Source organism: Schistocerca serialis, chromosome 11 (genome assembly GCF_023864345.2).
Source record: "Schistocerca serialis cubense isolate TAMUIC-IGC-003099 chromosome 11, iqSchSeri2.2, whole genome shotgun sequence".
Lineage (NCBI taxonomy): Eukaryota > Metazoa > Arthropoda > Insecta > Orthoptera > Acrididae > Schistocerca > Schistocerca serialis.
In genome coordinates, this window is record NC_064648.1 from 177420998 (window position 1) to 177664790 (window position 243793).

At 43.8% G+C, this 243793-nt stretch overlaps 1 protein-coding gene and 1 long non-coding RNA gene across 2 annotated transcripts; one reads left to right on the forward strand and one right to left on the reverse strand.

Moving 5' to 3' along the window:
• Window positions 1-17933: 17933 nt before the first annotated feature.
• Window positions 17934-102225, reverse strand: LOC126427386 (uncharacterized). Its single transcript, XR_007576658.1, has 3 exons — window positions 101987-102225; window positions 18433-18601; window positions 17934-18079 (listed from the first exon to the last, which is right to left on the reverse strand). It is a non-coding gene; the product is annotated as an uncharacterized LOC126427386 (long non-coding RNA).
• LOC126427385 (translation initiation factor IF-2-like) lies at window positions 81584-232820 on the forward strand. The gene is made up of 4 exons (XM_050089739.1): window positions 81584-81736; window positions 220021-220297; window positions 224864-225025; window positions 229705-232820. The coding sequence occupies exons 1-4, from the start codon at window positions 81717-81719 to the stop codon at window positions 230053-230055; spliced, it is 810 nt and encodes a 269-aa protein (XP_049945696.1). The 5' UTR covers window positions 81584-81716; the 3' UTR covers window positions 230056-232820.
• The last annotated feature ends 10973 nt before the right edge of the window (window positions 232821-243793 follow it).

Here is a 243793-nt window from a genome sequence, read left to right on the forward strand (position 1 = left end):
AACAAGGAAGCAGCGACATCGCCATGATTCATCCACCTGAGCGACATCCATCCATGTACGGCATTGTAGACAGTAGTCGGAACGGGCCCAACGCCTCATTCCTGAGTGTTGTCTAGTCTAGCCAACTTAATTTCATTCGTCGTAATCAATGTTTTTGGAAAGCCTGCAACTGTGTCATTCACGATTTACATAAACACTGCAACGGTTACGAATTTTTGCCTGCTTAGTACGACACCATTCGAAAATTTATTGTTTTCTTTAGATTTAAATATTTAAATTTGTAGACGAGAATAAATTAAATACGTAAATAATGTGGTGTTTCCGTATTTAAATCTAGTCGAGCAATTTGTTAAGAATTTTCTACAGGGAAAAATTTTTAAACTTGAACTGTTAAATCTGATATGACAATGCAAAGAGTCAGTGAGGTGCTGAAATAAATATGGGTGTAAATACGCTGGAATCGGCCATCTGGAATATGGAGAGCGAGTAAAACACATCTCCAGGACCGCACACATGGATAGCAACACTGGAAATGGCTACGGTAGGTGCTTCATAAATAAAAGAAGCGATACGCATATAGCAAAAGGCAAACTACTTTCCATTTAACTGCAAAAATGGAACATTCCTCCGTGAACTGTAAATATGCATTTACGTATTTTGCGCGTACAATTATCTACACTATCTAAACGTGTTTTAAAGCGCTAAATGTATTACAAACTCCATAGGCATAATAATAATAATGATAATGATGATAATAATAATATATACAACTACAGAACTCCGTAATTATTGATACATGCTCAATTACCCGAAAGTTCCTAAATGCAATGTAACATATACCGTACAGTTAAAAGGAAGTCACGCTTCATCAATGTCCGCGTCACTTATCATTTTTAACCAGACTTAACGTCTGAGAAAGTAAAGAAATAATAATAAAATAATAATTTTTCTTTCACTGAGTTATGGAAAAGAAAGGGGAACCATCGCAATTTTTAACGTTGGTGCAGCACTTGACCGTACTGACGAGTCCGTTTTAATAAACTGCTGTGGCGATATTGCGAAATGGCTTCCTAGTGCGCCGATGGTGAAAGTGTTGCGAAAAGCTTCGAATTTAGAACTATTACATGCCGCAAATTAGCAATTAATCACACTTTCAAATATTTTAAGACACAAAATTCTGCTGCTTTTACCTCGTCGTTTCATACGTTTAATCCTAATAGGGGGTTAACGTAAAATGAATGAACTCTCAAACACGCGTGTTTTGAGTTGCATTTAGCCGATGTGACGTAGCGGGAAAGACGTTCCTTTCGTATCGGTGTGTTACCCTATAAACATTAACGTCACGGACACTATAGTTTTGACTTTTTGCGCTAGAAGCTCTGCCGTCGCGTCACGTGACAAGCTAACCCACAAGCTTAAGGGGCGACGGCAGGATGACGGTCGAAAAAACTCGAATTTTTTTGTTATAATAGAATTCTAATGTATATACATTGAAGAATTATTCCCCAAAATACAAAGGGCGTTCAAAAAGGTTTGCACAATCGTCTCTATTTTTTTTATTTTTTGCAGGAGGAGAATGAAATTTTTTTGAACGTGCTTGGAACATTTAGCTATAAGTTGGTATATAAAAGTATTTTCCTTTATTTCCAGGTGAGCCATAATGGACCGTGAAGTAGAAGTCAGGTTGCGACAACGGTCGGTGATGGAATTTGTGATGTAACAAAACAAAAGTGATGTTGTTATTCAATGGAAAAGTTGGAAACTGAGATTTCGCTTACTGTTTTATCAATCACAATTGGCTTAAGAATCATGGATTGACCATTGTCATAAAATATTGCATTATGAAATGTGAATAGTCTTTATTTGCAGTTTGGCGTGGCTTGAAGCAGTCACAGCTAGCGTGCTATTGATTAAGAAATTGCATTATCGTCTTTCTAATTGCTTCATGATCGTAGATACGATCATACCCGGTCGTGAAGTTATTGTTATGACAAAACAATTTCCTAAGGGATCAGAAAGTTCTTAAGGGCGCAAAAACAACTGTAACATCACACAAAAGGGGAATTTAATATTAAAGCTGATGCAAGAAGACGATAAAACAGTTTTCTTTTTGGCAATGTAACACGCACATTGGACTGCCGATCTTAGTGTCTGTTGTTGTTGTTGTGGTCTTCAGTCCTGAGACTGGTTTGATGCAGCTCTCCATGCTACTCTATCCTGTGCAACTTTCTTCATCTCCCAGTACTTACTGCAACCTACATACTTCTGAATCTGCTTAGTGTATTCATCTCTTGGTCTCCCTCTACGATTTTTACACTCCACGCTGCCCTCCAGTACTAAATTGGTGATCCCTTGATGCCTCAGAACATGTCCTACCAACCGATCCTTTCTTCTCGTCAAGTTGTGCCACAAACTCCTCTTTTCCCCAATTCTATTCAATACCTCCTCATTAGTTATGTGATCTACCCATCTAATCTTCGGCATTCTTCTGTAACACCACATTTCGAAAGCGTCTATTCTCTTCCTGTCCAAACTATTTATCGTCCATGTTTCACTTCCATACATGGCTACACTCCACACAAATACTTTCAGAAACGACTTCCTGACACTTAAATCTATACTCGATGTTAACAAATTTCTCTTCTTCAGAAACGCTTTCCTTGCCATTGCCAGTCTACATTTTATATCTTCTCTACTTCGACCATCATCAGTTATTTTGCTTCCCAAATAGCAAAACTCCTTTACTACTTTAAGTGTCTCATTTCCTAATCTAATTCCTTCAGCATCACCAGACTTAATTTGACTACATTCCTTTATCCTCGTTTTGCTTTTGTTGATGTTCATCTTATACCCTCCTTTCAAGACACTGTCCATTCCGTTCAGCTGCTCTTCCAGGTCGTTTGCTGTCTCTGACAGAACTACAATGTCATCGGCGAACCTCAAAGTTTTTATTTCTTCTCCATGGATTTTAATACCTACTCCAAATTTTTCTTTTATTTCCTTTACTGCTTGCTCAATATACAGATTGAATAGCATTGGGGAGAGGCTACAACCCTGTCTCACTCCCTTCCCAACCACTGCTTCCCTTTCATGTCCCTCGACTCTTATAACTGCCATCTGGTTTCTGTACAAATTGTAAATAGCCTTTCACTCCCTGTATTTTACCCCTGCCACCTTCATAATCTGAGAGTATTCCAGTGCTCATTGTCAAAAGCTTTCTCTAAGTCTACAAATGCTAGAAACGTAGGTTTGCCTTTCCTTAATCTTTCTTCTAAGATAAGTCGTAAGGTCAGTATTGCCTCACGTGTTCCAATATTTCTACGGAATCCAAACTGATCTTCCCCGATGTGGGCTTCTACCAGTTTTTCCATTCGTCTGTAAAAAATTCGTGTTAGTATTTTGCAGCTGTGACTTATTAAACTGATAGTTCGGTAATTTTCACATCTGTCAACACCTGCTTTCTTTGGGATTGGAATTATTATATTCTTCTTGAAGTCTGTGGGTATTTCACCTGTCTCATACATCTTGCTCACCAGATGGTAGAGTTTTGTCAGGACTGGCTCTCCCAAGGCTGTCAGTAGTTCTAATGGAATGTTGTCTACTCCCGGGGCCTTGTTTCGACTCTGGTCTTTCAGTGCTCTGTCAAACTCTTCACGCAGTATCGTATCTCGCATTTCATCTTCATCTACATCCTCTTCCATTTCAATAATATTGTCCTCAAGTACATCGCCCTTTTATAGACCCTCTCTATATTCCTTCCATCTTTCTGCTTTACCTTCTTTGCTTAGAACTGGGTTTCCATCTGAGCTCTTGATATTCATGCAAGTGGTTCTCTTTTCTCCAAAGGTCTCTTTAATTTTCCTGTAGGCAGTATCTATCTTACCCCTAGTGAGATAAGCCTCTACATCCTTACATTTGTCCTCTAGCCGTCCCTGCTTAGCCATTTTGCATTTCCTGTCGATCTCATTTTTGCCTGCTTCATTTACTGTAGCAAAATGCATAATTAAAATGAATATAATACTGAGGAGATGATAGGAATGAGCACTGCTAAATGATTCATTATTTCCAGAACAAATACTTATTATAACTAAAACATATATCGTACCTTAAGCTTAGTACTACAATGACAGTATATTTTTATGTCCGTTTCATGTCCATTGAGCGCTCTTTTATATAGCCATGGTCCTCTTGAGTCGCTCGTGCGTAGTCACGATAAGTTATAACAGTTCTTCTTTCTACACTTCACTCAAACTTAGACGGAACACGTTTTTATTTATTTAGTAAAAAAATTAGATCAGACCGCCACAAATGTGCGTCCGTCTTAGTTAAGAAAGACAGTAAAAGTGTTTCGCGCTCAAGGCTTCATTTGTTCTCCAGAGAACAAAATAGTGAAGGATCGCACATCTATCCGTATTCTTCTGTTTATGTTGCCGCCCAAAGACGACGAATTACATCATTTAGGTCATTCCACCGTCACTATGCGGCGCCTCATTACACAGTAATCATTCTTTATAAACAAGTATCTGCCTTCTGGCTGAAAGTGTTAACTATTTGCTGTCTTAATGAAGCCAAAAACAGCGAATATCACAAGTTTCTCTTCAAGACCGGCGATGAGTCTGCCACATCGATTCACAGGAAGTTGCTCCCTGTTTATGGGGAGCACACAGTGGATCGCAGCAGTATCCAGCGATGGTTACAGAGGTTTAAAGGAGGTGATTTCTCTCTACTGGACAATACACGATGCTCACGTGACTCCTTTGTCATTGCGTAGAGTGGTACCGCTGGTACAGTCACTACGGTACGGAAAGATCTTTGCACGTTGGGTGCCTAGATTACTGGCAAGAGAAATGAAAACGATGAGGAAGAATGTGTGCCAGGGTCTCACGAAGACCTTTACTGAAGAGTGGAAACAGTGCGTTGACGGCGTCATTACCCAGCCTGAAACATGGTTGTTTTCGTCCGAAGAAGAATCCGAGACTTTCACGAACAGCAGGCCGAAAGGTGATGGCCTGCTTCTTCTGGGATCAGCGTGGTGTCATTTTCATTGACTTTGTGGAACCTGGCTCCACAAGTAACCGGGACCGTTACTGTTTGTAATTGGGCAAGGGTCAGCTCATCAGACTACACCGTGAAAATGCCAAACCCCATACAGCCCTTATGACGCAGGAGAAAATCAGGAAAATGGGTTGGAAAATTGTTCCTCATCCTCCCTACATTCCGGACTTGGCTCCGTCGTATTCTTACCTCTTTGGTCGTCTGAAGGCCCACCTGCGCGGTAAAACTTTTGATAGTGAGAAAGTACTTATTTCCTGTGTCAAGCGATGGTGTAAAAGTCAATACCCACAATTTTACCGAAGTGCATTTACATGGTGGAAAGTACGTTGGGCCAGGTGCGTCAGAGCTGACGGAGGCTACATTGAGTATGCTCAATGTATAGCTAAATGTTCCAAGTACGTTCACAAAAAAATTTCATTCTCCTCGTGCAAAAAATAAAAAATTAGAGACGACTTTGTAAAACTTTTTGAACACCCTTTGTATTATGCGCGAACTCCAGAAAATTAACGATTCCGTGAGGGCTTGAAGTCGAGCGTGCAGGGCACCCCTCGGTGTTAGCTACTTACACTGATTTGAGCAAACCTGATTTGCTGGAGCGTTGTTTGGGCGCTTTTACTCAAAATGTGAACGGAAGTTTCAATAGTTTCATTCGGAGATACGCTCCAAAAATAATGTCCAGCTGAAATGAAATTGTCGACATTGTTGCAAATTTGGCTTTATGTCTGCTCAATCTAGGCCATACTGCATTGATACACGTGGCAAATGCCCTTCAAATAAAAACCGGCGATGAAATGCGCCAATCCTGTGGAGACAGGCGATAAGGCTCAAAAGATTCAAATGGCTCTGAGCACTATGGGACTCAACTTCTGAGGTCATAAGTCCCCTAGAACTTAGAACTACTTAAACCTAACTAACCTAAGGACATCACACACATCCATGCCCGAGGCAGGATTCGAACCTGCGACCGTAGCGGTCGCGCGGTTCCAGACTGTAGCGCCTAGAACCGCTCGGCCACCTCGGTCGGCACGCGGCGATAAGGGCTTTGAGGACGAAAATGAGGGCTTATCAGGTTAAAGTACCAATTTCTTTTATCTCCTTTGGTAATTTACTGTACAGTTTTATTCCTTGGTAGAAAATGCTGTTTTGAGTTTTATGTTTATTTTTTATTGACAAACGCAAATTGAGTCTAGCTCTTGTTGTATGGTCATGGACAGAGCTGTTTGTGCAGTAATTACCAATGTTATTTTTGATGTGTACAACTGACTGGTAAATGTATTCACATGGAGCAGTTAAAATCCCCAGTGTTTTGAACAGATCTTTACAATGAGCTTGACTACCATTTTTGGTTGTGATTCTTACGGCTCTTTTTTGAAGTTTTTCAAAATTGTGTTCATATTTTGTGCATTTGTTCCCAAAAAAAGAATGCCATAGCTAAGATTTGAGTGTACATACGAGTAATGTGTAACTGAAACACACTGCATGTTACACACTGATGATAGAATTCTAAGGGCATAACATGCTGATGACATTCTGTTTGCATTAACAGATGAATCGATTAAGCTGTCTGGTTGTTATAGAAATTCTCTGTTGACGTTGTACCCTTTTTAAATCACTACTCACTTCGTTAAGCATAGTGTTTTCAGACCAATGGAAATCACATTAAGTTTTACTCTGTCTTTTTGAGTTTTGTACTTCATTTTAAAATCGTTGTCTTTTCATCTGAATAGTTACCCTCCCCATCTCACTGTTTAAAGAAGGTTTATCATTCCACATTATTACATTGCACCATATGGTAAGCAACAGTTTTAACATTGATCGGAAATTTTATTTAAAAAATAGAAATTTATTTTGCCCTCTGCCTGGTTTCTGTTGTGCTTTCGAGAAATCTGCAATAATGTTGTCAGGAGGCGAGGTAAGTGGATATTTTGATTACGACTAGATAATTGTTTTACTTCAGTTGCGTATTTAATATAGAGATAAGATGTGTTCGTACCAGTTACAGTTCAGTTCAGTTCAAATTAGATTCTGTTAGTCAAAGGTTAGCATACGAGTTTAAGTTGGATAACGGTTTATGCGTGGATTTGCGAGGTAAATTTGGGCTAAATTTCATACAGAAATACATAGCGAGAAACGTATGTATGTCGACATTTTCTGCCAGGGTAGTTCGTTGGTTCTTTTGGTAATACGTAGTCAGGTAGTGTTGCATTTCTCGTAAGCAATAAACACCGCTGTGCTAATTGTACTAATGTTATACTTCTTTTTCAGGTACCTCGTTGAATATTTCGTGTTCAGTTTGTGTATTTTTGTGTCGTGTGACGATTATCGATTGCTTTATTACGTAAATAGTTAGCGTAATTGCTCGGGTTCTGTGTCGATTTCATTCATTGTTGAATATTTTCGTGCACGATAGCACAGTTTTTTCTTTGTTTGTTTGGTCATTGTAGCAGTTTTGTTTTTCCAAAAAAAAAGTATGTCATCATGTGTGGCACAACAGAAAACAGTATGAAAGTCCGTCATAGGACAAGACAACAGAGGATGTTACGAAATAACAAGTAAGTGAAGGATGAGATAAACCATCTTGAGCAATTAACAACTACCAATAATTTATGACAGACTGCTAGAAATTGCGCAGCTCCACAATTTTAACCCATTTTGCGAACAATAACGAAATAGAACATACGGTGTGTAATGAAGACCAAAATTCTGTACCTGAGCGAGTAGGCGATAAGTCACCAAAGATTGAGAAAGCGTACAAAAGTCACTACAGTTGTGCGAAATTTTGCAGCAACTAGTACAAGGTATGCCGGAATCAGGTTTGGCGCCAATTTCTTTTGGACAGACAGTGCACACAGCATTTTCAGTGAGTAATAACTCGATATCACACGATGTGAGTCTGGTAAATTTGTTAGAATCAATTTGTAGAGGGTTGAAAAATCACAGAATGAAATGAGAAGATTCAGAAAATTTCTGGATGGGGAAGCAAAGAGAATAAGGTTAGAATGGAAGTCGTACAATGTACACAGAACAAATAAATGGGTACAAAAATGAATTTGAGATGAAATGATTAGGTAGGGTAAATATCTATGAAATATGATTAGGTAGGCCAAATTGAGAAATTGTAAGGTAGGGCAATGGAGTTAAATAATATGAACTTCTAAGAATGTATGAAATATATGACAGAAAGAAGCAAAGAGATAAAAAAAGAGTGTATTTGTTGGAAGTTCGATGAAATTGTGTGTAAAATTAAGAGCTACACAAACTAAAGAATGAAATAAATCTAGATAGCATTCTAGTTACTAACCATGTTAGCTATAATAATAGACTTACGTTTGACTGATTGCATGAAGTATTCTTTGATGTGAAGCTTAATTACTTCCCAATCCATGTTTTTCATAATTATATACCTGTCTTCTCCTTTTATGTGTGTGTGTGTGTGTGTGTGTGTGTGTGTGAGACAGAGAGAGAGAGAGAGAGAGAGAGAGAGAGAGAGAGAGAGAGAGACCACTATCCTCACGTGTTTGTTTCTTTTGTGTGGTCGGTGTCCTTTTGTGTCTCTTTTTGTACCTTAATCCCTATACTTTCGTGTCTTTTACTGATGAACATGCATACGTATTTATTTGAACGGATTTAGAATTTTCTGTAAGTCATTCTGCACACGTATAATAGCTGTTCCTTATCATGCCTGTTACTGTACACTGTTTCACATTATTTACTTGTCTGATGTTTCTCTAACTCGTTATTGTAAAACCATGATGCCATTTGTTTTTCTTTTTGTACAGACATAGGAATCTGTTGTTACCATTACACTACATGTGCAGTCTATATGTAAAACTATGTAGAACCTTATTACTCCTGTCTTAACACAGCTAAGTGCATATTGTAAATGTAAGAAATTGTAACTGATTGACCACTCACCATAAATGATTGATAAATGCCAAGCAGAAGAAATATGTCTACTGATTATATACTGACATATTCTCTGCAAATTTGTTGATATATTTCAGCGATAGAAGATGTAACTAAGTTTTAGAAGGAACTCTTCGATGCTAGAAGTTCGCTTTGGAGTTATCAGCGGATCTACAATCTACTTCAAGGAAATACTACTATGCATTTTACTATTTGTGCATGTGTAGGGTTGTCAGCCGAGAACTCTTGTTTAGTCTCACTGAGTCAGCTTCCACGTAACTTCCCACAACAATGACATAATTGCGACAAGCTGGAGAAAGTTTTGGTCGTTTGTGACAAGGACGCCCTTCTACCTACTTTCATTGTGCAAATTACTATGCCGTATGTGACTGAGCTTCAGAAATGTAGGCGTGGTGTGATGTAGACACTCGTTAACCTACTTCCTGCGTGCTGCAAAAAACAGTGTACTTTGACGAATACAGCTCATTCTGAAAATTAGCCCTTTGCAGAACGTTGCCATAGGCACCATGAAACATGACAACCTATCTATGGTGAGTTCTATCGATTACTTCACTCACATGTTCTTGAATTTTGTAAATATTTTGCGCTGATAGTTCTTTAACTCATATTCTCGCAAAAGTGTTTTTCTCTTTGTTTTTGTAACATGTTTTCTATGTTCCTATCCATAATGTTTAGAATTTTGTCATCATCCCATTCCTGCCTGAAATGATGCTTGTATAAAATTCTACTAGGGTAAGGTGGAGGATATGTGAGGTAGGTGTGTCATTTTGATTTTCGCAGGTGCACGTCAGAGAAAAACCAAGTTATGTTACTGTTAAACAATCATTGGTCTTTGTTGTGGTGCAGTTTTCGCCTGATACATTCTTAGTTGAAGGGTGGCAGATGGTAAACGTATTCATTAGTCCTGTGTTGACTTGTTGTATCTGTAAAATGAAGAAGGATTTATTGTAAAGGACAGAAAGGATGAATATGATACATAATTGAAAAGCAAAAACAATATAAATTTTGAATATATATATATATATATATATATATATATATATATATATATATATATACTGCAGTCTTACTTCAAAGCGCTTCTCTCTCTCTCTCTCTCTCTCTCTCTATATATATATATATATATATATATATATATATATATATATATATATACACTCCTGGAAATGGAAAAAAGAACACATTGACACCGGTGTGTCAGACCCACCATACTTGCTCCGGACACTGCGAGAGGGCTGTACAAGCAATGATCACACGCACGGCACAGCGGACACACCAGGAACCGCGGTGTTGGCCGTCGAATGGCGCTAGCTGCGCAGCATTTGTGCACCGCCGCCGTCAGTGTCAGCTAGTTTGCCGTGGCATACGGAGCTCCATCGCAGTCTTTTAACACTGGTAGCATGCCGCGACAGCGTGGACGTGAGTCGTATGTGCAGTTGACAGACTTTGAGCGAGGGCGTATAGTGGGCATGCGGGAGGCCGGGTGGACGTACCGCCGAATTGCTCAACACGTGGGGCGTGAGGTCTCCACAGTACATCGATGTTGTCGCCAGTGGTCGGCGGAAGGTGCACGTGCCCGTCGACCTGGGACCGGACCGCAGCGACGCACGGATGCACGCCAAGACCGTAGGATCCTACGCAGTGCCGTAGGGGACCGCACCGCCACTTCCCAGCAAATTAGGGACACTGTTGCTCCTGGGGTATCGGCGAGGACCATTCGCAACCGTCTCCATGAAGCTGGGCTACGGTCCCGCACACCGTTAGGCCGTCTTCCGCTCACGCCCCAACATCGTGCAGCCCGCCTCCAGTGGTGTCGCGACAGGCGTGAATGGAGGGACGAATGGAGACGTGTCGTCTTCAGCGATGAGAGTCGCTTCTGCCTTGGTGCCAATGATGGTCGTATGCGTGTTTGGCGCCGTGCAGGTGAGCGCCACAATCAGGACTGCATACGACCGAGGCTCACAGGGCCAACACCCGGCATCATGGTGTGGGGAGCGATCTCCTACACTGGCCGTACACCACTGGTGATCGTCGAGGGGACACTGAATAATGCACGGTACATCCAAACCGTCATCGAACCCATCGTTCTACCATTCCTAGACCGGCAAGGGAACTTGCTGTTCCAACAGGACAATGCACGTCCGCATGTATCCCGTGCCACCCAACGCGCTCTAGAAGGTGTAAGTCAACTACCCTGGCCAGCAAGATCTCCGGATCTGTCCCCCATTGAGTATGTTTGGGACTGGATGAAGCGTCGTCTCACGCGGTCTGCACGTCCAGCACGAACGCTGGTCCAACTGAGGCGCCAGGTGGAAATGGCATGGCAAGTCGTTCCACAGGACTACATCCAGCATCTCTACGATCGTCTCCATGGGAGAATAGCAGCCTGCATTGCTGCGAGAGGTGGATATACACTGTACTAGTGCCGACATTGTGCATACTCTGTTGCCTGTGTCTATTGTGCCTGTGGTTCTGTCAGTGTGATCATGTGATGTATCTGACCCCAGGAATGTGTCAATAAAGTTTCCCCTTCCTGGGACAATGAATTCACGGTGTTCTTATTTCAATTTCCAGGAGTGTATATATATATATATATGGTAGATGTATTCATTAGACCTGTGTTGACTTGTTGTATCTGTAAAATGAAGAAAGGTTTACTGTAAAGGACAGAAAGGATGAATATGATACATAATTGAAAAGCAAAAACAATATATATATATATATATATATATATATATATATATATATATATATATATTCAAAGGACAGGAAGGATGAATATGATACATAATTGAAAAGCGAAAACAATATATATATATATATATATATATATATTCAAAATTTATATTGTTTTCGCTTTTCAATTATGTATCATATTCATCCTTTCTGTCCTTTACAATAAATCTTTCTTCATTTTACAGATACAACAAGTCAACACAGGTCTAATGAATACATCTACCATATATATATATATATATATATATATATTAAGAGAAGCGCTTTGAAGTAAGATTGCAGTAAAGTGCAACTAGTTTTTCAGAATGATTATTAGTAGCTCTTTAACTCTGTTCACTTGCTCAGAGTTGAGAGAAAAACCACCCTACTTTCCTTAGTCATACATTAACATGTCAGCTGACGAGGCTGTCAAATTTTTGTAGAAATTCTCTCTTAACATTGTACTCTTTTTAAATCATTGTTCACTTTCCTTAACACAGTATATTTCAGACCATTGTTATGTGCAAATATCACGCAAAGTTTTCTTCTGTCTTTTTGAATTTTATATTTCATTTTAAAATCGTTTTTCTTGGAATTTCATTTCATAGGAATAGGTACTCTCCCCATCTCACTGTTTAAAGAAGGTTTATCATTACGAATTATCACTTTGCACCACATGGTATGCAACAGTTTGAATATTGTTTGGAAAATATTGTTTTAAAAAATGGGAATCTAACTAAGCCTCTGCCTGGTTGCTGTTTGCTGTTGTGCTTTCGAGAAATCTGCAAAAATGATGTCAAGACGCGAGGTAAGTGGAAATTTTGATTAGGGCCAGATAATTGTTTCACTTCAGTTGCGCATTTAGTATAAAGACAAGTTGCATTGACACCAGTTACAGTTCAGTTCAAATTAGGTCCTGTTTAGTCAAAGGTTAGCATAGGAGTTTAATTTGGATGAGACTCCGTGGGTACATAGTTTTGGTAATATGTAGTCCTTTTAGAGAATGTGAGGTAAGTTTGGGCCATATTTCATGGAGAAAAACGTAGTGGGGAAGTTATAACTTTGTAAGTCTTTGATATTAAGCTTATTACTAATCTCATTTCTGCTACTTCTCATTACTTTTGTCTTTATTTACTCTTAGTCCATATTCTGTACGCATTAGACTGTTCATTCCATTCAGAACATCCTGTAATTCATCGTGACTTTCACTGAAGATAGCAATATCTGCTTCTCTGTGTATCCATTTTCCTTAAAAACAGCCATCAAATGCTCAAGTTCTTGGGTTAAGCTGTCTGCGTCGGAAACGGCATATGCTCTCCGTACCAAAGTCCTACGTAAGGACACCACTGCGTTGGTGTGGTGGATGACAACTCTTAGCATGCAGATACCAATCTGTGTGCGTCGGCTTTCGGTGAACACCGTGTCCCAAAGTACCATCTGATTTTTTATAAACGATAACGTCTAAAAATGGAAGCATCCCATCATTTTCAACCTACATAGTAAATTTGATACGGGGATGAAGACAATTGAAGTGGTCCAAAAATCCGTTAAGAGCATCACGTCCATGCGGCCAGACGAAGAAGGTATCATCCACGTGTCTCCAGAGGCTCGTTGGTTGCAAATCTGAAGTCCTCAGTGCCATGTCCTCGAAGTCCTCCATAAATAAATTGGCGATTATGGGTGACAAAGGACTACCAATAGTCATTCTGTCCAAAAATGTTACCGTTAAATAAAAAATACGTGGACGTCAGCACATGACGACAAAGCTTCACCAGCTCTTCATCCAGTTTTTCACTGATCAAACTAAGGAACTCTTCCAGAGTAAATAGGGATACCACATCGAAACTCAGTAACAGATCTGAAGGACTCAACTTCAAAGACCCCAATCGTCGAATAAAATCCACCGAACTGGATATATGGTGTTCACACTTGCCAATAAATTGACTGAGAACAGATGATAAATAGTTTGCCGGGTTATAAGTGGGTGCACCCAAATTACTAACAATAGGGCGCAGAGGAACTCCCAAGAGACTTCCTGTCACAGAGTTCATGTGCTATGTAGAACAAGCAGTACACAGCCTACCCGAGGGTCAAGCAGAGGAAATAAGGCAAGAAGTGTCGGGCTCGACCACCGCGGGATAACATCAGCAGAGACCAGTTGGATCGCCGAAATATCGAGTCGATTTTAGGATCTGGCAGCAAACCCGAAGAGACTTACTACGCCGGCAAAGCCTACGTAATCACACAGAGCCTTTATGTTTGTGTTTGAAGCGTGTTGTAGCAGAAATAATTTATAAATTCTGTAAAACCCCGTATTAATGAAGCCGCTTTCAAGGAAATCCCGCTTTTAAGGAATACTTTCGCTGGTCCCGGCGATAACGCCATAAAAACAGTGTTCCTGAAATTCGGTTTTAACGAATCGCGCTTTCTTTTTAATCCCGCTTTTGAGGAATAAGTGTGTTACAATTCGCAATTTAAAATACGGTTTGCAGCTGCACTTCTTGTTTTCGCACATTAAATCGTAACGTTAGGCTCTGATCACTGGCATTCTTAAAATCTTTGTCAGCGTTGGCGTTCGGATATTGGTCTCGTATCCATAGTTGTGAAGTTATCGAGATTGGTGAATGTTAAACGGATCATTTGAAAACGCAATTCTTCCGCGCTCCAGCTGTCGTGTGTGATGCTATAAAATGAAAGCATTACAGTAAGTGTGTACTGTAGTTGTGTAGTCTACTTACAATAGTGTTTTTGTACGTGTAAGATGGCCAGCAAACGAAGAAAACTGACGATACAGCAGAAGCTAACAATTATTCGGGATTTTGAAGAGAATCGCAATACCTGTATGAAATTATGCGACGTTGCAAAGAAGTACGATCTGGCGCTGTCATCTTTTGTGCTGAATAATAAAAAATAAAGAGGCTTTATTAAATTTAGAAGCACGCGTTTCATGTTCATCAAAATGGAAGAGTATTCGTGAGTCGTCTTTCAAAGCCGTAGAAACTGCCCCTTTAGATTGGTTTCAGGGAAAAGAGCCGCATATATTCCCATAGCTGGCAATGTGTTGCGTGAGAAGGCGCGAGAAATTGCACTGAGGGTGGGATATGAGAACTTCAGTGGGTCTAACGGCTGGCTAGATCGTTTTAAAAAAACGTCACAACCCCTCAACCCAAAATTTAAGTGGAGAAAGTGCGTCTGCGGACGATGGATGTGTGGAGCATTGGAAAAGTTATACTTTGCCACGTCTGATTCAAGGGTATCATTGCAAAAATATTTTTAATGCCGATGAGACTGGTGTATTTTATAACCTACTTCCATCTAAAACACTTTCAATTAAGGGTGAAAAATGTCATGGGGGACAAAAAAAAAGTAAAGAGAGAATGACAGCATTATTGTGAGTGAACAATGACGGAAGTGAAAAGTTGCCACCTTTAATTATTGGTAAATTTAAAATTCCGAGGTGTTTTAAGAACATAAAGGCACTTCCGTGCAAATATGAGTTTAACAAAAATGCCTGGATGACGCCAGATATTTTTGTAAGGTTTCTGAGGAGCTTGGACTCAAACATGGGTGCAGCAGGAAGAAAGATTTTACTTATCCTAGATATTTGCCCTGCTCATCCCAAAGATACCTCATTTTTAAGAAATATAAATGTTTTGTACCTTCCTGCTAACTGCACAAGTCACTTGCAACCATTCGACTTAGGCATAATCCATTCAGTTAAAGCTAAATATACCGGGTGATCAAAAAGTCAGTATAAATTTGAAAACTTAACAAACCACGCAATAATGTAGATAGAGCGGTAAAAATTGACACACATGCTTGGAATGACATGGGGTTTTATTAGCATAAAAAAAAACAAAGTTCACAAAATGTCCGACAAATGCGCGTCGTTTGGTGATGGTCGTGTGCTGAGCCGCCACTTTCGTCATGCTTGGCCTCCTAGGTCCCCAACTGTATCGTGATCGACCGACATCTCTAGGGATGCTGAAAGACAACATCCGACACCAATGCCTCACCATAACTCCGGACGTGTTTTACAGTGCTATTCACAACATTATTCCTCGACTACAGCTATTGTTGAGGAATGATGGTGGACATATTGAGCATTTCCTGTAAAGAACATCATCTTTGCTTTGTCTTACTTTGTTATGCTAATTATTGCTAATCTGATCAGACGAAGCGCCATCTGCCGGAAATTTTTGAACTTTTGTATTTTTTTGGTTCTAATAAAACCCCATGTCATTCCAAGCATGTGTCTCTATTTGTACCTCTCTATCTTTTTTTTTGTTCTAATAAAACCCTATGTCATTCCAAGCATGTGTCTCTATTTGTACCTCTCTATGTACATTATTTCGTGATTTATTCAGTTTTCAAATTTATACTGACTTTTTGATCACCCAGTAGGATGGCTCTAGTACAGAAATCAGTTTTAAATTTGCCAAGAAACATTTTCATGTTCACCGTATTTTTGTATCCAGCACATGGTGAGTTTGTGATTATGGAGTATTTATATGGCCTAAATAGCCTAGGTTCCAATTTTGATTCTGGAGCACTTATTTAGTGCATTTTGACCAAAACCCTTATTTAAGGAAAACTCTCTTTTAAGGAACAAAGTTTTTGGTCCCCGGAGATTCGTTAAGAAGGGGTTTTACTGCTCCAATCCCCCAGTTCCTGTAAAACTTTTCTGTGGGGTGAGGGGAGTATGTGGAGGGGGGGGGGGGGTTCAGGTGCCCCCATCGCTTTAAGGCGCAAATTTCAGAAATCGCATCGCCCCTCCCTCCCTCCAGATACCCCGAACTGGAATCCCCTCTGCCCCACTACCAGCGAGCAAGGTGGCTCACTGGATGGCACAAACTGAACTCGCATTCGGGAGTACGATGGTTCAAATACCAGTCTGGCCATAAAGATTTAGGTTTTCAGTGGCTTCACTAAATCGCTCGAGGCAAATGCCGAGATGGTTCCTTTGAGAGAACACGGCCGATTTCCTTCCCCGTCCTTGAGTCATCCCACGCTTGTACTCCGCCTCCAACGGCCCGATGCCGACTGGGCGTTAAACCCTGGCCTTCGTTCCTACTTTCACGTTTTTCACCCCACTGCGAGCGCACGTATTACGGGCTGAAAAGACCCGCGACACTCCAATTGGCCGGGGTCTCAAACACCCTGTCCAATCCTTAATTAAGGAACGAAAAAAAAGCTTACTTTTTTTAAAAAGCTATTAGATCGTAGCAGGCGAGTTTTTGATTAGCACCGAGTGGCGCAGTCCACAGCAATGTACGATGGCGGTTTGAAAAGCTCTCGGAACGGAATAGGAAAAAAGTACTAACATCACTGAAACTTCTTTTATTTTTCAGTGTAGTCTCCTTGTACGTTAATGCACTTGGTCCAACGGCGTTCCAGTGCCTTGATCCCATCTCGGAAATGAGTTTCCTCCAGGCCTGCAAAATAGTTGTCAACTCGGGCTATCAATTCTTCTTCTGAAGTGAATCTTCGTCCACCAAGAAAGATTTTCAGTTTTGGGAAGACACGGAAGTCTGACGGAACCATATCAGGTGAATAAGGCGGATACGGCAACAATTCATTCACTGATTCGTGTAATTCTGCCATGGCGACGGCATGATTTTTTGATCCAGCTTCAAACACCCATCTTGCAGATAATTTTTTCATTTCTACTTCTTCAGTTAAAATGTGATATACCCTTTCAGATGACATCTGTCAAGCGTGAGCAATTTCAAGCACTTTCAATCGGCGATCCTCCATTTTGTGCACTCTTGTAACGATTTCTGGAGTACTGACATAGTTGACTATGAAGGAACACAGTTCCCCAGCGTGTTCTGGAAATCGGCACGAATGTCCTTTGCTATCACACCTTTCTTTACAAAGTACTTAATCACTGCTCGAATCCCGATTTTTCCCACGTCGCCGCGACAGCTCTCTTCCGAGAGCACTGGCGCGGCATCAGAGTTGCCGGTGTTGAAACATCCGCTAGGTATGTGAAATAACGGTCACTAAAAATCCGCTAGATGTCGCAAAACTTTCTTAAGAGCAAAGATATGTCGGTGGCCGAGGAAGGGGAGGGGGGGGGGAATTATTATATTTGTCTTCAGCTCTTGGTTATTGCCAGGCAATAATGTACTACAACACCTACAACATATTTTTAATGGTCCAATTTTCCTTTTATTCCTGCGATATTTTAGAAACTTGGTATGAAACACTACAAATCACATTAATTTATTGATAAATGGTACTGTAAGTTTATTATTTTCAACAACAAAATTAGTCTAACATATGCAAAGTTAGAAAAAACTGAAAAAAAATTAAATTTGTAAACGGAGCCATCGAATGTTCCACTCAATCGAAATTACTCGTGTCTCAACCTTCCGATCTGAAAAGACAAAATGAAAAGTAGTTGTAACTATGTACATGAGATTATTAATAAAATAAAATACATACACTGTGACATTTTAATAGTGTTACATTGCAAGCCCGAATAATGTAGCTACTCATAACTCCAACTTGTATTATGAGACAAACCCTGAAATCGCGGAAAACATCGGCTGTTTCACACAAAAAGACCAATGCCACTCAAAAAATATACGGAATAGCTAATTTTTTGCGATTTCACGGCTGGTCCCATAGCAGAAGTTGTTCGCAATGATGAGTAACTTCGATTCGACTTTTGATGCAACATGTCACTTTCATGAAAGAAAATATAATTATTAGCTAAATGCTTTTTACCTTAATTTCAAAATCATGTAAGAAGTCTCCAGGATCATCAATTGCGTTAACTGAAGAAGAAGTTGAACCCTTTCCAGTTTCCCCTGGTCTTCCTTTGCCGACTTGGTTAATAACATCTTCTGGGAGATCATAAGTCGAGCAACTCATGTTTTTAATCTTGAGTCGGTTTCTGATGAGAAGAAGAGAATTTACAGTTTGTTCAGAAAGTCTGTTCCGAAGCTTATTTTTCACAATATTCATGGAGCTAAATACCCTTTCCACTTCGGCGTTTGAATGTGGTGAAGATAGAACAGCAATAGCGAAATCACTTAAATCCTTGAAGGTGTTTATTCCAATCGCATTTTTATATTCGGCTACTTTAGCCCAAAACCTAATAGTGTCCCCGTTTAGCGGATTCCAATCAACGAAGTGAATAGTTTGCCACTGCTGCAAAATTTTGTCAATTTTTTCGTCAGAGTATCCAATTTCCTTTACAAGGTTAGTTAATGACGTCTCGTTTGGTTGTTTCAAAGTTTCTTCCTCACCCAAGAGTGCTTTTTTTTTCTAAAGCTTTGTAGTTGGATGCAAGTCTTTTTTGGATTTCTTCTCCTAACTTTACGTTAAAATCAATACACCGTTTTTTAAACTCCTGCTATACTAACATTATGATTTTCTGGAAGCTTCTGCACGTGTGACTCAAAAAGATATCCGAGGTAGGGGACGGGATTAAGGTGGTCTCGTATTTTGAGATCTGTGTAGTCTTGGTCGGTTGTTGCTGCCGTCGGCAACAGAATTCTTTGGCAGACTGAACGCAGCAAAGCCATCAAACAACAGTTTTACGGGGTTTGCTTTCTCACTCTCAAAGATTTTGATTGTCTGTTGCACCTCACCAAGAATTGTTTGCAAAAAGTACATATAGAGTCGATTCCGTTCATCTGAGTGCATATTATAATGCATCTTCGCTGTGTAACATCGATCTTCAGTAATTTTAAAATGCATCTTAATTTTTCCCACTGGGATAAAATTCCTGCTATAGCCGGTTCGATAGATAGCCATCGTGCGTCACACGCTTTCAGTATTTTTAACGGTGTATCACCGCAATTAATTAGCTGAAAAATATTTTTATACTCAATTTGGCGCTTTGACGAGTGTGAGAACCAGGTGTAGGTTTCATGGACCAGAAACTCTATGTTTCGTGGCAAAGTGATTTCTGATGCGTTCCTTACTGCCAACAGTAATGAGTGACATGGACAAGGTATCAAAATGAGATGTGGAAGATTGTGTTGCGTTTTCAGAATTGTATACACGGTGTTGCTGGAATCAGTCATAGCAGCTGCATTATCGCTTCCTATTTCAATTAAATTTTGTAGTTTGAGGCCCTCAACTTTTAAACTCTGAAAAAGTGCCGATACCATTCCGACTGCATCAGAACTCTCCAGGGGCTGAAAAGCTAAAAACGCAGACAGTACTTTTTTTAATTTAAACTGAAATATCTTACGACGATCCCGAGATATTTCCTGATCCTTACATCTGTTGATTCATCTAATAATAAACTATATTTTCGGTCATCTATGTCACTTCAAAGTTTCTTTTTGAAATGAGGTGCTAGAATATACACTCCTGGAAATTGAAATAAGAACACCGTGAATTCATTGTCCCAGGAAGGGGAAACTTTATTGACACATTCCTGGGGTCACATACATCACATGATCACACTGACAGAACCACAGGCACATAGACACAGGCAACAGAGCATGCACAATGTCGGCACTAGTACAGTGTATATCCACCTTTCGCAGCAATGCAGGCTGCTATTCTCCCATGGAGACGATCGTAGAGATGCTGGATGTAGTCCTGTGGAACGGCTTGCCATGCCATTTCCACCTGGCGCCTCAGTTGGACCAGCGTTCGTGCTGGACGTGCAGACCGCGTGAGACGACGCTTCATCCAGTCCCAAACATGCTCAATGGGGGACAGATCCGGAGATCTTGCTGGCCAGGGTAGTTGACTTACACCTTCTAGAGCACGTTGGGTGGCACGGGATACATGCGGACGTGCATTGTCCTGTTGGAACAGCAAGTTCCCCTGCCGGTCTAGGAATGGTAGAACGATGGGTTCGATGACGGTTTGGATGTACCGTGCACTATTCAGTGTCCCCTCGACGATCACCAGTGGTGTACGGCCAGTGTAGGAGATCGCTCCCCACACCATGATGCCGGGTGTTGGCCCTGTGTGCCTCGGTCGTATGCAGTCCTGATTGTGGCGCTCACCTGCACGGCGCCAAACACGCATACGACCATCATTGGCACCAAGGCAGAAGCGACTCTCATCGCTGAAGACGACACGTCTCCATTCGTCCCTCCATTCACGCCTGTCGCGACACCACTGGAGGCGGGCTGCACGATGTTGGGGCGTGAGCGGAAGACGGCCTAACGGTGTGCGGGACCGTAGCCCAGCTTCGTGGAGACGGTTGCGAATGGTCCTCGCCGATACCCCAGGAGCAACAGTGTCCCTAATTTGCTGGGAAGTGGCGGTGCGGTCGCCTACGGCACTGCGTAGGATCCTACGGTCTTGGCGTGCATCCGTGCGTCGCTGCGGTCCGGTCCCAGGTCGACGGGCACGTGCACCTTCCGCCGACCACTGGCGACAACATCGATGTACTGTGGAGACCTCACGCCCCACGTGTTGAGCAATTCGGCGGTACGTCCACCCGGCCTCCCGCATGCCCACTATACGCCCTCGCTCAAAGTCCGTCAACTGCACATACGGTTCACGTCCACGCTGTCGCGGCATGCTACCAGTGTTAAAGACTGCGATGGAGCTCCGTATGCCACGGCAAACTGGCTGACACTGACGGCGGCGGTGCACAAATGCTGCGCAGCTAGCGCCATTCGACGGCCAACACCGCGGTTCCTGGTGTGTCCGCTGTGCCGTGCGTGTGATCATTGCTTGTACAGCCCTCTCGCAGTGTCCGGAGCAAGTATGGTGGGTCTGACACACTGGTGTCAATATGTTCTTTTTTCCATTTCCAGGAGTGTAATTTATTAGCTCCGTACGTTTGGTTCTATGTAATTTCATGTCGTTTGTTGATTTCGAATCCTTAAAGCATTTTTTACACACGCCAGTCAAGTGATCAATGTTGGAAATTGAGCTATGTTCAGCAATGTAAAACGCTAACGTACACTCAGCTCTTGCACATGAATTACAAGTTTTCACTGGTACTGCAGAAAATGTCAGTTGCTTATTTTGAGAAATTAGTTCATATTTTCTCTATGTTTTTTCGTTTCCAAATGCTTTTTCAAATCGTTAATTTTTGCATACATTTCGGACTGACAATAGCTACAATAGGCTTCATTTGAGTTACCTGGCACAGGCTTCAACCAATGTTTGAACGCCATGCAGTTTACCCACTCTTTTCTATAACTCTGGCTGTAGACCTTTCTTTTAGGCGTCACTTCCATGATTTTTTTTATAACTGCGTTAATTCCACACAACTACTATCGTTACACAATCAAAACCGATAATTTGTAAACAGCAGCAAGAACTAACGGCACCGCAACACGTCGATACAACTAAAATCAATATGACATTCCAAACAGTCCACTTCCAATACAGTATTCTTGTTCTAACTCATTGTTGAGTCACGAACCTCCTACACTTTTTCTGCAGGTTCGCTAGTGCAGTGCCGCCAAGCGGCTGTTCTGTATAAACGCTGCGAAACGATCGTGCGTTTAGTAACTGAAGTGCAAAAAGCACATTCAAAATAAAAATGTGGTCGTATTTCAGACTTATTATGGCACTAAAAATTGCAGCAGCTTTCAAAACTATCACTTTTTCGATTTCCAAAGAATGCTGTCAGGAATGTGAATAAATATTATAGGAATCTAAAAAATGCCCGTTTTAACGTACTTACACTTTTAGACTTGCGAGAAAATATTTACATTTTCCATTCACTCGTTTGGCATTAGAACTTTGACACTTCCGAGACTGGCAAAAATCTCTTTATCATCTTTTCATAACGTTACTACTGTGTAAATGGCTGACCGTTTCTCGGATACAAATAAGCTTGTCAGTTGACAACTTTTCCAATCTGTACCTATTAATATACTAGTATTTGCCTTCATACTTCAGTTTCATTAAAAAAGAAAAGTAAACACAGCTGTGCATTTTTGTACTAGATTAAGGAAATATGTGGATCTTTTTGTACATAATTAAGATAGCCGTATATAAGTTTCCAAGAAAATTGTTAAAATTAGCAGGTCGTAAGAAAGCTCATGATAGCAAGGAAGCGTTTTGAATCGCAACTGACTACATCATGCGAGTATAAACGAAGAGTTAATTAAAGTCTCTAGCGGATACTGGTGGTGTAAAAGTATTTTGCGGTACAATATGCATGCGTTCAGTTTTTCTCCATAGAGTAATCTTTTACTTTCCCTCCCCACAAGGCGAATTAGGGAAGTAAAGTAATGTTAATACTTATTGGGAAGAGAAAATTAGCACAACACTGAGGATGTAGTGGTGGTCCATAGACGAAAGTGACTGAGTTTTAAGACCGACTCATATGCAAAAGATTTAAAAGGTAACTTAGTCTTGGCTGCCTAAAAAGTCGCTAAATTTTTTTCCGCTAAAGCCACAATTTTGCCCTCTAAAAGTTCATAAAATCTGCTAGTTGTAGCGACTTTGTGGCGTGTTTACAGGCAACAGTCCAACGAATATCACGTGAACAACTCGTCGCCTGGACTCGCATTCGGGAGGACGACGGTTCAATCCCGCGTCCGGCCATCCTGATTTAGGTTTTCCGTGATTTCCCTAAATCGCTCCAGCCAAATGCCGGGATGGTTCCTATCGAAGGGCACGGCCGTCTTCCTTCCCTGTCCTTCCCTAATCCGATGAGACCGATGACCTCGCTGTCTGGTCTCCTTCCCCAAAACAACCAACCAACCAACTCGTCGCGCTAGCCCTGACCTCTCGTGGTGATTCCGAGAACTTTTCAAACCACCCTCGTACACACCTACTACATAATCGATTTAACATATCGATGCATGTCTTTCATCAAAGTCCGCCACGCAAACGGACAAGCGTTTCGTTAAGTGCGTGACACTGCAAACTTTTCCATCCACCGAGACCGTATTCTCTTTTGGAGCAATACCAATGAACGCAGCCCCGATTCTTAAAAGAATTGAACACCCATGTAAAAAAAAAAGTTCAGCTTTAAAAGAAGCTAGTTTTTCATGTATCCCAATAATTATGACGTCACACCCCCGGAACTATGCGGAAGGATTGCACTTCTGTCATGTTGAACGATTCTCTTCAGTCGTTGTTGGTCACAGTACATTCGTGAAACAGTTGCACGGGAAAATTCCCACTTCATCGCTACCTCGCAGATGCTGTGTCCCATCGCTCATGCGCCGACTGTAACAAGATGTTCAAACTCACTTAAACCTTGATAGCCTGCCATTGCAGCGGCAGTAACTGATTTAACAACTGCGGCAGACATTTTTCTTATATAGGCGTTGCCGAATGCAGCGCAGTATTCAGTCTGTTTACATATCTCTGTATTTGAATACGCATGACTATACCAGTTTCTATGGCGGTTCTGTGTACTTATTTCTGAGTAGACTATGAGAGCATTTTGAGTTTTTAAATTCGGTCAGTAATTATGTGAATACTGAGAATGAAGTTTTTGTTGTGATTGTAAGCCGTTGAATAGGCATCCTGAAAATGGGACTGTGCAGCATGAATGGTGAAGCTTGAACTTCGTTTGCCACTTAGTAATAAAGATATTGTCTTGGCCCTTAACACTTCCATATTCTATCGAGTGAAAGCGAAATGATTAGGCAAAGGAAAATGAGGACGCAAAAAGTGAAAGGGAAAAGGGGCATAGAAAAGTTTATGTGGAATAGTAAAACGGAGAGGCATAAAGAGAGAAGGGGAAATGAAAATGCGAAAAGGAAAAGGTAAATAGAAAATAGCAAAGGAAACTACGAAAGGTAGGAGAAGAAATGGAAATGGAAGAGAAGAAGGGGACGTAAAAGTAGAAGTAGATGAAAGTAGAAACAGATGAAGAGCATGGCAGGAGAGAGATGAGAGGAGATATGAAAGAGGCTGGGGAAAACTGAACAGAGAAGAGAAAAAGGAGGAGTGGTGAGAAGATGACTAGAAAGAGATGAATGTTGTTGTTGTTGAGGTCTTCAGTCCTGACTCTCCACGCTACTCTATCCTGTGCAAGCTGCTTCATCTCCCAGTACCTACTGCAGCCTACATCCTTCTGAATCTGCTTACTGTAACCATCTCTTGGTCTCCCTCTACGATTTTTACCCTCCACGCTGCCCTCCAATACTAAATTGGTGATCCCTTGATGCCTCAGAACATGTCCTACCAACCGATCCCTTCTTCTAGTCAAGTTGTGCAACAAACTCCTCGTCTCCCCAATCCTATTCAATAACTCCTCGTTAGTTATGTAATCTACCCATCTAATCTTCAGCATTCTTCTGTAGCACCACATTTGCAAAGCTTCTATTCTCTTCTTGTCCAAACTATTTATCGTCCACGTTTCACTTCCATATATGGCTACACTCCATACAAATACTTTCAGAAACGACTTCCTGACACTTAAATCTATACTCGATGTTAACAAATTTCTCTTCTTCAGAAACGCTTTCCTTGCCATTGCCAGTCTACATTTTATGTCCTCTCTACTTCGACCATCATCAGTTATTTTGCTGCCCAAATAGCTAAACTCCTTTACTACTTTAACCCTCTCATTTCCTAATCTAATTCCCTCAGCATCACCCGACTTAATTCGACTACATTCCATCATCCTCGCTTAGCTTTTGTTGACGTTCATCTTATATTCTCCTTTCAAGACACTGTCCACTCCGTTCAAGTGCTGTTTGCTGTCTCTGAGAGAATTACATTGTCATCGGCGAACCTCAATGTTTTTGTTTCTTCTTCATGGATTTTAATATGACTATGAGATGAAGATGATGATATAAAATAGCACTAGAGGCAGTTGACGACGTAAATGTAGGAAGAGGTGAAGGGTGACAGTGTTGAGAAAAGAGGTGGCGGAGGGCGCAGAGACAGTGGAGGAGTGGGAGGAGAAGGCTACATTGACGCTGCAAACGATGATACTGAGGCAGGAAGTTTTGGATGGGAAGAATGCGCAGTAGAATCTGAACGCTGGCTAAATAGCTGGGCGGCTGAGGGCCAAATATAATTAGAAGCGGTGGAAGGAGCTGTAAGCGGAGTTACGGGAGAAGACGTTGCCAGAAGAAAGACGAACATTAGTACAATGGCGGTGTTACCGCTTGCTAAAAGCGGTGCTGATGTAATGTCTCCTTGCTGCTCTCTCTCTCTCTGTCTCTCTCTCTCTCTCTGTCGCCGTCTGTGTGTGTGTGTGTGTGTGTGTGTGTGGAGAAAACACGGATATGCATATCCAGTGCTGTCGCCGTTACGAACCATCCTCTAGTCAAGTGTGTGCGGAGCCTGTTAGCTACAGCCTAATGTGAGAGGCTGTGATGTGGAGTGGGGGGGAGGGGAGGGAGGGAGGGAGGGTAATAGTCCCGACGAGAGAGCGCAAACACATTACGTCCGTCTCCAGCTCGCCCCTCTGTCACTGTCGCACTAGTACAGCCAGCGTAATTCCAGCAGGGGTCGTTCCAGCTGGTCAACAACTTTGTACCGCAGGGAAGCGTGATAGGACCTTTATTGTTTACAATATACATAAATGACTTAGTTGACAACATCGGTAGCTCCGTGAGGCTATTTGCAGATGACACGGTTGTCTACAAGAAAGTAGCAACATCAGAAGACTCGTACGTACTCCAGGAGGACCTGCAGAGGATTAATGCATGGTGCGACAGCTGGCAGCTTTCCCTAAACGTAGATAAATGTAATATAATGCGCATACATAGGGGCAGAAATCCATTCCAGTACGATTATGCCATAGGTGGTAAATCATTGGAAGCGGTAACGACCGTAAAATACTTAGGAGTTACTACCCGGAGCGATCTGAAGTGGAATGATCACATAAAACAAATAGTGGGAAAAGCAGGCGCCAGGTTGAGATTCATAGGAAGAATTCTAAGAAAATGTGACTCATCGACGAAAGAAGTAGCTTACAAAACGCTTGTTCGTCCGATTCTTGAGTATTGCTCATCAGTATGGGACCCTTACCAGGTTGGATTAATAGAAGAGATAGACATGATCCAGCGAAAAGCAGCGCGATTCGTCATGGGGACATTTAGTCAGCGCGAGAGCGTTACGGAGATGCTGAACAAGCTCCAGTGGCGGACACTTCAAGAAAGGCGTTACGCAATACGGAGAGGTTTATTATCGAAATTACGAAAGAGCACATTCCGGGAAGAGATGGGCAACATATTACTACCGCCCACATATATCTCGCGTAATGATCACAACGAAAAGATCCGAGAAATTAGAGCAAATACGGAGACTTACAAGCAGTCGTTCTTCCCACGCACAATTCGTGAATGGAACAGGGAAGGGGGGATCAGATAGTGGTACAATAAGTACCCTCCGCCACACACCGTAAGGTGGCTCGCGGAGTATAGATGTAGATGTAGATGTAACCCACACGTCTCTTCTGGCGTACTGATTCCAATTGCGACTCCATTTTTTTTTTTTTTTCTGTGCAACGTTTCAATGTCTGAACTGAATCGTCCATGTCAGGCGTTTCGAAGGAAGGAACGAAGACTGCGGTTTAATGTCCCGTCGACGACTGTGTCATCACAGTCAGAGAACGCCGGCTCATACGTCCGATGGAGACTACCAGTTACCGTTTTGTAGTCTCCAGTCCGAAGACTGGTTTGAGGCAGCTCCACTCGTGCGATACTACATTTTTTTAAATCTTTATTGCAATACATAATAATTATACAATATAACCGACAACCTTAATGATTAGTGGGTCCTAAGTGATACAATGTTGTACGTTATTTGCAGCTATTTCAGTTAATTTGTAAACTACAGGCAGTGTAAACAGTACAGGTTAATGGGCTAACTTACGATTTTTGGTTAAACTATACACTACTACAAGGCCCCGGGAGTAGACAACATTCCATTAGAACTACTGACGGCCTTGGGAGAGCCAGTCATGACAAAACTCTACCGTCTGGTGAGCAAGATGTATGACACAGGCCAAAAACCCTCAGACTTCAAGAAGAATATAATAATTCCAATCCCAAAGAAGTCAGGTGTTAACAGATCTGAAAATTACAGAACTATCAGTTTAATAAGTCACATCTGCAAAAGACTAACGCGAATTGTTTACAGACGAATGGAAAAACTGGTAGAAGCCGACCTCGGGGAAGATCAGTTTGGATTCCGCAAAAATGTTGGAACACGTGACGCAATACTCACCTTACGCCTTCTCTTAGAATAAAGATCAAGGAAAGGCAAACCTACGTTTCTAGCATTTGTAGACTTAGACAAAGCTTTTGACAATGTTGACTGGAATGCTCTCTTTCAAATTCTGAAGGTGGCAGGGATAAAATAGAGGGACCGAAAGGCTATTTACAATTTGTACAGAAACCAGATGGCAGTTATAAGAGTAGAGGGGCATGAAAGGGAAGCAGTGGAGGGGAAGGGAGTGAGACAGGGTTGTAGCCTCTCCCCGATGTTATTCAATCTGTATATTGAGCAAGCAGTAAAGGAAACAAAAGAAATATTCGGAACAGGTATTAAAATCCATGGAGAAGAAATAAAAACTTTGAGGTTCGCCGATGACATTGTAAATCTGTCAGAGACAGCAAACGACTTGGAAGAGCAGTTGAACGGAATGGACAGTGTCTTGAAAGGAGGGTATAAGATGGAGATCAACAAAAGCAAAACGAGGATAATGGAATCTAGTGGAATTAAATCGGGTGATGCCGAGGGAATTAGATTAGGAAATGAGACACTGAAGGTAGTAAAGGAGTTTTGCTATTTGGGGAGCAAAATAACTGATGATGGTCGAAGTAGAGAGGATATAAAATGTAGACTGGCAATGGCAAGGAAAGCGTTTCTGAATAAGACGAATTTGTTAACATCGAGTATCGATTTAAGTGTCAGGATGTCGTTTCTGAAAGTATTTGTACGGAGTGTAGCCACGTATGGAAGTGAAACATGGACGATAAATACTTTAGATAAGAAGAGAATAGAAGATTTCGAAATGTGGTGCTACAGAAGAGTGCTGAAGATTAGATGGGTAGATCACATAACTAATGAGGAGGTATTGAATATGATTGGGGAGAAGAGGAGTTTGTGACACAACTTGACAAGAAGAAGGGATGTATTGGTAGGACATGTTCTGAGACATCAAGGGATCACACATTTAGCATTGGAGGGCAGCGTGGAGGGTAAAAATGGTAGAGGGAGAGCAAGAGATGAATAGACTAAGCAGATTCAGAAGGATGTAGGTTGCAGTAGGTACTGGGAGATGAGGAAGCTTGCGCAGGATAGAGTAGCATGGAGAGCTGCATCAAACCAGTCTCAGGACTGAAGACCACTACAACAACAAACCTACTTTTTCGTAATCCTAACTGCCTGCAGCGTTACAGATGTGTCAGTGTGGGTGTAAAACTACTTCAAGGCCTTGATCATGGAGCTAATGCCGATGGCCGTGACCCTGACACTGGGCAGTCCAAAACTACTAGTCACTGCAGGTTCCTATTTTAGTATCTACTTCTAATCCTGCTAACTACTAAGTAACCTACTGGTGCCGTCATAATCGTGAAGTCGGTGTACCCCACTCCCTCTAGCCCTGCTCGTGGCGGATTCCAACTTACAAGTCGACCTGCCCACGCACAGGCGGTACAGGATTAGGGTACTAGGACACGGTCTGTTTTCAGCAACAAACACTACCTCCCTTAAAGAACGTTATTCCATATTACATATTGAATGAAAATACCCAAAATATGTTGAGTCCCCAATATTTGCAGTGATTCTAAATACACACGTGGATGAACTGAGTTTCTAATTGCGAAAGTCCCTCAGGTATGCAGTCAGAACTTTGGGTGATACCTCCTTTGTAGAATGAAGGCTTTCACGACCGGGTGACATGGCTGTTGATATACTTTCCGGGGTGTGAGGTCGTGGTCCAAGAACTTTTCTCCCTTGTCATTGGACGAAACGTAAGGAGCAGAAAAGTTCTTGGACCACGACCACACATCCCGGAAAGTATATCAACAGCGATACCTCATTTGCCAGGTTGGTCAAGGTTTCAAAAATCCCTTCGTGTCTCAGTAGGTCGTATGTGTTGTTGTTTGGTAGTTGTTGTCTTAATGTCACCGGCCGGAGTGGCCGACCGGTTCTAGGCGCTAGAGTCTGGAACCGCGCGACCGCTACGGTTGCAGGTTGAATCCTGCCTCGGGCATGGGTGTCTGTGATGTCCTTAGGTATAAGTAGTTCTAAGTTCTAGGGGACTGATGACCTCAGATGTTAAGTCCCATAGTGCTCAGAGCCATTTGAACCAATCTTAATGTAACTGCTACATCATCGAAAAGGGGGCCACTCATAAACCACATGGTCGGGAGTACCCTTTGTAGCGCCACAGCCACACTCAGGCGTAGCCCTCCTCCCAAACCGACACAGGTATGTCGGGTAGGGCCCATGACCAGTGAGACAATGAATTAAAACCCGGGTTGGTTCGAAGTACGTCATGCCTAACCTTTCTTTAACATTCGGCAGGAGTCTGAAGGTTCTTCTGCCAGATTCATCCATTTCCCAAGATTCCTGCCATAAATCCTCGCCCCTTCTCCGTATCTCTCCCTTGGCCCTAGCCTCAACTCCCAGAATATTTTCTATTTTCGTGTCGTTCCCTTTCTTAGCCCAGTACCATGCTGCTTGCTCTCGAATTTTAATGCCCAGAGGACAGAGCCCCATTATCACTAATAGGGCACCACCTGTGGATGTTCTATCAGCCCCCACAGATCTAAACAGCATCTTCCTCTGTACTCTTCTCACTGCCATGGCAGGTACCACCTTTGTGACCCTGTGTGCCCAGACTCCCGAACCGTAACCCACTAACATTTATTTTATTGTGGAATTATGTTATAAAGTAAAATAAAAATTTAAGAATGTTGTTACGAGGGCTGTTGTTGTTGTTGTCTTCAGTCGTGAGACTGGTTTGATGCAGCTCTCCATGCTACTCTATCCTGTGCAAGCTTCTTCATCTCCCAGTACCTACTGCATCCTACATCCTTCTGAATCTGCTTAGTGTATTCATCTCTTGGTCTCCCTCTACGATTTTTACCCTCCACGGTGCCCTCCAATGCTAAATTTGTGATCGCTCGATGCCTCAAAACATGTCCTACCAACCGATCCCTTCTTCTAGTCAAGTTGTGCCACAAACTTCTCTTCTCCCCAATCCTACTCAATACCTCCTCATTAGTTACGTGATCTACCCACCTTATCTTCAGCACTCTTCTGTAGCACCACATTTCGAAAGCTTCTATTCTCTTCTTTTCCAAACTAGTTATCGTCCATGTTTCACTTCCATACATGGCTACACTCCATACAAATACTTTCAGAAATGACTTCCTGACACTTAAATCTATACTCGATGTTAACAAGTTTCTCTTCTTGAGAAACGCTTTCCTTGCCATTGCCAGTCTACATTTTATATCCTCTCTACTTCGACCATCATCAGTTATTTTGCTCCCCAAATAGCAAAACTCCTTTACTACCTTCAGTGTCTCATTTCCTAATCTAATTCCCTCGGCATCACCCGATTTAATTCCACTAGATTCCATTATCCTCGTTTTGCTTTTGTTGATCTCCATCTTATACCCTCCTTTCAAGACACTGTCCATTCCGTTCAACTGCTCTTCCAAGTCGTTTGCTGTCTCTGACAGATTTACAATGTCATCGGCGAACCTCAAAGTTTTTATTTCTTCTCCATGGATTTTAATACCTGTTCCGAATATTTCTTTTGTTTCCTTTACTGCTTGCTCAATATACAGATTGAATAACATCGGGGAGAGGCTACAACCCTGTCTCACTCCCTTCCCCTCCACTGCTTCCCTTTCATGCCCCTCTACTCTTATAACTGCCATCTGGTTTCTGTACAAATTGTAAATAGCCTTTCGGTCCCTCTATTTTATCCCTGCCACCTTCAGAATTTGAAAGAGAGCATTCCAGTCAACATTGTCAAAAGCTTTGTCTAAGTCTACAAATGCTAGAAACGTAGGTTTGCCTTTCCTTGATCTTTATTCTAAGAGAAGGCGTAAGGTGAGTATTGCGTCACGTGTTCCAACATTTTTGCGGAATCCAAACAGATCTTCCCCGAGGTCGGCTTCTACCAGTTTTTCCATTCGTCTGTAAAGAATTCGCGTTAGTATTTTGCAGCTGTGACTTATTAAACTGATAGTTCGGTAATTTTCACATCTGTCAACACCTGCTTTCTTTGGGATTGGAATTATTATATTCTTCTTGAAGTCTGAGGGTATTTCGCCTGTCTCATACATCGTGCTCACCAGATGGTAGAGTTTTGTCATGACTGGCTCTCCCGAGGCCATCAGTAGTTCTAATGGAATGTTGTCTATCCAGAAAATAACAGACGTTTTGATCTATCGCAGGGGTGGCCGAGGCTACAGCCGCCATCTTGGTGCCATATCTACATCTACGTCGACATAGACACTTCGTAAGCTACCGTACGGTGCATGGCGGAGGGTAGCCTGTACCACTACTTCACATTTCCCCTTCTGTTCCACCCGCAAATAGAGAGACCGAAAAACGGCTATCTATATGCCTCCGTATGAGCACTAATTACTCGTAGGAACGGAAAGTTGGTTAAAACCGGAAGTGAACAGTAACGAAATCCTAGACACAGAATGGAATATATACCGCAAGGATAGGATAAACGCCAATGGTGGAGGAGTATTTATAGCAGTAAAGAATTCAATAATATCCAGTGAAGTTATTAGCGAATGCGAATGTGAAATAATCTGGGTTAAGTTAAGTATCAAAGGTGGGTCAGATATGATAGTCGGATGCTTCTATAGACCACCTGCATCAGCAACCGTAGTAGTTGAGCGCCTCAGAGAGAACCTGCAGAACGTCGTGAAGAAGTTTCGTGATCATACTATTGTAATAGGGGGAGACTTCAATCTACCAGGTATAGAATGGGATAGTCACACAATCAGAACTGGAGCCAGGGACAGAGACTCTTGTGACATTATCCTGACTGCCTTGTCCGAGAATTACTTCGAGCAGATAGTTAGAGAACCAACTCGTGAAGCTAACGTTTTAGACCTCATAGCAACAAATAGACCGAAACTTTTCGACTCCGTGAATGTAGAAGCGGGTATCAGTGATCATAAGTCAGTGGTTGCATCAATGACTACAAGTGTAATAAGAAATGCCAAGAAAGGAAGGAAAATATATTTGCTTAACAAGAGTGATAGGGCACAAATCGCAGAATATCTGAGTGACCACCATCAAACGTTCATTTCTGAGGAAGAGGATGTGGAACAAAAATGGAAAAAATTCAGAAACATCGTCCAGTACGCCTTAGATAAGTTCGTACCGACTAAGGTCCAAAGCGAGGGGAAAGATCCACCGTGGTATAACAATCATGTACGAAAGGTACTACGGAAACAAAGAAAGCTTCATCATAGGTTTAAGAGTAGTCGAATCATAGCTGATAAGCAAAAGCTGAACGAAGCGAAAAAGAGCGTAAAGAGAGCAATGAGAGAAGCGTTCAACGAATTCGAACATAAAACATTGGCAAACAATCTAAACAAGAACCCTAAAAAGTTTTGGTCATATGTAAAATCGGTAAGCGGATCTAAATCCCCTATTCAGTCACTCGTTGACCACGATGGCACCGAAACAGAGGACGACCGAAGAAAGGCAGAAATACTGAATTCAGTGTTCCGAAACTGTTTCACTGCGGAAAATCGTAACACGGTCCCTGACTTCAGCCGTCGCACGGACGCCAAAATGGAAAATATTGAAATAAACGATATCGGAATTGAAAAACAACTGCTATCACTTAGTAGCGGAAAAGCATCCGGACCAGACGAGATACCCTTAAGATTCTACAGTGATTATGCTAAAGAACTTGCCCCCTTTCTATCAGCAATTTATCGTAGATCGCTGGAAGAACGTAAAGTACCTAGCGACTGGAAGAAAGCGCAGGTCGTTCCCATTTTCAAGAAGGGTCATAAATCAGATGCGAATAATTATAGGCCTATTTCGCTTACGTCAATCTGTTGTAGAATAATGGAACATGTTTTGTGTTCTCGTATTATGACGTTCTTAGATAATACAAATCTCCTTCATCATAACCAACATGGATTCCGCAAACAGAGATCATGTGAAACTCAGCTCGCCCTATTTGCCCAAGAAATTCACAGTGCCGTAGACTGGCGAGCAGATTGATGCCGTATTCCTGGACTTCAGGAAGGCATTTGATACGGTTCCGCACTTACGTTTAGTGAAAAAAATACGAGCTTACGGAATATCGGACCAGGTTTGTGATTGGATTCAGGATTTCCTAGAAGAAAGAACACAACATGTCATTCTTAACGGTTCAAAATCTGCAGATGTAGAGGTAATTTCGGGAGTACCGCAGGGAAGCGTGATAGGACCTTTATTGTTTACAATATACATAAATGACTTAGTTGACAACATCGGTAGCTCCGTGAGGCTATTTGCAGATGACACGGTTGTCTACAAGAAAGTAGCAACATCAGAAGACTCGTACGTACTCCAGGAGGACCTGCAGAGGATTAATGCATGGTGCGACAGCTGGCAGCTTTCCCTAAACGTAGATAAATGTAATATAATGCGCATACATAGGGGCAGAAATCCATTCCAGTACGATTATGCCATAGGTGGTAAATCATTGGAAGCGGTAACGACCGTAAAATACTTAGGAGTTACTATCCGGAGCGATCTGAAGTGGAATGATCACATAAAACAAATAGTGGGAAAAGCAGGCGCCAGGTTGAGATTCATAGGAAGAATTCTAAGAAAATGTGACTCATCGACGAAAGAAGTAGCTTACAAAACGCTTGTTCGTCCGATTCTTGAGTATTGCTCATCAGTATGGGACCCTTACCAGGTTGGATTAATAGAAGAGATAGACATGATCCAGCGAAAAGCAGCGCGATTCGTCATGGGGACATTTAGTCAGCGCGAGAGCGTTACGGAGATGCTGAACAAGCTCCAGTGGCGGACACTTCAAGAAAGGCGTTACGCAATACGGAGAGGTTTATTATCGAAATTACGAGAGAGCACATTCCGGGAAGAGATGGGCAACATATTACTACCGCCCACATATATCTCGCGTAATGATCACAACGAAAAGATCCGAGAAATTAGAGCAAATACGGAGACTTACAAGCAGTCGTTCTTCCCACGCACAATTCGTGAATGGAACAGGGAAGGGGGGATCAGATAGTGGTACAATAAGTACCCTCCGCCACACACCGTAAGGTGGCTCGCGGAGTATAGATGTAGATGTAGATGTAGATGTATCTTATATTTGTCATACTGACGCGCATCGTATGTTGACGGCAGTCGGCTTCAGATGACGGTTCTCCAAATTTTCTGTTCCTCTAAAAGAACGTCGCTTTGGCTCCAAAGATTCCCATTTGAGTTCTCGAAGCATCTCCCTAACACTTACGTGTCGTTCAAACATACCGGTTACAAATCTAGCAGCCCGCCTTTGAATTGCTTCGATGTCTTCCCTCAATCTGACCTGGTACAGATCCCAAACACTTGAGCATTACTCAAGAATAGGTCGCACCAGCGTCCTATATGCGGTCTGACTAACAGGTGAACCACTCTTTCCTAAAAGTCTCCCAATAAACCAAAGTCGACTATTCGCCTTTCCTACCAGAGTTCTCACACGTTCGTTTCACTTCATACCGCTTTGCTACGATGCGCTCAGCTACACTACTGGCCATTAAAATTGCTACACCAAGAAGAAATGCAGATCATAAACGGGTATTCATTGGACAAATATATTATATTGGAACTGGCATGTGACTACATTTTCACGAAATTTGGGTGCATAGATCCTCAGAAATCAGTACCCAGAACAACCACCTCTGGCCGTAATAACGGCCTCGATACGCCTGGGCATTGAGTCAAACAGAGCTCGGATGGCGTGTACAGGTACAGCTGCCCGTGCAGCTTCAACACGATACCACAGTTCATAGAGAGTAGTGACTGGCGTATTGTGACGAGCCAGTTGCTCGGCCACCATTGACCAGACGTTTTCAGTTGGTGAGAGATCTGGAGAATGTGCTGGCCAGGGCAGCAGTCGAACATTTTCTGCATCCAGAAAGACCCGTACAGGATCTGCAACACGTGGTCGTGCATTATCCTGCTGAAATGTAGGGTTTCGCAGGGATCGAATGAAGGGTAGAGCCACGAGACGTAACACATCTGAAATGTAACGTCCACTGTTCAAAGTGCCGTCAGTGCGAACAAGAGGTGACCGAGACGTGTAGCCGATGGTACCCCATACCATCATGCTGGGTGATACGCCAGTATGGCGATGACGAATACACGCTTCCAATGTGCGTTCACCGCGATGTCGCCAAACACGGATCCGACCATCGTGATGCTGTAAACAGAACCTGGATTCATACGAAAAAATGACGTTTTCCCAGGTTCGTCGTCGAGTACAACATCGCAGGCGTTTCTGTCTGTGATGCAGCGTCAAGGATAACCGCAGCAACGGTCTCCGAGCTGATAGTCCCTGCTGCTGCAAACGTCGTCGAACTGTTCGTGCAGATGGTTGTCGTCTTGCAAACGTCCCCATCTGTTGACTCAGGGAACGAGACGTGGCTGCACGATCCGTTACAGCCGTACGGATAAGATGCCTGTCATCTCGACTGCTAGTGATACGAGGCCGTTGGGATCTAGCACGGCCTTCCGTATTACCCTCCTGAACCCAGCGATTCCCTATTCTGCTAACAGTCATCGGATCTCGACCGACGCGAGCAGCAATGTCGCGATACGATAAACCGCAATCGCGATAGGCTACAATCCGACCTTTATCAAAGTCGGAAACGTGATGGTACGCATTTCTCCGCCTTACACGAGGCATCACAACAACGTTTCACCAGGCAACGCCGGTTAACTGCTGTTTGTGTATGAGAAATCGGTCGGAAACTTTCCTCATGTCAGCACGTTGTAGGTGTCGCCACCGGCGCCAACCTTGTGTGAATGCTCTGAAAAGCTAATCATTTGCATATCACAGCATCTTCTTCCTGTCGCTTAAATTTCGCGTCTGTAGCTCGTCATCTTCGTAGTGTAGCAATTTTAATTGCCAGTAGTGTACATGGGTCTACGTTTATGATGTCGAGACGGAGGTTCAGTCTTCACAATGTGCCGGGAGAAATTCTCCGAGAGCAAAAAAAGCTCACCAGGTCAGGTCTAATGTCACAGCTAGTTTTCTTTGACTTTGAAGGATTACTTCATCACGAATTCGTGTCACAAGGACAAACTGTTAATAGATGGAAATATTGGGGCGTGTTGCGACGCCTGTGAGAAAATGTGAGAAGGAAACGGCTTGAAATGTGGCGAGACAATTCGTGACTCTTGCTTCACGATAACGCACCCGTCCATTGAACCGTGTTGGTGCGTGACTGTTGCACAAAAAACGAAATCACTGGACTGCCTCATCTTCCGTACTCTCCAGACCTGGTCCTTGAGGAATTCTTTTTTTTTTTCGCAAGTTGAAAACTCCTTAGAAAGGGTGAAAATTTGCAACGATACACGAGATAAAAGAAAAATTTGCAGACGGCGCTTCGCACGATCCATCAATAGGCGTACCAAGACTGCTTCCGAAAGTGGAAAGGATGTTGCGAGCGATGTACCAATTGTGGAGGAGAGTATTTCGAAAAAAATTGGTTCAAATGGCTCTGAGCACTATGGGACTTTACATCGCCGGTCATCAGTCCCCTAGAACTTAGAACTACTTCAACCTAACTAACCTAAAGACATCACACACATCCATGCCCGAGACAGGATTCGAACCTGCGACCGTAGCAGTCGCGCGGTTCCTGACTGCGCGCCTAGAACCGCGAGACCACCGCGGCCGGCATACCCGCTACAAATCTATTTAAATATCAGTAGTCACGCACTAGTAGACCAATGGTAGCAGTTGGATTTCCTGTCTTCATATCGTAAAGGAAACAGAAGAAAAAAGTTCGGAGTCGGTATTAAAATCCATGGATAAGAAATAAAAACTTGGAGGTGCGCCGATGACATTGTAATTCTGTCAGAGACAGCAAAGGACTTGGAAGAGCAGCTGAACGGATAATGCAATGTAGTCGAGTTAAGTCGGGTGATGCTGAGGGAATTTGATTAGGAAATGAGGCACTTAAAGTAGTAAAGGAGTTTTGCTATTTAGGGAGCAAAATAACTGATGATGGTCGAAGTAGAGAGGATATAAAATGTAGACTGGCAATGGCAAGGAAAGCGTTTCTGAAGAAGAGAAATTTGTTGACATCGAGTATAGATTTAAGCGTCAGGAAGTCGTTTCTGAAAGTATTTGTATGGAGTGTAGCCATGTATGGAAGTGAAACATGGACGATAAATAGTTTAGACAAGAAGAGAATAGAAGCTTTCGAAATGTGGTGCTACAGAAGAATGCTGAAGTTTAGCGGGGTAGATCACATAACTAATGAGGAGGTATTGAATAGAATTGGGGAGAAGAGGAGTTTGTGGCACAACTTGACAAGAAGAAGGGATCAGTTGGTAGGACATATTCTGAGGCATCAAGGGATCACCAATTTAGTATTGGAGTGCAGCGTGGAGGGTAAAAATCGTAGAGGGAGACCAAGAGATGAATACACTAAGCAGATTCAGAAGGATGTGGGTTGCTTTAGGTACTGGGAGATGAAGAAGCTTGCACAGGATAGAGTAGCATGGAGAGCTGCACCAAACCAGTCTCAGGACTGAAGACCACATCAACAACAAACAACATATCGTTCAGCATTGGGAAAGGAATCTCAGTAACTGCGTCATTAACAATGAGTAGGGCCTACATACACTGGTAATCACAATTATCTCCGTTTGTTCCTGTACTTGATCCTACGATGGAGAAAAAGTCGAGAACGAGGCCGGATTATCGAATACAGCACGGTATGCAACAAGTTACTACCTCGTAGCAACACCGTCCTCCACAAACCTACACAATCAGGCAACGCTCAACTACCTTAGAGTGTGCTTATCGGAAAAATTTCCAAATTATACGCAACACCGAAATCGTTTAGCGTGTGCAACAAACTATCATAGGCAACAAAATCGGACCTCCTCTGACGCAATGGCTGACAAGACAACTTTAATTTACTGTCGTACCTACGTCGTACAAATATCAATCTTCAAAGTAACACAGCGTACCAACAGCGCTAGACTAAAAGCCCGTCACTCCAATATCAAGGTCAACTATAGAACAGAATTACAAGGACCTACTTTGATATAAAATTCATCAAAGAGTTCTATTGTTTGTCCCCTAGTATCGTTACTGCAGCATCTAGTGTTGCATATAAAAATCTACATCCACTCGTTACAAGCTACCGAAACCTTTACAACAAAAGTCACGGAAAATGTCCAGTTGTCCTGCCGAATTCTCCTAGCGAAGAATCGATAGTGACACACGTAAACGTGTCTCTACTCACATATAGTGACACAACAGCCGTCTTACCGACTCTTGTCGCCGGCTTGGGTAGCCGAGCGGTTCTAGGAGCTACAGTCTGGAACCGCGCTACTGTTACGGTCACAGGTTCGAATCCTGCCTCCGGCATGGATGTGTGTGATGTCCTTAGGTTAGTTAGGTTTAAGTAGTTCTAAGTTCTAGGGGACTGATGACCACAGATGTTAAGTCCCATAGTGCTCACAGCCATTTGAACCATATAGCGACTCTTGGAGACCACGATAGTCACTAACTGCTTCTTTTTTCCAAAAACCACAGCTGAACCATAAATCTAGACAAACGTAGGTCACTATCGTTACTCTTTAACAATCAATATACACTGAAGCGCCAAAGAGACTGGTATAGGCATGCGGATTCAACTACAGAGATATGTAAACAGCCAGAATACGGCGCAGCGGTCGGCAACGCCTGTATAAGACAACAAGTGTCTGGGAGCAGTTGTTAGATCGGTCACTGCTGCTACAGTGGCAGGTTGTCAAGATTCAAGTGAGTCTGAACGTGGTGTTATAGTCGGCGCACGAGCGATGGGATACAGTATCCCCGAGGCAGTGATGAAGAGGGGATTTTCCAGTACGACCATTTCACAAGTGTACCGTGAATATCTGGAATCCGGTAAAACATCAATTCTCCTACACCGCTGCGGCGGGAAGAAGATCTTGGAAGAATGGAACCAACGACGACTGAAGAGAGACATTCAACGTGACAGAAGTGCAACCCTTCCGCAAATTGCTGCACATTTCACTGCTGCGCCATCAACAAGTGTCAACGTGCGAACCATTCAACGGAACATAATCGATATGGGCTTTCGGACCCGAGGCGCACTCGTGTACCCTTGATGCCTGCACGCCTCGCCTGGGCCCATCAACACCGACGTTGGACTGTTGACGACTGGAAACATGTTGCCTGGTAGGACGAGTCTCGTTTCAAATTGTATCGAGCGGATGGACGTGTACGGGTATGAAGACAACCTCACGAATCCGTGGACCCTGCATGTCAGCAGGGGACTGTTCAAAGGCTCTGTAACAGTGTGGGGCGTGTGCAGTTGGAGTGATATGGAACTCCTGATACCTCTAGATACGACTCTGACAGCTGACACGCACATAAGGGTGCTATCTGATTTCCTGCATCCATTCGTGTCCATTCTGCATTCCGACGGACTTGGTCAATTCCGGCAGCACAATGCGACACCCTACCCGTCCAGAATCGCAACACAGTGGCTCCAAGAACACTCATCTGAAGTCAAACACTTCCGATGGCCAGAAAACTCCCCAGGAATAGGCAGTTATAGAGGATATATAGGATGCCTTGCAACGTGATGTTCAGAAGAGATCTCCACCTCCTCGTACTCTTACGGATTTATGGACAGCCCTGCAGGGTTCACGGTGTCAGTTCCCTCCAGCACTACTTCAGACCTGAGTCGAGTCCATGCCACGCCGTGTTGCGGCACTTCTGCGTGCTCGTGGGGGCCCTACCACTTTGTTTGGCTCTTCAGTGTATAATTTCTTGTGGCTGTCGTTTCGCTGAATAGCGACCAGCTCGTCAAAGATGAAGTCTGGTGTCAGTTTCTGCTGTCAGCTACCGCCCCAAAAATAGTCTTTGCCGCTTGGGGTGAACACTTGTATAGCTGTTACCATACTGGTTTTTCTAGCACACACGCACACACACACACACACACACACACACACACACACACAGACACAGACTTCCGTTACAAGAAATAAAGCGTTTTTACGCCCTTTATCTGCTTTACGACATTTTGCTGCTGTCGTGACAGATTGAAACAACACACATTATTTACTTGACGACACGAAACTGTTCAAATTTAATTTTCACCCGTTACATGTACTGAATAACGCTACATCAGTTTCTTTTCTTCTGTTTCAGACTAATAATTATAGCTATTACGAGTGGTACGTTTTTAGGTTTGTTAGTGCCTCCAAGTACATGGGGGCCAACGGCCTCGCCGCAGTGGATACACCGGTTCCCGTGAGATCACCGAAGTTAAGCGCTGTCGGCCGTGGCCGGCACTCGGATGGGTTACCATCCGGGCCACTATGCGCTGTTGCCACTTTTCGGGGTGGTCTCAGCCTCGTGATACCAACTGAGGAGCTACTCGACCGAATAGTGGCGGCTCCGGTCACAGAAAACCATCATAACGACCAGGAGAGCAGTGTGCTGACCACACGCCCCTCCTATCCGCATCCTCCACTGAGGATGACACGGCGGTCGGATGGTCCCGATTGGCCACTTGTGGCCTACAGGCAGTGCCAAGTACATGTGCCAAGGGCAAGCCATTGATACTTATTTCCCCCTCGGCAGTAGCAGGTCAGGTGTTGGAAGTGTGGAAGTGATCGCAAAACAGTTAGACTATATCAGCAGGCGTTGCAGTTAGGACCACGCAGAAAACGCCACGTCATAAAGTTTGCGATGTGTTTGTGGGAAGACTGTCAGACGCAGAGAAAAAAAACAACTAACACACTAATGTGGGTACATATTAAGGTACCACATATAAAAATATCTGCAATTATGCCTGTGATACGGTATATACAAGGGCTGTTCCGGAAGTAAGGAACGATAGGTCGCGAAATGAAAACCACAGTTAAAATCAAAACTGTTTTATTTGCAATGGTTAGCCACACCTTTCAGCTACTTCTCTACACAGTCGTCGCTCAGACTTAGACATCTGTCGTAGTGTTCCACCAACTTTTCAATTACCCCATTACAGAAGACAGCCACCAGTGCTTTTCGACAATTTTCTACTCTGGACTGGAGCTCCTTGTCTGTGTCAAAATCTTGTCTTCATAGCCAGTGGCTCATTTGAGCAGAGATGAACCTCAGGGGTAGCCAATTATGGGCTGTATTGTGTGTGATCAAACACTTCCCGTCGAAAACGTTGCAGGAGCCTCTTCATTGCCCCTGCAGAGCGCGGCCGAGAACTGTCTTGTAAAACGAACCGTATGACAGTTATGTTATGTGGATTGCATAGCTTCAGGCGAAATGTTTCGCCAGGCCCTCATACTTGGCGGGAGACGCTAATATCTAGCCATCTTTCCGTTCTCACTGTGAGCTCAGAACTGAAAAGATGCGATCGATGGGTGTACTCGACACATGGCCCAACGCACCTGTGCCAAGCTTCATCAGATTTTCATTGTGTTTCCCATTTTGCGACTGATCGTTCCTTACTTTCTGAACAACCCTCGTATTTACCTATTCTCAGTTCTTAATGGTATGCTCCCTAGAAGCATCGATATTTGAGTAACAAAACTTCCTCATCTTGCACAAAAACACAAATACATCAGAATGAGATTTTCACTCTGCAGCAGAGTGTGCACTGACATGAAACTTCCTGGCAGATTAAAACTGTGTGCCGGACCTAGACTTGAACTCGGGACCTTTCCCTTTCACGGGCAAGTGATCTATGAACTGAGCTACCCAAGCACGACTCACGCCCCGTCCTCACAGCTTTACTTCTGCCAGTACCTCGTCTCCGACCTTCTAAACTTTACAGAAGCTCAGTACGTAGAGCACTTGCCCGTAAAAGGCAAAGGTCGCGCGTTCGAGTCTCGGTCCGGCACACAGTTTTAACCTGCAAGGAAGTTTCACAAATACTTCCTTTGCGCTGTGACATTCATGCAACTGGTGGTGTGAGCTTTGTGAGGGCCCTAGATACGTGGCGGCCCTAACCTTGCGTTATCGGTAGCGCTCTAGCACGAATGCTTTCTGAGAAAAAGCGCCTTGCATAAAAGTGGCAAACAGGTAAACATTCCCCAGTACCTGCTATGCTTCTCGAACAAGTACAATACTGCTTCAGCAAATGACGCATTACAATTTGTGTTGCATGTGACATACTCACCATGTTAGTCAGTTTTCAAACATGATAGTTGCTGGAAAATTTAAACTGAGATAGAGACTTGATTCCCCTAAATCGCTCCAGTTAAATGCCAGGATAGTTCCTTTGAAAGGAACCTTAACATCGGTTTGTTGCAGGATTCTCGAACATATTCTCAGCTCGAATATAATGAATTTCTTTGAGACAGAGAAGTTGCTCCTGCGAAACGCAACTCGCCCTTTTTTCACACGATATCTTGCGAACCTTGGATGAAGGGTATCAGACGGATGCCATATTCCTTGACTTCCGGAAAGCGTTTGACTCGGTGCCCTTCTGCAGACTCCTAACTGAGGTACGAGCATATGGGGTTGGTTCCGAAGTCTGTGGGTGGCTCGAAGACTTCTTAAGTAATAGAACCCAGTACGTTGTCCACGATGGTGAGTGTTCATCGGACGTGAGGGTATCATCTGGAGTGCCCGAGGGAAGTGTGGTAGGTCCGCTGCTGTTTTCTTTGTACATAAATGATCTTTTGGATAGGGTGGATAGCAATGTGCGGCTGTTTGCTGATGATGCTGTGGTGTACGGGAAGGTGCCGTCGTTGTGACTATAGGAGGATACAAGATGACAGGATTTGTGATTGGTGTAAAGAATGGCAGCTAACTGTAAATATAGATAAATGTAAATTAAGGCAGATGAATAGGGAAAAGAATCCCATAATGTTTGAATACTCCATTAGTAGTGTAGCGCTTGACACAGTCACGTCGATTAAATATTTGGGCGTAACATTGCAGAGCGATATGAAGTGGGACAAGCATGTAATGGCACTTGTGGGTAAGGCGTATAGTCGTCTTTGGTTCATTGGTAGTATTTTGGGAAGATGTGGTTCATCTGTAAAGGAGACCGCTTAGAAAACACTAATACGACCTATTCTTGAGTACTGGTCGAGCATTTGGGATCCCTATCAGGTCGGATTGAGGGAGGACATAGAAGCAATTCAGAGGCGGGCTGCTAGATTTGTTACTGGTAGGTTTGATCATCACACGAGTGTTACGGAAATGCTTCAGGAACTCAGGTGGGAGTCTCTAGAGGAAAGGAGGCGTTCTTTTCGTGAATCGCTACTGAGGAAATTTAGAGAACCAGCATTTGAGGCTGACTGCAGTACAATTTTACTGCCGCCAATTTACATTTCGCGGAAAGACTGCAAAGATAAGATATGAGAGATTAGGGCTCGCACAGAGGCATATAGGCAGTCATTTTCCCCTCGTTCTGTTTGGGAGTGGAACAGGGAGGGAAGATACTAGTTGTGGTACGAGGTACCCTCCGCCTCGCACCGTATGGTGGATTGCGGAGTATGTATGTAGATGTAGAAAGGGCGTGGCCGACTTCCTTCCTCATCCTCCCCTAATGCGATGAGACCAATGACCTCGCTGTCTGGTCTCCTCCCCCAGACAACGCAACCCGGATAGAGACTCGAACCCAGTACCTTCGCCTCACTCGGACAAGTGCTCTGAACTACCCAAGCGCGACCCACTATCCATCCTCACAGTTCTGATAGCCCCAGAGCCTCGTCTCCTACGTTCCAAACATCAGAGAAGCTCTTCCTACAGCGGACGTAAAGCAGTGAGGACGGGTCGCTAGTCGTGCTTGGACACCTTTGTCACTATGAGCACTAGCTTGCGAGAGGTAAAGTTCCCGAGTTCGAGTCTCGGTCCACCACACAGTTTTAAACTGCCAGTGTCTGCTTCACTTCAGAGTGAACATTTCATTCTGGAATTTTCACTTACTGTTGTTGTCAATTTCCTGATTTTTATGTGCCTGCTGGTCATTTTTTTTTTTTCTAAATGTGACATATAACAGCGACGTGGCGCATTGGTTGGCACACTGGACTCGCATTCGAGAGGAGGACGGTTAAAACCCACGTCGGACCATCCTGATTTAGGTTTTCCGTGATTTCCCTAAATCCTTCAGGCAAATGCCGGGATGGTATCTTTGACAAAGGGCACGGCCACTTTCCTTCCCATGCTTCACCTAATCCGATACGACCGATCACCTCGCTGTTTGGTCCTGTCTCCCAAATGAACCAACCACTCTATAACAGGGCCTTATCTTCAATTTGTGAATACAAAATTAGCAGATGTTTTCATATTCCGTCCCACTTTTTCCAATGCAAACTGAAACAGTTTGTAAGTTATACAATCGCAAAGTTCCGTTATTAAACAGGAAATACAACAGACATTTTATATTTACATTCTTTCGAATGCCTTCAAGCTAGAACAACACAATAAATTTACTTCATTCTGTTTTCAATAAAACCTTTTAAAGGTCCCAGTAACTGCCTTCGATGCAAATTGTTACTTATTTCAATAGTTGGCACTGCATTAACATTAAGAAATTTGTGTTTCAGAGAATTGCCTATGAGGTACTTGTTTTAAAAGAGAAAACCACCCGTTTCCACAATCATAAGATTTAGTTTTATTGTTAAAGCTCTGATAAATATGTATGAAATCTTATGGGACTTAACTGCTAAGGTCATCAGTTCCGAAGCTTACACACTACTGAACCTAAATTATCCTAAGGACAAACACACATACCCTCTGAGGTGTGGAGTTGATCTGTTATTCTGTCATTCTGCACAACAGATTAATCTGAGATGTACCCTTTACCCTGTGGTTCCTGCAAGATGCAATTTCCACCCCCACACTACTACAGAAGTCAGACAGACGCTCCTAACGTTCTAAAGAGAAACGCCTGAAAAACTTTCAGCAATAAATATCTTCTGGAGTCGTCCACTGTAAGGAAATGACACAAAAATTCACAACATTTCTTACCTAACTAGTGGGATACTTAGGTACTGGAGTAGTGCTAGTTAGTGTAAGATAAACATGAAACTAACGAAAATTATTGTTTATTTTGCTAAAATTCTGAGAAATTACAATGGCACTTTTAGGTATGAACTGAACAAGTTATTTCCAGGTTCTTTTCGGAATGTGAATTTACCTCTTAAGGATAGGATTCACTAATGAAATTTCTATACAAAGTTTAAGATTGTTATTGACTTGGCAGAATGGCTGAGAGCCGGGCCTACTCAACTTGAATAATTATCCCTTAGAATGTTGCTAGGTACGGTCGAGGCTGTCTCGTGTGAAATGCAGTGAACTGTACTGTTGTGGAGGAAATATGGGGCTCGCAAGAGCTGTAGCGCACAATACCATAAGCTGCAATGACTGCTGTCTGTGCCGCTCGCTGCTGACAAATAAGATAACTCGTTCTATCTGGATTGACCTTCGCCAATCAAACTCTCGCTACGCCTTGATGAAGCCAAGGACTCCTATTCGCCCCTTGTCTAACTATTGGCGTGGTACACTGGTCAGGTAACCAGTCCACCGCGATGCCACTAAAAATTCGCTCACAGGCGTTTAACTATAACTCTGTCCATTCACACTGCACAATAAGTGTGGCGGCCAACACAGTGAACAATGCTTAATCGCAAGGACTCAATATAGAGTCGCACTTCGATTCGCTCTCGACAGAGGTGCTCTCCCAGTGAAGTACTGAGGAGAGGCTTGTTCCTCGCTCTTTGAGTACAGGTACGAGCGCGCACGCTCTCGTTACGTGTTCTCGCTCCAAGAGCGACAACGGAACGGCCCCTCTCCATACCAGGCGTGAAGGGGTATATCTTTCGGTCTCTTCCATTACTCCTTCAGCTCGAGGCATCAGCAATATCGTCTGCCAATCAGCATTGCTCTTCTAAAACGGGAGAATGACGTTTCGTTTAAGGCGACCAATCCGGAAATCTGTAGCATCGGCGTTGGCGTTTGCTGTCTCCCTGTGAAAACCTCTGAAACTGCATGCTATGTTGACTTGTCCTCTGAAGGGACCGGCCTCCCGGAGTGCGGTTTGCCTCTCCCGAACTAAAAGCCCCTGTGACCGTCGTGTCTGGAATGTGTGTGTGTGTACGCCAGCCTTGAGTATTTCAATCTCGTTGCGCACTTGCGATTTACTAGTTATTTACATATCGTTTACATGAATTCATACAACATTGACTTTATCTTATCGAGTTTGGGTTCGAATGAAGCGTCTTGATGTGCCGAATATGATTGTGATGGCGGAATATGTAAGCAATGAAGGTCAGAAGACGACGATGTCTTACAACCAATGCCGAGGAAGGACTCGAACCTCTGCCAGGATCAGCCGCACTATGGCAGAGGAGTGATGTGGGGCGGAGAGGGGGGGAGGGGGGGTTAGATTCCACATAATACGGTAAAAAAAAAGCTTTTTGCACCATCCCTCGTCCCACATTCTCCATCACTTTTGATTGAGGATAGCAGTGTCACCAGGGAATCTTAACATTAATACCCTTTCGCTCTTAATTTAAATCTCACTCACGAATCCCACTTTTATTTGTGTTATTGTTCCTTTGGAGTACAGACTGAACAGCAGGGACAAAAGATTAAATCAGTGTCTTACATCCTTTTTAATCCGAGTATCTTGTTCTTGGTCATCCAGTCTCATTGTTTCCTATCACTTCATGTACACATTGTCTGTTATTGCTCTTTCCCTTTAGGTTATAGCTATTTTCCTTAAAAAATGAAACTTCTTGCATCAATATACACTGTTGAAGGTTGTTTCTCAGTTCTCACATCCTCCATGATTGTTTGAAATTGTCTTTAAATATATACTGTCAAGCATACATTAGAGAAACGCTAACGGGAACATGTAACTTAGTAACTTCTGATTTGAAAATTAAGTGGTTTTTTATGTGTCAGTCCTTTAAAAAAAACTTATTTTCCAGTTTCAGCCGATTTATTTAATATTTGTAAAATGAAACGTTGCTGTTATGATTGCCGCTGTGGTTTGACAAAAAGCGATGCAACTAGAGTTACTGGCGAAAGAATTACATAAATCAAGCTGTCTCGAGACGCAAATGAGTAGCTGCATGAACATGAACACAAACAGACACACACACACACACACACACACACACAGAAACGGACACATGTCTACCTTGAGTTTTGCATCTCTAATGAATTATTCATGTAATTATGTAACTTGTGACGGAACATGTAATTACTAAGAAGCTACGAAGTAGTTGCCTCTACCATAACATTTTATAAAAAGTTCAAGCTTACGTAATTCAACACTGACTCTTTCAGGAAGTACTCTCCCTCAGTTGCAGAATTTAGTGTGTGTATTCCAATTTACAATGTGTACAGAAAGCAGATGGCAGTTATAAGAGTCGAGGGACATGAAAGGGAAGCAGTGGTTGGGAAGAGAGTGAGACAGGGTTGTAGCCTGTCCCTGATGCTATTCAAAAAAGTTCGGAGTAGGCATTAAAATCCATGGAGAAGAAATAAAAGCTTTGAGGTTCGCCGATGACATTGTAATTCTGTCAGAGACAGCAAAGGACTTGGAAGAGCAGTTGAACGAATGGATAGTGTCTTGAAAGGAGGATATAAGATGAACATGAACAAAAGCGAAACGAGGATAATGGAATGTAGTCGAATTAAGTCGGGTGATGCTGAGGGAATTAGAGTAGGAAATGACACAATTAAAGTAGTAAAGGAGTTTTGCTATTTGGGGAGCAAAATAACGGATGATGGTCGAAGTAGAGAGGATATAAAATGTAGACTGGCAATGGCAAGGCAAGCGTTTCTGAAGAAGAGAAGTTTGTTAACATCGAGTATTGATTTGTCACCAAGTCGTTTCTGAAAGTATTTCTATGGAGTGTAGCCATGTATGGAAGTGAAACGTGGACGATAAATAATTTGAACAAGAACAGAATAGAAGCTTTCGAAATGTGGTGCTACAGAAGAGTGCTGAAGATTAGATGGGTAGATCACATAACTAACGAGGAAGTATTGAATAGGATTGGAGAGATGAGACGTTTGTGGCACAACTTGACTAGAAGAAGGGATCGGTTGGTAGGACATGTTCTGAGGCATCAAGCGATCACCAATTTGGTATTGGAGGGCAGCGTGGAGGGTAAAAATCGTAGAGGGAGACCAAGAGATGAATACACTAAGCAGATTCAGAAGGATGTAGGTTGCAGTAGGTACTGGGAGATGAAGAAGCTTGCATAGGATAGAGTAGCATGGAGAGCTGCATCAAACCAGTCTCAGGACTGAACACCACAACAACAACAACAACTTTCCAATCTGTTCGCCTGTAATCTACTTCGCGAATTCGGTTGTAGAAATGAGCGAACAGTGATTAATTGCATTTTTATTCTACTTGTACGTGTAGTGGTTATGGAGAGCAGTGATGTGAAGGGAACAGATAGTGGGGCAAGTGTGTTAGCAATATGATATGCTGATGTTAGGGGACCAGTATTGCTGTTTTTGCGTCAGAGTAATTGAGAATGGGAAAGTGAATCTAAAATGCAGATTGGGAATAGAAATAAACCTTTTCCGAAAAAACGAAATTGTTAACATAAAACATGAACTTATTTAATAATTTTTTCATAATGCGGGGCCACAGTCATGATATATTTGTTTAAAGTCAGTACCGCCATTAGACTGTTGTTTATCTGCAGTGTTACATTTACACTTACACAATCATGATTTCCGCTTGAAACTGCCATTATCAAGTGTTTAAAGTGTTGTACAGTGCCTAAGATGGCATACTGTCGTATTTAAAACACACTCTTACGAGAGTATGCCATCTTAGGCACTGTACAACACTTTAAACACTTGATAATGGCAGTTTCAAGCGGAAATCATGATTGTGTAAGTGTAAATGTAACACTGCAGATAAACAACAGTCTAATGGCGGTACTGACTTTATAAAGATGAACTAATTTGTTGAGAAGTTTTTTCTGAAGGCATTTGTCTGAAGTGCAAAGTACATACTTATGGCAGAGTTTGACTAAATGAAGAGATCGGTCGGTAGGACACATTCTAAGCCATCAAGCGGTCACCAGTTTAGGACTGCAGGGAACTGTGGAGGGTGAAAACAGGAAGTAGGTTCTGAAAGATCTACGGGATCGGCCCAAAAATTTCGGCACATTCGCGCCAATGGTGTGTTGTAGCGTAATGCGGTTGGCGTCCCTGCAGACGTCCGTGTTTACTGTGTAACTGGCAGAAATTTCGTTGTTCAGTACTGTATAGAGCAGAACAGGTCGGCGATTTCGACGTGGCAAACTTACAAAGGGAGCCCACGACGTTTTGGAACGCGGCTTTACTACAAACTTCGTACAATCCTAGGACTCCACGAGGACAGCAAAATGTGTAAGCAGTAGCGCGTACTTCTCAAGCGTTACTGAGAAAATCGCAAGATAATTTCGGTCGTCGAATATACAGGGTGTTACAAAAAGGTATGGCCAAACTTTCAGGAAACATTCCTCACATACAAAGAAAGAAAATATGTTACTTGGACATGTGTCCTGAAACGCTTACTTTCCATGTTAGTGCTCATTTTATTACTTCTCTTCAAATCACATTAATCATGGAATGGAAACACACAGCAACAGAACGTACCAGCGTGACTTCAAACACTTTGTTACAGAAAATGCATCCACCCTCCGTCGCACGGAATCCCTGATGCGCTGATGCAGCCCTGGAGAGTGGTGTATTGTATCACAGCCGTCCACAATACGAGCACGAAGAGTCTCTACATTTGGTACCGGGGTTGCGTAGACGAGAGCTTTCAAATGCCCCCATAAATGAAAGTCAAGAGGGTTGAGGTCAGGAGAGCGTGGAGGCCACGGAATTGGTCCGCCTCTACCAATCCATCGGTCACCGAATCTGTTGTTGAGAAGCGTACGAACACTTGGACTGAAATGTGCAGGAGTTCCATCGTGCAGGAACCACATGTTGTGTCGTACATGTAAAGGCACATGTTCTAGCAGCACAGGTAGAGTATCCCGTATGAAATCGTGATAACGTGCTCCATTGAGCGCAGGTGGAAGAACATGGGGCCCAATCGAGACATCACCAACAATGCCTGCCCAAACGTTTGCAGAAAATCTGTGTTGATGACGTGATTGCACAATTGCGTGCGGATTCTCGTCAGCCCACCCATGTTGATTGTGAAAATTTACAATTTGATCACGTTGGAATGAAGCCTCATCCGTAAAGAGAACATTTGCACTGAAATGAGGATTGACACATTGTCGGATGAACCATTCGCAGAAGTGTACCCGTGGAGGCCAATCAGCTGCTGATAGTGCCTGCACACGCTGTACACGGTACGGAAACAACTGGTTCTCCCGTAGTACTCTCCATACAGTGACGTGGTCAACGTTACCTTGTACAGCGGCAACTTCTCTGACGCTGACATTAGGGTTATCGTCAACTGCACGACGAATTGCCTCGTCCATTGCAGGTGTCCTCGTCGTTCTAGGTCTTCCCCAGTCGCGAGTCATAGGCCGGAATGTTCCGAGCTCCCTAAGACGCCGATCGATTGCTTCGAACGTCTTCCTGTCGGGACACCTCCGTTGTGGAAATCTGTCTCGATACAAACGTACCGCGCCACGGCTATTGCCCCGTGCTAATCCGTACATCAAATGGGCATCTGCCGACTCCGCTTTGTAAACATTGCACTGACTGCAAAACCACGTTCGTGATGAACACTAACCTGTTGATGCTACGTACTGATGTGCTCGATGCTAGTACTGTAGAGCAATGAGTCGCATGTCAACACAAGCACCGAAGTCAACATCACCTTCCTTCAATCGGGCCAACTGGCGGTGAATCGAGGAAGTACAGTACATACTGACGAAACTAAACTGAGCTCTAACATGGAAAGTAAGCGTTTCCTGACACATGTCGACATAACATCTTTTGTTTATTTGTGTGTGAGGAACGTTTCCTGAAATTTTGGCCGTACCTTTTTGTAACACCCTGTATATCTGCCCGTGGCCATTTTAACCATGGCGCGGCTGCAGTCGAGTGGTGATGGCGAGGTGGCTCAGCGTGTTCGGTCAGAGCGTTAGCTTCCCTTTCTAATAAAAAAACTGAGCGAACGGATGAACGAACAAACTGAACGGGTGTCATCGGGCGTTCGCCCTGAACTAATTCAACGAACGATATAGAACAAAATGGCTTTTTTTTTTTTTTTTTTTTTTTTGTAAGGAAGTGTTTGCTGTTGAAGCCACTGGGTCGCTAATCGAGTTCCGTTCGTCAGTTTTTTTGTTTATTTTCAACACAGTCATTTTCTTAACTATTTATATTACAACTGATATAATGGGAAAAATACGTGTAATCAGATGAACTTTTATTAAATTTACAGTGTTATTTGGCAGTCTACTAATTTTTATTATCGCAAATAATATAATATTCATAACTATCGACTAGTAAACGACCAAACGCATAAAGTGATACTGAAAATGTATGTTTGTCCGTGTCTTCAAAACTGCTCGTATTTAATCGAAAGAGAACGACAAATTGCTTCTCGTGAAGACGCTATTAAAATACACTCGATACTGCATAACCGATTACCAGCGCCGATTTTTAAGGAAATACTGCGTTCATATAGATAAATCTAAATTAATGCAGATGAATAGGAAAAAGAATCCTATAATGTTTGAATACTCCATTAGTAGTGTAGCGCTTGACACAGTCACGCCGATTAAATAATTGGGCGTAACATTGCAGAGCGATATGAAGTGGGACAAGCATGTAATGTCAGTTGTGGGAAAGGCGTATAGTCGTCTTCGGTTCGTTGGTAGAATTATGGAAAGATGTGGTTCATCTGTAAAGGAGACAGCTTATAAAACTCTAATACGACCTACTCTCGAGTACTGCTCGAGCGTTTGGGATCCCTATCAGGTCGGATTGAGGGAGGACATAGAAGCAATTCAGAGGCGGGCTGCTAGATTTGTTACTGGTAGGTTTGATCATCACGCGAGTGTTACGGAAATGCTTCAGGAACTCGGGTCGGAGTCTCGAGAGGAAAGGAGGCGTTCTTTTCGTGAATTGCTACTGAGGAAATTTAGAGAACCAGCATTTGAGGCTGACTGCAGTACAATTTTAGTGCAGCCAATTTACATTTCGCGGTAAGACCACAAAGATACGATAAGAGAGATTAGGGCTCGTACAGAGGCATATAGGCAGTCATTTTTCCCTCGTTCTGTTTTGGAGTGATGATGGTAGTTGTGGTACGAGGTACCCTCCGCCACGCACCGTATGGTGGATTGCGGAGTATGTATGTAGATGTAGATGTAGATGTAGATGGACAGAGATGGGAGGAGGAAATGGACATAGAGAGGACGAAGGAAGAAATGGAGAGAGAGAGGACGAAGGAAGAAATGGACAGAGAGAGGACGAAGGAAGAAATGGACAGAGAGAGGACGAAGGAAGAAATGGACAGAGGGAGGATGAAGGAAGAAATGGACAGAGAGAGGACGAAGGAAGAAATGGACAGAGAGGCGACGTAGGAAGAAATGGACAGAGAGAGGATGTAGGAAGAAATGGACAGAGAGAGGACGAAGGAAGAAATGGACAGAGGGAGGATGAAGGAAGAAATGGACAGAGAGAGGACGAAGGAAGAAATGGACAGAGAGGGGACGTAGGAAGAAATGGACAGAGAGAGGACATAGGAAGAAATGGACAGAGAGAGGACGAAGGAAGAAATGGACAGAGAGAGGACGAAGGAAGAAATGGACAGAGAGTGGACGAAGGAAGAAATGGACAGAGAGTGGACGAAGGAAGAAATGGACAGAGAGAGGGAGAGGACGAGATGAGAGGGAAGGAGGGGAGGTGGACAGAGAGTGTAGGGGGAGAAGATGGACAGAGAGAGAAGGAACAGGTGATGGACAGCGAGTGTGTGAGGATGAGGAGATGAACAAAGAGAGGGGGAGGGGAAGATGGACGAGGGAGAGGGGAAGACGAGATTCGAACGAATGTCCAATTCCTGCATATATTTATGTTTGGAAGCATAGCCAGGATCGCAAGTTCGATATAGCTGTTTAAGAAAAAACATTTAACAAGGCAAAATCGTGACAACAATCATAAATAGGCAGGTTCGGGAAATGCATATTAGAAAGTGTTATCAGTGGAATGAACTGCACTACCTACAACCAAATGGCACAGGTGGTGATGGACAGATGTGGAAGGCAAAGTCGTGGAGGCGTTGCATGATGACGACAGGAAACAAAGGACTGGGAAAGTAGCCTGTACCTGAAGTACCCTCCACCACCCACCGTGAGATGTTGTGCGGAATACAGATGTAGATGCAAATTATTGAGGGTTTTCCGATGACCAAGACAAGGAAATGTGGTGTTCAACTTGAAGACGATAGCAACTGGAAACACTGGAGGGGTGTTGGACAATACGTAAACCTGTCACGGGTACGGTAAACAGCAGCACGGAATTTGATATACCGGCCCACCGTCCTCGTTCCTCGTGCCGGAGAACACGACCACCTGCAGGAGTTGGATGGCTGCCCGGATGAGTTGTGACGCAGGCGGCCTCGGTTGGCGTCTTTTGGCAATGTCGGCGCGTGAACAAGTTCCCCAGCTTAAAGCAGCCGTACGCGTTCTGTGGCAGCAGGTGCGAAAGATTCCGGCACCGAACTGCCGCGTGATCAACTGGCTACAGGCTTCGCGTTTAAAGAGGCCGCAGTGGTACTGAGAGCAACTCCGAATTGCGCAGTACGAGGTGCATTCAAGTTCTAAGGCCTCCGATTTTTTTTCTAATTAACTACTCACCCGAAATCGATGAAACTGGCGTTACTTCTCGACGTAATCGCCCTGCAGACGTACACATTTTTCACAACGCTGACGCCACGATTCCATGGCAGCGGCGAAGGCTCCTTTAGGAGTCTGTTTTGACCACTGGAAAATCGCTGAGGCAATAGCAGCACGGCTGGTGAATGTGCGGCCACGGAGAGTGTCTTTCATTGTTGGAAAAAGCCAAAAGTCACTAGGAGCCAGGTCAGGTGAGTAGGGAACATGAAGAATCACTTCAAAGTTGTTATCACGAAGAAACTGTTGCGTAACGTTAGCTCGATGTGCGGTTGCGTTGCCTCGGTGAAACAGCACACACGGAGCCCTTCCCGGAAGTTTTTGTTGCAGTTCAGGAAGGAATTTGTTCTTCAAAACATTTTTGTAGGATGCACCTTTTACCGTAGTGCTCTTTGGAACGCAATGGGTAAGGATTACGCCCTCGCTGTCCCAGAATACGGACACAATCATTTTTTCAGCACTGGCTGTTACCCGAAATTTTTTTGGTGGCGGTGAATCTGTGTGCTTCCATTGAGCTGACTGGCGCTTTGTTTCTGGATTGAAAAATGGCATCCACGTCTCATCCATTGTCACAACCGACGAAAAGAAAGTCCCATTCGTTCTGTCGTTGCGCGTCAACATTGCTCGGCAACATGCCACACGGGCAGCCGTGTGGTCGTCCGTCAGCATTCGCAGCACCCACCTGGATGACACTTTTCGCATTTTCAGGTCGTCCTGCAGGATTGTGTGCACAGAACCCACAGAAATGCCAACTCTGGAGGCGATCTGTTCAACATTCATTCGGCGATCCCCCAAAACGATTCTCTCCACTTTCTCGATCGTGTCGTCAGACCGGCTGGTGTGAGCCCGAGGTTGTTTAGGTTTGTCGTCACACGATGTTCTGCCTTCATTAAACTGTCGCACCCACGAACGCACTTTCGACACATCCGTAACTCCATCACCACGTGTGTCCTTCCACTGTCGATGAATTTCAATTGGTTTCACACCACGCAAATTCAGGAAACGAATGATTGCACGCTTTTCAAGTAAGGAAAACGTCGCCATTTTAAGTATTTAAAACAGTTCTCATTCTCGCCGCTGGCGGTAAAATTCCTTCTGCCGTACGGTGCTGCCATCTCTGGGACGTATTGAGAATGAATGCGGCTTCATTTTAAAACAATGCGCATGTTTCTATCTCTTTCCAGTCTGGAGAAAAAAAATCGGAGGCCTTAGAACTTGAATGGACCTTGTATATCTTAATCTGCTACATTGTTGCTGTTCTTGCTGTAAAAGTGCCTGACGTTTAAATTATTACTTCTTTGCTACTGACTCTATTCGCAACAGATCTAGCGGACAGTATCGACAAATACGGCTGAATGTACCTACAAAATTATATCATTGTATGGCAGAGAGGGAGGAGGAGCAGAAGACGGACAGAGAAAGGGAAGAGGAAGAGACGGACAGACAGAGGGGGAAACGAAGACATGGGGAGAGAGAGGGGCGAGTAGGAGACAGACAGAGAGACCTGCAGGAGGAGATGGACAGAGTGAAGTTGGAGAAGGAGAAGTACAGTCAGGTGGGGGCAGACGAAGTAGACGTAGACGGGTTGGAAGGGGGGAGGTTCTAACAACACTACCACAACAAAGGTCAAAAAATTAATTATGATTATAGTGTTGCTCACGCTGCTAAATATTGCATTTTCGGGCAACAACAAAGTTATATTTTGTGGCAGGTGTCATGAGAGCAGAGTTAATAAAGTCATTTCTTGAAATAATGGATAGACTAGACACTCATCTTTTCGTGTTTCCCACGCTGGTCTCGTTGTGAACTCGTGGCTCAATCGTCGAAAATCTAGGTGGTGATGATTCCAAGCAAAGAGGCCTAGGTGTTATTCTGCGATATTCAAAAGTTTTATAGATGCGCTTCACAAAGCATTCTTGAAGGTTAAACTTTTGCAAGTTAGGACAATGGTGATGTAAAAAAGTTATCAGCACTCCGAATTTAAGTTAGACTTCTTTTTTATTACTTTTGTTGCAATATTACTTCACAATATAAAACATACTTGAAAATATCTCCTCACTGTTAAAGTTCACATTTCATAAACTGACTGCAATTTGCGTCTTTTCAACATGACGACCAAAGCTTGACTGTCTAATAACCGCTTACGCGCCCAAAAATCAGAGTTACAAGTTCGTCAAAGATCATAGTGACAAAAGAAAGAATACACATAACAATAATATCATTGCAATATAAACATATCGATGTATCAAAGCACCTCTACATTAATGAAATCAAATCTCAATGTTGAGTCAGAAATATGTTAACTACTTTACAGAAACAGTAGAATGTTGCTGGTATCGAGAGGTTGAGGTGAGGTGCCGTAATGGTTACGTAATTCAAGTACCATTACAAGGTAGACTAATGGTACTGAAATAAACACACACCCAATGTAATGCAACACCCTTTTCTAACATAACCTGTTTTTTACAGAAATAGGCGATGCTAAAGGATATTTCAAATCTTTTATAGGTTAAAATTATATCAGCTGTTTAACTGAATGAACTTCATATGATTTTATATACGATGTGTAACGTTCTGGGCTAAAATATGTAGAAACAAATTAATTTGTTAGTACTGTGTATCTACAATTAAAATTAGAAATATTTGAAATTACGAAATATCCAACATACTTAAAATTCAAATTGTTAATTGCACAATCTAACGCTAATTATTAAATTTATTTCTAGATTCAGTTATAAAATAATGAAATAACTTGGCGATGATTCTTCTTTTCTCAAGAAAGTTTGTCAACTGTTATGCTTCTTAAACTCTTTGGAATATTGTGAGTACCGCAGAATGTTAGTAGTACTGCCTATGCCCCTTATGGAGACAGACATATTTTTATGATCGACTCCAACGATGTACACTACTGACCATTAAAAATGCTACAGAGAGACTAAATGCAGACGATAAACGGGTATTCATTCGACAAATATATTATACTAGAACTGACATGTGATTACATTTTCACGCAATTTGGGTGCATAGATCCTGAGAAATCAGTACCCAGAACAACCACCTCTGGCCGTAATAACGGCCTCGATACGCCTGGGCATTGAGTCAAACAGAGCTCGGATGGCGTGTACAGGTACAGCTGCCCGTGCAGCTTCAACACGATACCACAGTTCATCAAGAGCAGTGACTGGCGTATTGTGACGAGCCAGTCGCTCGGCCACCATTGACCAGACGTTTTCAATAGGTGCGAGATCTGGAGAATGTGCTGGCCAGGGCAGCAGTCGAACATTTTCTGTATCCAGAAAGGCCCGTACAGGACCTGCAACATGCGGTCGTACATTATCCTGCTGAAATGTAGGATTTCGCAGTGATCGAATGGAGGGTAGAGCCACGGGTCGTAACACATCTGAAATGTTACGTCCACTGTTCAAAGTGCCGTCAGTGCGAACAAGAGGTGACCGAGACGTCTAACCGATGGCACCCCATACCATCACGCCGGGTGATACGCCAGTATGGCGATGACGAATACACGCTTCCAATGTGCGTTCACCGCGATGTCGCCAAACACGGATGCGACCATCGTGATGCTGTAAACAGAACCTGGATTCATCCGACAAAATGACGTTTTGCCATTCGTGCACCCAGGTTCGTCTTCGAGTACACCATCGCAGGCGCTCCTGTCTGTGATGCAGCGTCAAGGGTAACCGCAGTCACGGTCTCCGAGCTGATAGTCCGTGCTGCTGCAAACGTCGTCGAACTGTTCGTGCAGATGGTTCTTGTCTTGCAAACGTCCCCATCTGTTGACTCGGGGATCGAGACGTGGCTGCACGATCCGTTACAGCCATGTGGATAAGATGCCTGTCATCTCAACTGCTAGTGATACGAGGCCGTTGGGATCCAGCACGGCGTTCCGTATTACCCTCCTGAACCCACCGATTCCATATTCTGCTAACAGTCATTGGATCTCGACCAACGCGAGCAGCAATGTCGCGATACGATAAACCGCAGTCACGATAGGCTACAATCCGACCTTTATCAAAGTCGGAAACGTGATGGTACGCATTTCTCCTCCTTACACGAGGCATCGCAACAACGTTTCACCAGGCAACGCCGGTCAACTGCTGTTTGTGTATCAAAAATCGGTTGGAAACTTTCCTCGTGTCAGCACGTTGTAGGTGTCGCCACCGGCGCCAACCTTGTGTGAATGCTCTGAAAAGCTAATCATCTGCATATCACAGCATCTTCTTCCTGTCGGATAAATTCCGCGTCTCTATCACGTCATCTTCATGGGGTGTAGCAATTTTAATGGCCAGTAGTGTAATTTGGGGTGTTATAGAAGAGAAAACTGTGATGTCGGTGTGATATTGCAAAAGTGACAAAAAAATAAAATTCAAGAGTCAAACAGGTAAATCGTAATTATTCAGATCAACAGGAACCTACAAAATTAAAATTTAAACCTCACGAAAGTACCACTAGATGCGAGAACTGCAGCCAACAACAAGAGAAAGTGGAAGATAAGTAAAAAGTTTTTCTTTATTGTACCTTAAGCCTCTGGAAGCTTTCGAAACTTTTGAAGAGAGAGGAAAAATTAATGTTGACGTATAGGTAGGTGAGATTACACCAGGCAATACTCAGAACTGAACTAGTTTCCTAATATTAATAACATTCTAACAAATATTATAAAATGACGTTTTGTGGTGTGCTATTTGTAATTATTTGCAATAAAAAATTAAAAGTTGATACGTCCACTTTTCTCGAAAGTCAAAATTTTGACATGACTCTTTTTTTCAGCCTTTCAAATTAGGTAACAAATTGTGTGAAAGTGTGTGAAGTGATGAACCAAATGGCCATCAAAATGGAAGCAGACATATGGACACTAACAGAAAAAAAGCCGCCCATACTGTAGCGGTAAGTGCAAAACTAAAAATTTTGCGTCCATATCGACAGATAAACAATACTCATGGCGATACATTAAAGCATGGTCCATGTTCTTATCACAGAGCGAGCACCCATCATTATGCTAGAAATACATTACGAGATCAGAAGTACCCGGACACGTGGTCGAAAATGACTTGCACGTTCGTGGCGCCCTCTATCGGTAATACTGGAATTCAGTATGGCGTTGGCCCACCCTTAGCCTTGATTACACCTTCCACTCTCACAGGCATACGTCCAACCAGGTGCTGCAAGGTTTGTTGGGAAGGTATCGATGTCGGTCGGTGAGGCCTGCCTCGCAGTCGGCGTTCCAAAACATCCAAAAATTGTTCTGTAGGATTCAGGTCAGAACTCTGTGCAGGCCAGTCCATTACAGGGATGTTACTGTCGTGTAACCACTCCGCCACAGGCTGTGCATTATGAACAGGTGCTCGATCGTGTTGGAAGATGCAATCGCCATCCCAGAATCGCTCTTCGACAGTGGGAAGCAAGAAGGTGCTTAAAACATCAATGTAGGCCTGTGCTGTGATAGTACCACGCAAAGCAACAAGGGGTGCAAGCCTCCTCCATGAAAAACAAGACCACACCACAACACCACCGCCTCCGTATTTTACTGTCGGCACTACACACGCTGGCAGATGACGTTCACCGGGCATTCGCCATACCCACACCCTGCCATCGGATCGCCACCTTGTGTACCGTGATTCGTCACTCCACACAACATTTTGCCACTGTTCAACCGTCCGATGTTTACGATCCTAACACCGAGCGAGGCGTCGTTTGGCATTTACCGGCGTGACGTGTGGCTTATGAGCAGCCGCTCGACCATGAAATCCAAATTTTCTCACCTCCCGCCTGTCATAGTACTTGCAAAGGATCCTGATGCACTTTGAAATTCCTGTGTGATGGTCTGGATAGATGTCTGCCTATCACACATTACGACCCTCTTCGACTGTCAGCGGTCTCTGTCAGTCAACAGAGGTGCTGTACGTGTCCCTCCACGTTTCGACCTCACTATCACATCCGGAACAGTAGACCTAGGGATGTTTAGGAGTGTGGAAACCTCGCGTACAGACGTATGACACAAGTGACACCCAATCACCTGACCACGTTCGAAGTCCGTGAGTTCCGCGGAGCGCCCCATTCTGCTCTCTCACGATGTCTGATGACTACTGAGGTCTCTGATATGGAGTACCTGGCAGTAGGTGGCAGCACAATGCACCTAATATGAAAAACGTATTTTTTGCGGGGTGTCCGGATACTTTTGATCAGGCAGTGCATTTCAGTGAATGTTGCCAGCTGCAGGAGTGTTGTAATGTCGGGAATACACATGTAATATGGATCAAAATTTGTGCAAAAATAGAGTGAAGTATTAGTACGTAATTACAGATTGAATGCGTTACGGGCCGGCCGGAGTGGCCGAGCTGTTCTAGGCGCTACAGTATGGAATCGCGCGACCGCTACGGTCGCAGGTTCGAATTCTGCCTCGGGAATGGATGTGTGTGATGTCCTTAGGTTAGTTAGGTTTAAGTAGTTCTAAGTTCTAGGGGACTGATGACCTCAGATGTTAAGTCCCATAGTGCTGAGAGGCATTTGAACCATTTTCGTAATCATTTCAAGAACTCCATATGCACTGCTGCCACAATAAATCTTGCGTCAATTGGAAGTCTCGAAAGGGCTGTACTAATTTCTTTTTTCGGCAGCATAATTTATGTAGGAGAATGAACATGTCTTATTACTGTGATTTTTGACATTTTTGTGCCAGGAAAATAAGACGTAATTACCCTCCTGCATAAATTATATTGTCCTAGTTGTCTAAGAACTATGACATTTGTAACTCATTCAATCTTTTATTACAAAGTAATTATTTCACTCTATTTGTTTATCTTTTGTATAAATTTTAATCCATAGTGTGTTATATAGGCAACGTAAAAGCATTCCTGTAGCTATAGTAAGATTCACTGAAACATATTGTAATATTTATGCTGGAGTACAATGGATCTCAGGCCAAAGATCATGATGTAGCAAACTGTGGTATCTGTCACATTCATATTCTTTGTAATAACATGCGGTGTTTACCTTCTGTAACTAACTAAATGGTTCAAATGGCTCTGAGCACTATGGGACTTAACAGCTGTGGTCATCAGCCCCCTAGAACTTAGAACTACTTAAACCTAACCAACCTAAGGATATCAGACACATCCATGCCCGAGGCAGGATTCGAACCTGCGACTGAAGCACTTAGAACCGCTCGGCCACAGCGGCCGGCTGTAACTAACCAAGTGTAACTTGTATATACTGTAAACAGCAACGGCCCTATCACACTTCCCTGTGGTACTCCGGACGTTACCTTTACGTCTGTCGATTTTGTTCCGTTAAGAGCGACGTGTTGAGTTCTGTCTGCGAGAAAGTCTTGAATCCAACCGCAGGTTTGCTCCGATACTCCGTAAGTCCGTATTTGTTTCATTACACGGCAATGCTGGACGGTGTCAGACGCCTCATTGAAATCGAGGAACACGGCATCAGGCCGAGCGCCGTCGTCCACTGCGCTGTGGATCTCACGGAGGAACACAGCGAGCTGAGTTTCGCCGCAGGATCTCTGTGTGTCGAACCCGTGTTGATTTTTATTGAGGAGCTGTTCATTTTCCAAAAACGTCATAATTCATGAGCATGAAACGTATTCCATAATTCTACAACAGATGGACGTCAACGATATAAGTCTGTAATTGTGTAGGTCTGTCTTAGACCTTTCTTAAAAACGGGAATAACCTGCCGTTTTTTCCAGTCGTTGGGTACCTTTCGTTGCTCAAGCGATCTACTGCTAGAGAGGGAGCAAGTTCTTTCGCATAATCTTCATAGGTATTTCATCTGGTCCTGAAGCCTTTCCGCTACTAAGCTATTGTAGCTGCTTCTCAATTCCGCAATCTATTATGTCAATATCTGCCATTTCGACGCTCGTACGACGATCGAAACGAGGGACAGTGTTACGATCTTCCGCGGTGAAACAACTTCGGAAGACCGAATTCAGCATTTCGGCCTCCTCCCTGTTATCTTCCGTTTTGGTGCTGGTGTGGTCGCTGAGAGAATGAACAGGTGATTTTGACACACTTGCTGATTTTATATACGACGAAAATCCCTTAGGGTTTCTACTCAGATCGGTTGACAACGTCTTACTTTCGAAATCATGTTCGTGTAACAACTCCATCTGATTTTGAATCTGCAGTGGCTGGAAAACATGTTGACGGTCCAATAAATCGTATCACAAGAATGACTGGTTGTATATTTATTTTGAATCACCAGTTTAAATCACAGTTGCAGTTTATTATCCATAATGCATATTCTGAAGACAAAATTGGATACTGGGACCAGTGCATATACTTGCAGGCTGCAGTAGCCATTCGGAAATGAAGATAGAGAAGCATGGAGAACTGCATCGAACCAGTCTCTGGACTGAAGTCTTGTTATCATCTGCATGTACATCTACATCTGAAGACAACAACAACAACAAAAGTTTCCCGGAGATAATGTACAGCTTTCACAACCACGTATTCTAATCGACATCCTTAGCTCTGTGCCGCCTCTAGCGGCGCTTTTAAATGAAAAGCAATAAAGTTCCCGTTGTCTATTTGCGTCTGAATGTTTATATGTTGATCTCCCCATCTGATAACATCACAGGATTTGTTATTCCCTCGTCCTGGCGTACAGCCTACTAACGGGCCAGATATTAAAGTTGTATTAGGATCACGTCAAGGTGAATCTACCGCGCAGTCTTCCAACGCGTTCACCTACGTGATTACCGTAGTTACGAAATGGGAAGTGGGGAGTGTAAACCTCCCACATCCTCCGATACACGCTGTAATCGACCGCGGTCGTGTATCTGAGTTATCGGAAAGGAAGAAAATAAACCGAAATCATGTAGAAAATTGGGACAGCTATCCGTTAATGTGACAGGTGGGGACACTCACCTTATTATTATTATTATTTATTTTATGGCCTTCATTGGACCGCTGTAGTCAAAAATACAAAGTTCTAAACAAGTTGTTACACATGCATACAATTTGGTTCGACAATAACTCAATATATTTAGGTAATATAATTATTAGAGGCTATTCTTATATGAAAGGTGTTTTGCTCTTCTGTCTGCCCAATATTTCTTCATTCTTTCAGATATTTTATTTCTTTCTTCATCTGAGACAACTCTTCCTGCATTCCTTTTATTGATTTTCATTTGTAGTCTGGTTTGCGGGTCTTGCAGTATTCTGGTTTTCTCGGTCTTGTTTTCTAGGTCATCTACTGTAATTTGAAGTTCTTTTCTATCTCCCTTAATTTCTGTGATCCATTTAATGTCGCTCTTGCTATTCCACAATTTTTGTATTATTTTTTTACTAATTCTGTTTTCTGGAGTTCTCATCAGACGTCCAAAGAATGAGATGCGTTTCTTCCTGATTGTGCTCATGACTGATTCTATTTTCTTATATACAGTTTCTTTTGATGGTATTCTCCAATGTCCATTTATTTTATACTGTTTATTTATACATGCCCTAATTATTCTTCTTTCTGTTTTTAGTATTCTGTCAATTTCTGCTGTATTAGTTGTTTTCAAGATAGTTTCAGGTGCATACGTTATTTCTGGTTGTGTAACTGTTTTATAGTGTTTTAATTTTGCATCTATAGATAGGCTTTTTTTCTTGTATGTAGTTTTGGTAATGTAATTTGCATAGTTCAGTTTTTTTTATTCTATTTTGCCATGATGGCTTCTCATTTATATTGTATGTTATTATTTCGCCTAAATATTTAAATTTATCAACAATTTTGATTCCCTGTTCTCCTATTGTAATTTTGTTTGCAAGTGGTGGATCAGTTAGCATAATCTCCGTTTTTTCAAATGATATTCTAAGGCCTACTTTCTCTGCTATTTCTTGTAGTGATTTCACTTGTTGCCTGGCTTCTTGAACGGTGTTGGCTAGGAGAGCAAGAGCATCAGCGAATCCCAAGCAGTTGAAGCTAATATCATCTTTTGCACTTCCAATTCTTATCCTCTTTGGATTGTCCTTGTACCATTCTCTCATTATGTATTCCAGTGCACAGTTGAAAAGTAATGGTGATAGGCAGTCACCTTGTCTTAAGCCTGTTTTTATGAGGAATGGTTCCGAAATTTCTCCTCTAAACTTCACTTTTGATTTGGTGTTGGTCAGAGTGAGTTGTATTATTTTAATTAGTTTTGGATGGAGTCCTAGATTTCTAAAAATGTTTAATACTGAAGGTCTGTGGAGACAGTCATATGCCTTCTTAAAATCTACAAATGTTATTGCCAGAGGTTTGTTCCGTTTCTTGTAGTATGCCATAATCAATTTTAAACTAATTATCTGCTCTGCACAGCTTCTCCATGGTCTGAAACCTCCCTGATATTCCCCTAACTCCTGTTCTAATTGCTCCTTGATTCTTTCATATAGGATCTTGGATAGAATTTTATATGTGCAGTCTAGGAGAGAGATTCCTCTGTAGTTGTCTGGGTTGCTCTTATCTCCCTTTTTGTGTAGTGGGTGGATGATAGCTGTGGTCCAATGTTCGGGAAATTGTTCTGTTACCCAAATTTTTGTTAGAGCCATGTGTAAGGAGGTCTTGACTGTGTCACTTGCATATTTCCACATTTCAACAAAAACCTGATCCTCTCCACATGCCTTATAATTTTTTTGTTCTTTAAGAATTTCTTCTACTTCTTGGAAAGTTGGAGGGTCTAGTTTGTTAGGTTTGGTTTTTATTGGGGTATTTATGTTGATTTGTAAGGGTTCTTTGGGTTCCTCGCAATTCAGAAGTTTGTAAAATGCTTTTGCCATGATTTCTGCATTTTCCTTGTTACTGTGTGTCATTCTTCCATCTTCATCTTTCAGTATTAGTGTAGGAGCCTCATATTGTTGTAGTTGTTTCCCAAAGATTTTGTAGTAGTTGCTGGAGTTGGTTTTATGATAATTACCTTCTATAGACTTTATAATATCTTTATAAAATCCTCTCTTGATTCTTCTAATATTTTGAGTGAATTTTTTTCTTTCATTTTTTAGGTTGATGGCATTTTCTTCAGTTTTATGTGTTTGAAACTTTAACCAAGCTTGGTGTCTATTTTCATGGAATTTGTCACATTCTGATGTCCACCATGCATGTTTCCTTCGTGGGTTCAAGGGAGCTAGATTCTCTGCTTCTTTTTTAAGATTAAGCACTAGTTGTTCTAGATCATCTGTTAATTTGATGGCTTGTGTTATTTGTTGGTACTTATTATTTTTAATTAGCTGATGTGGGTCAAACCTCCTTTTTATTTTATTAGTTTTTCCGGTCTTCTTCTTTAACGGTGTGAATTTGATTTTAATTTTAACCATATAATGGTCTGAGCCTGTGTCTACTCCTCTCAGTAATTTAACATTGTGGATCTCCTTATGAAAATTTTTGTCCATACAGACATGGTCTAGCTGCCACTCACCCTTCCTCCAGTCTGGATGTTTCCATGTTTTAAGTTTACTTGGCTTCCTCTTAAAGTATGTTGATTTAGATATAAGGTTGTGTTCTCTGCAGAGTTCTACAAGTCTTTGACCGTTTTTGTTTGTAAATTTATGTGGACTCCATTTTCCAATTATATCTTTGTATTTCCTTTCTTTTCCCAACTGAGCATTGAAATCTCCCAATAAGATTTTTACATTCTTTTGTTTACTCTGTTCACAGTTTGTTCTAGAAGGTCCCAAAATTTATCTACCTCTTCCTTTGTTTTTGTTAGACAATTTTTTTCATTTGTTGGGGCATGAGCATTTGTTATTGTATAGGTTTTATTCATTGTTTTAAAGCTTAGAGTCGCAATTCTTGGTGATACTGCTTGGAAATCCGTTACTGAATCTGTTATTTTTATGTTTACTAAAAACCCTGTTCCAAACTGGGGACATTGTTTCATTGCCCATGGTCCTGGTTTCCCATTATAAATTCTGTATCCTTGTGATTCGAATGGGTCCTCTGTGGTGTTTCTCATTTCTTGGATCCCTGTTATTAAAATTTTTTATTTATTTAGTTCATCTGTGAGCTCCTTGAGTTTTCCGGTCTGAAGTAGCGAGTTTATGTTGTGTGTTGCTATATAATTTATTTGCTCATGTTTAATCTTCTTTTTGTGTTTTAGTGTGCATTTGGATGGTTGCAAACGCTCCGATTCGTTGCTGTCTTCTAGTTGACTACCCACCGAATCCGATGTAGCCTTTTCCTGCCTTTTTGAGCAGGACGGTGGAATTTTTTTCCTAAAAGACCTTTCCATTTTTGACTGTCAAAGGTTGTCAACCTTAGTTGGAGCAAGCTCCGATTTACAACTCCGGTTGTTAACCGCAGAGGGTGTGTTTGGTCCGCGAGAGCTATTTCATTTCACTCAAGTCCGCCAGTAAACCGGTGAGGACTTCCCTATCCGCCACCTGGGACGCGCCACGTAGGAGGATCACCTCTCCTCCTACTATGACAGCATAGTAGGTTCGTGGGGACACTCACCTTATTAACGAATGAGTGCAGACGTAAGTAGTTAGAAAAAGATTAGCTTCAGTGGATTAGAAATAGCAGCCAGTTGCCAAATACAGGTCTGTTAAACCTCAACCATGATTTCGACGGTTTGAAAACCGTCTTCTTCACGCACAGGTGTTTCTCTTGCAGTTTGCACAATTTTGTAAGGAGCCTGTGCTCTGTTTAGCTGATGTTGCGGTCTCTTATAAGCCACACGACTTTATATACTGAAGAGCCAAAGAAACTGGTACACCTGCCTATTATCTCGCAGGGCCCCCGAGAGCACGCAGAAGTGCCGCAACACGACGTGGCGTGGGCTCAACTAATGTCTGAAGCGAACTGACACCACGAATCCTCCAGGGCCGTCCATAAATCCGTAAGAGTACGAGGGGCTGGAGATCTCTTCTGAACAGCACGTCGCAATGCATCACAGATATGCTCAACAATGTTCATGTCTGAGGAGTTTGGTCGCCAGCGGAAGTGTTTAAACTCAGAAGAGTGTTCCTGGAGCAATTCTGGACGTGTGGGGTGCCGCATTGTCCTGCTGGAATTGGCCAAGTCTGTCGGGATGCACAGTGGGCACGAATGGACGCAGGTGATCAGACAGGATGTTTACTTACGTGTCACCTGTCAGAGTCGTATCTACAGGTATTAGGGATCCCATATCACTCCAACTGCACACGCCCCACACCATTACAGAGCCTCCACCAGCTTGAAGTCCCCTGCTGACATGCAGGATCCATCGATTCGTGAGGTTGTCTCCATACCTGTCCACGTCCATCCGCTCGATACAATTTGAAACGAGACTCGTCCGACCACGCAACATGTTTCCAGTCACCAACAGTCCAAAGTCGGTGTTGACGGGCCGAGGCAGGCGAGGCGTAAACCTTTGTGTCGTGCTGTCATCGAGGGTACACGAGTGTGCCTTCGGCTCCGTTAGCCCATATCGATGGTGTTTCGTCGAATGGTTCGCACGCTGACACTTGTTGATGGTCCAGCACTGAAATCTGCAGCAATTTGTGGAAGTTTTGCACTCCTGTCACGTTGAACGATTCTCTTCAGTCGTCGTTGGTCCAGTTCTCCAGGATCTTTTTCCGGCTGCATTGATGTCGGAGATTTGATGTTTCACCGGATTTCTGATGTTTACAATACACTCGTGAAACGCTCGTACGGGAAAATCCGCACTTCATCGCTACCTCGGAGATGCTATGTCCCATCGCTCGTGCGCCGATCATAACACCAGGTTCAAACTCGCTTATATCTTGGTAACTTGCCATTGTAGCAGCAGTAACCGTTCTAACAATTGTTGTCTTATATAGTCGTTGCCGACTACATCGCCGTATTCTGCCTGTTTACATATCTCCGTATTTGAATACGCACGCCTGTTTCTTCGGCGCTTCGGTTTAGTAAAGCACAACAGATTGATGGAGATTTTGAGAAATATTGGAATGGAGGAAAGAGATCTGCAAGTAACCAAGAACCTTTGCTGGCCTCAAACAGAGGTATTGATGGAGGACAGTCATAATTCTCAGAGGAGTAAGACAGGGACGTATCTTGTCACCCACACTATTCAACATATACTCAGAGAAACCTGAAAAAAGTAGAAAAAGGGAATTTTGATAAATGGAATAAGATTAACATTCGATATCGTTTTTGCAGACACTGTTCAAGCGTTAAAATTATTAATGGATAGAACTGTAAGAGTGAGAAGTCAGTATGGGCTTGAAATAAACTCCACAAAACCCTGAGTAAGGAAAATATTACAGGAGTAAACTTAGTCATAAACCGAAGATGTATACAGAATGATTTTCGCTCTGCAGCGGAGTGTGCGCTGATACGAAGCTTCCTGGCAGATTAAAACTGTGTGCCGGGCCGAGACTCGAACTCGGGACCTTTGCCTTTCGCGTGAGTCGTGCTTGGGTAGCTCAGTTGGTAGAGCAGTTGCCCGCGAAAGGCAAAGGTCCCGAGTTCGAGTCTCTGCCAGGAAGTTTCATCTCAGCGCACACTCCGCTGCAGAGTGAAAATCTCATTCTGGAAACATCCCCCAGGCTGTGGCTAAGCCATGTCTCCGCAATATCCTTTCTTTCCGGAGTGCTAGTTCAGCAAGGTTCGCAAGAGAGCTTCTGCGTAGTTTGGAAGGTAGGAGACGAGGTACTGGCAGAAGTAAAGTTGTGTGGACGGGGCGTGAGTCGTGCTTGGGTAGCTCAGTTGGTAGAGGACTTGCCTGCGAAAGGCAAAGGTCCCGAGTTCGAGTCTCGGTCCGGCACACACTTTTAATCTGCCAGGAAGTTTCATTCAACGCACATTCCGCTGCAGAGTCAAAATCTCATTCTGATAGTAAATGAAAATTGCGAGAAATCGCCAAGAAATCTAGATTCGCATCGGGAAAGCAAGGAGTGTTCTTCAAAAAATGAGTGCTGTCTTCAAAAGCCATAACCTAATTCGAAGGAGAAAAATCAGTTTTTTGCACTGCTGTATATGAAGGGCTTATTTCAATAGTGGTACAAGTCCTTTACCTCCACTTTTCTGTCTATAATGCTTCTGAAATTAATGAGCCAAAAAAACAGAAAGAAAGGTTCATCTCTAGCAAGAAGCCATATGCTTGAATATTTCTGGTATCTCAACTGCACATTTTTCAGCGCTCATTTAACTTTAGGACTCTGTATGTCAATATGAACAAAAATGTACTTGTTCGACTATTGAAATAAGTGCTTCATATATTCTGTGCTGCTATATCGTGTAGAGACATAGACCTCAAATAAAACCACGGAGAAGAAGCTGGACCCATTTGAACTGTGGCTTTGTAGGCGGAACCTGAGAATACGTTGGACCCAGAGACTGACAAAAAAATTAATCGAGATAGTGAAATGCCGAAAGTTGCAATAGCGAGGACATATCAGGCGGAATACAAATAGATATGACTTGCTACAAAAAATACTTCAAGGGAAAATCAGCAGCAGAAGAGGTCCTGGAAGAAGACGAATATCTCGGTTTGACAATCTTAAGATGCTAGTTCAGTATTTCTTCATGAGAACTACTAAGTGTTGCTACGAACAGGTGAAGAATAGGCGTCCTGATCGGCAACATCCGAACCGGGTAGCCACCGAAAGAAGAAAGTTGTCAGCTGGTAGTTCAAATGGCTCTGAGCACTATGGGACTTAACATCTGAGGTCATCAGTCCCCTAGAGGTTAGAACTACTTAAACCTGACTAACTTAAGGACATCACACACATCCATGCCCGAGGCAAGATTCGAACCTGCGACCGTAGCGCTCGCGCGGTTCCAGACTGTAGCGCCTAGAGCCGCTCGGCCACACCGGCCGGGTCAGCTGGTAGTGACTTGTCACTACCTTCCTTCAGTTTTGCTTCGGACAGTTTAGACTCCTTTCAGGAGTTGTTTACTTCTAAACATCTTCATGGTAAATGATAACAAACAGTGGCAGGATAAAGATTTACTGAAATCCTTGACCACGGTTTCGGTGTATCTAAATATACCTTCATCAGAAGCAAAAATACACTTAAATCACATCCTGCAGTGAAGATACATAAAACAATCGTGACAACGGCGTCGTCAGTAGTTAAAATTAAAATGCCGTTGGCACAATTGTTTTACGTATCTCCACTGCGGGATGTGATTTGAGTGTATTTTTGCTTCTGATGAAGCTGTGAGGTTACAAGTGATACTGTAATAGTATAACTAATTTGCTGGATGTGGTAATCTTTACTGTGGAAGAACAGTTTGGGGTGTAGCAAGCACAAGTCCATATACACTCCTGGAAATGGAAAAAAGAACACATTGACACCGGTGTGTCAGACCCACCATACTTGCTCCGGACACTGCGAGAGGGCTGTACAAGCAATGATCACACGCACGGCACAGCGGACACACCAGGAACCGCGGTGTTGGCCGTCGAATGGCGCTAGCTGCGCAGCATTTGTGCACCGCCGCCGTCAGTGTCAGCCAGTTTGCCGTGGCATACGGAGCTCCATCGCAGTCTTTAACACTGGTAGCATGCCGCGACAGCGTGGACGTGAACCGTATGTGCAGTTGACGGACTTTGAGCGAGGGCGTATAGTGGGCATGCGGGAGGCCGGGTGGACGTACCGCCGAATTGCTCAACACGTGGGGCGTGAGGTCTCCACAGTACATCGATGTTGTCGCCAGTGGTCGGCGGAAGGTGCACGTGCCCGTCGACCTGGGACCGGACCGCAGCGACGCACGGATGCACGCCAAGACCGTAGGATCCTACGCAGTGCCGTAGGGGACCGCACCGCCACTTCCCAGCAAATTAGGGACACTGTTGCTCCTGGGGTATCGGCGAGGACCATTCGCAACCGTCTCCATGAAGCTGGGATACGGTCCCGCACACCGTTAGGCCGTCTTCCGCTCACGCCCCAACATCGTGCAGCCCGCCTCCAGTGGTGTCGCGACAGGCGTGAATGGAGGGACGAATGGAGACGTGTCGTCTTCAGCGATGAGAGTCGCTTCTGCCTCGGTGCCAATGATGGTCGTATGCGTGTTTGGCGCCGTGCAGGTGAGCGCCACAATCAGGACTGCATACGACCGAGGCACACAGGGCCAACACCCGGCATCATGGTGTGGGGAGCGATCTCCTACACTGGCCGTACACCACTGGTGATCGGCGAGGGGACACTGAATAGTGCACGGTACATCCAAACCGTCATCGAACCCATCGTTCTACCATTCCTAGACCGGCAAGGGAACTTGCTGTTCCAACAGGACAATGCACGTCCGCATGTATCCCGTGCCACCCAACGTGCTCTAGAAGGTGTAAGTCAACTACCCTGGCCAGCAAGATCTCCGGATCTGTCCCCCATTGAGCATGTTTGGGACTGGATGAAGCGTCGTCTCACGCGGTCTGCACGTCCAGCACGAACGCTGGTCCAACTGAGGCGCCAGGTGGAAATGGCATGGCAAGCCGTTCCACAGGACTACATCCAGCATCTCTACGATCGTCTCCATGGGAGAATAGCAGCCTGCATTGCTGCGAAAGGTGGATATACACTGTACTAGTGCCGACATTGTGCATGCTCTGTTGCCTGTGTCTATGTGCCTGTGGTTCTGTCAGTGTGATCATGTGATGTATCTGACCCCAGGAATGTGTCAATAAAGTTTCCCCTTCCTGGGACAATGAATTCACGGTGTTCTTATTTCAATTTCCAGGAGTGTATTTATGCAGGCACCTTCTTGATAAAGAGAGGAGGCAGAATATAACAGTTTCGCATTGAATTACATCTACATCTACATACATACTCCGCAATCCACCATACGGTGCGTGGTGGAGGGTACCTCGTACCACAACTAGCGTCTTCTCTCCCTGTTCCACTCCCAAACAGAACGAGGGAAAAATGACTGCCTATATGCCTCTGTACGAGCCCTAATCTCTCTTATCTTATCTTTGTTGCTGGTTCTCTAAATTTCCTCAGTAGCGAATCACACAAAGAACGCCTCCTTTCCTCTAGAGACTCCCACCCGAGTTCCTGAAGCATTTCCGTAACACTCGAGTGACGATCAGACCTACCAGAAACAAATCTAGCAGCCCGCCTCTGAATTGCTTCTATGTGCTCCCTCAATCCGACCTGATAGGGATCCCAAACGCTCGAGCAGTACTCGAGAGTAGGTCGTATTAGAGTTTTATAAGCTGTCTCCTTTACAGATGAACCACATCTTTCCATAATTCTACCAACGAACCGAAGACGACTATCCGCCTTCCCCACAACTGCCATTACATGCTTGTCCCACTTCATATCGCTCTGCAGTGTTACGCCCAAATGTTTAATCGACGTGACTGTGTCAAGCGCTACGCTACTAATGGAGTTTTCAAACATTACAGGATTCTTTTTCCTATTCATCTGCATTAATTTATATTTATCCGTATTTAGAGTTAGCTGCCATTCTTTACACCAATCACAAATCCTGTCCAAGTCATCTTGTATCCTCCAAAAAAAAAATCATTTATGTAGATAGAAAATAACACTTTCCTGGGGCACTCCAGATGACATCCTCACCTCCGATGAACACTCACCGTCGAGGACAACGTACTGGGTTCTATTACTTAAGAAGTCTTCGAGCCACTCACATACTTGGGAACCAATCCCATATGCTCGTACCTTAGTTAGGAGTCTGCAGTGGGGCACCGAGTCAAACGCTTTCCGGAAGTCAAGGAATATGGCATCCGTCTGACACCCTTCATCCAAGGTTCGCAAGATGTCGTGGGAAAAAAGGGCGAGTTGCGTTTCGCAGGAGCCATGCTTTCTAAAGCTTTGCTGATGCATTGACAGCATCTTCTCTGTCTGAAGGAAATTCATTATATTCGAACTGAGAATATGTCCGAGAATCCTGCAACAAACCGATGTTAAGGATATTGGTCTGTAATTTTGAGGATCCGTCCTTCTACCCTTTTTATATACAGGCGACACCTGCGCTTCGTTCCACTCGCTCGGGACTTTACATGGGGGAAGAGATTCGCGATAAATGCAAGCTAACCCCCATGAACCATGGAGGCTTGCGTGCCTCAGAGATACGGATCACCGTACCGTAGGTGCAACAACAACGGAGGGGTATCTGTTGAGAGGCCAGACAAACGTGTGGTTCCTGAAGAGGGGCAGCAGCCTTTTCAGTAGTTGCAGGGGCAACAGTCTGGATGATTGACTGATCTGGCCTTGTAACACTAACCAAGACGGCCTTGCTGTGCTGGTACTGCGAACGGCTGAAAGCAAGGGGAAACTACGGCCGTAATTTTTCCCGAGGACATGCAGCTTTACTGTATGATTAAATGATGATGGCGTCCTCTTGGGTAAAATATTCCGGAGGTAAAATAGTCCCCCATTCGGATCTCCGGGCGGGGACTACTCAAGAGGATGTCGTTATCAGGAGAAAGAAAACTGGCGTTCTACGGATCGGAGCGTGGAAAGTCAGATCCCTTAATCGGGCAGGTAGGTTAGAAAATTTAAAAATGGAAATGGATAGGTCAAAGTTAGATATAGTGGGAATTAGTGAAGTTCGGTGACAGGAGGAACAAGACTTTTGGTCAGGTGAAGGCAGGGTTATAAGTACAAAATCAAATAGGGGTAATGCAGGAGTAGGTTTAATAATGAATAAAAAAAATAGGAGTGCGGGTAAGCTACTACAAACAGCATAGTGAACGCATTATTGTGGCCAAGATAGACACGAAGCCCACGCCTACTACAGTAGTACAAGTTTATATGCCAACTAGCTCTGCAGATGATGAAGAAGTTGATGAAATGTATCATGAGATCAAAGAAATTATTCAAGTAGTGAAGGAAGATGAAAATTTAATAGTCATGGGTGACTGGAATTCGACAGTAGGAAAAGGAAGAGAAAGAAACGTAGTAGGCGAATATGGATTGGGGCTAAGAAATGAAAGAGGAAGCCGCCTGGTAGAATTTTGCACAGAGTATAACTTAATCATAGCTAACACTTGGTTCAAGAATCATGAAAGAAGGTTGTATACATGGAGGAACCCTGAGGATATTACAAGGTATCAGATAGATTATATAATGGTAATACAGAGATTTAGGAACCAGGTCTTAAACTGTAAGACATTTCCAGGGGCAGATGTGGACTCTCACTACAATCTAATGGTTATGAACTGTAGACTAAAACTGAAGAACCTGCAAAAAGGTCGGAATTTGAGGAGATGGGACCTCGATAAACTGAAAGAACCAGAGATTGTAGAGAGTTTCAAGGGGGAGCATAAGGGAACAATTGACAGGAATGGGGGAAAGAAATACAGTAGAAGAAGAATGGGTAGCTTTGAGGAATGAAATAGTGAAGGCAGCAGAGTAGGTAAAAAGACGAGGGCTAGTAGAAATCCTTGGGTAACAGAAGAGAGATTATATAATGGTAATACAGAGATTTAGGAACCAGGTCTTAAACTGTAAGACATTTCCAGGGGCAGATGTGGACTCTCACCACAATCTAATGGTTATGAACTGTAGACTAAAACTGAAGAACCTGCAAAAAGGTCGGAATTTGAGGAGATGGGGCCTGGATAAACTGAAAGAACCAGAGATTGTAGAGAGTTTCAAGGGGGAGCATAAAGGAACAATTGACAGGAATGGGGGAAAGAAATACAGTAGAAGAAGAATGGGTAGCTTTGAGGAATGAAATAGTGAAGGCAGCAGAGTAGGTAAAAAAACGAGGGCTAGTAGAAATCCTTGGGTAACAGAAGAGATACTGAATTTAAGTGATGAAAGGAGAAAATACAAAAATGCAGCAAATGAAGCAGGCAAAAAGGAATACAAACGTCTCAAAAATGAGGTCGACAGGAAGTGCAAAATGGCTAAGCAGGGATGGCTAGAGGACAAATGTAAGGATGTAGAGGCTTATCTCACTAGGGGTAAGATAGATACTGCCTACAGGAAAATTAAAGAGACCTTTGGAGAAAAGAGAACCACTTGTATGAACATCAAGAGCTCAGATGGAAACCCAGTTCTAAGCAAAGAAGGGAAAGCAGAACGGTGGAAGGAGTATATAGAGGGTCTATACAGAGGCGATGTACTTGAGGACAATATTATAGAAATGGAAGAGGATGTAGATGAAGATGAAATGGGAGTTATGATACTGTGTGAAGAGTTTGATAGAGCAGTGAAAGACCTAAATCAAAACAAGTCCCCGGGAGTAGACAACATTCCATTAGAACTACTGATAGCCTTGGGAGAGCCAGTCCTGACAAAACTCTACCATCTGGTGTGCAAGACGTATGAGACAGGCGAAATACCCTCAGACTTCAAGAAGAATATAATAATTCCAATCCCAAAGAGAGCAGGTGTTGACAGATGTGAAAATTACCGAACTATCGGTTTAATAAGTCACAGCTGCAAAATACTAACGAGAATTCTTTACAGACGAATGGAAAAACTGGTAGAAGCCGACCTCGGGGAACATCAGTTTGGATTCCGCAGAAATGTTGGAACACGTGAGGCAATACTGACCTTACGACTTATCTTAGAAGAAAGATTAAGGAAAGGCAAACCTACGTTTCTAGCATTTGTAGACTTAGAGAAAGCTTTTGACAATGTTGACTGGAATACTCTCTTTCATATTCTGAAGGTGGCAGGGGTAAAATATAGGGAGCGAAAGGCTATTTACAATTTGTACAGAAACCAGATGGCAGTTATAGGAGTCGAGGGACATGAAAGGGAAGCAGTGGTTGAGAAGGGAGTGAGACAGGGTTGTAGCCTATCCCTGATGTTATTCAATCTGTATATTGAGCAAGCAGTGAAGGAAAGAAAAGAAAAATTCGGAGTGAATTAAAATCCATGGAGAAGAAATAAAAACTTTGAGGTTCGCCGATGAGATTGTAATTCTGCCAGAGACAGCAAAGGACTTGGAAGAGCAGTTGAACGGAATGGACGGTGTCTTGAAAGGAGGGTATAAGATGAACATCAACAAAAGCAAAAAAAAGGATATTGGAATGTAGTCGAATTAAGTCGGGTGATGCTGAGGGAATTAGGTTAGGAAATGAGACACTTAAAGTAGTAAAAGAGTTTTGCTATTTGGGGAGCAAAATAACTGATGATGGTCGAAGTAGAGAGGATATGAAATGTAGACTGGTAATGGCAAGGAAATCGTTTCTGAAGAAGAGAAATTTGTTAACATCGAGTATAGATTTAAGTGTGAGGAAGTCGTTTCTGAAAGTATTTGTATGGAGTGTAGCCACGTATGGAAGTGAAATAATGGACGATAACTAGTTTGGACAAGAAGAGAATAGAAGCTTTCGAAATGTGGTGCTACAGAAGAATGCTGAAGATTAGATGGGTAGATCATATAACTAATAAGGTGGTATTGAACAGGGTTGGGGAGAAGAGAAGTTTGTGGCACAATTTGACTAGAAGAAGGGATCGGTTGGTAGGACATATTCTCAGGCAACAAGGGATCACCAATTTAGGGCAGCGTGGAGGGTAAAAATCGCAGAGGGAGACCAAGAGATGAATACGCTAAACAGATTCAGAAGGATGTAGGCTGCAGTAGGTACTGGGAGATGAAGAAGCTTGCACAGGATAGAGTAGCATGGAGAGCTGCATCAAACCAGTCTCTGGACTGAAGACCACACAACAACAAGTAAGGAGCCAATGGAGTACTCTCTGTAAAACCGAATTGGAATCCCATCAGGACCTGGCGATTTATTTATTTTCAACCCATTCAGCTGCTTCACAACCCCAGGGATGTCTATCACTATGTCCTCCACAAGGGAATCTGTACGAGACTCAAACGGCGATATGTTTGTACGATCCTCCTGCGTGAAAGATTTCTCAAACGCTAAATTTAAAATTTCAGCTTTCGTTTTGCTGTCTTCCGTTCCCAGGCCACACTGATCAGTGAGTGACTGGATGGAAGCCTTCGACGCGCTTACCGATTTTACGTAAGACCAGAATTTCCTTGGGTTTTCAGCAAGATTCTTTTGCTAAGGTATGACGGTGGTATTGGTACTTAGTTAAATAATTGCCTATGTCTCATTGCATAACTTGGCACATATGTTAATAATGTAAGGTGTGCTTGTCTTGCTAATCATTGGATTTGCTGGGTATCTGATCACTGAAATAGGAGTACTCCATAAACATAAGAGCTCTTCTAAATAGTTGAAAACTCAAATTTAAATCATAGTAGCAGGGATAATATTTTGGACATTAATGAACATGTTTTATATAAAAATTAAGTTGTAAGGATGTTTGATAACCTCTGCATAAAAAGTTATAGTCTTCTATTGTGAAGGTACTGGTCAGTTTTCGATCTATGTAGAGCAGAATGAGTATTTCGTATGCCACACCTTTTAGGCAAAGACGTGATTCAACAAAAGAAGAGGGGTGAAACTGCCAAAAAGTGGAGTGCTCTTAAATATGTAAATAATCTGATGATTGTCTACAAAAACGCAGCTAGCTCTTTATTCGCACGAAGTAATGGCCGCTATCCACAGGGGATCTCAAGTTGATTCCGTATTTCTGGATTTCCGGAAAGCTTTTGACACCGTTCCTCACAAGCGACTTCTAATCAAGCTGCGGGCCTATGGGGTATCGTCTCAGTTGTGCGACTGGATTCGTGATTTCCTGTCAGGAAGGTCGCAGTTCGTAGTAATAGACAGCAAATCGTCGAGTAAAACTGAAGTGATATCAGGCGTTCCCCAGGGAAGCGTCCTGGGACCTCTGCTGTTCCTGATCTATAAAAATGACCTGGGTGACAATCTGAGCAGTTCTCTTAGGTTGTTCGCACATGATGCTGTAATTTACCGTCTAGTAAGGTCATCCGAAGACCAGTATCAGCTGCAAAGCGATTTAGAAAAGATTGCTGTATGGTGTGGCAGGTGGCAGTTGACGCTAAATAACGAAAAGTGTGAGGTGATCCACACGAGTTCCAAAAGAAATCCGTTGGAATTCGATTACTCGATAAATAGTACAATTCTCGAGGCTGTCAATTCAACTAAGTACCTGAATGTTAAAATCACGAACAACTTCAGTTGGAAAGACCACATAGATAATATTGTGGGGAAGGCGAGCCAAAGGTTGCGTTTAATTGGACACATAGAAGATGCAACAAGTCCACTAAAGAGACAGCTTACACTACACTCGTTCGTCCTCTGTTAGAATATTGCTGCGCGGTGTGGGATCCTTACCAGGTGGCATTGACGGAGGACACCGAAAGGATGCAAAAAAGGGCTGCTCGTTTTGTATTATCACGTAATAGGGGAGAGAGTGTGGCAGATATGATACGCGATTTGGGATGGAAGTCATTAAAGCAAAGACGTTTTTCGTCGCGGCGAGATCTATTTACGAAATTTCAGTCACCAACTTTCTCTTCCGAATGCGAAAATATTTTGTTGAGCCCAACCTATATAGGTAGGAATGATCATCAAAATAAAATAAGAGAAATCAGAGCTCGAAGAGAAAGGTTTAGGTGTTCGTTTTTCCCGCGCGCTGTTCGGGAGTGGAATGGTAAAGAGATAGTATGATTGTGGTTCGATGAACCCTCTGCCAAGCACTTAAATGTGAATTGCAGAGTAATCATGTAGATGTAGATGTAGATGTAGATGAAGGTATTTAGTTTTACGTATTTTAATATTGTAGCATTGTAAATGCATGATGGCCATGTTTAGAAATAATATATTTGCCTAATGTAGTGTCACGTGACCGGACTCTGGACATGGGATAGGGGACAAAGGTCGTGGTCTTTCGATCGTGGTCCGTCGGTGCAGTAAGGTCGGTGCGGGCTAAGAGTCGCCGACATAGTGTCACGAGGCCATCAGTTTGTATTGTGGATGAGATTTAGTGAAATAAAAACGTTTACATTCTAAACTGTTGTCGGTGTAAATCATTTGTAAACGATCGTGATTTAGACAAATACTTGAATTCATTCACTGCTGTACTTAGGCCGGCTATTTACTCAATATAGGGCGCGAATGCAACTGTGCACAACCGAACCTCTTTTGGAGACTAGTCACGATAAAAGGTTGTGTACAAGCCCGAGTGAAGTTTGTAATGGTACTTGAATTACGTAACCATTACGGCAGCTCACCTGAACCTCTCGATACCAGCAATATTCTATTGTGTTTCTGTAAAGTAGTTAACATGTTTCTGAGACAACATTCAGATTTGATTTCATTAATGTAGAGGTACTTTGATACATCGATATGTTTGTATTGCAATGATATTATTCTTATGTCTATTCTTTCTTTTGTCACCATGATCTTTGACGTTTTTGTAACTCTGATTTTTGGGCGCGTAAGCGATTATTGGTTGTTAGAGAGTCGGACCTTGAAAAAGTCAAGTCTTGGATGTCATGTGGGAAAGACGCATATTGTAGCCAGTTTATAAAATGTGAACTTAAACAGTGAGGAAGATGTTTTCAAGTATGTTTTGTATTGTGAAGTGATGTTTTGTGTGTTACGTGATGTTGTTGTTGTTGTTGTTGTGGTTTTCAGTCCTGAGACTGGTTTGATGCAGCTCTCCATGCTACTCTATCATGTGCAAGCTTCTTCATCTCCCAGTACCTACTGCAACCCACATCCTTCTGAATCTGCTTAGTGTATTCATCTCTTGGTCTCCCTCTACGATTTTTACCCTCCACGCTGCCCTCCAATGCTAAATTTGTGATCCCTTGATGCCTCAAAACATGTCCTACCAACCGATCCCTACTTCTAGTCAAGTTGTGCCACAAACTTCTCTTCTCCCCAATCCTATTCAGTACCTCCTCATTAGTTACGTGATCTGCCCACCTTATCTTCAGCATTCTTCTGTAGCACCACATTTCGAAAGCTTCTATTCTCTTCTTGTCCAAACTAGTTATCGTCCATGTTTCACTTCCATACATGGTTACACTCCATACAAATACTTTCAGCAACGACTTCCTGACACTTAAATCTATACTCGATGTTAACAAATTTCTCTTCTTCAGAAACGCTTTCCTTGCCATTGCCAGTCTACATTTTATATCCTCTCTACTTCGACCATCATCAGTTATTTTACTCCCTAAATAGCAAAACTCCTTTACTACTTTAAGTGTCTCATTTCCTAATCTAATTCCCTCAGCATCACCCGATTTAATTTGACTACATTCCTTTATCCTCGTTTTGCTTTTGTTGATGTTACGTGATATTGCAGCGAAAGTAATAAAAAAGAAGTGTAACATAAATTGTGAGTGCTGATTATTTTTTTACATCACCATTGTCCTGCAAAAGTGTAATCTTCAAGAATGGATTGTGAAGAGCATCTACAAAACTTTTGAATATCGCAGAATAAAACCTAGACCTCTTTGCATCCGAGCGTCGAATCATCACCACCTAGATTTTCGACGATTGAGCCATGATTTTACAACGAGACCAGCGTGGGAATTACGAAAAGATGAGTGCATAGTTTATTCATTTTTACGTGAAATGACTTTATTAACTGTGCTCTAATAACACCTGCCACATAATAACTTTGTTGTTGCCCGAAAATGCAGTGTTTGACCTTTTGTTGTGGTAGGGTTGTTAGAAGTTGCAAAGGTATATTTAGATATACCGAAACCGTGATCAAGGATTTCAATAAATCTTTATCCTGCAACTGTCTGGCTGTTATCATTTCCCGTAAAGATTTTGAACAGTTGCTGCTTCAGCCGTGTTTAAAATTATGAAGTAGTTCTAAACAACTCGTTACCGGTCTCGCCGATGTCCAGGCTTTGGTATGGAGCACAGAGGGGGGGGAGTTTTTTCAGTGCCGAATTCGTGGCGAGACGGTAGCGCCAGGGCAAAGTGTTTGACACATCGGGTTCTCCCGTGGAGACACCGCAGCACATCCGCGGAGACAGAGAGAGAGAGAGAGAGAGAGATTGGAACGCGCTCGAAGGCGCTACGGAGAAACAGATTAGAGGGGAGGTTTGAGGGAGGTTGGAAAGGGGGGAGGGGATGGGAGGGAGACACACACAGTGGTGCCAGAGAAGGCTCTCGTGGAAGGGGGGGAGAGAGGGAGAGAGAGAGACAGAGACAGCCAGAGAGAAATACCCCGCGCCCGCCGCCCGACCACCACACAGCTAGAGAGAAAGGCCGAGCCGAGAGTTTGGCCCGCACCTGGTGGGGGAGGTTATAAGAGCGGCTGCAACCCGGCGCCCACTTTCAGTCTTTCGTCGATCGCCACCGTAAGAGGACGCCGCGAGAAATGAACAAGGCCGTGTTGGCGTGAGTACCCCACAAGCGCTGCCATCCTGCTCTCTACCTCTGGCTCTGCAGCTATTCCTGTCTCTGTTTCAAAGTACTTGTTTACTTGCTTGTGTTTTTTTTGGCATTCGCTCCTGTTGTCTGTCCAGCCGCATTACAAGATTACTCCAGATCTTGCTTATTTTGCACACGAGGTCTCGCGAACAATAGCAACAGGTGAACAGGTAGTTGACGTCTTCCTATATGTCGCTAAGGAGTTCCACACTGCAGCAATTCGTCGAGCGCTGACCATAACACATCACCTAGCTTTCCAGTTACCTGATTTATTTTTTTAATTTTGATTTTTTTGTTTTTGCTTTTTTTTGTTTTTAAGTGTTCAACAATTTTTACGTTTCGCTCGTCTTGACCATGCGGCTATCGATGTATTACAAGATTTCTCAAGCTTCGAAACTCACTTTATTTCATTCGTGCTCAAAATGTTGCAAAGATTTAGTCGTCCTAGACTGCCCCGTTAGGTGTTGGACACAGTACCATATCGTTGACAAGTCACTCAGATAACGGAGTGTACTATCTTCGTAAATATGAGATTCACTTGTTATTGGTACAACAGAAACCAGTACGTATTACTGGAGGCGACGAATGTTCCACAGATGCGAAAGTTGCACACCGTATGTGCTCCTAGAAAGCGAAATATGATCTCTAAAGTTATAAATGTGCGTAATCGAGCTTTCTTTTTTTTTCTCGTACTGTCCATGCGGGCGCCTACGTATTACAAGATTTCTCAAGCTTCGAAACTCATTTTGTTTTCATTCGTGCAGAAACTGTTGCAAAGATTCTGTCCTTCCAGACCGCCGTTAGATGCTGGACACAGTACCATATAGTTGACAAGCCACTCAGATACGGGGTGTACTATCTTCGTAAATATGAGATTCACTTGTCATTTGTACAACAGAAACCAGTACGTATTACTGGAGGCGACGAATGTTCCACAGATGTGAAATTTACACACTGTATGTGCTCCTAGAAAGCTAAATATGATCTCTAAAGTTATAAATGTACATAATCGAGCTATCTTAGCTATCTTTTTTTTTCGTATTGACCATCCTGCTGCCTACGTATTACAAGATTTCTCAGGTTTCGAAACTCATCTTGTTTTCATTCGTGCACAAAATGTTGCAAAGGTTGAGTCCTCCTAGACTGCCGTTAGGTGTTGGACAATATACTACATCGCTGACAAGCCACTCAGATACGGAGTGTACTATCTTCGTAAATATGAATTCACTTGTTCTTAGTAAGACAGAAACCAGTACGTATTACTGGAGGCGACGAATGTTCCACAGATGTGAAATTTACACACTGTATGTGCTCCTAGAAATCGTAATATGATCTCTATAAAGTTATAAATGTGCATAATCCAGCTATCTTTTTTTTCGTACTGTCCATGCGGGTGCCTACGTATTACAAGATTTCTCAAGCTTCGAAACTCACTTAGCTTTCATTCGTATACAAGATGTCGCACAGATCCAGTCTTCTTAGATTTCCGTTAGAACACTGTACCACATCGTTGACAAGTAACCGAGATACAGAACATACGGAGTATCTTCGTAAATATGAGATTTATTTTTTATTTGTATAGTAGAAACCAGTAGGTGCTACTGGACGGTGAATGCTTCGGAGATGCGAAAATAACCCACCGTATGTGGCCCTACGAAGTGTAATATGATCTCTAATGTTGTAAATGTAGAGTTATCTTTTTTTTCGTATTGGCCATGCAACTGTCCACGTGTTACGAGATTTCTCAAGAAGTGAACACACATCTTACACCTTGCTTGGTTCGTAGACAATACCGATGGGGATGTAGAGGTGGATCCCACCTCGCTAGATTTCCGAAATGCAACCGACAGCGTACCACAGAGTCCATCATTGACCATGATGGAACCATATGGAGAGCATCTGTAATATAGGAGATCAACTGGATGAATATTTTTAATGTGCAGCGCGAAAGTTCTACAGTATCAAAAGTAACGTCCTAACAGAAACTCTAATGCTGTTAATATGCATAAACGAGCTATCTTTTATGGAGAACTTTTACACTTTTTTTGGTCTTTGCTGGTTCTGACTGTGAACCGCTGTACGTATTACAAAACTTCTCAACCTTTCTTCATTCATATCCCGTATCTCGCAAAGAATAATTGCAGCGAACAAGTACCATTTGTCACTATACCGCATCATCGACTATTAAGATATCACTATATGAAGTATCTAATGTTGTCAATGTACATAATCAGATAGGACACCGTTAGAAATGAACAAGTCTGTTTTGGCGAGAGTAGGCCAAAATCGACTGATACCTCTCCATTGATAGGTACCTTTGCAAAAGTTTTCCTTTTTTTTAAGTATAAGAGGCGATTAAAAACGTTTTAGGGAGCTGCTGCAGTGTATATGCAACATAGCTCGACTCCGATGCCGGTATATAAGCACCGACGTGTTAGCAAGGAATAAGTGTGGGATTCGTGTGCGGTAAATAGGGAAACATGTACTGTGGCGACGCTATTACGAAATGCATCAAAACAGGATCAACGTGATTTTGTTTTTTCTGCCGACACTCATCGGGGAATGTGTGTCCGCCACTGGGGAACGGTACTGCGCAGTGCTGGAGAAATTACGGCGTGCAATTGAGGTGAAACGTCTAGGAAATGCTCACAGCGATTTTGCCTGATTGGCACACCCAGTGTGGAATGTACGGCCTCCGAAAGGAAACTTTTTCGTGACAAAGAAATAAAAATACCTACAGCCGTCTTTATGATTTTATTTTGTCGCTACCAGTTTCAACGCTTCAGTGCGTCGTCTTCAGGCATGTGAGCACCCCAACCACCAACTGTATGGTGGCCCCTTTATATTTATTCACTTATTTTTCGCATTTGGTCGTAATGGTTCGACGCCACATAGCATTAGCCATATACGGGCCATTTCACTGCCTTTTAACTCCATCTACATTTTAGTGTGAAGACTTTTTCGCTTAACCCAGCTCCAATGGGAACTTTTTTTTTTCAGTGGGTTTCATTTGGCTGGCTGAAGTGGCCGTGCGGTTCTACGCGCTACAGTCTGGAACCGAGCGACCGCTACAGCCGCAGGTTCGAATCCTGCCTCGGGCATGGATGTGTGTGATATCCTTAGGTTAGTTACGTTTAAGTAGTTCTAAGTTCTAGGAGACCGATGACCTCAGAAGTTAAGTCGCATAGTGCTCAGAGCCATTTGAACCATTTTGAACCCAACACCCCCAATTCCTTAAGAATTCTAATCATGAATGAAACAGTTTCAGATGTCTGATTACTTTACAAATAAGTTAATGTGTTAAAAATTCGGCATCAAGTGGGTAAACTATTAAAATTTTAGAAAACACTTGACAGTATTTTTCAAAGTTTGTTGGAAGACGGGAAGTGCTGTCACTATCCAACACTGGATGAGTGTAGTCTGGGTTCAAAATGGTTCAAATGGCTCTTAGCACTATGGGACTTAACATCTGTGGTAATGAGTCCCCTAGAACTTAGAACTACTTAAACCTGACTAACCTAGGGACATGACACACATCCATGCCCGAGGCAGGACTCGAACCTGCGACCGTAGCGGTCACGCGGGTCCAGACTGAAGCGCCTAGAACCGCACGGCCACACCGGCCGGCGTAGTCTTGGTATTTGCGCTCATCGCGTGATCGGTATTAATTATTGTAGCTGGGACTGTGAAGTCATACAGAACTTTTTGAAGGCCATCATCTTTACGCCACTGACTGCTATAGGTTTTTACTACACTATTGCAGTTTTGGCCTTACGCCATTATCAAGTGATATTATGGCTTTAAGCTTACATTGCGTTGACGTGGTTTAAAGCCATAATATCATTTGATAATGGCCTAAGGCCGCAATTCCAGTAGTGTAATAAAAATATGGCGTAAAGATGGTGTCCTTCAAAAAAGGTATTAAGTAATTGAGATATCATTCCATCGGTAATTGATCTCCAACATAAGCATGAGATGCGACTCCCATGGTTTCGAATACATCGTCGGATTAGTTCTGGCACGTGAGCACACAGCCTCCGAACGTCACCTTGAGGAAGTTTTTACCATGCCTGAGAGACGTGCTGTGTGATTTGGTGACGACTGTTGACTCGAGATTCGTATGGTAGTGTAGGCTCTCCCATCGCATTCCAGACGTGGTCTGTGGGCGACAGATTACGTGATCACGCATGCCGCTGTCTGTGGTGTGGAGTGCGATGTGGAGTCTTGCGTTATCCTGCTGGAGTATGCCGTTTGGTAGCCCGCTTATGAAGAGAATGATAGCAAGGTTTAATATTCTTGCCACATACTGGCGAGCATTCAACCTCCCTTCAATGACTATCAAATCAGTCCTGTTGTCATATACAATAGTATTGTGTGTGTGTGTGTGTGTGTGTGTGTGTGTGTGTGTGTGTAGTGCATAGTAACGCCCATATAACGCTCCTGTGCAGTACTACCGAAGTTAGTTTTGCACTTCACGATTTCCTCCCATCAACAACATGTGTTCAGTCGTGTTCGAAAGGAGTTCCAGAACACAAGCTCCTGAGTCGGTTTGTCATTATGCAGGATGCTGAATTGTACCATTTGCCTCCCATTAGTAGCAAACTGAGCACAGTTCGGTTATGACTTCTCTCTCGTGCTCTGCCTAAAAAAGTTTACTGACACTCATGGAAGGACATTTGCTACCACTGGGATGGATTTTCACATGTGACGTAACAGAGTTGAAGAAATCCCGTATATGTAAGCATTGTGTTGGCCAAGTAGCTCTCCACGCCATATTGCGAAATTTCTTTCTTTCGGTCATCATCAGTCATACCTCTAAAAGCATCACTTGCACCCAGAATGTGTACAAAGTGATCCAGAACTCCACTGACAAAGTTTCGGAGGTGGTGGTATGGAGCGAAACAAGAAAAAATGCCTGACAAACATGGGCTCTAAAACCCACATCTTAAGAGCTATACATCCGTGTTTATCTCTGCTACAGTCAGACAGGTGTCTTCTACGGCAAGCTCTTTGCTTTCCATGTTTTGAGGGGCGGTAGTATGGAGCAAAACGAGAAAACACGGGGCTTTAAAGTGCATACCTTAAGAGATACGAGCACTTCTTTAGCAGATGTGTTCTGCAGGGTACAGATGAACAAATGCTCATGACCCTTAGGGTATGCACTTTAGAGCCCATGTTTTCTTGTCTTGGTCCATACTACCGCCCCTCATACTACGGAGAGCAACGAGTTTTCACTGGGAGAGATGTGTGTGATGGTAGCGAAGGTAAACAAGTGCTTGTATCTCTGAAGGCATGCATTTTCGTGACAGTGTGTTGAGATTTCTTTCTGGTTTTAGTCCATACCACCACGTATAAAAGAGTGTAGGTGGAGTTCTGACTCGTCTTTATACATATATATATATATATATATATATATATATATATATATATATATATATATATATATATGTATGTGTGTGTGTGTATGACAACTAGCACAGTGGTGGGTGTACATATTGAGGTACCACATATTAAAATATTTGCGCATATATATATATATATATATATATGGGTTTATGTGCAGATATTTTTGTATGTGGTATCTTAATATGTACACACATCACTGTGCTAGTTGTTTTTCTCTTGAGTTGAACATCCTTCCCACAAAAAGGTCCCTAACTTTACAACCTGATGTTTTCTGCATGGCCATAGCTGCACACTAACTGCAGGTTGACTACACCTGTCAGTATACACCAACCGTTTTGCGTCCACACTTCAACCATGTGACCCACTGTCCAGGGGAGTAAAAAAAAATTAATGGGTCGCTCTTGCCACAAGTATTTGTACTACCCAACCTAAAAACATATGACTTGTAATGGCTATAATTACTAGGCTGAAAATAAAGTAAGTATTGGTGTAATGTTCTGTGGTCACCGATGGAAATACTTGCACTTATACCCGTTATATATATATATATATATATAAAGTTTATCACTAACCTAATGTCTGCTATTACTTATAGTATTCTATTGCTTGTCCTCATTACACTGTTCATTATACTACACAGATCCTGCATTTTTGCTTCACTTTCACTGAGGATAACAATGTCATCTGTGAATCTTTTTACTGATATTCTTTCACCCTGAACGTTAACCCCACTGTGGAACTTTTCTTTTACTTCTATCACTGCTTCTCCTGTATTCAGATTGAATAGTAGTGGCGAAAGACAGCATCACTGTCTCATTTCCTTTTTAGTCTGAAGACTTCGTTCTTGGTCTTTCCTCATGGTTCTTGCACATGTATTACATTATCCGTCTTTTCTTATAACATGCTGCTATTTTTGTGGAAATTTCTAACATCTTGCACAATTTAACTTTGTCAAACGCCTTTTCTAGATAGACAAATCCGACGAAAGTGTCTTGATTTTTCTGGAGTTTTACTTCCATTATCAAGCCAACGTCATAACTTGCCCTCTGGTACCTTCACCATTCTTAGCGGCAAACGTTTCGTCATCTAGTAAATGATCAATTTCCCTTCATGTTTCTCTGTGTATCATTCTTCGATTCTTTGTGTACCATTCTTCTTAGCAACTTGTATGCATGGGCCATTAATCTGATGCTGCTATAGTTTTTGCACTTACCTGCCTTTGTTATCCTCGGGATTGTGTGGATGAAATATTTTCCGAAGGTAATCTCATACTAACTGCATTATCTTTACTCGCCTTTCTCATTTATGTTAGCATCTCCAGCACCGTTCTGCCTCGCTCACAATACGCATACACTCTCTGATCTTCTAAACCTGGCGAGGTATGTTGTCAACACAAGTTGAAGGCAAAGACCGACCAAAATGTCAAAAGTTTCGCCTTTTTTCCCCTAAACATTCAGCTCGGCCCCACTACACGCTTAACGAGCCATTCAATGCAGATTGCAGTTGCCTTATTATGTACGACACCTGCTGGATACTCGGCTTGTGGCGAATGAGGTGCACACCTGTTGCGTCGAACTCCAGACTGCCGCAGAAGAAGAAATCGACCTTTTGAAACTGACAGAGGGGACCTTACAGGATTTCAGGGTCAATGCACGGACATCGAAAGCAGTTCTCAAAACAACTAGAAAAAATCGGCACTGAAGATTAGAATATTTTCGAACATGGTGAACTACAAGGCATTTGTAAATTGTTAATGTGGTCGCTGGTAATTAACTGTGTAGTGTAAGACAAGATTCATAAACGGGAAGTCCGCAGTTCAGCTCTCAACAGCGTCAACTTCTTTTAACTATCGCTTAAATTCCCAATACAGTAACAAACAGAGGTGTTAACTAAAAAAATACTGAATCACAACTTTTTAAAAAATAACGGCTTCTTATTTTCAATTACTAACCATCTGAAGATAAATTTAAATATCATAGAGACATGCACAGTAATTTATTGTTAAAAGAAAAACGCTTGTACACATCAATAATACTGTTTAATCACTAGAAGGAAAAGAGGTATTTTATTTTGTATTAGACGTTGCGTATTTTACTCAGTACATTTTAATGCATCGCCAATACAGGCATTTCCATGCTGTCAGTAATGAAAAATAGAAAAATGTCCTTATGGAAAAATTATGATTCAGTATTTGATAATTAACATTCCTATTTGTTAGTAAAAGTGAATTTAAATAAAAGTAAAAAAATTGTGTTATCGGGATTCCGACTAACGACTTTACCATTACAACACTATGGCGCTACGATCACATCTATACCCCCCAAGCAACTTCGGAGTCTGGCGGTGGGTACTTTTGTCACTCCCCCCCCCCCCCCCTCGCTCCCTTTTCTGTTCCTGGCCCGAATGGTTCGCAAGAACAACAATAGCTAGGCTAGCAAACTCCAGTGTGGGATTAAATGTTTCTAAGTCTTACCACCATCTTGCGGTAAGCAAAATATACGTAGGAGCAAACAATATGTAGGCTGACTCTTCCAGGAATGCACGCTCTCAGAACTTTAACAATAAACCACTCAATAATGCAGATGCCTCTCATGCAGCGTCTGCAACACTGCGACGAAACGTGCTGCTCTTCTTTGTATGTTTAGCTGTTCTCTTACTTTCCACACATTTTATTTTACATGTTTTTGTTTTCTTTCTGCCAACTTTAAATTTCTTTCCTTCTACTAATATCTTTTCCTAACTTTCATCCAACATTCAAATTATTCACTAGTCCCTCACAGAAATGACGCGTATAAATTTCACTCTCAACCAGAAAAGTCATTCGGCTACCCCCAAGTGACCCGTCCCCATCCAACGCATCAAAATAGCTCAAAGGTTGGAAATACCAAACGTATCGATACATTGTTATTAACTTCTTCTGCTAAGGCAATATGTGGGCTCACCTCCTGAATACATAGCTGCTTTAATCAACGCATTGCTCTCGTGCACACAATCCTGATTCCAAGGTAGTCCAGGTGGACGCCGACAAACAGACCTTGAAATTTCTCATCCATGGCCAAGAGGTTCGGCTGCTCTGAATTCTGCCCGTTGGATCACAAGTCGAAAGTCACCGGTTTACTGCGTCCCGCCCAACTACTAGGTAATTTAAAAACCATGTGATATGTTTCCATTATCGCACACACGAAGCCTACGTCATAAGCTATACTACGATGATTCGGTGAAAATATTAGGAAAGTGCATTAAAGTACTAAAATAGGTTAAGAGAATTTCTAGATTACAAGAAAACAGAGATTTTTTTTAAAAAAAACTGACGTTTTAAATTTGAAAGACTTATCCTTAGCCGGCAGGAGTGGCCAAGCGGTTAAAGGCGCTACAGTCTGGAACCGCGCGACTGCTACGGTCGCAGGTTCGAATCCTGCCTCGGGCATGGATGTTTGCGATGTCCTTAGGTTAGTCAGGTTTAAGTAGTTCTAAGTTCTAGGGGACTGATGACCTCAGATGTTAAGTCCCATAGTGCTCAGAGCAATTTGAACCATTTGAACTTATCCTTAAATGCGTATGGATATTTGTTGTTGTGGTATTCAGTCCTGAGACTGGTTTGATGCAGCTCTCCATGCTACTCTATCCTGTGCAAGCTTCTTCATCTCCCAGTACCTACTGCAACCTACATCCTTCAGAACCTGCTTAGTGTATTCATCTCTTGGTCTCCCTCTACGACTTTCACCCTCCACAATTGCCTCCAGCACTAACATGGTGATCCCCTGATGCCTCAGAACATGTCCTACCAACCGGTCCCTTCTTCTAGTCAACTTGTACCACAAATTCCTCTTCTCCCCAATTCTATTTAGTACCTCCTCATTAGTTACGCATTGCACTCACCTAACCTTCAGTATTCTTCAGTAGCGCCACATTTCGAAAGCTTCTATTCTCTTTTTGTCTAAACTGTTTATCATTCATGTTTTACTTCCTTACATGGCTACACTGCACACTACTTTCAGAAAAGATTTCCTCATACTTAAATCTACATTCGATGTTAACAGATTTCTCTTCTCCAGAAATGCTTTTCTTGCCATTGTCATTTTACATTTTAGATCGTCTCTACTTCCACCATCATCAGTTATTTTACTGTCCAAACAGCAAACCTCATGTACCAGCTTAAGCATCTCATTTCCTAATCTAATTCCTGCAGCATCACCTGATTTACTTCGATTAAATTCCATGACTCTTTGCTTTACTTTTGTTACTGTTCATTTTATATTCTCCTTTGAAGTATTGTCCATTCTGTTCAACTGTTCTTCCAAGTCCTTTGATGTCTCTGACAAAACTACAACGTCATCACCAAACGCCAAAGTTTTTAGTTCTTTCCCCTGTACCTAAATTCCATCTCGAAATGTTTCTTCGGTTTCCTTTACTGCTTGCACAATGTACACATTGAATAACATCGGGGATAGGCTACAACCCTGTCGCGCTCCCTTCTCAACCACTGCTTCCCTTTCATGCCACTCGACTCTTATATCTACCGTCTGTTTTCTGTATAAGTTGTACATAAACTCTCGCACCCCTGTATTTTACCTCTGCGTAATTCCAAAGAGTGTATTCCAGTCAACACTGTCAAAAGCTTTCTCCAAATCTACAAAAGCCAGAAACGTAGGTTTTAGCGATTGAGACTCTGTGACTATTCTTTTTCAGCTAACGTTTATTGCGCTTAGGGATTATAAGCGCAAGAAAGGCTAGGGCAGTCGTTCGGTCTGTTTGATTCACTCAGTACACGGGCGTAATGCGACAGGGAGAAACACATTAAACCAAGATACTCCACGACGCAACACTGGTGCAAAGCCAGCTCGACATTCCAATTTTTAATATTTACAGTGTATCTATAGGTAGATGAGTCAACGGCCTTGCTGCAATGGTAACGCTGTTGCCGTCAGATCAGCGATGTTAAGCGCTGTTGAGCTTGGCTAGTACGCGGATGGGTGACCGCTGTTGGCAAGCGGGTTGCACTCAGCCTTTATGAGGCAAAACTGAGGAACTGCTTGATTGAGAAGTAGCGGCTCCGACCTCGTAAACTGACATACGGCCGGGAGAGCGGTGTGCTGACCACATGACCCTCCAAATCCGCATCCAGTGACGTCTATCGCTTATGATGACACGGCGGTCGGTCGTCACCATTAGCCCTTTAAGGCCTGTTCGGACGGTGTTCGTTTCTGTTTAGCGTATATTCAGAAAGACAGTTCTTTTTTGTTCTACTACAGTGGTTCCTTAACAGGCGATAATTACCCCCTGATGGGTAAAACGTAATTTTCTGAGGGGTAAAAACAAGAGGTCCAGTTGTCTTCCAGTCACGAAACTACATTGTTTTTAAAAGATCACTACGATTTTTTACTATTTCGTAGGAGTTTAAGACAGATTACATAAATTATCAATCATTACATTTTTTTTATTTCAGAACTAGCATTAGAACGTGGGACTGTGTGGCGGACGTTACAGCGTGTGAAACGAGTGTATGAACATCTTCCTCACATAGTCCACCTCAACACACATACTTTCTACTTCGTACCATGCATCTGTAACAGAAAAAACTAGAACATGCATATCACGCGTGTTTAAAATATCCCATAAAAATGCCTTGTGCGAGTTGTAGGCAGTTCTAGCAACTTTGCGGCAATAAACGAACTAATTCATAGCACAACACAACAGCAACGTTGAAATGCTTATTACACTGTCGTAGGGCCTTCACAATAGTATTAGGGGGCAGTCATCAGATACAAAGCAATGGCAGTACGCAGCCTTCTAATTTTCGCGATTTCGGAACTAAGTAGTTCAGCAGCCAAGTGAATTACAAATGACAAGAATAGCGCAGACTTTTGCGTTTGGTTAATTTTGGATAGGGTGCCGTGGTAAGGGCGAAGCAGATCTCATTAGGGAGAGAAATGATGCAGAGAAACCTCGTTTTGTAACGAATGTCCGCTTTCAACGTCTTTCCTGAGGAGGATTTGCATGTTGCAACTGAGAACTGCTTCATCATTCGATAAAAGAAGATTGTTAGAAATAAGCGGTACCAAATGTCACATTGGATCGGAGCTTAATAAAACACCTACAAAAACGAAATATAGTTTATCTTTCATCATTTTAAAAAATAAAAGTGTTAGGAGAAAATTGTTTTCATTCAAAAATTAATTAGCGCTAATGTTGATTCGAGGGACATGAAAGGGAAGCAGTGGTTGGGAAACGAGTGAGACAGGGTTGTAGCCTCTCCCCGATGTTATTCAATCTGTATATTGAGCAAGCAGTAAAGGAAACAAAAGAAAAATTCGGAGTAGGTACTAAAATCCATGGAGAAGAAATAAAAACTTTGAGGTTCGCCGATGACATTGTAATTCTGTCAGAGACAGCAAAGGACTTGGAAGAGCAGTTAAACGGAATGGACAGTGTCTTGAAAGGAGGATATAAGATGAACATCAATAAGAGCAAAACGAGGATAATGGAATGTAGTCGAATTAAGTCGGGTGATGCTCAGGGAATTAGATTAGGAAATGAGACACTTAAAGTAGTGAAGGAGTTTTGCTATTTAGGGAGTAAAATAACTGATGATGGTCGAAGTAGAGAGGACACAAAATGTAGACTGGCAATGGCAAGGAAATCGTTTCTGAAGAAGAGAAATTTGTTAACATCGAGTATAGATTTAAGTGTCAGGAAGTCGTTTCTGAAAGTATTTGTATGGAGTGTAGCCATGTATGGAAGTGAAACATGGACGATAAATAGTTTGGACAAGAAGAGAATAGAAGCTTTCGAAATGTGGTGCTACAGAAGAATGCTGAAGATAAGGTGGGTAGATCACGTAACTAATGAGAAGGTATTGAATAGGATTGGGGAGAAGAGAAGTTTGTGGCACAAGTTGACTAGAAGAAGGGATCGGTTGGTAGGACATGTTCTGAGGCATCAAGGGATCACAAATTTAGCATTGGAGGGCAGCATGGAGGGTAAAAATCGTAGGGGGAGACCAAGAGATGAATACTCTAAGCAGATTCAGAAGGATGTAGGCTGCAGTAGGTACTGGGAGATGAAGAAGCTTGCACAGGATAGAGTAGCATGGAGAGCTGCATCAAACCAGTCTCAGGACTGAAGACCACAACAACAACAACAACAACCCGTTCTAAATCATATTATTTTTATTTCTTGTGTTGCTTGGTGAGACGAACGAAGACTCTATGCAGCTGCGATATTTTTAACTTGTACCGGTAATTCTGTCTAAAATCTTGCAAGACTCTGCCCTACTTCACAGCTTCGTGCGTGAGTAACCCGTATCACAAAATGTTGGCAGAACAGTCACAGCTACGATTTATCGTGTGATCGTTGCAGGCTCCTGGCTGTATACGGAGAATGACTGATCAGCGGATTCATAATTGCCGTACCTCTTACGACGCACAAAGCCTCTGCGACTTACGTTCCAAGATAATGAAAAAAATAAAAATAAAAAGCACACAATCCGCAATTCTACCTACGTAACGGCGGGGATATGGCGAAACATAACTAACGTATTCACAAGTATTTCCACACGGCGCTGATTTCTCGTTCGTTACGTAACTATCGATTCCAGCCGCTGTCGATGTCTATGCTCGGGCGCAGAACTAGCAACAACGCGCTGCGAGCGAGGGGTGTTTTGTGTGGCGCCGGTCTAATGGGCCGCCACTTGGACGGTCGTCTAATCGATCCTGCCTTTTCGGCCGCCCGGGACTTCGTCAGCTTTCTCGTCGCCGTGGGAGGGAAAGTTTCCTGGCCAGGAAAAGCGGACGCCCCGCTCTACGGAGAGACAGACTTTATAGTTGGCTTTTTCCCTTCCTTTCTTGTCCTCTCGGCTGCGTAACTCTTAGTACAAAGGGCCACCGGTGGACAGTCGTAAATTTTTCTCGCTTCTCCACATGGAGTGAAATAATCCGTTTACGTCAGTCAGCAACCGTGATAATGCCTCGTGAATAGTGGTCAATACAATTTTGGAGCCCAGTTCTCCCTTGTATAAGAAGGTCGAAACGCCAGAATGTTCTAGTGAAATTCAGAAAGAAATGTAGGTATTGACAACTTGTCCTCAACCAAGCAAATGTGACGTAGGACTAAGAACATTTCAGCATACGGTTAGCGATCACCACTGTAAACAATCTACATCTACGTCAATATTCGGATGCCACCTAACAGTGCGTGCCGTAAAACCCTCTTTCCTTGTTCCAATCGCAAATCGCGCGTAGAAATAACATTGTTGCTGAACCTCCACCTAGGTCTAATTTATTGAATTACTTCGATACAGCCACTCATGAGACTGAAGTAATATGCTATCTGATCTTCACACACAAAACACGTATTACCCAATATATAAACCAGTTTTGTCAAAAGTGAATGCGAGAACATTTGTGTAATAGGTTAATTTACTACCAATTAGCATGACTTTTTCACCTGATACGGTTGTGGAATAAAAGAGATGACTAAATCACAGATTTTAAACTTCACTTCACTGTGTCTAAGCCGCCATTGCCATAAACATAAGCGAAGCGATCGTCAAAGACTAGAAAGCCGCAGGGTCACGCAAGACTGCCTACCCATGACGTCACTAGCTGTCTTCGGCGATCGCTTCACTTATGTTTATGTCAGTGGCTGCTTGGACAAAGTGTCGGTAAGTTTCAAACCTGTGATTTGGTCATCTGTTTTATTCCACAATCATCAAGTGAATAAGTGACGCCAATTGCCAGCAAATTAGCGCATTACACTAATGTTCTCGCATTTACTTTTGGTAAAATTGGTTTATATAACAGAAGCTACAAACTTTTATTGACTTTGATCACTATCATTAACGTTTTTGTCTTCACAACTTTTCCGCATGTACCAGTTTTAAACACTCGCTGTTTTATCACCTCTTGTTGTTGTTATGTTATTAACCTTTTTAACTTCAGGCTGCAGAGCGGTGTATTACGCTGATGCCAGCCTGCCTTCTCTCTGGGGGAGGGGGAAGTCGAAATACAATAAAGCAAAAAATTACTTTTGTTTTACTGAAGTCTAATAGATTTTGATACTTAATATTCTTGAGAATGGCGTAAAACTGTAATCTAGATTGTGGAATAAAACCTGTTGTTCAGTCAAATGTAGGTTATATCTTTCTAAAATTTCTGCACCAAAGTAATATCACATTCGATGTTATGTATGTACTCTGTCGGCAAAGTGTCTTTCGAATAGAGTTAATAGTATAGAAGTACTAAATTAAGCCGGCTGAAGTGGCCGTGCGGTTAAAGGCGCTGCAGTCTGGAACCGCCAGACCGCTACGGTCGCAGGTTCGAATCCTGCCTCGGGCATGGATGTTTGTGATGTCCTTAGGTTAGTTAGGTTTAACTAGTTCTAAGTTCTAGGGGACTAATGACCTCAGCAGTTGAGTCCCATAGTGCTCAGAGCCATTTGAACCATTTTACTAAATTAAGTATTACTACGGGAACATAGTAAGTGACAAACTTTTTTTCCTTTCAACATTTTTGGGAGATTTAATTGTTCGAAATTATGTGTACAGTTTGTTGTAAAGCGCTAAGTGCTTCTATTTTCAAATACTGGATAAATATAGTCTGGGTAACTTAAATGACTTTTGAGTTACACCGCAATGAGACACATATACGGATTCTATCTGTAACATGCATACTTGACTTACTCTATTAAACTTTTAAAAATTTTAATATAGATGAGAAGTATTCTCTGCCATGCACTTCACAGTGGTGTGCCGGATTTAGATGCAGATAGAGGAACACCACAGATATAGAAAATGGTAATTACAGAGCGCAAGTACCGAGATTCCCACGGAAGACGGTTAGCAGTTGCAATATCCTCTCGAAGCAGTGAAAGTGTAGGAGCCTGGGGACATGGGAAGTCACCCAGTCAGCCCGATAGGTGATTAATCAGCCAAGTCTCGCCTAGTTTCTCACTCTCCATTTCGTAGGACATTCGACTTCCCGGACGTTCGTTTACCCAGGCGACATTATCGTAATTATCCCATTTGCAAGCGCCAGACGAATCCTGTAGCTTTCTATTCCTTGTGATCGCCTCATCGCGTGAGATCGAGGCCAAGGCACACCATCTATTTCCAGCTGTGTTCACTTTTGTAACGGGCGTCTTATTTTGCAAATCGATATTTATTGTAATGCTTCTACAGCAGTTAATGGCTGGACTGTTTGCTGCAAACTTCGTTCCACGGGCTGCACAGTACTTCTAGGTGGGACTAGTCCGTGGTTGGGCGGTTCGTCATTATACGCACATCATCAGCGAACATCACAGTATTTTGTATTTACGGTGCCCTGCGGCCTTTTATTGAAGTTGATGAATGACATTTTACTTTAATTTTTAGCTTGTTTCCCAGCGCTTTCTCGTTGTGTCAGGGATGAGGTACCGTGTTTTGTAGGACCTATTTTTATTTCTACTGGACAACGCAAGAGATTTGTCTAACAAAAATTAAAAAGATGGAGTCCCATAAGTTTCAATGTTTGTCCGACTCCTATTCCTGACGCATATAAATGATTTACCGAAGACACTAGGGCACAGGTCAAATGTCAATTTTTTTTGGACCAGTATCAAGCTACATGCCCATTTTGGTGGTGTAATTTATTTTTCGGCCCTTATAGGAATCCTGTAGAGGTTTTTGGAGATTTTACTTTTGAGTGCTCTATCTTTGTGTTATCGACGAGCCAGCATATTTTGCAATATCTATTTTTTTTCTGGAGAGTATCGAACTACGTACCCATTTTGAGCAAAAAATTAAATAAAATCTCAAAAATGATCTACAGAAATTTTTTTGCGAGAGGGCACCAACAAAATAAATTACACCATCTCTCAAGACGGGTATGTCGAGAATAGGAGTGGAGCAAGCATTGAACGTTGTGGGACTCCATATTGAATGTCTTTGACTAGTTCTCTAATGTCTTCGGTAAATCACTGATGTAGTTCAAGAATAGGAGTGGTCCAAGCATTCAACCTTGCGGGATTCCATATTTAATGTACGAGGGCTATCCACAAAGTACATTACGTTTTGGAATTAAAAACAAATAAAGTATTGGAATTTTTTTTATTATATACGGATGAAAGCCACACTTAAATACTACTTTTCTACATAGTTGCCATTTAAATTAAGGCACTTATCGTAGCGATGGACGAGCTTGGAAATTCCTTCGTCGTAAAATTCGGCCGCCTGCCCCTTCAACCACGCGGTTACCTCTTCTTGAAGCTGTGCGTCGTCATCAAAACGCTGCATAGCCAACCACTTCTTCATTGCTGGTAATAAGTGGAAGTCGCTCGGTGCCAGGTCGGGACTGTACGGCGGATGAGGAAACAACTCCCACTTAAAAGATTCGAGAACTTCACGAGTGGCATTTACCGTGTGGGCCCGGGTGTGGTCGCGAATCGGCAAGATCTTTGAGCCCAACTGTCCCCTGCGCTTGTTTTGTATTGCTCTTCTGAGGTTGTGCAGAGTTTGGCAATACCTTTGAGAGTTTATTGTAGTGCCTCTTTCCAGGAAATCCACAAAAAACACACCTTTTCTGTCCTAAAAGAAGAGGTAACCACGTGGTTGAAGGCGCAGGCGGCCGAATTTTACGACGAAGGAATTTCCAAGCTCGTCCATCGCTACCATAAGTGCCTTAATTTAAATGGCAACTATGTAGAAAAGTAGTATTTAAGTGTGGCTTTCATCTTTATACAATAAAAAAAATTTCCAATACTTTATTTATTTTTAATTCCAAAACATAATGTACTTTGTGGATAGCCCTCGTATTCCACTAGTCCTCAAGTGTCCTCGATAAATCACTTACGTAGTTCACAATAGAAGCAATCCAAGCATTCAACCGTGCGGGACTCGATGTTAATTGTCATCCCACTGGGAATTCAGTTTTAACCCTGTACAACATTCGCTAAATGTGGCCCTCTTGTTTTCTGTTGCTGAGATGTGATGGCATTCAGCATAGCGGAATGCCTTTCATGTGATTACTGTTTTAATTTCACTAGCAGAATTTTGTGACCTACATAAATATAGGCTCTGGTAGAGTCAAAGAGAATGCCTAAAGAGTATATACACACATGGTGTCCCAAAAAAAAGAAACACTGGCGAAGTTTAGGTATAGGTACCTTAAACCAAAACAAGAAAAAATGTACAGTAAACAAGGGCTGTGAAGCGCATACCTTAAGAGATATGAGCACCCGTTGGGAGGAACAAATTTCTGGTAAACGTAGATCCTGAAATGCACACTTTGAGTGCTATGAGCTCTTGTTCAGCAGAAGAGATGTGTTTTACACTAGCTAAGATGATCACGTGCTCATACCTCTTAAAGTAAGCATTTTAGAGCCCATGTTTACTAGAGTTTTTTTTTTTTTTACTTATTTCTGTAGAAGGAACCTGTCACTAAATTTTGTCGGTGTTTTTTGGGACACCCTGTATATAACGCCGCCTGTCTATTTTTTACTTTTTTTTGTCAGACTTGTATTTTTTAGGCCATCCTCCTTGCGTTATGGATGAGGCAGCGTTGCTTGCAATGCCTGTTTTTAATTTCGTCAGCCTGTACGGTGCTGCATGCCCATCTTCACGTAAAAATTAAAGTACAATTATCGAAAACACAAAAATTCTATAAGGGCTCAAAAATAAATTACAAAGGCGATGAAATGCATATCATAGCAGTTGGGTAGTCCTCCACTGTCTTCGGTAAATCATTTGTGTAGGTCATATATATATATATATATATATATATATATATATATATATATGAAACAGCTGTTCACCTAGACAACTGTACTTCTTCTAGGTTAAGGTGCTTGCTGTGAACTTGGTTCAAGCGTTGAACTATTCTTCTAGCTGGCAAGTGCACCCACATCAACAGCAAACATCACCGCATTTTGTATTCCCTTTGTTCTCACCCTGCACATTTTATGAAGTTGATGTTGAGGAATGATATCACTACACAAATGATTTACTGAAGAAACGGAGGACTGACCAATTGCTGTGATATCAATTGGCCAGTATATTGGCTACTACATATTAAAATCATAGCAATTAGCCTGTCTGGTATGTCTGGTATGATTATATATATATATATATATATATATATATATATATATATATATATATATATATATAGCTGTGATATCAATTGGCCATAGCAATTGCCCAGTCCTCCAGTTTCTTTGGTAAATCATTTGTGTAGGAATATATACATATGTTCCTCAACTTCATAAAGGGTGCAGGGCGAGAACAAAGTGAATACAAAATGCTGTGATGTTTCCTGATGACTTGGGTGCACTTGCCAGCTAGAAGAATAGTTCAACAGTTGAAACAAGTGCACAGCAAGCAGCTTAGCCTAGAAGAAGTACAGTCGTCTAGGCGAACAGCTACTGCAAACATTGCACCGCGCGCGCGCCAGTAATACTCACATGAGAGGCAGCATTAAGCTATGTGGAACATTCACCCGGACTTCCATAGGACGTGTGGCAGAAATCTAAGACACCACGACAGGTGTGGAGTACGTGAACATTATTCGGAACCACCTGCATCGCTTCGTGCTTGACGTCATGTCCGATGACGATGGCATTTTCCAGCTGGATAACACTCCATGTCACAAGGACAGAATCGGGCTACAGTGATTTGACTAGCATTATAGCCTGCTCACATCAGTGTCTTTGCCATACAATTCGACTAACGCGAACCCGATGGAAGACACATCTGGAACGTCTTTGGCGCTAGCTCCACGCCCACGAAACACTGTCGCGGAATTTAAAGCCGTCGGCACACGGACCGTGCTGTCGAACGTTAACGTTGATCGTGCCAAGTTCAACGTGCTGCTGAACGATCAGGAACGATGCGACTTGTGCACACGGTACGTGGCCCCCAACGTGGTACACGCGATCGCAACGCACTCCGGCGGCAGTTGCGGGAAGTTTCTAGTTCGTAAATCACACTGTTTACTAAACGGGCGCTCCTAAAATTCCCACGTCAGCTCTATTAAAACGCACATTTCCTCCGTCGTCCACGAAAATGAAAGTATCATGTCCTATCAATAAGGACACAGGCTTATAAAATTTCTATTACAAACAGTGCGGTACAAATTTCCATTACAAACAGTGCGGTACAAATTTGCAATACTTCTTCAGTATTTTAAACATAGCTGCACAACAGCAACGGTTCCACGTAATAAAATTATAAACAGCCGACCAGTTGCAATGGATAAAGAATTCTTTACCTAGTTTTCAACAAATTTAAATTTGTCTTCTTCAGAAGGCGGCAATTTTACATTAGTATGGACTGATGTATCATCGCCGTTTTTACAAATGTCGGCATAGATCCATTTGTCAAAATTAAAATATAGCCCTAGAAATAGGGTTTGTCACGTAAATATAAATTAGTACATGGATGTTGCAGAGCTCTGCACATACTTCTTCACATAAGATAAACATTATTTCATCATTCCCACATTTTAGTAAAACCCCAAGGTCAGTCTTACTTGATCACTGTTCCTAGCCAGTAGCAGAATCTTTGCAACACGTCAATTACGAAGCGTAAAAGAAAAAGGAGCAAAACATGTTTACACAAGTAGCGCAAGCTGTCCTGTAGATCAAGCCACTCCAACACCCAAAGAAAGGTGAACTTATATTTACATAACATCAAAAATTTACTATTTAGTTATATTAAATTAATAATAAAGTAAAGGAACCTAATAAAAACGCAAATGTTAGGAAAAAAATTTATGTGCTGGCGAGACGTGGACCACCGCCCAAAAATAAAAACTTTTGAGAGTCAGAGACACTACTCACCACGCTACACTAGCAATTTCGTACCAAAACCAATGCGTTTTGGTTGCATCCTCAGTGTATCGCTGCCTCCAAATAGCATACTCTCATAATACGCAGTTTACAATAATTCTTCTGCCACGAATATGATGTTTCTCATTATTTTATTGCAGTGGATCACACATGTAACAAACGGTTTTCCAGTGATTCTTAATTTGCTGGTGTTCAGTAACGGCATATATACTTATAGGCTTGAAATGAACGCCAATATGGCGCCCCACAACTCTGTACTGAAGGGAGACGGCGTGCGTGTGACGTGGGCGGCGTTGCGCCATCTCATTGGTCGACGCTCAGACGCACGCTCAGAATATCTGACATGCTATTTGCGTGACCTGTGCGTGGTCAGGTGGCGTCTATACTTCCGAAAACCTAAAACCCACCAAGCGCCTGTTAAATTCATGCCACGCACGATCGCTGTTGTACTGCACTCCAGAGGTGGACCAACGCGCTGGCGATAACGCTTCGAGTCATCAGTGAAAGTCCTGGAGGCAGACGTCACCTACGGATCGCCCTTTCCCGTGAGCTGGAAGCGGCGTTATGAAACGCAGGCGGCCGCTGGAGTCGTCCCACGTAGCCTTCTGGAAGCCTCCAGCTCGGCTCGGTACAGCGCGACCTTCTGCTCCGCCGGTTCTCGTAGCTGGAGTTCCGGGTTCACGCCTCTAGCGGTACGCAGCCGGCAGCTCGGCAAGGACGCGAGCCGCTGCCTTCTCCCATCGGTACAAACTTACCAACTACCAACCACAGAAACAATACAACTTTTAAAAAAGCACCTAGTGTATTGCAAATACTACTTCTGGCGCAGTTTTTTTGGTTAATTATTTTTTTTCATCTTTTATTTATGCGACATATGTCACAGTCGTTTAATGGACAAAGTAAGAGCATATGGACTATCAGACCAATTGTGTGATTGGATTGGAGAGTATCCAGATAACAGAAAGCAGTATGTCATTCTCAATTGAGAGAAGTCTTCCGAAATAAGAGTGACTTCAGGTGTGCCGCAGGGGAGTGTCATAGGACCGTTGCTATTCACAATATACGTAAATCACCTTGTGCATGACATCGAAAGTTCACTGAGGCTTTTTGCGGATGATGCTGTGGTATATCGAGAGGTTGTAACAATGGAAAATTGTACTGAAATGCAGGAGGATCTGCAGCGAATTGACGCACGGTGCAGGGAATGGCAATTGAATCTCAATGTAGACAAGTGTAATGTGCTGCGAATACATAGAAAGAAAGATTCCTTATCATTTAGCTACAAAATAGCAGGTCAGCAACTGGAAGCAGTTAATTGCATAAATTATCTGGGAGTACGCATTAGGAGTGATTTAAAACGGAATGATCATATGAAGTTGATCGGCGGTAAAGCAGATGCCAGACAGATTCATTGGTAGAATCCTAAGGAAATGCAATCGGAAAACACAGGAAGTAGGTTACAGTACGCTTGTTCGCCCACTGCTCGAATACTGCTCACCAGTGTGGGATCCGTACCAGATAGGATCGATAGAAGAGATAGAGAAGATCCAACGGAGAGCAGCGCGCTTCATTACAGGATCATTTAGTAATCGCGAAAGCATTACGGAGACCATAGATAAACTCCAGTGGAAGACTCTGCAGGAGAGACGCTCAGTAGCTCGGTACGGGCTTTTGTTGAAGTTTCGAGAACATACCTTCACCGAGGAGTCGAGCAGTATATTTCTCCCTGCTACTTATATCTCGCGAAGAGACCGCGAGGATAAAATCAGAGAGATTAGAGCCCACACAGAGGCATACCGACAATCCTTCTTTGTCCGAACAATACGAGGCTGGAATAGAAGGGAGAACCGATAGAGGTACTCAAGGTACCCTCCGCCACACACCGTCAGGTGGCTTGCGTAGTATGGATGTAGATTTAGATGTAGATGTAGATACGACACCAGTAACTCCTCTCCCAACGCCCGATCCCTTAAATAATCGAACTCCCGTGTATTAGCTTGGTGCATAAGTTCATAGTTTTTTTCCGTAAGCTTACTTAATAAACACAGCAGATACACAGTCATCAATAATACAGAGAGGTCCAAAAAAATGTATCCACTGTTTAGAAGTCCATAACTGGCAAACTAATTGACGGAGTTGTCTCATCTTTGGTAGTGTAATAGTTTGTAGTTCCGGCGATAACCACACAAGCGTTGAATTGCGTTGTTTTGTTTTGTCAGCTGACAGTCGCCAGATAGTCAGTGTTTTGTTCTTAGTTGCACCTAGTTACTGGAGTAAACATGGCCGGCGCAAGGCTTACATTCCATGAAAGGAAGTCAGTTTTGAAGTGGTATTTTAAGTTCGAAAACATTAATGAGGTTCAGCGGCAATGGCGAAATGAGTATCAAACAGAGCCAGCGACACGTTTAACGATTCGTCGCATTCGAGACAAATTTGAAGCCGAAGGTTGTGTTACAGATGTACACAGACAACGATCTGGACGGCCTGTAACAGTAACAAGTCCGGCTAAATCCCGCTGTGTCTTACAACAATTCGCTCGCTCACCACAGAAGTCTGTGAGACAGTGTGCCCGTGAGACTGGAGTGAGTCGCTCAAGTGTTCGGCGAATTTTGAAGACAGCAAAGTGGAAGTGCTACATCCCACGGTTGCTACACGCAATGAACGAGGACGACCCAGATCGTAGAATGGAGTACAGCGAGTGGTTTACTAACATGGTGCGCAACGATGAAGAGATTGCAGAGATGATAGTGTGGTCTGATGAGGCGCAGTTCAAACTCAGTGGTACAGTAAATCGCCACAATTGCATATACTGGCCAGCCGAAAATCCGAACGTCCGTGTAGACAAAGCCGTGAATTTGCCAGGAGTGCATGTGTGGTGTGGGTTGTCTTACCGGGGTTCGATTGGGCCATTCTTCTTTGACGGCACAGTTACCGGTGAGGTGGACCTTCAGAAGCTTCAGACATCCATTTTACCTGCCATCCGAGACTTGTGTGGAGACGGAAGAGTACTTTCAACAAGATGGTGCCCGAGCCCACTACCAAAATCGTGTTAGGGCGTGTCTCGACGAAACTCTACCAGGGAGATGGATAGGCCGTAGATGTGCTGTGGAATATCCACCACGTTCCCCAGACCTAAGTCCTCTGGACTTTTATGTGTGGGGAACACTAAAGGACGTCGTTTATCGACAAAAGCCACGCACATTGGATGAACTTCGAGAATCCATCGTACATTCTTGTGCAAACAAGCAACTGAACACGTTGCAGTCAATAGTTCGTGTTGCAGTTCGGCAGCATCGTTTGTGTGTGGATGTTAAAGGGGACCATTTCGAACGCCTACAGTGATATCTTTAAGTTGTACATTAAGCTAAACTTTCACCAAAAATGAGACAACTCCGTCAATTAGTTTGCAAGTTATGGACTTTTAAACAGTGGATACATTTTTTTGGACCCCTCTGTATATTCTACTTCAATTTGTAACATTCTGCCAACGCTGGGGTAATTTTTCCATTCTACGACTGTAGAACTCATGTGATTTTGAGACGAAGAACTCGTTGAGCCATATTCGGATCGCACTTTCATCCGGAAAGGGAGTTCCTCGAAGGTTGTAGAGTGGAAAATGTGAAAATTTGACAGCGCAAGATCAGGTGCATACAATGTGGGTGCGGAATGACCTATTTCCTGTGCAGTGTTTTTTTGTCAGTCTAGCAGAATTTGGGAGGGCGTTATGGTGTTGTAGCATCACTCAAGGAAAGTCTCCCTGGTCGTTGTTCTCGGATTTCGTATGCAAGACGTCTCAGTTTGTGACAATAAATATCAGGATTCATTGCTACACCTAGGGGAAGCGATTCGCAGTACACCACACCGTCGCTTTCCACCAGATGCGTAACATTATCTTTTGCGCACGCGCGCCAATGTTTGTAGGGGTAGCTGCTGCTTTGTTTGGGCTCAATCTCCTTTCTTCTCCTGACGTTAGCAGAAAGGCACCATTTCTCGTCACCTGTAACGATACAGTGTTGTTCACGAAGGAATTGATGACGAACAAGCAGATATGTACCAAAATTTTGATTTTTGTAATTTTAGCTTAGAGCATGAGGTAGCCAACACTCGATTTTTGGACCTTCCCCACTGCGTGCAAATGTCACAGGATGGTGGAATTGTCACAGTTCATCATATTCGCCAGTTCTCCAGTACACTGACATGAATCATTGTGGATTAATGCGCTTAGACGACCTTCATCAAATCCCGAAGGTCTTCCTGGACGTGAAGAGAGAGTAATGTCAAAACGATCCTCCTAAAACGAGAAAATCATTTTTTGCCCTGCCCTGTCCAATGGCGTTATCCCCATACACGGCGCAAATGTTTCTGGCTCTCTCCGTTGCTGTCACCCCTCAACCCCAACCGAAGAATTTGTCAGAAACTTTCCGATTTCTCCATTTGACGCTCCATTTTCTAGCATCCACAGCCCCACCGACTATTTCGAAGTGACAAGATGACAATATGTAAACTCATAAAACAGCAGTGAACTACAAATAAAACGTGACAATCGATAATTCCTGAGGGTATTTTTGTTCCTTCGTTACGACTACATCGATAAGCCCATGGAAGCCGGAATAGCAACATGCAAAACAAAAACGCTAAGAGCTTACGCACCAGCCTAAAATAAAACAGCTTCTAACGCCTGGTTACCACACATATGACGTTAAGCAAGGAAAAGCTTTAGGGTTCAAGACCCAAAACCATAATTACGTTCGTTTCGTTAGTTTCGGATTAGTCACTGATAGACTTCAAAAATAATAAATTAAAACGCCGTGCTTGATACTGAAGTTCACAGTGGATGAAGAATGAACATACAATAAGCGATAAACTGTTTTCCTTTCATTGTTTCAAATTGTTCAAATGGCTCTGAGACTATGGTTCAACAATGGCTCTGAGCACTATGGGACTTAACTTCTGAGGTCATCAGTCCCCCAGAACTTAGAACTACTTAAACCTAACTAACCTAACGACATCACACACATCCACGCCCGAGGCAGGATTCGAACCTGCGACCGTAGCGGTCGCGCGCTTCCAGACTGAAGCGCCTAGAACCACTCGGTCACTCGGGCCGGCTCTTTCATTGTTTCGTGCTGCTGGAAGCGAGAAAAGATTTAGACAAGAATTGAAATTATTTTAAAGATTGTCGTAAGTCGCCAAGTGTTCTCATTATCAAACACTGGGTGAGTTTCGTCTGGGTACTTTGCACCATGTTCGAAGGAAAAGGTAGTTTTTGGCGCATCTCTATGTTTAAGAAGTCATACCTCCTGAATTATATGTTCTACAATGATATAATTTTCCAGGGACATTCAGTGATATAAATGGCAAGCCGTCTACAATTTCTTTAAGAATTCCAATTTGTTTTCGAGCTGTAGTAATATCCATAGTTAAAACTGCCAGATCATCTGCAAAGGCGAGCCAATCTACTCTAATACTACTTCTACCTAACTTGATTGATTGAGCCGGCCGGAGTGGCCGAGTGGTTCTAGGTGCTACAGTCTGGAACCGCGCGACCGCTATGTTCGCAGGTTCGAATCCTGCGTCGGGGATCGATGTGTGTGATGTCCTTAGGTTGGTTAGGTTTAAGTAGTTCTAAGTTCTAGATGACTGATGACCTCAGAAGTTAAGTCTCATAGTGCTCAGAGCCATTTGAGCCATTTGATTGATTGATCTGTATTTTGACTCGACTTTTGGTCTCGCCACTCTGTAATTACCTTTTCCAAACACAGTTAAACAATAACGGGGAGAGTCCATCCCCCTTTGTAACACCAGTCTTTATGTCAAACGGTTCAGAAATTTCTCCCACGAATTTTAGAGCTAGTTTGGCTAAATGGTTCAAATGGCTCTGAGCACTATGGGACTTAACATCTGAGGTCATCAGTCCCCTAGAACTTAGAACTACTTAAACCTAACCAACCTAAGGACCTCACACACATCCATGCCCGAGGCAGGATTCGAACCTGCGACCGTAGCGGTCGCGCGGTTCCAGACTGAAGCACCTAGAACCGCTCGGCCACACCGGCCGGCTTAAGAGCTAGTTTCCGTTATCGTTTACTAAATTAGTGTTATTGTTATCTAGCCCTTGTTCCTTTAAAATTTGGAAAAGAGATTCACGATCAACTAAGTAGTAGTTCTTTTTAAAATCCACAAACGTACATACAATATTGTTACTTGAAATTCGTTGTCTAAGGATAAGTTTTAAGTAACCGTCTAAGAAGCCGACCTTGCCTAGCGAATGGTTTCTTATAATCATTGCTATAATAAAATGTCCCGTAATGATTTATCGACTGTTAATGCCTTCATATAAGAGGGCTCTCTTAGGAGTGATTTATTATCGTCAATACTTCATAAATTAAGACTGGAACACACTTGTTTTATAGTTTGCAGTATGTCGTTTCAATGAAACGGAGCATTGAAAACTTATCACAAACCTATCGCCATTATAAATAAATATCACTTAATAATGCATCAAAGATACAAACCTGCAAGATAGAATATGAGTTAAACATCACACGGATAAGTGCTACCGTAATGAATAACGTTGTGGTTTCTGGAGTCTGAAGTTGTTGGTTCGCATCCCGTTATGTGCAATTTTTTTTTTCATTTTAGCGTTGTTAGCACGTTCTGTTGCTTCCTTATGAGTGTAATACAAGTGTGTTCTGCAATAGTGGACGTTATTTACATGCAGTCTGAGAACGAAGGATGAAATAAATATTTGGCTATTTCCGAGTATGTGGTTAAGCAGGAACGTAAGAGGACAGCTCAAATTGCTACGACTGAAACGAGCTGTAATAAAATTTATATTCTGCCTTTTCACTATTATTTGGTTGTTCATTTCCGAACGGGTAGCGATTTCCGAGTGTGTGGTTAGGCAGGAACCTAAGAGGTCAGCGTAAGTTGCTGCGAGTGAATCGTGTAGCAATTACGTTCATTTTTTCGTTGCCACAAAGTCTATAGCCAATCATGCGATCCTTGATATTGCGCGTGACGTCACAATGACTTCACATTTGCGGTAATTGTTGTGAAACGAGCATTACTCAGAACGGTTGAAGGATAGTGACTTAACAGGGAAGGAGTATTTCATTTTTTTGGTCTGGTTGGAGGCAGGGTGTGCGCGAGGCTCAAATGCTACATTGAAGTACATTAACTATTAATTAACTTTCTGGAAGCTGTGTAAAGTGTGCTGAGACTGTTGTACATCGAGTTGAAATAGTTAAAAGTAACTGCTACAGAGTGTATTTATGGTGTACTACACTTCTTCAGAGAAAGGATGTTAAAATTTGGAATGTCTTTTGTATAAACAGTGCTGTAGAAGCAAGAATATATAAATAATGGTAGTGTCCGGTACCTCTAACAACCTGTGGTTAATAATCAATAATCGATCGCCCATTCACTTAAATATAAACAGAGTGTTCTGCTCTCGTACATAAACGAAACCGATGTTTGTGTATTTCGTCTTCTTGCTGTCTGAATATTCCACCAGAAACTACTATACATATATTGGAGTTCCAGAAAGTGCTCTATTACAGCGACATATCAGCTATTTACCTTCATTATCAATTTTAACGATGAATTATAAAATATTCAAGAAAGTAGAGCCACCATACTGGATGCTGTTTCGGAGGTTAATGCAGGAGTCGCTGTCTTCATGTCACGTGCGAGATGATGCACTTTACTTACAAATCTTTGACTACAAACAATATAAACATTAGAAGTGAACCAAAAATAAACTGGGTCATGTGAACATTCAAAGCGTAACAAGAATTAAATTTTACATTAGGCGTCAATCTTTAGATTTAAGACTTCCCCTCCCATATTTAATGAGACAAATCGTTTTGAAGCATTCTCGCGTGCATTGACTCTTCGGCAGTTGTTACATTAACTTGCCGGCGTTGTACCGCCCGTGTTTAAAAACTGACAATCCCTGCTTTACAAAAAATAGCAACGTAGTCCATACTTGGTAGCTGGACATAGATAAATAACAAATCTTTTAGTACTATTCTGTCAAGCATGCGCTTCAAAGTTTTATTGGATGTGGTGGCTAGTTGCGTAAGAACAGTAAATATTTGAAAAAAAAATTGAGAAAAAGAATGGTCAAATGTCTTGTGAAATTATTTGTCTACAAGTGAGAAATAAAATATATTGGAGAAACGCCTGAGGCGACTCAGAAATGATCCTCGAAATGATGCATAGCAAATGAGGTACAGTTTGAGAATGCACATACCCTTTCCATATATTCGAAGCAACCTCCGCTGAAAAACTTTTGAGACCGAAAAATTGTTGGAACTTTTACCCCTACGGGTGTAAATGATGGAAATATTACGTCAAGGTCACACATCAGCGCCGGCCGGTGTGGCCGAGCGGTTCTAGGCGCTTCAGTCTGGAACCGCGCGACCGCTACGGTCGCAGGTTCGAATCCTGCTTCGGGCATGGATGTGTGTGATGTCCTTAGGTTCGTTAGGTTTAACTAGTACTAAGTTCTAGGGACTGATGACCTCAGATGTTAAGTCCCATAGTGCTCAGAGCCATTTGAACCACATATCAGCAGACTGCATAATCTACATAACCCATTAGACAAATATCCTTTTGGATGTCCTTAAAATTCTAAGTTAAACTTTTAACCCCTATCGTTACCTCTTTCGCTGTACATGACTTCGAGTATGATTTTAGTGCACATAAGATGTGTCTCTATTTTTATTTCTCCCTTTTAGACGAATCATTTCACAAAAGTATTACCTTTTTTTTAGAAATTTTTATTTTACTTCTAATTTTTGTTCTGAGAGTATGAGCATTCTGGCTGACACGTTCTTTCCTATCGTCCTCTGATCTCGAAATGTCCTGAATTTAGTGCTCCATTCGAAGGAAGCGATTTTCGCAGTTAAATACCACACCTGCGCAAATTTTTATATGCGAAACAATTAGACCTCGAAGAGACCAACTGTTTGACTAATTATTTGCCTTCAGTTCTCCAAATGTCTCAAATTTAGTATTTGATTCGAAGAAAGCCTTTAAGGCAGTTAAATATCGCAGAAATGCAACTTTTTACACACGAAACAGCTAGGCCTTGAGCTGTTTAACACTTCATTTACATAGCTAGCAGCAGCTGCTCGTGAAATATGTCAACTTTCCCTTAAATCAGTGATTAAGGTTTTCTTAATTACCCTGCTCACTTTCAAGAAATCAATGTTTTTTTTCCCCAAAACTAGACCACGCGCTGATCACTTTGATACCCCATTTGACTATTTCCTACAGCGCGTTTGGCTGTGAAAATTTAGTAAAAAATCCATTGTGTAATATATAAGGAGTCTATGGTTTCGTTCGGCCCAAACAATTGGCAAGCAATGGCGCAGCCTCAACAACGCACCCGTTGACTGCAGTTCTGCTGTCTCGAGGCGCGTATTGTTGAGGAGAGTCGTCACTTTCTCGCCAAAGCGCTCAGCTCGCATAGAGACTCCACTCGCCCGCTCCGTGCCCTGCAGCCTCTACTGAGATGGCCCCATTTGATCAGCTGGCTGCCCGCCACGTTCGGAATCTCTCTCTCTCTCTATTTCTCTCTCTCTCTGTGGACTTTCACTGCGGCCCGTCACGTGCGGCGTGACGTCACCGGGCCGGGCTGCATACCGCTCTGAAAGGGAATAGACGCAGCGGACACGTTAGCTAGTGCTACGAAAGGCGCGTAATTACGCGAGCACACGTGTCCACGCAAGTTCACTGGCGGCAAAAATTGTGGCGCGCGGGAAGGACCGATCGGCTGAACTGGTCCCCCGCGCCGCTACTCGGTTGTTTCAAGGACGCGCCGACGGAACTGGATCTAATGCGCCGCCCCAGCTAGTACTGCCAACTGCTGCATTCAAAAGCTCTGGAATCACGTCTTTCATCGCTAGGCGCTGTTCTGGTACTCCGACGCAAATACTACGCACTTGGTAAAGGTTTCCAAGTATAGAATGGGCGCCGAAAAATGCATGATACGGAGGAGATGACGATACTTTTTTATGTAGATTCCGGCCAACTATGTACAATTAATTATGACTGCGTATTTCCGGTTTCTTTTTGATTTCTTTCAAATACCTCTACATCTACATCTACATGATTACTCTGCAATTCACATTCAAGTGCGTAGCAGAGGGTTCATCGAACCACAATCATACCATCTCTCTACCATTCCACTCCCGAACAGCGCGCGGGAAAAACGAACACCTAAACCTTTGTGTTCGAGCTCTGATTTCTCTTATTTTATTTTGATGACCTTACCTACCTATGTAGGTTGGGCTCAACAAAATATTTTCGCATTCGGAAGAGAAAGTTGGTGACTGACATTTCGTAAATAGATCTCGCCGCGACGAAAAACGTCTTTGCTTTAATGACTTCCATCCCAGCTCGCGTATCGTATCTGCCACAATCTCTCCCCTATTACGTGATAATACAAAACGAGCTGCCATTTTTTGCACCCTTTTGTCCTCCGTCAATCCCACCTGGTAAGGATCCCACACCGCGCAGGAATATTCTAACAGAGGACGAACGAGTGTAGTGTAAGCTGTCTCTTTAGTAGACTTGTTGCATCTTCCAAGTGTCCTGCCAATGAAACGCAACCTTTGGCTCGCCTTCCCCACAATATTATCTATGTGGTCTTTCCAACTGAAGTTGTTCGTAATTTTAACACTCAGGTACTTAGTTGAATTGACAGCCTCGAGAATTGTACTATTTATCGAGTAATCGAATTCCGACGGATTTCTTTTGGGACTCGTGTGGATCACCTCACACTTTTCGTTATTTAGCGTCAACTGCCACCTGCCACACCATACAGCAATCTTTTCTAAATCGCTTTGCAACTGATACTGGTCTTCGGATGACCTTACTAGACGGTAAATTACAGCATCATCTACGAACAACCTAAGAGAACTGCTCAGATTGTCACCCAGGTCATTTATATAGATCAGGAACAGCAGAGGTCCCAGGACGCTTCCCTGGGGAACACCCGATATCACTTCAGTTTCACTCGATGATTTGCCGTCTATTACTACGAACTGCGACCTTCCTGACAGGAAATCACGAATCCAGTCGCACAACGGAGACGATACCCCATAGGCCTGCAGCTTGGTTAGAAGTCGCTTGTGAGGAACGGTGTCAAAAGCTTTCCGAAAATCCAGAAATACGGAATCAACTTGAGATCCCCTGTCGATAGCGGCCATTACTTCGTGCGAATAAAGAGCTAGCTGCGTTGCACAAGAACGATGTTTTCTGAAACCGTGCTGATTACGTATCAATAGATCGTTCCCTTCGAGGTGATGCATAATGTTTGAATACCCTACTGCAAACCGACAATGATATAAGTCTGTAGTTCGATGGATTACTCCTACTACCCTTCTTAAACACTGGTGCAACCTCACTCTGCTATTTCCCCTGTTTGTCGGCGAACATTTTTCTCCACGTGCCGCTTGAAAGCCTTCTAAATTTTGGTCCTGAAATCTGTCGTGTTTTGGACACTTCTTCAAAAACAAATTAATTTCTTCTTGCATTACTGTTGTCAAAAGCGGACCTGAGAACCGTGGCTCTAGTATATTTGCAAGGTTTGTCACGTAAGCAACAACCAGTCACAAGTATGGCCTAAAAAGTTTATTTAAATTAAACCGCTGCCTGCTTCGAATTTACCCCATAGGCCTCCACCAGCTTGAACAGTCGTCTCATGACACGCAGGGTCTACAGATTTGTCAAGTTGTGTCTCTACCCGTACACGTCCATGGGCTCGACACAATTTGAAATGAGACTCGTCCGACCAGGCAACATGTTTCCAGTTAACAACAGTCCAATGTCGATGTTGACAGGCCCTGGCGAGGCGTAAAGCTTTGTGTCGTGCAGTCATCAAGGGTACACGAGTGGGCCTTCGGCTCCGAAAGCACTTATGGATGATGTTTCGTTCAATTGTTTTCACGCTGACACTCGTTGAAGGCACAGGACTGGAATCTGCAGCAGTTTGTGGAAGTGTTGCACTTCTGTCACGATCAACGATTCTCTCCAGTCGTCGTTGGTCCCATTCTTGCAGGATCTTTTTCCGGTCGCAGCGCTGTCGGAGATACGATGTCTCACCGGATGCCTGACATCCACGGTACACTCGTAAAATGATCGTACTGGAAAATCCCTACTTCATCGCTGCCTCGGAGATGCTGTGTCCCATCGCTCGTGAGTCGCCTATAACACCACGTTTAAACTCAATCTTGATAACCTGCCATTGAAGGAGCAGTAACCGATCTAACAGGCCGGCCGGTGTGGCCGTCCGGTTCTAGGCGCTTAAGTCTGGAACCGCGTGACCGCTACGGTCGCAGGTTCGGATCCTGCCTCGGGCATGGATGTGTGTGATGTCCTTAGGTTAGTTAGGTTTAATTAGTTGTAAGTTCTAGGCGACTGATGACCTCAGAAGTTAAGTCGCATAGTGCTCAGAGCCATTTGAACCATTTGAACCGATCTAACAACTGCTCCAGACTCTTGCTGTCTTATGTAGGCGTTGGCGCATGCAGGCACTCGTTACCCCTGTACATGCTTCTTTCCAACCAGATCCTTCTTTATTTCCCAGGTTTCTTAGGTGGTCCAGTCTTCTTAAAGTCTTTTTCGCAAGAACTCCCCATATCAGATAAGATCTATTTTGTAGGCCTATAAATTATTTTTGTATCTGCCAGTATCATAATCGTAATTATTGTCATTATTATTATCATTATTAGTGTTAGCGGTAGTACAAGTACTACCTGTATTAACTTTGTAAGTTTGTGGACACTATTACTTGCCCACATTGTCACTATAGACACCCAAATCATTTTGATACTGTATTTGGGCAACAAAATAACTGATGACGGCCGAAATAGAGAGGATATAAAATGTTGACTGGCAATGGCAAGAAAAACGTTTCTGAAGAAGATTCAAATGGCTCTGAGCACTATGGGGTTTAACTGCTGAGGTCATCAGTCCCCTAGAACTTAGAACTACTTAAACGTAACTAACCTAAGGACATCACACACATCCATGCCCGGGGCAGGATTCGAACCTGCGACTGTAGCGGTCGCGCGGTTTCAGACTGTAGCGCCTAGAACCGCTCGGCCACCCCGGCCGGCTTCTGAAGAAGAGACATTATGAAACATCGAATATATATTTAAGTTCAAAATGGTTTAAATGGCTCTGAGCACTATGGGACTTAACATCTGTCATCAGTCCCCTAGAACTTAGAACTACTTTAACCGAACTAACCTAAGGACATCACGCACATCCATGCCCTAGGCGGGATTCGAACCTGCGACCGTAGCGGTCGCGCGGTTCCAGACTGAAGCGCCTAGAACCGCTCGGCCATTCTGGCTGGCTAGATTTAAGTGATAGGTAGTTTTTTCTGAAAGTGTTTGTCTGGAGCATAAAAGTGAAGCATGGACAATATCCAGATTGGACAAAAAGAGAAGCTTTCGAAATGTGGTGCTACAGAAGAGTGTTGAAGACTGGTTAAGTAGATCACGTAGAATTGGGGAAACAAGAAATCTGTGGCACAACTCGACCAAAAGGAGGAATTAATTGATAGGACACATTCGGAGACGTCAAGGGATCGCCAATTTAGTATTGGAGTGCAACGTGGAGGGTGAAAATCGTAGAGGGAGACCAAGAGATGAATACAGTAAGCGGATTAGGAAGGATGGAGGTTGCAGTAGGTACTGGGAGATGAAGAGGCTAGCACAGGATAGAGTAGCATGGAGAGCTGCATCAAACCAGTCTCTGGAATGAAGACCATAACAACAACATATTCATCCAGTATTTGGGAATCAGAGCACTTAACGATTTCCAATAAACTTTACACATGATTTCAAACCTTTCGCAAACTTGTTGTTTACTTGCTTAAAGTCATATATTAAACACATCACCTCATTTGTAAAGTAATCAGACGTTTGAGACTGTTTTACACGTTTAATTTCAATTGTTCAGAGAACCGATGCTGGTGGTTTTGTGGAGAAAACAGAAAGGAGTGACGCGAAAAGGAAGTATTCTCGTGTTATGCGGCAGGGAGCTCAGGCACGCACGCGGAGGCGTCAACCCGCAGAGCTGCCACTCGTCAGCTGAGGATGAAAGCGAAAGGCTCGAAACGACACGGGTAAACAACGCGGGGGAAGTAATTTACAACTCGCCGCTTTCCTCCGTACTCTCTCCCTGTGCGTCTGTCTAGCCGTAGAGTTACAAAACAGACCGGAGGGCTTTACGTCACCCCGATAGGAGGTTCGTTTCCTACCGGAACTCTCCGCACATTTGACACAGGAAACATACAGCGGATAGGCAAAATAACTGTGAACACCTGTACTTATTTGCGAGTGGTTTATTAATAAGGGGTTGGACCCCTTCTGGCATATATCTATTGCAGTAGAATGTTATGCCACTCTTCGATCAGAACCTCTTCTAACTCCTGTAGTGACGAAGGAGGCAGAAATCTGCTCCGGAGTGTGGGCTCCAATACCGCCCACAAGGGTTCCATAATGTTCGAGTCCGGGGAATGTGCTGGCCACGGAAGACGCTGCAGTTTAGTTGAAGGCTCCTCATATCACGAGTGCATAATCGTCCTAAAATATGGCATCATTGTTTGAATCATGGGGTGCACGTCATCACCTAAAATATTGACACAGACCAACAAAATGAAATCAATATAATTAAAACAGTTGCTAATAATAATGGATATAAACCCACAATAATACAAAAACTCCACAACAAAATGCAGACAAAAACCACAGATCCACTTCACAGCCGTCACTTCAAGCCAAATCAATGTGCCACTGAAGCCAAACCTAAATATGCTAGTCTCCCATACATAGGCCCACTTTCATACCAAATAGCAAACTTATTTAAAAAGAAGAAAAATATCACAATCAGCTTTTCCACAAATAATAAATTACAACAAAAAGTAATCCATGATGTAAATACTTCCAAGAGTCCCTACCGTAAATCAGGAATATACAAACTCAAATGTGATACATGCCCAAAATTCTACATCGGACAGATAGTCAGAAGTTTTGAAATTAGATACAAAGAACATATTGATGCTCTAAGACTTGGTAACTTTTGCAGCCCATATTGCTGAAGAAAACCATTCAGTGGGAAACATTGAGGACAACTTAAAAATTTTGCATCTAGCAGAAAATGGAGCCACTATGAATATATTAGAGGAATTAGAAATACACACACACAAAAACAGCACCCCAGACTATATCCTTAACGAAGAAACAGAGTTAGCTAACACCCCTTTCCTGAAAAATTTCCAAAAATTACTTTCCAGCCTCCAAAGCAAATGATATTAGTACACCTATCTGCAGATGAAGTAGCAAATTTATATATTACTATAATTCTCATGATGCTAAATGTAATGAAATAATATACTATTTTACGTATACAGTTCTAAAAATATATAAAAATCTTTATAATTAATTTAGCAATATCAACTCAAAAATTCAATGTCTCTGTACTATTGTAAAAGGCATTACAGTTGTGTAAATGAATATATGTCCTTTCCAAACATAGGACATCATCGTCAAATGTTACGATATATCATAGCATCTGTGATACTCATATGTTTGTAAGCTTGTTGTACGTATGAAAACATGTGATGCGTGGTAGAAATGATCTCAGCGACAAATCTAAAGTGTTCAGTGAGCACAATTTACGTGTGCAACAACGAGGATGCAGTGGGAATGCATTTACATCTGCTGGACAAATGTTATGAAAACAAACACTCGAATCCGACATATCACGTAAGTCACATGCAACGAAAATCTGTAACGCAACCATCTGTGTGTGGCGTGTTCATAATTATGTATTATTTATATTTTAGGACAATTAATCTGTAAAAACACACCACATGTCATAAAGAAAGCGTGTAAACCGTCTGAGGATGAATCACAACGATTCGAAACCGGTAACGGTATCCTTTGAATAAAGGAACTGAAAGTAAATTTGTTGCTGGTTGCTGTCCTAAAACGATCAACATTTGCCTTCAAACAACAGCCACGGTCTTCATCATCTCATCATATGACAAAATTGCATTCACTCAATCGTTGACACCGAGCGAGGTGGCGCAGTGGTTAGACACTGGACTCGCATTCGTGAGGACGACGGTTCAATCCCGCGTCCGGCCATCCTGATTTAGGTTTTCCGTCATTTCCCTAAATCGCTCCAGGCAAATGCCGGGATGGTTCCTTTGAAAGGGCACGACCGACTTCCTTCCCCAATCCGATGAGACCGATGACCTCGCTGTCTGGTCTCCTTCCCCAAACAACCCAACCCCCCCCCCCCCCCCCCAATCGTTGGCTGTAACACGGCCTTTGAGAGTAATGATGGGGTCAGCAGGACACCGTGATATGGCTGCCCAGACCATCACACTTTCATCACAATGCTTAACCGTTGGAATCAAGCAATCAGGATTGCAGGCTTCCTTTGACGTTCTGCAGACGTACAGCAGGCCCGATGTTGGAAATAACGAAAACGTTGACTCGTCGGACCGTATGACGTGTTCCCACTGATCAGCCGTCCAGGGTTCATGTTTCTGACATCATGTTTTACGCTTTTTTGCATTGTTACTAATGGTTTCGGTATAGTAGCTCGTCAATGAATACGGAGTTCTCGGCGGACAGGTCGATAGATAAGGGGATGGAGAGAGAAAGGAGGCAGACAGAGGATGGAGGAGGAAATAAACTGGGAGAGGGGGGGAGGGGGAGTAGGAGATGGACAGAAGAGGAAGGAGAACAGCGAGAAGTGGAGCAGCAGATGGATCAGGAGAGGTGAGTAGATGTACAGAGGAAGAATGAGGAGATGGAGAGAGGGGAAGGATCGGATGGACGAACAGAGGGGGGGGGGGGAGGCGTAGCAGTCGGGCAGAGAGAGGTGGAGGAGTAGGTGGTCAGAGAGAGAGGGGAACGAGGATATGGACGGGACAGGTGGAGATGGATAAAGAGTCGGAGGCGGATAGAGATGGACCAATAGGAGACTAGAGTAAGTTAATACATGCCCAGGCATTGCCGGGTGCTCAGATAGTATTTAAATTATTCGTTCAAGTTCATCAAGCGACCAAGAGATGGTGCAGTGGTTAGCACACTGGACTCGCACTCGGGAGGACGACGGTTCAAACCCGCAGCCAGCCAGCCTGATTTAGATTTTCTGTGGTTTTCCTAAATCGCTTCAGGCAAATGCCGGGATGGTTCATCTGAAAGGACGGGGCCGACTTTCTTCCCCATCCCTCCGTAATTTGATGGGACCTCGCTCTTCGGTCCCCTCCCTCCAAACCAACCATCCAATCATCATCAAAAATGGTTCAAATGGCTCTGAGCACTATGGGTCTTAACATCTGTGGTCATCCGTCCCCTAGAAGTTAGAACTACCTAAACTTAACTAACCTAAGGACATCACACACAGGATTCGAACCTGCGACCGCAGCGGTCACGCGGTTCCAGACTGTAGCGCCTAGAACCGCACGGCCACACCGGCCGGCCAACCATCATCAAGTGAAACCGGTATTAGTCTTTCTGTCCATTCTGCTGGCCAGTCTGAGTGTAGCTTTTACGTGGTTTTCCCACACTCCTCTACGCCAATGCCTGGCTGGTCAACCATTCAGCTAGCAAATGATTACAGAAACTTCTCGTGAATAAACAGTAAGGACGAGTGCGGAGGGGGGGGGGACTAATTGTGGTGTACAAATTACTCTCCGCCACACTCCTCGCTGGTACTCGCGAAGTGCCCTACGTCAGAGTGGATAAAGGAGAAAATAGGGAACCTTCACGGGTAATGCATACCAGCGTGATGTTTCCACACGCGGTCAGCGACCTCGTATGTGGTGCATGAGTGGAGATACGAAAACTGCACGCTCGCTTGCAGCAGTTTAATCGTGTGTCGTGACACGTACATAACAGAGCAGCGACTATGGTTCCGTCACGAACTGAGCGTGCTACGTACAGGGGGGAAATGGCATTTGAAAAGCAGCCAGTTTTCTGTATTTTAGACTCGTAATACCTGCTTCAACCGTTCAGACAATTAAAGATGGTCTACGGTCTCCCATGACATCTATATCTTCATATATACTCCGCTAGCCACCAAACGGTGTGTGGCGGAGGGTACAATTCGCGCCAAAGTCATATTCCGCCCCCCCCCCCCCCCTGTTCCACTCGCGGATCGCACGAGGGAAAAACGACTGTCTGAACGCCTCAGTACGAACTCTAATTTCCCTTATCTTTGAATGGTGATCACTGCGCGATTTGAAAGTTGCTGGTAATAATATATGCCCTACATCCTCGGCGATGATCGGACTTCCGAATTTAGTGAGCAGCCCCTTCCATTTAGCTCGTCGTCTATCTACAAGTGTGTCCCACTTCAAACTTTCTATGAGATTTGTAACGCTCTCGCTATGGCTAAATGTACCAGTCACGAATCTTGCCGCTCTTCTTTGGACCTTTTCAATCTCTTGGATGAGACCCAACTGGTAAGGGTCCCATACGAACGAACAATACTCGAAGACTGGACGAACTAACGTATTGTAAGCAATTTCCTTTGTTGAAGGACTACATCGCTTCAGGATTCTACCAATGAACCGCAATCTAGAGTTCGCCTTACCCGTTACTTGTGTAATCTTATCATTCCATTTGAGATCATGTCGAATAGTCACACCCAGATACTTGACTGAAGTTACCGCTTCCAGAGACTGATCAATTATTTTGTACTCCTACATTAATAGGGATCTTTGCCTTGTTATACGCAGTAGGTTACACTTACTAATATTGAGAGATAACTCCCAGTCATTACACCACGCATTTATTTTCTGCAAATCCTCATTGATTTGTTCACATCAGATCTTCTTCCCGTCGGTTACATTTCGCTTCTGTAGCACGTCATCTTAAAGGTGGTGCAATTTTAATGGCCAGTAGTGTACAATTAAATACTTAGGGATTACAATTACGAATACCCTAAATTGGAACGATCACATAGGTAATGTTGAGGGTGAAGCAAACTCAAGACTAGGATTCATCGGGAGAACACTGAGAAAATGCAACAGGTCCACCAGAGTGCCTGCATCGCGCTTGTCCATCCTCTTCTGAAATATTGCTGCGCAGTGTGGGATCCGCATCAGATAGTATCGACGGAGGACATCGAAAAAGTACAAAGAAGGGCAGCTCGTTTTGTATTATCGCGAAGTAGGAGAGATAGTGTCACAGCAATGACACGTGAATTGGAGTGGCAATCATTAAAAGAAAGGCGTTTTTAATAATTTTTTCATAATGCCAGTCCATAGTCATAATACATTTCTTTAAAGTCAGTACCGCCATTAGACTTGTTTATTTGCAGTGTTACATTTACACTTACTCAGTCATGATTTCGGCTTCAAAGTGCCATTGTCAAGTATTTTAAGTGTTATACAGTGCCTAAGATACGAAATTATGCCGTCAAGTGTTTTAAGTGTTATACAGTGCCTAAGATACGACATTATGCCATCTTAGGCACTGTGTAACACTTAAAACACTTGATAATGGCACTTTGAAGCCGAAATCATGATTGCGTAAGTGTAAATGTAACTCTGTGAATAAACAACAGTCTGATGGCGGTACTGACTTTAAAGAAAGGCGTTTTCCGTTGCGACGGTATCTTGTCATGAAATTTCAATCACCAGTTTTCTCCTCCGATTGTAAAAACATTCTGTTGGCACCCACCTACATGGGGAGAAATGACCATCGCATTAAAATAAGAGCGGCTGGCCCCGGAGGAGGTCCGAGTCCTCCCTTGGGCATAGGTGTGTGTATTTGTCCTTAGGATAATTTAGGTTAAGTAGTGTGTAAGCTTAGGGACTGATGACCTTAGCAGTTAAGTCCCATAAGATTTCACTCACATTGAACATTTTTTAATAAAATAAGAGAAATCGGGGCTCGCACAGAAAAATTTAAATGCTCGTTTTTCCCGCTCGCCGGTCGAGATTGGAACGGTAGAGACACAGCTTGAAGGCGGTTCATTGAACCCTCCGCCAGGCACTTTATTGTGAATAGCAGACTCATCACGTAGATGTAGATGTGGTTTCATTAATGTGACTGGACAGTGTACTTGTCACCTGGGATGTGTAGTGTGTTGTCGATATGCCCATGTGGGGAGCCCACTGACGCGTGCATTGGCGTGCGGTGTGGGACTAAGTGAAGTGGGTGAGTGAGAGGGACAGAGTGCAAGTAGCAGCAGCAGAGGCAGGAGTTGGGCAGCGGCGTCGGCTTGGCGGCGGCAGCGGCGGGCGAGCCGAGGAGAAAGTGTGGCCGCCGCTGCCAAGGTCTGTGGACGGGCGCCACGAAGCAACAAGTCCAGCGCTCTCCTCTCTCCCGTACAGGCTGCATCGCCTCTCATCAGCTGCAAAGACTGCCGTTTCACTTCAGACGTACAGAAATCTGTAACTGCGCGATCCACAAACTGTTGAAAACTAATTTTTGCGATATTGTCGTGCCTGTGTTATTCTGATTGCGATTCATAGTTCCATTGGGTATGCAAGCAGGGATGTACGAGTTCGGCTCGTAGACGCATTGTTGACGATATCTGGAAGTTTATGGGTCTGGAATGAGATTTTCACTCTGCAGCGGAGTGTGCGCCGATATGAAACTTCCTGGCAGATTTAAACTTTGTACCGGGCCGAGGCTCTAACTCGGGACCTTTGCGTTTCGCGGGCAAGTGCTCTGCCATCTGAGCTACCCAAGGACGATTCACGTCCCGTCCTCACAGCTTTACTTCTGCCAGTACCTCGTCTCCTACATTCCAAACTTTACAGAAGCTCTCCTGCGAACCTTGCAGAACTAGCACTCCCGAAAGAAAGGATATTGCAGAGACATGGCTTAGCCACAGCCTGGGGGATGTTTCCAGAGACGAGGTACTGGCAGAAGTAAAGCTGTGAGTAGCGGGCGTGAGTCGTGCTTGGGTAGCTCAGATGGTAGAGCACTTGCCCGCGAAACGCAAAGGTCCCGAGTTCGAGTCTCGGTCCGGCACACAGTTTTAATCTGCCAGGAAGTTTCTTATCAGCGCACACTCCGCTGCAGAGTGAAAATCTCATTCTGGGAACATCCCCCAGGCTGTGGCTAAGGCATGTCTCCGCAATATCCTTTCTTTCCGGAGTGCTAGTTCTGCAAGGTTCGCAGGCACACAGTTTTTATCAGCCAGGAAGTTTCAGTTTGGGTCTGGGTGTAAGTCGCGCACGGATCGCCAAATGGTAAGACGATTGCTAGCGATAGGCGGGATACACGGGTTCGTGTCTCGGCCAGGCCCAAATTTTCATTGTCCTCATTCCATTCTAATTCTATAGCATTATTCCCAATTGCGAACATATTTAATACATTTTAATTTTTATCTATCTGTTTAGCGTTATCCGGTTAGTGCCACGAGGCTCTCACTTTGTCGGACCAGTGTTTCACACATGCATTTCCTTTTTTACATCATATTTACCTACGAAGTAATCATTTTAATGTGACAAATAGTACTGAAATCATCTGAGTGTCTACAGTGACAAGTAGAATAGGTAATATTGACTACGAACTAAGAAAGTTAATACTGGCGCTAAATGGCTCTGAGCACTATGGGACTCAACATATAAGGTCATCAGTCCTCTAGAACTTAGAACTACTTAAACCTAACTAACCTAAGGACAGCACACACATCCATGGCGCGGCAGGATTCGAACCTGCGACCGCAGCGGTCGCCCGTTTCCAGACTCTAGCGCCTAGAACCGCTCGGCCTCTCCGGCCGGCTAATACTGGCGCTATTTGTACTACTGCTGCTATGACTAATCTACATCTACATCTACATCTACATGGATCCTCTGCAAATCACATTTAAGTGCTTGGCAGAGGGTTCATCGAACCACCTTCACAATCGTCTATTATTCCAATCTCGCATAGCGCGCGGAGAGAACGAACACCTATATCTTTCCGTACGAGGTCTGATTTCCCTTATTTTATCGTGGTGATCGTTCCTCCCTATGTAGGTCGGTGTCAACAAAATATTTTCGCATTCGGAGGAGAAAGTTGGTGTTTGGAATTTCGTCAGAAGATTCCGTCGCAACGAAAAACGCCTTTCTTTTAATGATGTCCAGCTCAAATCCTGTGTCATTTGAGTGACACTCTCTCTCATACTTCACGATGATACAAAACGTGCTGCCCTTCTTTGAACTTTTTCGATGTACTCCGTCAGTCCTATCTGGTAAGGTTCCCACACCACGCACCAGTATTCTGAAAGAGGGTGGACAAGCATAGTGTAGGCAGTCTCCTTAGTAGGTCTGTTGCATTTTCTAAGTGTCCTGCCAATAAAATAAAGTCTTTGGTTTGCCTTCCCCACAACATTTTCTGTGTGTTCCTTCCAATTTAAGTTGTTCGTAATTGTAATTCCTAGGTATTTAGCTGAATTTACGGTCTTTATATATGACTGGTTTATTGTTTAACCGAAGTTTAACGGATTCCTTTTAGCACTCATGTGGATGACATCACACTTTTCATTATTTAGGGTCACCTGCCAATTTTCGTACCATTGAGAATCTTTTCTAAATCGTTCTGCAGTTTGTTTTGATCTTCTGACGAATTTATTAGTCGATAAACGACAGCGTCATCTGCAAACAACCTAAGACGGCTGCTCAGATTGTCTCCCAAATCGTTTATATAGATAAAGTACATAAAGGGCCTATAACACTACCTTGGGGAACGCCAGAAATCACTTCTGTTTTACTCGATGACTTTCCATGATAATAGCAATAATAAAAATAATATTTTTCGGTTTCCATATTTTGTTGACAGGGAACCGGCAACTTTATTAAATTCCTTAAAGCGTTTATTAGCGATTCCGTCAACAATTGCAGTATTTATATTAGGCGACTAGTTTCGAACCTTACAGGTTCATTTTCACGCCTGGCCTGCTGAGGCTGTACTAACAGCGCCTGACATTAATAATAAACGTCAGATGTTTGCATAATGAATGCCACAAACCACACGTGCCTCAAACTTCACTTGGTAAGAGGCATGTGTGGATTCTCGCATTCATTCTGCAAAAATTTATAAGGCATGTCTTGCCACTTTGATGTTTATTATTAAGACCACGCCCTGTCGGTGCGTCCTTAATAGGCCAGGCTTGAAAATGAACCTGTTAAAGTTCGAAACTAGTCGCCTAATATAAATACTGCAACTGTTTACAGAGTTGTTAGAAATCGCTTTAGCAAATAAAAATAACAGCAATAATTATAGTGGGAGGTATAAAGAGAATTTATAAGTGTACAAAATGGGTGCTTTACGGTGTACCGAGTTGTGGGGAAAGTAAATTTAAGCAGACTGCACCAGCTAAGAATACTGGGAAATGTGGAAGATCTGGTTGGAAAGAAGGATGTACAGGGCTAACGGATGTATACAGGGACAATAGTAATCATTATTGTTGCTTCAGTATACCTGTCATTAACTGTCTTCTAAAGCCGGAGATGGTATTCAGTTCTCTAATATAATGTGGGACGTTATTTCACAGTCGGATTCCTGCTACTGAGAAGGATGTGTCCATAGTGTGAGGTTCAACAGCCGTAAAGTATTTTATAAATGCATTTTAACCATCAGCTGTTTATTTGTCCCATTAGTGATCTACTGGTTTCAGGTTATTAACAATCATGCATAATGTAGGGTACAACAGATTATTTAAAAGCATCGATCTCTCCTGTGATGTCTGTCTGTCTGACTTGAGATATGATGAGATATGATATGAGATATGATTCCCAGTGTTCTAAGTCAAATTATGTCAGGTGTTTGTACAATTTCACTGGAGAATTTCGATATTGTTCAGTTTCTAGGAATATAAGTAAAGTCCCATAGTTCTCAGAGCCATTTGAATTTTTGAACCTCACAGACATCCATGCCCGAGGCAGGATTCGAACATGCGACCGTAGCAGTCGCGCGGTTTCAGACTGTAGCGCCTAGAACCGCTCGGCCACCCTGGCCGGCATAAAGAATATTAATGCTATTCCTGTGACCCGCATTTTCCAATTCATGCAATGCTATTACTTCATGGGTGGGAAATTCTGATATTTTCCTAATCGTTCTATTCGCTGTTATAAGCCCTGATATTTTTTTCTTGGACCAACGTGCGCAATGATTTTGCTGTGCTCTTTTGCATACAGTAAAAAACATCCAACAATTTATGTTCGTTTAGTTTAGGTGGTCTTCCGATTCGTTTGACGCCTTACACTGATGCTGTCTCTCGAAATTTCTCGACAAGTCGGTGAACCGCATTACAATGGTGTACTTCTGTTTCCGGGAATTTTCCAGAAAATGCCTTCTTCACTAGCGGTCGTTGTAATGGCCGAGCGGTTCTAGGCGCTTCAGTCCGGAACCGCGCTGCTGCTACGGTCGCAGATTCGAATCCTGCCTCGGGCACGAATGTGCGTGATGTCCTTAGGTTAGTTAGGTTTAAGTAGTTCTAAGTCTAGGGGACTGATGACCTCAGATGTTAAGTCCCATAGCGCTTAGAGCCATTTGAACTTTCTTCACTGAATCCGCATATTTGTCGCGTAATCGAAACATTTGTTTCATAAAAAAATCCCATTCCTCAGATGAAAGCACCATAATTTTAAAACAAATTGTAGACGTACATACTACACACCGCATTCAGCAGCTTTCTTTTGTCAACTGAACCAGTTACGCAACAGTAGAACGAATTGAATAACAGTCGCACAGCTACGAAGAAACAGTTCTGCCAACTTGTGTTCTGCCAACCTTATTTCGAACTTCCAACGCTATCTGCATCCGAGAGTCGTGGTCATAACTTTTACATGGGGCTCCCAGAACCAGATTTCGTAAAACGATTTCCCAATACCGCTTCTGGGTGGTCATGTAAAAACTTTAAAATCGATTCTGAAAATCTGCTTCTACTTACCGGTTTCGGAATTCGGCAATCGATGTTCGTTCCCATGTAAACGCAACCGGTTTTATAACATTCTTGGATTGTCAGCTTACGTCTTGTTTTCAGAATATTCCGTTATTAAGGGCTTATGTGCAGTATAGAAGAAGCAGAAATATTAGACTTAGCATGAAACTGTCTGCCTGTAACATTTAAGTGAAGAGAAATGGCTATTGTGTTGACTAAATCAGAAACTGGATCAGCTGTTTTCCAGACGCCCTATTTTACTGAGCTAGCAAATCCGCTTCGGACCAACATGTAAACACGACAACGAAAAACGGCTTCCAATGTTCGGTTTTCGTCTTTCGGAAGACGTATCGCATGTAAACGCTGAGTGTGTAGCGATGAGAAAAAGCGGTTAAAAGCGATACCGGTATTTTAGTTCTGGCTAACCGGTATTATTCGGTATTTCTTTGGTGTCGATTATAATAGGTGTCTTTTTTTATTTTTGATTAACAAACGAGTAAAAAATCGAAATATCAGCTGCACTGCTAAAATTTTTCGTTATTAAATAAACTGTTTTTAAAAAAATGAATATTTTTTCGTAAATTCTGCATTGGTTTTGAATATTGCGTTCTTATAGAAATTAGGAAAAGGAATCATTACTATTTTAATAAAAATGTCGACAGGAACGAGCAGCAAACACGTGGCATAAGAGTTGGTACAGCATTGTGGAGACAATTATGTCTGTGTTGTCGTTTTGCGTGGCCTATTAGACGCTACGCTTGCAAGTGCAATGTGGAAGACTTGCTCCCAACTGGTCTATACGGCAGTTTCTCTATGTCGTTGCCAGACATTTGTTGTATATCAGAATGGCACCAACCTTAGCCTGAATATGTTTTACGAACTGACGTGGCAGTGAAGTATAATGGTTCATTTGCTTCAAAACATTAAACATTTGTCTGCTATTTGTACGAAATAATAAAAGAGGAAGGAAATTATGGTGGCAGTAATAAATTAAAAACTTAACAAATCTTTCATAATTTATAATAAAAGTAGAAAGTAGCTCAACTGCTGCCTCTCTCTACATAATATGCTTTTATCTGCTTATAATTCTTGAAAACGAACAAATTAACACGGAATACAAAGTTCTTCAACCTCAGTTTTCACCCTTTAGCAGTGACTATTCGCAATGCCCAAATAGTGGTACGATGCCCGATTTCAACACGATTCTTGAGCAGAGTTTCATAAAATTGGAATCAATAGGAGAATACTGATGATTCAGTATTCAACCACTTATTACTTTTCGAGAAAACAGCGAACTGTGAACGTATTAAGTTTCCATTTAATTGCCTATTTAATTTAATATTTTGATTCTGTGTGTCTTGAAACTGCAAGATTCAAAATATTTCAAGGTTTGTTCGGTTTCTGCGTTCATTACAGTAATAAATAGGAATAAAGACAACCGACTATCGGTTATTTCAGAAGCCGGTTATTTTGAGGGGTTTTAGCAGTCGGCTTCAACTGGTTTGGAAAAAAAAAAACTGGTGTAACCGAAAACCGATTGTTTCAGCAATAACCCCATACTACCGTAGTCTGGTGAACAGCGGCCGATGCACCGTATAACACGGACTGTATAAATGAAAAGAAATTCTTGTAATGTAAAATCCAAGATTGAATGTATTAAAAATATAGTTGCTATTGACCGTATAGCGGAGATGAGCTTTCGGCGAACAACGCCTTTGTCGAAAATAGACAACATACACACACATTCACGCAAACGTAATGCACACACACACGTGACAACAATCCCTAGCAGTTGAGGCTCAATGGTCATATTTGTGTGAGTTGCTTTTGCGTGTGTGTTTGTGATGTCTATTTTCGACGAAGACCTGCTTGCCCGAGAACTCACTAGTTGTGCCTATTTGCGACTCAGCATATCTGCTATACGGTGAGTAGCAACAATCCGTTTCATAACACAAGAAAAAAAAAAAAAAAATCAGATCCGTACCCAAAGACTGGAAAGTTGCACAGGTCACACCAATATTCAAGAGAGGCAGTAGGAGTAATCCACTAAATTAAAGGATCGTATCATTTACGTCGATATCCTGTAGGATTTTTGATCATATATTTTGTTCGAAAATAATGAATTACTTCGAAGAGGATGGACTATTGACACACAGTCAACACCGATTTAGAAAGCATCGTTCTTGTGAAAGAGAGTTAGCTTTTTACGCACGCGAAGTGTTGGGTGCTACTGACAAGGTTTTTCATTTTCATTTCCGAGTTCTGCGTTTACAAAAGCCTTTTGACGCTGTACCACACAAGTGGCTTGTAGTCAAATTGCGTGTTTATAGAATATCGTCTTAGTTATGTGACTGGAATCGTGATTTCCTGTCACAGTGGTAACAAATTCGTAGTAATGGACAGAAAGTCATCGAGTAAAACAGAGGTGATTTCTGGCGTCCTCCAAGGTAGTGTAATAGGCCCTTTGCTGTTCCTTATCTATGTAAACTATTTGGGAGACAATCTGAGCATCCGTCCTGTTGCTTGCTGACGATGCTGTCGTTTATCGTCTAGTAAAGTCATCAGAAGATCAAAACAGGTTGTAAAACGATTTAGAAAAGATAGCTGTATGGTGCAAAAATTGGCAGTCGAACGTAAATAATGAAAAGTGTGACGTCGTTCAGGTGAGTGCTATATTAAATCCGTTAAACGTCGGTTACACGGTAAATCAATCAAATATAAAGGCCATAAATTCATCTAAACACCTAGGAATTACAATTACGAACGACTTAAATTAACACACAAAAATGTTGTGAAGAAGGCAAATCAAAGACTGCGTTTCACTAGCAGAATTATTAGGAAGTGTAACAGATCTATTAAAGATACTGCCTACACTACGCTTGTCCGTCTTCTGTTAGAGTATTGCTGTGCGGTGTGGGATCCTTACCGGATAGGATTGACGGAGTACATCGAGAAAGTACAAAGAAGGGCAGCAAGTATTTTACCATCACGAACGAGGGAAGAGAGTGTCATTGACATGATACAGGATTTGGGGTGGACAGCATTAAAAGAAAGGTGGTTTTCGTTGAGGCGGGATCTTCTCACGAACCGGCCGTTGTGGCCGAGCGGTTCTGGGCGCTTCAGTCCGGACCTGCGCTGTTGCTACGGTCGCGGGTTCGAATCCTGCCTCGGACATGGATGTGTACGATGTCCTTGGGTTACTTGGTTTAGGTAGTTCTAAGTCTAGGGGACTGATGACCTCAGATGTTAAGTCCCATAGTGCTCAGTGCCATTTGATCCATGTGAATCTTCTCACGAAATGTCAGTCACCAACTTTCTTCTCCGAATGCGAAAATTGTTGGCGCCGAGCTACATGGGGAAATAAGATCATCGTAATAAAATAAGGGAAATCAGAGCTCGCACGGAAAGATATAGGTCTTCGTTTCTTCCGCGCGTTGTTCGTGAGTGGAATAATTGAGGATTATTGTTAAGCTGGTTCGGTGAATCCTCTTCCAGGCACTTAAAAAAATGGTTCAAATGGCTCTGAGCACTATGCGACTTAACTTCTGACGTCATCAGTCTCCTAGAACTTAGAACTAATTAAACCTAACTAACCTAAGGACATCACAGACATCCATGCCCGAGGCAGGATTCGAACCTGCGACCGTAGCGGTCGCTCGGTTCCAGACTGTAGCGCCTAGAACCGCTCGGCCACTCCATCCGGCCCGGGCACTTAAGGGGGGTAGGACGTCAAAGGGGCCGACTTGGAGCAGGAGAGGCATCACAGGACATTTTAATTTCCAGTGTCCATACTTTTACAAATATATTCATAAAACTTTCTCAGCATCAGCAGGAAAGATTCAGGATTCACACTCATTGCAGTGGAAGTTCGAAAACATAACAAAATAAATTTTTTTACGTGTGAAATTTCATCATTTTTTCACTTACTAATGGCTGCAATTGTTGCTATAGGTACAATTTTCTTCATAAGTTAGAAAGATTCAAAAATGGTTCAAATGGCTCTGAGCACTATGGGACTTAACTTCTGAGGTCATCAGTCCCCTAGAACTTAGAACTACTTAATCCTAACTAACCTAAGGACATCCCATACATCAATGCCCGAGGCAGGATTCGAACCTGCGTCCGTAGCGGTCACACGATTCCATACTGTAGCGCGTAGAACCGCTCGGCCACTCCGGCCGGCTTAGAGAGATTCTTCGATGAATTTTGCACAGCGTACATACCATAATCGCAAGTGTATGAAACTCTAGAATTTATTTAACTTATGAAAAAACGAGCCGGCCGCGGTGGCCGAGCGGTTCTAGGCGCTTCAGTCCGGAACCGCGCGACTGCTACGGTCGCAGGTTCGAATCCTGCCGCGGGCATGGGTGTGTGTGATGTCTGCAGGTTAGTTCGGTTTAAGTAGTTCTTAGGGGACTGATGACCTCGGATGTTAAGTCCCATAGCGCTCAGAGCCATTTGAACCATTTTTTTGAAAAAACGAATGAACTGTTATATTTTAAACTTCGTGTTCAGAAAAAACACAAATTTTGTACTTAATTACCTCAATTTTTACCACAGTTTTGAATAGAGTTGGAAAACTCTAGAGTTTCATACACCTTTAAGTATGGTTTGTATCGTGTGCAAAGTTCATAGAAGAATCTCTCTTACTTATGAAGAAAATTGTACCTATAGCAACAAATACTGCCATTAGTAAGTGAAAAAAATAATGAAATTTCACATGTAAAAAAAAATCATTTCGTTATGTTTTCGAACTTCCACTGCTATGAGTGTGAATTTTGAATCCTGCCTGGTCATGCTGACAGACTTTTATGAATTTATTTGTAAAAGTATAGACAGTGAAAATTAAAATGTCCTGTGGTGCCCCTCCTGCTCCAAGTCGGCCCGTTTCACGTCCTACCCCCCTTAAGTGTGGTTTGCATAGTATCCACGCAGACGTAGACGAAGCCACGAGAGATTCAGAGATAACGGGAAGACCCGCGAGGTGGTGTGATGGTGTGAAGACATGTACAGAGGGCAGTTAAAAGGCCATTGCGGGCCAGCGAAGGTAAACATGACTAGGTATTCCCTCTGGCGCGGCACAAACAGGGAGGTGAGACAAAAACAAGTCGTGTACAGCACACCGCGACGTGTGGTCGGCCTTGAACAGCCGCTATGCCGTCCGGGTGCTGACAAAACAAGGGGGGAAGCCACAAGGCAGCGAGGTGAAAACAGACCAGCCGCTCGGACCTAACAAACAGGGATTGCGCACCACCTCTGAACATACTTAAAGAAAAGACTTAATATTTTTCTGCGGTATGTGAAAAGAACATAGACATTTTTTCATGTGAAGTGTATCGAGACAAAAGAACAAAGACAATAAACACGAAATGCGAGGTGGCGCAGCGGTTAGCACACTGGACTCGCATTCGTAAGGACGACGGTTCAAACCCACGTCCGGCTATCCTGATTTAGGTTTTCCGTGATTTCCCGAGATCAAAAATGGCTCTGAGCACTATGGGACTCAACATCTGAGGTCATCAGTCCCCTAGAACTTAGAACTACTTAAACCTCACTAACCTAAGGACATCACACACATCCATGCCCGAGTTCCCGAAATCACTTCAGGGAAATGATGGGATGCAAGAACTATACGGAGTACTGAAAGAAGTTGGTATATGTGCTAAATTAATAAGACTATTCAGAATGACAATGACAGAGACAAGAGCAAAAGTAAAGGTCCTTAGCAGAACAAGTGGAAGCTTTGACTTAAATAAAGGTGTGAAGCAAGGGGATAGTCTCTCCACTGTCCTATTCAATGTAGCCCTGCATAGTGCAGTAAATAAAATCAACAAAAGAGGCACCACATTTATGAAAACTAGCCAGATATGTGCATACGCTGATGACATTGCTATAGTAGGAAGAAATACCAATACACTCCTAGAAACATACCGGGCAATGGAAACAGAAGGCTTAAAAATTGGCCTCATAGTAAATGAAAACAAAACAAAATATATGGTAATGTCACAATCTGAGGCCAGAAGAACCCCTTAAACCATAAACATCAATGGGAAATGCTGCAATGGAGTGTCCTCTTTTTAACTACTTGGGAGCCCTAATAACAAATGATAACAGTATTGGGAAGGCTATAAGGGAAAGAATACAAGCAGGAAACAGAGCTTACTTTGCAAATATGCAGCGTCTCAAAAATATCCTTGTTACAAGAAAAACTAAATTGCTGATATATAATTCCCTAGTCCGCCCAGTTATCACGTACAGCTCAGAGGTATGGACGTTGACAGAACACGGTAAAAATGCACAAGGAAGCATTGAGCGGAAAATACTACGCAAAATCTATGGGCAAATAAGGGAGGAAGAAGGCTGGAGAATACGCTACAATGCCGAATTACAAGAGTTAATACAAGGCAGGGACATAGAAAAATTTGTGACATCACAGCGAATACGATGGCTAGGACACTTTGAGAGAATGGCAGAGGATAGAATTCCAAAGAAAATGATGAAAGGTATGATCCATTCAGTTAGGCGAAAAGGGAAACCTAGAAGAAGATGGATCGACGAGGTAATAATGGATATCTCCAATATGGGAGTCCGGGGGTGGAAAAGAGCAGCAAATAACCAAGAAGTGTGGAGGAAGATTGTTGAAGAAGCCAAGGCTCACCAAGGGCTGTAGCGCTACTGAAGAAGAAGAAGAAGAAGAAAATGCCAGGATGGTTCCTTTGAAAGGGCACGGCCGACTTTCTTCACCATCCTCCACTAATCCGACGAAACCCATGAGCTGGCTGTTTGGTCCCATCCCCCGAATCCGCCAACCAATAAGCACGATTTATTATCTGCGTAGGCAATGATTAAAAAAGACAATATATACTCTGTTAACTTTCATTTGTCTGACAGAAGGGAAGACGTTGTACCTTTTCGAGTGGTACCACTGACCTAGCAAAGACGCGGTCTTCCTACGTTCAATATTAATAGATCTGTAATAACTGTTGAATTATCTAAATCGTTTTGAAAATACAAACTGTTATTTGTTACTATTGGAAACATCTTCTACTTATAGAAGAATTGTGTCCTTTCCTGTAGCTATTAAAAGTATTGTTAGTTACGATCTTATCCTATTGTTGTCCGCCATTACGGTGGATACAAATATTTTTGATAATCACGGCTCTACTAGATCAGTAATTATTGAGATAACGTATTCATTTTATGCATTTATGATAGTATTAAAGTATCTCAGTCATTATTTTCATTTTCTAATGCAAATTATGCCATACTGGGCCACGAATGTCGAATACGCTGATTTTCACGTAGACGCCATTACAGAGAAAGCTACAACTAAATGTCATCCATTCAATTTAAATTAACAACCCAGTGTGCTATTAATAAAGTACATACATACGAATACTAAGGTTTCAACCCCTGACACCAAAAGAGATCATGTGCGTATGTTGTTTTTACTTTGGTGTGCAATAACGTATCTGCACGATAACGTACGTAACTTCAGTGAAACTAAATAATTATAATCAATTATTTAGTACACCGAAGTGTTGGGTGAAAGACATCTGTGTTAACATATTTACAGTTTAAATAATTGTAAGAAGTTCTGTGATAAAAATAGTTAACCACCATTTGTTTAAAAAACAAATACATACAACACTTTTTACCCTACACACAGGTCATTCATACACATTTACACACAAACATACACACTATATATATAAAGTTTAATGTTTCGTGTATATATACAGGGTGGTCCATGAATCGTGACCGGGCCAAATATCTCACGAAATAAGCGTCAAACGAAAAAACTACAAAGAACGAAGCTTGTCTAGCTTGAAGGGGGAAACCAGATGGCGCTATGGTTGGCCCGCTAGATGGCGCTGCCATAGGCCTAATGGATATCAACTGCGTTTTTTAAAATAGGAACCACCATTTTTTATTACATATTCGTGTAGTACGTAAAGAAATATGAATGTTTTAGTTGGACCACTTTCTTCGCTTTGTGATAGATGGCGCTGTAATAGTCACAAACATATGGCTCACAATTTTAGTCGAACAGTTGGTAACAGCCAGGTTTTTTAAATAAAAGTACAGATCGTAGGTACGTTTGAACATTTTATTTCGATTGTTCCAATGTGATACATGTACCTTAGTTAACTTATCATTTCTGAGAACGCATGCCGTTGGGCAGCGTGATTACCCGTAAATACCACATTAATGCAATAAATGCTCAAAATGATGTCCGTCAACCTCAATGCATTTGGCAATACGTGTAACGACATTCCTCTCAACAGCGAGTAGTTCGCCTTCCGTAATGGTCGCACATACATTGACAATGCGCTGACGCAAGTTGTCAGGCGTTGTCGGTGGATCACGATGGCAAACATCCTTCAACTTTCCCCACAGAAAGAAATCCGGGGACGTCAGATCCGGTGAACGTGCGGGCCACGGTAGGTGTTTCGACGATCACTAAATATGTTATACAATACCGCTTCAACCGCACACGAGCTATATTCCGGACGTCCATCAGATTGAACGTACATCGCCATTCTGTCATGCAATGAAACATCTTGTAGTAACACCGGTAGAACATTAAGTAGGAAACCAGCATACATTGCACCATTTATATTGCCATCGATAAAATGGGGGCCAATTATCCTTCCTCCGATAATGCCGCACCATAAATTAACCCGCCAAGGTCGCTGATGTTCCACTTGTCGCAGCCATCGTGGATTTTCCGTTGCCCAATAGTGCATATTATGCCGGTTTACGTTACCGCTGTTGGTGAATGACGCTTCGTCGCTAAATAGAACGCGTGCAAAAAATCTGTCATCATCCCGTAATTTCTCTTGTGCCCAGTGGCAGATATGTACCAGACGTACAAAGTCATCGCCATGCAATTCCTGGTGCATAGAAATATCGTACGGGTGCAGTCGATGTTGATGTAACATTCTCAACACCGACATTTTTGAGATTCCCGATTCTCGTGCAATTTGTCTGCTACTGATGTGCGGATTAGCCGCGACAGCAGCTAAAACACCTACTTGGGCATCATCATTTGTTGCAGGTCGTGGTTGACGTTTCACATGTGGCTGAACACTTCCTGTTTCCTTAAATAACGTAAGTATCCGGCGAACGGTCCGGACACTTGGATGATGTCGTCCAGGATAGAGTTGCCCTCCGCCACACACCGTTGGGTGGCTTGCGGAGTATAAATGTAGATGTAGATGTAGATACCGAGCAGCATACATAGCACACGCCCGTTGGGCATTTTGATCACAATAGCCATACATCAACACGGTATCGACCTTTTCCGCAATTGGTAAACGGTCCATTTTAAGACGGCTAATGTATCTCGAAGCAAATACCGTCCGCACTGGCGGAATGTTACGTGATACCACGTACTTATACGTTTGTGACTATTGCAGCGGCATCTATCACAAAGCGAAAGAAGTGGTCCAACTAAAACATTCATATTTCTTCACGTACTACACGAATATGTAATAAAAAAATGGGGGTTCCTATTTAAGAAAACGCAGTTGGTATCCATTTGACCTAAGGCAGCGCCATCTAGTGGCCCAACCATAGCGCCATCTGGTTTCCCCCTTCAAGGTAGACGAGTTTCGTACTTTGTAGTTTTTTCGTTTGATGCTTATTTCGTGAGATATTTGGCCCGCTCACTATCAATGGACCACACTAAATCTACAAGGAAGGTCGCCAGCTTAAGTCTTACCACATGACGACAGAATTAAAAAATAAATAAATAACTAAAAATAAAAAACCTCGGAAAATCGACTTTCAAGATTATAAGATTTGGGTGAGCACTGTAAAGAATAAAAAAATTTAGTTTTCGATCACAGTTGTCGTTAGCTGAGTCCGTAACGTCGATGTTATGTAGTGAGTTGGATTGATGAATCACGCTATATCCTGCGGCAGTCCAATAGTTGGGAGAACGCCTGTATAACATTACCTGACATAGTGTGGAATGCCAACAGGGAAGTACGGACGAGATGGTCTTACTTTATGGAATTGTTGTAGGATGGGGCCCCCTAACTGTGCTTAAGAAAACGCTAAATGCAGAAGGATATATTTTACAGCATTCTGTACTGCGTACTGTACAGGAACAGTTCGGCGACGATAACTGTTCTTATCAGCATGACATTGCATCTTGCCATAAGGGAGTAACTTTGTTGTTTGTGAACAATAATATTCTCGAAATTGACTGGCCTGCCCATAGTCCCTACCTAAACACAATGGAACACCTTTGAGATGAGTTGGAATGTCATCCTCGTTCCAAACCCCAACTTCCTCTGGCTTCGGATCTTGAAGATACATTCAAACACGTGATCTGAAGCCGTCATAAAGGCAAGCGGTGGACAAATCCCGTATCAGTATCTTCTAATGTGTTTGTGCCAGATAGTGTATTTAGGTGCTGGAAACAGATCGAAAATAAATCAATGACTGACTGATGCAGTCGGCATGGAATCATTTAAAATGTCCTTAGACCGCCCTTGCATCCGTGGTTCTTGGTATCTGTTTAACCGTCTGTTCTACGTTTCCAGCACTGTTCTGGTTGAGGCGCTAAGTGTTGGGTCCCTGTTCCGGTTCCAGTTCGCTTTCTCGATGTTTTCCAGCCTGGCGTAAACACCCTGCTTCTGTCCCTCTGCGTAAGGTTAGATTGCGTTACGTTACGGGGCAGCAAAACATGTGAACGACCTTGGCGGTGCACAGCCTCCGAGGGGAAAGCCTGCGGCAAGGTTAGCCAACCTGGGCAGCCGAATGTTACTACACTGAGATTGGGGTAGGTTTGTGACTAAAAACAGGTCAAAGGGATAGTTTGGTCTGTTATCAAAAATAATTAGGTTCAAGTGTGATTACTACGAACGTGGGCAAATTATTACACTGACGACTTTACAAATACGCTGCTCACCTTCTCCTCTAACTCACACTCCATCACACTGCTATATATTTATGTCCACTCACCATGGTTTCCCCCTTTCCCTTCCCCTATAAAAAAATCCCTCCATCGCTATTCCTTGTCTACTCTTACACAGTACATAAATACACAGAAACATAACTAAACAGAATTACACACACAAAATAATCTAATTTTTTTAAAAAAATGTTGTAGGTCAAAGGAGAAGTAGTGGAAAGGTTATGTTGGCAACACTACAAAACAAAAGCCACAACACATACTTGAAGTACAAAAACAAACAGAATACAGTGGTGTGCATAAAAGTATGTTGTGAAAAACGTAAGAAATGGATAGTGCTGCAGAACATCTAAAAATTAGACCAATATTACAGCATTTAACACAGAAAAACAACTATGTGTTAGCAGACGGCATTTCCCGATTTAAGCGAGAAAAAAATGGTTCAAATGGCCCTAAGCACTATGGGACTCAATATCTGAGGTCATCAGTCCCCTGGACTTAGAACTACTTAAACCTAAGGAATCCCACACATCCATAAGCGATGCAGGATTCGAACCTGCGACCGTACCAGCAGCGCGGTTCCGGACTGAAACGCCTATAACTGCTCGACCACAGCGGCCGGCTTAACCGAGAAATCAACCGAAAATCGCCGTAAGTACGAATCAATTCTTAACGAACTGTTTTTCTGTCTAGAAGCAAATCAAAATGTAAATAACTTAATTACAGACCACTGATGCTGCTTTACCTCAATTAAGAGAAACGCTTAAAAAAATCACGCATTTTTGTAGCTGCAATGACAGAACAAAAACACCCTCAAGAATTAGAACTACGCTCACGGCAAACCTCACTGAAGCATATGGCGGAGGGTACTTTTGTTTAGCGTTATCACTTCCTCCCTTTTCCTGTTCCAGTCCCGATTGGTTCGCTGGAAGAACAATTGGTGGTTACCTTCCGTATGGGCTCGAATGTGTCTAATTTCACCTTCACGGTCTTTTCACGAGTTACGCTTAGCAGGAAGCAACTGTCCCTGTCCTTCAGTACATAAGGTCCGGAGTGTCTCGTTTTAGTCGTGGTTGTTCCTTCGCATTTCCACTTCGCAATCACAACGGATTAAACGCCACTGACGTACCCAGAAATCAATGGTTTCCCCGATGCGTTTTTCGACGCAGTTCAAGAACACCGTAAAGAGTGTCCGAGTGTCTGAGGATCGAAACTGCAGACACGCACTTAAACACAAACACATTACAAGTCTTCCAAATGACCACAATTGATGTGACACGTATATTCGCCGACGCCCGTACATGTTAAGAAAACGCTGGCATTTTCCAAATGCACTGACAAACATTCTCAATTCATTCCCTGATTTCATCGACACAACCGGATTGGCGATCACTCTTCATCTTTTAGCTACTGGTGATTCGTACAGAAGTTCAATGTGCACTGTTCATTGATAAGTCTCTTGGTACCAGAAGTATGCAATACTTTGGTAGGCGGATGGAAGCGTTTCAATAATGTAAATTTGAAACAAGAATACAATTATCACTTTTCTTTTCTTTTTGCCCGCCGGCACACGGAAACATACGTGACAAAGTTCACAACAAAACTCAGTTCCTGCTTCCGGCACGTCTCGAGAAAGTATGAAATTCGTGACATCAAATGCAAACTATACGGATGAAGCAACCTTTTGCCTCTCATTTGGGATAGGTTCGGAAGACTTCGGGATTTTGTATATGCTTCATCAAGTGTTATTCTGAGCTCATTGACAACAGATAGCCAACTGTACCTTTTCGGACAGTGACCGTACATATTATTTCTGAAGTCAAAATCTCTTATTCTCGACACGTACTAATCGTACAGGGATGAATGGCGTATCGTTAGAAAAGTTTTTTAACAGGCTTCTGACATTGAATGCCGATCTTGCGCTAAAACTTAGTGTTTGTGGAAAATTTTAACATAAAAGAAACTTTGAACCATCATAAGCAAATAGTCATCATGAATGCCCAGATTAATACCTATCTTTTACGAAGCTAACTTACTAATCACGAATAGGGGACTCACTTTCCTATTAGCCTATTAAAGTACCATTTTATCTGTTTTAAAGTACTTATTAATTCGATAATCTGTGTACAGCATTGTCACTGATGTTAAACGTGACCGATGTGGTAGTCCAATATCTCTGCCTGTCGTGGAAGTTGACTTTCCTAAACGAATATACTTTCCAAAACGACAAACATATTTGTCACTGTCACTTTGAATTGTGATTTACCTATTGCTACATACAGCCTAAGGTGCTTACCGTAATTCAGAATGTTTGTCGAATAAAAAATTATAGGTTACGTGGAACTACTAACAGTTCCTCATCTCTGCCTGTCGTACAAGCTGGGACAAACATTGTTGTTGGTGTTGTGGTCTTCAGTCCTGAGACTGGTTTGATGCAGCTCTCCATGCTACTCTATCCTGTGCAAGCTTTTTCATCTCCCAGTACCTACTGCAACCTACATCCTTCTGAATCTGCTTAGTGTATTCATCTCTTGGTCTCCCTCTACGATTTTTACCCTCCACGCTGCCCTCCAATACTAAATTGGTGATCCCTTGATGCCTCAGAACATGTCCCACCAACCGATCCCTTCTTCTGGTCAAGTTGTGCCACAAACTTCTCTTCTCCCCAATCCTATTCAATACTTCCTCATTAGTTATGTGATCCACCCATCTAATCTTCAGCATTCTTCTATAGCACCACATTTCGAAAGCTTCTATTCTCTTCTTGTCCAAACTATTTATCGTCCATGTTTCACTTCCATACATGGCTACACTCCATACGAATACTTTCAGAAAGGACTTCCTGACACTTAAATCAATACTGGATGTTAACAAATTTCTCTTCTTCAGAAACGCTTTCCTTGCCATTGCCAGTCTACATTTTATATCCTCTCTACTTCGACCATCATCAGTTATTTTGCTCCCCAAATAGCAAAACTCCTTTACTACTTTAAGTGCCTCATTTCCTAATCTAATTCCCTCAGCATCACCCGAATTAATTAGACTACATTCCATTATCCTTGTTTTGCTTTTGTTGATCTTCATCTTATATCCTTCTTTCAAGACACTGTCCATTCCATTCAACTGCTCTTCCAAGTCCTTTGCTGTCTCTGACAGAATTACAATGTCATCGGCGAACCTCAAAGTTTTTATTTCTTCTCCATGAATTTTAATACCTACTCCGAATTTTTCTTTTGTTTCCTTTACTGCTTGCTCAATATACAGATTGAACAACATCGAGGAGAGGCTACAACCCTGTCTTACTCCCTTCCCAACCACTGCTTCCCTTTCATGTCCCTCGACTCTTATAACTGCCATCTGGTTTCTGTACAAATTGTAAATAGCCTTTCGCTCCCTGTATTTTACCCCTGCCACCTTTAGAATTTGAAAGAGAGTATTCCAGTCAACATTGTCAAAAGCTTTCTCTAACTCTACAAATGCTAGAAACGTAGGTTTGCCTTTCCTTAATCTTTCTTCTAAGATAAGTCGTAAGGTCAGTATTGCCACACGTGTTCCAGTGTTTCTACGGAATCCAAACTGATCTTCCCCGAGGTTGGCCTCTACAAGTTTTTCCATTCGTCTGTAAAGAATTCGTGTTAGTATTTTGCAGCTGTGACTTATTAAGCTGATAGTTCGGTAATTTTCACATCTGTCAACACCTGCTTTCTTTGGGATTGGAATTATTATATTCTTCTTGAAGTCTGAGGGTATTTCACCTGTCTCATACATCTTGCTCACCAGATGGTAGAGTTTTGTCAGGACTGGCTCTCCCACGGCCGTCAGTAGTTCCAATGGAATATTGTCTACTCCGGGGGCCTTGTTTCGACTCAGGTCTTTCAGTGCTCTGTCAAACTCTTCACGCAGTATCGTATCTCCCATTTCATCTTCATCTACATCCTCTTCCATTTCCATAATATTGTCCTCAAGTACATCGCCCTTGTATAGACCCTCTATATACTCCTTCCACCTTTCTGCTTTCCCTTCGTTGCTTAGAACTGGGTTTCCATCTGAGCTCTTGATATTCATACAAGTCGTTCTCTTATCTCCAAAGGTCTCTTTAATTTTCCTGTAGGCGGTATCTATCTTACCCCTAGTGAGATAGGCCTCTACATCCTTACATTTGTCCTCTAGCCATCCCTGCTTAGCCATTTTGCACTTCCTGCCGATCTCATTTTTGAGACGTTTGTATTCCTTTTTGCCTGTTTCACTTACTGCATTTTTATATTTTCTCCTTTCATCAATTAAATTCAATATTTCTTCTGTTACCCAAGGATTTCTACTAGCCCTCGTCTTTTTACCTACTTGATCCTCTGCTGCCTTCACTACTTCATCCCTCAAAGCTACCCATTCTTCTTCTACTGTATTTATTTCCCCCATTCCTGTCAATTGCTCCCTTATGCTCTTCCTGAATCTCTGTACAACCTCTGGTTCTTTTAGTTTATCCAGGTCCCATCTCCTTAAATTCCCACCTTTTTGCAGTTTCTTCAGTTTTAATCTACAGGTCATAACCAATAGATTGTGGTCAGAGTCCACATCTGCCCCTGGAAATGTCTTACAATTTAAAACCTGGTTCCTAAATCTCTGTCTTACCATTATATAATCTATCTGATACCTTTTAGTATCTCCAGGGTTCTTCCAGGTATACAACCTTCTTTCATGATTCTTAAACCAAGTGTTAGTTATGATTATGTTGTGCTCTGTGCAAAATTCTACCAGGCGGCTTCCTCTTTCATTTCTGTCCCCCAATCCATATTCACCTACTATGTTTCCTTCTCTCCCTTTTCCTACACTCGAATTCCAGTCACCCATGACTATTAAATTTTCGTCTCCCTTCACAATCTGGATAATTTCTTTTATTTCATCATACATTTCTTCAATTTCTTCGTCATCTGCAGAGCTAGTTGGCATATAAACTTGTACTACTGTAGTAGGTGTGGGCTTCGTATCTATCTTGGCCACAATAATGCGTTCACTATGCTGTTTGTAGTAGCTTACCCGCATTCCTATTTTCCTATTCATTATTAAACTTACTCCTGCATTACCCCTATTTGATTTTGTGTTTATAACCCTGTAGTCACCTGACCAGAAGTCTTGTTCCTCCTGCCACCGAACTTCACTAATTCCCACTATATCTAACTTCAACCTATCCATTTCCCTTTTTAAATTTTCTAACCTACCTGCCCGATTAAGGGATCTGACATTCCACGCTCCGATCCGTAGAACGCCAGTTTTCTTTCTCCTGATAATGACATCCTCTTGAGTAGTCCCCGCCCGGAGATCCGAATGGGGGACTATTTTACCTCCGGAATATTTTACCCAAGAGGACGCCATCATCATGTAATCATACAGTAAAGCTGCATGCCCTCGGACAAACATTTCGAATGCAAAACATATTTTTGGGCACGCGGAAATGTGTATACAAGGATATATCATGACTTCATGATTTTTATTTCACATCGTTCGATTCATTTTTAAAGACGTTTTCTGCACATTCCCACAACTAGCCTTTTAGCAACGACAACAGTTATTCCAAATACTGCCATTATTTAAAACTATAAAAGTGCGAAAGTTTCACACCACTCCCCTGCTCTTTGTACATTGCATCACATTCGACGTCCCATAGCTTTGGTCGGGATGAATCGCATTTCTGAAATACGTAGTTATCTCGTTTTGTCCACTTCTCAATTGCTATACGCAATGAACTCACAAAAACGTTGGCTACATATGCGCCAACAAACTTCCAAACAAAAGCGAAACGACTTTCTTTTAGACACGCGACTGCAGCGCTGCCGGTGACAGAAATAGGCAACGAGTTAAAATTTCATAGAGTGGCTATAGGTCCGCCATGTTTGAAGCAAATTGAAGTTCTGGCCGCCATGTTTTCTTTAGTCAAGGCATTCGTCTGCTGTGTCCCGCCCCATTGTAACTGCGTTTGACTTACTTGAAATAGCCCATACTAGCTTTATTTCTTCTAAAACAAGCAATAGACAGCAGTGACTTCAGTGTACACTGACAGCAAAAAGGGATGTTTTTGTCGAAATATGGCTAAACTTTTCGATGTAGATAACACTACAAGACAACTCAAATAAGTCTGTCCATCCACTATAACGTTACTTGTTACCCATAAATTAATGCAGTTAGAGCAGGTACCACCAGAATATAACGGCGAAACTTCTAAACATGCTGTGGTTAACTATTAGAAACAGTAACGGGCGCAGAAATGCGATATTTTTGTCGCTATGCCTTGGCAGAATAAAAGTGTAGGGTCAGGGCAAATTTCCTTATTTGCTGAGAATAATGGCATACTTTAGCACTGCACTGAAGTTCCAATAGCTCCTTCAACAAACCAACTACATGTTCACTGTTTAACATATCAGAAACTGAACTACATAGCCTTCTTCTCAAACCAGCAACTGAAGTCTGTAACTGCACTATTCTTCTTTTGTGTCGTACACTAAGTTGCTTCATTTGCTTTATCCGCTTTTTTAGTCGCACATTCTCTGCTTGTACTCTGTTATATTGTGTTTTCAACTTCTTAGGGCTTGGTAGAAAGTAATTGTGGTCAGCAGAAACAGATGTGGGTCCGACAGGCACTGAAAGAATATAGTTACATCATAAGTTTATAACAGAGTTACACAATAAGATTATAATAGAAAGTATGTAATTCAAAGTAATAAGAACACGGAGTAAAATTAAATTATTGACTTACTCTGTGCTAATGATGTCACTGTAACAGCACTATCTTGCAAACTGTCGAAAGATCGCTTTTTGTGTTGTGGTCGTAATACTTTATCTTGCTTTTGTAAATGTGGTGGAAAGTTAAAGATAGTAGGTCCTGCTTTTGACAAAACGCGCCTCTGGACATTTGTGTGGTACATATATTTCTCTTCAAAATGAGCTGAACAGAGGTAACTGGCTGTAGTAGGAAACCAGTTTTCTCGCTTCATATTTATAACCCATCTTTTTGTAATTTCCTTATCTTTTAAAGGAAATCTGTAATCAACGATAAATAAATTACTTTCCTGCATTTGTCTAAAGCATAATTACAGTTCCAATGCAAATGACTCTTTAATAAACATTAAAAAACGTGTGTCGTATTTCGGTACTAATATACTTACTTATAATATGAAATATTTGTTGTTTTATCGCTGCGATTTGTGCAGTTGAACGCTGAACACACTGCAGGCATGTTGACTTTATATTTTGTTACAAAAAAGTCAACTAGAAAAGTTAAATATTGCAGTAATATCACAACAGCTGACACACTTCAAACACAAACAACAGTAACGCTTTCCTAATGTTTTGACTAAGGAGAACATGGCGGCCGAGTTAGCGTTGGTTGCCGCTAGGAGCGCTGTAACTAGTATCTCAGCCACTCTATGAAATTTTAACTCGTTGGAAATAGGCGACGTGTGCGCTAGAAACTTTCAAACAAAAGCGAAACGATATTCTTTTCGACACGCGACTACAGCGCTGCCGGTGAGAGAAATAGGCGACGTGTAAGCTAGCGAACTTTCAAACAAATGCGAAACTATATTCTTCTCGCTCAGACACGTGACCTGCAGCGCTGCCGGTGACAGAAGCAGGAAACAAAGGTGAGACCGAGAGGGAATCGTTGACAGACAAGGACAGACGTGACAATGTCCTGCAGTACACCATCGAACCTCGATAAGACGTAAGCACTTGCCTACAACATCAGCAATACTGCTCGGCTATACTGCGATCTTGTCGCGTACTGCAGCCACACTGCAGTGACACTGTGGATCTTAGAATACTGAATTCCTTAACGATTTCCGAAACAGGATGTCCCATGCACTCCACTTAACGTTCCGGTTTGAAAGTCTGTAATTCATGTCGTGCGGCCATAATCACGTTGGAAATCTTTTCACATTAATCAGCTGAGTACAAATGACAGCTCTGCGAATCCATCGCTCTTTTATACTTTGTGTACACAATACTACCGTCATCTGTCTAATTGCACATGGCTATCACACTTTTGTCACCTATGTATTGCAGCCACATATTGCCGTAAAATAAGGCCCTTGTAAAAGCGACTTTATGTTATTCCCACAGCCTGCCTTATAAAGTGAATCAAGGCACACTAATTTCTCCAGTATCTCGACGCTAAATGCGCTATATTGCATTAATGCATAGATGTTCGACGTTTATAAATTTCTTCTTCATGTGACGAGGTAAAAGCAGGAGCGTGCCACGACCTCGTTTTCAACTTCTGAAAATGTCGGCCTCGATGGATGCTGAAACCTGATTAGCAACTACGAGGTTCTGCGAACGCGGCGTACGACGGGCGAGATTTCGCTTCTACGCCCAGAGGTCGGGTGATCGAAGAATTCTAGCCTCTCGTCTGATGTCAGTGGCGAAAGACGCATAATTACGAGTAGCCGAGCCGCGCGGGAGAAAACGGTGGATGCAGAATGCCTTGCTCGGTGCAGCGAAGAGATCGGGGTTTCCCACAATGCATTTCGCCGCGCGGCTGGTTGTTCATTTGTCAATCGCAACGCGCTCGGCGCGGATCCGTGCAGGCGCGAAGATTGCTGCCCGGCCGCTACGTCACTGTGACGTCACGCGCATGCGCCGCACCCAACCGTTCGCACTGCGCGTTCCTTTTGTTTGTTTTCTTCCTTTTTTATTTCTGCGTGATTGTTTTGTTCACCTCTGGCAACTCGCGCTGTTATAACGTCTTTTTTTCTCCGTTTTCCGGTTTCCATTTTTGTTTTGCGGTGTGATACAGCGAGGATAAGCTTTACCGTTAAGATTGGTGTCCACACGCTACCAGCGTGATTCAACGGCTTTTTCTTTTTTACTTTTACATGCTTGTATCTGGAAACAATACAACCATTGCCTTTTAGCATTAGTGAAGCTTAATCTCAGTTACACCGGTGTTTTATGCGCATATGACGACATACACTCTTCGAGCGTTGCCGGTGACACTAATTCTGTCAGACGACAAAAGATTCAGATCATCGTCGTCATCATCATCATCTTGTTCTGCCAAAAGGCAGGTTTTCACATGCCGTCTATCATCTTGTATCTACTCAGAAGATCAGTTGAAAGGAATGAGTCGTGTGTTGAACGGGAATTAATATGGATACCACCAAAAGTGAAAAAAGGATAATGAAGTGTATATGAATCAAATCTGGCGATGCCGAGGGTATTACATTGGATTCTGAAAGTAGTAAATGAGCTTGAGAGAAATTCTGCCCTATGCAAGACACCATTTTATAATGTTGTTATTACCTAAATACGCATTTTATAATGTTGTTATTACCTAAATACGAGCCGGCCGCAGTGACCGAGCGGTTCTAGGAGCTACGGTCGCCGGTTCGAATCTTGCCTCGGGCATGGATGTGTGTGATGTCCTTAGGTTAGTTAGGTTTAAGTAGTTCTAAGTTCTAGGGGACTGATGACCACAGAAGTTAAGTCCCATAAGTGCTCAGAGCCATTTTTGCACCTAAATACGTTTCAGCAGCGCTTTGCTGGTTATGTTTACTGCTATTTTTTGTTTATTTTCTTTCTGGCATACGCTTAAGTAATATATGGTAGTAGTTAAATATTACCGCACGTTCTAAAGAATGTCACTTTTAGTTGAAGTTGAAAATGCACAATGTTTTTTTATTGCTGTGGTCTTGTTTTCCGTGTGTGATCCTTCGGGCTGGTGTATGAATTGCGTTGAATGCAAAACAGGCTTAAATTTTTGCGAGTTTAGATCCATTGTTGAGTCTCGGCAAAGAGCTATTCCTCCATCATTGCTTCGGCTACCGCGCCGATAGATTGTCGAACACGTGAAGTGTGTCTGCGAGAAGTTTTTAAGATGTGGCGAAGCACTTGTTATCTTTCCATGCTGTTTCAGACGCGTTTGATACAATTTATCATCAAAAGATAAGGTTCTTCCCGCGATATGACGTATTGTAACAAACATGGAAAATAAGAAGAGCTCTAACAAATTCAAATGGTTTTAAGTACTATGGGACTTAACATCTAAGGTCAGCAGTCCACTAGACTTAGAACTACTTAAACCTAACTAACCTAAGGACAGCACACACATCCAAGACCGAGGCAGGATTCGAACCGGCGACCGTAGGAGCAGCGCGGTTCCGGACTGAAGTGCCTAGAACCGCTCGACCCCAGCGGCCGGCGAGCTATAACATACAAAGGATGACAAGTTGATGAGTGTTGCTAGCTGAACAGTAAAAATAACTCATAGTGGCCGAAGTAGAGAGGATCTAAAATGCAGAATGGAAAAAGCGCAGCAAAGCGTTCCTGAACAAGAGGGGTTTGCTGACATCGAATATAAATTTATGCTTAGGAACTTGTTTCCGAAGACACGTCTGAGTTTTATGCCGGCATTTTGCAGTTAAGGTGCAGGTGAACTGTTAATTTCGAGATTGTTCTACCTCTCTAGGGTTTTAATATTCGTCAACAAGAGCCTTACGAGTTTTTCGCAGTGTTTGTTTCTGTGCGAAGCAGATTTGGTGTATCCTAATTCCTAATCTCCTGAATATTCACTGTATGTGACGGACACAACCTATGTTTATTCGTTTGTTTTCTGTGTAGCTTGGGCGTTCTGCACAGATAACAAATGAATAAACGTAGATACCTTGAAGTGTGTGGCACACCTAAAAACTACTATACGTGAAGTCTTACAAACGTGTGGTGAAGCGAAAAAAACATCTATGCAGCGTAAGAAAAAGGTCGAAAAAGGCAAAAAAAAAAAAAAACTGCCAAGACAAAAAGGTGTAACCGAATTTCTTTCCGCCTCAACCTCCACAACAACGAAGGAAACAGAACTTCAGCATTGTTCTGTAGCAACACATTTCGAAAGCTTCTATTCTCTTTCTCGTCTAAACCGTTTATTGTCCATGTTTCACTTCCACACATAACAACACCCCAGGCAAATACTTTCAGAAACAACTTCCTGACACTTAAATGTATATTCCGTGTTAACAAATTTCTCTTCTTCAGAAACGCTTTCCTTGCCATTGCCAGCCTACATTCTATATCTTCTCTACTTCGACCATCATCAGTTATTTTGCTCCCCAAATAGCAAAACTCCTTTACTACTTTAAGTGTCTCATTTACTAATCTAATTCCCTCAGCATCACCCGACTTAATTCGTCTACGTTCCATTATCCTCGATTTTCTTTTGTTGATGTTCATCTTATATCCCCCATTCAAGACACTGTCCATTCCGTTCAACTGCTCTTCCAAGTCCTTTGCTGTCTCTGACAGAATTACAATGTCATCGGCGAACCTCAAAGTTTTTATTTCTTCTCCGTGGATTTTAACTCCTACTCCGAATTTTTCTTTTGTTTCCTTTACTGCTTGCTCAGTATACAGATTGAATAACATCGGGGAGAGGCTACAACCCTCTCTCACTCCTTTCCCAACCACTGCTTCCCTTTCATGCCCCTCGACTCTTACAACTGCTATCTAGTTTCTGTACAAATTGTAAATAGCCTTTCGCTCCTTGTATTTTACCCCTGCCACCTTCGGAATTTGAAAGAGAGTATTCCAGGCAACATTTTCAAGAGCTTTCTCTAAGTCTACAAATGCTAGAAACGTATGTTTGCCTTTCCTTAATCTATCTTCTAAGATAAGTCGTAGGGTCAACAAATGGTTCAAATGGCTCTGAGCGCTATGGGACTTAACTTCTGAGGTCATCAGTCCCCTAGAACAGAAATACTTAACCCTAACTAACCTAAGGACATCAGACATATCCATGCCCGAGGCAGGATTCGAACCTGCGACCGTAGCGGTCACGTGTTCCAATATTTCTACGGAATCCAAACTGATCTTACGCGAGGTCGGCTTCTACTAGCTTTTCCATTCGTCTGTAAAGAATTTGCGTTAGTTTTTTTTTTCAGCCGTAACTTATTAAACCGATAGTTAGGAAATACGAGACCTCACTTACGGGATTTCCCTCGTAATTGCAGACGTAGACGGATCTCCCTCCCTAATGACCTCGTCATCGACGGGACACTGAGTTCCGCGACCCACTCCCTCGCCCCTCTCACCCCCCTCCCTGTACAAAAGCTAGTTGGTACGCAGGCGAGTTTCGCAGCTGTAAATATTTCGCGCGTCGCGATCTTTGGAGTCGCCCTGTGCGGAGAGGCTAGAGGGTCGCCGAGTGTGTGTGTGTGTGTGGGGGGGGGGGGGGGGGCGGCGTGGTTTAATGTAGCAGGTGGAGGCGTCTGTGTGGTTGGTCTTGCGTGGTCTGGCACTGTGGATGCGGCAGAAAGCAGGAAGGCTGCCCGATACGATGAGACCTACCTAGCGAGTGGCCTTAAAGGCTTTACCGCCAGAGTGAAAGGCATCTGTCTGGGGTCACAACCTGTCTCCTCTCTCTCTCTCTCTCCCTCGATACCCCTGTCCAGCAGAGTTATGACGGCATTAGCTTACCCAACAGTCGGTGCCTTCTCCGTCCCGTCCTTGTGCAGCCGTTGCTAGGCGGCACACACCTGCTGCGACTCGCGAAGCTGCGCACTGCTCGAAAGAAAATTACACTCTGGCCAATAACACTGCAGCACCAGGAAGCAAGGCCAGTCGCGAGGTCTTACTTATCGTGGAAACTCCAGAAAGAATGCGTAGTTACACTCTTGAGAGAAAAAAAAAAGAAAAAAAAACCCATGACCAAGGAATTATCAGAATGGGGCGGAAATCAATACATAAGATGTACATGTGCCGGCCGCTGTGGCTGACCGGTTGTAGGCGCTTCAGTTTCGAACTGCGCGACCGCTACGGTCGCAGGTTCGAATCCTGCCCCGGGTATGGATGTGTGTGATGTCCTTAGGTCAGTTAGGTTTAAATAGTTCTAAGTTCTAGGGGACTGCTGACCTCAGATGTTAAGTTCCATAGTGCTGGTTGGTTGGTTGGTTGGTTGGTTGGGGAAGGAGACCAGACAGCGTGGTCATCGGTCTCATCGGATTGGGGAAGGATGGGGAAGGAAGTCGGCCGTGCCCTTTCAGAGGAACCATCACGGCATTTGCCTGGAGTGATCTCGGGAAATCCCGGAAAACCTCAATCAGGATGGCCGGACGCGGGATTGAACCGTCGTCCTCCCGAATGCGAGTCCGGTGTCTAACCACTGCGCCACCTCGCTCGGTCCCATAGTGCTCAGAGCCATTTGATGTACATGTAAACACAAAGAAATAAGTATAGCATCAAAAAAATTGCATGATTTATTCAGGAGAAACAGCTTCTCAAACTGAGCGAGTCAATAAGGCGTTGGTCCACCTCTAGTCTTTCCCCAAGCGATTATTAGGCTTGAAATTCATTGGTAGAGTTACTGCATGTCCTCTTAGGTACACTACTGGCCATTAAAATTGCTACACCCAGAAGAAATGCAGACGATAAACGGGTATTCATTGGACAAATATATTATACCAGAACTCACATGTGATTACATTTTCACGCAATTTGGGTGCATAGATCCTGAGAAATCAGTACCCAGGACAACCACCTCTGGCCGTAATAACGGCATCGATACGCCTGGTCATTCAGTCGAACGAAGCTTGGGTAGCGTGTACAAGTAAAGCTGCCCGTGCAGCTTTAACACGATACCGCGGTTCATCAAGAGTAGTGACTGGCGTATTGTGACGAGCCAGTTTCTCGGTCACCACTGACCAGACGTTTTCAATTGGTGAGGGATCTGGAGAATGTGCTGGCCAGGACAGCAGTCGAACATTTTTTGTATCCAGAAACGCCCGTACAGGACCTGCAACATGCGGTCGAGCATTATCCTGCTGAAATGTAGTGTTACGCAGGGATCGAATGAAGGGTAGAGCCACGAGCAGTAACACATCTGAAATTTAACATCCACTGTTCAAAGTGCCGTCAATGCGAGCAAGAGGTGACCGAGACGTGTAACCAATGGCACCCCGTACCATCACGCCGGGTGATACGCCAGTATGGCGATGACTAATACAGGCTTCCACTGTGCGTTCACCGCGATGTCGGCAAACATGGATGCGACCATCGTGATGCTGTAAACAAAACCTGGATTCATCGGAAAAAATGACGTTTTGCCATTCGTGCACCCAGGTTCGTCGTCGAGTACACCATCGCAGGTGCTTCTGTCTGTGATGCAGCGTCAAGGGTAACCGCAGCCACGGCCTCCGAGCTGATAGTCCCTGCTGCTGCAAACGTCGTCGAACTGTTCGTGCAGATGGTTGTTGTCTTGAAAACGTCCCCACCTGTCGACTCAGGGATCGAGACGTGGCTGCACGATCCGTTGCAGCCATGCGGATAAGATGCCTTTCATCTCGACTGCTAGTGATACGAGGCCGTTGGGATCCGGCACGGCGTTCCGAATTACCCTCCTGAACCCACCGATTCCATATTCTGCTAACAGTCATTGGATCTCGACCAACGCGAGCAGCAATGTCTCGATACGATAAACCGCAATCGCGATAGGCTACAATCCGACCTTTATCAAAAGCGGAAACGTGATGGTACGCATTTCTCCTCCTTTCACGAGGCATCACAACAACGTTTCGCCAGGCAACGCCGGTCAACAGCTGTTTGTGTATGAGAAATCGGTTGGAAACTTTCCTCATGTCAGCTCGTTGTAGGTGCCGCCACCGGCGCCAACCTTGTGTGAATGCTCTGAAAAGCTAATCATTTGCATATCATAGCATCTGGTCCTGTCGGTTACATTTCGCTTTTGTAGCTCGTCATCTTCGTGGTGTAGCAATTTTAATGCCCAGTAGTTTACATTAAATTTCCTGCGAAAAAGTCTCGTTCATTTTTTTCTATACGGCTAATAGTTTGTGCGTAGCGAGCGAGAGAATGTGGAGAGCTCACACGAGGTTTTTGAAGGTGTTGCGGGATGCATGCAGCCGATAGGAAGGGGCAGCTGATTCGCCGTCTGTGATATGTTCGTCTGTCCGCGGTGCCTACAAGTATTGTGCACCACTTGCAGACATGTATCTGGGCATGATTGATCGTAGAAGGCTCCTGAACTGAGTTTGTTAATTCTCAGATTATTTCAAAAATGGTTCAAATGGCTCTGAACACTATGGGACTTAACATCTGAGGTCATCAGTCACCTAGAACTTAGAACTACGTAAACCTAACTAACCTAAGGACATCACACACATCCATGCCCGAGACAGGATTCGAACCAGCGGCCGTAGCGGTGGCGCCTAGGACCGCTCGGCCACTTTGGCCGGCTCAGATTATTTGTTTGCTGTTTTCTGAAACATCGCAGCAGCCACAGTGCGACCCCGCTGTAGATGGACTGCCTGCTGGGTAGGTGTTGGTGACAGGTGCGTGGGTGGGGCGGGACGCCTCGGTCTGCGGTGCAGAAGTGGCGACGACGGCGCACAGTGCCACAGGGTGTGTCGAAAGTTCGTCGCCGACGCCTCAACCGCAGCGCGTGTAATGCCTCCGCCTTGCGTCACGGGGAGAGGCGACTACACAGTGTAGGCAACGAACGGGCAGCATCTGTCTTCCCCTCCCGGCACCTGCGCTCGCCGCTTCTGCCCACCTCTGACATTTAGTGGGCAGCCGGGGCCGCATCACCTCTCGCCTAGCTCCACCACCCGCTAGCCGCACACACGTAAGAGCGGCACAACTCACCAGGAAGAGCACCAGTGACTCGCATTAAAGGTGAATTCGCACTCAACGGAAAGTCGCAGTCACGTCGAAAGCTTATCCTCTGTACTTCAAATGGTGGAAGAGCAGTTGAACGGAATGGACACTGAAACTTCCTGGCAGATTAAAACTGTGTGCCGGACCGAGACTCGAACTCGGGACCTTTGCCTTTCGCGGGTAAGTGCTCTACCATCTGAGCTACCCAAGCACGACTAACGCCCCGTCCTCACAGCTTCACTTCTGCCAGTACCTCGTCTCCTACCTTCCAAACTTTACAGAAGCTCTCCTGCGAACCTGCTTGCATATCCAATGGAACTATGAATCGCAATCAGCTTCTGTAAAGTTTGGAAGGTAGGAGACGAGGTACTGGCAGAAGTAAAGCTGTGACGACGGGGCGTGAGTCGTGCTTGGGTAGCTCAGTTTGTAGAGCACTTGCCCGTGAAAGGCAAAGGTCCCGAGTTCGAGTCTCGGTCTGGCACACAGTTTTAATCTGTCAGGAAGTTTCAAATCAGCGCACACTCCTCTCCAGAGTGAAAATCTCATTTTGGGAATTACACTGTCTTGAAAGTAGGATATAAGATGAACATCAACAAAAGCAAAACAATGATAATGGCATGTAGTCGAATTAAGTCGGGTGATGCTGAGGGAATTAGGAAATGAGACACTTAAGTAGTAAAAGAATTTTGCTATTTGGGTCGCAAAATAACTGATAATGGTCGAAGTAGAGAGGATATAAAATGTAGACTGGCAATGGCAAGGAAAGCGTTTCTGAAGAAGAGAAATTTGTTAACATCGAGTATAGGTTTAACTGTCAGGAAGTCGTTTCTGAAAGTATTTGTATGGAGTGTAGCCATGTATGGAAGTGAAACATGGACGATAAATAGTTTGGACAAGAAGAGAATAGAAGCTTTCGAAATGTGGTGCTACAGAAGAATGCTGAAGATTAGATGGGTAGGCCACATAACTAATGAGGAAGTATTGAATAGGATTGGGGAGAAGAGAAGTTTGTGCCACAACTGCACTAGAAGAAGGGATCGGTTGGTAGGACATGTTCTGAGGCATCAAGGGATCACCAATTTAGTAATGGAGGGCAGCGTGGAGGGTAAAAATCGTAGAGGGAGACCAAGAGATGAAGACACTAAGCAGATTCAGAAGGATGTAGGCTGCAGTAGGTACTGGGAGATGAAGAAGCTTTCACAGGATAGAGTAGCATGGAGAGCTGCATCAAACCAGTCTCAGGACTGAAGACCACAACAACAACAACAACAACAACAGTTCAAGCTAGACCACGCCCACTTTCCTCGGTATTTAGGCCGCTCGTCAGTCGGCTGGACTCAACAGGACCAGCCATACCTCTGAGGATGTCCAGCGTAGTATTGGACGAAACGTTAGGTATAGAAGTATTCCATGCACTACGGCCATATAACCCGGAAGAATTATCAACAACAGTACCATCCGGTCGTGAAAGCCTTCATCGTCCAGTATCACGAATGTGGTAATACGGGCGCTACGTAAATGAATAAAATCTGGCCGCGTGGCCAACAACCGCAACAACCGGTGAGGGACGCGCTGTGCCGTGTTGAGCGGAATCCGGCACGTGACGTGACTTCGACAGACCGCCGGCGTAAGAGCGGGAAAAAGCCGCGGCGAAGCGATCCGGCTCGGAACGAATTGCCGGCGGTGGTGGAAGCGGCGCAGCGTGGCATCGGCGGAGCACCGGGCAGAGAGGCCGGGAAACGAGCGAGCAACAGCAGCGGCGCCGGGCAGAGTGCCGGCTCAGCTGAGGAGACGGCACCACCGTGGGGGCGGGGATTTGTCCGCAATTTTGTGTGGGTTGAAAGAGGACCCCCAACTCCTCACGTGGTTAAAATATTAGGACGCACTACCCGGAAAATCGCGGGAAAAATCGATCCAAAATTTCTTAGGTACCTTGTTGTTGTTGTGGTGGTCTTCAGTCCAGAGACTGGTTTGATGCAGCTCTCCATGCTACTCTATCCTGTGCAAGCTTCTTCATCTCCCAGTACCTACTGCAACCTACATCCTTCTGAATCTGCTTAGTGTATTCATCTCTTGGTCTCCCTCTACGATTTTTACCCTCCGCGCTGCCCTCCAATACTAAACTGGTGATCCCTTGACGCCTTAGAACATGTCCTACCAACCGATCCCTTCTTCTGGTCAAGTTGTGCCACAAACTTCTCTTCTCCCCAATCCTATTCAATACTTCTTCATTAGCAAAACTCCTTTATTACTTTAAGTGTCTCATTTCCTAATCTAATTCCCTCAGCATCACCCGAGTTAACTCGAATACATTCCATTATTCTCGTTTTGCTTTTGTTGATGTTCATCTTATATCCTCCTTTCAAGACTGTCCATTCCGTTCAACTGCTCTTCCAAGTCCTCTGCTGTCTCTGACAGAATTACAATGTCATCGGCGAACCTCAAAGTTTTTATTTCTCCGCCATGGATTTTAATTCCTACTCCGAACTTTTCTGACGCTTCCTTTACTGCTTGCTCAATATACAGATTGAATAGCATTGGGGAGAGGCTACAATGCTGTCTCACTTCCTTCCCAACCACTGCTTCCCTTTCATCCCCCTCGACTCTTATAGCTGCCATCTGGTTTCTGTACAAATTGTAAATAGCCTTTCGCTCCCTGTATTTTAGCCCTGCCAGCTTCAGAATTCGGATGTATGGATGTTTTATCAGCACTCCTAGTGGGGAGTGGTTTCGGCCGCAGCGCGTGCCGGCGTCCTCAGGAGCGGAAACCGCACCCGCAGTCTCAGGCAGCCGGCCTTGGCCTTTGCGCCGGCTCTGGATTTCGCGGGTCCTTCCGGCTGTCCTCGCTACAGTTCCGCCGCCTCCCCTCCCACTGTTGTCCGCCCCGCCTCCAAACTCAGCCCATACGGACACGCCCCTCGGCAATGATCCACATATCGCATATGCATCTCGGCAGGCCGCTATCGATCAAGGCCGCTGCAAGGTCTTTCCAGAAGGAAGCGATACCGTCTGCTGTCTCTCTCTCTCTCTCTCTCTCCCCCCCTCTCTCTCCCCCCCTCTCTCTCTCACACACACAGGGAGAACCCCTCGGCCGGCCAGTGAGGCCGAGCGGTTCGAGGCGCTCAGTCTGGAACCGCGCGACTGCTACGGTCGCAGGTTCGAATCCTGCCTCGGGCATGGATGTGTGTGATATCCTTAGGTTAGTTAGGTTTAAATAGTTCTAAGTTCTAGGGGACTGATGACCTCAGAAGTTAAGTCGCATAGTGCTCAGAGCCATTTGAACCATTTTTGGAGAACCCCTCCAACAACGCTAATTAAAAAGTCACTTTCGCTATATCCTCTGAGCGTTTTGGTGAAAGGCACCCTTGGTTTCCAGTGACTCGTAACACAGTAATAATACACTACTGGCCATTAAAATTGCTACACCACGAAGATGACGTGCTACAGACGCGAAATTTAACCGACAGGAAGGAGATGCTGTTATACGGAAATGATTAGCTTTTCAGAGCATTCACACGAGGTTGGCGCCGGTGGCGACACCTACAACGAGCTGACATGAGAAAAATTTCCAACCGATTTCTCATACACAAACAGCAGTTGACTGGCGTTGCCTGGTGAAACGTTGTTGTGATGCCTCGTGTAAGGAGGAGAAATGCGTACCATCACGTTTCCGAATTTGATAAAGGTCGGATTGTAGCCTATCGCGATTGCGGTTTATCGTATCGCGACATTGCTGCTCGCGTTGGTCGAGATCCAATGACTGTTAGCAGAATACGGAATCGGTGGGTTCAGGAGGGTAATACGGAACGCCGTGCTGGATCGCAACGGCCTCGTATCATTAGCAGTCGAGATGACAGGCATCTTATCCGCATAGTTGTAACGGATCGTGCAGCCACGTCTCGATCCCTGAGTGAGCAGTTGGGGATGTTTGCAGGACAACAACCATCTGCACAAACAGTTCGACGACGTTTGCAGCAGCACGGACTATCAGCTCGGAGACCGTGGCTGCGGTTACCCTTGACGCTGCATCACAGACAGGAGCGCCTGCGATGGTGTACTCGACGACGAACCTGGGTGCACGAATGGCGAAACGCCATTATTTCGGATTTATCCAGCATCACGATGGCCGCATCCGTGTTGGGCGACTTCGCTGTGAAGGCAAATTGGAAGCGTGTATTCGTCATCGCCATACTGGCGTAACACCCGGTGTGACGGTATGGGGTGCCATTGGTTACACGTCTCGGTCACCTCTTGTTCGCATTGACGGCACTTTGAACAGTGGACGTTACATTTCTCATGTGTTACGACCCGTAGCTCTACCCTCATTCGATCCCTGCGAAACCCTACATTTCAGCAGGATAATGCACTACCGCATGTTGCAGGTACTGTACGGCCCTTTCTGGATACAGAAAATGTTCCACTGCTGCCCTGGCCAGCACATTCTCCAGATCTCCCACTAATGGAAAACATCTGGTCAATGGTGGCCGAGCAGTTGACTCGTCACAATACGCCAGTCACTACTCTTAATGAACTGTGGTATCATGTTGAAGCTGCATGGGCAACTGTACCTGTACACGCCATCCAAGCTCTGTTTGACTGAATGCCCAGGCGTATCGAGGCCGTTATTACGGCCAGAGGTGGGTGTTCTGGGTACTGATTTCTCAGGATCTATGCACCTAAATTACGTGAAAATGTAATCACATTTCAGTTCTAGTATAATATATTTGTCCAATGAATACTCGTTTATCATATGCATTTCTCCTTGGTGTAGCAATTTTAATGGCCAGTAGTTTGTAATTATGAATTATTCGGTTTGTTCAAATGCGTCTGAAATCTTATGGGACTTAAGTACTAAGGTGATCAGTCCCTAAGCTTACACACTACTTAACCTGAACTATCCTAAGGACAAACACACACACACCCATGCCAGAGGGAGGACTCGAACCTCCGCCGGGACCAGCCGCACAGAATTATTCGATTTGTCCAAAACTCCGTACCTCAGAGGTACTGGGCAGCGACCCCTGGTCATTCCACACGAAAACCAGCCACGCTAACCATCATAAAATTATATTAATACGTGACCACCAAAACCGAAGTACCGATTTTTAATATTAATTGTACAACGAGGCCAACCATATACACATCAAAAGAAGTTTTGCATCACCCCGGTTCGCAGAACTCCTGAAAGATGTTGACTGTGGATATTGTATCACAGAAACAGTCCCTTTGACTGTCCAGAGATGTCACTAAACCCGCCCAAAGATGTAAACAACCGAGCACGAGCAGCGCCTATCAGACGGAGGGGGTCCGACAGCCGATCAGTTCCAGTCATTCCACCAGGAAGGAGGTACACGGCTCGTGTTGTCTGAAGTTCAACCGTGCCTAGACGGTCAATGCCGCGGTTCGATCGCGTCCGCATTGTTATTTTGTGCCAGTAAGGGCCCTCAACAAGGGAAGTGTCCAGGTGGCTCGGTGTACCAAATGGTTCAAATGGCTCTGAGCACTATGGGACTTAACATCTGTGGTCATCAGTCCCCCAGAACTTAGAACTACTTCAACCTAACTAACCTAAGGACAGCACACACATCCATGCCCGAGGCAGGATTCGAACCTGCGACCGTAGCGGTCACGCGGTTCCAGACTGAAGCGCCTTTAACCACACGGCCACACCGGCCGGCTTGGGAGGGTGTAGTATGGATAAAGACAAGAACAAAATGGTGTAGTAAAGAAAGGCTGTAAAATGCATGCCGCAAGATGTATGAGCACTTGTTCAATAGAACAGGCGTGTTTTGCAGTGGCGAAGATAAAGTGCTCGTACGTCTTCAGGCATGCACCTTTGGAGCCAATGATCAGTGGACATTTTTTTCTAGTTTCGGACCATAGTAGCCCCTCTGAAAATATGGAAAGCAAAGAGCGTGGAGTACGAGAGGTTTGTTTCACTGTATGAAAGGTGAGGAAGTGCTTATAGCTCTCAAAGTATGCATTTTTACAGCCCTTGTTTACTAGACTTTCTATTTTCTTTTTGCTTCGGATCATCGTTCCTGTTATATCACAGATACTGGCCATTCGTCCTCAGACATTACGTATAGGTGACTGTCACTGCTTGGGAACTGCAACGAAACCGAACTGGGAACCTGGATATAATTTCCGCACGACCTTCTACAGAATGGCGTCTCGCCAAAATTTCAAGGACATCGAATAAAGAACGCAGACTGGAATCACGTTTCATATTCAGTGAAGCAACCGCACCAGTATTACTTTCCTCCCTCTCATCGTTACATTGGATTTTATTATTTCGAATATTCGTTTTCGAGAGAGAGTCTGATACTCGATTTCTTTCTGGTATAAGGAGCAAAATAACTGATGATGGTCGAAGTAGAGAGGATATAAAATGTAGACTGGCAATGGCAAGGAAAGCGTTTCTGAAGAAGAGAAATTTGTTAACATCGAGTATAGATTTAAGTGTCAGGAAGTCACTTCTGAAAGTATTTGTATGGAGTGTAGCCATGTATGGAAGTAAAACATGGACGGTAAATAGTTTGGACAAAAAGAGAATAGAAGCTTTCGAAATGTGGTGCTACAGAAGAATGCTGAAGATTAGATGGGTAGATCACATAACTAATGAGGAAGTATTGAATAGGATTGGGGAGAAGAGAAGTTTGTGCCACAACTGCACTAGAAGAAGGGATCGGTTGGTAGGACATGTTCTGAGGCATCAAGGGATCACCAATTTAGTAATGGAGGGCAGCGTGGAGGGTAAAAATCGTAGAGGGAGACCAAGAGATGAAGACACTAAGCAGATTCAGAAGGATGTAGGCTGCAGTAGGTAGTGGGAGATGAAGAAGCTTGCACAGGATAGAGTAGCATGGAGAGCTGCATCAAACCAGTCTCTGGACTGAAGACCACAACAACAACATAAGGAGCAATCAAATGAAAACGAGACAGATGGAAGAAAATAAGTAAATTGTTTATTATTTGAAAAATTATAGTCATAACTGTTAATACATTTATCCCACTGCGAAACAAAATGGTCAATGTTTTCATGTATCCAAAGATATAAAAATCGCATGGGGAGAGATCAGGACTGTATGAAGAATGTGTTGGGGGTTTCCAGCGAAACTTAAATGTAGTAACAACCCCATCTATCCGTTCCAGGATAATGTTGTTGTTGTTGTTGTGGTCTTCAGTCCTGAGACTGGTTTGATGCAGCTCTCCATGCTACTCTATCCTGTGCAAGCTTTTTCATCTCCCAGTACCTACTGCAACCTACATCCTTCTGAATCTGCTTAGTGTATTCATCTCTTGGTCTCCCTCTACGATTTTTACCCTCCACGCTGCCCTCCAATACTAAATTGGTGATCCCTTGATGCCTCAGAACATGTCCTACCAACCGATCCCTTCTTCTGGTCAAGTTGCGCCACAAACTTCTCTTCTCCCCAATCCTATTCAATACTTCCTCATTAGTTATGTGATCTACCCATCTAATCTTCAGCATTCTTCTGTAGCACCACATTTCGAAAGCTTCTATTCTCTTCTTGTCCAAACTATTTATCGTCCATGTTTCACTTCCATACATGGCTACACTCCATACAAATACTTTCAGAAATGACTTCCTGACACTTAAATCAATACTGGATGTATATCCGCCCAAAATATTGTTCTTATTTTATTTATTTATTTATTTTTTTGCCGTGAAGAAAGACATTCGTGACTGTCGATTTGCTGCGCACGAAGAAGTGAACGCCTCGCTATAGTCGTAGTATCAATAGTTATGGTGATCACTTTTGAAATAATAAACAGCTTACTTACTTTTTCCATTTGTCAATTTCCATCTCCATTACTCCTTATATCTCTTTCATACGCTCACTGTGCCCATAGTTGCGTTCTTCCGACCATTTATTTCGTGTTCTCTTTTCCGTGTGCTGCTGCTGAAGGGCATGTTCCTTTGGTGTCTTTGGACTGTTCTCGATTACTGATGTTTATATGTCAACGACAAACTAGTGGCAATGTTATGTTGGCAACACTACAAAACACAAACCACAATGCATACTTAGAAGTACAAAAACAAACAGAAAACAGTGGTTACGAAAAACTGTGCTGTGTAAAACGTAAAAAACTAAATAGTTCTGCAGAGCAACTAAAAATTAGACAACGACTATCAGTGTCTTAAGAAGAAAAACACCAACATGATCCCAGTTGTTTTTTGCGCCCTACAAAAAAATCTAGCAGACGGCATTTCCCGATGTAGGAGAGAAGTCAAGCGGAAATCACCGTAAGTGAAAACCGACTTATTGTTTACGAGTGGTGTTTTGATCTTAAAGGCAATCAAAATGTAAATAACTTAATTACAGGCCACTAATGCTGCTTTGCCTAATTAATGCGAAACGCGTCAGGTCAAAAGAACGCGCATGCTTTTGTACTTGCAACAACAGAACGAAAGTACCCTCAACAATTACTTATGTTGTCTTGCGTGATCCATACTTCTTGAAAATCTTATCCCGTTTCAATTATCTGTTTTGTCTATCACGAAGATTTGCCTCGTGAGTCTGTTCTGCTCACGCTGTTTATATGTCCACAGAACTTCGAGCTTCGTTTTATAAAGGTGTCCGGTATTTTTTCTGTCTGATTGTAGATTTCTCTGTTTGTAGATCTCTTTTGGCTGCCTCTTTATCCAAATTCCGTCACGAAATACTGATCTGAGTTCGTTACTGAGAATATTCTCTCCTGCTTTTCAATCCTCCAAGTTTTGTTTGACAATGAATGACCGTAGTTTCTGCACCGTAGAATGTTTCCGATAAAGTGCTGTGTTGTAATTTCTTAGTCCTCCACCGACATAGATTTTTCTTGTGGTAAGCCTATGTAAGCCTATATATTTTCTGTAGTTTTCAGATTTTGATTGGCTATTGTTTTGAGTTCTGAAGGCTGGGTGATATCTCTTTGATGTTTGAAGAGCGCAACTTGGGACACTAACCCGTATCGAGCTAATTTGCGAAGATTATATCTCGGCTTATTTTCCATGTATTGAGTTTTCTCACACGAAACTTACAGCCTAGTTTTCCACGATATTTCGCGAAGCTTCCTCCAGGGCAGTTTCGTCTTCTCCTCTATCAAAACAGCGAGGTCGTTTGAGAAAGCCACGCACTTCACGTTGATTCTCTGCTCTTTTTCAATCAAGAGCTGGATTCTGTGTGTATAGTTCGATTAACCCAAAGTTCATTCTTATCAGACCCTGATAGGTACACGAACTCGTTCTCCCACATTGCACCAGCAGAGTGTAATCATATACCACAACTAGTTTTTAAGTACACATCGCCCCATTTGTCATTGTTCTGGAACCAACAGCTCGGTCAGCTTACTCTTGGAAAATACATTTGCAGCCCAGCTATGGAATACTATTCAAGTTATCTATACCGAAACTGTAATGTTTACAGTAAAGTTTTCTTTATTGTAATTGTTCAGCAGTATTTCACTCCACAGGTAAAGCTCGTTTAAAAATACAAAAATTAAAATTGCGAACACTTTTTTCGAGAGTGTGTCAAATTAATTTAGCGTCTGAAGATCAGGAGTTGTGTCGTTAGGAAGCAGATGGCAATGCTCCTTCAATTGAGAGTATTTATTTGCTTCTAAAAATTGCGAATTGAATTGCAAGAGTCATTATATATCTATCTCTTAAAAATTCGTATGGAGATTTATGAAATATTAATTGCAGTGTTTCTCTCGGTTCTGATTACTGTTCGATTTTATAACCTGTACTTACATAACCCTCAAAACTGGTTACGATTTCCAACTGATGAAGTACGAAGGAATGTTGGACCTTTATTTCGTAAACGGAGAATTTTAAGCCAAACAACTATATAATCAACAAACACATTTCAAAATCCTTTCAGAGATATATCCATGACTTGAAAATTGGATGCATGTTGGTCATCGGATCTAAAGCTCCATGAATGACGGAGATTTTGGAACGACAGAATGTTAATATCTAACACATTACTAGAGTTTTCCCCATAACCAACGTTTTATAATATTTTACACTTCTTATCCTGATTTTATTTTGGTATCTGTACTGGAAGAAGCAAAAGTCGTAGAACATGATTTTGCGTAAAAATCGGGTATTGTGTATGCCATTCCCTAAAACGTAATAAAACATATCACACGTGCTATTGAGGATTCGGAAGAAAACTAAATGCTACCAGCCAAACTATTAAGTCTTCTACTTCTTTGAACTGTTGAGAAAACTGCTAACATATATTTCAGACTGTTTGTTATCCTTTCACCCAGCCAAACGTGAAAACCATAACCATCGCATTTATATTGCGAATTTAGAACAAATTAAGCTCCAAAACAAAAAAGACCCCAGCATACTGTACGTACGGAACCTTACGTGTTTTCGTAATTCCAAAACAAAACGAATCCAGCATACTGGATGTATAGAACATGTTTATGTGTTAACACAAAGAAATGTACTTACGTGATAAATGGACGTTTCGTTATGTTTCCTTTCGAACTGTTACCTAATAATTGTACTGCGTCACGACTAATTTGCTTCCTCAAGTAAAAGTGGATGAGTTAAACATGTGAATTGAATTTGATTCCCATTCAAAATATTATGTACTCACTCTCCTCTACAAGTCCTAGAATTTCGTAACGGGAATTTTCGAACGCCTTATATGTGTATCTGGGCATGTATTAGGAGACCCACTTCGCAGTCATTTGTTCACGAATGCGCTTGAGGTTATCTCTGGGCACGGAAATAGAAGGGCCGCCATTAAAGGAAGTAATGTCGCAGTTACGTAGTAAATCTGGACTATTACCGGGACCCGACATGGGTCAAACGGAGTGGAAAAAGAGGCAGAAACAATCTTTCGCGATTTCGTGACGCCCGCGCGCAGATTAAGCTCGCGCCAGTGATTTTGCGTGTCGCATTGACGCGCACGCCGCCCAGCGCCGTTGCGTAACCGAGTGGAATGTCTTTGCGGTCCAACTGCCACGCCGCTCGGGCGGCCCCGCCCGCTCTCGGAAATATCCGGAACGGGGCGGAGAGCAGCAGTTCGATTCCGTTGGATAGGAGCGCGCGGCGCAAGCCGTTATGCTACACCGAACAGCTGACTGACTCACGGGATTTCTCGCTCGCGAAAACGCGGGGAGCCGTTGAACTTGGGGATGTAGCAACATCGCCGCGAAGGGAGTATCTCTTGTTTTTGACTTACTTTCGTCTGTTGCTGTCAGTGTTGGCGCTGTGACTTTATCAATTTCGTTAAAAAGAGAAAAAAATCATCAGTTACAAACTGTAATTTTTATTTCAATACTCGACGCATTTTGAGCCCTGGGAGCGATAATTCATCATAAGAATAGACCTGAAGTAAACAAACACGAATGCGATGACTGGTCAGATATCGTAGCACACGTACATGGGTGCTGTTACGCTCTCAAAAGTAGGTACTACTTATGTATTAGATATGTTATTACTAAGTTACGTTAAATGAAACTTTATGATATTCAAATGTATTAACAGCCATCAACGTGTTTCTTAATCACGCTTTAGCTACGCAGTTTTTACTTCAAAAATTGTGTACAGTCACAGCCTGTATAGCGTTGTGTTCTGATTGTCGCGATCTTAATGCGCAGTATGGAAATGACTGAGGTTGCTTTCTGTTTCGTAGTGAAACAAGCTTGAGGAATATAGTTAAAACTGCCGAGAAATAGGCTGTTCTTAATTTTTTTATATATAAATTTATGGAGGTAATCGGCTTTGAAGTTTTCCCAGCCACTGTATGGAATACATTTGAAACATTAATCCATACCGTATGAATAGCGCAGTCGGTAGGGAAATTGAATCGTAAACAAATACAGTTAATGATTCGTTGGTTCAAGTTTACCTGATATGTTTTTCTCGTTAAATTTTAAATACCTACATCTCGTAATTGTAAAATTCATCATCATTTTTTTATAAATCATGCAAATCATCTTGTTTATAATTACACACAGCACGCGAAATTCTTGTTTTCATTTCAAATAGAAATTCTTGATTATCGATTTTTTATGAAAGACTCTTAATAAAAATTGCTTAAATTAAGAAAACTTAACAAATTAAATTTTTAAGGCGAAAGTGAGAAACCAAATACTATTTATTTGGACTATGTCCATCGTTTTATACGACAGATGTAGATAGCTATCGTAGAAATACGACCATTTTCACAGCACTGAGCGCGCCGTACAAACGCTGCATTTCATATACAATACTGAACATTAAAATTGCTACACCAAGAAGAAATGCAGATGATAAACGGGTATTCATTGGACAAATATATTATACTAGAACTGACATGTCATTACATTTTCACGCAGTTTGGGTGCATAGACGCTGAGAAATCAGAACAACCACCTCTGGCCGTAATAACGGCCTTGATACGCGTGGGGATTTAGTCAAAAAGAGCTCGGATGGCGTGTACAGGTACAGCTGCCCATGCAGCTTCAACACGATAGCACAGTTCATAAAGCCAGTTGCTCGGCCACCATTGACCAGACGTTTTCAATTGGTGAGAGATCTGGAGAAAGTGCTGGCCAGGGCAGCAGCCGAACATTTTCTGTATCCAGAAAGGCCCGTACAGGACCTGCAACATGCGATCGTGCATTATCCTGCTGAAATGTAGGGTTTCGCAGGGATCAGTGCGAACAAGAGGTGAGGGAGACGTGTAACTAGTATCACGACGGGTGATACGCCAGTATGTGCGTTCACCGCGATGTCGCCAAACACGGATGCGACCATCATGATGATGCTGCAAACAGAACCTGGATTCGTCCGAAAAAATGACGTTTTGCCATGCGTGCACCCAGGTTCGTCGTCGAGTACATCATCGCTGGCGTTCCTGTCTGTGATGCAGCGTCAAGGGTAACCGCAGCCACGGTCTCCGAGCTGATAGTCCGTGCTGCTGCAAACGTCGTCGAACTGTTCCTGCAGATGGCTGTCGTCTTGCAAACGTCCCTATCTGTCGGCTCAGCGATCGAGACGTGGCTGCAGGATCCGTTAGAGCCATGCGGATAAGATGCCTGTCATCTCGACTGCTAGTGATACGAGTCCGTTGGGATCCAGCACGGCGTTCCGTATTACCCTCCTGAACCCACCGATTCCAAATTCTGCTAACAGTCATTGGATCTCGACCAACGCGAGCAGCAATGTTGCGATACGATAAACCGGAATCACGACAGGCTACAATCCGACCTTTATCAATGCCGGAAACGTGATGGTAAGCATTTCTCCTCCTTACACGAGGCATCACAACTACGTTTCACCAGGCAACGCCGGTCAACTGCTGTTTGTGTATGAGGAGTCGGTTGGAAACTTTCACCATGTCAGCACGTTGTAGGTGTCGCCACCGGCGCCAACCTTGTGTGAATGCTCTGAAAAGCTAATCATTTGCATATCACAGCATCTTCATTCCGTCGGCTAAATTTCACGTCTGTAGCACGTCATCTTCGTGGTGTAGCAATTTTAATGGCCAGTAGTGTATTTGTCACTGTACCATTGCAATATTAACCCAACAGGGCTGATCTGGAGCCAAGTTACGGGATTTGGCCCGAAAAGTGACAAGACTTTTAAGCTGACAGGCGTTCTTGAACGAACATGTGACTCTGTAACTCTGGCGGGATATAGAACGGCTCGTCACAGAAGAAGAGGAGAAAATGCGGCGCCTGGTTGGCTTCGTGGATTCTGTTGTTAATGGGCTCGTTATCAACGTGGCAGGTGACTTCTCCAGAACTGAAATGTATTTCCCGGATTCGGATAAGGAGCGAGCGAAGAGATTGCCAGACGGCTGTACTGTAATTAGTACCTTCAGTGGCTTGAGTATGCAACAATACGATGAAATCTCCGCAGTATGCTTTTGCATCACACATAGCTCGCTCAGAAAAATTACCCCGTGTTTAAGTTAGAAATTTTCATCACTTTTGTTTGTAATTGGATTACTATGTGAGGTGAGAACGAGCGCATTTCATGCTTTCCGTCTGGTCACCTAACAAGGGAACCTCCCCATCGCACCCCCCTCAGATTTAGTTATAAGTTGGCACAGTGGATAGGCCTCGAAAAACTGATCAATCGAGGAAACAGGGAGAAGTTGTGTGGAACTATGAAAAAATAAGCAAAATATACAAACTGAGTAGTCCATGGGCCACATAAGCAACATCAAGGAAGATCTGAATTCAGGAGCGCCGTGGTCCAGTGGTTGGCGTGAGCGGCTGCGGAGCGAGAGGTCCTTGGTTCAGGTCTTCCCTCGAGTGAAACGCCGGCACGGTAGCTCAGCGTGTTCGGTCAGAGGGTTAGCTGACCTCTGTAATAAAAAAACTGAGTTAATGGATCAACAATGAACTTAAACCGATGTCTTACGACGTCCGCCCCGAGCAGATGCAACGAACGAAACCGAACAAAATGACATTTAAAAAAAAAGGAAAAAAAGTGAAAAGTTTAAATTTTTATTTTCAGACAATTATTAAAGTTCAGGCACTCACACATAATCAACTTCGCTCTCCAAAATCCCAGGACATGTTCAGATTTGCTTGGACATATGCAGGATTTGGCGGTCTACACAAGGAAAAATTTGAACACGTTAAAAACATGTGTTTTGACAGAGCACAGAGAAAACTGTGCGACTGTGAAACTGTTGCATTCATTTGTTGCAGTTTATGTGACACACTCTTATGTTTTCATCACTTTTTTGGAGTGATTATCACATCCACAAGAAAACCTAAATCGGGCAAGGTAGAAGAATCTTTTTACCCATTCGCCAAGTGTGCAAGTTGGGTGGGTCGACAACATATTCCTGTCATGTGACGCACATGCCGTCACCAGTGTCGTATAGAATATATAGCAGACGTGTTTTCCTGGATCAAATGTTTTCGGTTCCCATTGCAGAGGCACGTCCTTTCGTCTACTAATCGCACGGTTTTGCGGTGCGGTCGCAAAACACAGACACTAAACTTATTACAGTGAACAGAGACGTCAATGAACGAACGGACAGATCATAACTTTGCGAAAATAAGGTAAGTAAACTTTTCACTCGAGGGAAGACTTGACCCAAGGACCTCTCGCTCCGTAGCTCTTCATGCTAACCACGCGACCACGGCGGTCCTGCATTCAGATTATCCTTGATGTTGCCTATGTTACCCATGAACTACTCAGTTTGTATATTTTGCTTATTTTTTGATAGTTCCACACAACTTCTTCCCGTTTTCTCGATTGATCTGTGTTCAGTTTCTCAAGGCCTATCCACTGTGCCAAATTATAATTAAATCTGAGGGGGGTACGATGGGGAGGTTCCCTTGTAAGAAGCGCGCAGTAGTGCTGGAGTTTTTTCCGAATATTACTTCATTCTCTTTAAAAATTAGATGACATTAGAAGCCATATTGTGTCTTTGCCCGTCTCTTTTTACGTCTGAACTGCAACTGCTCACATCTTTGCAAGTTAGTTGGACCGCTGGTTGGCCACTGCTGTCCAAGTTTAGTGCGCCAGTAAAGCTGTTGTCCCACCTTATCGCTGAATCTATGTGCGTGATACGGAGCATAAAACGTATTCTTATGATCAATGGTCACAGCCCGGCTTTCGCTCCACGTGAAACGAAATCCAGTGAGAACCAAGCAAACGCGGAAGAATACTTGGCGTAATGTTTACATGAGGTTTATTCTAATGATGAACAGACTATAATTTTCAGGTACTCGACCAGCCTACACTTCGAATTTACTTTACTACTGGTCAGCTTCGTTGAAGCACCTGAGGATTCACGACATCCTGAAACAGATGGCCCCAGTATGCCAATATCGATAATTTGTAAGAGGTGCATATGGGGCCTGAAGATATCATTTTGAATTGCCGAAACTGGCAGCGAAAATAAAGCAAAATAACTTCCCCATTTGCACGTCCGTTTGGCGAATTTCAATGTTCAATTGTTAAGAGAGTGATTCGGAGTTATGAATTATTGTATACCCGGTGGCATGGCGAAAGACGAGGTTCTGCTACATGTTGTTGTTGTTGTGGTCTTCAGTCTTGAGACTAGTTTGATGCAGCTCTCCATGCTACTCTATCCTGTGCAAGCTTCTTCATCTCCCAGTACCTACTGCAACCTACATCCTTCTGAATCTGCTTAGTGTACTCATATCTTGGTCTCCCTCTACGATTTTTACCCTCCACGCTGCCCTCCAATGCTAAATTGGTGATCCCTTGATGCCTCAGAACATGTCCTACCAACCGATCCCTTCTTCTGGTCAAGTTGTGCCACAAACTTCTCTTCTCCCCAATCCTATTCAATACTTCCTCATTAGTTATGTGATCTACCCATCTAAACTTCAGCATTCTTGTGTAGCACCACATTTCGAAAGCTTCTATTCTCTTCTTGTCCAAACTATTTATCGTCCATGTTTCACTTCCATACATGGCTACACTCCATACAAATACTTTCAGAAATGACTTCCGGACACTTAAATCTATACTCGATGTTAACAAATTTCTCTTCTTCACAAACGCTTTCCTTGCCATTGCCAGTCTACATTTTAGATCCTCTCTACTTCGACCAGCATCAGTTATTTTGCTCCCCAAATAGCAAAACTCCTTTACTACTTTAAGTGTCTCATTTCCTAATCTAATTCCCTCAGCATCACTCGACTTAATTAGACTACATTCCATTATCCTTGTTTTGCTTTTGTTGATGTTCATCTTATATCCTCCTTTCAAGACACTGTCCATTCCATTCAACTGCTCTTCCAAGTCCTTTGCTGTCTCTGACAGAATTACAATGTCATCGGCGAACCTCAAAGTTTTTATTTCTTCTCCATGAATTTTAATACCTACTCCGAATTTTTCTTTTCTTTCCTTTACTGCTTGCTCAATATACAGATTGAACAACATCGGGGAGAGGCTACAACCCTGCCTTACTCCCTTCCCAACCACTGCTTCCCTTTCATGTCCTTCGACTCTTATAACTGCCAGCCGGTTTTTGTGCAAATTGTATATAGCCTTTCGTTCCCTGTATTTTACCCCTGCCACCTTTAGAATCTGAAAGAGAGTATTCCAGTCAACATTGTCAAAAGCTTTCTCTAAGTCTACAAATGCTAGAAACGTAGGTTTGCCTTTCCTTAATCTTTCTTCTAAGATGAGTCGTAGGGTCAGTATTGCCTCACGTGTTCCAACGTTTCTACGGAATCCAAACTGATCTTCCCCGAGGTTGGCTTCTACTAGTTTTTCCATTCGTCTGTAAAGAATTCGTGTTAGTATTTTGCAGCTGTGACTTATTAAACTGATAGATCGGTAATTTTCACATCTGTCAACACCTGCTTTCTTTGGGATTGGAATTATTATATTCTTCTTGAAGTCTGAGGGTATTTCGCCTGTTTCATACATCTTGCTCACCAGATGGTAGAGTTTTGTCAGGACTGGCTCTCCCAAGGCCATCAGTAGTTCCAATGGAATGTTGTCTACTCCGGGGGCCTTGTTTCGACTCTGTTACGTATGGGAGTGTTTTTCAGGGTTAGCGTGTAGTCCCCTTATTGCGCTTCAGAAAACGGTAATGCGGGAGGAAATGAAGACATTTTACAACAGTGTGTACTTCATACAGTAGAGGAAGAGCTGGAAGACGATTTCTATTTATATCAGCATAATAATGCACTGCTGGCCGCTGTGGCCGAGCGATTCTGGGCGCTTCAGTCCGGAACCGTGCTGCTGCTACGGTCGCAGGTTCGAATCCTGCCTCGGGCATGGATGTGTGTGATGTCCTTAGGTTAGTTAGGTTTAAGTAGTTCTAAGTTCTAGGGGACTGATGACCATAGATGTTAAGTCCCATAGTGCTCAGAGCCATTTTTTTAAACTCTGCAGTAATCAATAGCATATTTCATGACAGGTGGATTGGTCGTCGAAGCACCATACCGTGGCCCGCACGTTCACCGGATCTGACGTCCCCGGATTTCTTTCCGTCCGGAAAGTTGAAGGATATTTGCTATCGCGATCCACCGACAACGCCTGATAACATGCGTCAGTGCATTGTCAATGCATGTGCGAACATTACGGAAGGCGAACTACTCGCTGTTGAGAGGAATGTCGTTACACGTATTCCCAAACGCATTGAGGTTGACGGACATTTTGAGCATGTATTGCATTAATGTGGTATTTACAGGTAATCACACTGTAACAGCATGCATTCGCAGAAATGATAAGTTCACAAAGGTACATGTATCACATTGGAACAACCGAAATAATATGTTCAAACGTACCTACGTTTTGTATTTTAATTTGAAAAACCTACCTGTTACAAACTGTTGGTCTAAAATTGTGAGCCATATGTTTGTGACTATTACAGCGCCATCTATCACAAAGCGAAAAAAGTGGTCCAACTAAAACATTCGTATTTCTTTACATCCTACACGAATATGTAGTAAAAAAGGGCGGTTCCTATTTGAAAAACGCAGTTGATATCGGTTTGACCTGTGGCGGCGCCATCTAGCGGGCCAACCATAGCGCCATCTGGTTTCGCCCTTCAAGCTAGGCAAGTTTCGTTCTTTGTAGTTTTTTCGTTTGACGCTTATTTCGTGAGATATTTGGCGCTGTCACGATCTGTGGACCACCCTGTATTTACACTATTACGAGGTGCACTCAAGTTCTAGGGTCTCCGATTTTTTTTCTCCGGACTGGAAAGAGATAGAAACATGCGCATTGTTTTAAAATTAGGCCGCGTTCATTGTCAATACGTCCCAGAGATGGCAGCACCGTACGGCAGATGGAATTTTACCGCCAGGAGAACTGTTTTAAATACTTAAAATGGCGACGTTTTCCTTACTTGACCAGCGTGCAATCATTCGTTTTCTGAATTTGCGTGGTGTGAAACCAATTGAAATTCATCGACAGTTGAAGGAGACATGTGGTGACAGAGTTACGGATGTGTCAAAAGTGCGTTCGTGGGTGCGACAGTTTAATGAAGGCAGAACATCGTGTGACAACAAACCGAAACAACCTCGGGCTCGCACAAGCCAATCTGACGACACGATCGAGAAAGTGGAGAGAATTGTTTTGGGGGATCGCCGAATGACTGTCGAACAGATCGCCTCCAGAGTTGGCATTTCTGTGGGTTCTGTGCACACAATCCTGCATGACGACCTGAAAATGCGAAAAGTGTCATCCAGGTGGGTGCCACGAATGCTGACGGACGACCACACGGCTGCCCGTGTGGCACGTTGCCGAGCAATGTTGACGCGCAACGACAGCACGAATGGGACTTTATTTTCGTCGGTTGTGACAGTGGATGAGACGTGGATGCCATTTTTCAATCCAGAAGCAAAGCGCCAGTCAGCTCAATGTAAGCACACGGATTCACCGCCACCAAAAAAATTTCGGGTAACCGCCAGTGCTGTAAAAATGATGGTGTCCATGTTCAGGGACAGCGAGGGCGTAATCCTTACCCATTGCATTCCAAAGGGCACTACGGTAACAGGTGCATCCTACGAAAATGTTTTGAAGAACAAATTCCTTCCTGCACTGCAACAAAAACGTCCGGGAAGGGCTGCGCGTGTGCTGTTTCACCGAGACAACGCACCCGCACATCGAGCTAACGTTACGCAACATTTCTTCGTGATAACAAATTTGAAGTGATTCCTCGTGCTCCCTACTCGCCTGACCTGGCTCCTAGTGACTTTTGGCTTTTTCCAACAATGAAAGACACTCACTGTGGCCCCACAATCACCAGCCGTGCTGCTATTGCCTCGGCGATTTTCCAGTGGTCAAAACAGACTGCTAAAGAAGCCTTCGCCGCTGCCACGGAATCGTGGCGTCAGCGTTGTGAAAAATGTGTACGTCTGCACGGCGATTACGTCGAGAAGTAACGCCAGTTTCATCGATTTCGGGTGAGTAGTTAATTAGAAAAAAAATCGGAGGCCTTAGAACTTGAATGCACCTCGTACTTCGTCGATTTTAGTTTTCGGAATGACAGTCCGCAGCGACCGCGAATGGTTGGAGACATGACGCGACTGATACAGGGTTAAAGCACCGGCTTGGTTTCTCTGCGCGGACCCTAGAAACGGTACACGGCGGGCCATCGAGCGGGGGCCTTTACCGCAAGCGGAAAGGTCGCCGCAGCATTAGACGACTCCCCCACCCGGCGTTGGTTCGTTCCCCCTGCAGGGCCAGGGAAACGCTCTTTCGTTCTCTCCGTCACGGATTTGTCCCGAGGAGACAGCAGGCCAGTCTTTTGTTTCAGAAGAGTCGCGAAAGGTCGCTCCATTCGACGGCGCCCAAGGTCGCGCGCAAGGCGAACCAGAAGCAGAGAGAGAGAGAGAGAGAGAGAGAGAGAGAGCAAAACTGAGCAACTGCAGCTGCCTGAATGTCTCTGCCTCATCGGCCCGGCGCGACGTTTCGCCACCTGCGTGCCATCTTCAGTGACGAAAAAAAGTACCGCCGTAACTGCACTGCAGTGATCGCCATCTCCGAATTCTTGCTATAAGGCTCTTTAAGTAGCGCTGCGCTGTAAACGAGCAAACTTGTTTGTCAAATGCGCTCGAGTCTAGCTGCAGATTTGTCAAACAACCACGTACACGTACAAACATTTTCAGTTTAACCACACTTTGAAGCAGATGCTGTTCGTTTTCGCTAGTATTTTGACAAATAGTGAGAATGGCCGCGAAACATGGACGATAAACAGTTTAGACAAGAAGAGAACAGAAACTTCTGAAATGTGGTGCTACAGAAGAATGCTGAACTTTAGATGGGCAGATCACTTTACTAATTAAGAGGTGCCTAACAGAATTGGGGAGAAGAGGAATTTGTGGCACAACCTGACTAGAAGAAGGGATCGGTTGGTAGGACATGTTCTGAGGCATCAAGGGAGCACAAATTTTGTACTGGAAGCTTGGAGGGTAAAAATCGTAGAGGGAGACGAAGAGACGAATACAGTAACCCGATTCAGAAGGATGTAGCTTGCAGTAGTAATTCGGAGATGAAGAGGCTTGCGTAGGATAGAGTAGCATGGAGAGCTGCATCAAACCAGTATTTCGACTGAAGACAACAAAATCAACGAGAATGGCCACAAATGCAGACAAAGCATTCCTGGCACTGACTTTGGCATGACACTGTGTTTAAAGAAGAAGAAGAAAAAGAAGAAGAAAACAATACTCTGGTTCAGGCTGTGGTTTAAAATGAGAGATTTACCCATGAAAATCTGCTAAAGAAGACGTTACTATGTGAACTCGACGCCGGCCGCTGTGGCCGAGCGGTTCTAGGCGCTACAGTCTGGAACCGCGCGACCGCTACGGTCGCAGGTTCGAATCCTGCCTCGGGCATCGATGTGTGTGATGTCCTTAGGTTAGTTAGGTTTAAGTAGTTCTAAGTTCTAGGGAACTGATGACCTCACAAGGTAAGTCCCATAGTGCTCAGAGCCAGCCATAATTCTCGAAACACGAATTAGCCAGCCATATTCATCTACTATTTGAGAATGACAGCACTTCCAACAAATTTTTTACAGATAATTTCAAATCTTTCGGAACTTTTACTCGCTGATATCCCCCACAAAATAATGAAAGAAAAAAATAGGTTTATGGCTTACTGAATTTATTTTTACTGAAATTATGTAATCATACGAGACACAGTTTATATGACGTCTTAGACATCGAGATGCTTGAATACGGGGAAGCTGGAATCTTTAAAGAATCGCACTAGAGGATCCACTGGTTTCTCCGACACTGTGGTCACCCTATTCGTTTTCCCATTCTTCTGTAAATTACTCATTTCGTATTTGTCAGTCACGACGTATTAAACTGATGGTTCGGTGTTATTCACGCATGTCAGCATCTGCCATCTTTGTAATAGGAACTGTTATATTCTTCTTGAGCTCTGCGAGTATTTCGCCTAACTTGCTTACATTAAATAGCAAGAGTAACTACTCCAGGAGCCTTGTTACGCATAAGGCAGCGGTATCCAACCTTTCAGTTTACCTGCGCCACGCTGGAAGAAGAGTATTTTTGAGCCTCACATAACATTGTTAACACTAACAATAACCGCCGAGCGAGAAAAAGGCAAGACCGACGACAGAATAGATACGTGTGGCGGTAGTTTGAAACGGAAGTTATTCAGTTTATCATAACTTTACTTTACGTAAACCCATCGTGTGGTAGATGCTGACTTCTTGTGACGCATCGATACTTGCTTCGCGCCGCATGTGGCCCGTAGGTCCTGTGTTGGACATCCCTGGACTAAGGCATTTCGGTGCTGTGTCAAATTTTCACACATTCTGTATGCCATGAGAATATCGCTTTTGCATATCTTTCGTACTCGTCATTGAGTAGAGATCATTGCACGAGACACGCAGTGTTGCTGTTCCAATTGCTCGTTGTAGTCTCCAATATTTTGTACAGCTACTCGTGTTCCCCCATTCCTGTGTTGATACCACAGCTGTTTTATTTCAGCGTGAACGAAAGAATAAGTATTATGTTGTCCTTAACTGATTCCAAATTCAAGATAAGTGGTGCAACGGCTGAATTTTTCATGGAGAACTGAACCAATAGACTTTAGCCTGCTACATTTGACGTTTCAGGCGGTACCGAAGTTGCACTTCTACATCTACATCTACATCTACATCTACATTTATACTCCGCAAGCCACCCAATGGTGTGGGGCGGAGGGCACTTTACGTTCAACTGTCATTACCTCCCTTTCCTGTTCCAGTCGCGTATGGTTCGCGGGAAGAACGACTGCCGCAAAGCCTCCGTGCGCTCTCGAATCTCTCTAATTTTACAGTCGCGATCGTCTCGGGAGATATAAGTAGGGGGAAGCAATATATTCGATACCTCGTCCAGAAACGCACCCTCTCCAAACCTGGACAGCAAGCTACACCGCGATGCAGAGCGCCTCTCTTGCAGAGTCTGCCACTCGAGTTTGCTAAACATCTCCGTAACGCTATCACGCTTACCAAATAACTCTGTAACGAAACGCGCCGTTCTTCTTTGCACCTTCTCTGTCTCCTCTGTCAACCCGACCTGGTACGGATCCCACACTGATGAGCAATACTCGAGTATAGGTCGAACGAGTGTTTTGTAAGCCACCTCCTTTGTTGCTGGACTACTTTTTCTAAGGACTCTCCCAATGAATCTCAACCTGGCACCCGCCTTACCAACAATTAATTTTATATGATCATTCCACTTCAAATCGTTCCGCACGCATACTCCCAGATATTTTACAGAAGTAACTGCTACCAGTGTTTGTTCCACTATCGTATAATCATACAATAAAGGATCCTTCTTTCTATGTATTCGCAGTACATTACATTTGTCTATGTTAAGGGTCAGTTGCCACTCCCTGCACCAAGTGCCTATCCGCTGCAGATCTTCCTGCATTTCGCTGCAATTTTCTAATGCTGCAACTTCTCTGTATACTACAGCACCATCCGCGAAAAGCCGCACGGAACTTCCGACACTATCTACTAGGTCATTTATAAATATTGTGGAAAGCAATGGTGCCATAACACTCCCCTGCGGCACGCCAGAGGTTACTTTAACGTCTGTAGACATCTCTCCATTGAGAACAACATGCTGTGTTCTGTTTGCTAAAAACTCTTCAATCCAGGCACACAGCTGGTCTGATATACCGTAGGCTCTTACTCTGTTTATCAGGTGACAGTGCGGAACTGTATCGAACGCCTTCCGGAAGTCAAGGAAAATGCCACCTACCTGGCAGCCTGTATCTAATATTTCCTGGGTCTCGTGAACAAATAAAGCGAGTTGGGTCTCACACGATCGCTGTTTCCGGAATCCATGTTGGTTCCTACAGAGTAGATTCCGGGCTTCCGGCCCGCCCTGTAGAGTGGCAGTGCCTGCAGCGTCGTTTGCAGACGTCCTGTCCCGTCTGCCGAGCGGCTGCCGCCCTCATTAGCCGTCCTCACACGGCGGGCCAGGCGCCGTCGAACGCCGCATACCACCCGGCAGCCACGCCTACATTCCGCCATTAACAATGCACACGCTCTGACGTAACCGACCACGCAGTCTCGTTTGTATCACACTTATACTGCCACCTGTTGCCACAGAACCATCGTCTCTCTCTCTCCCTCTCTCTCTCTCTCTTTTCGTGTCTTTATCACCTCCTCCCCCCCCTCTTCTCCCCCCCCTTCTCGACCGTCATCACCGTCCAGAAATTTCGCTCTCGCAGCAACGGAGGGCGTAGCCCCGGTATCGGCCCGCGTCTTGGGACCCGCCCTGTGTTCGCAGAAGACGTGACTCCGAAACCTGCGGGAGCAGTGCTTGCGAAACGCCCTGTGTTCACACCTGCGCCCGGGGCAAGGGTGTCTGCCGGCGGCGCTGCTTGCGTCACGGATTCAGCGATGGCAGCGCCGCGACGGCAATAAATAACCGCCCTTTACCCCCCCCCCCCCACCCTCCCCCCTCTCCCCCCACATCCCGTAAGAAGACATTTGACTACTTTCTCCGCTGCAATACGTCGCAACGACGACTACTGGCTAAAAAAAAATTGCGGCGTGAGATGGGAGCAAATCAGATTCAAGTAACTGGAAACCGAAGTACACTGCCTGACAGAAAAAAAGCGAAGCAACGACAAGGTGAGGAGCAAACGGTATGAAACTTCCTAGGCTGAAGAGAGTGTGTGTTCAGAATGAGATTTCCACTCTGCAGCGGAGTGTGCGCTGATGTGAAACTTCCTGGCAGATGCCGGACCGAAACTCGAACTCGGGACCTTTGCCTTTCGCGGGCAAGTGCTCTACCATCTGACAAGGGGAAGACCTCAGACACGGCCAACAGATTCGGCTCAAATTTGGCAGGTCGCTTGTGTACAACCTAAAACGAAGGACTGTAAGTTATTTTGTGTCAACACCCCCGCAATTTTGAGAAAATCACACCTAAATGTTATGACGAGCAATCGACTCAAAATTGGCGCGTTCGATAGATGATTGTAAATAGAGCACTTTTCATCATCAGGTATGGGGTCCGCAAACGCAAAATTTCCCAGAAATCGAGGTAAGAAACTTTTACAACTGCCGCTTCTGTAACCACACGGTAAACGCCTTCCGGCGACAGCGCCGATAGCGCAATAGCCAAGGTAACTGGCTGGGAATCGGAAAACCCGGGTTCGAATCTCGAAGAAACGTAGCGGATGTTATTCTTTTCGTTTGTATTTTTTCATATCTCAGTTGATAGGGATAGAAGGTTAATAACGTAAGTAAATCAATAATTAATGATAATAATACTTACCTTATTAACCCTCCTATCCCTATTAATTGAGATATGAAAAAATACAAACGAAAAGAACAACATCCGCTAGGTTTCTTCGAGATTCGAACCCGGGTTCTTCAAGTCCCAGCCAGCTACGTTGGCCGTTGCGCTATCGGTGCTATCGGCGAAAAGCGTTTACCATGTCGGTACAGACGCGGCAGTTGTAAAAGTTTCTTACCTCGATTTCTGCAAAAGTATGCATTTTCGGACCCTTTACCTAATGATGAATAATGCTCTATTTAGAATTATCTATCGATCCCGCTAGTTTTGAGTCGATTGCTCGTCATAACATTTAGGGGTGATTTCCTCAAAATTTCGGGGGTGTTGACCCAAAATATCTTAGATTCCTTCGTTTTAGGTTGCACATAAGCGACCTGCCAAATTTGAGCAGAATCGGTTGGCCGTGTCTGAGGCCTTCCCCTTGTGAGCTACCCAAGCACGACTCACGCCCCGTCCTCAAAGCTTTACTTCTGCCAGTACCTCACCTACTACCTTCCAAACTTCGCAGGAGAGCTTCTGCAAAGTTTGGAAGGTAGGAGACGAGGTACAGGCAGAAGTAAAGCTGTGACGACGGGGCGTGAGTCGTGCTTGGGTAGCTCAGTGGTAGAGCACTTGCCCCCGAAAGGCAAAGGTCCCGAGTTCGACTCTCTGTCTGGCACACAGTTTTAATCTGCCAGGAAGTTTCAGAGTGTGTGTTGTTATTCAAAATAATTACAAACTCCCGTCAAGTTTATGAAGAGCTTTGCGGAGTAAGCCCTCTTATCGGTACGGTGTTGCATCTCCTCTGGACTGGAAGCATGGACGCACTGATTTGGTCGCGAAGGGAATCATTTTACCATTGCATCCTCTTCTAAGGGGAGAGATGGCCCACATCTGTTGTAACTCCTCCTTTATATCGCGGATGCTGTCATTGGGACGAAGTTGACCTCCGAGCTGGCACCAAATATCTTCTGTCGGGGACAGATCTGAGGATGCTGCTGGCCGCACGAGTACCTTAACATCTCGCAGACACATCGTAGAGTAACGTGCCATATACAGTGCGATTCACGAAGATATCCAAATATTTTAGATTGTTATTCTACAAGTAGAACTAATGAAAAAAGTTCATATAAACGTAGGTTCGCAAATGTTTAGTTACAGAGTTACGGCTAATAAAAGGTTTTGCCTGGAATTCAGCAGCTTCGCTAATATGAAACCATCGCAAAACTGTACGAGGTTAAAGTAAAGCGCGATTTCCATTTATTTTGTTGTTATTGATCTGGTGAATCTAATAAAACGTGTCCCAGACGTGTATCTGCAGCGGTTTTCCAGAACATCCAGATTATGAACGGTAGGAAGAGAATCTGTCTCCCACAACATTAGAAATACTCGACTATTGAAATGAAATGATTGTATGGCATTGTTAGCCGGGATGCCCCCGGTCGCCGTGTGCAAGTCTTATTTACTCGACGCCGGATTGGATAACTTGCGTGCCGGTGATGAAATGATGGTGAGGACAACACAACACCCAGTCCCCGAGCGCAGAAAATCTCCAACCCGGCCGGGAATCGAACCCGCGTCCTCTGCATGCGAGGCAAGTATGATACCACTCAGCTAAGGAGGCGGTCTCCCCACTCGGGATCCTCGGAGTTTGATAACGTACGCGATATTCGTTAACAGCAGGCGTAGCATTTACCATCACATTTGCCTTAAATAAACACCGTATCGGCGTATACCTCTGTCGTAAATTTCAAAGGCAATCCCTATTTCTTAAATAATCTACAAACTACAACAGTTACTATGTAGTTTCATTTAAATACACTATTGTTATAATGGTTCAAATGGCTCTGAGCACTATGGGACTTAACTTCTGAGGTCATCAGTCCCCTAGACCTTAGAACTACTTAAAACTACAGGACATCACCCACATCCATGCCCGAGGGAGGATCCGAACCTGCGGTCGCGCCGTTCCAGACTGAAGCGCCTAGAACTGCTCGGCCACACAGGCCGGCTGTTATTATGTTCTTTCACTGAACAATACAGAAAACTCACTCGTTTCAAGGTTAGGAAACAACTGAAACGACTCACTAACGGTTGCCAACAATGACATAAACATTTCTACATTCTTAATGAAAAGTAAACAAATTTATTCGTATAATAATCTTTGCTTCTCTGGATGTCCTGGAAAACTACTGCTGGGACAAGTTTTGTTAGATTCAACAGACCAATAACAACAGAATAAATGGAAATCGTGCTTTACTTTACCCTCGTACAGTTCTGCGATGGCTCCGTATAAGCGAAGTTGCCAAATTTCAGGCAAGATCTTTTATTAGCTGTAACTCCGTAACAACACATTTGTGGACCGATGTTTGTATGAACTTGTTTCTTTAGTTTTACTTGTAGACTACCATATTAAAATATTTGCATATCTTCGTGAATCAACCTGTATAGACGCGCATTGTCCTGTCGAAAAATGGGCATGTAAACGATCAGAGATGCAATTCTCTGGAGCAGTTTGTGTTTAGTGTTTATACCGCCCCAGTAGGATGTATGAGGGGGTGTGAGGAGCCTCAGACGTCGAGTGATTACTGTGAAGGATAGGCAGATGTGACGTACGCGTATGAGACAGCGTCATCAGCACCTGGCAGAATGTGAATGGGGCCTCATTGTGGGTCTCCATTAGTGTTTATACCGCCCCAGTAGGATGTATGAGGGGGTGTGAGGAGCCTCAGACGTCGAGTGATCACTGTGAAGGATAGGCAGATGTGACGTACGCGTGTGAGACAGCGTTATCAGCACCTGGCAGAATTTGAATGGGGCCTCATTGTCGGTCTCCATTAGTGTTTATACCGCCCCAGTAGGATGTATGAGGGGGTGTGAGGAGCCTCAGACGTCGAGTGATCACTGTGAAGGATAGGCAGATGTGACGTACGCGTGTGAGACAGCGTTATCAGCACCTGGCAGAATTTGAATGGGGCCTCATTGTCGGTCTCCATTAGTGTTTATACCGCCCCAGTAGGATGTATGAGGGGGTGTGAGGAGCCTCAGACGTCGAGTGATCACTGTGAAGGATAGGCAGATGTGACGTACGCGTGTGAGACAGCGTTATCAGCACCTGGCAGAATTTGAATGGGGCCTCATTGTCGGTCTCCATTAGTGTTTATACCGCCCCAGTAGGATGTATGAGGGGGTGTGAGGAGCCTCAGACGTCGAGTGATCACTGTGAAGGATAGGCAGATGTGACGTACGCGTGTGAGACAGCGTCATCAGCACCTGGCAGAATTTGAAAGAGGCCTCCTTGTGGGTCTCCATTTGGCCGTCTGGTCCAGTCATGCAAAATCCAGACTTGCAGGATGTTCGGATGTGACAGCAGCCCGATGTTGGGTGGCATGGGAATGTGAGGTCAGCCACACTTGTCTGCAGGCTCCACTCGACCACATCTGACCGCCACAAGGTAGGGTCGCCGTATTGTGCAACAAGCACGTCATGGCCCCTCCACATCATTTGGAACTGCTGTTCAGGAACAAGTAATGGAGTCCCTGCAACAGTCAGTGCGATCTCTCACCATTGGTCGGAGGCTAGCAGCAACCAGACCAGACTGGTACTGTCCCCTGTAGAGGTTGCCTTCCACACCCTGACGCGTTTGGGCTGGCATCGCGAACTGCATGGACTGCTGATGAGTGGCGATGTCCAGCGAAGAATGGCGCATCTGCACTACTCTGGATGGCCTCCGTCGGCAAGTATGGCGACGACGTGGAGAGCGGCCCCTTTGTCCCAGTGTTTTGGAGAGGCACAGCTGCGTTGCTCCTGGTACCGTGGTGTGGGGAACAGTAGGCTATGACTTCAGGTCGTGGCTGGTGGTGACTGACATCACAGTGCTATGTGACGGACGTTCTGGGTCCTCATGTGGTCCTCTCATGTGGCACTATCATGATAACATTCTTCAACAGCTAGCTGATACACGATTCATGTCGCCATGAAACTGGCGGAAGTAAACCTGTGAGGACGGGGCGTGAGTCGTGCTTGGGTAGCCCGCGAAAGGCAAAGGTCCCGAGTTTGAGTCTCGGTCCGGCACACAGTTTTAATCTGCCAGGAAGTTACATTTAAGAATCAAGATTCGTTCTTGAGAACTTCAGGAATCGTTTGGAGTCGAACATTTCGGAGTTCTCAGTTCTCAGACTGCCCAATTGAGATACCTGATGGTTGAGTCGTAGCCGAGGAATCAAAAGCCGAGAAAAGAGAACCGATAACTTAAAAGCGAGATCCGGTACCGAGAACCGAGATCGGTTCTTGAGAAAACCAGGAACAGTTTGGAATCGAAAACTTGGCAGTTCTCCGTTCTCGGATTGCCCATTTGAGGCATCTGACGATTGAGTGGCAGCTGGACAACCGAGAACAGGCAAACGAGAACCGAAAACCTAAAATTTAAAAGCGATAATTGGAAACCGGGGACTGAGGCCGTTCCTCGAAAACATCGGGAGCTACTTGGAATCGAGATTTTCGGAGTTCTCCGTTCTCGGATTGCCCATTTGAGGCACCTGAGGGCTGACTGGCAGCTGTGGTGACGAGAGGGCGAGGGGAGGGGAGTGAACTGGTCCAGAACAGGAAGCGTGTGGGGGGAGGGGGGAGTGACTGAGTGGTGAGGGGAAGCGGGAGGGGGGGGGGGGTTATGAGGGAAGGTGATCCGCCCGGGCGGAGGACGCGAGAAGGACCCCGGGTGTCTGTTTTGTCGTCCGCGTGCGCGGCCTTGCGGCTGCCTTCGGATTTCTGTCTGGCCAGAGAGACCAGCGCGTGTCTTCTGTGGGTCCCCGAGAAAGGCGAACCGTCTTGAGTCCTCCGCCTGAAATCCATCAGCCCGTGAGAGGCCTGTGAAAAGCAACCCACTTCTGGATTGAACATGGCAGATATCTGTGGCTATGTTCTCCCAAGTAATAGGCCGTAACTGAACACACTGTTGCAAAACTGACATAAGACTGGACTCCACGACACCACTATAATTACGAAGGCCAACATATTTTTGATTAATTAAGTAAAGTCATATGGCGCCAATGGCAGGGATACCCTGAAGAGCACGTTCTGGCGCCTAATTTGTAGGGTTTGCCCTGTCCTTCGCACCTGCAGGCACGTTTCAGGGAGCCGTGTGTTGACTGTAACTGTTAAGTGTAGGTGAGTGTAGAGTGTGTGTCCTTGGTCCAGCCGAACAACGGCTTGCATAAGGACCAGCGGTGTACCGACTTGCTCAGTTTCCGAAGCTCTTTCTCTTGAGCCGGCCGGCGTGGCCCAGCGGTTCTAGGCTCTTCAGTCTGGAACCGCGCCACCGCTACGGTCGCAGGTTCGAATCCTGCCTCGGGCATGGATGTGTGCGATGTCCTTAGGTTACTTAGGTTTAAGTAGTTCTAAGTTCTAGGGGACTGATGACCTGTTAAGTCCCATAGTGCTCAGAGCCATTTGAACCATTTTTCTTTCTCTTGAACAAATCATCCAATATTCCTGATGTAATCGTCCGTTTATCTGTACATGTACATCACATCTACCGATTTCCGCCCCATTAGCATAATTTCTTCGTGGTTCGACCTTTCCTGTCTTAGATTGTATTTCGTGACCTACTATTTCTTATACCGAGCGCGGTGGCGCAGTGGTTAGCACACTGGACTCGCATTCGGGAGGACGACGGTTCAATCCCGTCTCCGGCCATCCTGATTTAGGTTTTCCGCGATTTCCCTAAATTGTTTCAGGCAAATGCCGGGATGATTCCTTTGAAAGGGCACGGCCGATTTCCTTCCCAATCCTTCCCTCACCCGAGCTTGCGCTCCGTCTCTAATGACCTCGTTGTCGACGGGATGTTAAACACTAACCACCACCACCACTATTTCGTATGAAGTAGCTCTGTTAGTTTAAACTGTGTTTTGTCCCTCGTTCAGAAGATGGTGCAAATTTGAACGGTCTGTAAGATGGGAACAGATTTGAAAAGTAATTATTACGATGAAGACTTGTTGCAGATACAAAAAGAAAAAGAAAAATCTTACGTGAAAATGCCATCCAACTGCAAACATACTTTGTAGAAGGAAACACTTTAATAGTAGCTATGGAGAAATTTATGTAAACAAGTAAAGCTGAGGTCCGAAATCACGTTGGGAAATGATTACAAGCATATTACACACATGCACTGAAGTCACAAAAAATTCAGAAAATCTGATTTTGTGGCGTGCAAAAATTTCTGTGTACAGATTTTGACGTCGTTTTGTGGAGCGGTACGTCGTGGAAGATAATTTCCAGCCGTCATTTCTCCCTGTTGTCCTTCAGTGGTATTACAGACTATTCGTGCAGGCTCTTAAAAATCTATTACTGCTCAAATGGCTCCAAGCACTATGGGACTTAACACCCAAGGTCATCAGCCCCCTAGACTTACTACTTAAACATAACTAACCTAAGGACATCACACACATCCATGCCCGAGGCAGGATTCGAACCTGCGACCGCAGCAGCAGCGCGGTTCCGGAGTGAAGCGCCTAGAACAGCTCGGCCACAGCGGCCGGCTGTATTATTGTGGAACAAATAAATGCAGGATTCATTTAAAGAACATTATCGTCGCTACGGGAATGTTGCACTTCTGTACTTCCTATCAGGGAACCGAAGCCTCGCGCAGGAAATTAGTTGGTGGCTGTCTCAGCGCAGAGGCGAATATTTTATAAGCTGGCAAAGAAGTGATCCGCGTCAGCGGCTATCCTTGCGGAGCAGAAAGGCGGCGTGGCCACAGGCACTGGGGCAAGGACGGGAACCTGTTCTGCGGGCCGCTTTCCGCGCCGGCTGCGGGAAACACAGCGATTAACCGAGCTCGTGCAATTCCACTCACGAGGTGACAATGGGTCTGATTGCGGAGAGCTGCCCGCTCAGCACTAACGTCCCTGCCAAGTTTCATCATCAGACACACAGAAATAGAGTTTATTTACTCACGAAACATCTGTATTACCACCGATATCACCTCTAATTTGCGTCATACCAGAGTTAAATTGTGAGAGAAACTTTAGGAATTAAGGCAAATTAAGTGTTGCTGTTCCAACCGTTCGTTGAAGTCACCGACGTTTTGTAGCTCGTGTTCCATGCGTACGTTTAAATCACCGGTGATTTTTTCCGCCTCGAGCGATACCTCCCGTATTATGGAAAGTATTTTCATGTTGACCGTGGCTGATTCCAAATCCATTCTAATACAGCACTGGGCATTAAAATTGCTACACCACGAAGATGACGTGCTACAGACGCGAAATTTAACCGATAGGCTGAAGATGCTGTAATATGCAAACGATTAGCTTTTCAGAGCATTCATACAAGGTTGGCGCTGGTGGCGACACCTACAACGTGCTGACATGAGGAAAGTTTCCAACCGATTTCTTATACACAAACAGCAGCTGACCGACGTTGCCTGGTGAAACGTTGTTGTGATGCCTCGTGTAAGGAGGAGAAATGCGTACCATCACGTTTCCGACTTTGATAAAGGTCGGATTGTAGCCTGTCGTGATTCCGGTTTATCGTATCGCAACATTGCTGCTCGCGTTGGTCGAGATCCAATGAATGTTAGCAGAATATGCAATCGGTGGGTTCAGGAGGGTAATACGGAACGCCGTGCTGGATCCCAACGGCCTCGTATCACTAGCAGTCGAGATGACAGGCATCTTATCCGCATGGATCGTGCAGCCACGTCTCGATCCCCGAGTCAACAGATGGGGACGTTTGCATGACAACAGCCATCTGCACGAACAATTCGACGACATTTGCAGCAGCACGGACTATTAGCTCGGAGACCGTGGCTGCTGTTCCCTTGACGCGCCTGCGATGGTGTACTCGACGACGAACCTGGGTGCACGAATGGCAAAACGTCATTTTTTAGGAAGAATCCAGGTTCTGTTTACGGCATCGTGATGGTCGCATCCGTGTTTGGCGACATCGCGGTGAACGCACATTGGACGCGTGTATTCGTCATCGCCATACTGTCGTATCACCCAGCGTGAGCCATTGATTACACGTCTCGGTCACCTCTTGTTCTCACTGACGACACTTTGAACAGTGGACGTTACTATGGAGATAACACGTTCGTGAAAAGTTGCATTGAGCACGTCTATCAGTGGGGCAACAACATGAGGTGTTGCCTCGTCTTGCACGAAAACAGTGCATTCCACAGAGCTGCGTTCTTACCAAGCAGGAATCGCATGCTGTACAAGGAGATCTCGATAACGTGCAGACGTGACGGTGAAACCGATTGGCCCACCAGGTATATTGTCTTCGAAGGAGAACTGACGAAGAGTAAAGGTGCTTGTGAAGCCAAACTACACAGTCACATGTGCCGAGTGCAAAGGCCCTCGCTGCACAACGTGCGGTGTGACGGTACCCAAAATTCGCCAGTTGTGTGTAGTCACAGCACTGTCTAGTGAAAAATATGCCCGGCCACATGTCACCAACTTTGATCCGTGCCAGAAACCGAAGAGCAAATTGAAAATTTTGCTGCGGAAGACGAGGTTTCAGCTGCTAGGTGTTGTACAGGCACCAGCGTAACGCAGACTGCAGTGGGATGGACAATTCTCGTGGCACTGCACGGGGGCTAGAACCAACCAGGACACGTGCTGCTTAGTGGTTGCAGCAGCAACGACCTGGATAGGATGGCTTCCTCTTCCGGGTGCGACACCAAGGTCTCTCGTGTCTTCAGATTTCGTGATCGTCTCCTTTAAAGCATTGAACGACATCGGGCCTCCCCTCGGACCTTCGAGTCGGCGATACCCTCACAGTGCACCACTGCAATTGCTGCCGTTGACATAAAACACTTTCACTAACAGCGCACGGTCTCTCTCCTGGACAGACACGCGGTTCACTCACGCTACGGCCTGTCATATGGCAGCGTGGATCTCAGAGCTCCTAAGAACACAGTCTGGCTTATCCCCCATTTTATAAAGGCTGCAGGCTTTCGTGGCCGTTGTCACTGAAGTTAAGATCTTCTGGGTTATCAGACCGCATCGTGTTTCTTCTAAAATGATCGACGTTTCGACCCCTCTGCTGGCATCTTCCTCATGATCTTCTGCTGTTCTAGCAGTAGTGGACATCAGGAGATCCTGTAAAAGATCCCAGCAGAGTGGTCGAACCGTCGATCATTTCAGGTTAGGTCAGGTTAGGTTAGGTTAGTGTTTTTTAACGTCCCGTCGACAACGAGGTCATTAGAGACGGAGCACAAGCTCGGGTTAGGGAAGGAAATCGGCCGTGCCCTTTCAAAGGAACCATCCCGGCATTTGCCTGAAATGATTTAGGGAAATCACGGAAAACCTAAATCAGGATGGCTGGAGACGGGATTGAACCGTCGTCCTCCCGAATGCGAGTCCAGTGTGCTAACCACTCCGCCACGTCGCTCGGTGATCATTTCAGAAGAATAACCCATATGATCTTAGCTTCAATCCCTCATTTTGTTTCCCTGACTGGTTTGATGCGGCCCGCCACGAATTCCTTCTCTGTGCTATAAACCTCTTCATCTCAAAGTATTCCAATCTCTGTCTTCCTCTACAGTTTTTGCCCTCTACAGCTCCCTCTAGTACCATGGGAGTCATTCCCTCATGTCTTAGCAGATGTCCTATCATCCTGTCCCATCTCCTTATCAGTGTTTTCCACATATTCCTTTCCTCTCCGATTCTGCGTAGAACCTCCTCATTCCTTACCTTATCAGTCCACCTAATTTTCAACATTCGTCTATAGCACCACATCTCAAATGCTTCGATTCTCTTCTGTTCCGGTTTTCCCACAGTCCATGTTTCACTACCATACAATGCTGTACTCCAGACGTACATCCTCAGAAATTTCTTCCTCAAATTAAGGCCGGTATTTGATATTAGTAGACTTGTCTTGGCCAGAAATGCCTTTTTTGCCATAGCGAGTCTGCTTTTGATGTCCTCCTTGCTCCGTCCGTCATTGGGTATTTTACTGCCTAGGTAGCAGAATTCCTTAACTTCATTGACTTCGTGACCATCAATCCTGATGTTAAGTTTCTCGCTGTTCTCATTTCTACTACTTCTCATTACCTTCGTCTTTCTCCGATTTACTCTCAACCCATACTGTGTACTCATTAGACTGATCATTCCGTTCAGCAGATCATTTAATTCTTCTTCACTTTCACTCAGGATAGCAATGTCATCATCGAATCGTATCATTCATATCCTTTCACCTTGTATTTTAATTCCACTCCTGAACCTTTCTTTTATTTCCATCATTGCTTCCTCGATGTACAGATTGAAGAGTAGGGGCGAAAGGCTACAGCCTTGTCTTACACCCTTCTTAATAAGAGCACTTCGTTCTTGATCGTCCACTCCTATTATTCCCTCTTGGTTGTTGTACATATTGTATATGACCCGTCTCTCCCTATGGCTTACCCCTACTTTGTTTCAGAATCTCGAACAGCTTGCACCATTTTATATTGTCGAACGCTTTTTCCAGGTCGACAAATCCTATGAAAAGGTCTTGATTTTTCTTTAGCCTTGCTTCCATTATTAGCCGTAACGTCAGAATTGCCTCTCTCGTCCCTTTACTTTTCCTAAAGCCAAACTGATCGTCACCTAGCGCATTCTCAATTTTCTTTTCCATTCTTCTGTATATTATTGTTGTAAGCAGCTTCGATGTATGAGCTGTTAAGCTGATTGTGCGATAATTCTCGCACTTGTCAGCTCTTGCCGTCTTCGGAATTGTGTGGATGATGCTTTTCCAAAAGTCAGATGGTATATCGCCAGACTCATATATTCTACACACCAACGTGAATAGTCGTTTTGTTGCCACTTCCCCCAATGATTTTAGAAATTCTGATGGAACGTTATCTATCCCTTCTGCCTTATTTGACCGTAAGTCCTCTAAAGCTCTTTTAAATTCCGATTCTAATTCTGGATCCCCTATCTCTTCTAAATCGACTCCTGTTTCTTCTTCTATCACATCAGACAAATCTTCACCCTCATAGATGCTTTCAATGTATTCTTTCCACCTATCTGCTCTCTCCTCTGCATTTAACAGGGGAATTCCCATTGCACTCTTGTTTCCCAGCAAATGCTAAACACGGCACATAGCTTATGCGAACTGTGTTGCTTTGTTCAAGTTCTCTGAAATACTTTTGAAGTGTACTGCACAGAGCATTAGATCGTGCTACGAGGGTTGTCCAGAAAGTAAGTTCCGTTCGGTCGCGAAATGGACACCACAGTGAAAACCCGACGAAGCTTTGTGCAGATATGTTGGGCAGTGTCTCTATTGTGGCAGTCGACCACATCAAGACGCTCTTTTCAGTTGCCAGTCCACTGTGTTAGCGAGTAAAGGTGCCTGGAGCAGCTACATCTCCTGCCAAGTAGGAGGACCCGCTGAGATGCTTCGCCTTAACGGATGCAGCCCGCCTAACACGACTGCCACGCACTTCCTTCTTCACGGCAATTCTCAGCTGCACTCTACAGGGGCAGTGAAGACGCTCCTGCAGCCTTTTCGATGGGAAGCGTTCGATCACCCACAGCACAGCCCTAATTGGCTCATCCCGAGTATCATCTCTGTTTACATGAAATGCTGGATACGAAGACAACACTCGAGCGCAGACTACCCGCTACAGACCAGCGTAGAGAATTATCAGAAAGGACAGGCAGCTGCCTTCTGTGACGATGGTGTTGGAAATTTGGTATAACGCCCCGAAAAATATCTAAGTCAGAGCGGCGGTATGTGGAGAAGTATCTGGAAAGTGTAGCTGACTCTTGCAAGTAAAATGTTTCTGATTTTCACTCTGGTTTCCATTTAGCGACCGATCGTTCCTTACTTTCTGGACAACCCTCGTAGTTTGAGCTTTCATTCCGCTCATGTTTACAACGATATGTGGATTAGACACAAAAATCTCGCATTTTATTTGCTTACTGCTGCTTTTCTTTGCTGTCCGAATGAAGAATAAAGGTGCAAGAAACGTGACAGAATCACGTACTACGTTTATGTTTTATTTTCTTCGCGAGCTTTCTCAACTTTAAAAATAGCAGATAGCTCTGAAGTGTTTGATTACTATTGTGATACAGATCCGATGACGGCAGTTTAGGCCTGATTCTGCCGAAAACGGTCATCAAAATAAAAGTTTCAAGCGATCGTGGCTTGTATTTGATTAATGACTGTCAATATACCATAAGAGACACATATTGTACTATAAATACTGTACGTTCTGGAATGTTTTGCTGTGTTATAGTTTGGGACTACTAACTCCCTAAAGGCAGAATCTCCGTTAAGAGGTAGACCTTTCAAAACAGTAAACAAAAACCTACATCACATACAGTTTTTACTGTTAAATATTGCTTCAGGTCATAATAAATATTATTTACTTATAATACATTACTGTGCCCTCCGTCCGGGTTCCCAGTTTTCTTCTCTCCGAATCTTCTGCCGCAAATCGAAATAATTCTTAGGATATCGTGTTTATTAATATTTTCATTAGAGGCATGAAAATCAAAGGCATAGAAAATTTAGGATTGAAAAGAAATTTTCAGCGACCACGAGGACTTCGCAAATGGCTTTCCAAATGGTTAAAATGGCTCTAAGCACTATGGGACATCTGAGGTCATCAGTCCCGTAGACTTAGAACTACTTAAACCTAACTAACCTAAGGACATCACACACATCCATGCCCGAGGCAGGATTCGAACCTGCGACCGTAGCGGTCTCGCGGTTCCAGACTGAAGCGGCTAGAACCGCTCTGTCACAGCGGCCGGCGATAATTTTCCAAGTAGGCACTATAGCTAAAGCGTACAGGTAAAAATTCTTCTGTTTTTCCGGTGAATATCACCCCAGCAAATGTAAATCATCAACTGTGAAATAATAGCAGTATCCAATTTTGATTAATGACGGAAAAACCAGCGGCTGTATTTGAATCTAGCGTCGTTTACTCTTTTTAAGACATGGCACCAGTTTCGACACCACACGGTGTCATTTCCAGGCCTCAAGCCGCAACCGGTTTTGTCTGACCATGCTGCGGTTGTCATCGCCACGGATGGTACGGAATCCAGTTACTTTTGGGCGACTGCATACGATTCTGTTCATTGCACATGAAAACGTTTGTGGATGGCAGGCTATGCTTGGGGTCTGAAGATGACACCATTTTGGTGTCGAAACTGATAGCATGTTTCGGATTGAAATACAGCCGCCGGTTTTGTAATCATTATTCAAGTATTACATGTCCGGCTGCAGTCTCACCTGATGGATTACCAGCGATATCCGATTTTATATGCGGTGTTCTCATGTATGCCTTACAATCCCGTCTGGAAATTTATCTGCAGTCTCAAATTTTCTTTTGGCTTTCAAATGGTTCAAATGGCTCTGAGCACTATGGGACTCAACTGCTGAGGTCATTAGTCCCCTAGAACTTAGAACTAGTTAAACCTAACTAACCTAAGGACATCACAAACATCCATGCCCGAGGCAGGATTCGAACCTGCGACCGTAGCGGTCTCGCGGTTCCAGACTGCAGCGCCTTTAACCGCACGGCCACTTCGGCCGGCCTTTTGGCTTTCATTTTCATGTCTTCCATGAAGTATTTGTATGTAAAATATATTGAGCATCATTTCGATTCATTTGTAATGTAATCAACGTAAAAGTTGAAAGTAAGGAAAAGTTTCCGCTTCGGGACTCGACCCCACAACACTATAGTGTTTCTGCCGAGCCTGGGAGCTACGTACACACAAATGATTCATTCCTCGTCCGACCCACGCTAAAAAAATGCTTTTTTGTAAACTCTTGTTCTTCTGGAGCTCCAACTTATATCACTTTCATTTGTGGCCAAGACCTGCACGCACCATAAATTTACGCGAAATCTGTGGTAATGAGCGGGCGCAGCGAGAATGACAGGTTGTGCGCCTAGCCGGCTGCATGATGCAATCCGCATTACAGCTGAGTGAAGCGTGGTAGCCGCAGTTGCAGTAATAACCACCCACGGAGCAAAGTCTTTGAGTTCGCTATTACGTCTTAATGTTGCTTGCGGGGTCTCAGTCTAACTGCAACGTTTAGACTACCTCTGGAGACAGTGTGTTACAAAATGTATCTTCATAAATTACTGGAACAAGAAAAAAAATGATGTGCCAGAAGTATCCGAGCACCATTTTCTGCTCAGTCGAGAAACGCCACATTTAGTGCTACAAAGCGCGTAGCCCTCATTTTGCAAATATCAAAAATTCAGAGCCCCATTTCTTTTAATTTTTTTTAAAAGTTACTGCCTCTTTCTTTCTCGTTTCTAGATTACTTTCCCGGTACGTTATTGGCTTTACCGATCTTCCTGCCCCTCTATCTGAGATCGCCTCCACTAGCGATTCAGATTTCCGTCATCGCTGATGATTTGTCATCACTGGATTGGGGGGAGTTCGGTCTGTTGTACGGCCATCGGTTTCACCAAACTCATGATTGCGTCGCTTACTGTGATGCGTCTAGTGTAGGTCCTGCATAGACGTTCTTCTGTAACGTTAATAAATTTCTGGGTCTTATTGCAGTGCGGAATATGACAACAAGAAAGAGTCCACTTCATTTAAGCTAACACCTCTAAAAGCCATCAGTAAAAGCATAAAGAACCGCTGTATTGTTCTAGCTTCAGTGAAAGGTGCTCACTATAAAACTGAGTGAAAAGAACGAAAATATAAAATTTCTATTCTTTCTTAGTTTAATAATGGAACGTTTTTATTCTATAATTGTCCTCCCCTGGTAGCTGAGTGGTCAGCGCGACGGAATGTCATACCTAACGGCCTGGGTTCGATTCCCGGCTGGATCAACCGACCGAGGTGGCGCAGTAGTTAGACACTGGACTCGCATTCGGGAGGACGACGGTTCAATCCCGGGTCCGGCCATCCTGATTTAGGTTTTCCGTGATTTCCCTAAATCACTCCAGGCAAATGCCAAGATGATTCCTGTGAAAGGGCACGGCCGACTTCCTTCCCCGTCCTTCCCTAATCCAAAGAGACCGATGACCTCGCTGTCTGGTCTCCTTCCGCAAAACAACCAACCAACCAACCGGCTGGATCGGAGATATTCTCCGTTCAGGGACTGGGTGTTGTGTTGTCCTTATCGTCATTTCATCCACATCGACACGCAAGTCGCTGAAGTGGCGTCAAATCGAAAGACTTGCACCAGGGGAACGGTCTACCCGACGGGAGGCCCTAGCCACACGGCATTTCCATACTATAATTCACAAATTATTTCATTTTCTTTCGGAATAACTGGGGTTGAAGTACTAAAAAGTTGTCTTATTTTATATTGACGCATTTATATTGACATAAGACACTATTTAACTGCATAAATTTTATGTTACTTGTAATAAAAACTCACCAGTAAATTGTAACATGTAAAGTATTGAAGAAGTATTGTATATCTTATTCAGATAGGCGCTAGGTTGTAATTTGAGCCCACGTATCTGGGGCGTAATCGAAAAGTCTACACTTCAAATACGTTTGTAGTATCCAGGATATTATTTTATACTCAGGTCAGTGGCGGCTTGTAGTCACAAATTCGTCTTTATCTCGCAAACAGCTAGTTTGCAGACCCTTGTGTACTGTAACATTCCTGCTTTTGTTACTGCGTACTTGCACCTATGTTAGTGTTTGATGTACCGCATGTACATTCACCACCGTTGCCACCGTAGTTACTTAATAGGAGTGAAAATGAAATTCGCCGTATTATTGGATGTAAGAAGTGGTGTTTGTTGAGTGCAGCAGAAAATTAGCCAAATTGGAAGTGCTTTACAACAACAGGATTAAAAATGGAATGAGATTGCTCAAAATAGCAGGACCTTGCATAGTCGGCAGTACCATCTCTCTCTCTCTCTCTCTCTCTCTCTCTCTCTCTTTCCCCCCTGTCTCTCTTTTTCTCCTACTCCTCCTGGTCCTCTGTCTCTCCCCCTCTCTCTTTCCCTCCCTTCTCCCTTTCTTTCTCTCTCTCTCCCTTACCACCCTCCCTCCCTTCCCCCCTCTCTATCCTCCTCCTCCTCCTCCTTCTCCTCTGCCCCTCCACCCTCTCTCTTTCCCTCCCTTCTTCCTCTCTTCCTCTCTCACTCTCTTTCCCTCTATCTCTCTTTCTTTCTCTCCTCCTCCTGCTCCTCTGTCCCCCCCTTATCCATCTCTTTCGCTATCTATCCCCTCCCTTTCTCTCTATTTTTCCTCCCTTCTCCTCTGTCCCTCCCCCCTCTCTCTTTCCCTCCCTTCTCCCTTTCTTTCTCTCTCTCTCCCTTACCACCCTCCCTCCCTTCCCCCCTCTCTATCCTCCTCCTCCTCCTCCTCCTCCTTCTCCTCTGTCCCTCCACCCTCTCTCTTTCCCTCCCTTCTTCCTCTCTTCCTCTCTCACTCTCTTTCCCTCTATCTCTCTTTCTTTCTCTCCTCCTCCTGCTCCTCTGTCCCCCCCTTATCCATCTCTTTCGCTATCTATCCCCTCCCTTTCTCTCTATTTTTTCCTCCCTTCTCCTCTGTCCCTCCCCCCTCTCTCTTTCCCTCCCTTCTCCCTCTCTCCTTTACCACCCTCCCTCCCTTCCCCCCTCTCTATCCTCCTCCTCCTCCTCCTCCTCCTTCTCCTCTGTCCCTCCACCCTCTCTCTTTCCCTCCCTTCTTCCTCTCTTCCTCTCTCACTCTTTCCCTCTATCTCTCTTTCTTTCTCTCCTCCTCCTGCTCCTCTGTCCCCCCCTTATCCATCTCTTTCTCTCTCGCTATCTATCCCCTCCCTTTCTCTATATTTTTTCCTCCTCTTCCTTCTCCTCTGTCCCTCCCCCCTCTCTCTTTCCCTCCCTTCTTCCTCTCTCACTTTCTTTACCCTCCCTCTATCTCTCTTCTCCTCCTCCTCTCCCCCTCCACCTCTCTCTTTCCCTCCTCCCTTTCTCTCTCTCTCTCTCTCTCCCTTCCCTCTCTCTATTTCTCCTCCTCCTCCTCCTCCTCCTCTGGATCCTCTGTCCCTACCCTCTCTATCTTTCTCTTCCTCTCTTGCTGTCTCTGTTTCCCCTCCCCCCTCTCTCTTTCCCTCCTCCCTTTCTCTCTCTCACTCTCTCTCTCCCTTCGCTCTCTCTCTTCTCCTCCTCCTCCTCCTCCTTCTCTGGATCCTCTGTCCCTACCCTCTCTATCTTTCTTTCTGTCTCTGTTTCCCCTCCCTCTCTCTCTTTCTCCTCCTCCTCTGCCACTTGCCCCTCTCTCTCTTTCTCTCCAGACGAAAGAACTACGCAAAAGAGGAGAGAGTCAGTACAGGGATGACACGGCAGCGACGCTGCGGTAGGCTCACTCGTCCCGAGCAGTCGACAGAGACAAGAAGGTCGATCGTGTAGTGGGAGGGGCCTTGAAACGCTGGGGTTGCAGCGCCGCCGGCAGTAAGGGGCCGTGTGGACGGCTGACGGGCAGGGGACGGTATCCCGGGCCGCGTGTGTTGCAACGCGCGCGGCAGAAGCGCAGTGAAAGCCGGCTGCCGGTTCCTCCAGCGCCAGCCTCCAGCGGCTCCTGCTGGAGAAGAGAGCAGAGGAGAATGTCAGCGGCTTCTATAGGGGGCGGGCAGCGACCGCGCGGCAGAACACGGTGGCCGGTTCGCCGCGTCAGCAACCAGGAAGACCACACCGCGTCCCACCAGATTCTTCCTGCTCAACTCGCCCTTTGCTCGCACTGACTGCTGGGAACCACGCATGAAGGGCAACACAGCAGCCAGATTCCGTTCAAAAAAATGGCTCTGAGCGCTGAGGTCATCAGTCTCCTAGAACTCAGAACTACTTAAACCTAACTAACCTAAGGACATCACAGACGTCCATGCCCGAGGCAGGATTCGAACCTGCGACCGTAGCGGTCGTGCGGTTCCAGACTGTAGCGCCTAGAACCGCTCGGCCACTCCGTGTTCCTACACTGAAGCGCTAAAGAAGCTGGTATAGGCACGCGTATTCAAATACGGAAACATGTAAACAGGCAGAATACGACGCTGCGGTCGGCAACACCTATATAAGACAACAAGTGTCTGGCGCAGTTGTTAGACCGGTTTCTGCTCCTACAATGGCAGGTTATCAAGATTTAAGTGAGTTTGGACTTGGTGGTGTAGTGGGCGCAAGAGCGATGAAGTGAGGATTTTCCCGTACGATCATTTCATGAGTGTGCCGTGAATATCAGGAATCCGGTAAAACATCGAATCTCCCACAGCGCTGCGCTCGGAAAAAAAAAAAAATCCTGCAGTAACGGTACCAAACGACGACTGAAGAGAATCGGTCAGCGTGACAGAAGTACAACCCTTCCGCACGTTGCTGCAGATTTAAATGCTGGGCCATCAACAAGTGTCAGCGTGTCAACCATTCAACGGAACATCGTCGATACAGGCTTTCGGAGCCGAAGGCCCATTCGTGTACCCTTCATGGCTGCACGATATAATGCTTTAGGCCTCACTTGGGCCCGTCAACACCGACATTGGACTGTCGATGGCTGGAAACATATTGCCTGGTCGGACGAGTGTCGTTTCAAATTGTATCGATCGGATGGACGTATGCTGATATGGAGAGAACCTCACGAATTCTTGGACCCTGAGTGTCAGCAGGGGACTGTTGAAGCTGGTGGAGGCTCTGTAATGGTGTGGGGCGTGTGCAGTTGGAGTGATATGGGACCCCTGATACGTCTAGATACGACTCTGACAGGTGACACGTACGTAAGCATCCTGTCTGATCACCTGCATCCATTCGTGTCCATTGTGCATTCCGACGGACTTGGGCAATTCCAGCAGGACCATGCGACACCCCACACGCTTCAGAATTGCTACAGAGTGCCTCCAGGAACACTCTTCTGAGTTTAAACACTTCCGCTGGCCTATGAACATTATTGTGCATATCTGGGATGCCTTGCAACGTGCTGTTCAGAAGAGATCTCCACCCCCTCTTACTCTTACGGATTTATGGACAGCCCTGCAGGAGTCGTGGTGTCAGTTCTCTTCAGACGTTAGTCGAGCCCACGCCACGTCGTGTTGCGGCACTTCTGCGTGCTCTCCGGGGCCCTGCGAGATATTATTTATTTATTTATTTATTTAGACTGATCAGATTAGGGCCATCAGGCCCTCTCTTACATCGGACCAGTGTTCCACACATGCAGCATTTCACACATCAGCGTTACATCATGACAATAGTTTAAATGAGAAAATTAGCTTACTCTAGTGACAATATGAATAAAGACTAGTGACTAAGACCTAATAAAGTAAATGCAGAAGTATTTTTACAACAGGTGCTATACATACAGATTATGATAAAAGCAATAATAATAACAGTAAAACAAAGAATCAAATAATAATGATAAACATGACTAAGACCTAATAAAGTAAATGCTGGCAGTATTTTTACATCAGGTGCTATACATACAGATTATGGTGAAAGCAATAATAATAACATTAAAAAAATCTAATAATAATGACAGACATGAGAAAGATTGGCAATAGTAATGAAGGTTTGTGCAGATGTACATTAATATCTTGGTGTGTAAAGTAGATGTTTACTAGTATAGCGAGTTTTGGATAAGGGAGATTTAAGGAGGGGGAGAGAGGGAAGTAATGAGGTGAAGTGCACTCATGTACAGAGGAAGGCATTACTGTTGCTTAAGTAGATACGTGATTGACTGTTTTTTGAGGCCGGACATGTTTTTAAGTTCTCTAACATAACGAGGGAGGTTATTCCAGAGTCGGAGTCCCGCTACTGTAAAGGACTTGGAGAAGGTGACTGAGCGATGCAGTGGAACGGAGAGGATTTTATTATGATGGGAACGTGTGTTTCTGTCATGTTGTTCCGACATGAGTGTTAGGGACGAGGAGAGATATGAGGGACAGTGTACATTTATAAGGCAGTAGATGAGACAGAGTGTATGGAAATCTCTGTGTTTGTCTGCACGCAGCCAGGACAATTTTGCATATGCTGGTGAAATGTGATCAAAAACTCGAACGTCACAGATATATTGGACGCAGGCATTCCTGACCAGTTCCAGACGTCGCGAATTTTCCTGAGAGAGGCCTTCTAGGATAATATCGCTGTAGTCAATGATTGGGAGTATAAGCGTTTGTACTAATTTCTTTTTCAGATCGAAAGGGAAGAGTTTTTTGTATTTTTGTAGGACATGAAGGGATGCTGATGCTTTTTTGCACACTGCAGTTACGTGCTCTGTCCAATTTAGATTTTCATCTATTATTACTCCCAAACTCTTTGCTGCAGGCAGGTGTACCTGTTTTTTTTGGCTCTTCAGTGTAGATGTCCCGGAAAGCGTTCGACGCTGTGCCCCGCTGCGGACTGTTAATGAAGGTCCCGGCACAAGGATTACGTCTCCAGCTATATCAGACCCTCGTACTATGGCTGCTGATAAAATATCGATAATCCCCAAGAAATATCTATATATATCGGCGGCATTTTTCCTCGCTATATCGGTATCGAAATAGCAGTGTCGACTGCCGATATTTTTGTATTGTGTAGGTATTGACACGATGGGAGCTCGGAAAGTAGTAAGACTCCTTCACACACACTGAAAGATGAAATTATGTTCTGCTACAATTTCAAAAGAACAGTTCCATATACAGGGTGAGTCACCTAACGTTACCGCTGGATATATTTCGTAAACCACATCAAATACTGACGAATCGTTACCACAGACCGAACGTGAGGGGAGGGGCTAGTGTAATTGGTTAATACAAACCATAAAAAAATGCACGGAAGTATGTTTTTTAACACAAACCTAGGTTTTTTTTAAATGGAACCACGTTAGTTTTGTTAGCACATCAGAACATATAAACAAATACGTAATCAGTGCCGTTTGTTGCATTGTAAAATGTTAATTACATCCGGAGATATAGTAACCTAAAGTTGACGCTTGAGTACCACTCCTCCGCTGTTCGATCGTGTGTATCGGAGAGCTCTGCAACATACATCGCGTTTCTACAGAATTATCTGCCAACGTTGCTCGAAAATGTCTCACTGGAAACGCGTCGACGTATGTGGTATCAGCGTGATGGTGCACCTGCACATTCCGCAATTAACACTAGGCTGACCCTTGACAGGATGTTCGACGGGCGTTTCATAGGACGTGGAGGACGCATAAATTGGCCAGCCCGTTCTCCTGATCTTACCCCTCTGGACTTCTTTCTGTGGGGTACGTTAAAGGAGAATGTGTACCGTGATGTGCCTACAACCCCAGAGGATATGAAACAACGTATTGTGGCAGCCTGCGGCGACATTACACCAGATGTACTGCGGCGTGTACGACATTCGTTACGCCAGAGATTGCAATTGTGTGCAGCAAATGATGGCCACCACATTGAACATCTATTGGCCTGACATGTCGGGACACACTCTATTCCACTCCGTAATTGAAAACGGAAACCACGTGTGTACGTGTACCTCACCCCTCATGGTAATGTACATGTGCGTCAGTGAAAAAGACCAATAAAAAGGTGTTAGCATGTGGACATAATGTGCTGTTCCAGTCTCTTCTGTACCTAAGGTCCATCACCGTTCCCTTTGGATCCCTACGTAATTCGGTGCTCTCCGATACACACGATCGAACAGCGGAGGAGTGGTACTCAAGCGTCAACTTTAGGTTACAATATCTCCGGATGTAATTAACATTTTACAATGCAACAAACGGCACTGATTACGTATTTGTTTATATGTTCAGATGTGCTAACAAAACTAACGGCGTTCCATTTAAAAAAACGTAGGTTTGTGTTAAAAAACATACTTCCGTGCTTTTTTGTATGGCTTGTATTAACCAATTACACTAGCCCCTCTCCTCACGTTCGGTCTGTGGAATCGGTTCGTCAGTATTTGATGTGGTTTACGAAATCCAGCGGTAACGTTAAGTGACTCACCCTGTATTTACCGAAAAAAGTGGTCCAACTAAAACATTCATATTTATTTACGTACTACACGAATATGTAATAAAAAATGGGGGTACCTATTTAAAAAAAACGCAGTTGATATCCGTTTGACCAATGGCAGCGCCATCTAGCGGGCCAACCATAGCGCCATCTGGTTTCCCCCTTCAAGCTAGACGAGTTTCGTTCTTTGTAGTTTTTTCGTTTGACGCTTACTTCGCGAGATATTTGGCCCGGTCACGATCAATGGACCACCCTGTATATGCAATGTACGGTGACTCCGATGCGGGTATATAAGCACCGACATATAGGCAACAGATTAGTAGTTCATTCGTGTCTTTCCGACGTGCGTGCTTTCAATGCGGAAACGTGAAGTATCGCGAGGTTATTACCAAATGCGTCCAAACAGGACCAACGTGCTTTTTTAATCTTTTGTTGGCAGCCGAAGGACAAACACCAGAAGATATCCATCGGAGAATGAAGAATGTGTTTGGGGCAGCGTGTCTGTCGAAATTGGATGCTGCTGCTTCGTGATAACGCTTGTCACCATTGAGCAAATCTCGTAACGCAGAAGTTACGCCGACTCAACGGCTTTGGTCCCTTAAAAAAAGGGCCTCGAATTGTCGACGATTCCAGTCTGACGAGGTTGTCCAGCAGGAAGCTACGGACTTCTTGAGGCAGCGGGACAGGGTGTTTTGAACGTGGTGCGTCGCTGGCGTCATTGCCTCAACGCTCACGTGGATTTTGCCCGACTGGCACACCGAATCTGGACTGTGAAGGTGCGAAACTTTTTTGAACGCGCCTTATACGTACTGTTTCCTCGGGACTGCAGCATTATTTCCTGTTGACCGATCGTGCTAATAAGGGAACGTCCTCATCGCACCCTCCTCAGATTTAGTTATAAATTGGCACAGTGGATAGGCCTTGAAAAACTGAACACAGGTCAAGCGAGAAAACAGGAAGAAGTTGTGTGTAACTATGAAAAAAATAAGCAAAATACGCAAACTGAGTAGTCCATGCGCAAGATAAGCAACATCAAGGATAGTGTGAGCTCAGGACCGCCGTGGTCCCGTCCTTAGCGTGAGCAGCTGCGGAACGAGAGGTCCTTGGTTCAAGTCTTCCCTCGAGTGAAATGTTTAATTTTTTTATTTTCAGACAATTATTATCTGTCCGTCCGTGCCTGCCGAAGTGGCCGAGCGGTTCTAGGCGCTACAGTCAGGAACCGCGCGACCGCTACGGTCGCAGGTGCGAATCCTGCCTCGGGCATGGATGTGTGTGATGTCCTTAGGTTAGTTAGGTTTAAGTAGTTCTAAGTTCTCAGAAGTTAAGTCTCTCAGATGATCTCAGAAGTTAAGTCCCATAGTGCTCAGAGCCATTAGAACCACTTTTTTTTTTGTCCGTCCGTCCGTAGGATGCGAGGTAACTGCGCCGTAGTGAATTGGAGTGCGTCAGGAAAAATGGAGAAAAGACTAGTGAAAGACTTTAATGAACGTGTGATTGCTCCTTACGCGGACAAAGATTTTGCCTTACTCCATGACAGCTATACAGGACAGAAGGATCAGGCATTTTACAATTTTAGTGTGGGAGTAGATGTGATTACCATTCCTCCAGGTTGTACACCTCTTGCGCAACCGTTAGATGTGTTTGCTTTTCGGCTAGTGAAATACTTTGTGAAAAGACTCTATGATTTCGCGATGCTGCACAGGTACACAGAGCAATATTGTTTACGTGATCGTTACACATAATCAACTCCGCTCTCCAAAATTCCAGGACATGTTCAGATTTGCTTGGACATATGCAGGATTTGACGGTCTACACACGGAAAAATTTGAAAACGTTAAAAGCATATGTTTTGACTGAGCACAGGGAAAACTATGCGACTGTGAAACTGTTGCATTCATTTGTTGCTGTTTATGTGGCAAACTCTTATGTATTCATCACTTTTTTGGGAGTGATTATCACATCCACAAGAAAACCTAAATCGGGCAAGGTAGAAGAATCTTTCTACCCATTCGCCAAGGTGGGTCGACAACATATTCCTGTCATGTGGCGCACATGCCGTCACCACTGTCGTATAGAATATGTCAGACGTGTTTTCCTGTGGAGGAATCGGTTGACCTATGACCTTGCGATCAAATGTTTTCGGTTCCCATTGGAGAGGCACGTCCTTTCGTCTACTAATCGCACGGTTTTGCGGTGCGGTCGCAAAACACAGACACTAAACTTATTACAGTGAACAGAGACGTCAATGAACGAACGGACAGGTCATAACTTTGCGAAAATAAAGAAAGTTAACTTTTCACTCCAGGGAAGACTTGAACCAAGGACCTCCCATTCCGCAGCTGCTCACGCTAACCACGGGACCACTGCGCTCCTGCGCTCTAACTTTCCTAGATGTTGCATATGTTGGGCATGGACTACTGACTTTGTATATTTTGCTTATTTTTTTCATAGTTCCACACAACTTGTTCCTGTTTTCTCGATTGATCTGTGTTCAGTTTTTCAAGGCCTATCCACTGTGCCAACTTATAACTAAGTCTGAGGGGGGTGCGATGGGGAGGTTCGCTTGTAAGTATTCTCGTGCTGAATGTTTTTCGCTGCGTTTACGAACAGTACGTCTTTTCTGTCGTTTACCTACAAGGATGAAGTGTCCTCGTCTGTTTGTGGACGGAAAGCAGTCTCTCGAAACTGGGCGATAATGGTTATTGCAAAGCACACCTGTACAACTGTCTCGTGAAAATGTCGTTCTGTTCTTAATTAAGGGTGGGGGGGTTACTGAGGTTGTGCGGCAGGCGCCTGGAGCGTCTGGAGTCCGGAGTCTGCGGCTGGCGTTGCGAGAAGCGGCGTGGGCGGCCGCGGCTGGAGAAAGTTCTCCAGTGACGAAACTCCAGGCGGCCGGCCTGCCTGCCTGCAGCCGCCGCTGCGCGCCCGCCAGCGCTTCCTCCTTCTCCAGCGTTCCAGCTGGAGCCGACTGGCTCTCCAGGCAGCCGCCGAGCTAATGCAGACACCGCACCGGCCGGGCTTTGTCGGATCAGTTCCCGACACTAACACCCCCGCACTGCTGTGGATCTCCACGCGAAAGGTGCTGAAGGGGGCGTGGCTTGTTTACAATAGACAACAGAAATGAGCTCTCGTGTACTCGCGTTAAACTTGCCAGCGGATCCTGTACGATGCAGTCTTCGAACGCACGGAATCTCCATTCGCAAGTCTTCGTCGCTGCCCGTTTACCGAAAAAAATCGTCGCCCGATTCTGTCGTCGGGGACAGAGTAACACCTGCTCCCAAGTAAAACCGAGCTATCGCACAATTGCGGCTACGTACACAATTGACAGAACACACCAACATTCGTCAGAGTTAGTAGGAGCAAACCGCTAAATTACACTACTGGCCATTAAAATTGCTAACCGAGAAGAAATGCAGATGATAAACGGGTATTCATTGGACAAATATATTTTACTACAACTGACATGTGATTACATTATCGCGCATTTTGGGTGCATACATCCTGAGAAATCAGTACCCAGAACAACAACCTCTCGCCGCAACAACGGCCTCGATACGCCTGCACAAACTGCTCTCTCGATTTCCTTCTTTCTTTTGCTTGTACCGTTTATCTCGCGGATATGCAGGGTCGTCGTGGTTAATCGGATGTGGCAATGTGAGTTGAAGGGGTGGCCAGATGCCCTTCCTGCCGCCACCGCCTACCCCCTGGGACGGAATTAGTGTACCCCAACTGTCTGCGACTAGCCGTGGGATAGTGCGAAAGTGTTCAGATGTCTGCGGGCCGAGTAACTGAGGCGGGACGTGGGGACCAGCCCAGTATTCACCTAGGGGGATATGGAAAACCGCCTAAACACCCAATCCAGGCTGCCCCGTCGTCGTTAATTAGCTGGGCGGATTCGATCCGGGGCCGGCGCGCCCGCCCGCGTTAGCGCGCTCGGCTAACCTGGCGGGTTCAACTGATCTCTCGATTTATGTCCCACAAAATGTTTGACGGGATTCGTGTCTGGAAATCTGGATGGCCAAATCATTTGCTCAAAATGTCCAGAATGCTCTCCAAAACCAGTCGCGAACAACTGTTGCCTGCTGACATGCGGCATTGTCATCCATAAAAATTCCTTCGCTGTTGGGGAGTATGAAGTCCACGAATGGCTGCAAATGGTCTCCGAACATAACCATATCTAGAATGAGATTTTCACTCTGCAGCGGAGTGTGCGCTGATACGAAACTTCCTGGCAGATTAAAACTGTGTGGCGGACCGAGACTCGAACTCGGGACATTTGCCTTCTGTGGGCAAGTGCTCTACCAACTGAGCTGCCCAAGTACGACTCACGCTCCGTCCCTCTGCTGGTACCTCGTCTGCTACCTTCCAAAGGTCCTGAGTTCGAATCTCGGCCCGGCACACACTTTTAATCTGCCAGAAAGTTCCTAATCATTTCTACTCAATCATCGGTTCAGTTGGAGCAGGGCACCCAGTCCATCCATGCAAACAAAGCCTACACCATTACAGAACCACCACCAGCTCGCACAGTGCCTTGTTGGCAGCTTGGGTCCATGGCTTCGTGGGGTTCTGCCAGCTCGGACAGCACCATCAGCTCTTAGCAACTGAAATCGGTTTTCCAGTCGTCTAGGGTCCATCCGATATGGCGCTGTAGCAGATGTCGTGCTGGTAGCAAAGGCGCCGGCCGCTGTGGCCGAGCGGTTGTAGGCGCTACAGTCTGGAACCGCGCGACCGCTACGGTCGCAGGTTCGAATCCCTCCTCGGGCATGGATGTGTGTGATGTCCTCAGGATATTTAGGTTTAAGTAGTTCTAAGTTCTAGGGGACTGATGACCTCAGAAGTTAGGTCCCATAGTGCTCACAGCCATTTGAACCATTTAAAACCGTTACCATTTTGAATAACCGGTATTTCTCGGTACTTGTTTGCTCTCGGTTATAACAGGTGCTTTTTGGTTTTTACTAATAACCGAGTAAAAAACCGAAATATCAATTAGCCATAGCAGCAGTACAAAAATTTTTCATTTTTAAATCAACTTTTTTTAAAAAAAAATAGAATAATTTTTACTTGTAAAATTTGTATTCGTTTGTAATACAGGGTGATTCAAAAAGAATACCACAACTTTAAAAATGTGTATTTAATGAAAGAAACATAATATAACCTTCTGTTATACATCATTACAAAGAGTATTTAAAAAGGTTTTTTTTCACTCAAAAACAAGTTCAGAGATGTTCAATATGGCCCCCTCCAGACACACGAGCAATATCAACCCGATACTCCAACTCGTTCCACACTCTCTGTAGCATATCAGGCGTAACAGTTTGGATAGCTGCTGTTATTTCTCGCTTCAAATCATCAATGGTGGCTGGGAGAGGTGGCCGAAACACCATATCCTTAACATACCCCCATAAGAAAAAATCGCAGGGGTTAAGATCAGGGCTTCTTGGAGGCCAGTGATGAAGTGCTCTGTCACGGGCTGCCTGGCGGCCGATCCATCGCCTCGGGTAGTTGACGTTCAGGTTTCATAACTAACATTTTTCGTAGGACACTCCATACAGTTGATTGTGGAATTTGCAGCTCTCTGATAGCTCTGCGAGTCGATTTTCCTGGGCTGCGAACAAATGCTTGCTGGATGCGTGCTACATTTTCATCAGTCGTTCTCGGCCGTCCAGAACTTTTCCCTTTGCACAAACACCCATTCTCTGTAAACTGTTTATACCAACGTTTAATACACCACCCATCAGGAGGTTTAACACCATACTTCGTTCGAAATGCACGCTGAACAACTGTCGTCGATTCACTTCTGCCGTACTCAATAACACAAAAAGCTTTCTGTTGAGCGGTCGCCATCTTAGCATCAACTGACGCTGACGCCTAGTCAACAGCGCCTCAAGCGAACAAATGTACAACTAAATGAAACTTTATAGCTCCCTTAATTCGCCGACAGATAGTGCTTAGCTCTGCCTTTTGTCGTTGCAGAGTTTTAAATTCCTAAAGTTGTGGTATTCTTTTTGAATCACCCTGTATTACGTTGTTTTAGAAAATGGGAAATGCGGTCAGTGCTGCTTTAATAACAATGCCGAGAGAAACGAGCAACAAACACGTGGCGTAAGAATTGGTATAGCATTGTTGAGACAGTGACATCCCCATTGTTATGTTTCGTGGCTTGAGGTTCAAGTTTTACGTGCAATGGGTGAGACGTGGTCCCCTACAAAGTTTATAAGGCAGTTTCTCGCTGCCTTCGCCGGACATCCATTCTACTGCAGAATGGCACCAACCCTTCTGTTCTGGAAAATGTTTTACGAAATAACGTAACAATTAAAGATTTGTCTGTCATTCGCATGAAATCATAAAAGAGGAAGGGAATTATGGTAGGAGTACTAAATTAAAATCTTAGCAATTTACTCATAGTATACAATAAAAACAGAGAGTAGCTGGTCTGTTGCCTGTTTCTATATAATATGCCTTTATCTGCTTGTAGCTCTTGAAAACGGGTAAATTAAACACGAAAAACGTTAAGTTCTCCAACCTCAGTTTTCCCTCTTTAGCACTGACTGCTCGTACTGCCCAAATAGCGATGCGATCCCCGATTACGACATGATTTTTGAGCAGAGTTTCAAAAAAATTGGAATCAATAGGAAAATACTGGCTAGTTAATACTCAACCACTTAGCTCTCAAGAAAAACAGCAAACGGTGGACGGACAAAGTTTTCTTTCATTTGCGTGTTTAACTTAATGTTTTGATTACATATATCCTGAACCTGAGAGAGTCGAATTTTTTCAATCATTGTTCGACTTCTACGTTAATTACAGGAGGTAATAGGAATAACAAAAATGAAAATCGATTATTTCAGAAACTGGTTGTTTTCTGCGGTTTTAATACTGTGGACGAACTGATGCAACCGACAATCGATTGTTTCAGCGATAGCTGCCATCTCTACAGATGTGTTCAAATTATTATTACATTTTTTCAAAAACTTTACGTTTATTACACATTTACATCCACATACAGATTATATTTGTACATTCAATGCTTTTTTTCTTAATCGGCATTTTTATTCTGTTTGGCATAGTTTTTATTAACTTTTGACGTGACATTTTAATATCATTGTCGTGGTATCAGATTTCCTCTAGTTTCTCCGCGAGATCCTGTTTGATGGTTATTGTAAATTTCCTTATTCTCTGTTTCACAATAGCCCATAAATTTTCAATTGGGTTCATATCGGTGCTATTCTCTGGCAGGACAACACTTTCAGTTGCTTTTCTTCCAAGTACTTGGAAACACTTTTGGTGTCCCATCATGCATAAAAATGCCATCTTTATTAGAAAACCACTTATTTGGGGAAAAAGTTCCTTTTCAAGAATTTGGTTCAAATGGCTCTGAGCACTATGGGACTTAACATCGGAGGTCATCAGTCCCCTAGGACTTAGAACTACTTAAACCTAACTAACCTAAGGACATAACACACATCCATGCCCGAGGCAGGATTCGAACCTGCGACCGTAGCAGTCGGGCGGTTCCGGACGGAAGCGCCTAGAACCGCTCGACCATCGCGGCCGGCTTCAAGGATTTCTTTATATTGTTCTTGCCCGATTGTCCGCTCAACAATGTGTAATCTGCCAGGACGTTTCACAGATATCCCACTCCGGACCACTTCGCAAGTTGGATGCTTCACACATTGCTGCACACACTCAGCTTTGAACTGTTTTCTGTGTCTGTGACGAAAATACTGGGTGCTATCTTCCATCACAGTGAATACAGATTCATCACTGAAGCATACCTGAAGCATGTGTACAAAATTGTAAGTTAGAAAAGTTAGGAACAGTTGCATAGGAGACCCCAGCAGTCCCAAAATTCAAATGTGCACTTCTTCAGTATAAATAAAACATCACAGTTTCAAGCCAAAACTCCTAACTTTAGAGATCAGACCCACTTAATTTACCATATCGTTGCACATACCTTAGCCCATTCCTCACTCGTCCACTCCTGAAGTTGTTTAGTCCACTGCAATCTTCTGAGTTTCATGGCAGGTGTGATTTTCTGTTTTTTTCCTTGGTCGGCGCACCTTTAAACCACATTCAAACAGCTTCCTCTTCGCTGTCACAGGTGAAACTTCAGCACCCAAACCTTTTAGCTGATGGCTCATGTCTGTAGAAATAAGTTTACGGTTCATTCTTGCCATGTTTGTAAGTCTTCTCATAGTTCTAGGACTAATTTTTCTTTTACATAAACATTTTCCTTTCCTGTCTGGCTTGTATTCACCACCTTTCTGCATTGAAAGTTTGGTTTTTCCTGAGTTTTCTGTGATATTCTGTCACCAATTTCTTGCTGTGTGTAACGATTTTCAGCAAGAAGTGCTACCGCGGCCGAAACTTTCCCAAGTGAAACACCTTTTGTCTTCCCCGTAACCTCACTTTCTTTGGAAACTCCACGACTTATTGCTATAGCTAAAAACATGCAGGCTCACAAGGTATATAATGTCTTGTTAAGGTAGCAAGAAGTTATAGAACACATAACAAGCTGACGTACACCATAGAAACATAAAACATTAGTGTAAACACAGTTTCAAAGTGCATCTACATCTACATAATTACTCTGCAATTCACCTTTAAGTGCTTGGCAGAGGGTTCATCGAACCACAGTCATACTATCTCTCTACCATTCCACTCCCGAACAGCGCGCGAGAAAAACGAACACCTAAACCTTTCTGTTCGAGCTCTGATTTCTCTTATTTTATTTTCATGATCATTCCTACCTATGTAGGTTGGGCTCAACAAAATGTTTTCGCATTCGGAATAGAAAGTTGGCGACTAAAATTTCTTAAATAGATCTCGCCGCGACGAAAAACGTCTTTCCTTTAATGACTTCCATCCCAGCTCGCGTATCACATCTGCCACACCCTCTCCCCTATTACGTGATAATACAAAACGAGCTGCCCTTTTTTGCACCCTTTCGATGTCCTCCGTCAATCCCACCTGGTGAGAATCCCACACCGCGCAGCAATATTCTAACAGAGGACGAACGAGTGAAGTGTAAGCTGTCTCTTTAGTGGACTTGTCGCATCTTCTAAGTGTCCTGCCAATGAAACACAACCTTTGGCTCGCCTTCCCCACAATATTATCTATGTGGTCTTTCCAACTGAAGTTGTTCGCAATTTTAACACCCAGTTACTTAGTTGAGTTGAAAGCCTTGAGAATTGTACTATTTATCGAGTAATCGAATTCCAACGGATTTCTTTTGGAACTCGTGTGGATCACCTCACAGTTTTCGTTACTTAGCGTCAACTGCCACCTGCCACACCATACAGCAATCTTTTCTAAATCGCTTTGCAACTGATGCTGGTCTTCGGATGACCTTACTAGACGGTAAATTACAGCATCGCCTGCGAACAACCTAAGAGAACTGCTCAGATTGTCACCCAGGTCATTTATATAGATCAGGAACAGCAGAGGTCCCAGGACGCTTCCCTGGGGAACACCTGATATCACTTCAGTTTTACTCGATGATTTGCCGTCTATTACTACGAACTGCGACCTTCCTGACAGGAAATCACGAATCCAGTCGCACAACTGAGACGATACCCCATAGGCCCGCAGCTTGATTAGAAGTCGCTTGTGAGGAACGGTGTCAAAAGCTTACCGGAAATCTGTCTGTGTATGTACACAGACAACTAACACAACACGATTTGGAGGGAAAATGAATAATGTTACCGACCGCGAAAAGCTGAGTGATCTTTGAGTTGCTTGGAAGCGAAATTTCGTGGCATCAATCACACCATTAAAATATATCAATTATTACACTTTTCTCCTCCAATTTTTACACCAGAAAACTTGTTTGTTGTTGTGGTGTTCAGTCCTGAGACTGGTTTGATGCACCTCTCCCTGCTGCTCTATCCTGTGCAAGCTTCTTCATCTCCCACTACCTACAGCAGCCTACATCCTTCTGAATCTGTTTAGTGTATTCATCTCTTGGTCTCCGTCTACGATTTTTACCCTCCACGCTGCCCTCCAATGCTAAATTGGTGATCCCTTGATGCCTCAGAACATGTGCTACCAACCGATTCCTTCTTCTAGTCAAGTTGTGCCACAATCTCCTCTTCTCCCCAATTCTATTCAATACCTCCTCACTAGTTATGTGATCTACCCATCTAATTTTCAGGATTCTTCTGTAGCGCCACATTTCGAAAGCTTCTATTCTCTTCTTGTCTAAACTATTTATCGCCCATGTTTCACTTCCATTCATGGCTACACTCCATACAAATACTTTCAGAAACGACTTCCTGACACTTAAATCCATACTCGATGTTAACAAATTTCTCTTCTTCAGAAATGCTTTCCTTGCCATTGCCAGTCTACATTTTATATCCTCTCTACTTCGACCATCATCAGTTATTTTGCTCCCCAAATAGCAAAACTCCTTTACTACTTTAAGTGTCTCATTTCCTAATCTAATTCCCGCAGCATGACCCGACTTAATTCTACTACATTCCATTATCCTCGTTTTGCTTTTGTTGATGTTCATCTTATATCCTCCTTTCAAGACACTGTCCATTCCGTTCAGCTGTTCTTCCAAGTCCTTTGCAGTCTCTGAAAGAATTACAATCTCATCGGTGAATCCCAAAGTTTTTATTTCTTCTCCATGGATTTTTATACCTACTCCGAACTTTTCTTTCGTTTCCTTTACAGCTTGCTCAATATGCAGATTGAATAGCATCGGGGAGAGGCTACAGCCCTGTCTCACTCCCTTCCCATCCACTGCTTCCCTTTCATGTCCCTCGATTCTTATAACTGCCATCTGCTTTCTGTACACATTGTAAATAGCCTTTCGCTCCCTGTATTTGACCCCTGCCACCTTTAGAATTTGAAAGAGAGTATTCCAGTCAACATTGTCAAAAGCTTTCTCTAAGTCTACAAATGCTAGAAACGTAGGTTTGCGTTTCCTTAATCTTTCTTTTAAGATAAGTCGTAGGGTCAGTATTGCCTCACCAGAAAACTTAAGCGAATCAAAAATAAAATCGTACAGTCTAATAATTTGAACACGCCTGTAGTACACCTGCAACACCCTCCCGGTCTGACAGCCGCGGTGTGTGGCGGAGGGTGCTATAGACCAGCCGCCACACACCAGGGGCTGTACACAGTACAGCTTTCTCTTTCTCGGTTACGGTACACGGGCCGACCGAGGCGGCGTAAATGTCAAGGATAACAGCACGTTGGCTCACACAGCGGCCGGCCTGTCTCCTCCCCCCCTCCAGCAGCCGGCGGCCTTCCAGTGCTACCTGCTGCCTGGAGCCCGCTCCAGACGACTCCAGGAACCGGCAGCCAGCTCTATATAGCAATTAGGCCCCGGCGGACCGCGGTAGCCAAGTTCACGGGCTCCACACGCGACTTCGTCTCGCGCTTCGCCTTTTAAAAAAACTCCTTCAGATATAACGCTGGCGTCTGAGTTTACGCTGAGCGGCAGAAAGTCACGGAAATGCACAGTGTGTGGCGTAAACAGCGGGTCGCTCTTTAAAACCACACCCAAAGCGACGAGACACGCATTCCACAAGGCGTCGGAATCTTTCTAACACATCTTCACCAATTAACAGTTACTCACACCAACCTATACACCCACACATTCATACACACACGAACACACACTCTCTCTCTCTCTCTCTCTCTCTCTCTCTCTCTCTCTCTCTCTTACACACACACACACACACACACACACACACACACACACACACACACACATCCTCCCCCAATCTCTTTGTCCACTGGGCAAACAATTACTATGCAAATCTCCAGGACAAATTGCAACAAAAGATACGTGAAAAAAAGGCCAGGCTTAGCAAGGAAGAAAGTCATCTTCCAACAAGACAATGCACGCCCACACACATGTGCCCTCGCCATGCCAAAATTACGCGGACTAAGGTACGAATTGTCGCCACCCCTGGCTTATTCACCTAATATGGTTCCGTCAGACTTCCATCTCTTCCCAAAACTGAAAATTTTTCTTGGTGGGCGAAGACTGACTTCAAACGAAGAACTGAGTTGACACTATTTTGCATACCTAGAGGAAACTCATTTTCGACATGGGATGAAGGCAGTGGAACATGGTTGGACCAAGACTATGTTGAAAAATTAAAAAAGTTTCAGTGATGTAAGTACTGTTTTCTGTTCCGTTGCAAGAACAATTTTTAGACCACCCTCAAGTACACGTACACACCGTGGGTGGGTAGTGAAATGGTTAGAGCTGAATTCTCTACGACTGGTAAAACTGCTACCAGAGTGCATTGGCATTGTTCGTGTGTCATTAGCAGCCCTGGTAGGGTCTATAGGGGGCGTCAGATGTAGATGACGTGTACTACTGTGAGAGCAAATTATTAGCAGGTAGCAAAGTTTGAAAACCGGTTCACTGCGGGTCTCCATTTGGCCCGCTCGTCGAATCATGCAGTATCCAGATTTGTGGGAGATTCGACCACGTCTGGCTGCCGGCCGCTCTGGCCGAGAGGTTCTAGGCGCTTCAGTCTGGAACCGTGCGACAGCCGCGGTCTCAGGTTTGAATCCTGCTTCTGGCATGGATGTGTGTGATGTCCTTAGGTTAGTTAGGTTTAAGTAGTTCTAGAGGACTGATGACCTCAGACGTTAAGTCCCACAGTGTTCATAGCCGTTTTTTTCTCTCTCACTCTCTCTGTCTCTGCCTTTGTCTGACATACGCAAACGCGCACGTGCGTGCGACAGCAAAAACATTTTCTGTGTGCTCAATTCGGGTCTGCACCCTAGATTTCTCTTGAAAATGTCGGAATGAAATCGTAAGAAAACTTTCCTATCAACCAGCAACCCCCCCCCACCGTGTCCTTACGTAATGAAAATGAGTTGTATGAAACAGCTTCGAACTTCCGATTACTCTGAAATTGAGTTAATGTCTTCAATATTTGGCGTTAAGCACGTAAAACCATAATGGCTGAAGACATTATACTTTTCCATGCATCTTCATGTCTGTGATGTCATTTATCCTGATGTACGTGCCGTGCAGTAGAGTGGTATACGAGGGTTGGAACTTTAATAGTGGAAACTGTTTATTTACAGCTCGTATAAAATAGATACATGTTTAGAAGTTTTACTGACGTTCAAAGTAGTCACCAGCATCGTGTATAACCCGTTGCCAGCGATGTGGAAGTCGTTGGATACTCTTACAAGGGAACCTCCCCATCGCACCCCCCTCAGATTTAGTTATAAGTTGGCACAGTGGATAGGCCTTGAAAAACTGAACACAGACCAATCGAGGAAACAGGAAGAAGTTGTGTGGAACTATGAAAAAAATTAAGCAAAATATACAAACTGAGTAGTCCATGCAGAAGATAAGCAACATCAAGGAGAGTGTGAGCTCAGGAGCGCCGTGGTCCCGTGGTTAGCGTGAGCAGCTGCAGAACGAGAAGTCCTTGGTTCAAGTCTTCCCTCGAGTGAAAAGTTTAATTTTTTATTTTCGAACAATAATTATCTGCGCCCTAGTATGGGGACGCTACACCTAAATAAACATCGAAAGGTAGAAGAATCTTTTTACCCATTCGCCAAGTGTACAAGTTAGGTGGGTCGACAACATTTTCCTGTCACCATGCGATCAAATGTTTTCGGTTCCCATTCGAGTGAAACATCCTTCCGTCTACTAATCGCACGGTTTTGCGGTGCGGTCGCAAAACACAGACACTAAACTTATTACAGTGAACAGATACGTCAATGAACGAACGGACAGATCATAACTTTACGAAAATATAGAAAGTAAAATTTTCAGTCGAGGGAAGACTTGAAGCAAGGACCTCTCGTTCTGCAACTGCTTATGCTAACCACGAGACCACGGCGCTCCTGCACTGAGATTATCCTTGATGTTGCTTATCTTATGCATGGACTAGTCAGTTTGCATATTTTGATTATTTTTTTTCATAGTTCCACACAACTTCTTCCTGTTTTCTCGACTGATCTGTGTTCAGTTTTTCAAGGCCTATCCACTGTGCCGATTTGTAATTAAATCTGAGGGGGGTGCGATGGGGAGGTCCCCTTGTTAGCAGTGCCAGTTGTGTTGACAGCTCGAGCGGCGCGGTCTATTGCCCGACGAATTTGTAGCAGTTCTGAAGCGAATGCCGTGAAGTGTTTCCTTCAGTTTAGAAATCGAGTTGAACTCAGGAGGACTTAAGTCAGGGGAGTGCAGTAGGAGGTACAGCACTTAGCAGCCCCATCAGTCAAACAAATCAGTAACAGCTTGCACTGTACGTGCTTCAGCATGGTCCTGCAGAAAGTGTCATCACTTCTGTCTCTAAGCCGGTCGTAGGTTGTGTTCCAAAAAAGATCCGCATAGAGACAGAAGTGATGGCACTTTTTGCAGGACCTGACCATCATTTTGCAGCTTTGATGCAAAAAATTCGTGGGGTGTTGAAACTGTGCAAGACCAAGACTTGACCTCGGGACTTTCTACCTTTCTGAGACAAGTGTTCCACCAACTGAGCTATCCCACTCTTGACACCTCCATTTCCGCCAGTATCTCATGCACTACCTTCCAAATTTCACAAAGTTCTCCTCCATATGCTAGCAGGCTAGCCCTACTGGAATAAAGGGTATTGTGGAGTGACAACTTAGCCACAGGCAGAAGTCCCAGTCCGGCGCACAGTTTTAATCTGACAGGAAGTTTCCAATCAGCGCACTATAAGCTGCAGAGTGAGTACTGGTTCTGGGTTTTGATGCGTTAGCCCTCTGCACATTATTTATTTATTTATTTATTTATTGCCAAATTATAGACCTGTTACCTGATGTTTAAAACAGGTCGTACATCTTACAATTTTCGTTTTTCATCTTTTTACAGTTTTCTTTCCTTTTGTTTTATCTACAAAATTTACAAAGAATGATTCAAAATAACAATAATTTGAGGTTGAAATATAAATAAAATTTTGTTGTTTTTAAGAAGAATATAAAAAGAAGATAGGATAGATGAGAGATTTGTTAGTACCATCACCGAGTGTGACTGTGAATACCTCGGAATGGTTTCATCGAGCCATTGACCGCCAGTCACACACACACACACACACACACACACACACACACAAACACACACACACACACACAAATGGTTATTAGTAGAGAGATAATGTTGCTTATCCTATTTGTTACTAATCCTATGTATTAACTACTTTAGGTGCGCATCCATGTACAGCATTTGGTGTTTTCTTGGCTAGATTGCTAACAATTTGCTTATTTCCTGTCACATCTCGGCTTCCTCCTCCTGTTCCTCCTCATTGTCACTATTTTCGTTGTCACTGTGGGTATCCCTGTCCATCCTCTGGAGATTTCCGTTACGCTGCACATATGCATGTCTGTGACGTCGTGTCCGCATATACTCTTCATGTGTTATTTTTGAAGTACTGTTTGTCAGTGCGTTTAATTGTGCCCATTCTTCTTCGTCTCTTATTGCTGCGTGTATATCTAAGTCTGTATCTGTGTAGTCTAAGTGTAGTGTATGTCTATTGTTCGCGTATTGCCCGCAGAAACAGACAGTGTGTTCTGGGGAACCTTCTTCCCCGCATGTGCATGTAGGTGTCTGCCTCAGACTCACGCGGTTTAAGTGCGTGGGGTAAGGTCCGTGCCCGGTTAGGAAACGTACCGTACCGCGGCTGGGATCGATATGTCTCATTCTCAACCGCTCCCTTATGTCAGGGAGGAAGTCGTGCAGCCTACGTCCCTTATCACTTACGTCCCGCTCACCTCGCCACGTATCCAAACGCCAACTTTTAAGGTGACGTGTCGTCTCTATGGGCACACCGGTTATTGTGTGTACCTTATCTAGTCTCCCCACCTTTAACCAGTACCTTGCAGCTCTGTATTTGATCGTGATATCTGTGGGGCATATTCCGAGCACCACACACAGTGCATCCGCTGAGGTGGTACCGAAGGCTCCAGATAGCCTAAGTAGGACACTTCTCTGCCCTCGTCTGACGGATGCTTTGTTGGTGACCACGTCCAGTCTATGTGCCCACGTGCTAGCTGCAAAGCTGAGTACTGATTCAAACAGCGCACAGTGGTATGTACGTATGACTGGTAGAGGTAGGCTGTTGTTCGACATCCCCACACGGTGATCCACAAGTTGCCACAGAGATAGAGGAATGTATGGTGCAAGCTTCGGCTTTGGCCAGTGGCACATGGAACAAACGCCGTATCCGAAATAGCAACTATAACGCGATGTTATTGGCGATTTTTTCAAACAGGCCATCATTTATTTAGTTTCACACACATATCGCAACCACACCATCACCATCCAATCTAATATATACCTCGGGCTAAGCCACAGATCAGCATCACACTGCTGTGACCGAGCGGTTCTAGGCGCTTCAGTCCGGAAGCGCGCTGCTGCTACGGTCGCAGGTTCGAATCCTGCCTCGGGCATACATGTGTGTGATGTTCTTACGTTGGTTGGGTTTAAGGGGGGTAGGACGTCAAACGGGCCGACTTGGAGCAGGAGAGGCACCACAGGACATTTTAATTTACACTGTCTATACTTTTAGAAATAAATTCATGAAACTTTGTCAGCATGACCAGGAAGGATCGGTTCAAAATGGTTCAAATGGCTCTGAGCACTATGGGACTTAACATCTGAGGTCATCAGTCCCCTAGAACTTAGAACTACGTAAACCTAACTAACCTAAGGACATCACACACATCCATGCCCGAGGCAGGATTCGAACCTGCAACCGCAGCAGTCGCGCGGTTCCGGACTACAGCGCCTACAACCGCATGGCCACCACGGCCGGCGAAGGATTCGGGATTCACGCTCATAGCAGTGGAAGTTCAAAAACATAACAAAATAAATTTTTTTTACATGTGAAATTTCATCATTTTTTTGCTTACTATTGGCTGCATTTGTTGATATAGGCACATTTTTCTTCACAAGTAAGAGAGATTCTTCGATGAATTTTGCACAGTATACAAAGCATACTTACAGCTGTACGAAACTGTAGAATTTTCCAAATCTATTAAAAACTGTGATAAAAATTGAGATAATTAACTACAAAATTTGATTTTTTCCCAAACATAAAGTTTAAAATGTAACAGCTCATTCATTTTTCATGAATTAAATAGATTCTAGAGTTTCAGACACCTCTAAGTATGGTGTGTATGCTGTGTAGAATTCATCGAACTGTCTCTCTTACTTATGAAGAAAAGTGTACCTATAGCAACAAATGCAGCCAATAGTAAGTGAAACAATGATGAAATTTTACATGTAGAAAAAATATATTTTATTATGTTTTCGAACTTCCACTGCTATGAGTGTGAATCCTGAATCCTTGCTGGTCATGCTGACAAAGTTTTATGAATTTATTTGTAAAAGTATAGACAGTGGAAGTTAAAATGTTCTGTGGTGGCTCTCCTGCTACAAGTAGGCCTGTTTGACGTCCTACCCCCTTAAGTAGTTCTGTCTGCAGGACTGATGACTTCAGATGTTTAATCCCATAGTGCTTAGAGCCATTTGAATCACTTTTGAACAGATCAGCATGTCACTGCAACCAGTTGTTTATGCTTTCATATTCACCGTCTCAGTAAACTAACAACAGAACTGTGGCTATATCCATCACAGCAGGCACTATCATTACGTCACTGACTGAATCTGATGCGACGGATCGAACATTCCTCTTGACCCGTTTGCACCAGTGTTATGAAGACACTACAAGCTGACATGAGGTGTTTCTGTGCCTGTAGACTTTTGTTGGACAGGATGATAAGGAACTTTCCACCAATGTCACATGTTGTTGTTGTTGTTATCTTCAGTCCTGAGACTGGTTTGATGCAGCTCTCCATGCTACTCTATCCTGTGCAAGCTTCTTCATCTCCCAGTACCTACTGCAACCTACATCCTTCTGAATCTGCTTAGTGTATTCATCTCTTAGTCTCCCTCTACGATTTTTACCCCCCACGCTGCCCTCCAATAATAAATATGTGATCCCCTGATGCCTCAGAATATGCCCTACCAACCAGTCCCTTCTTCTAGTCAAGTTGTGCCACAAACTCCTCTTCTCCCCAATTCTATTCAATACCTCCTCATTAGTTCTACCCATCTAATCTTTAGTATTATTCTGTAGCACCACATTTCGAAAGCTTCTATTCTCTTCTTGTCCAAACTATTTATCGACCACGTTTCACTTCCATACATGGCTACACTCCATACAAATACTTTCAGAAACGACTTCCTGACACTTAAATCTATACTCGATGTTAACAAATTTCTCTTCTTCAGAAACGCTTTATTTGCAATTGCCAGTCTACATTTTATATCCTGTCTACTTAGACCATCATCAGTTATTTTGCTCCCCAAATAGCAAAACTCCTTTACTACTCTAAGTGTCTCATTTCCTAATCTAATTCCCTCAGCGTCACCCGACTTAGTTCGACTACATTCCATTATATTCGTTTTGCTTTTGTTGATGTTCATTTTATAGTCCTCCTTTCAAGACACTGTCCATTCCGTTCAGCTACTCTTCTAAGCCCTTTGCCGTCTCTGACTGAATTACAATGTCATCGGCGAACCTCAAAGTTTTTATTTCTTCTCCACGGATTTTAATACCTACTCCGAACTTTTCTTTCGTTTCCTTTAGTGCTTAGTCAATATACAGATTGAATAACATCGGGGAGAGGCTACAACCCTGTCTCACTCCTTTCCCAACCACTGCTTCCCTTTCATGCCCCTCGACTCTTATAACTGCCATCTGGTTTCTGTACAAATTGTAAATAGCCTTTCGCTCCCTGTATTTTACCCCTGCCACCTTCGGAATTTGAAAGAGAGTATTCCAGGCAACATTTTCAAAAGCTTTCTCTAAGTCTACAAATGCTAGAAACCTAGGTTTGCCTTTCCTTAATCTATTTTCTAAGATAAATCGTAGGGTCAGTATTGCCTCACGTGTTCCAACATTTCTGTGAAATCCAAACGGATCTTTCCCGAGGTCGGCTTCTACCAGTTTTTCCATTCCTCTGTAAAGAATTCGCGTTAGTATTTTGCAACCGTGGCTTTTTAATCTGATAGTTCTGTAATTTTCACACCTGTCAGCACCTGCTTTCTTTGGAATTGGAATTATTATATTCTTCTTGAAGTCTGAGGGTATTTCACCTATCTCATACATCTTGCTCACCAGACGGTAGAGTTTTGTTAGGGCTGGCTCCCCCAAGGCCGTCAGTAGTTCCAATGGAATGTTGTCTACTGCCGGGGCCTTGTTTCGACTCAGGTCTTTCAGTGCTCTGTCAAATAGGACGATCATACCATTTCCCATGTGTTTTTGTTACCTCACATGCACAGGTGACCCCCAAGTTTCCATCAGAGACACATGCCAGATGTCAGTAGCCCAGGTGTTTCTTTTGCGCCGCCGAAGCCTGATTTACGACCCCAGCACAGGGCGCCCCGCAACTTCCCCGTGTGTAACGTGCCCCTCCCCCCTCGGTGTGCCCGCAGGCTGTTGCTGGTGCTGTCGGCGGCGGCGCTGTCGTCGGCCGCCCCCGACTCGGCGGCGGAGGAGTACGAGTACGAGGACGAGGAGGAGGCGGCGCCGGCGCCGCCCCCGCCGCCCCCGTCGCCGGCCAGGGGCGGCTCGCGGCTCAACGCGCTGCTGGGCTCGAGGGGCGCCGCGGGGGGCAGGCCCGCCTCCCCGCTGAGCAGGGGGGCCAAGCCGGCCGCCCCCGCCAAGGCCGCCGAGCCCGCGCCGCCTCCGCCGCCCCCGCAGCCGGAGCCGGTAAGTCGCGCGCCGCAGCCCGACCACCCTGTTACCCAAATGTCACCTCACCGACTCACAGGCAACAACCTCACCTAAAACTGAACCTCTCAGCTTCCCCATTGCTACCACTGGATCGTGGGGTCTCAGGGTCGATTCCCGGCCGGGTCGAGGATTTTCTCCGCCCGGGGACTGGCTGTTTGTGTTGTCGTCGTCATCTCGTCATCATTTGTCAAGGGGCGGGATTGGAACTGGAAAATCGGGAAATTGTACCGGCGCCGATGACCTCGATGTTGAGTGCCCCACAAAATAACATCGCGATAATGTTGCTTATAATCCGTCTTGATTGCAAATTTTTTTATTCATATGACCGGTTTCGGTTCATTCAGAACCATCTTCAGATCTGATATTTCAGTTGCAGGAGTAACCCGTCCAAATCCAGCAACTTTCACATGCTGCGTGACGCAGATCTGAAGATGCTTCTGAATGAACCGAAACTGGTCATATGAGTTGCAATCAAGACGGATTATAAGTAACATTATAAAATCAGTGATTGCTGTTATCCCATAAGACATTACATGATACGCGAATTGGGATGGAAGTCATTAAAGCAAAGACGTTTTCCGTCGCGGCGAGATCTATTTACGAAATTTCAGTCACCAACTTTCTCTTCTGAATGCGAAAATATTTTGTTGAGCCCAACCTACATAGGTAGGAATGATCATGAAAATAAAATAAGAGAAATCAGAGTTCGAACAGAAAGGATTAGGTGTTCGTTTTTCCCGCGCGCTGTTCGGGAGTGGGATGGTAGAGAGATAGTATGATTGTGGTTCGATGAACCCTCTGCCAAGCACTTAAATGTGAATTGCAGAGTACTCATGTAGATGTAGATGTCTGTTTTTGCAAAATAATATCGCAATCGTGCCCTCCCGGTTGGCCGTGCGGTCTAACGCGCGCCTGGTCCCCGGCACGAATCTGCCCGGTGGATTTGTGTCGAGGTCCAGTGAGCGGGCCAGTGTGTGGATGGCTTTTAGGCGGTTTTCCATCTGCCTGAGCGAATGCAGGCTGGTTTCCCTTATTCCGGCTCAGCTACGCAATGTCGGCGATTGCTGCGCTAACAAGTTCTCCACGTACGCGTACACCACCATTGCTCTACCACGGAAACATAGGGGTTACACTCGTCTGGTGTGAGGCGTTCCCTGGGGGGATCCACCGCGGACAAACCAGCACAATAACCCTGGGTTCGGTGTGGGGCGGCGGTGGGGTGGACTGAGATAGTCGTCGTGGGGTTGTGATTAGGTTGTGATTAATTCTGGCTGCGGTGGAGATGGAGCCTCTCCGTCGTTTCTAGGTCCCCGGTTAACATGCAATATAATACAATATCATCATCTGAACTTTCTGCTTCTGTACCTGAGTGAAAACCATGTCTGACTCTCACGTGTAGGATCAGAGTTCGATTCCCGATACTGCCAGGGATTTTCCTTGATGGGAGGATGGAAATGGGGTTCACACAACCTGGTGATGCCAACTGAGGAGCTGCTCGAGTGATTAGTTTCGGCTACGAGGTCTGCCAATGCGACAACGGCCGGGAGACGTCGCAGGCTGACTCCACACGCCTCCTTACTCTAACCAGATGACGTCACTGGTAAAGGACAACACGGCGGTCGGTCGATCACGATTTGGTCTCCTCGTACCAGAAGGACAAGCTTCTATGGTATCTGAACGCCAGTGCCCAGCCATCATTGTCCTAAAGCAGTATGCCACCATTCTAAAAAGAAAAACACTCGAAGATATCTGAGTGCTGTCGAATGTAACAGTATTTGTACCATATTAACGAATTCGTTGGTAGCTTAGGCCGAAGAGTAGCTGGATTGTGGTCATAGACATGCTAGTCTGAATCTCGCTACCACCGTACTTTTTTATTTTGCGAAACTCCGTATCACCCGACGAGGTGGCACAGTCGTTAGCACACTGGACTCGCACTCGGGTGGACGACGGTTCAAACCCACGTCCGGCCATCCAGGTTTAGGTTTCCTGTGATTTCCCTGAATCACTTCAGGTAAATGCCAGGATGGTTCCTTTGAAAGGGCACGGCCTTCTTCCTTCCCCATCCTTCCTCAATCTGATGTGACCAATGACCTCACTGTTTTGTCCCCTCACCCAAATCAACCAACCAAAACTCCATACCTACTGAAAACTGGAAATGTTAATTAACAGTTATGAAATAACAATGTTTCAAATCAACCAACCAAAACTCCATAGCTAATGAAAACTGGAAATGTTAATTAACGGATATGAAATAATAATGTTTCAAATGAAAAATAACATATTTTTTTCTTTGTGTTGGTCATATGGAAAAGCAAAAAGCCTTCTTTTTAAATGAGAAAACATATACATGAATAACAGATGTACTGTTCAATTTATCGCAATTTTGATTTTCATTTATACTCGATCTTTCTCATTTTTGTGCCAAATTTCATTTTTTTGTAAATGTTCCCATTTTAGTGTGAATAATAGTAATCAGAGATAAAAATTTTATTTTTTATTAAATTTATCAATCTGTATTTCTTAACTAACATATGCATCTGTCAACAAATTGGGTGAGTTCAATCACGCGAGTGGTCCTGGGTTGATTGAGAAAGTATCACTTCTTCCCATGTGGCATGCAAGATACTACCATGCTATTCAGTAACGATTTCATCTGGTTCAATATCCAACAAAGAAAGTCACGCTGGTACATTCTGTTGCTGTGTGTTTCCATTCCATGATTAACGTGATTTGATAAGAAGTAATTAAGTGAGCTCTAACATGGAAAGTAAGCGTTTCCGGACACATGTCCACATAACATATTTTCTTTCTTTCTGTGTGAGGAATGTTTCCTGAAAGTTTGGCTGTACCTTTTTGTAACACCCTGTATATATATATATATATATATATATATATATATATATAGAGTCAAATGGTGATGTCCAAATTTGACATGTAGTGCAGAGTGCTGTAGGTCACTTGATGTAGACCCGGCAGATCACTATTGCATTTTGTGTTCAAACTGTGTTTTTATATATATATATATATATATATATATATATATATATATATATGCCCATGCAGCTTCAACAGGATACCACAGTTCATCAAGAGTAGTGACTGGCGTATTGTGACGAGCCAGTTGCTCGGCCACCATAGACCAGACGTTTTCAGTTGGTGAGAGATCTGGAGAATGTGCTGGCCAGGGCAGCAGCGGAACATTTTCTGTATCCAGAAAGGCCCGTACGGGACCTCCAACATGCAGTCGTGCATTATCCTGCTGAAATGTAGGGTTTCGCAGGGATCGAATGAAGGGTAGAGCCACGGGTCGTAACACATCTCAAATGTAACGTCCACTGTTCAAAGTGCCGTCAATGCGAACAAGAGGTGACCGAGAAGTGTAACCAATAGCACCCCATACCATCACGCCAGGTGCTACGCCAGTATGGCGATGACGAATACACGCTTCGAATGTGGGTTCACCGCCATGTCGCTAAACGCGGATGCGACCATCGTGATGCTGTAAACAGAACCTGGATTCATCCGAAAAAATGACGTTTTGCCATTCGTGCACCCAGGTTCGTCGTCGAGTACACCATCGCAGGCGCTCCTGTCTGTGATGCAGCGTCAAGGGTAACCGCAGCCACGGCCTCCGAGTTGATAGTCCGTGCTGCTCCAAACGTCGTCGAACTGTTCGTGCAGATCGTTGTCGTCTTGGAGATGTCCCCATCTGTGGACTCAGGGATCGAGACGTGGCTGCACGATCCGTTACAGCCGTGCGGATAAGATGCCTGTCATCTCGACTGCTAGTGATACGAGGCCGTTGGGATCCAGCACGGCGTTCCGTATTTCCCTCCTGAACCCACCGATTCCATATTCTGCTAACAGTCATTGGATCTCGACCGACGCGAGCAGCAATGTCGCGATACGATAAACCGCAATCGCGATAGGCTACAATCCGACCTTTATCAAAGTCGGAAACGTGATGGTACGCATTTCTCCTCCTTACACGAGGCATCACAACGACGTTTGAGCAGGCAACGCCGGTCAACTGCTGTTTGTGTATGAGAAATCGGTTGGAAACTTTCCTCATGTCAGCACGTTGTAGGTGTCGCCACCAGCGCCAACCTTGTGTGAATGCTCTGAAAAGCTAATCATTTGCATATCACAGCATGTTCTTCCTGTCGGTTAAATTTCGCGTCTGTAGCACGTCATCTTCGTGGTGTACCAATTTTTATGACCATAGCAATTGGCCAGTCCTCCAGTTTCTTCGGGAAATCATTTGTGTAGGAATATATATGATGTCACTCCTCAACCTAAACTTCATAAGGGATGTGGGGTGACAACAAAGTGTATACAAAATGCTGTGATGTTTGCTGATGACGTGGTTGCACTTGCCAGCTAGAAGAATTTTCTAAAAGTATTCCAGTGTCTCCCTTGTATGCTGCAAGCGATTCGTCCAGTTGGCATCACCCTGGGACCAGTTTTGGAGTGCCTTAGGTCTCCACTGGAGGGAGGGGTGTTTTTGGAGGGTGTGACGTGGCGTGTCTTGTCTTTCAGGCGGAGGCTGAGGAGGGCAGCGAGGAAGAGGGTGAGGAGGATCAGCAAGCGGCCACCACGACCACCGAGCCTCCCAAGAAGGGCCTGGTGCGCGGCGGCGTGCGGCCCTTCCGCAGCAACGACGACCTGCTGGCAGCACTCAAGCGCAGGAGGCAGCAGCAGGTAAACAACAGCAACAACAACAGCATGGGGGGTGGGAGGGGAGGGGGGAGTTTCTCGGGAAATGCTCTCGGGTTACCACCTGAGTCGTATTGCCGAAACGTTTCGACCAGTTTCCTATTCGTCATCTTCAGGTGAATTGTGAGGCTCGTGTGCAGTTTGTTACTCTGTAGCTGCCGGAATGCAGAGCACTCTGCTGAAAGGCCCAACAAGTAGGCCACTGAGTCTCCAGGAAAGACATGTTGGTGGACTGTGGCACAGAGGGGAGTCTGCACCTCGAGTCCCGGTGCTGCCCGGCTTCGTTACTGCCAGTGCCGTCATATATAGTATACAGGGTGTCCCAAAAAGAATGATATACCACAGCCGAGGGCAGGTGGGGGAACCTGGACAGATGACGGGAAGGGAAAGGGGGGGGGGGGGGAAGGAGAGGAAAAAACAAAGTGGCGGAAGGGGGGAAAGGAGCTGATGGAGGACGAGGACCCATAAGAGGGGGACGGGTGGTGGGCAGATGCAACTGGGAGTGGGGAAGACGGAGGAGGGGAATGCAAAAGGACTCAGGAGGGGGGAGGCAGGGAGAGGTTAGGTGGGGAGAAAACAGGATGGAATGGGGGGAACAGGGAGCCCGGGAAAAGGACAGACGAAAGGAGAGGGGTAATAAATGTAATCGGCATGGTCTGGAGTTTCAGAAACAATTCGCTAGATGCTGCTATGAGTTCAGTTTCCTCAAAGGCAACCTGCCTCAATGTTACTGCCAGTGCCAAGGAGCATGACCCGATTTTAACTTGTAACAATATTGAGACAAATGTCACTAGGCAGCTGAAACAGCGCTAGATCTAATCTTTTTTTTTCCGTTTATTGAGTTTCGATCCCCCCCGAAGGGCGACACGGCGGCAGTTGGGGGCAGGGACAGGACCGAGTCCAATGACAAGGAAAAAAGAGGGGAGGAATGGAAAAGAAGAAAAGAGGGAGGTGTGGGAGGAAGAGGACATACAAAAAGGGGGGCAGAGTGGACGCCAGAAGGAGTGGGGAAGGGAGTGGAGGGGAAAGCAAAAGGATTTGGGGGAGAGAAGGGAGTCAAAGAGAGGATAGGCGAGGAAGAAGAGGATGGAAGTGGGGGCAGAGGGAGCCGAGGAAAAGGACAGAGGAAGGGAGGGGGTGAGGATCATAGTTGATAGGAGGGATAGATGGGGGGAGAGAGGGCATCATCCAGAAGGGGGAGTTGGTGGAAGCCACCTCAGGAATAGGGGGAAAGGTGTAGGGGGGATACAATGGTGAAGGCGTGGCAGTGGGTGGGGGTTGGAGAGAAGAGGAACAACCAGGGGATGAGAGGGATGAAGATGGCGGGAGGTGTAGAGGATGCGGACATCTTCAAGCAAAAGAAGCAGATGGGGGAAAGGAATCAGGTCATAGAGGATCTGCGTGAGGCATGGGAGGCGTATACATAAGGCAAGACAGAGTGCATGGCGCTCGAGGATCTTGATGGACGTAGAATTTGGGGCGGGGGGGGGGGGCAGATATCCATGCGGGACTGGCATAACAGAGGATGGGACGGATTACGGATTTCTAGGTGTTCGGGTTCAACCCTCCAATGGCAGGGTGCAAAACGATGACCTATGTATGCCTCTGTACCGTACGCCGTGCGTGCTCCGCCCATCCCAGTTGCTCCCCCCAAGACTGGGAAGTGATGCCGCTCTTAGTAGAACACTGGCGGCAACGGTATATCGCACTCAGGGACGATATTCGAATACTCGGACTGGCTGCACCGAATAACGTTCTGCTTTCGTGCTGGATAGTACAGGATTCCACCTCCTGCTAAGAGGTAACCCATGTGTCTGTTAATTAAATTATCCACCAAAGCTAATTTCAATTGCCTCTTTATAGACACTGTTCCAAAAACCGGAAGTATTGCCAGGTATCACAGTTTCGTCAGATTTCACACCGTGTCGCTAATTTAAGCAGTGTTCAGCTACTGCTGATTTATCCGACCACTGTAGCCTCGTATGACGGCGATGTTGCACACACCTGCCACCAACTGTGCGAATCGAATGGCCGATGTAAGCCTTCCCACATCGACACGGAATTTTGTATACACCGTGTTTCCTAAGCCCCAAATCATCTTTCACCGAGCCGAGCAGTTCCCTAATCTTAGAAGGTGGATGGAACACACTCTTAATGTTAAAATTCCTTAAAACTCCTCCAGTCTTAAATGATATGCATAAGAAAGAGAGGCCACCGATATATGTTCCTCTTCATGCACCTCCAGTGATGCTCCAAACTCGATAGCCTGACGAATCTGCTTCTCAGAGTCTCCACTTTTCCTTAGAAACAGCCATCAAATGGGTAAGTTCTCGGGTTACGCTGTCCGCGCCGGATCTGGCATATGTTCTGTGTACCAGAGTCCCAAGGACGCCACTGTGTCGGTGTGGTGGATGACAACTCTTAGAATGCAGGTACCGATCTCTGTGCATCGGCTTTCGGTGAACACTGTGTCCCAAAGAGCCATCTGTTTTTTTTATAAACCGTGACGTCTAAAAATGGAAGCATCCCATCCCTTTGAACCTCTATGGTTGCTCGTACTCTAGTCTGGCTCTTCTAGTGCGGCTGAGGCTAGGCGGAGCTCGCTTTTCTTCTCTTCCTGTAGAGGCCGCTCACGATGTGGTGACTTCCCAGTCAGTGTGCTGCTGGCTGACGCCGTCTCACAGCCCTCTCTGCAGCATCGTTCTTGATCTTCGTGCTGGTGCTTGTTGGTACACTGGAACACTACACCCGCCCGTCCGATTTTTTTAATAACCATTTTGCAAATCCCGCATCCGGCCATCCTGATTTATGTTTTCTGTGATTTCCCTAAATCGCTCCAGGCAAATGCCGGGATGATTCCTTTCGAAGGGCACGGCCGACTTCCTTCCCTGTCCTTCCCTAATCCGATGATACCGATGACCTCGCTGTCTGGGTCTCCTCCCCCAAAACAACCAACCAAGCAACCATTTTGTGCCTCAGTAGTAGCCCGCTCAGCCAGCCGCACGGTCTAACACGCTGCTTCCCTTGCCGGAAGGCATGCCGCTCCCTGGCACGAATCTTCCTGGCTGATCAGTGTCGAGATCCAGTGTGCCAGCCAGCTTCCGGATGGTTTTTGAGACGGTTTTCCACCTCCCTCGGCTGATGCGGGCTGGTTCCCCTTATTCCACCTCAGTTACACTATGTCGGCGATCGCTGCGTAAACACTGTCTCCACATATGTGTACACCGTAATTACTCTACCACGCAAACATTTGCGGTTAGACTCGTCTGGTATGACACGTTCACAGGAGATCGCAAGTTGATTCCGTATTTCTAGATTTCTGGAATGCTTCTGACACCGTTCCTCACAAGTGACTTTTAATCAAGCTGTGGGCCTATGGGGTATCGTCTCAGTTGTGCGACTGGATTCGTCATTTCCTGTCAGGAAGGTCGCTGCTCGTAGTAATAGACGGCAAATCACCGAGTAAAACTGAAGTGATATCAGGGGTTCCGCAGGGAAGCGTCCTGGGACCTCTGCTGTTCCTGATCTATATAAATGACCTGGGTGACAATCTGAGCAGTTCTCTTGCGTTGTTTGCAGATGATGCTGTAATTTACCGTCTAGTAAGGTCATCCGAGGACCAGTATCAGTTGCAAAGCGATTTAGAAAATATTGCTGTATGGTGTCGCAGGTGGCAGTTGACGCTAAATAAGGAAAAGTGGAGGTGATCCAGACGAGTTCCAAAAGAAATCCGTTGGAATCCGATTACTCGATAAATAGTACAATTCTCGAGGCTGTCAATTCAGCTAAGTACCTGGGTGTTAAAATTACGAACAACTTCAGTTGGAAAGACCACATAGATAATATTGTGGGGAAGGCGAGCCAAACGTTGCGTTTCATTGGCAGGACATTTAGAAGATGCAACAAGTCCTATAAAGAGACAGCTTACACTACACTCGTTCGTCCTCTGTTAGGATATTGCTGCGCGGTGTGGGATCCTTACCAGGTGGGATTGACGGAGGACATCGAAAGGGTGGATAAAAGGGCAGCTCGTTTTGTAGTATCACGTAATAGAGGAGAGAGTGTGGCAGATATCATACGCGAGTTGGGATGGAAGTCATTAAAGCAAAGACGTTTTCCGTCACGGCGAGATCTATTTACCAAATTTCTGTCACCAACTTTCTCTTCCGAATGCGAAAATATTTTGTCGAGCCCAACCTACATAGGTAGGAATGATCATCAAAAGTAAAATAGGAGAAATCAGAGCTCGAACAGAAAGTTTTAGGTGTTCGTTTTTCCCGCGCGCTGTTCGGGAGGGGAATGGTAGACAGATAGTATGATTGTGGTTGGATGAACCCTCTGCCAAGCACTTAAATGTGAATTGCAGAGTAATCATGTAGATGTAGATGGAATTCCACTTGGGGCCAAACCGCACGATAACACTGAGTTCGGTGTGGGGCGGCGGTGGGGTGGGTGGGCTGCTGTGGCCTGTTGTGGGGTTGTGAACCACTGAGGGCTACGATGGGGACGAAGCCTCTCCATCGTTTGTAGGTCCCCAGTTCAACTCTCACACACACACACACACACACACACACACACACACACACACGCACACACACCTTACTAGTGAGCAATAAAGTCTGCACAGTGGAGCCTAGTGAGAACCCGTGACGCGGTGCCCGCAGGTGTCCTCGGGTGGCCACCACAGCGGGGCGTCGGGCCGCAGCACGACCACCACCACGGAGGCGTCGGCGGAGGTGACGGCAAGCAAGAGCCGCAGCACGCAGGCCTCCGGCGGCGGCAGCCGGCGGGGGCGGTTCAACGGGGGCGGGGCGCGCGCCGCCGCCGGCTCCAGCAGCGACGCCGCCGTTGTGCAGCCGCCGCCCTCCGCCTCCGGGGGCGGCAGGAGCCGCTTCTCCGGCCGGCGCGGCGCAGCCTCCTCCGCCGCCGCGGACCTGGACGCCTCCGAGCAGCAGGCGGACGAGCAGCCCGCCCCCGCCAGGTCCGGCAAGGCGTTCCGCGGCCGCCGCCAGTGAGAGCCCGGCCGCCGCTCGCCCACGCCCACGACGGTATTTATTTCTGCTCCCAAAGACAGCCGACCCACAACCTGCTGCCCTCTAGCGACCCGGAGCCCCCAGAGGAGGCTAGCCGGCACGCAGATTACCCCGACCTCTGGCCGGGAGCCCGCGCGCTGGCCACCCCTCCGTCACCACCTCACAGCGACCACTGAGTGACGTACCCAGACTGGCAGCAGTGCCGCTAACCCTACTGTGGGTTGTTCCCCAAACCGCCGCTAGGCAGCGCTAGGAAGTCACCAGCAATATTCGCCCGTTACCGAACTACAGACAGCTTTGAATGCCAACCCTAGCCCGTGGGGTCCCTTTCCAGTTGGTAGTCCTTAGAGTGCCTCTAGGGTAACACTAAATAATCTTTCCCAAGTCGAGCCAGCTTGCTAGAAGCTGACACATTTGTACTTCTCCAACACACCACCAGACCTCGCTAGGAAGACATCAACATTACTCGTCCCACAGTGGACCCACCATCATCCTCCCTCCTTCCTCCACCCTCCCTGCCATTCTTAACTTGCATATACTTCTCCAAAATCCTAGTAGACAGAGCTAAATAGGTACCAGACGTCCTCTACACTCAAGAATAAATGTTGACAACCGACCCAATGTACCTCTCTCCAGTTGGCAGTTCCTCAAAGTCACACTAGTACAACACTAAAGCCATTTCCCCAAGCCTAGCCACCTCGCGACATGTATCCACTCGCCACTGCGTCACTCCTGTGTTAAGTTCCCTAAAACACTGAAAATCCACTCTAAAAATCCACTGCCCACTAGCCAAAATCGACCAACTTTGAACACCCATCCGCCTTGCCATTACAAACCTTTCATTTCCTCAGTTCTAAATTACAGCAGATGGCTCTAAAAACACATCAGACAGTTTCTAAACCCAAGCATAAATACCCATGCCCATCACACTATATCTTCTTCCAGTTGGTAGTACCTCAACAGATCGCTACAAAAACAAAGCCAGCCATTCCCAAGTCATTCCAGTAGACACGCACTCCCACACTTGTAGTTTACCAAAGTACCAATAGGCTCCCTAAAAAGCATCACGAAAACTCAACTATTACTTTGCAAATGCATTCCTCCCCCGTTGGTAGTTCTTTGTTCTTCAGATTCCACTAGGGAGATAACAGCATTTTCCCTGCACTAATCCAACAGAGCAATCCATCAAAAGTAATTTCCTTAACATTGTAACTAGATCTCCAAGATGGCATTATTTTGTGCTGTTTATATGTTACAATATTCACATCCTGTATCACTACTATGAGCCACTCACTTTCCACTCTGCTACACGCCACATGGTTGAACAAAACCTCAGTAGGTTGTGGTAGGAAAACAACATTCTCTTTTCACGAGTGAAGTACAACCAACTTTCATTAAATATTCCCTTCACACTGAATGAGATCTCATTCCACGAGGAAGACGCCAGAGTTGTCCCCTTCCAACGAATTCTGAACAGCCATTCCTTTACCACTGCACTTCACTCCTGCAGCACTTCTGACCAAAATCGCAACAGCGGGTACCCCTAGGAAGACACTAGCATTTTATCTTTACTTTCAACAGCTATCCCCTCATTTCTGTACCATCTGCCTGCCACTTTCTCAAAATGTCAGTAGATGATGCCAAGCTCTATTCAATATACAGATCCACCTTCACTGGGGAAGAAACAATGGGGATTCGTCCAAAGACTCCATGACTGACAACCTAGTAGACATTGGACACCTCTCCCTTCAAATAAACTTAGACATCCTGTGTCTCAAATAGCCAACAGAGCAGGGTAACCAAAGTTGACTCTCAGGATGAAATATGTCTGATTTACTTGTCTGCCTTCTTACAGTCTTGTGTTGCAAGTTCAGGAGTGTTAGTCTGATCCTTGCTACAGGAGATCTCTGTGCCTTAATCATAACTGGATGATCATCTGTTCAGAAAACCCTACGATGCCCAAATATTTCTGGTGCCAAAAAGGTCACGTCTTGAAAAAGCTACCAACATACTTGCTGTATATTCTTAGCTACACTAGCTCAGCAACTAAGTGAGATTCACATCAACACACCTCATTTCTCAACCCTGGCTATACGTTCTGTGACCCTACCACAAGTTCCTGCCTTCCATTGGGCATGTCAAAGGGTATTTTTGCGGTGTCTTGGTGCATTCTAGCAGAGTAGGAATACAATAAAAATTTCCATTTAGCAATGTTTGAGTTGAGTGTGATGGTGTTGACGACAGTTGGTGGCACCTGGTGAAATGACGGTGACTCCATTTTTGTGAACACCAAAGTTGTTGCTACTGTGCATTCTCCTCCCCCCCTCCCCTCCCCTCCCCTCAGAGTTCTGGGTACGTCACTTTGTGCAGAGACTGAACACCACCGAGCAACCCTTCTCCAGGGCAGTTCGCGGGAGTACGCGCTAGTGCCGAACTTACGGATACACCTGGACTGGGCTCCACTCTCGGAAAAGTGCAATAAAACCACAAACAGCAGCAGATCCTCCTACTGCAATGGACAGTACGAACTCTCTCATATCTACCAGTACAATAAACTTTCATCATTAACTGGATGGCAGGAAATGAATCTTATGTGTATAGTTAGTTGCAAATAAGGCTGACGGCAGGTTACTGCCACCTCTGAACAGTCACTTGCCACTTAAACTTACAGTCATGTTCAAGTTTGTTCTGTAATTCCACTACAGCCTGTTCTGTCAATAAAGTAACTTGTATAAACCTCTGAAAAAGTTTGCCTTTTCCCCTACAGCGTAACTTTTCCCACACCACACATTCCTATCCTCACTCCATTTTTATTTACAGGTGGAAATTTCAGGCTGATGGATGCAAAGTGAAGAACTAAATGTGGGGCTATTACTACTGAGAACAGCTTATCTAGATAAAATGTAGGTATGCTGTACATCATAACATTTGTAGGAGGCAGATGGCTGTAGGTCCCATTTGTTCTTACATTCTCCCCTCAGCTGCAGTTTTGATTCTTGTCCGGTCCCCAAGGCAACAAGCACAACATGAGGCCCAAAGTGTGGGACTAATACCACAGAGTACCATTTACTTGAATGAAAAATACTCCATCTAGGAATTCTGTGATTCCCAGTTGGTCCTTAAATACCCCTTTCAACTGCACTTTTCTGGCTGGGCCAATATCCAGGTCGGCAGGCATAACATGAGGCCCAAGATGTGGGACTACTGCCACAAGATACCAAACTTCACTTAATTTACACTCACTGACTAGAGATGGGCAAAAATGTTCTTTTCAGAGATCGGATCAGAACTGTTCACTCACCACTCATTCACAATAGAAAATAAATGGAAGGCACATTGTCCTTTAAACTTGGGTTATTCCAGTACTATACCCGTATTTTGAAGTTATTTGATCCTATTTTGCAGTAACACAGGTAATGAGTAAGAATTTTGTATTGTTTATTGAAATTTCCACGATATGGCAAAGTTTTTGATTAGTGATTTATTTTGCACTATCGTGGTTTTTTTGGGTGATCGGAAAATGTTGTAACTTGAGATTTACATTAACAATATATTTGGCTATAATGTATTAAAATTTCATTAACCTTGCACAAATACATAGCAAGCCATATATTTTTAAAGTGAACGTTTCCTTTCGAAGACGCCTAAAATCGGAAAATCCGTACCAGAATAAGAAAAAATATATATAAATTTGACTGTAAGACTAAAGTGCTGCATATAGCCTTATGGAGAATAAAACAAGGAAAATATTGGTGTATCACATTTTGCGATACGTTTATCAGTTCACCCGTAATTAAAGCGTAAATTCGAGTGTCCATAATAAAAATCCTATAGTAAGAGGAGTCGTCAGGAACCTAATCTGATCAGTTTAAACAAATAAAATAAAAACAAATTATGTATACATAACATAATAATGTAATATACATAGTGGTATTACTACGAAGAACAATATCCAGTAGAGACGAACTCCGATGCAGAGTCGCTGAGTCAAGCAGCTCGAGCCGCGAGCTGTATTACTGCGTGAGCTAAGACTGCAGAGACCAGAGTGACACCTGAGTTGCTTTGCTCAACGCTCTGGCTAGAGTCGAGAACGGTGGGGTGAGCGTTGAGCGGGCGAGTTCCGAGGGTGGGGGGAGCGGTGAACGGCCACCACTCACCCGCTCCGAGATTTTCTCTCTCTCTCTCTTTCTCTGCTGTGGGAAACGTTTGGAGCTACCGTTCTTTTTTTCTGAATCACTGATTGTTCACTCCTTTGAAAGATTCAACTCTATGAATCAGTTCAGGAGCGGATCCCCCATCTCCATCACTGGCAAAAAGAAAGTTAAGTGTGTAGAAGAAGATGAAGTGAAATGTAATGTCACACATTTATGCACAAACTTTTTCTGCCTAGGTCACACTTTATTTCTTCTCATTATGTGTTTTGTCACACAGCCATCTCCCTCCTACTGTAATGCAAAAAGGTATAAATCTGGCATAGCCATTATTTCACATATTACAAGACAGATTCTTCATAAGAAAAAACGTGGTAAATACTGAAAACATGTCATTTGGCAATACTGCAAGACAAAAGATGCGGTGACAGATTGCTGGAAGACAAATATATATTATGTGACCAAAAGTGTCTGGACACCTGGCTGAAAATGATTTACAAATTCGCGGCGCCCTCCATGGCTAATGCTGGAATTCAGTATGGTGTTGGCCCCACCCTTAGCCTTGATGACAGCTTCCACTCTCGCAGGCATACGTTCAGTCAGGTGCTGGAAGGTTTCTTGGAGAATGGCAGCCCATTCTTCATGGAGTGCTGCACTGAGGAGAGGTGTCGATGTCGGTCGGCGAGGCCTGGCTCGAAGTCGGCGTTCCAAAACATCCCAAAGGTGTTCTGTAGGATTCAGGTCAGGACTCTGTGCAGGCCAGTCCATTACAGGGATGTTATTGCCGTGTAACCACTCCACCACGGGCTGTGTATTATGAACACGTGCTCGATCATTTTGAAAGATGCAATCGCCATCCCCAAACATAAAACATAAAAAAAATGTCAGAAGTCAAGGACCTGTTGTAGCTAATATTGTTTCACAATTACCTTACATTCAGTGGGAAATTTTACCAACAGAATGAGGGTCTTGCCGTGGGCAGTATCATATCAAGTTTTCTTGCAGACGTATTTCTCAATCATCTGGAAAGTAAGTGTTTAATGAAAGCAATAGATTCAAAAGTAAAATAATAAATTACTAGAGATAAGCTGATGATACCTTGCATCTATTTCATGGAACAGAAGATGAGATCGAAGAACTACTAGCAGTATTCAGTTCTTTCCACAAAAACATAAAATTCACAATAGAACGCGAGGACAACAAAAGCATAAATTTCCTGGATCTTAAAATCACCAACCATCAACAAAAACATAAGTTCAGCATACACAGAAAACAAACACACACAGACCGGCCGGTGTGGCCGAGTGGTTCTAGGCGTTTCAGTCTGGAACCGCGCGACGGCTACGGTCTTAGGTTCGAATCCAGCCTCGGGCATGGATGTGTGTGATGTCCTTAGGTTAGTTAGGTTTACGTAGTTCTAAGTTCTAGGGGACTGATGAACAGATGTTAAGTCCCATAGTGCTCAGAGCCATTTGAACCAACAGACACAGACGTAACACTGGACATCTCATCATGCCATCCCACCACACAGAAACACGCTGCATTTAGGTCCGCGCAACACAGAGTACACTCTCTTGATCTAGAAGAAAACACCCTCAAGAATGAGATAGATACCATAAAGAGCATTGCCATAAGAAATGCCTACACAGCCAAAATAATTGACAATTTAGACAGACAAATACACAAAAGGAAGACAACGAATCGCAACACTATGAAAGAAGAGAAAATATTCGCCAGTATCCCATACCTGGGCCCCGTATCACAAAAAATAGCTAACCTTTTCAAAAAACAAATGTAACAGTTTCATTCTTAACTAATAATAAATTAGGAAACTTACTCATCGATAACATAAAATCAAATACGCAAAAATGCAACAACAGTGGAGTGTATCATGCCCCAGTTGTCCTGCCTACTATGTAGGGAAAACAGGCAGAAACTTCAAAACCCGGTTTCAAGAACACGGAAATGCCTTCAGGCTCAACCACTTTGAAAAATCAGTCACTGCACAACATATGTTGAAAACGAAACACCTCATCAACAATTTAGAAATCAATTTGGTAGTGTTACATAATGAAACCAATGGTACTACCCTAAATGTGTTAGAGCAACTGGAGATATACCTCCACAAAATCGAAAAACCAGAATCGATGTTAGATCAACAAACAGATTTCGCAAAAAAAAAAAAAAAATGGCTCTGAGCACTATGGGACTTAACATCTATGGTCATCAGTCCCATAGAACGTAGAACTACTTAAACCTAACTAGCCTGAGGACACCACACAACACCCAGTCATCACGAGGCAGAGAAAATCCCTGACCCCGCCGGGAATCGAACCCGGGAAACCGAGCGCGGGAAGCGAGAACGCACAGATTCGCAAACCGCAGCTATTTCAGTAATTTTAAAGATCTGTTCTCAGGTTATTTCCTGCATATGTCAATTATTTCCTGCTTATGTCAATTGTTTAATAATCATATCTTTAGCACTATGAAAAATGCATCTTTGACCACACCATATACAAAAAAAACATTTGAGAAGTGTTTACAAATCTGTATTTGCGAATGTGCCTCTTGAATGAAGTGATATGCTTGAAAACGATGGAGGAAAAAACTTATGCTGTTACTAAAACGTTAAATACGCTTTTCTTGGATTATTTGGTAAGTTTACACTATTCATCTTTTCCACCATTTCGCACATATTTTCCGCGTCTCACGTACGAAATTCATAACCTAACATCAAACCCTTTCGTGACAGGAATATGCATTTCATCTCATTCAAGAGAACAAATAAAGCATGTATTAAGACGAATTACACCTGAAGATGGACCCACCGGGTCCGAAATGCATCGTGTACTGAACAAAACACGAAAAATTGTGACTGAAGATGTTTTTTTTTTCTTTTTTTTTTTTAAACCATACCTCGAGTGTATTGAGTACACTCACGTTTGAAGCTGCAAAATATGAATAAAATTAAATATCTGGCAGTAAGTATTCTATTAACAGAATTTTAAAAAACTTACCGGCGAAAATAAGTTTCTAGAGAAAGTTACACTTCGAGGTCAATGTGGAGTTGTCAGGAAATACCAAACAGGGTGATAAAAATTCAGATAGTTATTTAAATTTGCGAAAACATATTTTATCTTCACAGAAGACAATTATGAGATTTCTGTTTGACTGAATTTTCACGTACATAGGACTCGCAGGGGTAAAATACAGGGAGCGAAGGGCTATTTGTACCGAAACCAGATGGCAGTTATAAGAGTCGAGGGACATGAAAGGGAAGCAGTGGTTGGGAAAGGAGTGAGACAGGGTTGTAGCCTCTCCCCGATGTTATTCAATCTGTATATTGAGCAAGCAGTAAAGGAAAGAAAAGAAAATTCGGAGTAGGTATTAAAATTCATGGAGAAGAAGTAAAAACTTTGAGGTTCGCCGATGACATTGTAATTCTGTCAGAGACAGCAAAGGACTTGGAAGAGCAGTTGAACGGAATGGACAGTGTCTTGAAAGGAGGATATAAGATGAACATCAACAAAAGCAAAACGAGGATAATGGAATGTAGTCAAATTAAGTCGGCTGACGCTGAGGGGATTAGATTAGGAAATGAGACACTTAAAGTAGAAAAGGAGTTTTGCTATTTAGGGAGTAAAATAACTGATGATGGTCGAAGTAGAGAGGATATAAAATGTAGACTGGCAATGGCAAGGAAATCGTTTCTGAAGAAGAGAAATTTGTTAACATCGAGTATAGATTTAAGTGTCAGGAAATCGTTTCTGAAAGTATTTGTATGGAGTGTAGCCATGTATGGAAGTGAAACATGGACGATAAATAGTTCGGACAAGAAGAGAATAGAAGCTTTCGAAATGTGGAGCTACAGAAGAATGCTGAAGATAAGGTGGGTAGATCACATAACTAATGAGGAGGAATTGAATAGGATTGGGGAGAAGAGGAGATTGTGGCACAACTTGACCAGAAGAATGGATCGGTTGGTAGGACATGTTCTGAGGCATCGAGGGATCACCAGTTTAGTATTGGAGGGCAGCGTGGAGGGTAAAAATCGTAGAGGGAGACCAAGAGATGAATACACTAAGCAGATTCAGAAGGATGTAGGTTGCAGTAGGTACTGGGAGATGAAGAAGCTTGCACAGGATAGAGTAACAAGGAGAGCTGCATCAAACCAGTCTCAGGACTGAAGACCACAACAACAACAACAAGGACTCGCAGGTCCCTTGAACCGTATACTTCGGCTAAGTTGGATTCGTGATGTTTGTAACATGTCACGCAAATGCAAACAACTGTACAAACGTGTATTCGCTGCACATTCTGCGATTTAAGAATTATCAAGCCTGAGTGAGTAGGTACTATGTATGTGAACATACACGCGGACAAGGTGCTTTCTAACTGTAAATGATTTTATTTCATAACAGTGCGTGTTTTACAACAATTTTTTTGAAGAATTCATGAGGACAATTGCAACTGTGGAAACCAATTGTCAGCAATAAAGACTAACTTACGCCATCTTGGTTATTGAAAACTTTTTCACAAAATTTCTGTAAATTGTTTGTTTAAATCATAGAGGTGATTCGTTTTGCGTTCATTTACTTGCAGAACTCAGAGATGTAATGTTCATTCTCAGTACGTGCACAAATCCCACATTTTACTATGTACGCCGTATTACTTGAAACATGATCTTGGACTTCACAACATAACATCCATAGCCGAAAATCTAATCATACATATCGACGTTGTACTCTTTTACCTAAGTCGAAACAAGGCCCCGGGAGTAGACAACATTCAATTAGAGCTACTGACAGCCTTGGGAGAGCCAGTCCTGACGAAACTCTACCACCTGCGAGCAAGATGTATGAGACAGGCGAAATACCCTCAGACTTCAAGAAGAATATAATAATTCCAATCCCAAAGAAAGCAGGTGCTGACGGGTGTGAAAATTACCGAACTATCAGATTAATAAGCCGCTGTTGCAAAATACTAACACGAATTCTTTTACAGACAAATGAAAAAACTGGTAGAAGCCGACCTCAGGGAAGATCAGTTTGGATTCTGTAGAAATGTTCGAACACGTGAGGCAATACTGACCCTACGACTCATCTTAGAAGAAAGATTAAGGAAAGGCAAACCTACGTTTCTAGCATTTGTAGACTTAGAGAAAGCTTTTGACAATGTTGACTGGAATACTCTCTTTCAAATTGTGAAGGTGGCAGGGGTAAAATACAGGGAGCGAAAGGCCATTTACAATTTGTACAGAAACCAGATGGTAGTTATAAGAGTCGAGGGACATGAAAGGGAAGCAGTGGTTGGGAAGGGAGTGAGACAGGGTTGTAGCCTCTCCCCGATGTTATTCAATCTGTATATTGAGCAAGCAGTAAAGGAAACAAAAGAAAAATTCGGAGTAGGAATTAAAATCCATAGAGAAGAAATAAAAACTTTGAGGTTCGCCCATGGCATTGTAATTCTGTCAGAGACAGCAAAGGACTTGGAAGAGCAGCTGAACGGAATGGACAGTGTCTTGAAAGGAGGATATAAGACGAACATCAACAAAAGCAAAACATGTATAATGGAATCGAGTCGAATTAAATTGGGTGATGATGAGGGAATTAGATTAGGAAATGAGACGCTTAAAGTAGTAAATGAGTTTTGGTATTTGGGGAGCAAAATAACTGATGATGGTCGAAGTAGAGAGGATATAAAATGTAGACTGGCAATGGCAAGGAAATCGTTTCTGAAGAAGAGAAATTTGTTAACATCGAGTATAGATTTCAGTGTCAGGAAGTCGTTTCTGAAAGTATTTGTATGGAGTGTAGCCATGTATGGAAGTGAAACATGGACGATAAATAGTTTGGACAAGAAGAGAGTAGAAGCTTTCGAAATGTGGTGCTACAGAAGAATGCTGAAGATAAGGTGGGTAGATCAAGTAACTAATGAGGAGGTATTGAATAGGATTGGGGAGAAGAGAAGTTTGTGGCACAACTTGACTAGAAGAAGGGATCGGTTGGTAGGACATGTTTTGAGGCATCAAGGGATCACAAATTTAGCATTGGAGGGCAGCGTGGAGGGTAAAAATCGTAGAGGGAGACCAAGAGATGAATACACTAAGCAGATTCAGAAGGATGTAGGTTGCAGTAGGTACTGGGAGATGAAGAAGCTTGCACAGGATAGAGTAGCATGGAGAGCTGCATCAAACCAGTCTCAGGACTGAAGACCACAACAGCAACAAGTTTTACTTAACTAACTGCATAGTTTTTATAATAGGTGTACAGTCTCAATAATTGTTGCATACTTCTGGAAATTTTCCAGTAATGATTGTGTCAAACCATGAAGACCTATTTTCTTCGCTGTAACTCAGGCGATGTATGGAGACCATCTGGACTGCAGAGCACACAGGAATATTTTGAAATGGGACACACCTGTCCTGCTTGGTATCAACGGTGACAGATGGGAAATCACCGTATTCCATATCGCCCAACTATTCTGCAATAGGTGAAGTGCATCTGCCTGAATACAGGCAGCTCTTGTAAAATCTTAGTGAACATGAAGTTACAGAGGAACTATAGACTACAAGGCAGTTTATAATGAAACGACACAAAACGTCAAAACAAAATCACAAGATTCCAGGAGACCAACTGCCGCTAAACCTCACCCTGCACTCCAATAGGGAGATGTGACATGACCGACACAAAGAAATAGTAAGGAGACACATAAAAGTGCGACGAAGACGGGAAAAAAAAATGTGCATAAGCGCTCCACGGTTGCAGACTTCTACAAAAATATCTCCTGTCTTTGATTGTCACATCACGCATTGAAAAGTTACGTGAGTTTGTTTCAGTTATGATAGACCATGTTAAGAACACTGGTACCTGCTTTTGCTACACTCCATGCATCGTAAGAATAAACCTGATGTAAACAAAGACAAACGCAATGATTGGTCAGAAGGAGTAGTACACGTACAACGGTATTGTTACGCTCTTGGAAGTAGGTCTACTTATGTATTCGATATATTATTTCTAAATTAGGTTAAATGAAACTTTTAAGATATTCTAATGTATTAACAGCATCAACGTTTTTTTTGATCTCGCTTTAGCTGTGTAGTTTTTATTTCAAAGATCTTATACAGTCACGGTCTCTGTACTGTTGTGCTCTGATTGTCGCGCCGTTAATACGCAGTACGAAAATGGCCGAGGCTGCTTCCAGTTCCATAGTGAACACGGTTAAAAAGTGCCGAGAAATAGGTTGTTTTTATTGTTTTTCATAAATTTGCAGAGAAAAACGATTTTGAATGTATATGATACAGTTAATACACTCATATCCACATAATGTGTTGCAGAATGGGTAGCGATTACATTGGTAGACAAATGTATTTGAGTTGCTGGCTCGAGGCTAGCTGTAGTTTTCTTTTTGTTCCATTTGAAATTCCTACATCTCCCAGTTGTAAAAGTCATCATTATTTTTTGTGAATAATGCTCGTCTTCTTGTTTCTAATTATATATTGCACGCGCAATTCCTGTTTTCATTTCAAATATAAATTCTTAATAATCGATATTTTATGAAAGAGTGTTATTAAAAATTGCTAAAATTAACAAAATATAACAGTTTAATTTCAGGGCAAAAATGAAAAACCAAATACTCTTTATTTGGACTATGTCCATTGTTTTGTACCGCAGATGTAGTCTCAGAAATCATAGTGGTAAGTGTCGTAGGAACACGAAAAACTATCATTATGACTATTTGCATTTTTACATTTTCCCATGTACCACAACAATATGGAGTCAACAGAACTGATCTGGAGCCAAGATAAGGGGTTTGTCGCCAGAAATAACCATGACTGTTAAGCTTCCAGACGTAATGGAACTAACGCACGCAGCTTTTTCACACGTCACTGCCGAATACTCGCGGGATATATAACGGCTCGTCATAAAAGGAGAAGAGAAAATGCTGTTCCTGCTTGGTTTCGTCGATTCTGTCGTTGATAGGCTCGATATCAACACAGCAGGTGACACTTCCAGAACTGAAATGTATTTCTCGGATTCGGATAAGGAAGCAGCTAAGAGATTACCAGACGGCTGACTGTAATTAATACCTTCAGTATTCAACAATACGGTGAAATCCCTGTAGTACGCTTTTGCATCACACATAGCTCGCTCAGAAAAATTACGCTATGTTTAAGTTAGAAATTTTCATCACTCTTGTTTGTAATTAGAATACTGTGTTAGGTGAGAACGACAGCATTTTATGCTTTCCGTCTGGTCACGGAAAAAGCTCTCTTTAAAAATTAAATTACATTCGAAGCTACACTATGTGATCAAAAGTATCCGGACACCTGGCTGAAAATTACTTACAAGTTCGTGGCGCCCTCCATGGCTAATGCTGGAATTCAGTATGGTGTTGGCCCACCCTTAGCCTTGATGACAGCTTCCACTCTCGCAGGCACACGTTCAGTCAGGTGCTGGAAGGTTTCTTGGGGAATGGCAGCCCATTCTTCACGGAGTGCTGCACTGAGGAGAGGTGTTGATGTCGGTCGGTGAGGCCTGGCACGAAGTCGGCGTTTCAGAACATCCCAAAGGTGTTCTATAGGATTCAGGTCAGGACTTTGTGCAAGGCCAGTCCATTACAGGGATGTTATTGTCGTGTAACCACTCCGCCACAGGCCGTGCATCATGAACAGGACTTCGATCGTGTTCAAACATGGTATTAGATTAGATTAGATTAGATTTACTTTCATTCCAATTGATCCGTAGTGAGGAGGTCCTCCAGGATGTGGAACATGTCAGAAAAACAACAATACATGACAAATATTTAAACTAAAACAAATAAGCTAATGTACCATTCCACAGGTCCCAAGTGGAATGATCGTCATTTTTTAATGAACACTAAGAGTCATTTTACAAATACTATTGCACTGAATTTAAAATAAAAAAGTTTTATATTTATTTATAAGGTAAGAAACATGTAATACAACTACTGTAATACTTATTTACAATGAACACATTACTGCACTGAAATGGTGCAGAAGTTAGATTATACTTACACACACACACACACACACACACACACACACACACACACAAATTTTCAGTGAACACATTACTGCACTGAAATTGTGCAGAAGTTATGTTGTACTTATATACAAATCAGTTGGTTTTCCTCAGAAATTCATCAATGGAGTAGAAGGAGTTGGCCACCAATAAATCCTTTAGGCTTCTCTTAAACTGAATTTCATTGGTTGTTAAGCTTTTTATGGCTGCTGGCAAGTTATTGAAAATGTGTGTTCCTGAATAATGCACACCTTTTTGTACAAGACTAAGTGACTTTAAATCCTTGTGAAGATTATTCTTATTTCTAGTATTGATTCCATGAATTGAGCTGTTGGTTTGAAAAAGTGATATATTTTTAATGACAAATTTCATTAAGGAATAAATATATTGGGAAGCTGTAGTTAGTATCCCTAGTTCCCTAAACAGGCTTCTGCAGGATGTTCTTGAGTTCACACCACATATAATTCTTACTGCACGTTTTTGTGCCCGGAAAACTTTAGCTTGGCTTGATGAATTACCCCAGAA

Excerpts from the sequence above, each read along its gene's own strand:
- LOC126427385 (XM_050089739.1), top strand. The coding sequence starts at position 81,717 with ATGAACAAGGCCGTGTTGGC. Across the intron at positions 81,737-220,020 it reads ATGAACAAGGCCGTGTTGGC|GCTGTTGCTGGTGCTGTCGG; the intron begins GTGAGTACCCCA and ends GTGTGCCCGCAG. Across the intron at positions 225,026-229,704 it reads AGCGCAGGAGGCAGCAGCAG|GTGTCCTCGGGTGGCCACCA; the intron begins GTAAACAACAGC and ends CGGTGCCCGCAG.